General features: G+C 38.1%; 8 protein-coding genes across 11 annotated transcripts; 5 read left to right on the plus strand and 3 right to left on the minus strand.

Moving 5' to 3' along the window:
* The first annotated feature begins 2,801 nt into the window (after window positions 1-2,801).
* On the plus strand, window positions 2,802-102,897 carry LOC110170778 (phosphofurin acidic cluster sorting protein 1). Of its 2 annotated transcripts, none has more exons than XM_020936476.2 (24): window positions 2,802-3,345; window positions 59,669-59,756; window positions 62,042-62,131; window positions 63,407-63,532; window positions 73,324-73,468; window positions 73,954-74,045; window positions 76,951-77,028; window positions 83,055-83,114; window positions 85,636-85,796; window positions 86,628-86,721; window positions 88,705-88,788; window positions 88,874-88,998; window positions 89,549-89,687; window positions 90,922-91,026; window positions 91,386-91,492; window positions 93,201-93,355; window positions 94,501-94,611; window positions 94,716-94,818; window positions 94,919-94,961; window positions 95,040-95,082; window positions 95,168-95,309; window positions 95,690-95,928; window positions 96,500-96,619; window positions 97,771-102,897. In XM_020936476.2, the coding sequence occupies exons 1-24, from the start codon at window positions 3,191-3,193 to the stop codon at window positions 97,884-97,886; spliced, it is 2,721 nt and encodes a 906-aa protein (XP_020792135.1). In that variant the 5' UTR covers window positions 2,802-3,190; the 3' UTR covers window positions 97,887-102,897. The 2 variants fall into 2 exon arrangements, with proteins under 2 accessions (XP_020792135.1, XP_055012689.1); XM_055156714.1 differs by having other exon boundaries at window positions 88,708-88,788.
* Window positions 102,898-103,927: 1,030 nt separating this feature from the next.
* On the plus strand, window positions 103,928-123,428 carry klc2 (kinesin light chain 2). The gene is given in 14 exon segments (XM_020936486.2): window positions 103,928-104,013; window positions 105,978-106,199; window positions 106,854-107,130; window positions 111,517-111,733; window positions 112,224-112,413; window positions 112,593-112,766; window positions 113,354-113,453; window positions 115,079-115,128; window positions 115,259-115,326; window positions 116,085-116,193; window positions 117,164-117,283; window positions 117,643-117,767; window positions 118,825-118,882; window positions 118,961-123,428. Coding segments are annotated over 13 exon segments (1,776 nt in total). The 5' UTR covers window positions 103,928-104,013; window positions 105,978-105,995; the 3' UTR covers window positions 119,045-123,428.
* A 10,074-nt stretch (window positions 123,429-133,502) lies between these two features.
* On the plus strand, window positions 133,503-145,081 carry LOC110170799 (serine/threonine-protein kinase D3-like). The gene is made up of 13 exons (XM_055156125.1): window positions 133,503-133,640; window positions 134,598-134,721; window positions 134,889-134,986; window positions 135,152-135,413; window positions 135,769-135,791; window positions 135,870-135,942; window positions 136,289-136,395; window positions 136,699-136,857; window positions 136,947-137,045; window positions 138,227-138,494; window positions 140,072-140,157; window positions 141,713-141,892; window positions 144,063-145,081. Exons 2-12 carry the CDS (start codon window positions 134,688-134,690, stop codon window positions 141,881-141,883), a joined length of 1,380 nt encoding a protein of 459 aa, XP_055012100.1. The 5' UTR covers window positions 133,503-133,640; window positions 134,598-134,687; the 3' UTR covers window positions 141,884-141,892; window positions 144,063-145,081.
* Window positions 143,219-193,513, minus strand: actn3b (actinin alpha 3b). The gene is made up of 21 exons (XM_020936498.2): window positions 193,176-193,513; window positions 163,136-163,250; window positions 162,521-162,640; window positions 159,722-159,808; window positions 155,722-155,809; window positions 155,485-155,563; window positions 154,547-154,628; window positions 153,279-153,364; window positions 152,891-152,983; window positions 151,749-151,979; window positions 151,253-151,400; window positions 150,657-150,807; window positions 148,528-148,636; window positions 147,231-147,371; window positions 146,408-146,590; window positions 145,734-145,868; window positions 145,210-145,389; window positions 144,227-144,373; window positions 144,069-144,134; window positions 143,647-143,805; window positions 143,219-143,573 (listed from the first exon to the last, which is right to left on the minus strand). The coding sequence occupies exons 1-21, from the start codon at window positions 193,308-193,310 to the stop codon at window positions 143,415-143,417; spliced, it is 2,694 nt and encodes an 897-aa protein (XP_020792157.1). The 5' UTR covers window positions 193,311-193,513; the 3' UTR covers window positions 143,219-143,414.
* Window positions 193,514-193,862: 349 nt separating this feature from the next.
* Window positions 193,863-205,258, minus strand: rbm14b (RNA binding motif protein 14b). Of its 2 annotated transcripts, XR_008632552.1 has the most exons (5): window positions 205,111-205,258; window positions 203,465-203,817; window positions 202,264-203,308; window positions 199,404-202,126; window positions 193,863-196,668 (listed from the first exon to the last, which is right to left on the minus strand). XR_008632552.1 is itself a non-coding variant. In XM_020936454.2 (4 exons), the coding sequence occupies exons 2-4, from the start codon at window positions 203,811-203,813 to the stop codon at window positions 201,787-201,789; spliced, it is 1,734 nt and encodes a 577-aa protein (XP_020792113.2). In that variant the 5' UTR covers window positions 203,814-203,817; window positions 205,111-205,258; the 3' UTR covers window positions 193,863-201,786. The 2 variants fall into 2 exon arrangements, 1 of the variants encoding a protein (XP_020792113.2); XM_020936454.2 differs by having other exon boundaries at window positions 193,863-202,126.
* Window positions 205,259-207,840: 2,582 nt separating this feature from the next.
* ccs (copper chaperone for superoxide dismutase) lies at window positions 207,841-220,087 on the minus strand. 2 transcript variants are annotated; one of them, XR_008632553.1, is made up of 9 exons: window positions 219,952-220,087; window positions 219,633-219,705; window positions 217,945-218,082; window positions 215,204-215,375; window positions 213,992-214,052; window positions 213,592-213,669; window positions 211,880-211,983; window positions 210,843-211,083; window positions 207,841-208,680 (listed from the first exon to the last, which is right to left on the minus strand). XR_008632553.1 is itself a non-coding variant. In XM_020936504.2 (8 exons), exons 1-8 carry the CDS (start codon window positions 220,081-220,083, stop codon window positions 210,924-210,926), a joined length of 918 nt encoding a protein of 305 aa, XP_020792163.2. In that variant the 5' UTR covers window positions 220,084-220,087; the 3' UTR covers window positions 207,841-210,923. The 2 variants fall into 2 exon arrangements, 1 of the variants encoding a protein (XP_020792163.2); XM_020936504.2 differs by having other exon boundaries at window positions 207,841-211,083.
* Window positions 220,088-231,400: 11,313 nt separating this feature from the next.
* On the plus strand, window positions 231,401-232,513 carry LOC110170735 (galactose-3-O-sulfotransferase 3-like). Its single transcript, XM_020936428.2, has one exon. The coding sequence runs from the start codon at window positions 231,401-231,403 to the stop codon at window positions 232,511-232,513; it is 1,113 nt and encodes a 370-aa protein (XP_020792087.2).
* Window positions 232,514-241,496: 8,983 nt separating this feature from the next.
* LOC110170736 (galactose-3-O-sulfotransferase 3-like) lies at window positions 241,497-246,578 on the plus strand. Its single transcript, XM_020936429.2, has 3 exons — window positions 241,497-241,595; window positions 243,623-243,845; window positions 245,512-246,578. Exons 1-3 carry the CDS (start codon window positions 241,497-241,499, stop codon window positions 246,576-246,578), a joined length of 1,389 nt encoding a protein of 462 aa, XP_020792088.2.
* The last annotated feature ends 38,559 nt before the right edge of the window (window positions 246,579-285,137 follow it).

The raw sequence follows: 285,137 nt of genomic DNA on the forward strand, positions 1-285,137 counted from the left end.
CCAAATGGTAAATAAATGGAAACTTTTTGAGCTTTGGAGATGTAGACAGACTAATAATGAAGGATTACTCATGTGTGAATAAAACAAAACACACCTCCAGGTATGTTTTTGAGGACATAACAGCATTAGAACATGACTAAAAGCTCACAAGAGTCAATTCTGTTTAATATAGAACCTTTAAAAAATATGTGGTAGTAAAAAATACACAATACACACATTACAATTATATCTAATCTGTCTATAGTTATTCCAGAAGGCTATTTTATTGCCTTATTAAAAAGTAATTAAAGATATCTTACTTATCACCACTTGTTTGCACACATGAACCACAACTGAAAGTCATGCCAATAAGGAGCTGTCAATCATTTCAGTCCAATAGCGTCTTGTAATGTAATGTTGACATATTTTTGAGCATTAAACCCAGAATGTAAATCTATAGTTGCAAATATTTCAACTGGGACTTTTAACAGGGGAAATTCACTGATATATGAACCTATTGTCCTTTCTGTTTCTATTTCCCCTTCACTTCAATCATCATCATGCCAAATTGTTAAGAGGATGGTGTCACCAACCAGTTTAACTTCTTCTGCAGGTAGTTGTGTTTGTGTTCATACAATGTGAGCGAGAGGAGGAGAGTGTGCATGTGTCTATGACTAATAGGGTTTTCTGAACACCTGAGCCTCCACTCGACCAGCTGTAAGGCCCGGAAATAGAGCAATTAAAATGTATTTCCTGCAACAATCCTCCTCCGCTGCCATCCACACTGTTATATAAACGCATTATGTCATTACCTGTCTGTAATTGTGAAGTTTTCCTTATCTGTCTGTCTCCCATGTTGCCTTTAAATAGAAAGCAAATATCATGTGTTATTATTACAGTGTCAATAAACATTAACTATAGGAGTGTGGAGATTTATTAACAGTAAAAGTGCAATCAATGCTTTTATAGGAGGAAGGTTGTAATAAAGGATGTGTGGTTAATTAATATGGCAAGAGAATACACTTGTAAAATATATGACATGGAACTAAACCCACATGCTTGTCTGTGTGTATTGTCTATGTCTGTAAAGAAATGATAAGGCAAGATTAGGCCTAGATTAGAAAAGTTAACAAAGTGCATTGAAAAGTCACACAAAGAAAATTTTAGCTGCATACTTTAATGATTGGCTAAGCATTAAAGGTCCTATATTACACGAAATTGACTCTTGTGAGCTTTAAGACCTGGATTTGTGTTTTGTATCATCACACATGTTTCAGTAAGCCTTTATTATTATTAGTCTGTTTATATCTGTAAAACTCAAAATGCTCTGTTTTGCTTTGTGATGTCATGTAGTTTTCAAGTTAACGGCTTCTTTTACCTTCAGTGCAGTAGAGACTGGCAATTCCAGGGCTCAAATGATCAAAATTATTCTGTAGTGAAAGTGTACGGAGTTTAAAAACACATACTATTACCAGTATTACCACATGACATCACAAGGTGCAATAGAGTGTTTTCTGTTTGAGACAAATAATAGCATGCAGGGTGTGTGTGTTAAACTTGTATGAATGAAACAAAACACAGCTCCAGGTATGTTTGTGATGAGGAAACAGCATTATAACATAGTGTATATCAGAAAATAGCCTAATATGGGCCCTTTAACTATCAAGTGTACACATTTTGTTCTCTGGCAATAAACACAGACTGTATATATCAGGGTGGGCATTTATTTTTTTTCCCACAATATTTTCTGTTTCTCATGTGACCCACATGACAATATTGTGGAGAGCCGTCCAAAATGCTTAACTCAATTCTGCAAAATAATAATTGTATTTCTTTAAATAGCAGTAAATATTATTGTTTTGACAAGCTGGTAAGACTGGTAAGAGTTTATGTTATGACTAAGCAATAAAAAAGTTGGGTTGCTTCACAAAAAATGTCATTTAAAGAAACACCTCTATAATAAAAGCAGTGCAGCTTTAGTCCATGCATGAGGTAAAATTATAAAATATGTTTATTTTGCAATTCCATATGAGCTTAAATTGGCTGGTCAGAGTCAACCAGAGGGACGTATGTGGCCCGGGAGCTGCACAATGCCCAGGTGTGGAATATAAAAAGCTTTTACTAGGGGTGTAACGATATCCAAGTCTCACAATATGATATCGTCACGGTATAAACCTCACGGTACGATATTTATTGCAATATTGTGGGAAAGCTCACGATATGATGGGGAGGCTCACGATTAGTAATGTAACAATATCCAAATCTCTTGGTACAATATTTTAACAATATACATCTCACTACATGATATTTATTGAGCTATTTTGTGACTATTTTTTCCTCTTAAAATGCCTTGACAAGACTTAATCCAAAGAACTAAGACTTAAAAGTGCTAAGAACTGTTATTTCTTCACGTAGTCTACACTAAAATGAAGCAAAGGATCATGGTCTATGTAGTTCTCTGTCTTTTTTTTTTTTTTTTAGCTATTGCTGCACCATAACTCTTAATTTAAGCAAAGAGACTTGTTATTCGATATATTGTGATGGTCCACGATATTATTGTGAAAACTTTGACGATACGATATCATGATATTTCGGTTACTGTTACAAAAAAACAAGTAAACGAGCGTATCATCTGAGCCTATGAAAGGATGCAGTGTTGATTAAAACGTAAAACGTGCCTTGAAGAGTAACATCACCCCGTAAATCAATTAAATATGCACCTGGATTTGAAGAAACACAGCAGCAGCACCTCGCCTCCTCATTGGCCCGCGCTTGGCCTCTGCGCCGCGCGCGTTACGTCCCTCCAACACAAGAGGCGTAGCTCACTGCGCGACTACAGCCAGAGAAATTTCCGCTTCCTCCAAACGATAAACACCACCAACACGCCGAGCACACAGGAGCACCGAGCCGACACCAAGTTGAGGCTTTTGGGGCACAGATGAGACTGTAGAAGCGGTGGGATTCGCGGCGCATTTTAGCCAAAAAACCTACCGCAATGTGTGCACTTTCACGTGGCTATTAGCGTTTCAACTTTTGCAGAGGAAGCGCAGGATCACGCATTTGTGGAGCAGGCTGGATACTGACTGACTATTATTAAGACAACAGAAAGAAGAAGGAGAGAAGAGACTGGGAAAGCAAATCTACGCAAGGGAGAAGCGTGGATAAGCCGGGGTTTCCGTGCTGCTAGCTTCGCCAATCTTCAGCCTCCAGCATGTCGGAGCGAGGAGGGCTCCCGCGGACTGGGGGTGTCCCTTCGCCGCACATGCAGCCCTCCAAGCCGGTCAGCATCTCCTCCAACCGCCCGGTGCACATGAACCTGTTCGCTACCTGGGAGGTGGATCGCTCTTCGCCCAGCTGTGTCCCGAGGTACGTCAAGTAATTGGGCTCTAAACGAAAAGAGGAACCATGACTTGTCGTTTTCATGTTTTGTGCGTCTCGGAAATGGTTTGTGTTTACGCAGGGGAATACAAAAGCGCCCCTGGGGTCTAACCAGCAACGATGCTCGCTCATTATCACCTCATGAATATAATTTGCTGTTGACATTATAGCTGGGATTAGTTTGCTTAATTGGATATAGATTTCTGGGTTACATAGGGCATTTCAATTTGACCCAATGTGGTAAACGAAAATGTGCCAAATACTATTGTTTTTGTCCTTTTTGGCGTTTGTCTGTAGCAGAAATACGCAAGTTTAGTGGTATCTGTTGCTTTTCTTGTAATTTTCCTTATTCATGTCTATTAAAAGTGCTTTTATTGGATCATGGTTGTGGGTTAATTATGATTTTACGCGCTGGGTTACTTGTTACTATCAATATCAATTCATTCTCTGTTTGACATTGTGTTGAGTGCAGCCAGTCAGCGATGTAATAGTCCATTTCTGTGACAAGTCAAGTGAAAGTGTGCGTTGCGCGTTCGAGGCTCCAAGGTCGTCAGACTCGTAATCGCGACACTTTATCCACCACGAGCGCAATCCCCAACCAAGACATCCAAGTAGGCGTCTTATTGTGCGCGTGTGAATTAGTCAACGCCGGTCTGCACACAAAGCACCGCCAGGCAGTCACACATGCCAACGCAGAGGCCACAATATGATCATTATTCTCTGATAGAACTGTCATTTTTGTTTTGCAGATGTCACTTATGAGATGAGATGAACAGGTGATTGCGGTGCAGTCAAGGTCATGGGTTAACGGAGTAATGAGAACGTGCCTCTAGTGAATTGATTGTGTGGTTAAAAACATGTATTTGTAGACTATTCCTGTCATGTGGAGGGTTGGAGGATAGAAGATGAAAACAAAAATGCATACGACATGTTGCTTCTGGCCATGGTCAACTCTAACAATAGTGTCTAGACTTAAACAGACAAAGACCAGGTTATATTCTAGTGGAAGGGTAAATTTACGCTCCAAAATCTGGTTATTCCTAACAGCAAAACCAATATAAACAAATAATTTTTCTTGCTAAAACGTGTCACTTCCAATCCTCCATCAGTAAATTCATTTAGGTAATCAGAATTCTAAAGGGCAAAAAGAAAAGCCAAAGTAATGATGTTTTTCACTTAGGGTCCAATATTACGCAAGACTGACTCTTGTGAGCTGCAGATGATGTTATAATGCTCTTGCCTCCCCAAAAACATACTCAAATTATTTTTTTTTTCATTCACCCATGTTTGATTAACCCTTCATTATTAGTTTATCTACATCTCCAAAGCACAAAATGTTCTATTCTACTTTGTGAGGTCAAGAAGTGGTAATTTTCAAGTTAAAAGCTACAGTTTGTTCTATAGAGATTGGCATTTGCACGTCTGAAATCCATCCAAATGTTAGTGGAGGTGTATGGAGTTTACAAACACAGTGGAGCACATCCTGCGTAAATAGGCAATTTAAAGACATTCCTTGTGGTTTGTGTTTTTACCTTCTGCAAAACCACAACAAGTGCAGACAAATCCTAAGAACGTTTTGTGAAAATGTTGGGCAATTTTTATATTCTTGGCCCTGATTGAGCAACATCATAATGAAAAGAACTACTTAAGTTTGGTCTGCATCAAAAGTCTTGGGTATAACATGGATATAAACCTATAATAATTATGTAATAGACAGATATTTAGTGTGATGTAGTCAATCCAGTCTAGTGGGGTTTTTTTTCATATTTTTGTCATATTATAGTTGATTCAATATTGTGCAATGTGCTGTCTTTATCCATTTGTGAGCTCTAAGATGATCCTGTTTTGTTTCACTTCAGCGTTTTAGGTTTACAGTACAGTTAAACTAAGATACAGAGCAAAGCTGTTCTATTTTTAAAGTAAATGTTTCTTGATTTGCTAGTACAGTGTTTTTTGTGTGTACCTCGGATGTGGGTTATTCTTTTCAGTAGTTAGTGGTGAGTGTATGTGCAGCTAAGAGCCATGGTCACACCGCGCTCACATGGTGTCAGCCTAATACTATATTCTCAAATACTTATGGGCTTTACAGGGCTGGAGAGCAAAGCCACAGGATACATGCTCTGTGTTTTTTTTACTTTAAATGTTTGTGGTGTAGAGTGGAGCCCTGTGCCTGTTCGGGACATGAATAAAACATCCAAGCGTTTTTAGACTTAATGGCTTGTCTAGTTTGCAGCTATTTACAATAACCTGAGAAAGGGACTGCTCAATATATCACAGTCCTATCGAATTAGGAATCTGAGTTGGCACAGTGTTATCAAATCACAAAGGGTGCACTTGTGAATAATTACGTAATTCATTCATTCATTAAAGTAATAATGTCCTCAGACAAAATCTGTCTTGTGCTTGTGGTTTAGATCTGTTCAAACATGTTCTGAAATTGATGTGACTCTTGTTCAGTTCATGTTTCAATTCATATTTTGGATGCTCCTGTGTGTACTCAACATATGCCCTTCCTAATTTGTCCTCCTCAGTTTTGGCACGCGTCAAAATGCAAACTTACTGATAGCGTTTATATGTGTCCACGTTTTATGTCAGAAGCCGCCGCTGTCGTGAACAAACTCTCTACAGCGAAATAATTCATTGCTATGCGTATTACGTAATATTATTTTAAAAATTCTGTTTGCTTTTTTATTTTTGGGGACAAGGACAAGCTACAGTTTTATTCTGTTTGTCTTGCTTAAACATTTGCTGTATCATGTATGTATGCAAATCGCTGCGTATTGGATAGACTCTGAAGTAAAAATGCCTTTTCTGATTTTTCAAATGCACCTTATGATTCGTCAAATACCTTACATTTCACTGCATTTGCTGCAACAGAGAGAGAGAGAGAGAGAGAGAGAGAGAGGAACTCAACAAAGCTAGAGAAGAAAAAGAGGGATGGCGAGAAGGAGAAAGCGGTAAAGAGAGGGGAGAAGTGCTGGAGCTGTCATCTACATTTAAACAGGATTCTGCTGGAGTCAAATAATGTGCCATTCCCCAAAGTGCCTGCAGCGTTTGAGTCATGCTACAGCAGCTATGGCCCCTGTTCCTCCAACCCACTTATATTGTCTTCAAGTACTGTATAGAAACAAACACAGACGCTTTCTTTTTGATATAATGCTCGCAGTTGAGTTTGATCACAATTTATTAATTTAGCCAGGATCGGAGGTCAGTGCTTGTGGGGGAAAAGGGATCAAAGTTTCCCTGTTTCATTTTATGCATGTTTTTAAAGAGAAAAATAGTAAACATACAGACTGCATTGAAGCAGGGGTGTCAAACTCAAATTCACGGAGGGCCAAAATTAAAAACTGGGACTAAGTCGTGGGCCAAACTAAATATTTATTAAAAAATTTCAACACCATCTGCATGTTTTCTCGAGATATGTTAAACCTTTTCTTATTAAAATAAATGTTTAACAGTAGTTTTGCTTAAACATTGAATCCAGAACAAGCACAATATAAAATAATAACAACATTTTAAATAAATAATGTCTCTGTAGCCGGCGGGCAGCTCTAATACATATTTGATATTATCTCGTGGGCAAAATATAATTGTATCCTGGGCCAAATTTGGTCCCCGGGTCTGAGTTTGACATGTCTGCATTGAAGCTTATGTAAAATCTGGTAAATTCTGTGATCATATATTCACATTTGGTTAAACTTTAATAATTTTTTTGAATATATTACTATTGTTTTGAATTGTGGGAAAAAAATCATCAGCTTCTAAATTAATACTTTCTGGCTGCAGCACAATAAAACAAAAATAACAACAGATTAAGAAGCAGGATCAGCAAGTTTCTAATTATAGTCATGCAATCTTACATCAACAGTAATAGTAGTTGTAGTAGCAATAAAAGCACTGGGTTTAACTTGAGAAATATAGGTCACAATATGAAGTACTAATCAGCTCTTTTAGAAACTTGTTTAGACATGATTCTCAGTTCAAACTTTTGCAAACCTCTAAAATAACTTCTGCACTGTTGTCTACTTGTTAACCACTACTCCAAGTGTGACATTAAAGCTTTATAAAAAGTCCCCAGAAAAACCCAGAGCTCTTCTTGTTGTTGTTGACACAGAGAGTAGCCGCTGCCTGTTCCTTCGCAGAGGCCCACGCACCGGGTCTGCAGAGGTGTCATAGCCCTAACCTCTTCCTGTCTACCCAGAATGCCACTTGGTTTGTTATTTACGCTGCTCCGTGTTGCACTTGCCCTGGCAGGTACAAATATGCACATCGGGTTTCTCCCTCCACCAATTTGTCCAGAAACCGCAACTTAAATGCCAAACATATCCAAGTACACAGGAAATATTGTGTAAAAGAGGTAATATCAGGAAAAAGAAGGAAATGCTAGAAAATAACAAGCTCTTTTTATAGAGGCATTAACTTGTTGACTTGTTTACTCCCAACATTTATTTAGAGATTAATGGTGCACTATGCAGCTTTTCTGGTGGCGTTTTTCACTTGCTCATTTCTAGGGGTGTGCAAAAATACTGAAAGGTCAAAAAATCATATTGTTTAATTCGATGATACAGTATCGATATTGTGGGTTGCTGTATCGATATATCACCAAGAGTATTTTAGGTGTATTTTACTAAATTATTTTGTGCAATAGCCACAGCTGTGTTGCCATTTTCACTGTTTTGATTAGTAAAATAGGTGTTTCTCATATTAACTTTGCACAAACTTAGTGGACTTAGTCGACCTGTAGTATCACAAACATGATTTTTGTTTTTCACTGAACCGTATCGAATTGGTTTGAAATATATCATATCCGGTTGTACTGAATCAATAGTAAGGGTGTAACGATATCCAAGTCTCACAATGCAATATTGTCACGGTATGAACCTCACGGTACAATATTTATTGCGATATCATGGGAAAGTTCATGATATGGTGGGGACACTCACGATTAGAAATGTAACAATATCCAAATCTCTCGGCTTCAATATTTTCACAATATACATCTCACAGTATATTTATTGCGATATTTTGTATTCAACAAAAGTGTTAATAATATGCTACTTTTTCCTCTTAAAATGCCTTAACAAGACTTAATCCAAAGAACTAAGACTTAAAAGTGCTTAGAACTGTTATTTCTTCATTAGTCTACACTGAAATGGAGCAAAGGATCATGGTCTATGTAGTTCCCTCTGTCTTTTTTTAGCTATTGCTGCACCATAACTCTTAATTTAAGCAAAGAAACTTGATATATTGTGATGGTCCATGATATTATTGAGAGACTTCTGACGATACGATATCATGATATTTTGGTTATTGTTACACCCCTAATCGATAGTGCACTGTATGAAAAATGTATCGTATCTGCAAGTTCTTAATGATACTCGTTTCCATCGCGATGCTATTGCTTTGTCTGGAATGTTCAGCAGTATGGCATTAAATGTATCATACAATTATTCAATAACAGGTGTTTTGAGTGGAACGAAAATAGCTTAAAACACACATTCTTACTGTAACAGGGCTCACCTCTCCACAGATCTGACCTGCAACACAGCCCGGTGAACAGCTTGTCTTCGTGTAAACTGAGTTTAACATCATATTGTGGACAAACAGCTTCCACTGGAAAAGCTGTGTACTTTTAAAAAAAAATTTCAAGCTAAACCTGTAATTACTGGCACACACTACAACATTATAGGTGCAGAGTTATTTTGAGATGGGGCTAAATTGTGTAATTTTTGTGAATTTGTGATATGGTTTGATGAATATAGCACTCAACGGCTTCAACATTTGTGCATTTTTATGTGAGAAGCATGAATTAGGGAATGTTATTTTAGTCTGCTTGAATAAAACACTTTTCTGATGTGTCTATGACTGGTAAAATTGCAAAATGTCATGGAAAATTGGATCCAAACAACTTAAGAAAATGTAGCCAGCGTTCTGTAAAAAGCAGAATTTGAATCATGATTTGAGTTATCTCTTCCAACTAAATAAAAAACAGTGTAATTGTCAACAAAAATCTGAGCTCATCTAATCTACAGTGACGCTGAATTACAAAACAGTACGACTAAATATATAACATTCAGCACTCAGGTTAATCAGTTTGCTGTTTCAAATGATCCAGATTTAAATTTTTAACCAAATAACATTGATTTCATTTACCCATAATTAAGCAGCCATAACTATGACTTTTTTTTTTCACAAATGTCTGATTCGGTAAATGTTTAAAAATCCATTTTTAGTCCGAGCTCCTCCCTTCCTCTTATTGCCATAACAGTCCAGAGCCCCTAAGGTCAAGTCCGTGCTGGAACTTCCTGCCCTTTTCAATGGTGAAATACAGCAGTCATTAGCTCTCTTTTACTCGTCTGAACCAGGGCTTTGAATGCTGGGGAATCCTCTGCACTTACTCTGTGAAAATACTATGTTTTATAGCTTTTTGCTGTGGTTTTGATAGCTGTCTATGCACTGCAGTATATTTGATTTCTATTAGACCATAGAGTGAGTCAAATATTCGATTATATAGTACTTAGAGTTGTCAAAAGTATTGAAAATCAGATACTAACATACTCGTATTGAGCATGTATTGATACTAAAGTCACATTCACAGGACAGAAATTAACTTTATATACTACACAGATACATGGCGATATATTATAGTACAATTTAATGTTGAAAATTACACTCTTTTGTCTAAAGAAAGAGCTTTTTTATCATTCTGGTATTGGAATCTGTTTTGAGTATCAAGTCTGTTTCTTAGTATCAAAATCATGTTTTGAAATTTTCACATCATGACAACATTAATAGCACTGTAAATTATCTTTGTACAGGTTTTCATTTCATATAGGCTGTGTCATGTTTTTAAGCCGTACTCTTTTAAATGTCAGTAGTCGATAAATCCAAGTCAGTTCTTCCGACATCTGTTGTAAATGCGTTCCATTGCAACAGTTGGGGGAAAATATAGATGCCCGAGAAAGTTTAATGTTTATTTTGTAACCTCATGAATCCTATATACAGTATGTAGAAGCACATTATTACTCAATAGGGCGACATCTGAATCTCAAAGAACTCAACCCTCTCTGACTGAACCCTGAGGTAATTAACGTCAGGTATCGCCAGCTCCTGCTAATAAATTGTCAGCTGTCGGCGACTGCATTATGGCAGTTTGACTGTTACATGTTCAGACAAAAATTTATGTCTACTGTCAAATGATGTGAAAGAAAAGTCTAAATGTCATTACAGAGTGTTTAGAAGACACTTTCTCTGCCCAAACACACCTTAACATATCAAAATGAGGAAAAGACGGTTCTCCCCGTTTACTGTGTGCGCTGACATTTTTCCTGTGACGTAAATCCAGCTGAACTAGCCCGAGTTTGTGTTTCTGAATTTGATTGGCCTTTCCAGTGCACTTTCTCAAGGTAGACGTCTGTTTTCCCCAAGTACCAAGCACAAGAGAAGGCGGCATTAAAACTACTACTACTCTAACATTTCTGGAGTAGCATCCACCAGCTTCTTGTTGCCATGGAGATGCTATTATTATTCTCCATTAGGGAACCGATATATTGTGATATCGTATCGTCAAAGTTCTCACAATAATATCATGGACCATCACAATTTATCGAATTACAAGTCTCTTTGCTTAAATTAAGAGTTATGGTGCAGCAATAGCTAAAAAAACAGAGGGAACTACATCCTTTGCTCCATTTCAGTGCAGACTACAAGAAGAAACAACAGTTCTAAGCACTTTTAAGTCTTAGTTCTTTGGATTAAGTCTTGTCAAGGCATTTTAAGAGGAAAAAGTAGCCACAAAATATTGCACTAAATATCGTACTGTGAGATGTATATCGTGAAAATATACCGAGAGATTTGGATATTGTTACATCAATAATCGTGAGCCTCCCCACCATATCATGAGATTTCCCATGATATCGCAATAAATATCATACCGTGACAATATCGTATCGTGAGACTTGGATATCATTACACCCCTATTCTCCATTACATCTTTATTTCTCAAATGTACCTCGAAAAACATGTATCTTATTGTGTTATCTCCACTGATCCGTGCTGTTACTTGGCTGGGTTTCTCCTGCTTGTATAATGCCATACTCTGGAAACTTTTAAGTATAACATTAAAAACATCGCACCTGTGTAGACAAGCAGCTGGCAGACCGATTTTTGCATTATTGTTTATCACCACTAGATTATATGACTATTTTACAAAGTGCTGTTAATTTGAAAAAGGATGTTTTTTGGAAAAGTTCTTCAGCTGCCATATAACAACACAATTTTAATACCCACCAGAATACTAATTTTTACTTCTCTATTTTTAAGTACCGCAGGGCAAATAAATCTGACACCATGCTGCTGTTGCTTCTGAAATCATTGTTAGTTTGGATTTTGGTGCATGAAATTGGCCCTTGTTTGAGTGACTATTTATTCTGTGCCTGTATTATAGTTTTTTCTTCAATACAACAAAACAACAAAACATAATACACTCTTATTTCATGTATTCTTAGTTGTATATTATGTTTATGGTTTTGGACAATAGCTTCTTGAGAATTTTTTCTTTATCTCAGACATTTCAGTATAAGTAAAATACATTTGTGGTATTCTTTTGCTTTTTTTTTCTGGGTTACATGGAAGGTTTTTCAGTGTGATTGCTTTTGTTCATTCATTCTGGGGCTGAATTTAAAACCATGTGACCCTCAGCTGCTCAAAAACAGAATAACAATACCCTCTTATGTAAACGGACTCAACACGAAACTCATTTTGAACAAGGTTGGACGATTATTTGACTACGAATCAATTCTGCGCTGGATTTTATGCTCTACAAATTGGGCACATTTTTAAAGTCTGTCCTGTGCAGCGTTTCAGGTGGAGGGTTGTGCACTTTCTCGTCTCCGTGGAGATGTTATTGCTTTGGCTAGAATATTCCACAGTATGGCATTAAACATACAGCAGCAATCATGTGGAGCAAGGCCAAGTTAAACATTGGATCTACGCAGAGGTGACCACAAGCGCGCAGATAAAATACATACTTTTCGAGATATTTTTGAGCAATATTTGTTTAATGCTTGTGACATATTCCAGGTCAAGCAGGTGGTAGACCTTTATATCAACAAGGACCAAACTTGTGCATTAAAGGTGCATTGTGTAACTTTTGCGGTCAGGTGCTTTTCTTCATGGAGATGTTATTGCTTTGTTTGGAATGTTTCACAGTATGGCATTAAACCTATTTATCATCATGGAGACTAGTGGTGTGCATTGCCTTGAGTCTGACGATTCAATATATCACGATATATCCTGATACTAAAACAATGGATGATATATTGCGATTTATTTATTTAGTTATTTGTTTATTTCATTCATAAAGTATAAAAAGACATCAGCAGTGTCACAACATCAACAAGAAATGAATGAAAAGGAGCAGAAAACAGAGTCATTTTATGTTCTCTGCCCCCTTTTCCCTTTTTCAGACAAAACATCAACACCAATGGTTACTAAACTTTTAAAATCAGTACATTTCTATTCAGTTCAATTATTAACCAACTGCAAACAGAAATCTTCACTATTATGCACAACAACTTAGTTTTCTTTTTCAGACGTTGAATATTTACAAGTAACACTTTGCTTAATACATGACTTTGAGGATACTTAAGTCAACAATATCCTGCATTTTCAACACTTTAAGTTGAACAAATAATGGGTTGGATGGATTTCTACAATGACTCTTGGAGATAATTCTCAAGGCCCTTTTTTGTAAAATAAATAAAGGTTGTAGGTAAGTTTTACATGTTGACCCCCAAATTTCTACACACTACATCAGATATGGTGCAATTTATCAATAATTACTTCTAATACAGTCAACTACACCTTCAAGAGAACATACAACATGAAATATAATTTATAAAATTTTTAAAATCATGAGAACAGTGAATGGAACTAATGAATTTTTGTGAAAAATATTTTAAAAATCAATTTGAATTGAACCATTTTGAATCAATTCGAGAATTGTGAAATGAAGTATCACGATATATCTCTGAATTGATTTTTATATTTTCTTTTTCTTACACCCCTAATGAAGACCAAACAAGACCAAATTACAGGTCAGATCTGTGGAGAGGAGACCCACAATCACAGTCAGAATACATGTATTTTTAGGCATTTTTGAGCTATAAATCACCTGTAATTGAGTAAATGTAAGGTAGAGCTGCTTAATGTCATAATGTGGAACATTCTAAGCACAGCAATGACATATCCATAGAAACATGAAGATGACAGACTCACAGTTGAAAAGTTACACAGTGCACCTTTTAAATATGGAAGATTTGCTAAGACTACGCAAACTTGATCTCGATATAGTTAATTAATAAATATGTATAGGAGGAGCATGTTCGAAATTAATATAACAATTTCCTTAGCGCCCTCGTCATAATCGCATTACATCGCCTTTTAAGTGTAACCAAATCAGCTTTCCTCTCTCATATTTACATCTTTATTAACACTGAAGTAAACCAGGACTACATCTCCTCCATATTAAACAGGCTCACCTATAGGACCTATGGCTTGGCACAGTCTCCCTGCTGAGTTGATTGGTTTTCTTTGTTCACCAGCGGGAGTCCAATCTCTCATTATGTTAAACCAAACAATCCCCGGCCCTCTGAGTACATGACGTGCCTCCGCTCATGCATATGTACACAGCGGAGTGAGTAAGCCCTCTCCAGCGAGTAGGACGGCAACAGACAAATACTTGGGATTCCTCTCAGGTTGTAGTAAGTAGGACTGCACGGACTCCTAATTTGCATGTTTGCTTTTAAGACTATTATTTAAGGGTGGACTGTGTGACTTTGCGTGCGATTTACAGTCCTAGTTACAGGTCAGGTCTGTGGAGTCACGCTCTCACTAACAATAAGGAAGCTTTAGCAGTAAACACACAAAAAAGCAAGATGACATAACATCTCCCTGAAGACAAGCACATGCCAAATTTGTTATGCAGTGCACTGGTACAAATCGTATAAATTGGGAGGGAAAAACGTACAACGGAAATTGTTGTTTATATATAACCTGTAATGTGTATGTAGAACCTGAGTGGGTGGGTTGGTGGAAGTTTGGGGTTGTGGTTTAAGGTTTTAAGGGTGGAGTTGGTGGGATGGGGGTAAAAAAAATAAAAAAAATATTAAAAAATCTTACAGAAAATCTTACAGAATTGCCTACAAAACTAGATCCACTGTCTTCACAAGTAAACCACGACTATTAACTAAACTAGTAACTAAACACATGCTTTTCTTTAACATTTTCTTTAACATTACCTTTATTAATAAACCTTTGCTTTGTTAACATTATTATTAGTTTGTACGACCATAAATTAAAAAAACAAAACAAAACAAAGTTGGTATCTTTAAAAAAATGAAAATAAGAACTAAGAAAAAGTGACTGTATTTGTGTTCGAGGGGTTAGTTTATGGAACAATCTGAGTGTTGATTTAAAAAAAGTGTAACACTGTAGAAGGCTTTAAAAACAGAATAAAGCGTTATGTTCTGAAAGATATAAAGCTCTGGAATGAATGAATTATGCTTTAGTAAGTCATAAGGGAAATTGTAAATGCAAATGTGCTGTTCATGCGCTGCTTTCTTTCTTGGAATTCTGTCATTCTTTAATAGGGTTTGGCATAGTTAATAGTTAATTTTTAGATTTCAACACAAAATAAGCAAGTAATTGTTTGAAGTATAGTTTCTTATTTAAATCCTAATGTTCTTTTTGAAGCCCCATAATAAGTGTAAGTGTAAGAATAATGTCTCTTGAGTAGAAATCCCAAAGTTTCATGTTTGAACAGTGGTAAACTCCAGTTCGTATGTGACTAATCTGAAGTGCTGCTGCTGCTGTGTCACATCAGGTATTCCAGGAATGAGCCCTGTCAGAGAGCGTACATTATTAAAAAGACAGAAGAGACGAGAGGAGGGAGAGGAGCAGAGCCAGAGGGATGTCCCAGACAGCAGAGCCAATGATGGATATGAGCGCCGCTGTAGAGACAAGATTTGAACATCCAAGTGCAAAAGAGGTGAAAACTAAAGCGAGAGGAGTGTGGGGCTGCAAGACTAATCGCAGTTGAATCGTAACTCTAATTTAAATGGTTGCTATTAGCAAGTCGCAAAGGCTGCAGTTTTTGAAGTACTGGTATTTCCTCCACGAACTACAAAATATCATGTCTGCATAAAAAAGTGCTAACCCTGTAGTTTAGATCTGGTCAAACATGTTCTGAAATGTGATTGTTAAATTACTTTGTCTTTTTCTCCAAGACGTGTATAAATATAAACAGAATCCTATTATTCAAACATAAATCGCAAGTCTTGTCTTGTCACAAGGCTGTTAAAAAATGCAATTTGATTTTTTTCCCCACGCAAATTATTTAGTCTTAGAAGAGAGAGTTTATGCTTTTTCTGCTGCTGTTGGTGGATGAATAAAGATGTGAAAACCCTGGATTAAATCCTTATATATAATAGTTTGTTGGTTGCAATTCGACCATTGCCATAGCGATTAACAATTTCAAACTAAATATTAACATTGCATATAACAGGAAGCTGAAATCCATGAATTGTCCCTTACAGTAAATCACTGCATCTTAAAGTAAAACGTGTGTGTATATTTAAAGATGCACTATGTAACTTTTCTAATGGAGTGTCTGCCACTTGTTTGTGCTCCATAGAGAGGTGTTTTTGCTCTGCCTAGAACATACCATAATATGGCATTCAACTTAGTATCTATTTATCTCGTGAACAAGACCCCGAGATTCTTGAACTCTCCACCCACCCGCAGAGGCAAGCCTTTTTTTTGGATGAGAACCATGGCCTCGGATTTGGAGGAGCCGATCTCCATCCCAGCGACTTCATGATTCCCGATTTATCAGTCAATCTACGTTCCTACCCTCACCTATGGTCATGAGCTTTGGGTAATGACCGAAAGGACGAGATCGCGGATACAAGCGATCGAAATGAGTTTTTTCCACAAAGCAAAAGAGAAATTAAATTTGTCGACTGGACAAAAGTTTATTTGGTTGAATATGTTTCGCAGCTCATCCAAGTTGCTTCTTTTCTCCACAGTGGCTGGGCGCTCCCTTAGAGATAGGGTGAGGAGCTCAGTCACACGGGAGGAACTTCGAGTAGAGCCGCTGCTCCCCCACATTGAGAGGAACCAGCTGAGGTGACTCGGGCATCTGTTCCGGATGCCTCCTGTGCACCTCTCTCAGGAGGTGTTCTGGGGATGCCCTGAGGAAGACCCAGAATGCGCTGGAGGGACTATGTCTCTCAGCTGGCCTGGGAACTCCTTGGGGTCCCCCCGGAGGAGCTGGAGGAAGTGCCCAGGGTGAAGGAAGTCTGGGAGTCCCTGCTTGGAGTATTTCTCCCCTCATGAATTATACAGTACTCCAAATCCCGTTGACTCCAGTGTTGCCTCATTCTCGCTTTGTTTGTTTCACACATTCACTGCAGTGTTATGGCAAAAATGGAGAATTTAAACCATATTTGACAAACTAATGTGTAGTTTCCTCGCAAGACCATAAGACTTCAGGGAATCTGCAAAGCTCATACTCATACTCTTCCACCTGAGACGGCAGGAGAATTCTCGGCCGACTGTATTTTAAACTTGCTTTATAAATAAACACTGACCTTGAGTAAAGACAGGCCCTGCTGATCAATTCTTCGACTGAAAAAGGGACCTGGCAAAAGCTCTTAAAACTATTACGCATCTGTCTGACCCAAAGTGCACTCACAAGACCACACCTGCATGAGAGTTCATGCAAAAACAACTATTAATGCACAGAAAGTATCTACATAAAGATGAAACTTGGAAATCATACATTTAATTTGCCTTTTTACATATAAATACCATAAAATACCAAATCTTAAGTTCAGGCGTGCAGCTTTATAGAATATGTTGAACAAAACTGACTGAATAGTTTAAGTATCTTAGCAATATATGTTTTCAAATTGCATACAAGCCACATTAAAATATCTTTGCTAATATCTTCACAGGAATCAAATCACAGTTACATTTTTGTCATATTACCCAGCCTTATAGCCTTCCAAAAATGTACCCAAATATGATTTCAGTGATTTTTCATTCATACTACAGTGTCAGATTCTCAGAACTCTTCTTGAATATTAACTAAATAAATAAATACATAAATATAAATAACATAATAATAATCAAAATAAATAATACAATTAAATCTAGTTGTAAGTTCAATGTGTCGAATACAATTGCATCCTCTACTTTACAGCAAGAGAGCAGAGTCCTTGTTTGTGACACATAAAAAAACACCACCCCATGTTTGGCTGTGTCCATTTTAAAAGCGCACACAAACCAAACGCAGCTAAAAATACAGAGCGAGAGTGAAAATTGCAGTACTCGTTGCATTAAAAATATATAGCAGCGTCCGGAGACGACGTAATGAACACCGTGAGCATAAAGAGACAGAGGAGGACACAGGATGCAGTGAATAATACATTGTGCATTTGTTAGCTGTTTGCTATAATTGCCCCGCGACACAATGGAGGGACTACACCGTGTTACATTATCTCCTCCGCCGCCCCCTTTTAGCCCTGTTAGCTCCAGGCAAACTAATGGAAAGTACTCACAAATGGGTTATCTAATACAAGTAAACAGACTGAAGGGCTGTTCATTAAGGAGCTACGACGCTTTCTCTTATGCTGCCGGCTGGTACTTATAGTGGTCACAAAGGGCCGCAGATTTGGATTGCCTTGCCTCTTAAAGATAAGGTGTAAAATATGGCAGGGTTTGAGTTGCTATGGTTACTAGAAAATGGATTAGAATTGTTGAAATGGTCAATATAAAATTAAAAAATCTGATTAATCACGCTTTTGACTTTTAATTATTTATGATTTAGTAGTGATTTAGTAATGATTTTCAAAATAGGAATGAGACAATGAATATTCACTGACAGAGGTGGGGACTTGGACTTGAGTCAGACTTGAGCCACTATTTTCAGGACTTGAGACTTGACTTGATAAAATAGACCAAGACTTGGGACTTAACTTGGACTTGAGCCCTGTGACTTGAGAAGACTTTGTGTTCTAACTAGGGATGTAACAATAACCAAAATATCATGATATCGTATCGTCAAAAGTCTCACAATAATATTGAGAGCTGTCACAATATATGAAATTATAAGTTCCTTTGCTTTAATGCATTATTCTTTAATAGGAATAGTTAATAAACATAAGGAACTACATATCCCATGATTCATTTCAGCACAGACAACATGAAGACATTTAAAAAGGAAAAATTTGCATTTCTACAACTCTTAAATAAATACTCATATATAAATATATATATATATGACTTTTTAAAGTAGTTTATCTTAAGACTGTAAAAAAAAAGTTATAATTTGGTTTAAAGACTTGAAATGAGTTTAAGATCAAAGCAGATGACTTGGACTTGACTTGGACTTATGGGCCAGTGACTCGAGACTCGACTTGGACTTGCCTTATCTTTGACTCGGACTTGAGGTCAAAGACTTGAGACTGAGCAAAACCATGACTTTGTCCCACCTCTGTTCACTGATAACAAAGTACAATTATATAAAAGTTGCTGTAAATATGGTTGTAAATAAGGAACTTATTCATAACATAAAAATATTATTATTCATATCCATAATATCTGTCAGCAACCTTATAATTATTGTGATATTATCATTTATTGCAATTATTTGGGCCATGATAATTGTGACACAAAATTTTCATATTGTTCCATGCCTATTTCAAACTCCCAACTGGCTATAACTGAAGTTTACACTGTAAATTTCTCTGATGGCCAAGATTTTAAAACTAATATCAAGTTATTCATTTTGTTTTCAGATTTATTATCTACTTACTAGTTCAGAGACTGCTTGATTCTAGTCTAGAGGTGGCTTATTTTGTGCAGACATATTTCAGAATAAATCTATTTGGCTACACTTTATTGGGTAAATAAATAAGCTACATTACCGAAAAACATGTTTAATGGTGGTCAAGCCCCTTCATTGCTGCTTGCAGGTGTAACTTGTGTTGGCATGGCGATGGCATGGCTGTTTCATTAATCAGGGAGAGGTTGTCCATTTTATTTGTTGCACGTTACATCCCATAGTGGTTAGCTTTGGTTAATCAGTGAGGAAATTGTTTTGGAGATATGCCACAACCTTCTCCGAATTTCTCTTGATTTTCAGCGACTATTTATAATTTCTTCAACCCCCCAAAAAAGCCCAAACACTGCACCCTGATTTGCGAATGTGCAGTGGTGGAGTTACCGAAGACAAGATAAAAAAGTTCATTTTTCCGCTGTTGACAAGGCTGGGGAATAGATTGAGAGCCAATTCTGTGAAAGGAGGAACAATAGGATACAGGGAAGCAGAATTCGTGGGAAACCTGGTTGTGTAATTTTCCTGTAAATGACATGAGCGCGCCTGATTTATAATTGAAGCCAAAATAACTCTTTGTAAAGGCTACATGTAATGCGATTTATTTTTTTTAGGCTAGTACTTTTGTTGGTAAATCATACAAAGCTGTTCTCTTCTTGAATTTGTATTGAAACACAAAGAATTAGATTAAAAGTTTGGTCAGATATATTAATTAAACCAAGTGACTTGCCAACATCCTGATTTTGTATCAGTTTCAGTTTCAGTTCTTTCTTTTTTTTTTTTTTTTTTTTTTAGCTACATCTTTTCTCTGTCATTTTACTGATTGCTGATTTTGTTTCTTTCCCCCTCATCACTATTGACTTAACGAAATTTCTTGTTTCGTAGGACAAAGAAATGGCTGTAGTTGTCTTGATTGAGTTATAAGCTAATTTATAAAGATGTTACTTGCTTTGCCTGGCGTTTTCCACAGTGTGACATTAAACATTGTGCATGCATTTAATTACAGGATTACGCTAAGAAGGTTTTATGATTAAAAATACCTTTTAATAACATGGATTCTTACTGTGAGTGGGCTTGCCTCTTCACAGATCTGACAAGCAGGTAAAAGGAACTACACTACAAATGGCAGATAGTGCACCTTTTAATAAATCATATCACAATTTTTTTATTAAAATTAAAGGTGCAGTGACTTTTTGGTTGGGGGTCTGTCACCTGCTTGTTTCTATGGATACGTCATTGCTCTGTCTGGAATGTTCCACAGTGTGACATTAAACAGCTCTACCTTACATGTATTCAATTTCATGTGGTTTTATAGCTCAAAAATACCTAGAAAAACAGACATACCTATACCAGGCAATACCTAGAAAAACTGCAAGCGAGGTTGCCTCTCCAGTCTCCACAGATCTGACTTGTAACTTGGTTTGCTATGGTCTCGATGAAGATGGAAAGGTTTAATGCCATACTGTGAAACATTCCAAATGAAGCAATAACATAAATTCATAGAGCCACCGTGTAATTGTTTTTGATCATCTTGTTGAATTTTGTTCATCTTGTCCATTGGCAGAGTTGGCAATTTGAGGGCTCTAGGTGAACTTGAGTTTGGGGCCCTCACTATAATGCACTTCTTAAAAATTTGTTTTGTTTTATTTTTTTGTTTTGTTTTTTAATATTTATTGTCTATTTTTCCCCATTTTTCTTGAGACACGCACATCTCTCTTTGAATTAGGGTGGATTGGAATCTTGTCTTATTAGTTACTGTAGGGAGCTTAGTAGATAACCAGAGCTGAAAGAAGTTTTTTTTTTTTTTTTTTTGCTATTACAATTACATTTCTGTTTACATCTATTATACATGATTATGATTATGCTCTGATTATGTTCAAATCAATGTCAAACTGACGAGTCCATTCCATTCTTGTCCATAGATTTGACAATCAGATACTAAAAAGTAAACTACTCTCATTTAATGCCATATTGAGAGAAAATCAAATTGCTCTGGGGCCTCGGCCATTAGTGGCACTGAGGGCAATTGTTTGGGGGCCCCTCCATGTTCGGGGGCACTATACAGCCGCCTACTTTTGCCTAAAGATAGCGCCGCCTCTGATCTTGTTGTATTTTGTGACTATATTTGAACTCTGTCTTAGTTTTTGTTCAAATTTGACTTATTCCGTTTCTAAAAGTCATGTGTGAGTGAGTGTTTGTGTGCGGTTGTTTTGATTTTGTTTTTTTTGTAGCCTACTATCTGCCCTACTGTGTATGACCCCCCGAAAAACAAGATGGCAGGGCTTATCCTCCAAACAAATAAATTTAAGTAGTCGTTTTGGTACCATCCGAAAGTTACACAATGCGTCTTTAACATAATGACGTCTATTTATTTTATCTTTGGCCTTCTCCTCTTTTCATTTTCGGGGAGGGGTTGCTGCAGTGTGGAGACTGCGGTCGATGGAGCGGTGAGAGGAGCTGGCGGTCATTTCTGTTGCTCGGTTTTTAAATCTTGTGTGCGTAGCCCTCTTTACGGCTTGTACTCCCTCCAGCAGTGATGCATTATGGGAGAGGAGGAGGATCTGTTGTTCTGGCACGCGCTTCCATTTACCGCGGCAGACTATAGTGACATTTTGCAGGTACAATAGCACTGACATATGCTTTGCTTTGCTTCACTGTGTTGGGGACAAAGACACACAGGCATCCAGTTACATAAGAAAGAAATGTGAATCTACTGACTACTGAGCCTCTATAAGATCTCTGTTTCAACTCTTTGGGCTATTTTGGTTACCATTTTCTTCTGCAATATAAACTGATATATTATATTTGAGGTGGTGCTGTCATTATACTGAAATTTCAAACTTGATTACAGTGTCTGGAAAAAGGCTTGATACTCATTTTGATGCCACATATTTTTAGATGATAGAATGTGACTTTTAATACAAAATGGTTTCTTTTCTTTAATATTCTAAAGGTGCACTGTGAAGCTTTTTTGATGGAGGCTACTTACTTGTCTCCCTGGAAATTGTTAGAAAGCGTTATCTAGAATGTTCCACAGTATAGATAACCCTACCTACCACAAGGGAGACAAACACATTTCAGCACTACACTCCATTACAATTCAAATCTGTGGGGAGTCTCCCCTTTTCACAGAAGGAATTATTTTATTTTTAAGCTATAGAAACATCCAAACTGAATAAATAAATACATAAATAATAAATTATAAATGAATAAATTTAATATCATACCATGGAAGATCCCAAGTAATAACATTTCCATGGAGATAAGTAGCTAGTGGATAGCCAGGCTGGCGTCACCTAGTGCCTCTGCTCAGTTTCATTTCTCTCTAGCGACTAGGTCAGGAATTGTAATACACTATACGGTTTGCAAGAACCCTGGAAGTTGTAGACCGCACACCAGCCAATCGGCAAAGAGCTGTGAAGCCATGACATCAAACTCAAGCTACTGTCTGGATCCCTTTTGTAATACAGCACAACAGTAAACAAAGTGGTCGAGATGGATGTAGACAAACCATACATTCTGTGTTGGCAACGATTCTCGAGATCGAGGATTTAAAGCCAGAACAAAGAGAATATTTGGTGAATTTTATCAAGCGGAAAGATGTTATTGCTCTTATTCCTACAGGATTTGGGAAAAGCTTAATATACCAGTTAGCCCAGTTAGCGCCGCATTACATACATCACGACCAAATAGCAGCGACTGGTTAAATAAAAAAAGTACCCGCCTACCACCGAGTGAACGAATCCTAATGTGTGAGGTCAGACGGTTTCCACAAAATGAAACCAGCTGATGAATCAGATTAGGTAGTGAACCTTCTACCAGAAAAGCTGTGCAGTGCACCTTTTAAACTAGTCCTGATACATAATCTGATACCGGTTACAGACCATTTGGAAACTATAAAAAACAATTTAAGTACTTCAAATGCGCATCTTTTCAATAGCTTTAGTAACTTTAAATGTGTTATATTTCATTACAAATACTGTTTCATCTGTAGAATAAATTTTCTGTCACATATCATGTGTATCAAAACTATCATACATTATTGTACGTCTGGGCTCTCTAGTCTGGAGCTCGAGAGTTACCAATAGTTCTCTACCCCCTTCCAAGTAGCTCGCCATGGGATTTCTGAATTATATGTATTGTGGTTGATAATTAAAATGTCATTATTACCACTGTAAATGTGTCATTTTGATGTCTAACTTGTGCTCTAATATATGGATAATGGTTTATGTTTTATAGGCGTCTAACTGTATCTTGTCTAAGACTTGTTGTGGCTCCTAAACTTTCTCAATTTCTTGTGACCACTAAGGTGAGTTGCTCTCTGAGTCTCTGATATTTTTGTTTTGCAAAGGGAGCTCACCGGTGGAAAAAGGTTGGAGATCCCTGTTGTAAGTCATCTTGAGGCTAAAAAGTTAGGACTGGTGCTTTTGTAATCAACAATTTAGTGAAAAGTGGTAAATTTTCATTACTGTTTATTCCGTAAATGAACTTTGTTATCGTGCCAACAGGCTAGCATGCTGCTTTGTGCGTTGGATTGCTTGTATTTGCATACATAGTATAGCATTAGCAGCGTACCGTGCTGCTCTGATTTGAATACACTATAAAGAGCCATACATGATGTTGAGATGGAGGACTTCACTTTCACTGGAGCACTTCTGCATTTGTTTGTTTGTAAATTGACCTCAGGAGGAAGCCGACTGGAACAACTCTATCTCACTGTGGAGAATTGGAAACTCCAGCGATGCAACTGTGGCCCTGAACACATCACACTTTCTACTGTACCCCCCAGGCTCCAGTGATGCGTTTGAGTTCCTTCCCATGGCTCAGTTTTCTCTAGGGAGGTTTAATGTAGTTGCCTTAAAGGACCCATATTACACTGTGGGGTATGTTATAATGTTGTTTCCTCATCACAGACATACTGGGATTTGTTTTGTTTCATTCACACATGTTTAACACACAAACCGCATATTCAGGCTGAGTCCTCAAACTGAAAACACTGTTCCACTTTGTGATGTCATGTGGTAATATAGGAAGTGCTCTACTGTGTTTTTAACTCTTTGTATAGAATTTAATATATTATTTGTATAATGTGTAATGCTAATGTTGCACATGCTGAGCCTTGTGAATATGAATTCTTAAGCCTCTAGCAATGTTATTGTTTATACCGTTGAATAAGAAAAATAAAAAAGACCAACAAACAAACAAAACACACACACACAAAACTGTTTTTAAACTCCATACACATTCAGTAGAATCATTTGGATAATTTCAGCCCTGGAATTGGCGATCTCTGCTGAATTAAAGGTAAAAGGAGCTGTTGCAAACTACCTGCTTCATGGCATCACAAAGTGGAACAGAACATTTTGGGCTTTGGAGATGTAGACAGACTAATAACAAAGTGATACTCAAACATGTGTGAGTGAAACAAAACACAATTCCAGGTCTGTTTTTGAGGCAGCAACAACATTATAACATGTCTAAAGCTCACAAGAGACAATTTTGTGTAATACACGACAACAACTTAACAATAAAGCTGTACAATTAATCATAACTTCATAACTGAATCAAAATTACAATTTGATTTGGCAGAATAATCAAATCTCAAAAGCTGCAACTATTTTGATAATAGAATGCCTTTTTATAGAAGCTTCAGATGATTTTGTTTTAGTTTATCAGTTCATATTTCAGTCTTCTCAAAAATGTTGAAGCTTCTGCAGTTGTTTACTTGCACTCTGAACAGAATCCAACTTCTAATCACAATATTTGTTAAAAAAAAATCACAATTACCTTTTTTTTTTTTTTTTTTGCGAAATCAAGCAGCTCGCTTTCACAAAATGAGAAAAGATAAAGTGTGCTTCAAAAAAATGTAGAATATACAGTGTATATTTGTGTCCAGTTATCTTCTTTTTTTTTTCTGTCTTTTGAATTCCTAATCCATAAATCTCTCAGTCACTGTCATAAAAGTAATCATTTTGCAATGTCTTTTTGTCCTAAAACATCTCTTATTACGTAATACAGTATCCCGGTACACATTTGCCCCAGATTGAACGCTCAGGTTAAATCAGAGTAAAAGTTACACAATCTGTCCCCCATTTTAGTGTCCATTTTATCGGTCACACTCCATGGGAACAGACAGCCCCGCGGAGCACAAATGGTTTTCCTATAGCCCACGCGACATAATGGGACTCGCTCATTCAGAGGTTTTTGGTGTTTGAAAATGTTGAGTAGATTTGGCTCAGTCGGAGGAACAGACACAAAGGACTCCTGCTGTTTTAGAGGCTATTCTCCACAGGGACAAATCTCCACTTTAAATCGCATTTGGTCTTCTGATTTCAAATTCTCACGTGAGATATTGACCTACATAATACTGCATACAGAATTACATCGCTTTTTATTTCGGGACATATTGATTTCTTTAGTAATTTGATGAAGTAAAGTACTAAACACTCTATTGATCAGTTGTTTATAACTGTCTTAACATAAGTGTTCGTTACATTTATATCGTCAGCAAGCTTTTGTTTTTAGATCATATGAGTCGTGACAAATGTGGCGTTGTAAACTAAAGATAAATCAGAGACCTGGATTCAGATGGTACTGTGTCTTTTCATCAATATTTAGACTTGGACAAGGAAATAAAATCACTGTGACACATCGGGTTATCAATATATCGTATAGTTTAATTTGATGATACAGTATCAATATCGTGGGCTGCTTTATCGATATATCGCCAAGAATATTTTAATTATATTTATATATTTATTTTGTATGTCTAGTAAATTATTTTGTGTAAGAGCTACAGTTGTGTTGACATTTTCATTGTTTTGAGTAAAAGCATTTTTCACATTAATTGTACCGTTTTGTACTGTATCGAATCAATTTGAAATAGCAATAACGATATCCAAGTCTCATGATACGATATTGTCACAGTATGAACCTCACTGTACGATATTTATTTATTGCGATATTGTGGGAAAGCTCATGATATGGCAGGGAGGCTCACGATTAGGAATGTAACAATATCCAAATCTCTCGGTATGATATTTTCACGATATGCATCTCACGGTACGATATTTATTGTGATATTTTGTTTAGACTAAACAGCTAAAACTGTTAATATACTACTTTTTCCTCTTAAAATACCTTGACAAGAAATAAATCCAAAGAAATAAAACTTAAAAGTGCTTAGAACTATTATTTCTTCTTGTAGTCTGCACTGAAATGGAGCAAAGGATCATGGTCTATGTAGTTCCCTCTGTCTTTGCTGCTATTGTTGCACCATAACTCTTAATTTAAACAAAAAGACTTGTAATTCGATTTTGTGATGGTCCACGATATTATTGTGAGAACTTTGACGATATGATATCACAATATTTTGGTTATTTACATCCCTAATTTGAACTATATCATATCGAATCCTACTGAATCAAAAGTGCACTGTATCGAAAAACGTATCGTATCGTGGCCTATATATCGAGGTATGTATCGTATCAGCAACTCATTAATGATACCCAATTTATTATTGTAGTTATTTGAAACCAGTTTTATTATATGAACTATACCGTGGTTCACTGAGAGATCATGTGCCCCAAATCAGCAGTGATCTTGTTCCCTCTTGGAAGAAACAATCTTTTCCAAATAATTTTAGCAGAATCTTTACGCTTTTAGTCCTTATGCAACAGTATCTCACGTGTATTATAGCCTCTGTGTGTTTGGATCTAATGCATTCCTAATCGCCACAGATAAAAATACCCTCCCTCTGCTTTTAGCTGCTGCATATTGACTTTCTACTTTGGGCCCCGTCTGATAACCAGGAAGCTCATTTAGGTGCCAGCTCAGATAAAGGATTTTCATTCTCTCTGTATGAGGTTTGGACAAATCATTTAAAAATGAAAGTGTTCGAATGCTAAGAGAGAACTTGTTTGGTCTAGTTAGTAACAATAAAACTTTAGATAATGTTCAGAGTAAACCTGCCCTATTTAATGACACACTCACTTTTCTAGAGGAGGCTTCAACAACTGTTTGTCTCCATGGTGATGTTATTGCCTGCCTTGAATGTTCCACAGTGTAGTGTTATATTTCTCTAGAGACAAGCAGATGACACCAACAGATGAAGAGGAGACATTGTTGTAGGACTGCTTCATTATAGAAAAAATCATTATCACGATTATTTTGGTCAACATTGAAATCAAGATTATTCAAATGATTTTTTTTTTTTTACGCAATGAAATTTATTCAGCATTTCCCTCTCTCTCAGAAAAAAAAAAGATAATTTATACAAAACTCTCAAATTGAAAATAAATATAGGCTACAAATATGTGCCTTAGAGCAGTTTTGCAATGTATAAAACAAAAAATTGAATAAATAAAATATACTTTGAAGATATATAGTTTATCCAAAATAAACTATATATCCAGCTGTTCTACAATCTCTATATTGGAAAAAATAAAATAAATATACTTATTCATATAAAAAATATCCCAAAATAAACTCTGTTAAGGTAAATCATTTCAACTTGATTATATGAGTTTAGAGATTGTTTGACACAGAAATTGAAATTGTGATCAAAATTCGATTAATTGCACAGCCTGTTACAGTATGTTAAAGTGTGTTAAATGCCATACAGAACAAGCAGGCAAAGCAGTAACATCTCCATGGAGACGAGCAGTCAGAGTACCCTGCACCAGAAAAGTTACATGGTGCAACTTTAATGCATTTGGCTCTTTCAATTGAATCTTCTCTCGGTTATTCTACTCGCCATGGACTGTGTGATGAACCTGAAAATAAAACATTACATCTGTCAGAAAAAAACATAAGTAGATAATTTTCTGAAATCCCTTGTGTGCGGTTGTGTGTGCGGTTGTGTGTGCGGTTGTGTGTTCGGTTGTGTGTGCGGTTGTGTGTGCGGTTGTGTGTGCGGTTGTGTGTGCGGTTTGTGTGTGTGTGTTTCGGTTGTGTGTTCGTTGTTGTGTTCGGTTGTGTGTGCGGTTGTGTGTGCGGTTGTGTGTGCGGTTGTGTGTGCGGTTGTGTGTGTGCGGTTGTGTGTGCGGTTGTGTGTGCGGTTGTGTGCATGCAGTTGTGTGTTGTCTTTTGGTCTTGAGCGAAACTGGATTAGGCGTGTGCTGCTCATAATAAAGTGTAATCGCTTTAACGAAGGGTCAGCTGATGTGGGTCTGTGCTGTGGACGATCTGACAGAGCGCGGGAAGTACTGCATGTAAAAGTACTACAGTATAAAGCCAGTACTTGTAGTTTTGCAGTATATTGCGCGTACCTGTTATTACTAAACTAAACACATCTCCTGTCTGGGTTCGCTGTGACCCTGTTAAAATCTAATTGGCTAAATCTTGCCCTCCTCCTGTCATTGCCGGTGGCTGTGTGAACTAGAGCAGAGATGAGGAAGAGGAGGAAGAGGAGAATGAAGAAGAAGCTCGGAAACAGATACAGAAAAAATGCAAAGCAGACCCAGGAAACTGCAGCCAGGCACACTAATGCTATATATGGATATGTATGGATGGATGGATGTGTTATGGGAACTAAAATTAGACACATCAAAAGTTGTTTATTTTCTTTTATTGTAAATTGCATCTTTCTCTCTATCCTCTCCGCCCTCGTCCCTCTCTCCCTTTTTCTTTACATCTTTGCTTTGTCTCGCTCTCTCTGTATTTATCTTTATCTCCCTTTTCTACTCCTCTCCCCCTTTCTCTTATCCTCTACTCTACATCCCCCACTTTCTTTCATTTGAACCATATTTGTATTTGTATTTTTCACTCTCTCGTTCACCTTTCTGTCCCCTTTTTCTCTACGTCTTTGGCCACTCCCCCTCTCATTTTAGCCTGATTTTCTCTTTCATTATACATTGTGTTTTTGATCTTGTCTCTCACTCTCTCCTCTTTTTTCCCTGTCACTCCTTTCCCTCTTTCTCTGCTTTTCTAGTTCTTGTTTCTTGTTAATCTTTTATCACTTTCTGTGCTCCCTCTTTTCTCCTTCGCCTCTCTCTCTGTTCTCCTTCTCTCTCTCTGTGTGTGTGTGTGAATAATAATAATAATAATAATACATAACACTTGTGTATCACTTTTCGTGACGCTCAAAGATGCTTCACACAGTTCAAGACAGACACAACACAAATGAAGAAACAGATAAAAAAGGAGAGTCAGCTCTCTCTCTCTCTCTCTCTCTCTCTCTCTCCATGTTCCATCACTTTCACTCTATCTCTCCACATGTTCTTTCACTTTCACTCTCACTCTCTCTCTCTCTCTCTGTTCTCTCTCTCCATGTTCTCTCTCTTTCTATCTCTCTGCTCTCTCTCCGTCTTCTCTCACTTTCACACTCTCTCTCTCCTCTCTGTGTGTTCTCTCTCTGTCTCTCACTCTCTCTCTCTTCTCTGTATGTTCTCTCTCTCCCCCGTTCACTCTCTTTCACTCTCCGTCTCTTCTCTCTCTCTCTCTCTCTCTCCATGTTCTCCCACTTTCACACACTTTCTCTCTCCTCTGTGTGTTTTTCTCTCTCTCTGTGTTCTCTCACTTTCACACACACTGTCTCTCTGTTCACTCTCTCTCTCTCTCTCTCTCTCTGTTATCTCACTTTCACTCTCTCCTCTTTCTCTCTGCTCTCTCTGTGTTCTCTCGCTCTCTGTGTTCTCCCACTGTCACACACTCTCTCTCTCCTCTGTGTGTGCTCACTCTCTCACTGTCTCTCTCTCCTCTCTCTCTCCCCTTGTTCACTCACTCTCACTCTCATATTCTCTTTCCCTCTCGCTCTCTCCCCCTGTTCTCACTTTCACACTCTGTCTCTTCTGTGTGTTCTTTCTCTCACTGTTCACTCACTCTCATATTCACTCACTCTCTCTCTCCCTGTTCTCTCACTTTCACACTTTCTCTTCTCTTTGTGTTCTCTGTGTCCTTTTCTGTTCCCTCTCTCCCTCGCTGTCTCTCTCTTCTCCCTTTCTGTGTCCTCTCTTTCTCTCTGTTTGTGCCCTTTCTCTGTTCTAACCTCTCTCTCACTCTCTGTGTGCCCTCTCACTCCTCTCTCTCTCTCCCTCTCTGTTCCCTCTCTCTGTTCTCCTTTCCTGTGCCCTCGCTTTCTCTCTGTGCCCTTTCTCTGTTCTAAACTCACTCGCTCTCAGTTTGTGCCCTCTCACTGCTCTCTCTCTCTCTCGCGCGCTTTTTGTTCCCTTGCTCCAAGTTCTTTTTCGCTCTTTGTCCCCCACCACCTATTTCTCTCTCTTTTTACTCTCTCCTTCTCTTTCTCTCTTTTATTTCTCCTCTTATTCCATCTCTCCTTGTGCTTAGTGTATTGAAGCTGTTTTTGTGGCGTGTAGCAGCTGTTGACTGTTGCTCCTCACTTGAGCTCAGACTCGTGAGTGAATGAACGCTCTATGTGTGTGTGTGTGTGTGTGTGTGTGTGTGTGTGTGTGTGTGTCTGTGTGCTTGTGTGCGTGTGCTATTGTTGCTTCTGTGCTTTCTGTCGTAACATCGAGTGCTGATTTACACTGACGTCTACAAAAAGCACTTGAACCAGCAGAACAGCAGAGACGCGTTGATGGCAGATCAGCATGTGTCTCAAAACTCAATCATCTTAGCTTTACTGTGATAAAACTACAAATATTTGGAATAACTTAAATGTGCTGAACCTGATTTTTACTTTGTCTTTGTCTTAAAAACAGGGAAAACAGAACTAGCTCATTTTAAAGTTGTTAAATTTAATCAAACACTTCTTCATGAATTCCTCGCATCTCAATTATGCACCATGAGTTTCTAAGCTCTTTCCCAACGTTCAGAGGTCAGAGCACAGTTTTTAACAACAACTAGCATGCTAACATTGCACCAGCCTTACTTGCTGGTTCACATACAACACACTTTTAGTTTAGTTACTTCAGCCTTTATTTGAAGAGACAATGTACAGAGACTTTACTGCTAAAACTCCAGGTAGGTTTTTATTTAATGGACTCATATTACACTGTTTTCTGATCTATGTTATCTGTCCTCTTCACAAACAGACCTGGAGTTGTTTTGTTTCATATGTACATGTTTAACACACACATCACGCATATTGAGAGCTCTTCCCTCAAACAGAAAACACTTTGTGGTGTTATGTGGTGATACAGGAAGCGCTCCACTGGGGTTTCAGGCTGTGTTTATATCATGACGGTCTGAACAGAAGGTGCAAAAGTGGCGTCGCGTCTTCACTCTTTATTCCGTGTTTAGACAAGCATTTTTGGGAGGAAATTTGCATGCATATGGTGACACAAAAGTGTGTGGAATTCAGTTGGGTAAGCATGCCAGCGGCTAAGTGGTGATGTATGTGCCGTAAACGTGTACGCGACCTGAGCAGATCTGACCAGAGTTTTGTGTTTTGGGCAGTGTAGACGGAAACGCTACGGTGGAGCGTATTGAACTTTTCAACTCTGGAGGGTGGTTTCAGATTTTAAGCCCCAAAAACGCCATCACTATCTAAACGAAAAGCACTTGCGATAAAATATTTTGTCGTTTTTACCCGCAAGCGTTCTCGTGTAAACAGGCCGTTAAACTCTGTACACTTTCTCTCTTGAATCATTTGGATGATTTCAGCCCTAGAATTGCTGCTCTCTCCTAAACAAAAAGGGTAAAGGCAGCTGTTAACTTGAAAACTATTGCTTCATCACATCACAAAGTAGAACAGAGCATTTTGAGCTTTGAAGATATAGACACATTAAAAATGAAGGGCTGTGTGTGAATGAAACAAAACACAACTCTAGGTCTGTTTTTGAAGAGTCAATTTTGCGTAATATAGGACCTTTAATTATGATACAAAGCTAAAAATAGTTTGTTTCTGTGGTTATAGAAATCTCTGTCTGTCAGTTCTGTAAATAACGCTCCAGTGATTTGCCCGCTCTGCCTTGCTTACATCTCTTCATGTTCTATACGTGCAACAGTTCAACACGCACTATTCCACTTTACCATTACATCAGATCTGTGTTGTTTCACGTGGTGCTGTGCTCCGGGCTAAGGGCCATCTCATGTCAACCACAGCTCTGAGACGTGAGACCAGGACTGAGGAAAAGGGCACACAGACGATACAGGATGTGCTCCCATTGTGTTTCATATAGCTGTAATTTGAACTGAATGTGACAGTGATAGTTGGTTACATAAAGCTTTAACTTTTCTGGTTTGCAGTTTGTCTCGATAAAGACCGATTTAGCTGCGTTTATTCAAGCGGGATTAGTGCAAAAATACCTTGGGAAACATGCCTCTCCGCACATGACCTGCGGTGTCACTTGCTTGTCTCCATGGAGATGATCATTTTAATGTCATTCTCTGAAATATTCGAGGCAAAGCGGTAACAGATTTTAATCATGTAGGAATATTGATTAGAGAAGAAAAATCAAAACCTTTTTAAAGTGGGTTCTGGTGTATTCATTCATTTGGTAAGCACACAATTTGATCAGAGGGGAAAATGGATTAAAAAAAGATGGATGGGAATGACTTGGTTCCTGAAGCTGACATTTAAGAATACATCAGACTATTTTGTGACCTTGGTTTGGGCTCTGTCTGTGTCTGTGTCTGTGTCTGATCACTGAGGCGGATTTGCATTTGGGCGACACAATCTGATATGAACTCAGGCTGAAGATGTTCATTTTGTTTTTTTATGTACTTTTAACTTCTTGGGTTCTTTTTAAAGACAGTAAAGTGTATTTACCTTGTTGACATGTTTCGGCTGCTGCGAGCCATCTTCAGAACTGTCACCTGTGTTGGTGGTGTTGTGTCGTATATCAGCTGTTGTTACTTCCTGTAGGCGTGGTCAGCCTGATGGATCTTGCAGGTCGCTCACACTGACCACGCCTCTCGTCGCCCGGTGTTCTCTGGAGGAGGGTGTCCCAGGTGTGTGGGGGCACGGATCATCGGATCAGAAAACAAAAAGTTCAAACGCTGGATCAGGGAGGCCATTGAAATAAGGAAATGAGGCATGGACAGCATTAACCTTGATGACAGAGTTTTCCTCATGCTTAAGTTAAAGTCATGTTTAAGGGTAACTCCAAACCTTTAAACATGAGAAAATACTATAATATGTTTCATTTTAAGCTCAAACCGACTTGTAGAACTGATATTTTCATACATTGCTTTAGTATTTTTTTGTCAAAGCTTTGTCTTACAGCTGCTTTTTAAGACTCTCAGTTTTGTGTGACATTTTTCCTTCACTCCTCACCCTGTTATTTAAAGCTGCACCTGCTGCTTGTCTCTGTGAAGATCTTTTTTTGCCTGGAATGTTCTACACTATGGCGTTAATCTTTTCCATGGACACCAGCAGGCGACGCCACCAGGCCAAGTCACAGGTCAGATCTACGGAGAGGCAACCTGGCTCACAGTAGGAATGGAAGGTGCTTTTGTGAATTAAAAGCCTCTATAATGTAATAAATGCAAGTTAGTTTAATGTCATACTGTGTGTGGACCATTTCAGACAGAGCAGTAACATTTCTATGGTGACAAGCAGGTGACGGACCTTTAAAACTCCTTGATAGACTGCATGCTTGATTACTGTTAGTCTAAATATACCTCTTATATGATTGAGAAGTGTCTTTATAATTCAGCTATTGTGGTTGAGTCCCAGAGTGTTCTTTGAAAGAGATGGTTGATTGGTTCTAAGAGGAGCTCTAGAGGGGGGCTTTAGCCTGAGAGGAGAGAGGGAGAGGAGAGAGCGAGGGAAAGGGGGGCAGAGAAGACAAGAGAGAGAGAGAAAGAAAGAGAAGGAAAGAGAAAGAAAGAGAATGAGAGAGGGATGACAGGATTAGCCTGGAGAGGAGGACGAGAGCCCTGAGCAGTGATGGAGGTGATGGTCTTTTGGTGCACAGAGAGAGAGAGAGAGAGAGAGAAAGAGAGAGAGAGAGGATTTCAGCCGCAGTTCAATATCAGTGCTTTGTATTGGAGTCCACAAATGAGGCTGGAGACGGTTAAAAGAACAAATCAATACACTGGTTTAAATTCAGTGTTTATCTTGATTATTATTTGACAATCGCATAAAGTGGGAAAGAGGATTGATGTGCAGGGTTGGGGTTTAGGCTTGTATCATCACAATGTTTTTAAACTTGTATGATCTCAAGTTTGGAGAAAGAAAAATCACGCAATTCTTGATTTTTTTCTTAATTGACAATGTTAAGTAAGTTTTTTTTATATAGCACTTTTCAGAGATATGTCACAAAGACACTTTACAGAATCGTTAAAAGGTTTTCTACTTTAAAATCAGTAACTACTGAACTTCTGTTGCTCCAGTGTTAATCTGAGAAGATATTTTTTTCTATCCATCACAAATGTTCTAAAATTGCTGTAAAGTACTTGGTTGATGTCATACAAAAATGGAGTGGACTGAAAAATAAACTCCTCATTTATAAATATTCAGAAAATATACTCACATTTTCAGCCAAATCTGGCAACAGGTTTCACATTTTACATTTAAAAAATACATTTGAGTATTTTTTTTTTTTTTTTACACATTTTGACCAGTTTTTGTTGTTACGCTGGACAGTATCATAAAAAATAACACATACCCATTACAACTATCATCTCTGTATTATAAACTTCCACTTTTGTAACTGCTGTTTTTAAGTCCAGCCCACATAGTTTTTTTGTCTCCCACTGAAAACGCTCCAAAGCACTGTCATTATTAAAGGCCATATGCTAAGCAGGCTTAAACATCCCCTTTATGTTTCTCTTTTTTTATTTTGCAGCAGAAAATATGAGTCAGTTATCATGGGACGTACCACAGCCTACACACGTCTGGTAATGGATTAAATTTGTCTAATGGAATAATGGCCGTCTTTATCAGAGTATTTGCAGAGTTTCAAGTTTGTTTTTTGTCATAGTTAAAGATGCACTATGTAACTTTTCTGGTGGATCTGCTGCCTACTTGGAGATGTTCTTGCTGCTGCCTGGAATCGGCCTTCTACAGAAAATAATTGATCTGACTTAAAATGCACAAGATATGCCATTTTCTGATCTACTGTATGTTATGACACACACAAACATACCCAGAGGTGTGTTTTTGTTTCATTTACTGTTTAATGGACAAAAACTGCACATTTAGGCTGAATACTTCTCTCAAACTGAAAACACACATTACAGAAAGTACTCCACTGTGTTCAGCCCTGGAATTGCTGATCTCCTCTGAACTAAAGTTAAAAGGTAGCATTAACTTGAATAAACTACCACTACAAGACGACATGAGATGGAACAGAGCACTTTGAGCTTTGGAAATGTAGACAGACTAATAAAAAAGGTTTACTCAACCATGAATGAAACAAAGCACAGCACCAGCGCTCTAGGTTTGTGTGCCAGAATCTGCTACTCCTATTACTCCTGTACCACTGTCACTTCGCCCTCTACTGCACATGTCTCCTGCAGAAAGAGCCTCTGTCCTGTCTGTATCATATCAGTCGATTGCACCATTACTTCTGTAACACTGAACATTTTTAATTTAAACAAATTTATTAAAACAACTGAGAAGACTGAACACAAATGCCCCCAAAAAGAAAAACCATATTTTGCAGAGTACAAACTGCAAATAGTGAAATATGCTGCTGAAAACTGTAATCGAGCAGCAGAAATAAAGTTTGGAGTGACCCGAGAAACTTGTGACACTGGGAGGGTGCACCATGCAACTTTCCTGGAAGTGATTGGATGGATCAACAAAGCCTGGACTTCAGTGACAACCAAAACCATCCTGTCAAGATTCAGAAAGGCCGGAATAATTCTAACCGGAACTGATGCTGAGTCTGACGACAGCTACACAGAAGAGGAAGCGGCGCTCTGTTTATCTCCGGAGGTCACGGAGTTGCTCAGAAGTGACACTCAGGATGAAGAATTCAGTGACTTAGTGACTTGGAGTGAGAGTTTGGTAAATTTGTTCTGTTCTGTTGTTTATACTATAGTTATTGGAACATCTTAATATGTGACGTTAACAGCCTGTTGTTCTCTGTTCTATTGTTATTACTATAACTTGCCTTTCGAGATGAAATGTCGATTCCTGGTCTCTAATTTTATAAAATAAATTTCCCAAAAAAAGTGCGACTTGTAGTCTGAAAAATATAGTAACTGCATTATAACATAATTTAAAGCTCACAAGAGTCAATTTTGTGTAATATAGGACCTTTAATGCTGTTACATATTACAAACAAAACACAAGGTCACCTCTCCACAGATCTGACCTGTATCTTGCCCTGGTTGTGTCACCAGCTTGACTTTATTTGAATGTAATAGCTTTTATTGGTGTTATGTGAGAATGCAACAGGGGTCGGCCAGTCTAATTACATATTTTAGCTTTAAGGCTGCATATTATGAAGTCAGTATCTAGGCCACGGGCAGCGATTTGTCACTATTACCCAGATAAACATTAGCGCTGACGTATTCTGGTCTTTTGGATGGATTCACTTGGTTATGTAACTCTATAGTTGGTGCATTACAGTGCGTTTGAGCTCAGACTGAGAGGCTGATCGTTTACAGTGTAGACTTCACAGAGGGCATTACTTCATGTTGCAGATGGCATCACTGTCCCCCGGGGCCACACTCACGTTCATGTCAGGTCACATCTCGTAGTAAACTGGACTATTTTTAACAAACAATCATCTCGCCTCCTTTGATCCTCCTTATGGACCAGATGAGGCTCATTCATTCACTGCTCATTTGTTCCAGAGGAGGTGCTATTGCTTTTGCTGGAATGTTCCACAGTATGGCATTTAGGGCTGGGTATCATTAAGAACTTGTCGATACAATTCCTATTGTATCGAATTGAAAGTCCCTCTGAATTTATGAAACTAAGTTAATCTATATACATATAAAAAAAATAAAAAAAAACAACAACTTTTTAAAATTTTATATATTGTATTAATTACTTTATAATTATTAATTGTCAGTACTCTCCTCAGTCCATCTGCAGAACTTGGGCAGTGGGTCTTTAGATGATAAAATGCTGATTCTATGTGGTCAGATGGTAAGTTATTCATTGCCATCACTTGTCTCAGAAAATTGCTCACAGGTAACTTGTGGGTGTATGCTGACCTGAGTCTATATTCCTTTATCTTCCTAATATGACATAAACAAGACCCGACAGTTGGTCTCGCTACATTCACATTTCATTTTGTTATAATATAGAAGCTGATTTTCTAACTCAATAAATCACAGTGCGTGACATGGCCGACTAAAGGCCACTGAGAACGTTCCCCCTCTCCCGGGCACAGCAGTCACCAGTTTGCTGCCCGAGAGAAGGGGGCACCCAGAGGGAAGAGGGGGACATTACCACACAGAGAATGGGACGTTCGAGCTGGAACTTTCAACCCAGGGGGACGTATTCGATATTTCAAATCTATTCAATGCGGTTAAATAAAAAATAATGGCTAAATCATGGCTATGATATTAAAGTCTTTGTAAAACCACTTCTTGTGCAAACTTAATATGAAAGACAAACATTTTAATTATCAGAACAGTGAAAATATCAAATGTTTCGCATAAATGAGTTCCCTTCCACTAAACAAGCAACAAAACTGTAGCTTTATAACTAAATAACTGAGTAAAATATATAAAAAAATACTCTTGGCACCATATCAATACAGCAGCCCACGATATTGATACTGTATAATCACATTAAATGATACGATATATCGATATTTTGATATTTTTGCACACCCCTAATGGCATTATCATCAAACCAAAGCCAAACCAAAAAAATGTAGCTCAAGATCTAGAGATGGGTCCCCGGGCACTGTGGCACCCATTGGTCCTGATGAGGTGACCCAGGATGGGTCAAATGCAGAAGACAAATTTCCCTATGGTGACAATAACTTTATCGTCTTGTATTTCTTCATTTAAGGCTCAAAAAGTCCATGAAAAACATGTGAGTGGGGCTGCATCTCTATGAAAATATACAGTCATTTCCATGCCATAATGCAATATTCTTTATGCTGCTATACTGTACTCCCGTTCTTTTCTGTTCCACTATCATTCATATTATGCATAGGCCGAGCAGTTTGAGGCATGAGGAAAATGCTATTAAAATGTGACAAGTTCCACTCCAAATTTGCATAAGAGTCATTTTCACACAGGGTACAGTGATGAGTCTGTATCAGATTTAGGTCAGCTCATATCTTCACTGCACATTCTTCTTTATCTTTTGTCATTTCTGATTCACTGAGGCTGAGACGGAGAGGCGTGCAGGGGCCAGCTGGGGCCAAGGCGTCATAGAGATGTTACTTTGAAGAGAGATATTTGGCTGTAATGTAAAATGTGTCATTTATTGTCATAGAGGGGAAAGGGAAATGTGCTTTTGGAGGCTCCATTTCAAACATGTTTTCTACAATACGCAGCGTGAACAGGATATGAGAACAATCCATCACAGATGTCAGTTTTGAAAATGTTAGCAGAAATAGTAAAAAAAATGTTATGCTGGGAAATAGATTATCCATTTTCATACATGCAAATTGAACTGAAGTACATGCTTAAGCAATATGAGGACAAAAACTACTTTTATTGTCCTATCGCCCAGCTCTTGATTCATCTGCAATTTACATTTTAATAACATTTTGTGTTCACTATTTTGTCTTCCTTTCAGTTAGATCTTATTTAAAACACTGTAGAATTATGTAGTCCTGTTGTAGATCTGTTTAGATCATGGTATAAAATACAGAATACAGTCGTCCCTCACTATAAAGCGGTTCATCTTTCGTAGCTTTGCTCTTTTGATTTTTTTTGTGTGTGCAATTTTGCATACTTTTTACATCGTATGAATGTGCACTGTGTTCCTCCCCCTGCGTCTTGATTGGCTAAGGGACTGTAGACCATTGTCAATCAATCTCCTCCGTGCCGTGTCTCATGTACAGTATGCGTTCAGCTCCCAAATATACATAAATGTTCACTAGCAGTGTGATTCTGAAGTGCTTATGTTTGTGAGTTTTCACCCCGACAAAACAAATAATGATGACGAAACGTTCTGCACCAACAAAGACTCCTGCGGTCGCACCCCAAAGGCAGAGGAAGATGTAACCATCACACAAAAAGTTGGACTTCTGGACACGCTGAAGGAAGGGAGAAGTTACGCGGCTGTAAGGCGCCATTATGGAATAAGTGACTCTTCGGTTTGTTACATGAAGGAGGAAAATAACATCAGGACGACAGCAGCAATAAGTTTTAAGAAGGATGCAAAAAGGTTTGTAACTGTCCTGTCTGAGAAAAGTGTATAAAGTGTGTGCTGAGGGTTTTACAGCCTTAAAACAAATATAATAATTGTGAAAAATAAAGATGACTACTTCATGGGTTTTTGCTGGATTTTTAGTAACGTAACCTCCGCGATAAACGAGGGACCACTGTACTTTGCATATTGGAATAGGAGAACAATCAGAAGACAGAACATGAATTTATAAAAATGTAAAGGTCCTGTACCTGATTCAAAACATGAAAAACAAAACTATTTCATTAGATGCATATAGTGTGCAGCTGACTGTTTTGTTTTGGGGTTTTTTAACCTCAAAGCTGCTTATACAATATATCTGTACTGGGACAAGACACATTTTGCTCAAACAGATTGGAAACTGGATACCAGCCAAGGCACCTTTGAGTCTTCCAAAGAATAAAATAAGGTGTTCTTTTAGCATTTTGTGTTTAGTTTGACTGTTCATTCACTCTTGGTTTGAAATTTAGACTTTTCTAACACATTTTGGATGGATTACAAAAATGAGATGTAATAATAATTCTTATCTATTCCTTTTGGTTGATATCTCCCAGCCCTCATTATGCAGGTACCTGTGTAACCTACTTTTCCCACTGCTCCCACATGACTCCCTCCCACTCAGTGACACCAGCCTGCTCCTCCACATGCACCAAAACTCATTATACACTTTGACTCATACCATTTCATGCATTTGAAATAGCACGAGTGGTACCGAGTTGTTAAAATGGTGGAACTTGTATGATTTTGTTGCATAGCTGTTATATGAATGTTAGTTTAAATAGGTAATTGCTGGAAAATATATCGTTACTTGATGAATTGAGCACAGAGCACAAGTCAAACTAAATTAATTATGTTCTAGTTTTATAATTTATACAAAATTTAAAGGTAATGTAATGTCGCTGTGTATAGCATAATGCTTCTATACTACTTTATGGAGACAAACAGGTTACGCCACCAAGCCAAGTTACAGTTACAGAGACGACTCAAAGTAAGAATCCATTTTTTTTATTGCACAAAAATACCAAAAAACATGCAAATGAATGAAGACAACCTCCTACCGCCAAAACAGTTGGCATAGTGCTCTTAAAATGTGTGTTTATTTTGTTCATGCATACTTTTTCAGCTGTTTTAATCGCTTATCACAAGCTGTCTTAATAATTTTATTTCTGCGCTTTGAAAGTAATTTTATCCATATATATTGGTTGCCCTAATTCTATCACAAAACATAAACGAAACTGCCAGTATTTTTTACTCTTTTTTTATTATTGCTCATAATTTGAAAATGTTTTTCACTTCTTCAGACCAACCATTTCATCTCCCCAATTTTGAAAAGCAGCCACATCCAAATGAAAGACATTTTCTTCTTCCCCGCTGCTGTTGTTGTGAATCGAGATGGAGGATGAGTTTGGTGGAGGTAAAATTGAGCCACTATCAGATGGGACAGATGGAGAAGGGCCCAGTGCTTGAATGAAGAGGATGAGTGAGGATGAAAAGACCAGGGGAGAGAGAGAGTGCGCAATAGTGGACAGCTTGTGTTACTGGGACTGAGATAAGAGAAAAAGGGGTAAAATTGGACTGGCACAGACAATGAGGCCTTAGCTTGCAGCATGTTAGCAGCCGTTTCGCTAATGTGTTTTGTCACCATGGCGAAGAGTGCCAAGAATGGAGTGATTTTGTTAGCGGTCTGGAGTATCACGTTTTACATTGAAATGACAAAGTTTGCTTTGCTTTTTAGTGACTCATATTTTGTTTTGACTTATTTCTGGTGATATTGCAGAAATTGGCAGTACCACTCTAGTCTGTCCAAATGTCTCTTTAAAGAATAGAATGTTTCTTTGGATTAAACTGAACAATTTTATTATAATTAATGTACTTTATAGCCTTTTGTTGCCCTTTTAAAGTCATTAAAGCAGTTTTTGCCAATAAAATACCTTGTAATTGTAATTTTTCGGACTATAAGGCACATCAGATTATAAGGTGCAATATCAATAATGATGAATTATCTCGTCTATTTTCGTACATAAAATGCGTTAAGCGAAACAAACGGACAGCACTTGAGACTGTACCTTAGCTCAGGCATCCACTGATCCATTGTCAGATAGTGGCGTAATTCCCCTGCCTTTGCCTCCCTGTCTTAGTGAATGAGTCTTATGCACATATTTGTTTACATTTTACAGAAATTAAACTTAAAACCAAATGGCTAATTTTCATAAACTATAAGCTTTGAAAAAACAGCTCGCTCCTCGTGCGCTGATGCGGCTAGTTTCTGTTGGACAATCAAGCTTTCAGGATTCATAGTTTACCAAAGTTATACGAAAACATTTTGACAGATTTTTGAGTGCCGTGTAACACATAAAATCGGTTCGAGGTCAGTAAGCACAAACAGAATGATTACATAAGGCGCACCAGATTATAAGGCGCACTGTCGATTTTTGAGAAAATTAAAGGTGCGCCTTATAGCCTGAAAAATATGGTAAATGAAAAGATAGACTAAAGAACTGTATCATAAAAAGTATAGACTCACATATGACTAATATAGGCCAAGTACTATGGTTTATTGTTGAAAGTCACATTCTATTGTCTAAATAAAGTGTTTTTTATTATCATTGTGGAAACGGTATAGAGTATAGAGTCTATTCCTTAGTACAAAATCGAAAATTTTCACTGTTTTCATTATAACACTCCAGAGTAGGTAGGTAACGGATCTTGCAACAGAAACCTTTTTAAATCCCCATTGATCTCATTTCTAGTACCATGTTCCACTTAAACTCACAATCCGCAGCTTTTAAAAGTTAATTTTATCCACCGCTAGGACCAAGGTCATAGATGTTTGTTCTATCACTAATCTCCCCCAATAGCTCAGTCTGTTTAAACCATCTCTTCTCTGCATCCATCCTGTGTAATTATCGCTCCTGTTTCACTCTGTAATTGCCACAGACGATTTGTTTCACCAAAATAACAAAAGAGGACCTGGGCAGCAGTTCTGGGCCGTCCCCCCCAGCGATTAGCAAATGAAAGGGAGTCCAATGTTACGCTGTTAATACCATTTATTCAAACTCACCTCATGTGTCAAGGGCAGCTATTATTGGAACACTTGTTTGTATTTCGACAGATGCTGAAAAGCAAAGGAGGTAGTAATATTTTTGGCTTTTATTCATCGGTGCATTATGTAACTTTTCTGGTGAAAAGCCTGACACCTGCTTGTCTCCATGTTGATATAATTACTTTGCCCACTGTGTACATTGCATGCTGTTGAACGTATCCATCAAGCTTTTATTGTTAAGTGTTTTAATAGCTTCAAAATATGTTCTTCTATCGCCATGGATCTGACTAATAACTTGGCTTGGATGATTCCCACTCTTGTCTTAATGGAGAATGATAAATTTAATGCTGATCTGTAGAATATTTCAGGCTAAGTTATGACCTCTCCAAAGAAGTGGCAGACCCTCCACTAGAAAAGTTGCATAGTTCATCTTTAACCAGGAAATTAAATGAAAGTAAAGGTGATTAGTTTGATTCTCAAATACAAGGCTGGGAATCACACGATACCTCACAACTGCACCCTTGACTTTGACCAAATATCAGACCACAGTTTTGCAATTCAAAATCAGAAGTACAGGGTGTTCCAAAAAAATTTACACAATTTCACAGGCAAATAATTTTCGCATGTGTTTAGGAAAATAATTAAAAATTTCAGAGATATAAATTTGTTAAATGACATTCAAATTCTGTTGCATATTGAATAAATAAAAGATCTTTCCCATGACAGCAGGTGCATTTGAAGATACAGGGTGTCCCAAAAAATTTAACATCATTTCACAGGACAATCATTTGGGAATCCTTGTTGAAATAACCTCAAATTTTCACAGAATGTGTAGAAATAGATCAAGATTTTGTATTTAATGTTTTATTTTTGTACTGTTTTTACTTTGAGCTGTTCACTCCCAAAGAGAAGTCATTTTGCATCTTGTAATATGCTCGAGCAGTCACCCAATACTCTGCAGCCTTCAATGCAAAATTTGGAAAACGTCAACTGGCAAACAAATTTGGACTTGGTATCAATTGGCAATTCTTGTTGAAGTAACCTTAATTTTCAGAGTATGTATAGAAAGGATCTGGTAGACCATCATCAACATCAGAAGAGAAGGTTGAGCAAGTTCGTGAAAAACTCTCTCTCCCAAGAAGTCCACAAGGAGAACAAGTTTGGAAACCCAGATTCTTCAAATGATGGTTTGGCGTACCAGATCCTTTAGCCCCACATAAGCAGCCTTCCTCTTAAAATTTTTGTTACCAAGTCCAGATTTGTTTGCCAGTTGAAGTTTTTCCAAATTTTGCATTGAAGGCACACTGCAGAGTATTGGGTGACTGTGTGCGAGCATATTACAAGATGCAAAATGACTTCTCTTAGGGAATGAACGGCTCAACCTGAAAACAGAACAAAAATAAAACATTAAAACATTAAATATGACATCTTGATCTGTTTGTATACATTCTGTGAAAATTTGAGGTTAATTCAACAAGGATTGCCAAAATTATTGTCCTGCGAAATGATGTTAAATGTTTTGTGACACTCTGTATGTTCAAATGCACCTGCTGCCACGGTGAAGATCTTTTATTTATTCAATATACAACAGACTTTAAATCTGTGTCAAATCTTAATTCTATTCCTAACCACACGCATTTACTGACAGAGAATTGGATGTAGATCTTTATTAAAAAGACCCAATTTTGTATCAAGCAGATGTAACACAGTTGTTTTGAGGGAATGGGGCAAAAACATAATATGTAAATGTGTCCTTTAGCCTATGGCACAAGTCTAGTTTGTTCTAAGTGATTTTTCTATTGCAGTGGTTGGAGGTCAGCGCTACCTGCCCGCAGTCCACAGTGACTCATCCCCCTCTGCATTCTCCACCACAGGGTCCCTCCGGCCAGTCCGCATCGAGCAGAGGCGGGGTTTAGGGCAGAGCTGAGTGCTGATTGGTCCAGACACCCATCAGAATAATGTGGGCTTGGAGGAGAACAGACAACAGATGTGCAGGTGTCTCTGTCTTGGAGCTAGAAATCGTCAGTTTTCAGTTCACGTAGGCAGAAAATTACTGGACTGGTAACAGACAAAAGAAAATTCTCAATTAAGGACGGAATAATATTTAATCTGTCAACGTAATAGGCCTAATACACCCAATTACAGAAGATGCCAAAACTTGATGAAATGCCTAGACTGGGGAGAAAAAAAAAATCTTTTGATAACAAGTTTTCATGGCTAGTGAGACATAAGAGATCAAGAAGTTGGTTTCAAATTAATCATAAAAATACAGATTTCCCTCTCTAAGGTGCTTTACTGAATTTTTTAACATTAATTATGTATTTCAAGTAAATCAAGGAAACCAGATTTAAAGCTATCGTCTGTAAGTTTTGGATTTTTTTTTTTTTTTTTTAACGTTATGGCAGATGTGAAAACTGTCTTCCCCCTCGACTCTCCTGACCTTTGCTCAAACTTACCTAAATTAAAATGCCCCAAACCCCATTAACAAATACATTAAACACACAGAACTATTAACATATTCACTTTGATTTCACTCCTATTATAAAAAGATCACCCCATTATAATATAAGACAGCGCCAGTGGTCTTATGTTAGAATAATAGAGTGCCAGGTCATCCAGTCTAATGACAAACTTTATTTACTTTAAGTACCAAAAATACTTAAGAAGCTCCACAATCCTAAAATTGTGGGAGTTAAGTGAAAACATGAATTTTCAGAGCTCTCCAGCCTCAAATGTAGGACAATACAGGATTACTCAAACATGCACAAACCCATCAAAATACAACTTTGAGTAAGCATAAATTATGTACTATAATGCGTCTCATTTAAAATACCGGTCCAGCAGGATGCCTGAGGGGGCTGATCGTAAAGTATAGAGTGATAAAGAGAGGCGTCTCTTAAAGTCATTGAGAAAGGAGGAGAAAAAAGCAGTGACACAGGTGCAGATGAGATTCGGTTGGCAGCAGCAGCAGCAGCAGCAGCAGCAGGACGAGGGTCTGGCTATAAATCAAAACAGTCAACCACTCTGTGAGTCACGGTGCTGCCCACATACACCAGGTTTGTGTTTAGTCTTTAGACAGAGTTTATTTTTACACGAAAGTTGAATGACACACACCAACCTCCTCCCACCTCCACTGACACAGCATAATTGCAAGCGAATCATCGAGTGCATAATAATGAAGTAATAATAATATGACCATCATCATTCCAGACTCGCTTTAATTAATGTACAATCAAGAGCTGTTTATTCAGGGTTAGATGTAATATCACCCCCTGGCTATTTAAAAACAAAATACATTTTACGCCAGATGCTCTGCCAGTATCAACCAGCCGTACATGGGAGAAGGCAATGTGGGTGAAATGACTTGCTCAAGGGCACAGTAACAGTGTACAAAAAAAAAATCACTCTTTTGATAACAAGTTTTGATGATTGGAAAGTCCTGAGAGATAGAACAGTGTGCACTTCGCTGGGAATTGCATCAGCTCAGCCTAGTGCTCCTGCGTGTTCAGATTTCCACACACCCAACTGATTGAACCTGGACTCAACCTGGACTATATCAGGACTAAACTGGGATTAAACTAGGATCAAATGTGAATGCCTGTGTGGTACCAAAAATGTGGTACCAATAATGAAAATAGTTAGAACATAAAATATATTCTAATAAATTTCATAGTTATTTGAAAAGTTTAGATTGTGAGTAGGTCCTGAGAGTGTGCTGTAGAAAGCCCCAGCACAAATATATGAAGAAACTAAAACATTTTCTTCAAAGAAATATATTTTGTATTGAATTTTGTAACATAATTATACTGTTTTTTTTATTTTTTATATTTGGACATAATTATTAAGCCTTAATCTATACGGCAATCTGGGCCATACATGTATCTCATTTAAAAAAAAATAAAAACAATTAAATTCATTATAAATTGCAGAGTTACACCCTTAATTACCTGCTGACAGATAAATTAAGGTTTGCTACTGTCCCATAAAAGCATTGTAAGATTCTTGACAATCCCCAGCCACATTCTAGTTCATGAAGCCTTGAAACTTCAGTCAAGCTTTACTTTACATTTAGCTTGTTTTAATGCCATACTTGAAATAATCCGTGGTCGTATTTAAACATAAGAACGTCTGAGTCATCCCTGATGTTGACATCTTTATGGACTGTCTCAAACTGAGCTATTTTAAGCTCACTGTTAGTGCTGTTCGCTCAAGAAATACAGTTTTCTCTATCCAATCAGGGTCTTTATACACTCTATAATGTACTTGTCCCATGAAGCAACCGCACAAATGCAGTGTTTCTGTTGGGGTTAATGGGAAAAGCAGCCCGGATCAGATCAAACAGGACCTCACGCAGCGCACTAAACCAGCTCCCAGTGGCTGTCAACATGAAAACATGGGCTTACATGTGTTTTCCAAGGGCTACAAAATACGAAACATATTTACTGCCTAAACTAGAGCAGAAAGGTGAGTTGGAATTGAATTAAAACTGCAATTTGAATAGTCAAAACTGGCAGTAATTGTAATTGTGATTTCAGCTTAATTTATTACTTTTATTTATTTAATTTATTAAATTAAACACAGAAAAGATGATTACAAAAACTGTTATTTCTCATTCAAATAACTACTGACCAGCTTTGTATGAATAAATCAAACATTATGAGACATTCAAGGGCAAATCAATCAGCCAGTGTTACTACATCCAACCAGAATATTGGCTGAATCAATTCAATACTGGTGATGATTTTCAATACAATCCGTGTATCATTCGCTTTTCAATATAAAACCAATAATAAGAAACTGAAAAAACAAAAAGTTTCTTCATTATTTGTCTCCAAAGTGAAAAAACAGATGAAGATGAGTTTTTTCAGTTTTCAATTTTATGTTTAAATGAATAATGGAAAAAACATAATGGCCATTTCCCATTTATGTGACTTAAACTGTGATACCGGACTGAACCAGGACTGAACCAGGACTGAACCAGGACTGAACCAGGACTGAACCAAGACTGAACCTGGACTAAACTGGTCTCAGTCCTGGTCTCAGTCCTGGTCTTGGTCCCGGTCTCAGTCCCAGTCTCATTTGGGGTCTCAGTCCTGGTCTCAGTCCCTGTCTTAGTTCCGGTCTGGTCCCGGTCTCAGTCCCCGTCTCATTTCTGGTCTCAGTCCTGGTGTCAGTCCCAGTCTCAATCCCGGTCTTAGTTCTGGTCTAGTCTCGGTCTCAGTCCCCATCTCATTTCTGGTCTCAGTCCCCATCTGGTCTCAGTCCCGGTCTCATTTCTGGTCTCAGTCCCGGTCTCATTTCTGGTCTCAGTCCCGGTCTCATTTCTGGTCTCAGTCCCGGTCTCAGTCCTGGTCTCAGTCCTGATCTCAGTCCTGGTCCCAGTCTTGGTCCTGGTATGGTCCCAGTCTTAGTCCTGGTTTAGTCCTGGTTTAGTCCTGGTTTAGTGCTGGTTCAGTCCGGTATCACAGTTTAAGTCACGTCAACGGGAAACGGTCCTTATCAGTTTTTTCCATTATTCATTTAAAAACAAAATTGAAAACTGAAAAAATGAAACTTTATCCATTTTTTCATTTTGATTTTGGAGACAAATAATGTAAAATTTTTTTGTTTTCTTATTTTTGGTTTTATTTTGAAAAACGAATGAACGAATGACACACGGATTCAATACCAGTATCAGTATCAGTATCGGTGCATCCTTGGTATAGACTTATGTAATTGTAATTCTTTGTAAATATTCATATTAAGCTGATAGCCATACATTGTAATAATTGACTTCTATAGTGTTACTTTAATCCTCTTGGGAGATTAGCCTTCCTTTTGTTTACCCACTTACAGCCCCAGCGCTCAAACCGTGAGCTTAGTTTAGCTTCACCTGCTTTGTTAACGCCGCTTCTATGGTCCCATTTGTTTTCATGCTACAGTGATCATTCAGGGCACCACCAAGGACGCCCACTCTGAACCAAAAGTTGTAACTGAAGTTTGCCCTTGTTTTTGTAAACGATTTAAAATATGTGCACTTATTTAAAGCGGTGATGGCCTCTAAAGCTAGGTCATAAATCTGTCAGCATGTAAAAGGTTGTGGGAGCACTGCATGATGGGGAAATTGCTTGGCTGACACTTAGAAACAGAGACCGGGATCAGATGTGATGTGTGGGACAGTCAAAAGTCACACAAGGGACAGAGTTAATTAATGTGAAATGTCAACCTAATTATGGTGTGGAAAACAAATTAAGAATCTCTTATGTACATCTTCATTAAAGGGACACATTATGCAAAACTGACTTTTATGAGATAGGGTTATAGTATTCCCTCATCATTATCTTACTCAAAGATTGTTTTTCAATTGGTTTATGTAGGTTTGAGTGCTCAGAAAAGTTCAGTTTTCACCTACACCATGTCTCCGCCCATTTGCAATTGTAAAAAATCACAATAACACTCATTTTTGGTGGTCAAAATATATGTGCGAGCTGCCTCTGGTGGCCACTCCAATTTCAAGTAGTACGTGACATCACACAGGACTGCCCTGAATACAACACCATTCACACTGTTTCTTTTATCTCCAGACCCCTCTCTGATTTATTTCTCCAGATAAGTTTATTAGCTCTATTTGAAATGCGTTGACAGGCAGAATTTAGATGTTTAGTCCCAAAAAAGTTGCACTTTTTTCATGATATGGTGAGCCTGCAACTTGAATATTAAACATTTCACACTGACAGCTGTGAGGGGGCACTCTAGTCTTGTGTGCCAGTATCTGCTGCTCCTATTACTCCTGTAATACCGTCCTGTATCACTTGGCTCTACTGCACATGTCTCTTGTAGAAAGAGCCTCTGTCCTGTCTGTCGATTGCACCATCATTTCTGTACCAATTTACACAAACTTATGAGGACAACTGAGAACACAACTGACAACTGAACACAAATGCCCCCAAAAAGAAACCATATTAGCGAAATATGCAGCCGAAACGAGCAGCAGAAAGAAAATTTGGAGGGAGCGAGAAACTAGTGACAGCCGGGAGGGTGCACCATGCAACATTCCTGGAAGTCACTAGATGGATCGACAAAGCCTGGACTTCAGTGACACTGAAACCATCCTGTCAGGATTCAGAAAGGCTGGAATAATTCTAACTGGAACTGATGCTGAGTCTGACAACAGCTACACAGAAGAGGAAACGGTGCTCTGTTTACCTCTGATGTTGTGGAGTTGCTCAGAAGTGACAGAGTATTAAGAATTCAATGGATTTAGTGATTTAGTGATTTGGAGTGAGATGGAGAGTTTGGTAAACTTGTTCTGTTCTGTTGTTTATTCTGTAGTTATCTGAAGAACTGTTCATATGTGACGTTAACAACCTGTTGTTCTCTGTTCTATTGTTTTTACTATAACTTGTCTTTCAAGATGAAATGTCAGTTCCTAGTCTCTGATTTTATAAAATAAATCTCCCCCAAAAAGTTCAATTTATAGTCCAGTGCGACTTCTATATGTTTTTTTCTTCTTCATTACGCATTTTTGGCTGGTGCGACTTATACAAAATACGTGCATTTCTGTGAGAGACAAAGTTTACATCTTATAATTTAAAACTTGTCTTAGAGGTTTTGGCTGGTCCCTTATGTTTGGCCCAGGCCAATCAATGTAATGGTTTGATAATGAGTTCAGAGGAGGGGGATGGGCACAGGAGACGACCAAAGAGCTGGACTGTGGAGGGTTTTGTCAGCGCAGTACACCCAGCACCATTGATCACTGTTAGAGAAGAGAAGGGAGAGGAGGAGTGAGTAGGGAGAGAGAGGAAGGAGTGAGAGGAGGGAGGGAGCAAGAAGCGAGAAAGAGGGCGAGAGAGGAGGGAAAGGAGGGAGGTAGAGGGGAGAGATAAGAAGGAAAAAGACAGAAAACAAAAATGGGTGAGGGGGAGTGTGTTTGTGAATAAAAAGACTTTGAGTTTGGTTACATAAATGAAGGAGGGGCTCAGATGTCCTCATAAAAATCAAACACTTTATGAAATGTCTCCCATGTTTAAATATTCACTGCATCCTATAAATAGAACCGTTTATTTCATTAGACGCTTCTGACGCACAGACAGTAATAAAAATGTGCTTATGTCAATTCTTTTTTTTTTTTCCTCAGGTCACGCTTAGGAACTTTGAGACTACAAGTTAATGAAATGGTCAATAAAAATTCCGCTGTTTATTCACTTTTAGTTCTTGCAAAAGTCTACAGTACATCCAGTGTTCTGTCAGTGAAAACATGTGATTTTAGAGCAGAGTTCAGACCTTGAAGGAAGAAATTTGACTTATTTTTTTTTTTAAAGAATGTACTGAAATTTATTTTGTAAGCCATTTAAAAAATATATTGAAAATCTTACTTGAAAAAAATCAATTCATATAAATAAGCCCCATATTATTTTATTTAATTTTATTGTTTAAGATAGATTTTTAAACGTTTTCTATTAGGCTGGGTATCATTAAGAAGTTGCCGATACGATACATACCTCGATACACAGGCCATGATAGGATACATATCTCAACACCGTGCACTATCAATTCGATACGATATATTTCAAATTGATTTGATATGGTTCAACAAAAATATACTGGCTAGATTAATTTCTGTGATACTAAAAGTCTTTTTTGAACCACTTCTTGTTCAAAGTTAATATGAAACACGTCCGTTTTAATCATCAAAACAGTGAAAATGTCAAATGTGTTGCATAAATGAGTTTCCTTCGCCTGAACAAGCAAAAAAACTGTAGTGCTGTAACAAAATACTTTAACAAAATATACCAAAAAATACTCTTGGCAGCCCCTGATATCAATACTGTATCATCACATTACAAGATATTTCAATATTTCAAAATTTTTGTGCACCCCTACTTTCCTATATGTTTGCTCAGATTTTTTTTTTTTATGTTTTTGTCCTGCATTTTTCAATTGCTAAATATAATGCTGCAAAAGTAAATAATGACATAGTGCTTAGACAGTTGTATATCTGAATACTTCATGGACTAAACCAAGGGACCAAAAATAACAAGCACAAAATCTCTAAATACCAGAGGTCGTCTTGGGAGGAAGAGAATATCATGAGATTACTCCCGGTGTGAATGGGGCTGTTTTTGAGCCTGTCTCTGCATGATTCGTGTCACGTATACAAGGTCATGTTCCTGATAGACTGTTGTCAGGGGCAACCATAGGCTCCTCTCTTAAAGACACGCACACACACACACACACACACACACACACTTCATACGTTCACACATAAACATAAGGTCGGCTTTGGTCTGTGAACGTGAGATACGGTCATTCTTAGCTGAGGATTTAACAGTGTTCGCACATCCGTCAAGGTAAATGTGAAAATGTGAAATGGAGATGGCTCTGGTCTGTATCATATTATAAGGATATAGGGCTTAGCTATGGAAAAGGGCTTTTTAATTTAGATTTATTTATTACACAAGTCAAATATCTGGTGATTTACTCATTGTGACCATTGAAATGAAGTGAATACATAGTGGCGTTTCATACCATATATCACAATCAAAACAAAATCACACTTGAGTTATTGTAGTAGCGTCATTTATTTAGCAAGTAGAATATCTTTATGGAAAATCTGGCTGTATTTATAGTTCAGACTAGGGATGTAACAACAAAAATATCGTGATATCGTATCGTCAGAAGTCTCACAATAATACCGTGGGCTGTCACATATATTGATTTACAAGTTCCTATGCTTAAATGTGTTGTTTTATAGTAGCAACAGCTTATAAACATAAGGAACTACATATCCCATGATTCATTTCAGCGCAGACAACATGAAGAGATATGTTTTTACTTGAATTCTTGGGATTATGACAGTAATAATTCAAATCTTGTCAAGGTATTTTAAAAGCAAAAACGTGTCCCATCTACAATATGTTAGCCTCTTCAGAATATCGCAATAAATATCGTACCGTGAGATGCACATCGTGAGAATATTGTACTGTGAGTTTTGGATATCCTTACATTCCTAGTTCAGACCTCTGCAAACGTGCTCTGAAATGCATGGTATTCTCCAGTATCCGTTTATCAGTTCATATTTCAGTTTTATCTGAAATGTTATGCTCCTGGAGTTGTTTACAACATGCACTTTGAACAGACAGTTTTTCTTTTTTTTTTTTTTTTTTTCATATTGTCCAGCTCTAAAAGTAGGCCACCTGCTCCCAGACCAGGGTAAAGGAGTGCAGAGTTTGCTTGAAATAATCCAACTGGGTTTCATTTGATTCTGGAGGCAAGGCTGAAAATGAAACATGGTGGTCTAAAAGCTTTGACATATGACGCACCCGTGACCTCTTGGGGCTTTTTTATTATTGATGAGTATGAGCTGTCAATCAATATGTCACAGGAGATGCAAGCACAGTTCTGCTAACACACAACTCTCTAAGTTGTGTGGTTTGTATAAATGTAATATTTAAGGGAATATAATGCGCATTATTAGAGTGGATGAAAGATGTTAATATTGATTTCACATTTTTTTTAAGTGCAGTATGTAACTTTTCTCATTGATAATCTGCCAAATGCTTGTCTCCATGGAGATGTTTCTGCTTCTCCTGGTACATTTCACATTATGACAAACTCTATGCAGACAAGTAGTCCAGTGAGGTTCATTTGGTCTTCCGATAATTTATGTTATTAATTTCTTTTTTTCAGACCAAGAGTTTGTTTTCATACCAGATAGTTTCAACTGCTCATTAGCGCTCTTCTTCAGAGTGGAGACAAGACAGGGGAAAACAAACACCGTCGCTGGATTAAGGAGGCAATCGAACTACGAAAACGTGCCAACTGGACTATAAACCAGGACGAGGGGGCTTTTTACTCTCACACACCTGGGTCCTGAGGAAGTCGGACCGTAGATGGAGCTGTCGTCCTGCCTCCACCAGTAGGAAAATGGCACCAAAACTTGTATAAATCAGCTGACCAGACACGTCACAGCAACATCACGTGATCACTCTGAGAAAGACCGCTAGGGAGCATTCGAAACTGTCAGGTATGAAAACAAACTCTTGGTCTGACAAAAGAACCTAATACCATCTATGCAGACAGATGGTCATTCTCAATTTATTTTTCAATTCGTTCTTGTCAAGCCAAGGTCATCCATGTGAACAATGACAGTAAAACTCAAACGTAACATGCGCTTTTTGTACCTGGAGATTAAAGGCGCACCTCAGCAACCAGTCCAGTCCAATCGACCCAGACTCGCTTTCATCTCCAGCCCCCGAGCTCCTGTCCCAGAAGAGAAGAGGACAAGTCTGTGACCGCTGATGCAAAACCCTAACTTCAAAAACAGGGCCAGACTCCATTTTGATCAGTGGGCAGGGAACCAATACAGAGGAATACACAGTCAAACAAGTTACTTTTGTAAGACAGATGGCTCGTAGGGCTGCAAGATGAATCGCAATTGACTCATTGTCTCAATTTGAATGGACACTATCAGCAAATTGTAAAGGCTGCAGTTTTTGAAGAACCATTAATTCCTGCACAAACACAATATCATCTTGCTCTGCATAAAAAACACTAACCCTGTAGTGTAGATCTGTACAAACACGTTCTGAAATGTGATTCTTGTATTCTTTTGTCAGTTCATATTTCAGTCTTTTTGTCAGTTCCTCTAAAATTCTGTGTGTACTTCAGCCCTGAAAGCTTGTACCTGTGAGAAACTACATAGATGAAAAATAGAGGATGATTCAAGCCATCTTAATGGAGATCTGATCGTTTTGCTTGGAATGTTCCACAGTGGCATTAACCCCTTTATGTCGACTGTCTCAAATATGTTTGTACCGTTTGATCAAGATATAAGCCGAGATAGACCTTCCTAGGAACTTTTGGCAAGCACTTGTTTCTAGTTGTCACAAATTTGCAACATACTCATTTTTGCTGTAGTCAAACTAATAATCTTAACTTACCTTCTACTAAAGGCAAAAAACGCACACAAAACATTTTGTATATAAATTCTATATAAATTCAGGCGTTAATGGGTTAAACCTATCCATTTTACATTTATTCTGTCGCAGGTGTTTTTATTGCTTAAAAAATGAAAACAGGGTTTCCTTTCCACAAATCCTGGCCTGGTAGCATCATCTGCTCATTTTTCATAGAGATACATACATTTAATTAACCTGATTCATCTGCTAGTTTCACTTTGTGGAAACCGTTTGACGTCGCAGCATAGGATTTGTTCACTGTTCGCTTGTTTGCTGATATTTAGTTGTGATGTATGTAATCCGCCAAATCCCGAAGGAAGAAGGGCAATAACCTTGTTCCCCTTGATAAAATTCACCAAACATTCTCTTTGATCCGGCTTTAAATCCTTGATCTTAGGAATCATTGCCAACACAGAATGTATGGCTTTATCTACATCCATCTCGACCTCTTTGTTTACTGTTGTGCTGTAACACAAAAGGACCCAGACTGATGATTGAGTTTGACATCATGGCTTCACAGCTCTTTGCTGATTGGCCGGTGTGCGGTCTACAACTCCTGGGGTTTTTGCAAACAGTCTAGTGTATTCCAATTCCTGACCTAGTCACTGGAGAGAAATTAAATTGAGCGAAGGTACTAGGTGGCGCCAGCTGGCAAACATTTACTGTGAAACATTCCAGGCAGACAACCACATCTCCATAAAGATAAGCCGGTGGCACTACCAAGCCAGGTTACCAAGTACATTTATTATGTTTTTATTTTTATTATTCTTATTCTTTTGTCATGACAAAGAAAATACAGTGATATGATTACTCAGTAAGTCAGTCTCTTCTTTGTCTGTCACTGTCTAATCACAACATGTTATTGTCAAGCTCACACAAAAGCACAGACATACTGTAAGTAAATAGAGATTGATACAACTTATGAAAAGCTAAAAAATTCCATTAGCATGTAATTATAGCCTAAATGAATATAAAATATGATCTTAACATTAGCATCCAAATATTTCAGACACTTGCTGCAGCTGCTGCCCGGGCCTGATAATGGGATCAGATGTATAATGGGGAATGAGGAGTTTGGCGAATTTGATGAAGCTTTTTACATCTACCATATCACTCTATTTTGGGAGGAGTGGAGGCAGCTGGCTTTATCCGTCTTGTAAAGAGTTGGAACGAGGGATGAGAATTGTAACTCTTGAAGCCTGCTGCTATTTCGCAAAATGCAAAAATCTGACATTTTGACAAGCCTCACCATGTTTATACTGCACATGTCTTATCCACACAAAACCATCCAAGCCATAAATTGTCTTGTAGCAAACACAATTTAAAACATCAGTCTCTACTCTGTTTACCCTTTGTCCTGTTTACTTCTAGTGTCACATGATTGATTCAAAACACACAGATTTATTGATAGTGTCTGAACCACAAGTCAAAACCAATGAGGATCTAACTCATCTGCACTTCCCCAATGCTGTTGCTGCTGACAGGTTTCAAAATTCATTCATGTATGGTACAATTCTGAGCTCTAATTCTGCTCACCACACTTGGTCTCGATGGTGTAGCAATAAATTTACAGTACCTATCTTGCATTTAGGGGTTTACATTGCAAAAATACATTGAAAAACATGCACTGGTCTAGAGCAGGACTTAACTGCACTAAAAAAGGGGGTATTATGGAAAAATCTATTTATTTATTTATTTTTTTGGAGCTGTCTACTAGTGTTGTAGTCAAGACCTGTCCGAGACCACAGGGTCCTGAGACCAGGACAAGACCAAGACCTCTGAGGGTTAAAACCGGAACAAGACTGAGACATTTAAAGACTGAGACCGAGACAAGACCGAGACCACGGCCCATCAAGACCAAATCAACATTGTTTTTGTAATTTTTGACATTTATTTGTATTTTACAGTTATTTTGGCACATATGTCAATGTTTTTTAATAAATCTATCTCCGTTTTATCACTAAGTGTCACGAGTGTCAGACCTCATGACTGAGAACCAACCGAGTCCAAATGTGGTCGAGTCAGAGACGAGACCAAGACCATAAAGAAACGGTCTCAAGGCCGGTCTCAAAACCAAGACCGGAGTACTACTACGACACTACTGTCTACTGTGTTAAAATGTTGCTCCTTCATCCAAACACGGCTGAAGTGGTTTCATATGTCATTCGTGCATGTAATCTTGCTCTCTCTCAGTCCTTAGGGGAAGGCATGTAAGATCATTTTATCATTGCGTGTTCTGAGTAACAAAGAAAAGCTTTATAATTTAGTCCTTAACAATATTTATTAACTCTAAGTCATAAAAATAAAGTTTTTTTTGGGTGGAAATGTCTCATTCAATTCTTGAATGTCACTCAAACACCAATCACTCTCATATTTTTTGGACAAGTACAAAATTAAAACCATTCTGGGATAGTGTGTTAGTGTGAAAAAACAGACATGATCTTGGCTTATGTTGTCTCCAAGGACCCAAAGATATTTTTGTTAGACCTTCTGCCTCGATAGGTGTTTGAAAAAGCGGACAGATACCTTTTTAAGATTCTGACACTGGCATCAAAAAAAAGCAACAACAAGAAGCTGGCTTAAAAAGGACCCAGCTTCAGTGAATCAGCGGCTAAATATTGTAGAAGAAAAATATTCAATGGAACGGCTGACTTTTTTTTTACATCTCAAAGGACATTTCTTCATTAAATGCTTGACATAATGGTTGGAATATAAACAAAAAGAGATATGATCCACCCTTCCATGTCTTTATTGCAGTAGAACAGTGCCCCAAGCTGTGTATTGGTTGTATTTGTTTGTTTTTTACTACACAAAACATGAAAATCTAATAAATAAAAAGTATAAGGCTCTGTTCAAACACTGGTTAGCGCTATGATTCTGCCCAGTGCTTAACCCACAACCCTATGTCATCTATGCTCCCACATGGCAATTTTTCATAAATATTCAAAGACATGATAAAAAAAAACAGTCCAATACTACTGCAGCCGATTGTGTTGTGATGTTGCTCTGAAGGAGTGGAGCGACTGACACGCTATGTTAAGTACCTCTTGTGAGTCGTAACCTGCAGTTTGAAAGCCCCAGCTCCAGTCTGGTCCTTCTCCCTGTTGTGTCGTCCACTCTGCTTTATCGTTGTGTAGTTACTTTGGGAGACCGCACAGATGCATTATTGAGCCGATGACCTCCACATGCACACAGCCTGTTTTGGGTGTGGCCCGTTTTCTTCACAATGGTTTATCGATTTATTTTCACCATCTCCAGTCTGTTTGGTTTTAGCTGTGACTGCGCAAAAATCAAATAACTTAACATAATGAAGTAGGGTTGGCAAAAGTATTGAAAATCAGATCCTAATTGATGAAAACTAGGATCAAAACTAGATACTCATTTGCACATGTTTCAGAGTCTAACGAGTTTTTTTTAAATTATTATCATTGTATCTGAATAGGGATTGAGTAAAAAGTAAATTCCTTAGTATCAAAATCAAGTTTGAAATTCTAGTATTGCAACAACACAACTTCGAAGTTAAATTGGTGAAAGTAAAACCACTGACTGTCTTACAATTAATTTAGCATTATGCAATTTTTCTGGTGGAGTGTGCTTGTCCTTTCTCCTCGTTGGAATACTGTTTCCCTTTAACTTAAGGCCGCCACACACTACTGGATTTATCGGTCTTAAATGATTTTTAAATGTGCGACAAAAAGCGCACATCATGGACACTAGGAAAATCTTATGAGCGCAGACTTCTGTCAGATATTTCTGCGGACCACAGGCTATGAAGTTGTGAGTATGATCGCATCAGCTGTTTCCTGTCTAGAGTAAAACCACTCGCTTTGAGACTCTTAAGTGTTCAAAAGGTCACAGCACTGCACTTCAAGTTTAGATAGAAGTCAGACTGTGTTATTATTATTTGTGAAATGTGGTGCAATACTTCAGAGATATGATTTTTAAAGCATAAAAGATTGGCAATAAAGTCCACATGAAGTAGAGTCACTATCGCTAATCTGCAGCTTCACCTCGATCTGTGCTCTGTGTGGATGTAAACAAACACATGTGAGGAACTACTCTTGCCCTTTTACTTTTAAAGAACGCTTCAAACTGGTTTAAAAGTGCAGTTTTGTGGACTGGTTGTCATTATTTATGGAGGACAAGTTCTATGGATAGTGTGGATGAGATGCTGCAGTTTAAATTTGCAACTTTGAGGGGTGAATAATAATTATTTTCGCTGTTTACTGAATTTGTATCTTCCATTCCTGTGTCTGTCACTCCTCTGATGCTCTGTTTTATTGGCTGTTATTGCAGTCTTGCTGATGTTTGGTGGTTCTGATCTGACAGAGCAGCTCAGAGTCACACTGACACCACACACACAAGGAGCGCAGTGGCTTCAAAACTGCACATGAAGATGCAAAGTCGGGTCATGCCTCCCTGAACTCTGGGAGAAACAAATCGCAGCCTGAATCTGGCAAATTCTCCTGCAATGTGTGGCGGCCTTTAGCCTGGTGGCCTGCTTGCTTTTGTTGTTTCCATGACCATGTTGTTTCCATTGGACGCTCTGGATTATAAGGCGCACTGTCATAAAATGGTCTATTTTTGAACTTTTTTCACAAATATACCACACTGGACTTGAAATGAAACACAAGTTAGATGGGTCAGTGGGACTTTGTTTGGCGCGTTCACGGTGACTCTGGGCTTTGTTCAGTTGTGGCGTGTAGGGAGGGTGCTGTCTGGGACCGCTGGATTGTTGGCGTGTCCGCAGTGACTCAGTTGTTCAGTTGTGTCTAGAAGTGGCACATTGCACTCGCTTTTTCGGTTCGTTCCTCTGTTCCATTCCTCGTCGGCGTGGAGTGATGAGTGTGGCTTTGTAGTTTACTGAAGTCGTGCTGGGACACCCGAGTGGATTCGTGTATAGGGCGCTCTGGATTGCAGAGCACGCAGTCGTTTTTTGATGGGGTTGGAAGCTTAAAAGCACGCCCTATAGTGCGGAAAATACGGTACATTTAAAATACTACGGAACATTTTAGGCAAAAGACACACAGGTGATGTAAATGCTGGGAACATAAAGATACCTCAGTTTTCTTCTTGTCTTCCTTGAGTCAATTCTGTCCTCAGTAGTTATATATATTATTTGCTTGATCAGTTGTCCTAATGGAAAGATTCAGTTACAGCTTGTATCTCTGAAATAATTACAGCCTTTCAGATTTGCTTCATAAAAATCCATCTATAATTGAACTGTCTGTTTTTTTGTTTTGCAGACTTTTCAACCTGACTCTGAAGAAGCTGATCATGCTGAAGGAACTGGACAAGGACCTCACGTCGGTGGTCATCGCCGTCAAACTACAGGTACAATGTTACTGACATAATCAGAAAAATACGACTTTCAATCGATTGAAAGGGATTTTTAATGACGTCCTTAGGGGTGAGCATGTAAGATCTTGTTATCATTGCATGTTCTGATTTAAAAAGACAAGAAAAAAATAACTACGCATATTGGAGTGCTATGGATCTTTTTTTCAACAAAGAAAAGCTTTATAGTTCAGTCCTTAAAACAGTATTTAATAAGACATGTAAGTCATACAAATAAACTCTTTATATCAATTTGTATCATTCATAAAAAATAATGTAATTTACATTTTAATTATCTTCCAATTATAATCCAGTTTTCACACTTAATAACTTGCGCTACACTTTAATTATGCACTTTCACTTTCTCCAATTTAATCTCGCCATCAAAAGAGTCCAATATCGTGTAATGTTTTAATTAATGGATAGACTGAATTAACTGAAAGGCTTGCAATGTTCTTTACTCTTGAGAGCTTCTTTGAATATTAATTGTTTGGGTCGCTTTCTGGCATATTTAAAATTGTGTTTATTTTTTTTCCAGCCTAAAAGTCAATGTACAAAACTCCTTCTCCAAAAAGACAACGTTAAGGGTTTAATATTGTATGCATATGCCAAAAAAGGTAGACTAGACTGGTTATTACAAAGCACTTTTTTTAATGAATAAAACATCGATTCATTTTATTTCTACGTCTCTTGCTCTCACAATACTCGAATTGAAACACTATTTTAATACTAGGGAAATGTCTCTGTGCTCATTCCCATTTTGAAATCATAATAATAAAAACACAATACAATCAAATGACATTTTCAACACAAAATAATAACAGTTGGTGTTTTATTTCACCATGCAGTCTTATTGCTGGGTTTCAGATTCTTATTGGTGGGTTTCAGATCCCATCTGTCAGGCTCCCAGATGGGGGGCAAGAGTCAGATTTTCATTGTTGATGACATTGTGCATTGCCTTGAAATGTCTAAAAGGTAAATTCACAAATGTTGAACCTGATCATTTCTATTCATGACTAGACTCAAGAACTCACTGCAACATAACAGAACTGCACTTTAACTTTATATTCATTTTAGCTGCCCTAAATCGGTATTAAATGTAGTTAACTTATAAATTAGCTGTGTCATCTTTTAAATCACTTCTTAAAACACATTTTTATCGGTTGGCCTTCCTTTAACTGGTTTTAGCTTGATTTTTTTTCCTTATTTATTTTATCCTACTTCTTTTTATTTATTTATTATAATTAATTGGATTGTTTGCATCATTGTCTGTTTTTGTATGCCTTCTTTATGCTATTTTTATGCTTTTTGTATTGTTCGTTGCTGCTTGTACAGCACTTTGTAAACCTTGTTTTTAAAAGTGCTTTATAAATAAATATTTATTATGATTATTATTACAATGATTATTATTATATACTAGCCAGGCTGGCGCTACCTAGTGCCTCCACTCAATTTCATTTCTCTCCAGCGACTAGGTCAGGAATCAGAATACACTAGATGGTTTGCAAGAACCCTGGAAGTGCGAGTCCGGCCAATCAGTGAAGAGCTGTGAAGCCATGACATCAAACTGAAGCGTCTGTCTGGGTCCCTTTTGTGGTTCAGCACAACAATAAACAAAGCGGTCGAGATGGATGTAGATAAAGCCATACATTCTGTGTTGGCAACGATTCCCGAGATCGAGGATTTAAAGCCGGAACAAAGAGAATGTTTGGTGAATTTTATCAAGGGGAAAGACGTTTTTGCCCTTCTTCTTACGGGATTTGGTGCATTACATACGTAACGACCAAATAGCTGCGATTAGTTAAATAAAAAAAAGTACCCACCTACTGTCGAGTGAACGAATCCTAACACTGCGAGGTCAGACAGTTTCCACAAAGTGAAACCAGCTAATGAATCAGGCTAATTATATACAGCAACCCCTTTCCATCAATCCCACGTCTCTCTTCTTTCTTTCTTTCTCTGTCTGTCTGTCTCTCTCTTCTCTCTGTCTCTATGCAAATATTGTGTATATGTAGTGTAAATACTCAGAGGTGTGGATTAAATTTAATGCAGATTGTTTTGACAGAACAAAATAAATCTGTTAAAAATCAAATCTCTTCCGTCTCTTCTCTCTATCTCTATCTGTATCTTTCCCTCTTCTTCTCTCTCTCTTCTTTCTCTTCTCTGCATGTGGGTGATGATTGATTGAGTTCATTGTTTTGTCACAGCAGGAGTTATTCTGTCTTTTCTGTCTTTTAATAATGATTTCTGCTTTGTGTTGTGATTTGTTTTGTTTTTCTCAGGGCTCGAAACGAATCCTCCGCTCAAATGAGATCTTACTGTCATCAGCCGGACTCACCGAAACAGACCTGCAGCTCACCTTCTCACTACAGGTACTGAAGTGAGGACTAAAGCAAGGTCTAAAGCGAGGACCAAAACAAGGACTAAATCAAGGACTAAAGTGAGGACTAAAGCAAAGACTAAACCAGGAACTAAAACAGGACTAAAACAGGGCTAATCAAGAACTAAACCAAGGACTAAACCAAGGACTAAACCAAGGACTAAACCAGGGTCTAAACCAGGGTCTAAACCAGGGTCTAAACCAAGGACTAAACCAAGGACTAAACCAAGGACTAAACCAAGGACTAAAACAGGATTAACCAGGGTTAAACCAGGACTAAACCAGGGACAAAACATAGATTAAAGTGGGACTAAAGAGAGTCTAAAAATCTATAATAGGTATAGATAGGTAAAATATAATAAAGATAAAATATAACTCTAAATTGGGACCAAGATGGGACTAAAATGGGACTGAAATGTGGCTAAACTGGGGCTAAACTGGGGCTAAACTGGGCTAAAACTGGGCTAAAATGGGACTAAAATGGGACTAAAATGGGACTAAAATGGGACTCAGATGGGAACTAAACTGGGCTAAACTGGGACTAAACTGGGGCTAAACTGGGGCTAAACTGGGGCTAAACTGGGGCTAAACTGGGGCTAAACTGGGGCTAAACTGGGACTAAACTGGGGCTAAACTGGGACTAAGATGAGACTAAACTGGGTCTAAACCAGGACAAAATCAGGTCAAGGCGCCAAACGAGTACCTACATTCTGGTATTTCACTTAGTACTTCAATTACAATGCCAAATTTGATTCAAATTTATCTTTCATGCTTTATTAATTATTAGAAATCAATAAAGCATTAAAGTACTCTTATTAGTGACATTATATTGTATCTTTTTCTCTTAATAAAGAAAACTGTCTACATCATCCTCCATGTGAGTAATTGATTTGTTACGTAGAGTTCAATGAGAAAACTCGAGCCCTGGATGAAACCTTCACTGACACTGACATCTCTCATAGCAACAGCACCTCTCACATCATTAACAGTCCCACTGCAAACATACGGCCAGCTTTAATTAGCCTATGCTCCAATGTGGTAAAGCTTAATGTAGTCTAATTTTTACTGACGTCTCACCTTTCAGCACAAGTTTGTAATATAGAAGTGAAAAAGGATTATTGCTATGGCACAGACCCTTCCTTTTATAGTTACTTTTTAAACAACTCTCTCACAAGTGCAAGGCAAGTTGAATAATTAAATAAACTTCACACAAACATTTTTTTTGTATTATTTTAAGCTTTTTTTTTTTTACATTTTTCTTTGGCAGTACCCACATTTCCTGAAAAGAGATGCCAACAAACTCCAGATCATGCTGCAGAGAAGAAAACGATACAAAAACAGGACCATCCTCGGATACAAGACTCTGGCGTTGGGCCTTATCAACATGGCAGAGGTACGTGCACATTTTTAGATTTATAGAGCTGCATTTCGAGGGAGATTATCAGAATGTTATGCCTAAACTCTACAATGGTTAATATAGACATTGCATAGACACAGTAATATGCAGACGTGGGTAGTACTCAGTTACATTTATGACTAACATTTTAAAGAAATTGTTCCTCAAGTAGGAGCAAAAGTATGTTCCTAGACATATACACAGAAAAGTACATTTTTTATTGAAGTAACAGTACTATTAAAGTTTTCATTACTGTTTCCACTGTCAGTTAGTCTACAAGTGACATTTGTGTTTCTTACATTACTCCTTCAGATATGATTTAGTTTGTCTCATTTTTGAGTGGAAGTTATTCATTTGATTTAATGTTTTGTTCTTCAAATTACATTAACTTCAAATCACGTCCTGACAAATGAAGTCTTTAAGTTACGCTTACTTGAGTAGTACTTTTTCCAAATTCTTCTACTTGAGTAATATTATTTTTTAGTAACGTTACTTTTACTTGAGTAAATTTTGCTCCCCTTCCCACCTCTGCTAATATAGAAATGGTCGACTGAGCTCCTCCTTACACGGCCCAAAAAGGACCATTGGTTTTATAAAATCAATAAATGTCGGAACGCTTGACCTTCTCGTTCAAGACTGTCAATAAAAAATAACTCAATCTGAGAGTAAACAACCAAGATGTTGGCCACTGATTTCACCCTTGGAATTACACATTGCCATTGTACAAAGCCCGTGTTAAAGTTTGAGATAAGGTGTTTTGTTTGTTCGCTGAAATGGCTGTGATTATCCTATCTCCATTTTGCTATTATTTGTGCGGCGTGTTTAGGCGAGCGTCTGTGGACATTAGCATAATGGATTTAAAATGACATTCACCTACAAACCTGCTCAGAATCTAAATGATGTTATTGCTTTGCCAAAAATATTCCATAATGTGGCATTGAACTGATCCATTTTGCATTTAGTACAATGTTTGTTTAACCAGTTGGTAAATTATACCTTGAAAAACACGCTTTCTTACGGGGAGGTGTGGGCTAGTCTCTCCACAGATCTGATCGGTAACTTGGCCTTGTGGTGTCACCGTCTGTTAGATTATAAATCAGATGCGTTTAAGGCCACACTGTGGGATATTCCTGACAGAGCAATAACATCCCTACGGAGACAAGCAGGAAGTGCATTATCTTTAAATGTGCAAAGTGAAATAGAGCCCTGCACCCGAGGGACCTGACGCAAAACATTGAGGCGTGGGACACATTTTGAAATCTCATTGCTGGCGGGAGCGGGCGCGTGGGATGATAAACCCTTAAATATTTCATATTTAATGAGTGTAAAGTAAAATATACAAATGATTAATGTTTGCCTATCATACGTAATCTGTGCTGGATATTTTATTTGGCATTAATAAAAACATTTTAAGCAGCCTAAACTTGCCAGTGTGGTCTAATCTCAGGCACATTTTAGACAATTTCTTTCCGCTTCTTTGTGTTTAGAGCTTAAGAAAGCGAACGCCCCCATCTTGCGGGATTTGCGGGCAGGAGCTGGACAAAATAACGCAGATACGGGCAGGAGCGGCAATGAAAATTACAATTCTTTGCGGGTGCGGGCCAGAGTGGGAATGATAATTCTGTCCCGCACAGACCTCTACTATGTAACTTGCTTGTCTCGTTAGATGCTGTTTTTATTACCTGTAATTTTCCACAATATGACATGTGTGACTTGTCAGGGTCCGCCACCTGCTTGTCTCCATGGAGATGCTATTGCTTTGTCTATAATGTCCTGGTTTGGCTTTAAATGTATCTATTTTTTACTCAATAACACAAATTTTATTGACCTTAAAACGTCTCTCTGAGTGGACTCGCCTCTCCACTAATCTGACATGTAACTTGGTCCTGTGGTATCACCTGCTGTCTCCATAGAAATAAATAAGTAATAATAATCCAATATCTCCATGGAGAGAAGCAGGTGACGGACTCTCCACCAGAAAAGTTACGCAGTGCACTTTTTAAACTTGGTTCTATGGAGACAAGCAGACTGAACCAAGGCCAAGTTACAGAATTTATGTTTTTCAATGTCATATGGAAAAAAGTTCCATAGTGAACTTAAGTACTTAAAAATATATCTCGAGACATTCATTTATGTACTTTTTGACTTTGAGTAGAGAATTGTGACTTGGCAGTGTGGAGCAGCCCCATTTATCACGGTTGTTGACCTTGGGAGCGCCTTTCTCCAGTCCGAATCATGTAATTTCTTGCTATTTCCTAAGCTCCCCTGTGCTGCATATCTTTGAGAAAGTGCCTCGTAACCCAATCTGCCCCGTGTAATAGTCCCATTCTTTTTTATTATTATTCCTGCATTAAAATTACCGTCTGCTGGCTGTTACTGCGTTCCTGATAACCTTCATTCAACCTTTTCCCCAAACTCAATTCAAGGAAGTGCACTTTACAAATCAAAACTCTATGCTATCCGGTCTAGGCCTGTTCTCTGTGTCCACAAACATAACTATAAATCAAATGTACTATTAAATCAGAACCATCTCCAGCCAAAAGCTTCTCTCAGTAAAAGATGCCTATGAAAGAACTGATTTATGGCATTGTTTTGCACCAGTCTGAACTCATAGACAGGTTTCCATCATAATACAACGCCACATCTAAATTCAAACAGTACTGGAAGTCAATGAAGATTTATAGCAAGAAATAACCGGAGGAGGAAGACACTTTAACTTACTTTAAAGGGCATGTACCAAACTTTTTCATGTATTTGATCAAACTTCGTCTTGCCCCAGTACAAACGTATTGTTTAAGCAGCTCTTGAGGTCAAAATATGTCCGCTGTGTACGGTCTGCAGCTAATTATGAAGCCTTTTGTTGTCAGAGAATAAGAAAGTGTGTGTTAGCCTGCTATTTGTGGTTAAGACTAGGGATGGGCATGATTAGACTAATCAATAATCGTTCATTTTTAATTGACAAACCGAATGTCGGTTGCTGTGCGTAGCGTGAGGAGACGAGGCTGCGTCTGACAGCGCAAACACTGGAGTTGCGGCCTCACAGTCCCACGTTTCGGCTCTGGTACCTCCTTTTTTGAGTATCCCGGAGTGTGTATGCGTCCTAAAGACTAACACTTTTCAGTCTTTTCATCACAATAGTAGCCAAAGTAAATAAAGTGACCAACGTAAATAAAGTGAGTGAAATGATGTTAAATAAAGAGCTGCACTAAACCTGCACACGTATGATCTCTGAAAATATGATCTCCAACGCGATTTACACACAGAACAGACTCACCATCATCATCATCATCATCAACATCCCTCTGTCACAGAAAGAACACTCATATTCTACTCAGTTCAACGGTATTGGACAAAAGCTGAACTGCATCAATGCACAAGGAGAGATTTTTTCAGCACTTAAGTTCAACTATATATTTAAATGTTAGCATGCCATTAAATGTTTCTGTTTAAGTGTTTCTGTAAATGTAAACAAATGTGGTATATGTTGTATAATATAAAAGTTGAGTTGATTTATACATAAGTTTGAGTTTTTATTAGTATAATGAGATACAGAGTTGCTCCTTCAGAGTGCACACAAATTAACAGTTCTCAGTGCAAACTTGAGTTAAGTGTGGTGACAGCTTTGGGAGAGAAGCTGTCCATAAGTCTGTTTGTTTTGGCTGGTATGGACCTGAAGCACCTGTCAGAAAGCAACAGGTTGAAGACGTGGAGGTGTTTTGTCCTTTATGATGTTCCTAGCCCCTCTGAGACAGCAGGAGTTGGATATGGAAGGCAGAGGCTAGTAATAGTAATAATAATGATGATAATTTTAATATAAAAACGTTAATGATTAATCAAAAATTGATCATTAATTCTCCCAACAATTGATTAAGAAAATTTAATCGAATGCCCTTCCCAAGTTAAGACCTGTGAGTTTGGATTCTTAAAGTTGTGAAAGACGCTTCTAAGCTCATCACGGTGGATAATAACGATGCTTGGAATACATAAGATAAGTGAGGACTAACTTTGGACCACTGCCAATGAACTAGTTCTGTTTTTCAGGTTTTAAGAGCTTACATTGAGTTTGATAAAGCAGTATGTATAAGAAGAAATGTAAAAAAAAAGAGTTAGTTGTAGAGATACTCAAACTTAAAGATGAAGAACCTCTTTTCTGGTCTTGCTTTACCTGATAAGATCAATTTTATTCTATTCTACTCTCCACCAGAAGTTATATAGTGAACTTATAATGGCTTGGTCAAATCAATAGTGATATCAACAAAGTTACCAACGAGCAAAGGTAGTAGTACACATAAAAGAGGCAGAAATATAAAAAGACAGTTAGGAAAGAAAAATTGTTTGCTGACAAGCTGTGTTGGTGAAAATCTAGGTGTAAAATCTGTTTTATTATGAGCTGCCGCTTGCAAAAGGAAATGTTTGAGACTGTCATAGCGTGCGTTATGTGCACACATAGGCTGACACACATGAAGTGTCGCAAACCCTTGGGATGAATGAGCTGGATGTAACATAAACATTTTATTTTTCTGAAAATATTAGGGAGAAAAATGATCAAAACAACTATGTATTAACACATTATTAAGTTTATATTTTATTTGTCAACTTTGTGAACTGACAAACCAAACCAAGATTCCTACACATATTGTTCCTATAAGGTTACATATATTTATCTTTATAATCAGGCACATTTTGGCACTGTATGCTAAAATTGAAAACTCAATTTTGATATTAAGGAATAGAGTCAATTTCAGCATTAAAAAATACTACTACATTCTTTTATATTTATCGATTTATATTACCATGTGGTCTTATATCTGTGTAATCTGTCAGTTGTTCAAGCATGTTCCTTAGTAGACCAAGGGTGTATACTAGTCTGTGTGCTCTTATACTCACATCAAGATCATTTTAAAGCTATTCTGGAAAAGGTTCATTTCTGTTTTTAGTATCGATACTTGCTCAAATTAGTGTCTAGTTTCGATACTAGTTGTTACAATCGAGCTCGCTAGGGTCAGGGAAGTAACAAAAAAACGAAGTTGGAAAATGGTATAAATTAAGTAATGTTTAATTAACAGGAAGGTAAAGGGGTAAATTAACAAACATGCTAAAATATGTATATAAAATAACTTAAACTAAGAAACAAAATAACAAGATTAACATATATATGAGTTTTGTGCCAAAAACGAGTTACATAGGCTTATACAAAAAACGAGTGACTAAACTAAGGGACACACGACAAAACTAAATCACAAGTGTCCCAAAGTAAATCTACGTAAATCCACAAACAGAATTGAATGAAAAAAGAAAGAAGAACGAAACGGAACTAAACTAAACAAGTGTCTCAACACACACAAAGTCAGACACGAACTAGTACAAACAAAGTGCTGACACGAAAGAGACACAGTTCCTGTTTACATGAGAACACTTGCGGAAGTGTCTTTCGTTTAGACGGTGATGACGTTTTTGAGGCTTAAAAACACAAAAATCTGAAACCACCCCCAGAGTTTCTGTCTACACTGCCCAAGATGCAAAACTCTGGTCAGATCTGCTCACGTCACATACACGTTTACGTCACATGCAGCACCACCTAGTGTCACCACCGAGCCACCTGGCATGCATATTCAGTCAAATTCCACACACTTTTGCGTCACCGTATGCACGCAGATTTCCTCCCGAAAACGCTCGTCTAAACTCAGAATAAAAAGTGAAGACGCAACGCCACTTTTGAGAGCAGTTAACCAATCAGCTGCAAGCTCTTTCACAGAAGAAATTAAGACAGACAGGAAACTAAATTAAAACACATAAAACAAGGCAGAGAACTGGAGACCTGGTCCTGTGACATTTGTTTTTAGTATTAGTATCTGATTTTTGACACTTTTGACATCCCTGCTCTATGCCCCTTCTAGATAATTTGCTAATATTTATCTTTGTTCGTTTATGGTTACTTAAGACTGAATAGAAAAACAAATGAACCGAACTTGGCCATGCATTAGTGAAGAAAGTGTGGAAGAAAAAGTGAACTTGCTGCAGCCGTATTAAAAATGCATAGAGGGACTTTGTGAAGTTTGCCCCATCGCATTTACATAATTGTTCTTCTGACTGAAAATGGAGTCTGTCTTATTATATTCTGAGCTCCTGCTGCTGCGGAGAAGGGGCTGCATCCAAATGGTGACAAATATGCCCCAATAAATGTAATAAGGAGGTCGTTTTTCAGTTGGAAATTGCCATTATTGAGAACAATTTATTACAAACTATTTGAAAAGTGAAAATGTTTACACTTCCAGGTTAAAGGTGCAGCACGAACATTTACTCTTGGAGGGTCTGTCACCTGCTTTATCGTATTACATTGCTTGAAATGTTCCACCATATGGCATTAAACTTACCCAAGCAGGTGATGCCACAAGACCAAATTACAGGTCAGGTTTGTGGAGAGGCAATCCCATGTACAGTAAAAACCTCTGTCACTGAAGAAATGCAAAATAGGAAGTTCAGTAGAAAATTCCACTCAAAGCAATAACATGGAGACAAGCAGCTGAGAAACCTTACACAATGCACCTTTAACCGTTCACATACTCTGCTGAAATTAAGTTTTAATTGTTAGAAATTGTCATCCCTGTGCATGATCACAAGAACTGTGAAACAAATCTTCTGTTTCAGCAGTACATTTTGTGTGTGGAGCGGTGAGTGGAGCTGTAATCGGCTGTCACTGCAGACCTCATTAACTTGAGGAGTGAGAGATGAATGTGAATTCCCAACACTAAATGCATCAAATGTGGAATGCACTGAATACTAAGGTTAAAAACGCTTGACAGATCGACCCGTTCACACTTTCTGGTGACTGCAGTTGTAAGCACCATTGAATAAATGCCAGATAGACATGTTTAATGCTATGCTAGGGAACATTTCAAGAAAAGCAATGTCACAGCAACGAAAGAAATATCACTTGCTTTGAGACAGGCAAGTGGCAGCCCCCCTTTGAGAAAAGTTAAAGTGATTGAGCTATTGTTTAAAATCTTATCTTTGTTTCCTGTGGAGGAAAAAACAGATTTGACACAAAACAAAAAATACAAATTTGAATATCCAAGTTTTTCGTGTTATCAATACTAAAAACACTCACCAGATGAAAAAGGAGATCCAAGGCACTCAGATATACTTTACTATGATTTTATTTTATGTCAAACTAAAAAAACTTTAAATTTTAAGGAACAGACTTGATATTCGATTCCGATGCAATGACCGTAAAAAACAACCTTTATTTAAACCAGGGGTCACAAACTCAATTGGAGAAGGGTCGATGTTATAAAATCATTGCTGGTTGAGGGTTGCATATACTATAACATATTATATATGACCACCAAACTGTCCTGCAGCCTCATATAGAGTAAACTTGAATGCAGTGTGTGGTCTGATACATTTTATGAAGAGAGAGATGAAGATATTTGATAATCAGATGAATATTTTAAATTTTTGACACAATAAGTTAAACAAAACAAAAACTAAAACTTATTCCAAACCTCTCTAAGCATTATAATTGCTTCCAACAGGCAATAAATCAGAGGGGAAAAACAAACATTCACATTGCAGTTTTACTCTCTTAATTTCATTTATCATCTTCTCTTGGACTTTCCTGGTGTTGGCTAACTCTTGTTTGAGCTGGACATTGTCTCACTGTATTACAGAAATATCTTATCTCCCTGTACGCACTAACTTGGTTTTCCAGCTCTTTATCTTTCTGCTGGAGAGTGCCTTTAAGCTTTTTCGTGACTTTTTTGGAGTTGGCAAGCTCTTGTTGGAGCTGCACATTTTGCTGTACTTTAGAATAATACAGATACCGGATCTCCTCATGTGCGTTAACTTGGTCTTGTAATTGCTTGCCCTTCATCTGATGGGTATCGGTGATTTCTTGCAACTCCAAGCCCTTTATTGCTTCTAATTGCTTCTTTGGAGCTGATCTGCAAGCTTGGCCCTTGTTCGCTCCAACTCTTTGCGCAGCTTCCTGACCGAAGCGCTGTCCTCCAGGGGTGTTACGTCCTGGACCAGATTTCTCTTCTCAGGGTTGGAGTCTTGGATACTGAGAGACACCAGTTGGGTCTCCTGTGGCTCCTGAACGCCCCCACATCACTGGTGATAAATGCCAAAGGGTTTCAACATTTGATTAGTGTTACTTTCATTTTTTTATATTGCCACGAGGTCTTATCTGTGTAATCTCTCAAGTGCCCAGGTATATTTGGTCTCGTACTGGTTCTCTTACAGCTCAAGATCATTCTAAAGTTATTCAGGTTCATTTCTGTCCTGTTGATGTGACTTTTTTTTAGTAACGATACCTGTTCAAATGGGTTTCTAGTTTAGATTCTAGGTTTATTATCAATTAGTATCTGATTTTCAATACTTTTGCCAACCCTAATAGTTTTCCTGTTTTCACAGTCATAACAGGTGCCATTTGTCAAAGCATATATTATAAAATCCCTTTCTTTCACCGTATTCTCTCTCTCTCTTTATCTTTGACATGTGGCGCACGTCCTGATCGCTCGATGCTTGTTTTGTTCACTGATCTGTCTCAAATCTCTGTCAACCTTCATTTTTCCTCATCTTTCATTAATGCGTTTCTCTGCCACGTCTCCAGATCCCTTCGGTGTAATAATCATTTCTGAGCTCTCGAACCAGGATCCTGTCAGTGTTTTTACGTGTTTGTTTTGATAAGGCCTGAGCGTCAATATCTTAACAACAAAAACGATCAAGGCAGAGGTATGCTGCTCGGAGGAAGACATATTTCTTGGTACAGAACACCACATGTAAATACAATAAAAAAGCAAAAAATAAATATATACAGGTGCAACAATGGTGATGTTTTAGCAAAGATGAATAGACTTATATTTAGGATTTAATGTGCTGTATTGAATATTTTGTAAAGGTGCACTGTGTGATTTCTCTGTTGGAAAGTCTGTCACTGGTGATAGATACACTGATAATGTCATAACGTGGATACCAGAAAAACTATGGAGCATCTGTAGCATATTCATTCTTTTTTTTTTTTTTCCCACTGTTTACATTGCGCTCAATTCCTTTTTTTCCAGCTGTGACCCTACATTCTCTCCCAAAGTCCTAACAAAGTCATGTGTAAATATTGTAATACTGAACAAATTACATCTTGAGTCACCTGGCACTGCACCAATACAAGGAAAACACTGTACTGCAAATACTGCAAAGCTTCTGTATTTTATTAATTTTATATTAATTTGAACTTTTTTTTTTCTTTTAGCTGATATTTGGCACTACCCTAGTCACTGTGTGACCATGTATCATTCCCAGTTTGTCCTCAGTGCTTCAAATTGGTCATTTTGAGCAGATTAATGAGTGAAAATATGCATTTATATCCCAGATAAATACATAAAAAGGTGTTATTATTTTTACAGAAGTGGTAAGTAAGTTTGTAAAGTTCACTATAGCTTAACACATATTTGGTTTGTACTATAGATTTTAAAATTGTAATATTGATATCAGTGACAAAAGTAAGACAAATATTGGATATCGCATTGGCTCCATGTTGGACCATCGCCAATTATTTGTATTTTAATATTAACAAATTTATGAATTAATTTGATCTTATTAGTTCTACTTCTCTGAAATTTATTTCTGCTGACCTTCAGAGCCAGATGTTACTTTACATTTCTATTATGTGCTGCAATTTTATAAAATGTGCTTTACCAATAAACTTTGATTGGATCTCTGAATAGATTACATGAATTAAAATAGAGGAAGAAAGCATGACTAAACTAAATATTGTTTTGTTCTTGTAGGTGATGCAGCACCCCAGTGAAGGAGCTCAGATTTTGGGGCTTCACAGTCAGCTGAAGGACGCGTCTGTCCCTGTGGCAGAGATCCGAGTTTACTCTTTATCGAGTCAACCCATCGACCACGAGGGACCCAAAGCCAAGATGTCCGGTCTGTACTCTTTGGATTTGTATCTAATGAGTGTTGTTACAATTCAAACTCTATTTCAATGATAAGGAATAGATTATCAATTCCGGTACCACAATGATAATAAAAACACTGGACAGACTTGCTTTTATTTTACAGTGTGTGTTTATATTGGTGTAATCCCTCAGTCATCCAGGTAGGTTAGTGGTCCATGGGCGTACACTAGTGATTGTGGTCTTTTGGAATTTAATACTGATACTCGAATAAGTATCTAGCTTCAATAGCAAGACCAATTTGGCTGAACTACATGGGAAAAAATCTAGTTCAGCCCCTTTAACGTTTAATTTACCATCCAAAAGATTATCATCCTATAGCATGTGACCAGTTTCATGAATAAAAAAAAAAAAAAACTTTCCCGCAATCAATCTTGACATAACCAAATGCAATATGGTAGATGAAGTCTCAAAATTATGACCTGGTTTAGTCCTGAAGTGTCTTGTCTTTCCCAGATCGCTCCCCTGACATTGATAACTACTCAGAAGAGGAAGAGGAGAGCTACTCATCAGAGCAGGAGGGCAGTGATGACCCCATCCACGGACAGGTATTCTTACAGGGGCACACACTTAATCTATCTTTCCCTATGATTCATGTTCTTTGAAATGCACGGACCTTCATTCACTGTTCACCTGTACACCACAGTTCACAGCAAATACATTTGTTACATCAATATTAAAGCACCATGTCCAATGTCAGTTCTGATCATAGACCTGTTGTAGTTCTACAGTTCAGGGGCGTAAGTTTGCATAGGACCAATATTTGGGGAAGACAAAATGGTCCCTACCAATATTTGACATTTTATTTTGATAAACAAAAATATAAATGTATTCAGATATATTTCCAAACTCTGTAGTATTGATTTAACTCATTTTAGTTCACATTGTGTTTATTAGACGTTCTGAGATGTGTTCAGTGATAAGACGACAGAGTTACACCTGCCGCTGTTTCATTGGCTGCAACAGAGTGATGTCATTAGTGGGGCCAGGAGCTTAAACTGGGGAAGCGGCAGGACAGAGCCGCACCCGAAGATAGCGGCTTGAGCGGGCGTGAGTGAAGATGGTGCACACTAAACTTTGAAAAACTTTTCAAAAGGAACTTACTTGACTTCATCTTCAATTAAACTTGCCTTATAATGAGTCGCTGCGGAAAAAGCGCGACTATCACCACAAGTGCACCTCCCAAACAGAGCCCTACTCGTGCACTATCAGCAGCCCGACTCTACTGACAATATTCCATGTAGAAGTTTGTAGCAGATTTCCCTTTGCTTGTTGGTGAGGAGACATTTTTCCATGGCTGTTATCTGCTAAATAATCATCTTAGAAGGGCAATAGACACAAACTGTATATTTTTTGAACTGAAAAGCCCTTGCTATACAACCATGTTCAGTTGTGACCGCTGTAGGTTTTGTTAAACAGTAAGAGTGCAGGTTACACACAGTTTCATGCTGCTTCTTTCTAGTTAAACCCCGGGTCACCTGCTCTCTTTGTGTGCGGATTATATGTGCTCCGGAGAAATTGGCGTCCAGTGGTGACACACACAGAGATTAAGAACAGAGACTCCCACACGAGATGAGAGCTGAATTGGGTCACTGCACACCACAAAACCAAATCAATACGCACAGACCTTGAACTATATTTTACTGTTTTTACCTTCTGTGTTTGGCGGTGAGTGGAGAAGTGTCAAGCACAAATAATAAGGAGGGGGGTAATCTGTGTGACTGTCATTTGATCGAGATGACGAGACAGACCAGGACAGACCGAGACTGACCAGGAGAGGACTGAGACCTGGGACCAGGACCAGGACCAGGACCAGGACTGAGACCAGGACCAGACTGGGACTGAAACCGGGACTAAGATAGGGACTGGGACTGGGACTGGGACCGGGACCAGACTAGGACCAGACTAGGACCAGACTAGGACCGGACCGAGACCGAGACCGAGATCGAGACCGAACCAGGACTACACCAGGACTACACCAGGACTACCCAGGACTACCCCAGGACTACCCCAGGACTACCCCAGGACTGAACCAGGTCTAAACTAGGACTGAACCAAGTCTAAACCAGAACTGAAGAAGGACTAAACCAGGTCCCAGTCTCAGTCCCGGTTTCAGTCCCAGTCTGGTCCCGATCTCAGTCCTGGTCTCAGTCCTAGTCCAGTCCCTGTCTCGTCCTGGTCTCAATCCTGGTCCTGATCCCGGTCTCAGTCCGAGTCTCAGTCCTGGTCTGGTCCTGGTCTCAGTCCCGGTCTCAGTTCTGGTCTCAGTTCAGCATCACAGTTTAAGTCACGGAAACAGGAAACGACCTTCATCCGTTTTTTCCATTATTCATTTAAACACAAAATCGAAAACTGAAAAAATAAATCGTTATCTGTTTTTGATTTTGGTTTAAGAGACAAATAATGAAAAAAAAAACAGTTGTTTTCTCATTTTCTTATTTTTGGTTTTATTTTGAAAAACAAATGAATGAATGAAACACGGATTGGGAGTATTTATTTGAGTTGTCATTTCACAAAAACTTCCAGCTCTTCTTCTTCACAAAGGAATACCACAATTGCAATAAAAACACTTCTCTTTTTAGACAGTAGAATCAGTTTGTGTTTGAGTATGGATTTATTTGACAACCCCAATGTGAGTACAAATAATATTACAGTAAACGGTATATTGTTTTGAGTTTTAAAGCATAACTGTAAAAAAAAAAAAATCGCACAAAAAGTGAGTAACTGTGTAATTACCTGAGTAATTCAAGAGCAGAAATGTCATATTTGGTTAACCGAATATAATTATTATCGCAGCCTTTTTACTGTTTCTTTTAACAGACTGTGTGTTTTAGTCTTTTTTTCCTTTTATTGACACTGCACGGATCATAACCCTGAAGTTAGAAAGTGAAATAAAAATTAAAGTAAGAAATCGCTAGCTGAGTAATCCTGTCTAATACTCTGTGAAGTATTGAGCTTAAAGTGAATCACCAGCTTAATTTTGATTTATTATTACCGTGGCGATGACACATTTCCAGGCAATGTGCTGCATAGATGCCCTGCTGATGGCGTTCTTAGTCAGAATGCGTCAGTGGCCAGTGTCTGGAATGAGCCTCGTCACCGGAACGTTCTAAAGAAATGGAAATGTAGGTCAATTACGAATCGGATCAATAAAAGAGCTGCTGTACTTTGAGCTATGGCCTTTAGCTTTATAATGCCTGATCTGTGGTCATAACATGTAGAAATAACATCACGTTTTCATGACGCGTCCAATACAAACGAGCTGGTGACTCTACAAGGCCAAGTTACTGGTCAGATCAGTGGAGAGGCGAGCCCGTTAACTGTAAGAATGCATGTGTAAATCAGTAAATGCAAGATAGAAACATTTATAGGACCTCGTGGATGTGGATCTCCTATTGGAAAAGTGACACAGTGCACCTTTAACTCTTCATCTTTATCTTTGTCTTTTCTCAGTATCTTTTTGATGAAGATGAAGATGTGAGGAAGAAGAAAACCACTAGACGCAAAACCTCAAATGCCGGAATCACCAGAGTAAGACACACCTCTCACACTTCTGTTCACCCGTCTCTCTGTTTATCTACCTCTCTCTCTTTTATTACATCTCCTGTCTTTTCCACTCACTCCGTTTTCCTCTGTTCATGTCCCTCCCCATCTCCCTGTCTCTCTCTCTCTCTGTGTCTGTCTCTTTCTTTCTCTCTGTTTCTCTTTGTCTCTCTGTTTCTGTTTGTCTCCCTCTCTCTCTGTTTCTGTGTCTGTCTCTGTCTTTCTCTGTGTGTGTGCCTCTTTCTCTCTTTGTGTGTCTCTCTGTTTCTGTCTCTCTCTCTCTGTCACTCTGTGTGTGTCTGTCTCTGTGTTTCTCTCTCTGTCTGTATGTCTGTCTCTCTCTCTCTGTCTCTTTCTCTCTCTGTGTGTCTGTCTCTCTCTAAGTCTTTCGCTCTCTCCCTGCATTTTTCTCTCTGTCTCTGTCTGTCTGTCTCTATCTATCTCTCTCTCTCTCTGTGTATGTCTCTCTCTCTCTCTCTGCATCTTTCTCTTTTTGTATGTGTGTCTCTCTCGCTCTCGTTCTCTCTGTCTGTTTCTGTATCTCTCTCTCTGTCTCTCGCTCGCTCTCTCTCTTCCTGTCTCTCTCTCTCGCTCTGTCTATCTTTCTCTCTTGCTCTGTCTCTCTCTCTCTCTCTCTCTGCATCTTTCTCTCTCCCTGTGTCTCTCTCTCTCGTTCTCTAAGTCTGCCTCTTTCTCTCTCTCTGTCTTTCTGTTTGTCTCTCTCGCTCCCTCTCTCTGTCTCTGTTTCTGTCTCTCTCTTGCTCTCTCTCTCTTCCTGTTTCTCTCTCTCTGTCTCTCTCTTTCGCTCTGTCTATCTTTCTCTCTTGCTCTGTCTCTCTGTCTCTGTCTCTCTCTCCTGCATCTTTCTCTCTTTGTGTGTGTCTCTCTCTCTCTCTCGTTCTCTCCGTCTATCTCTCTTTATCTCTCTGTCTCTGTTTGTCTCTTTCAGTCTTTCTCTCTGTCTCTGTTTCTATCGCTCTGTCTGTCTCTCTCTCTCTCTCTTCCAGTCTCTCTCTCTATATATTTCTATCTCTGTCTGTCTCTCTGTCTCTGTCCCTCTGTTTTTTCTTGTCTGTGTTTCTTGCTTGTTTGGTTTGTAATGTAATTTGTGGCAGGGACCTACTTTGAGAAGCCAAAAAAATAAAACCTTTTCAAATAAATGTAATGTTGTCTCGGCTCCCCCCCTCTTTCCCCACCTCTCTCTCCTTTTCTCTCCCTCCTCCCTCCCTCTATCTCTTTGCTCACCTCAGACAACCCATTTATTTCTCTATTCCCTCTGTCATCAGAGCCTCCAGGACAATTTTATGAGATGTGCTCAAATAAATATAGAATTTTACTGTAATTCTGTTATAAAATCAAATGTCTGGCAATGTCATTTAAGAGTCCTGGTCTAGCCCTGGTCTAGCCCTGGTCTAGTCCTGGTCTAGTCCTGGTCTAGTCCTGGTCTAGTCCTGGTCTAGCCCTGGTCTAGCCCTGGTCTAGCCTGGTCTAGCGCTGGTCTAGCGCTGGTCTAGCCCTGGTCTAGCCCTGGTCTAGCCCTGGTCTAGCGCTGGTCTAGCGCTGGTCTAGTGCTGGTCTAGTGCTGTTTTAGTCCTGTTTAATCCTTCTTTAGTCCTGCTTTAGCTCTGCTTTAGTCCTTTTTTTGTTTTTAGTAAATTTTTTTAGTCCTGTTTTATTCCTGTCTTAGTCCTGCTTTAGTTCGGTTTTAGTCCTGCGTTAATCCTGTTTTAGTCCTGCTTTAAACCTGTTTTAGGCCTGTTTTAATCCAGTTTTAGTCCTGCTTTAGTTCTGCTTTAGTCCTGCTTTAGCTCTGCTTTAGTCCTGTTTTTAGTCCTTATTTTTAGTCCAGTTTTAGTCCTGCTTTAGTCCTGTTTTTAGTCCTTTTTTAATCCTGTTTTAATCCTGCTTTAGTCCTGCTGTAGTCCTGCTTTTAGTCATTTTTTAATCCTGTTTTAGTCCTGCTTTAGTCCTGTTTTTATTTCTTTTTTTAATCCTGTTTTAAGCCTGTTTTAGTCCTACTTTAGTCCTGCTTTAGTCCTGTTTTAGTCTTGTTTTAGTCCTAATTCTTAGATCTACTTTAGTCTTTTTTGAATCTGGACTTAGATCTTGTTTATTTTTAGTATGGTCCTGTGTTAGTCCTTCTTTTAGACCTACTTTTAAACCTGATTTAGTCCTGCTTTAGTTCTGGTTTAGTCCTTGTTTTCATGGGTTTCAGTTTACTAGTGTAGGTGATATTTTGAGGACATTTCACTCTTCAAAAGATATATTTTTATTGTTAATCATTATGACAACAGACCTATATTTTTCATCAGTTTGAAACCCATGGTTTGCCCTCGATTAGTCTTTGGATTTTAGCTCCCACCCCTTTCCATTCTTACCTCAGATGCCCTGTCCTTCTCTCTCTTCACCTCCTCTTCGTCATCTCCTCATTCGTCTTTTCCCCTGTAGCACTTTTGCCTTCCTTCCGTTGTATAAATCCATTTCCCCTGTTCTTGACAGGTAATTCAGGCCAATTTGTGCGACAAAAACAACGCATACAAACACTGGATTGACACACAGACACTTCTAGGTGAACATATATTGGCACTAGAGAAGCACAGTCATGTTTAAATTACAGAGACTGGATTTTGACCGAAGAATATAGATTAGTGTTTGGTTTGAAACAGCAAGATGATCCATTGTCCTTTATCCTATCCAATCCATCTTTATCTGTAAAGCACATTTTATAAACAAGACAGTTTCCAAAGTGCTTTTTACATTTTACTTAAAAAATAAATAAATAAATAAATCAGCAGAATTGTGTTCCAGCCAAAAGGAAACTAATAGAATCAATCAATAAAATAATAATAATAAAATCAATGAACAAAAATAATAAAATCAATACATAAAAGCAGTACTAAAAAAATTAACTAGATAAAACAATGAATAAATAAATACATACATAAAATAATAAAAAATAAAATTACATAAAAAAAATAATCAAATAAAAATGTATAAATAATATTAAATTAAAAAACATATAATAAAAATACATAAAATTAAATAAAATAAAAAATTTAATGAAAAAATTTAATGAAAAAAAAAAAAAAAAAGACAGAGGACCACACAACTCACATGGTATTAAAAGCCAGAGAATAAAAGTGGGTTCTGTTCGGACGTGGAGGGGCAGAATGTTCCAGAGTTTATGGCCTATCCTATCCATGTTGCTGTTGCCATAGCGATTAGCAATTTATAACAAAGTCTTTTAGCTTTTGAATGGAAAAAGTCCTCAAAATATAACAAGAAGCTGAAACCCACGAATACCTTAACCTTTCACGTAGTCCAGTGATTTAACGATAATAGGGAGCGTTAATTAAAGATGCACTATGTAACTTTTCTTTTGGAAGCTCTGCCACTTGCATGCCCAGAATTTTCCACAGCATGGCATAAATGTATTTGTCTCCATGTGATCAAGGTATTTATTTCACCTGTAATAGAATAACTTTAATGCCATTCTGTCAAATATTTACGGCAAAGCAACAACATCTCCATGGACACGTTAACATTTTGCACCACCACCATCAGAAAAAATACATAGTGCAGCTTTAAGATTCGCTCATAAAGTTGCTACGCTGTCCAAAATCAAAGCGCTTGCGTTTGAGCGTGGACCTTGACCTATAGTCAGAGTGGAGTTGTTTAGTGTTTGTTTTGTGTTGAAAGCGTGAAATGTCAAGTGGATGCAGTGTTGATGATAAGAGGGCTGTTTAATTTAGGACTGAAAGCAGAGCCCAAGCACAAGGTAAATAATGTGGGATTAATTATTAGAGTATAAATTGTGTTCAAGTCATCATTTTAGATGGAGGGCAGCGGCCTTTGGAACTCTATGGGAGATTTTCCAAACTTAAGATCCACAAATGTTGAAGCTTTTTATTCTAAATTAAAGTTAAATTAATCCTATGTTAAGTCCTTTCAATTTACAAAAATTTTACAGTATTGTGAAAAAATAATTTAAGTTTTATTGTTTATTTATAAATGATAATGACAGAGAAGACATTCAGCTGTGTGCCAGGTTTTGTTTCATGTGGATAGGCAGAGGCATTCGGGCTGGATATCATCAAGAAGCTGCTGATACGATACATAACTCGATACATAGGCCACAATACGATACATATCTCGATACATAGGCCATGATAAGATACATATCTCGATACATAGGCTACGATAGGATACATACCTCGATACATAGGCCACAATACATATCTCGATACATAAGCAACGATACGATACATATCTTGATACATAGGCCACGGTACGATACAATTCTCAATACATAGGCCACGATACATATCTTGATACATAGGCCACGATATGATACATATCTCGATACATAGGCCACGATATGATACATATCTCGATACATAGGCCACTATACGATACATATCTCGATACATAGGCCACGATACGATACACACCCTGATACCTAGGCCATGATGCGATACATATCTCAGTACAGTGCACTTTTGATTTGATACGATATATATTTCAAACCAATTTGACACAGCTCAATAAAAAATAAAGGCTAAATCATGGCTGTGATACTAAGAGTCTTTGTTAAACCACTTCTTGTGCAAAATTCATATGAAATGTCAAATGTGTTACATAAATGAGTTTCCTTCCTCTAAACAAGCAACAAAACTGTAGCGCTGTAACAAAACAATTTAGTAAATACATAAAAAAATACTCTCGGCGATATACTGATACAGCAGCCCATGATATCGATACTGTATCATCACATTAAGCAATATGATATATTTATTATTTCAGTATTTTTGCACACCCCTAATAGGCATTGCAGATATCAACTAGAAACCAGGTAAAAAAAAAAAAAAATCTGTTATCTGACCATTAATCCCATTTAATCCTCTTTTTTTCCAAGGCATTTTCTGGAAAAGAGGATTAAACTTGGCATTTAAGTTATTGATATGTAAATTTCATCTTAAATGTAGCATAGTTTTTGTAAGATTGTACACATACAATTAACACACGTAATGACAGAACTCCGTAATACAATACTCGGGACAATTTAAAACAATTTATTGCTCTGAAATAGACTCTTCTCTCTCTCCGTTAGCTAAGATAATGTTTAGTCATTAGTGTCATAAAAGTGCACTGTCAACTCACTATCTCCCTTTGCCATAATACGAACATACGGCTTTTCATTAGGTAAATATAAACATCTGCACATTCATTTAAACAGGCTTCATAACGATGATTTACTAGTCCCATTGCACACACTCCTTGCGATAGTTTATTTCTGCGCAGATAACAATTTTGCTTCATATGACGGAGCGCCCACTGCTGTATCCATTAACTGCTGTTGTTTTGAGTCGTGATGCGTGAAAAGCCAACAGGGGAGAAATGGCTTCCTATCTCCTCTCCTCATCTCCTCGTTTCCTTAGTTTTTCTCTTCTCCTCCTCCTCTCCTTCCCTCACTGACAGTAACATTTTTCAGACATGAGCTCTCATCCGTCCTTTAATTGGCTAATGCGCCGTCTTTGTTTTTTGTGATTGGTAATTTATTGTTTTCGTAGTCAAGCAAGTCAGAATGGAAAATTGCTTTCAACATACCACATAAAAACAAGACAAACTAATAAAATAAAACTGAAACATTAGAAAATAGCTACATTAAATAAAGACTAATTAATTAAAATACAAATTATTAGGGCAGAGGTAAGGGTATTATATATTCTTTGTATTCTATGGCCCAATACTAATCTATATTCATCAATCAAAACCCAGGCCCTGTAATTTAAACATGTCTGTGCAGCTCATGTCTCAATATACGCTTCCAGAAGTGGCTGTGTATGTATTTAGTGAAGTGTTTATAGTGTGCTCCTCTCCTCATTTCCTCGTCTCCTCATCTCCTCGTCTCCTCTCTCCTCTTCTTCTTCCCTCACTGACAATAACATTTTTCAGATTTGAGCATCCATCTTCCCTCCAGCGTTTCATAAATTGTTCCTCTGTGCTCCCTCCAGCAACCCAAAATCAAAGAGAAGTTTGTGGCCCTGCTCAAACGCTTTAAAGTCACAGACGAGGTGGGTTTTGCATGTTTTTCCTCAACTTTTCCTGTATTTTTTTTCCCACAGTCATGAAATATTTCCTCACACCATAAATGTCAGCCACAATATTATGACCACAAGTAGAAAAATCTGTATATCATTCGTTCATTCATTTTTCAGAATAAAACCAAAGATGAGAAAATGAAAAAGCAACTATTTTCTTCATTATTTGTCTCCAAAACCTGGTCACGGTCTGGTCACGGTTTGGTCATGGTTTGGTCACGGTCTGGTCACGGTCTCAGTCCTAAACCAGGACTGAACCAGGACTGAACCAGGACTGAACCAGGACTGAACCAGGAACCAGGAGTGTTGGGATGGGTCCGAAAGTGCGCCCGAGTAGACTGTCAGGTGGTCAGGAAACCGAGACCAGACCAGGACCAGAAACCAGTTTAAACCTGGTTTAGTCCTGGTTCAATTCTGGTTTAGACCTAGTTTAGTCCTGTTTTACTTTTAGTTCTATTTCAGTCCTGGTTTGGTGCAGCATCGCAGTTTAAGTCACAGAAACGGGAAATGGCCGTTATCCGTTTTTTTTTTTCCATTATTCATTTAAACACAAAATCGAAAACTGAAAAAACAAATCGTTATCTTTTTTACACAAATAATTGAGAAAATAGTTGTTTTTTCATTTTCTTATTTTTGGTTTTATTTTGAAAAATGAATGAATGAATGATACACCGATTAGAATAGCTCATCAGACTTGAGTTGTCTCTGCACTGGGGATGCAACTAACAATTGAAAGTTGACAATTTAGTTCTCAACTACCCTTAAAAAGTATATATATATATATATATTTTTTTAATCACCCTTTTTAAAAATATCTATTTTAAGGTGGTCTATTTCAAATATTCACATTCATTTAACATAAATTAAAAAGAAAATTTGACATCTGATCTGCATCTTATTATGTTTAGTCGAATTTTTTTCTATTAACTAATTGAAAAGCTTGTAGAAAGACTTAATCATATTGCCTATTTGCATTTTAAACAGATTTTTTTTTGAAAGAAGAGAAGCCACACAGAAGCAACTACTAAGTACTAATGATCTGAACCAATCTGAGGTGTTGTTAAGTGAAAACATAACACGCAGACCGTTGTTTCTCTATAATGGTTCAACATCACAGAGAGGGAAAGGGCAGTAACCTCTCGTGCCCTTTTAACCTCTCAGTGGTCTTAATGTAATGGCTGATCCGAGTAAATTCATTGTTTTTTCTGTGGTGCAGAAAAGTGTGTGGGAGTGTAGCTCTTCTGGCAGCTCTGGGAGAAACATTGTAGATAAAAATAGCGCAGAAGTATGTGTGTGTTTAGATTCTCCTGGAGGGAATCCAATGTAAAAGACTGTTCACACATTCACACTATCAACGAAGAAGAGGAGGATTTCTACTATCTCTCTGCAAAATGGAGAGATTAAAAAATAGCTTGAATTTCAGTTTGATATTGGGTAAAGTATTAGCCAAGTCTCCAGTATTTTTTATATAAATAATAGTAATATATTCAGGAGGTCTAAGCGTCTAAGTTTGTCTTTTACTGTGGCAAAAACGCACAAGGTTAGAGGCAAGGTTTGAAAATACTGAGCATAAAATTTCTTCTGAATTTTTAGCTTTTCTTTTCTTTTTTTCTTTTTAAATAATTGCATGACAGTTATTGATGTATATCCTGCTCGGACCTAAAGAAAAAAAGTGTATTGCAAGTTTTTTGTGATTTTCTCTATATTTGGAGGTAAATGAACTCTTTAGCATTTTAGTTCATTTTATTTTTATTTATAATTTTATAACATGTCCTCTGTAATGTACACTGGGGACATTTTGGTTTTAAATCAGTGCAAAGTTAACCTAACAAAACATCTTTTTTGTTGACTCTGACAAGCTTCGACAGTCCCCTCAAAAAGTTTTTAGGCTCCCTTTTAATTTCTAAATTTTTTGTCATATTGCAGCCACAAACTAACTCCTTTTGAGTAAATTTTTTTTATCCTGGACATGATAATACTGTACCCTATAATCCCCCCGCCTTATTTCAGCAGAGTCCTAGTCCCCCATTAACAGTCTGTCTCAAAACACTTAAAAGACAGACTGATTAACTCAATGTCCACTGTAAAGGACACAAATGAAGTGGGCCGGGTCTCAGGAGGCTATTTGTACTGAAATAAATAATAGCAAAAATGTTCGGCCAGATACTATTGTGAAATACATTAAACATAAGGTCACTGCGTACAACAATATTTAATTTGGATAAATATATAAATATCTAAATGGGGTTTATCTGCCAACTATTGCAATTGTGAAAATCAAAATTAAATTCACAGTTTTTAACAAATCCAGGAGCTTTTACAGTTATGAAATGCCTGAACTGCTATATTTGTAGGTCTTTTGCGGGTAATATTTGGGGGATCAATAATAAAGATTCAAAGTATTGTATTTTTTAATGTGGAAATGTATTTGTTTATCCATTCATATTGACCAGGCCTAGTGTAAAACCACATCTCTGTCGTGTTTGTGCCTTAGGTGGGCTTTGGCTTGGAGCACGTGTCCCGGGAGCAGATCCAGGAGGTGGAGGAGGATCTGGACGAGCTTTACGACAGTCTGGAGATGTACAACCCCAGCGACAGTGGACCTGAGATGGAGGAGACGGACAGCATCATGAGCACACCCAAACCCAAGCTCAGGTACAAAGAATACATCATGGTATTAAACTAGCAATAAAGAGCGCACTCTACTGGTGATGAGGAGTATTGCAACTGAGTTAGTCGAGACTAGGGATAAAACAGTCTGTGATTTTGCTTTGGAATAAAAGAGAAAAATCTAGTGTGAATCCTTATGTTTTCAGAAACGTGCAGTTACACATAAATATGCTCCGTCACTTCAATCTTATGTATATTTTTATGAATTCAAAATTGCCACTGTGGTTTTCGTTCACACTATTGCTTGCTTTTCGTTATATCTATAGGCACTGAAAAAAGTTTTATTGCAATCTTGCTTCATTTCGATTTTTCTATTTTGTTATTTCTGAATTAAATGGAATAAATATGATTAAAAATAATTTACTTTTGTGTGCACCTGTGAATGGAAAGTAACCCTTTTGTTAATGTGTTTGTACATGATCTACAGTTGTGTTTATGAGCTGTCCTTGATTTTAGATAATTTATTAACTGTTTCTGATCAACATAAAAGTACAGAATAAATGTAATTTTCTCTTTCAAACTTATCAAAACTAAACATGTTCCAAATAAAAAGTAAAAACTCCTGACCTACAAACTTTGACCACCCAAAGTAGCCAATTAATCTGGCAAACATAAGAAAACAAATTAAAATCAAAACATTTTCTTTTTTTTCCCCACCAGTTTTAAACAGCAAATAAAATGTTTTGAAGATCAGGGGCACAGGGGCATTTATTTTCTTTTAACATGTGCCTGATGTGAATAAATAAATTTTAAGTGCGTGTTTGTTTTTCAGTGAAGTCACAGATAAAATTTTAATTTATTGTTTTTTTTTTTCAGGCCGTTCTTTGAGGGAATGTCACAGTCCAGTTCTCAGACGGAGATCGCCAGTTTGAACAGCAAAGGCAGTCTGGGCCGGGACACGTTCAGCCCTGTGAGTAGCTCCTCGCTCAGGAATACTCAGCGTCAGCAGGAAGAACAATGATTTGGGCTCAGGAGCTTTAGCGGCACTCAAAAGCCCGAACCATCTCAAGTATTTTAACCAAGGACTACAAAAGAATCGCTCTGTCAGGGATTTTGTATTATGGTAAAAAATTATAAAAAAAAAAAAAACTGTGACATTGCTAATTTTTGCTCCATAAACTTATGATCAAACCCCAAGGCCACATCTGTGCGATAGGGATTCAACAATACTGAATATATCACTAAATTATGCAGTACGACTCTCACAATACAAACACATGAGTGACTCAATATAAACATGTCACATTAATCATGCTGTGTTTGCAGATAGAGTTAGAAAGGCCCAACTCTGCTGTATTTGAACAGAGAAGAGATGATGTAATGTACCGTATTTTCCGGGCTATTAGACGTGTTCTTAAGCCTCCAACTCCATCAAAAAACGACTGCGCGTCCCACAATCCAGAGCGCCCTATGCACGAATCCACTCGGGTGTCCCAGCACGACTTCAGTAAACTACACAGTCGCACCACCCGCAGCGCACGCAAACAAGCACGGAGCAGACAGCGACCGCGCGGCGAAAAACACCCGCAGCTACACTCATCACTCCACGTGGATGAGGAACGGAACGGAGGAACGAACCGAAAAAGCGAGTGCAATGTGCCACTTCTTGCCACAACTGAACAACTGAGTCACTGCGAACACGCCGACAATCCAGCGGTCCCAGACAGCACCCTCCCTACACGCCACAACTGAACAAAACCCAGAGTCACCGTGAACACACCAAACAAAGTCCCACTGACCCATCGAACACTTGTGTTTCGTTTAAAGTCCAGTGTGGCTTATTTGTGAAAAAGGTTCGAAAATAGACCATTTAATGACAGTGCACCTTATAATCCAGAGCGCCTAATAGCCCAGAAAATACGGTAGATGGTTTTGTTTATTGACAATTACTAATACAAATTTTAGAGGTAACAGTTTTTTTTTCTTTTAATGAGGTCTAAAACATATTGGAATCGTATAGATATTATGACATATTTATCATGGTATGTATTGAATCATGAGAAAATTGTATGACTGCCCCCCTGGATCCAAATTTATCCCTCAGTACTTGATATTCTGTTCAAAAGTAACGGCACATATAAAATATAAAAGTAAATATAGTCTTATACGTATATTTTTACAACAATATTGAATTAGATGGAGACAGCCAAAGAAATACATTTTACAGTGAGTTATGTGTTAATTTGTATAGATTTTGTTATTGTTTTCTTGTTTATACATTTGCACCGACTACAGCCTATTATTCCCCAATAACATTTATTACTGCATGAATCATTTTGAGTTCAGGGAAGAGCCATGACTCTGTCTCTAATGTGGTAAATATCCACATTCTCAGCGGTGGCAGCTTTGAATGTAAAATATCAGAGCATGTTTCCTCTTAATGGAGCAGAAATCCAATGGCTCTTTGACTGTCGCCATCTGTTCAATACAAGAGCCTCTCATCAGTCTGAGCTGTCTGTGCCGTGGTCTGTGTGTCCCATTGAAATGACTCTTTCAATTACTGTCTAGACAGATCCACATCCTGGCCCAGTAATGATCTTTCTTTATTGATGGGTGTAACTTAAAAGTAAACATAGATTAGTTAATTAGATAATATAAGACATGATTTTAGTTTTGTTCTAAATATTATTATTATTATTATTATTATTATTACAGGTAGCATCTATGGCTGAACATTACAAAATAATACCCTCATTAATACTACTTAAGCATTTTAATTAGTGTTAATCATTGTTGATAAATTATTAACATAATATATATAGAATTAAGATGTAAAAATCTAAAAGGTTGGAGAATCATTAAATTCTTCACTGAAATGCTCAAGTTAAAAGTTGGTCATCTTTTATGTTCATGTAGCATTGTTTTTGTTTATTATATTTCCTTGTCTCTCCAGCAGGGGGAGCAGCCTCCAATAGAGAAAATGAAAACTTCAAGAAGTCGTAACTTAGAGGAGGCTCTGTCAGAGACCGATACTTTGGTAAGAAAACAGAAAGTTTTAGTAGTTCTTAGTTGTAAATATAATATGGATAATAGATGAGTGACTTTATTTCTTTATTGTTCAGGACTTGACGGATCAGGAGATGTACGCAGAGGTGGGGCCTTGTATAACTGTGTCTGTGGCCGAAAAACCCTGTAACACGCCAATGAAGACAAGCAAGAATGAAAAACAGACCATGCCCTCACCAAGGTAACACTAAAGCTCAAACTTTATTTTCTTAAAGCTAGAATATATCTTATATTTTAGACAGACACTTACTTTTAATGGGGGAGGATGTGTGTTTTTGGCATCTCTGTGCGTCCACTCTTGGCTGCTGTTAATAAAATGACTTTCATTTGAGTAATGGTGGTTTTTGAAATGCATTTCTGAGACAATTTCAGATTTTATGCAGCAACTCTGTTTTAACTGTCCAAGGACAAGCCAGTTAACTGCAAATAAATAACAGTTTGGATCAAGAGAATGATATAAAAAAATGTACGACCACAATTCTTTGCAGTTTTATTGAAGTCAACATGAAGGAAAATGTGTAAATATACTGTATATATTGCAATAAATATTGTTATTGATACATTTACTGTGTATCCATGACACATATGGTGACAATATTGTACCATGAGATTTGGATGTTGTTGCATGTATTTTCACATCAACAAAATGTGACCCTGTGCTTAAACCTTTTACACCTAATACTTATTTGATGTGTATTTTCTGTGTGTGTTTGTGTGTGTGTGTGTGTTAGGTTGGATGGAGGTCACACACCCAAAACGAAGCGCAGTGGCACCACTCCTCTGAAGGAGAGACAGTTGTCCAAACCTCTGAGTGAACGAGCCAACAGCTCCGACTCCGAGAGGTCCCCAGAACTCGGACACACCACTCCAGTAAGAGGCCACAAATACGTCTACTAAGTTCTTCTTTCTTAGTTTGGGCTAAATATTTCATCAAAGACATGAACATATTTATTTGGTACCTTTAATATTATCACAAATGATTATAGAAGAATATATAAAAGCTCTACTTAGTCTGAAAATGTTATGGCATTGACTGGAATGTTACACAGCATGATATTAAGCTTTAAGTAGTAGTAAATTAGCCACCAGGTCAAGTTACTACTTTTTTTAAAGCAATAAAATACCTACAATTGAATAAATGAAATGCAGTAATGCCGTACTGTGTAATGTTTTATCCAAAGCAATTACATTTCCAAGGAGACAAGCAAATAGTGGACCCCCTACCAGAGAAGTTACATAATGGACCTTTAATAGAACTGAGTTATGGGTTATTGCAAACACGTCAAACTCAAATTTGGCTCGCCATATAATTATATTTGGCCCGCAAGATCATATCAAAGATGCATTAAAGCTGGCCCGTCGGCTACAGATAGACTATAGAGACATTATTTATTTAAAATTTTGTAATTACTTTATATTATGCTTGTTCTGGATTCAATGTTTAAGTAAAACTATTATTAAACATGCATGTCGTTGAAATTTTTCAATAAATACGAGTCGCAGTTTTTTATTTTTTCCCACTGTGAATTTGAGTTTGACAGCCCAGGATTATTGACTTAGATCTATTTTACCTGTAAATTACTGATACAGATGTTGTTTTTTTTGTCTATCGATCTTTTAGTCTATGTAAATGAATGAGAAAATAGTATGTAGCTCCAGATTATACTTGCAGATGTGTATTAATTGTGTGTATGGTAATCCTACACAGGCTTTGAATGAGTTTGAAATGAGTCTTGTCTCAAAGTAGAAGCTCTCTTGTAGCTCTGATTATCTACTCTGTCTGATTCACTCTAAATGAATAATACATAACTATGACTCATCTGAACAGGGCACGAAAACTCTGAGCTTATTTATATCGAGAATATCTTATGTAAATACATTACTGTGTTTTCAGATGACAAAACAACCTCTTTTATATAATTTTCTATTTTATGTTTAGTCCTAAATCATGTTCAACTGAGATGGTAAAATTATTAATATGCAGATAGCAAAATAATGAACTGTTTGCTGATTTTATTGTAACTACTTTGTGACGCTATAATGACCCAATTCAACAAAATATAGTAATTGCTGTTTTATTTGATTTTTAATTTCATTTGTTTAGGTTCTGAGGAAAGCAATGTACGATCAACTAAACCAAATACTCGTGACAGACTCCGCACTCCCCGAGAGTCTCATTTTGGTCAACTGCACCGACTGGCAAGGACAGGTACCTATAATTACATTTTCTGATAATACAATACCTTATTAGAGCTGCACAATATGGGTAAAATAAAATGCAGGATTTGACAGTGTAGGATGTAGATTTTAGGAACAGTTAAATCGTTTTCACAGTATTTAAATCAAAACTTTAAACGCCTTTTTAAACTTTAAATTAAACCAAAAACAAATGAAGACTTGGACAAGAATTTGAACTATATTAAGAAAAAAATCGAGGTCTTTAGTGTTATTGCCACATTTATTTACTTTCCTTTTTAACTGATGCTGTTTTAAATATTTCGTGCCTCCCTCGTATGTCTGTATGTTATATAATATTTGCCTGTGTTGATCCGTGTTGTGTTTTGACAGTATGTTACAGAGCAGCTCCAAACACAGAGGCAGCCCGTGGTCAGCACATGCTCTGCTGCGGAGATCCAGGCCGTGCTCTCAGCGGTCCTCATCAGAATACAGAAATTGTAAGTTTAAAATTTTTATAATATCTCAAGTAAATAAATAAAAAGTGTTGAAGTCTAAAGAAAAATGAGTATAGTATAGAATAGATTACAAAAATAGTTGTAGTATAGCATAGTGCCCTACAGAATACCAAAAAAACTTCTACTACTATTCTCTATATATGTTCACTTGTATATCTAAAACAGGTGTGTTGAGGAGCCAAATATTCTACTCAAATTACTTCAAAATATTATTAAGTTGAAATACAAATTAGCAGGGGTGTAACAGTACATGTATTCGGACATTCGGTTCGGTGCAGCTCTGTGCTCGAGTAAATTCGCCATTTCGCCACTACATGTGCAGCTACACGAAGGCTCGGCTCTTTAATATTCACAAGGGAGCTCGTCACTGATTGGGGTGGCAGAGTTTCCCGCAGGCAGTGCTTTATATTTAGGGCAGCTACGACTACGTCCCACCGAACCATGTGAATCCTCACAAAACTACAGTTGTTGCTCCCCATTCCTCACTTTTGCCTTTCGCTGACACAGAATCTCTGTGAAAGTGTATTTTCAACTGCACGACACGATAACTTCCAGCAGATCTGCACTTACTGCAGACAATGTGGACAATGTGGACAAGTTGGTTTTTCTGGCCAGAAATATGAAGATTGAGTAAAACTTCATGTAGGAGCTGTTAGTGCTGCGCTTTACTGTTTGAAAAGTTTTGTTTACTGTTTACAAAGAATGTATTTTTTATAATATTTCATACATTTGTTGCTTATTTGAGAATATTTTATTTAACTTATTAGTATTACCAAGCAGCAATTTGCATTTAATACATTTTTCCAGTTTGTATAATTTTAAAACAAATGTTGGTTTAATAAACACACAAATAAACAACAAGCAAATGGTTTTGCATTTTGTTCCCATACTGTACCAAAAATGAACCGAAACGTGACTTCAAAACCGAGTTACGTACTGAACCATGATTTTTGTGTACCGCTACACCCCTACAAATCAGTGGTCTAAGAAATGACTTGGGTAAGAGTAATGTATTTGGGAAAACTACTGCTCAATTCAAATTTAATTGTGTGGGCATTACAGATTTAAATTAACAGACAATGAAACGATGCACAATGTATATTTTTATATGATATAATAAACATGGAAAATAAACTAAATCATAAATAAAGCAGCGGTGCGAGAAAAAGAAATGTTCAATTAATTTCATATTGTCAACTTTTGTCACTTCTAAGACTCATAATGGAAAGTAACCAAAACCTTTATTTGAGTAAGAGTACCTTACCCTTTATTCTGTAAAATGTAGTTTTTGTACCATATTTAAATTATTTTGATTTCACTTGGACAGGAAATATCTTGGTATAATAACTCTCCTATCACAGAATAACAGAAACCTAAAAAGCTTAAATTTACCTCCAGGCTTTTTTAGTTTATTTGCTTCTTGGCTGTGAGTGCACGTCATTTGCATACATATCTTCTACCATTTCAAAGCTCACTCTTTTTTAAATGAGAACAACACCTTCTGTTAGTAATAGTCTGCCATTTATTCTCAGTGACTCATCCAGTTTGTCCTCTCTCTGCCCGCTCCTCTGCTTAGTTTGACCCTGTTCCTGCTCCCTTGTTCTGCATACTTTATTGTGGGTTGTTGTATGACATTTCAAAGGTTATATGTGGAAAAATATGCTAATATGTTCTTATTCCTCTTCTCTAGCTGTAACTGTAACTCGTCAATGCCCAGAGCGGTTAAAGTGGCAGTGGTGGGCAGCCAGAATTACTTGGGGGCCATTTTGCAGTTCTTCGTGACGCAACTTGCAAACAAGACGTCCGATTGGCTCAACCACATGCGCTTCCTGGTCGTGCCGCTGGGTAAGAAACAAGCTCCCTATAAACAGTTTTATTATTTCAAACCCAAGAGTGGAAAAGTTATTGGAGACAATGAACATTATCGTAAAGGCAAGGCAAGCAAATTTATTTGTATAGCACAATTCGTACACAAAGTAATTTACAGAATAAGAAATACATTAAAATCACAATACAAACAAACCAAAACATAAATAATCGTCATAAAATTAAAAAGAGAGAGAGACATTAAATGAGAAAGAATGTGGAATGAAAACCTTTCAGCATATGCACAGCTAAACAAGACTGTGTTGAAGCCCCACTGTGTATTATTTTTAGTTTATCTATAGGCTACGTTTACACATGGCCGGGTATGCTGAGAAACTAATATTTCCTTCCCTCCATTTCCTAAATAACATTGTGCACACACAGTATCATTTTCAAAGAAGTTTTCGTTTACATCAACCCGCAATAAATACGTCATCCAGCACCATCTTAACTACGCCAAGCCTATGGGTGGCACCTCGATTAGTTTCCAACCTGTAGCATTTATTTCATTGCAGAAAAACGTGCATTACTGAGCAGGGTTGCAAAATTGCTGCCCTCCGAGCCCTCATTCATCTCTGGTCATGGATATGAAACATTAGCTGTGTACACAAATGCAAACAAATGAAAAGTGTTTGCACCAGAAGAAATGCGGTTGCTGCTCTGAATGCTTCCATCATCAACATCAGACCAAAAGGGAAACATTGGTTGTACTTTTGGTGCGTCAGCTCCTAAAACTCACATTTACCTCACTTTATACGCAAACGCCAAACTGGAGTTTTCCAGAATCTCCACTCTAGCCGGAGTTTTTAGAAATTTTCGTTTTCAGAGGTGAATTCGAGTTTGCGTGTGAAAGATGGGCACAAATGAAGGGAAATGTCTCAGTTTTTAAAAATACCCATGTACGTGTAAACTGGGCCATAATCTTCCACAGTATGACATAAAACATCTCTGTCTCCATGGGCAATATTCCTGAAGCATGGTTTTAATTTTCTATTTCCTCTGAATCATGCAGGTGAGGTGCCTCCTCTATAAAGTCATGCAGCGCTGCGTTAAACTAAATATCTTGTGTCCTGTAAGAAAATAAATATACCTTATGACTTAAACATTAATTAATTTTTCTTCAGGGTCCCATCCCGTTGCAAAGCATCTGGGAGCCCTCGACAACCGTTACAGCTCCTCATTTCTGGACGGCTCCTGGAGAGACGTGTTCAGCCGCACAGAGCCACCTCAGACTGGTACAAGACTCTTGTTCTGATAGATTCATATCTACAGTGTATAGATTTATGTATATTGTTGTTAAATGTTGTGTTATGAATGATTTGGTGTTGTCTTTGTTCAGACCAGTTGGATGTAGCGGGGAGAATAGCTCAGTACATCAGTGGAGCCACAGTGACTCATCAGTTGCCCATCGCAGAGGCTATGCTCACCTGCAAACACCGGACGTAAGTTTTAAAACAAAGTACTTTATTATGAAGTGAAATCAACAGGGACTAAATCATGATTCAGTTCAAAATATACTAATATCTGCTCTTTCTCTGTTAGGCGAGAAGAAGACTCTTACCACAAGTTTATTCCATTTATTGGGGTAAGCAAGTACTTTTGTGTTTTCTATTTCTAAATTCTGTACTTCATTTTCTGATATTTTGCTCTGCTACTTTCTCAGGTGGTGAAGGTTGGACTTATAGAATCGGGTCCCTCTCCAACAGGTCAGTGTACACAAACACACAAAACAACAAAATTCTTCTAATGACCTTGGCTTTGATTTATTTCGTCCATCCTTTTCTTGTACAGGAGACACAGAGGAGGGTGTTGCGGTGAGTCTGGCTGTTCCGTCCACGTCACCCCCCTCCCACGGCTCTCCCACTGGGATGATCAAAGAGGCAGCCACACCCCCCTCTTCTCCTTCGATGGGCAGTGTCCTCACGGTACAGGGGTAAGCACCACTCACACTCAATTAAAACGCTGTTGAAGTAAGTGGATTTGGTCAGGTTATGCGTCCAATTCGGTTTTATGTGATATTTAAAGGCGCACTATGTATGACCTGTAAAGCGTCTTTGAGTGTCCAGGAAAGCGCTGTATCAAACTGATGCATTATATTTGTCATGTACCTTTTCTGGTGAAGGATCTGCCATCTGCTTCCCCATGGAAATTTGTTGGCAGATTTAGCAGATCATTATTATTGAGAGAATCATTCAAAGAAAACCCTGAGCTATTTGTTTTTGTTAACATCATTCAACAAAGTCCAAAAAATAAAACAAAAGAAACCATACTCTTCTTTAGAGATTCGTTCACATATTTTGTCTTCCCTCACAGGAGCCCAAGCATGTCTCACGGTGTGGACGCCATCGGCCTGCAGGTGGACTACTGGCTCGCGTCTTTGGCCGAGAAGCGTAAAGAGGGCGAGAGGAGGGACACGGGCTGCAAAAACACACTCAAGAGTGCGTTCCGCTCACTGCAGGTCAGCCGGCTGCCAGGAGGGGGCAGCAGCGATCCTCAGGCCCAGGTCAGCACTATGGCCATGACTGTGGTGACCAAGGAAAAGAACAAGAAGGGTGAGCAAATACAAAGGTTTAATAATATTATAACTGTGTGCTCTGGCAACTTTACTCTATTTACTACTGTACATTATATACACCTACAACTATTATGTTTAGTAATGGTTCTTCTGGTGCTGTAAGAGTAACTGAATTACATAACGATCCTTGTTTAGCCCGTGTTACCTTTCAGTTTGTTTAAGGTCTAGTTTCCAATATATACATAGGATTAAATGGGATTAAAAGATTATTTAACTTCATGTTGAAATAATTATACATGTACTCTCTCTAGTGTAGATGACTAGGGAGTTGCTCAACATTTCAATTATAAAATCATTGTATAGCGTATAAAGGAGATGACTGGTGCTTTTAGTCACTGGGCCTGGGGAAATCATGTGACCCACTCCACTCACTGAAATGTGTCTGCTTTCAGCTGATGGGCATCTGACGTAATTTTATTGATTTGCTGTGGCCACTATGCTCTGTTACTTAGACTAAAGCATACAAAACTTGCTGGATAAGATTTCTTAATTATTCAGCACTACAAGAAGTCATAATGTAACACATTTTTGTATTCATATCTCTCCAGTTCCCACCATCTTCCTGGGTAAGAAGCCAAAGGAGAAAGATGTGGACTCTAAAAGTCAGGTCATTGAAGGCATCAGTCGACTCATCTGCTCTGCCAAACAGCAACAGACTATCCTCAAAGGTAAACTACATTTAAGTGCACTTCAGAGGCTTTTACTCTTTACATGCTGTCTAATGCAGAGTTTCACAAACTTTCTGGGGAGCCATATTTTAAAAGTCACAAACCTTCACGATCCAAGTCAATAGACATTATTTGTAAATCAAAAAATAAAGGTGTTTTTCACCATTACTGAGCATTAATGAGGATATTTCATTGTTGACTCAGTGATTGTCTCTCTGAACAATTATTATTACTCAAGTTTTAAACAATGAAAAACAATAATTGAAGCTGCAATAAAAGGGATCCATAAGTCGCCTATTTGGACATTAAATTTAGCCCGTTTCTTTTTTTTCCCCAATATTCAATTGAACAGGTAATATTGGAATGAAATAGTCAATAAAATAATTACAATAAGATTAGAAATTATACAAAACATGTCTTAACATTTCATCATGTGTCAGAACTGTATTTTGCAGACCTACATGCAGATCTACAATTATATTTGCCTCTTCAAAATATCAAAATACTGTACCATGAGATGCATATCATGATAATATTGTACCATGAGATTTGGATATCGTTACATCCTTTCTAGGGGTGTGCAAAAATATTGAAATATCAATATACTGTATAGTTTAATGTGATGATACAGTATTGATATTGTGGGCTGCTGTATCGATATATCACCAAGAGTATTTTTTGGTGTATTTTACAAAATTATTTTGTTACTGCGCTACAGTTTTGTTGCTTGTTTAGTGAAAGGAAACTCATTTATGCAATATATTTGACATTTTCACTGTTTTGATAATTAAAATGTTTGTGTTTTATATTAACTTAGAAGAAGTGGTTTAACAAAGACGTTTAGTATGACAACCATGATTTAGCCTTGATTTTTTTATTGAACCCTATCAAATCAATTTGAAATATATCATATCAAATCAAAAGCTCACTGTATTGAGATATGTGTCGTGGTCTGTGTGTCGAGGTATGTATCGTATCGGCAACTTCTTAATGATACCCAGCCCTACTAATCCCTATTAAACCAAACTAAACAAAGTCTACATCAGAGCTAAACCAGGACCAAACCAGGACATGTGTGAAAGCAGCATTAATTCTGTACATTGATGTCAATCGTGTCAAAGTTGATCGCTCAGTATCTCTTCTCTCCTCAGTGTCTATCGACGGAGTGGAGTGGAACGACGTCAAGTTCTTCCAGCTGGCTGCGCAGTGGCCGACTCATGTCAAATATTTACCTGTGGGACTTTTCGGCTACAGCAAACCGTCGTAGGGGTAACCACGGAAACCCCAACATGAACCCTCGTCGACCTTTGCCCCACGCTGCTTCTTTGATCACCCTAAGAAAGAGCAGTGCAGGGCTGTAACTATTGTCACTTTATTGCCCCCCGGTGGATGTATGTGGTGTTGTGTGTGAGTGTGTGGAGGCTGCATGCAATTGTGAATGTACAGTATGTTTATGAGTGTTTTTCAAGGGGCTCACAGCACAAGTTAAAAAGCAAACTGCCACTTTCCGCTACAATGGGATGAAATTGCATGCAACTAATCACCGTTTTAAGCCCTGATGCCCTTCCGTGAATTGTTCACATCCTCAATGCGATGTCGCTCATTCATTCTTGCATGGATTTACAGTAAAATTCACTCTTGTGCCACAAAAACTTAAAATGGCGTCCGTATTTGCATGTTTGAAGTCCTCTGCTTAAAAATACAAGCTGGCATGTCTCGAATTCATAAACAATTGTCAAAATCTGCTCAGTAACATTTTAATTTCAAGGGCTTCCACCGAACTATATTGAATTCTTGTTCTAAAAAGAATGCGTGGCTGCAACAGGCACAAAATGAAGTGTGTTTCGGTTCCCCTTATTACTAGTGCTGTTTTGTGATTGTCAGTGATGTCAGGGCAAGAGAGGAATGCATTTATTTTTCTAGTTGTATACTGAGCAACCATAACATTATGACTTTAAGATGTGGAATTAACATCTGTGCATCTTTTCATTTTGACTCTCATTGTGTCAAATATATTCACAAAAAAAAAATGTGTATAAATATTTTAAAGCAGGAAAAAAATGATGGGTAATGATTTGAGTGAATTTTATTTGGTACAAATTAAAGGCGCACTAAGTAATTTTTTGGACAATAAGTCGCTCCACAGTATAAGTCGCACCAGCCCTAAAATGCATAATGGAGAAGAAAAAAACATAAGTTGCATTTTTGTGGGGAAATTTATTTTATAAAATCAGAGACCAGGAACTGACATTTCATCTTGAAAGGCAAGTTTTAGTAATATCAATAGAACAGAGAACAACAGGCTGTTAATGTCACATATGAACAGTTATTCAGATAACTAGAGCATAAACAACAGAACAGAACAAGTTTACCAAACTCTCTGTCTCACTCCAAATCACTAAATCCATTGAATTCTTCATCCTTGGTGTTACTTCTGAGCAACTCTGTGACCTCCGGAGATAAACATTGCGCCGCTTCCTCTTCTGTGTAGCTGTCATCAGACTCGGCATCAGTTCCATTTAGAATTATTCCGGCCTTTCTGAATCCCGACAGGATGGTTTCAGTTGGCACTGAAGTTCAGGCTTTGTCCATCCATCCAATGACTTCCAGGAAAGTTGCCATCCCCGCCTTTCACCAGTCCCTCACAAGTTTATCGCTCACTCCACACTTTCTTTCTGCTGCTCAAGTAATGTTTTCTGCTGAGTATTTCACTATTTGCAGCAGGACAGAGGCTCCTTCTGCAGAAGACATGGGCAGTAGAGCCAAGTGACAGTGGTACAGGAGTAATAGGAGCAGCAGATACTGACACACAAGGACTAGAGCCTCTTGCAGCTTCAGTGTGAAAATTTTAATATATAAGTCGCACCGGAGTATAAGTCACAGGAAACACCCAATCCATGAAAAAGTGCCACTTACAGTCCAAAAAATACGGTACCTTTTGTAGAGAGTCTGCCACTTACTTACTTGCTTATGCTTGTGTCTGTGAAGATATCACTTTGCCTGGAATGTTCCACAGTATGGCATTAAACTTGACAATCCCCATGTAGACAAGCAGGTGGTGCACACATGACCAAGTTACAAGGTACAAGTCAGATCTGCGGAGAGATGACGTCACACACAGTAAAAATGGTAAAAGGGTATTTTTGAGCAATAAAAGTAGCTATAATTGAATTGACAAGTACATACTGGGGAACATTCGAAGCAAGGTAATAACAAAAAACAAGGAGAAAAGTTACACAGTGCCCCTTTTAAATTACAGTGTTGTTTGTTGGGGTGAATTAGACAGGAGTTTTGAAGCAGCTCTTGTGGGGTATTCCTGGTTGTGCTGTGGTCATAATGTTATGGTTCATCATGTCACTATAATTTGCTATGCACTTACAATACTGTGTATTTGTGGCTGGTTTCCCCTCTTTTAAAACAGGCCGACCTATCACAATTATGCAAAGTAATAATAACAATGGAACTAAGTAGTGCATTTTCAAACTGTAGTTAAAAGATGTATGTTTTTACGTTCCGATTCTTAAATACGCAATAAAGCACAAAGTCATTCTCCAGCTGCCATCATACCCTATATTTTTACCGGCAGCTGCTACTTTACATTACATGGTTTTGATTTCTCTATTTTTCTGGGAGTCGGATCCAAACTGCTTATTCTACTGGCTGTTGTGAGACGTTCAGTGACAAGTGTATGTGTGTGTGGTGCGTTCATGTACCGTGGTCAAAAAATGTAAAGCAAAATATAAGAGAAATTGTCTTTTTTTAATATAATGTGAAAGAGGGCATGCAGTGGTGCTTGAAAAATGTGGTCAGTATCACTCGCTGCAGTAATAATGTTGTTTACTGTGCAGCTTGGCATAAGGCTAAACCTCCAACAAAATGAATGGTGCAAAGGTTTTATATTTATTTTTTAAGGCAAAACTTGAAAGACAGTATGGAAAAACATTGCTCAAAATTAGGGATGTAACAAGAACCGAAATATCATGATATCGTATTGTCAAAGTTCTCACAATAATGTCAGGGACCTTCAAAATATATCGAATTACAAGTCTCTTTGCTTAAATTAAGAGTCAGTGAGCAGAAAAGACAGAGGGAACTACATAGACCATGATCCTTTGCTCCATTTCAGTGTAGACTACATGAAAAAATAACAGTTTAAAGCAAAATATCGCAATTAATTGTTGTTTTATGGTACCGTGAGATGTATGTCGTGAATACATCGTACCGAGAGATTTGGATATTGTTACATCCCTAATTGTGAGCCTCCCCACCATATCCTGAGCTTTCCCACGATATCACTTTAAATTTCGTAGCGTGAGGTTCACAACATGATGATATCGTATCGTGAGATTTGGATAGTGTTACACCCCTACTCAAAATGTAAAATAAACTGGTAATGGTAAAACCAAGCAAAGGCTCTGGTCCTGTTCCACAGTGATAAAGAAATAGTACCCAGACCAAGACTCAAACTTCTCTAGTGCCCAATTTTTAACCATAAATGTCCCTTGAAAGTCCCTTGACTCATTCAGATCCTGAACCAAAGAAGCATTTTCTTTAAAAAGGTGTTCATCTACCAACTTCTGATTGGATAAATATGATCATCCTTGACACTTGCTTTCTTATGGTTCTCATCCAACAAAACTTATTTTATTTTTTCACAAATATTTGCTTTTAAAATCATGTACAGGCCTTTAAGTGGTAAATTGACTATTGACGCATTTCTTGTATCTGCTCATTTTATTTGAATTATTTAGCTTGCATATTTGGTTGAACAGAACTTAAATCACAGCTGAATTCACACTTTTATTTTTGGCCTATCATTGACGTTATGTGTGATTGTAATGGTCATCCAAAATGATAAAATGAAAATTCAGAAGTTGTACTACCAGGTGACAGCCCTTTTAAAACTAAATCTAAAACTTTTGCACCGTACTATAAAAAATTAAAATGAACTAAACTGAATGTATCTTACCATCATGATTCAAGCCTTGTCCTCTGCACTGTAACGCTCTCCAGTATTGTATTAGCAAAACTAGTTTTCTTAATAGTGTTGTCTTGAATTCTTGCTAAGATTATTTGAGATAGACTTAAACAGTGTTGTGGTGGCTGCACACATCTCCTTATGTTACATTTTTTAGTTCAAACTGGGAGGATCAAAAGTAATTTATCTGTTTTTATACCATTTTTCATTCCAGATCTCACCATAAGATACCACTGTAGCCCAGATAACAAAAAATACACTGCAATATATACTTAATTTGTAATTTGGTGAAAAGAAAATTGAGAAGTCGAAATGAAAGTGATTGTTATATTGTTGAAAATATTGTAATTTATTGTTGGGGGGAAAAAAAAATTTTGACCCTAAAATGTAATGTATCATAAATATTGTTGTTAAACCAAAATGCAAAACATGGCAATCAAAAATTAGTAATTATTAGCACTTTTTACTATTGCATCAAAAAGAAAATTTGAATTAAAAAAGAATAAACCTTAACATTTGTATTGCCTTGTAATGTTTGTCATTTATAGTGCATTTATGGCAGTGAGGTAAACTTACTAGTGTTTTTGACGCCTTACCTTCAGTTGAAACTACTGCCAACAAAAATAATGTCCAAATGACTAAAGAAAAATGAATATTTGATGTATTTTGTTTGGCATTTTAGGTGCTGAAATAAGTGAGCCTTGTCCTGTCATTTCAAGAATGTTCTACCTTAAACTGTTTGATTTCCATTGTTTACATGTCCTCTGGTCTTTGGATGTGGATTTGTACTGTACCTGTCTGTAAGCCTGTGATTTTAATGTTGCTCTATCCCTATGTCCAAACTCAGATGATGGATAGAGATTAGAAACTGTTTGGTTCATCAATACTGTTTTGTCTGTGGTCAGCAGTGTCTTCTCTCTGCAGAAAAGTGCTTGTCTGATTTTAAAAACATAATGAATAATTTAAAACTCGATGAACTTACAGCTTTGTATATTCGCCCCGGAAATGGTTTCACTGAAAGAGTCTTAAGTATTTTTGCACACGCCATTGTTTCTTCAGCTTTTTTGCCTTTTGCCTATAACAGTAATAATAATGATGACAATAATATTAAACTTAATGCTTGTACATATCAGATAGTACTTGTTAAATTGTATTTTTTGTTGTCTACATTGGATATGTTTTGTAGTTCTGCTTTTTCATGATTACGTTTGTCAATCAAACTGATGTGGGATGAAAAGTGGAAGTGTTCATTGTTTCATTTCTTTGTTTTTTTAATAAAAATGTTATTGATTTGTAATAACGTGTCTTTGTACTTTCTCAGTAGACCGGACACCAGATTTAGATCTACATTTCAGAAAAGGTTTACCACCATTCTCTATTGCCATGCTAATAATGTATAATAATAATAGTGCATCAGTTTTATACAGTGCTTTTCTGGACACTCAAAGATGCTTTACAGAACATTATAGATTCACTCCTCTCTCAGTAGCGGTAACCTATTGTAGCAACAGCTGCCCTGATGGAAGGAGGCTGCCAGTCTGCATCATTGGTTCCTCCAACCAGCACCAACACTCACACACCACTTTCATACTAGGCCATGTGGGTGAAGTGCCTTGCCTAAGGACACAATGAGAGTTTTTACCACTGGCGCCCCCCTGTGGCTCCTGATTTTCTCAGCAGTCTCCCATCCAAGTACTAACCATGCCCAGTCTATTTAATAATTCTATGCATAAAGCTTGTAGGACCACTAAAAACACATTAAAACACAATTTCAGGAGGTGTATTATAATTTATTAAGAAAGCCCTGTGCATAGGTACTCATGCAGATAAAACAGGTCTGGGTTGGAGCAGTGCATATAAGTTAAAGGTTCAGTTCGGAACTTTCCTTGTGTATGCCCCGCCACTGTGTGTCTCAATTCAGATATTATTGTTTTCATTGCCTGGAATCATCCACAGTTTGGCATTCAATGGATCCATCTTGTTCATCTTGCTTTCATGTTTAATGATGAACAATACTTTGAAAAACATGCATTCTTACAGTAAGTGGGGTCACTCCTCCATCAGTCTAACCTGTGACTTGGCCGGGTGACCTGCTTTGTGGAAACAGATCAGTTAATGCCATAGTACGGAACAATACACAGTCAGGGTTAGAGAAGTTAAAGTGCACCTTCAGCTATTAAGTAAATGTAAAGACTGGATAATTGTTAAAATTCTATTCATGCACGTATCTATTTTATAAATGTGTGTTTTCTGTGGTAGGGTGACATTTCCGGTACAGATGTGAGTTTATTTTGAAAACCGGAAGTAGTTTCGCCTTTTCAATAATCCATCTTCACAAAGGTTGTCTGGAGCATCACAACACTGTCCCACCGCTTTGTTGGAGGGGCAGAAAACACTGCACTAGTTTTCAATGAAGGTAAGAATCCGACTTATTGCACCCCGTTACCGTGTATCTACATATTTAGATCATATTTGGACGCAATTGTGTCACGTTTGAGTGTAATTTGCCTGTTTTGTGGACGATGCAGTCGCGGCGAGGTCTATAAATGTGTCACCTCCTCCTCTGTGGTTACAGGTTGTGCTTATGAAACCATTGTATTATTCGCGTTATAATCAAGCTTTGCTAAATGCACGCTGTCTATCATATTTTCTTTGATACAGCAAGCTACTTTGTGTGTTTAGATGACACTCTTCAAATCGTGGCCTATTTTATTTACGTTTTATTTCTTGTGTTCCCGTGACGATGTATGCGTATCAATAGAATCCACATTTTTGGTGCGTTTTGGACACGTTTTGGTTTGGTTTCGTGCGTAATGCTAGCTGTCGGTCACCTTCATTGATTGGATGCCAAGCCAGCAAATATCCCTCTTTCACAACACCAGTAGCAACAACAGGCCTCGGCTATTTCACCGGCTTTTGTTATTCGTTATAATGGCGTCAAATAACTCAGATTATCTCGTATCGCTTGTCTGGACATTTACGCACGCAACGCATTCTTACAAATTGCGTGTTTGGGTTGTTTTGAAGGCGAAAAGAGGATGGAGGAAGCGTGGATAGTGGTGCATTGCAGTGAGTGTTGAGGTAGCGGATGGGTGGGGAGATACTGGGAGGATGGCGGACTTGGAGACGGGAAAGACAGGTGCGTAATCGTTCATGTAGCTAACGGGAAAACGGATAAGTGACCATTATTTGGCACAATTTCGCTTTGTGTCCTTTCTGGCCTCTGCTGCTGTGGAAGAGGGATTAATTTACATCCGCGCTGTCACCCTTCAGGACAAATGGCTTAATCTGATATCCCTCAATGTCAGAGGACAGTCATCGTGTCCGCCTTCTATTATAGGTTTGGGAGGCTGTGATTGGATGAAAGCGCTGTTTTTGTGTACTTAAGGCGCCTAAAATTTCCACACAGGAAAGCAGAACAGTATTGGTCTAAAAAGAATGAAAAAGAAAGAATCAAACTTTTACAATACCTGAGAAGTTGTTGAGGAAATAAAACAAGGTCTGATGTTTAACCTATATAACACAGCCTATCCACATGACAAGTGTTTGAAAATGTATCATGTAAAAAGCTGAAACGTGATGAGTAAATAGGACTGTAGCCATATCAATGAACAGTTTAAACCCAAATATTATATAGTGTGAATGGTGTGGGAAAAGTCCTCAAAATGTTGTTGCATATTTAAAATAGCCCGTCTGACCTTGATCTAATATTTCTGACACAATAATAAAATAACCTTGACATAAAAATCTTCTAAGACTGCTACGTAGCTGATATGACTTGCATTTTTATCATTTCTATATTTCTATATTTACCATTCATTGCACATTTCAAGCAATTACTAACTAAACAAACTATTGATTACTTAATTCCATAGGTCTTATCTTATATCTCTGCCCCCAAGTAAATGTTACGAGTGTTGTTTTAATTGGCTTAGGTTTCCTCACAGACTCGAGATGTAAGCTGCTGAATCCTCCAGGAGTGATCTAAGCAGGACTCATACAGGACAGGAGTTTATGCTGTCATAAAATAGCCTTTGTGTCCTTATTTATGTCCTTTTTTAGACTGAAAGATGATGTATTCATTCAGGAAAAATTACAGTGTTTCAAAGCACATAATAATGAATGCTAAAGTGTTAACAATTTTTGTAGACATTTTTTGTGTAGCAGCTTACCATGATGCAAACACATATTTTGTAAATTATGTATTTATCTAACAAATATGTGATAGCACTTCACACCAAACAGGGAACTCCCCGGATGGTAACTTTCCATACAATACAGATCAATACAAAGTTACTACAACAACATACAAAAAGCTTAAAATGCATGAATTGTAACATAAAGGTTATCATCTAACTTTGTCCTTGTTTGTCCCTGTAGTGTGTATAAAAGGAGGCAATGTCCACCATGGTGTACCCGCGTGAGGAGTCCCTGGAGCGGCTGAGTCAGGATGAGATCGTCCTGAACTGGAGACGCTCAGGGGAACATGCCCAGCTCCTCAACTCTCTGCTGGACTGTGCTCAGCCCCCCACGGCCCAGGAGAAGTCTGGAGCTCTGAGGAAGAGCCTGGAGGCCATCGAGCTCGGTCTGGGGGAGGCACAGGTGAACACAATAAATTAAAGAAAGGATACTATAACTAATATATTTCCCCGTATTTACTAGGTTTAATTGCAATTTAGGCAATCAGTCCATGTGGTTTTACTAATACTAAGCTTTAATACAAGTTTCTTCAGTAATTCAAATTCAAATTTTATGAATTAGGGATATGAACATAGCTAAATTCACTACTAGTCTTAAATATTATTAAATTCTTATGTTTTCATGGCATGGAGAAAACATTTACTCTTTTTTGATTTTTCCTATGGGATTATATGTATTTTAAGAACTTATTTATTTAATTGAGTCACAATTGAGGTTCAGTGGACCTTGTGCAGACAGTGTTACTTCTGAAAAGTAAAGATTGTTCTGCTGATGTTAAAATACAGCAGGCAGCGGTAGTTTTTCCATTAAAATTAATGGTTTGTTTACTCCCATGGGGGAGTTCGCCCCTTGTGTTAGTGGATGTTCCCGCAGAGACCGAATGCCGACTGTATCTATAGTCACAGCAACCAATTTAAGATTTGTGCTTGAAATGAAATGAAAAATCGATTTTCAACTCTGACAATTCATTAAACGTGTCTTCTCAACCTTTATCTACGTGATAGAAATCTTAAAAAGTAAATCAAAATGCTTTCCTTAAACTGTCCTCTGCTCTAGGTGATCATTGCCCTGTCCAGTCACCTCAGCGCAGTGGAGTCGGAGAAGCAGAAGCTGCGTGCTCAGGTGCGGAGGCTCTGTCAGGAGAACCAGTGGCTGAGGGACGAACTGGCCAGCAACACAAACTAGCGAGCAGAGCAGCACCTCGAGTTCATGAACCAAATCAAGAAGTTCGATGATGACGCGTCGCCCTCGCCCAAGAACAGAGGGAGCGGAGGAGACGGGCCCAAGGACAGTTTGGATGATCTGTTCCCCAACGACGATGACCAGGGACCGGGTAAGACTGAAGCAAGAATATCCAATCTTATCCGTGTTGTCATGGCACTAAAATTTCTCAATTCTTGATACTCGATACCAGTTCCACAATGATGAGACAATAGATTGTGATTATTGTACTTCTAACTTCAATCATTCATGTAGGTGGTTAGTGATCCATGGGTATATACTAGTCTATGTGGTCTTATACTTGTTCTGATACAACTCAAAATCATTCTAAAGACCCCCACACACTACAGAATTTTTCAGTCTTAAAAGATTGTTAAACATGTGGCAAAAAGAGCACAACACAGACATGAGGAGAATCTTATGAGACTTAAAATTACCAATGGCAAAAGACTGCAGCGGGATATAACTGCAGACCACAGGCCATAAAGCTGTGAGTGCCATCGCCTCAGCTGTTTCCTGTCTACAATAAAACCACTCACTTTGAGACTCTTTAAGTGTTTGAAAGATCAGAGTACTGCACTTCTACAAGCTGAAATTGTAAAATGTGGTAAAATACTTCAGATACATAATAAAGCATAAAAGATTGGCGAGTCACTATCACTAGTCTGCAACTTTACCTCGATCCGTGCATTGTGTGGATGTAAACAGACACACGTGAGGAACTACTCTCACCTTTTTACTTGTCATTATTTACGGAGGACAATTTCTATGGATAATGCGGATGAGATGCTGTGTGTGGTGTCCCCTGACGCTCTGTTTTATTGGCTGTTACTGTAGTATTCCTGATGTTTGGTGGTTTTGATCTGACAGTGCAGCTCAGAGTCACACTGACACCACACACGCAGCCAAAATCGTGCAAATTCTCCTGTAGTGTGTGACGACCTTTAAGCTATTCAGGAAAGGTTCATTTTTGTTCTGTGAATGTGACCTTTTTAGTATTGATACCTGCTCAGATGAGTGGCTAGTATTGATTAGTATCTTGAGTTTTGATACTTTGACAATGTTAAATTTATTTATAGAGATAACTTTATAGAACACTTTTAAAATGACAATTGACCAAAAAGCTACACACAAAATCCAGTCCAAAAAAACAAAACAAAAAACAACCGTACAAAAAACTTTTCTGGTTGCAGGTGCTTGTCTTTGTTTTGCTTTGGCAATAATGTTCCACAATATGACATTTAACTTATTTATCTCCATGAAAACGAGCCAGTGACGCAATCAGGTGACCTTGTTCACAGTAAGAATTTAGTCCATTTTTAAGTCATACTGCGGAACATTCCAGACAAAACATAAACATCTCAATGAAGAAAAGCAGATGCCGAACTCCCCACTTAAGTGTTACAAAGTGCAGCAATTAGGAGTAAAAATCAGTCCTCAAACTGTGTTAAAAGCCAAAAGAGGAGAAAGGAAATGTTTTTTTTTTTGTGCTATTAAGTATTTACCTACAACAAACCAACAAAAGTCAATGTTTTTTATTAGGATTCACTACAGACTCCATGGTTTACCTTTTAACAGACAAAGATGACAAGGTGATGAAACCTGTGGTGCATTTGAGTAGAACTGAATGTAGGATTTATACATTTTTATGTAAAGAATAGCTCTGAACTACAGGGATGAAAAGGTATTTGTTATATAATTACAGACTCTGCGATTTGAATTGCCCTACAATTTTCAATCACACTATTTAAACAGTTTCCACATGCTAGATTTCCTGTATTTTTAAGTGATCATATAAAAATAAAGCGTTCCCATGTTAAGTGTAGGCAGCAGCAGTAGAGCCAGCAGCCCCATCCTCCTGTGAGCGTAATGTTTATGGCACATTCAATCTGAGAGTTTACACAGGAACACAAGCTGTTCATTGAGTTTTATTTAGAGCTTTATTTTTCCGCTTTAGCTCAAAGGTCTTTTTACACCAAATGTTAGAGCTGAGCAGTCTGTTTGCACTTTTCTCTTTCCAACGCAAATTTGTGGTTTGCTAATAGATTTTCTCATAAGCAAATGGCACAAAAACACAGTAATGTTCAGAGACGGGACTGGGATGTTAAAAAAATGATGGTTGTTTTTGGAGAAGTAGTTTGAAAAAAGAAGTCTGCAAAAAGCTGTGTTTATAAAGTGAGATATCTGCACTTTTGTAGTTAATTTTATCTATTTTTGTGCAATACTTTAACCACCAGGAAGACATGTACCAAGTTGTAGCACATTTCTTGATGGATTGCAGTAATGGTTCTTCAGTACTCTCATTAGGATTAAAAAGATATAAGTGGGTAACTAACTTAACATATCTGCACATTTGAATGTATAACTCCTACACCTACACCCAATGCCATTAGTAAAACCAGAAAGTGCAGAGCCTGAGGGGGTTGAATTATTGATGAAGACATGTACCGCACATCTCTTTGAAGTCAGCTTTTCATCTTTTTGTTTCTATAGGAGGCACATACTCTTGGGTAACGCTATGGTTGGCATTATAGTTTTGCTTTTAAGCTCATTTGATCATAAATACTATACTTTGTGCTGATCAATATTTTTGGTGACCCAAAACCATAAAGCAACACAAATTCAATGAACATGACAAATAAATATTTCTGTATATTTCTGACATATAAGGTACACAGGCTTCTATTGGTCATTGCAGCTCTAGTGTTTCTACAGAGCAGCCGTGGGGGCTTGAAAGTCTTAAAAAGGTCTTAAATTTCATGTTCTTAAATTTCACCCTTAAAAGTCTTAAATGATATTGGCTTATTTTTTTCACAAAGGTCTTAAATTTCATTAGCCTATTTTTTGTCTACTCAACCGGGCTGTAGTGCAATGTTAAATGGAGGGAGGAAAAAAAAAACATGAAATCATGTAACCTGAATGAACATCTAATTTGGAGGATGCGCAAACAATACTAAGTTTGTCTTGTTAGAATGTTATACATGATTTTTTGGCCATTTTACAAGCAATGCATACTACTATAAATGAGTTCTGAATGAGATTTTATAATAAAAGTATATTTTGTTATTTAAAGCAGTGAGTAATGGTCATTATTAGAATTGGATCTGGTGTTTTTCACCTGCATAATAGGTGTGATGTTGGTCTCAATTTTTATTTAAGTGGTCTTAAAAAAAGTCTTAAATTTGGGGTAGTCAACCCTGGGGATACCCTGTTCTAAATTTTATGGTTTGTCCTGTGATTTAGCAGACTTTTTTTTTTTTACATTGTACAAAATAATTCGGTTTCAGAGCACTACCAGAGAAAAAAAGACAGAGAATTGCTGGTCTCTCATTAATGTGCATATAAACACACAAGATTTAAGATTTAAAAAGTCTCCCATATTGAAGTGTCACAAGTTGTAGTGCAGCGGGTCATGTGCTCAGAATAGACCCCAGAGGAGTTTGGACCGAGGACAGTGCTCACATTTACTGTTTTCTCCTGAACTTGTTGCTTTGGTTTAAATATTGTTTAGTGTTCATTTCTGTACATGTGACCATGAGAAGAATCATTGAGTTGCAAATTTGTCAAGAGGCTTAGCAAGAGGTTGAGCTATGAAACTATAAATAAATACAAGATTTAAGTTTAATGCCTTACTGCAGAACATTCCAGGCAAAACAATAAACTTTCTATCTATAAGTAGGTGCTATGTGCTCCACGAGAAAGTTACATAGACACCTTTGAAGAAACAACTATTATTCGCTATCGAAATCAGTAATGAGGATCAAGTCTTTAACAGTTTCACATTTTAGTATTATGGCAACACTAATTCAGAGTTTATTTGCTTAGTTTAAAGGGATGGTTCAGAGTTTTGGACATAGGGAGTCATTTCCTAATGAGCCAGGGTGTTGGAGATGTGTGAAGACACTTTTTAAAATATTCCATCCAGTCCTTGTATTTGCAGAGGTCGCTGGTGCTAGACTAGTGCATGTCAATGGTCATAGTTATCCTGCCACTAAAAACAGTCTTACCCACTCCACAAAACCCCCAAAGCAAATCTATTATTCCATCAGACTGTCGATGTAAATGTCTGTGTTGACAGAATAATTTTAGAAGTAAAACCAACCTTGCATTTGAAGGATTTATGTCTGAGCAGCAGCAGCAGCGAGTTGTACTTCCTGATTGAAAGCTTCGGCAGCGGCGGACTGATATGAGAAAATAGTCCCTCAACACGCGACGATTCATGAGATGCAAGGTTGATTTTACTTCTAAAATTATTCTATCAACACAGACATTTACATCGACAGTCTGGCGTTATAATAGATTTGCTTCGGGTGTTTTGTGGAGTGGGTAACTTGGCCATTGACATGCACTAGTCTAGCACCAACAACCTCTGCAAATACAAGGACTGTATGGAATTTTTAAAAAGTGTCTCCACGTCTCCAACACTCTGACTCACTAGGAAATGTCCAAAATTCCGAACTGTCCCTTTAAACATTACTCTCTTTCCTCTTGCCCACAGCCCAGCCGAGTGGAGAAGTGGCCGCTCAGCAGGGAGGCTATGAGATCCCAGCCCGCCTCAGGACCCTCCACAACCTGGTTATCCAGTACGCATCACAGGGCCGCTACGAGGTGGCAGTGCCCCTCTGTAAACAGGCCCTGGAGGATCTGGAGAAGACGTCTGGACACGACCACCCCGATGTGGCCACCATGCTCAACATCCTCGCTCTGGTCTACAGGTCAGGAGTACAGCAGGCTAATGGAGCTAATGCTATCTGGCAAAGTAGGCCTTCAAGTAATGATTATTTCAGAAAAACAAAAGCTAATGTTGCTATAATCACTCACTCACCCAAGGGTGCAACAGTAGTTCATTCAGAGCCGCTCTTTATAGACCATTGCACAGCTGTTGGAGCTATTGTTCATTTTCAAATGCATCATACAGACATTTCTTCATATTTTGTGCATTACGTGTAATTGGCTCACCGTTTTTTGGTAATTTTTTCCTTGAACCACTTTTGACAAATAGATGGAGAATACAACAAAAGAGCTGCAATCTTCGAGGTTTTTGTCCCAGTAGTCTTGTCATCATCATTTTCCCTTTCTCTTCTCCATTCAAATCTGTACACTTGCTTTTCTTCCTCAGGTGCCTTGAGGAACAGATGATTTGTGTCCTGTTATTTTTCATAATGTTATACCTGATTGCTCTATTTATTTGTGTTGGTTTCACAGGGACCAGAACAAGTACAAAGAAGCGGCCCACCTCCTGAATGACGCGTTGGCCATCAGAGAGAAGACCCTGGGGAAGGACCACCCGGCTGTGGCTGCCACGCTCAATAACCTGGCTGTGCTGTACGGGAAGAGGGGCAAATACAAAGAAGCGGAGCCACTGTGCAAGAGGGCGCTAGAGATCAGGGAGAAGGTGAGAGGGCAACTTTTACTGTTACCGGTATCTTCAATGGCCCCATCAGCTTGTCAGTGTCTGATCTCTGGCAGCACTGGCTCCATTGGAAACAGTTTTTGTATCCTTAGGCAGTACACTTCACCTCTCTACTCCTTATAAAAGTAATTTGTGATTGATGTCCCCCTTGTGTTGCTCAGGTTTTGGGGAAGTACCACCCAGACGTGGCTAAGCAGCTGAACAACCTGGCCCTGCTGTGTCAGAACCAGGGCAAATATGACGAGGTAGAGTATTACTACAGAAGAGCTCTGGAGATCTACGAGTCTAAACTGGGAGCAGACGACCCCAATGTGGCCAAGACCAAGAACAACCTGGTTTGTACTACACTTATGTCAGTCACATGTTTTTCACCCAACCAGAAAGGTCTTAAAGAGCCAGTCCCTGATTTTGATCCTTGAGTCATGTGGATGTTAGGACAGGATGTGGAGAGGATGAGGAGGCAGATGGTCGTTTTGCTCAAGTTTTAAAACCGGATGGCACGTGTTTTTTAATATATTCATTCTTTATTTAACACTTTACTCTTTCTTTTCAACTAACTAGCATTTTACACATTGAGTGACGAACCTAAAATGTTAATTGAACGAACATTTTCAGTCACCAGTCCTGCTGTCCAATTTTGACTATAGTATTATAACACTATGGTACTATTTATTTATTTATTTATTTATTTTTACAATAAATAGACATTAAAATGAAACAAACAATGGACAAAATGCCATCAACTTTTTATAGTACAAAAATAAAGAAAAAGTATAGAAATAAATCGAAACTGTATGTTAAAAATTTTTTACCAGTGGTAAAAGTAATAACACTGTAGGTAATGAATTTGCTCTGTAACTTCATTAGTCGGGTCTGTGGATATTTCTGTCCTGTATGAGCCTAATTGATTGTGTCTCCTCAGGCCACGTGTTACTTGAAGCAGGGGAAGTTCAAAGACGCAGAGGCGCTGTACAAAGAGATCCTGACACGAGCACATGAGAAGGAGTTTGGGTCTGTGAACAGTGAGTACAACCATGTGACCAAATCTAATGTTCACAAACACAATTATAAACCCCACTGCTTATGTGTGTGTTATGGACTCAACTTCAAGTGTGCTTACATTATTTTGTGACAAACTGCGAAGCATTTTATTGATTTATTTTTTACCTCCATATCTATATAATCTGGTTAACACAATTTCTTAAATGTGTATTGATTTAACACAAAGAAGTTTATGTATTTACTGTTGTAGAATTAACTGTAGTAGCTGAAGAGATGATGATAATTTACCATCAGTACAGGACCCAGCACCCAGAGACATGATCCCTTAAGCCATTGTGATTGTTTTGTCCATTTCAGTCTAGTGCAGTCCAGTCTGGGTATGCTTCTGTTATAGGGAGTATTATACCTCTGAAGGACTGAGCAGGCAGTCAATGTTGTCAGTACAGCACAGAAATTGAATTACTGTAACATTTGCCTAAAGGTGCACTATGTAATTTTTCTGGTGGGATCTGTCGTGTACATAAAGACTTACTGCTTCAGATTATGGCTTTAAACTTATCCATCTTGCATTTATTCAATTTGAAAAAAGGCATTTTTATTAAGCAGAGTCATCTCTCTACAAATCTGACTTACTATACTTGCCTTTCATCCAAACACTTAATACTTTATGAAATGTTAATGTTGCTAGTAGGGATGTAACAAGAACCCAAATATCATGATATTGTATCATCAAAAGTCTCACAATAATACCGGACTGTCACAATATATCGAATCAAAGTTCCTTTGCTTAAATGTATGGTTTTATAGTAGCAACAGCTTATAAACATCGGGAACTACATATCCCATGATTCATTTCAGTGCAGACAACATGAAGAAATATGTTTTTTACTTTAATTCTTGGATTATGACTGTAATAATTCACACCAAAATCTTGTCAGGATATTTTAAAAGCAAAAAAGCATCCTATCTACAATTATATTAGCCTCTACAAAATATTGCAATAAATATCGTACCGTGAGAAGCATATCTTGATAATGTGGTGCCATGAGATTTGGATATTGTTACATCTCTAGTTGCTACAGATTTTTGTATGAATGAAATGTATTCTTTGTATTTATACCTACAAACACTCATTCAAAAGGCCATCAAACCATCAAACCAAACCAACTACATTACTTATTATGAAATTATTAAATCCTTAAAGGTTATATGAGATCATGACCCCATTTATTTGCATAGTACAGCTGTTTTTCCCTATTTTAAATCGTCGGTCAGCTTTGCCTTCCAAATCCCTAAATCAACTCTACCACTGTAAGCACAGCATGAGCCTCTTCCTTTGTTGTGTCTGTAGTCAGATCCAGTTTTGATTTGGCCCCACCCCTCTCCCCACCTCTCCTCTTCCTCTGTCGTGTTGCCATCGTGGGACAGTGGATTACCCTAAAGCTTATTGCCCTCCACTGTAAGCCAACCAAAACTCTGCTCTTATGACCAGCGAGAGGGGCCCCAGCAGGAATTGGGATATTTTCACAATAAGTCATGCAATAAATATTTCAGAATAAAGTTAGCAGGGTGATGAAATTGTAATGTGGGTCAAAAACAATGGGTGTATTATATGGATTATAATATGTGCTTTGTCTCTTTGCAGATGATAACAAGCCAATCTGGATGCATGCAGAGGAACGCGAGGAGAGCAAGGTTAGACGGTGTTCTTTCACTGGCCATGGGTACTGTTGATAAAGTCTAGTATCAACTTTTACAACTAGACTTCAGGAAAAGGTAATATATTTTGATTGTTCTCATCCTCTGTGCATTGGCTGTTTTTCAGGGGAAGCGTAAGGACTGTGGACCGTATGTTGAGTATGGGAGCTGGTATAAAGCCTGCAAAGTGGACAGGTAGAGTGTGTATTACAATTAATATCATAAATAAAGTCAGAAGTACTAAATATGTCAGAAATACACTGCACTAATTAATTTTGTATACAGAAATACAATAGTAGGACTTAACTTGAACCTGATTTTGAGCAAAATCTGTCTTGTCCCAGTGCAGATGTATTGTATAAGCTACATGCTCTCTACATCTAATTATAAAATGTTTTAATGCAGGGGTGTCAAACTCAAATTCACAGAGGGCCAGAATTAAAAACTGGGCCAAACTAAATATATTTTGAAAAATGTCAACAACATCTGTATGTTTTCTCTTCTTTCGAGATATGTGATGTTAATTTATTTGGCCCCCGGGTCTGAGTTTGACATGTTTGTTTTAATGGAAGTTGGCATGCTAGTTGTTGTTGGCATTACCATCACTGTAAACCTCCGCTCTGGTCTCTTTTGTTGTGAAAAGTGCTTATAAACTCCTCACAGTGAACCATTCATAATGCACAGAATGCATAAAGAAAGTGAGGAGTAACTAAAAATGAGCTAGTTCTGTTTTTGACATTTTTAAGATATAGCACCTTCAAAACCCTCAAAATAAAGGCATATGCATTATGAAATGTTAATTTATTATATATTCATGCACAAAAACATTACCATAATGGTACCAATCTGTGGTTTTTGGAGTGAAGTGATGAATGATGAAAGGAAAATGAATATTTTATCTTGGTGTCTATTACTAAAACCAGTTCATCTGACTCTTCACCTTTTGTTTGCAGCCCTACAGTGAACACTACACTCAAAAGCCTGGGGGCGCTGTACCGTCGCCAGGGGAAGCTGGAGGCAGCAGAGACTCTTGAGGAGTGTGCCAGCAAGTCCCGAAAACAGGTACAGGGCTCCATGGAACTCTTATGGGCAGAGCCAGTGAAATTGGCTTTGGTTTCCTGCTGTTTTTTTTATTCAAAAGCCACATGAAGTTGACATTAAAATGTGATTTACAAACACAATTTAAAAGAGCGACTTTCCATGACTTCGAGACAAACATGCACTGGTGTTTCATAATAATATAGATATATATAATAACCATACCTTAATTACTTTTTAGTCTAGGTCAGGAATCAGAATACACTAGACAGTTTGCAAGTTGTAGACCGCGCACCAGCCAATCAGCGAAGAGCTGTGAAGCCATGACGTCAAACTCAAGCGCCTGTCTGGGTCCCTTTTGTGGTACAGCACAACAGTAAACAAAGCGGTCGAGATGGATGCAGATGAAGCCAGACATTCTGTGTTGGCAATGATTCCCGAGATCGAGGATTTAAAGTCAGAACAAAGAGAATGTTTGGTGAATTTTATCAAGGGGAAAGACGTTATTGCCCTTCTTCCTACGGGATTTGGGGCATTACATACATCACGACCAAATAGCAGTGATTGGTTAAATAAAAAAGTACCCGCCTACAATCGAGCGAACAAATTCTAATGCTGTGATGAATCGAGTTAGAACATTTTAGCCAAAGCAATAAAATCTCCATGGAGATAAGCAGGAAATGCATCCCCCACTAGAAAAGTTACGCAGTGCACATTTAAGCATGAACAAAGACTTTATTCATAATCAACCAATAGTTTATGGAGAATGATTCACACTTTTGTAACTGCTTAATTAATACCCTAACTATAACGCAAATAAATAAAAAATCAAATAAAAGCAACTTCTGAACAGATATGGCTGCCAGCATGTAGTACTAGGACTTATGGGTTTAATTTTGTTGCGACTGTAGCTGTAGAAACAGTTGCTTACCTGCTGAGTTGTTGTTGGAAGGGGTCATATATTTCCTCATTGTTTTTGTGCTTGTGTCCAAAGGGGATTGATGCGTTTAACCAGAGCAAAGTGGTGGAGATCCTGAAGGACGGAGGAGAGCGGAGACAAAGAGAGAATGGACCACAGCAGGGAGAGGGGGACGACTCTGCTGAGTGGACCGGGGTCAGTGCGGTGTGCAAATACAATACTCTACATGTTGGATATTTAAATGAAGACATGGGAATTGGTGAAGTTTGGGTTTAGATAAAATTAGTTAGTTAGTTGGTTCTTGGTGAGGACACTTAGAAAAGCAGTGATTTAGATCTTATGATAATGTAACTTTGGTTTTATTTTGCACTGAAGAGTGTTAGCAGATTAAAGGAAACCCATACCAGTTCATCCCCCTAAAAAGCACAATAATTAAACACAAATCATAAATATCTCTGCAGGCGAATACATAAAAACATTAATAGGTGTGGCACTCATTGCGCTAATACAAATACATTTTCGTGGTGTAGCTCATGGGTTTGACTGTATTTCAGGACGGTAATGGGTCCCTGCGTCGCTCCGGCTCCTTTGGAAAGATCCGTGATGCTCTGAGGAGGAGCAGTGAAATGTTGGTGAAGAAGCTGCAGGGGAGTGGACCCCAGGAGCCCCGTAACCCCGGGTAACTGACACCATGAGACCGAACTGTGTTAGAAAATACACTGTGTCCTATTCAGCTACACTGATTTACACAGGGGACAGTTCAGTTGTTGGATCTGTTTTCTGATTTATGTTATAATGTTTCCTCATCAAAAACATACCAAGAGTTTTGTTTTGTTTCATTCTCACATGTTTAATCTCTATAGAATTAGGTATAAGGCAGCAGCTGTTGACTTAAAAACTACTACATGACATCACAAGGTGGAACAAATTATTTTGAGCTTTGGAGTTGTAGACTAATAATAAAGGATTACTTAAACACTTGTGAATGAAACAAAACACAACTCAATGAATGTTTTTGATGAGGTAATAATATTATAGCATGGCTTAATACTCCCAAGAATGCATTTTCTGTAAAATAGGACATTTAAAAAAACGGGCAAACTTCAGTCTTCTTTTGTGATTATACAGTCTCATAATCGCATTTTTGTATCATTAGAAAATGTGTGTGGCATGTAGCTCTAAAATTAGACTTGCATTTCGTGATCCATAAACGTTTCTACTCACTATTTAGAAACACCAGCAGAGTTATGCAATGTAATCCTGCTGCTGAACTAAAAACACCCATAATATAAATTAGCACTGCTGTTTTGTGCCTGTATTTCCCACATATTCATGAAATAATTACTGGTTACAAACATATTCTGCTTTTGTCCGTCTACTGGGCACTCAAAGCACTTTACATGAAGCAGTCACTCATTCATACATCAGTGTACGCATGTACACTGTATGTGTGTTTCCCACAGAAAATTATGGAGTTTCCCAGAGAAAAAGTGAGGAGTGGTGGGTTTTGCGAGGTTTTACTTGGTTTGGAGGAACGTTGTCAAGGTGGCCGCCCTAACTATAAAGTACTGAGGGAAACACTGGTATATTGGTATATAGGTATAAATGGGGTGTCTTATATGATAGTATTAATTAAACCAAGCTTTTTTTCCATAGCAAATTAGCAAGGATGTCTACTTACAATACAATTATTACTTTTAGTTCTGCCCATGTAAATGTAAAAAATTTTTCTTCAGAATGAAAAGGGCCAGCTCCCTCAACTTTCTCAACAAGAGCACAGAGGAGACTGCACAGGTAATAGACTACACACATTGTTCTGTCAATTTAAAACAATTTAGGAATTTTCAAACACATTTTTTTTTCTTTTTTTAGGATGACAACGCCGCACTGTCTGAATCCAAGGTGTTGAGTGCCAGCAACGTGGACCTGACCCGACGTAACTCCCTGATTGGTTAGATCGATTTGGGGGGGCGGGACTTTGATGCGTCATTCAACAACTCCTATAGATGTCAGAATCACTTAGAGCATATTTTTAAAACCACGTTAAGCATCGTCATTTCAGACATTTGAGATCGCTGCTATTCTTGCTGTACAAACGGCTTGTACACATTTATTAGCATGCTGCTCCATAGAAAGTGAATGTGTGCACCTCATACACTGTAGATCTAAAAATGTATATCTGGAGTTATCTAGCAGTTACAATGTAGGCTGGGTTAATATCAGATTAGTTCAGAAAGATTGTAAATTTCACCTATAGCATGAGAAAAGCTGCGGCTAACCAATCATTAAACGTAGAGAAAGGAGACTGAAGAGTTTTGTAATGACTATACTTTAGTTAGACTTAATTAAGTATGAAAACACTTATATAATAATCATCAAATAGTTTATTAAGAATGATGCAAGGTTAGTTACAACTTAAAGACCCTGAACCTGATTTTAACTTAAAAAAACTTTTAAAAAAAGCAGAACTAGTCACCGTATTTTTCAGACTATAAGTCGCTCCGGAGTATAAGTCGCACCAGCCAAAAAATGCATAATGAAGAAGAAAAAAACATGTATAAGTCACATTTCTGGGGGGAAATTTATTTTATAAATCAGAGACCAGGACCTGACATTTCAAGTTATAGTAATAACAATAGAGCAGAGAACAAAAGGCTGTTAACTTCACATCTGAACAGTTATAACATAAACAACAGAACAAGTTTTACCAAACTCTTCATGTCACTCTAAATCACTAAATCCATTGAATTCTTTATCCTTGGTGTCACTTCTGAGCAACTTCGCGACCTCCGGAGGTAAACAGAGCGCCGCTTCCTTTTCTGTGTAGCTGTCGTCAGACTCAGCATCAGATCCAGTTAGAATTATTCTGGGCTTTCTGAATCCTGACAGGATGGTTTCGATTGTCACTGAAGTTCAGGCTTTGTCGATCCATCCAATGACTTCCAGGAAACTTGCATGGTACATCCTCCCGGTTGCCATGAAGCTGTGTTCTCCATCCCCGCTTTCCGTCAGTCAAGTTTTTCACTCACTCTAATCTTTCTTTCTGCTGCTTAATTAAAGTTTTCGGCTGAATATTTCACTACTTGCAGCAGGACAGCAGCTTTTTCTGCAGGAGACATACGGAGTAGAGTGCGAAATAACAGTGATACAGGAGTAATAGGAGTAGCAGATACTGACACACAAGCCAAGAGCGCCCTCTTGAGGCTTCACTGTGAAAATTTTAATATATAAGTTGCACCAGAATATAAATCGCAGGACCACACCAAACCATGAAAAAAAGTGCGACTTATAGTTCGGAAAATACGGTACTTTAAAAGAATTTGCAATGGTCATTTATAACTCATTTATCTGAAGCATCCTAATTATTCACCGCCATGAGTTTATAATCTCTTTTTTTACAACTTTTAGAGACCAGAGCGGAGTTTTGCCATTACAGTACACCTAATGATAACTAGCATACTAATAGCACACTTCCTGATTAATGGACAATAAAACGCAAGACAAATTTTGCTCAAATACATGTAAAAAGAATCAGACACAGAACCTTTTTATTAATAGTTCTAAGTTTTAACCCCTTGAATTAGTCATTGGGCTGAAACCGTTCTTAATAAACTATTTCTTCATTATGAGTTAAGTCTTAGTTCATGCTTTATTAAGGCTAATTAAGTGTAACTGAATTCTCAAATCAAAGGTATTTTCAAATGTTAGCACTAACCATCTTAAACCTCACATTTTGCCTTCTTGTTTTTGTACATATCGTTTTAAATTATTGATGTTTCGATCTGCGTTTTGTGCATGTTTATTTCACTTTGTTTACAAACTTTTTTGGGGTCATGAAAGTTGGACTGGAAAATACAAATATGAAGAAAAGAAGAATTTAAGTGAACAAAACGAGTACCTCCAATCACTACAATTGTGAGTCTTGCTGGTATTTATTGTGACTGAATCTTATATTTGCACTTAAAACCTGAAATCAAAATGTAACGTGGTAAAATGCACTGTTGTCCATACATTTGTTTAACGTGTATATTATAAATTGATTGACAGTTGCCGGGGGAAACCAAAATATGCTTGACAATTTGAACATTTTAAAGATGCACTGTGTAGCTTTTCTGTAAGAGAGTTGGGTAACGTCTTAAAATGGACATGTTGCTTTGTCTGGAACGTTTCACAGTATGGCATTAAACTCTGTATTGTCATAATTACAATTATTATTATTATTATTATTTTTTTTTTAAGGATATAACATTTAACAAAATACAATAATCAACATAAAAACTAAACAAAAACATAAAGCAACACCCACAATAAATACAAAACAACAAACAAACACACACCAACACAAATTTAGTTAAATAAAACAAAAGTACACATTTTTAGTCACGATACTTAAACTAATATTATTTTCACCATCATTTTCTTTCATTATCTTTTACTATTTATTACAGTCTCAAAGCATAATTTTAAAGGCATTTTCTTTTTTTTTTTAATTCTTAATTACTACATAACTACAAGTATTTACATTGCTCAAAAGTACCATGAAAAGCATTCTTACTATGAGCGGGGTCACCTTTCCATAGATCTGACTTGTAATGACATCAACTGTTTTTGGAAATAAATTTTAATACAATTTTTGGGGTATTCCAGGTAATGGCATCTCCTGAAAAGTTGCACAGTGTACCTTTTTCAAGAAATTGTAAAAATATTTAATCTTAAATTCATGGCATCAGTGTGCTCAGTTCTGGGGAAAAAAAACAAAGTTTGATGTTGTTAAAACATGGTGAGCCTTTTTTTCAAACATCTCTTGACTGAAACTAGTTTAGTTTACAATCATTTCACTGTATTCTTTGTGTTTTTCTTGTAAACCTAAGTGACAAATGTTCTTTCTTTCACCACCAATTCTTGGTTTAAATGTGTAAAACAATCCCTCGTTTTAAGAATGAATCTCTATGAATGAAGACACTTGCATTGTTAAACTTGATGCAGTACGTCTGTAGTCCACTAGGGGACGGCAAACCTCACTTTGAGACTCACTGGTTGGAATTGACTGATTTTCTGAATGAGACGTGAAAGTCGTGCAGGTGATGCAGTGAAATTTCCACATATTGTTTTGTTTGCTTGGTTATTTGCTGATGTCAACCAAAGCAAGTCAAATACCAAGAGAATAGTCCAGAGAATGTAAATATGGGAACTGTGTATGATTTCTCTTCTAAAACTTCACATTATAATTAATCTAGGTTAATCTTAAAAGTCAAATATTTCACTAATTGAGTTCACAATTCCAAACAAACTATAGATTGTTTTAAAAAAATTCCTGTGTTTGAATGTTTTATCTATCAAGTTTAGATTTTTTTTATTTTGTAGATGTAAAAGAACAAAGTGAACAAGGAGTAGAAACTGTTGAAAGAAATTATTAAAATGATTTGGGAGATAAGTTAGTTTATCACAAATATTGTACAAAAATAATAGTATTTTGTGATGGCCAGATAGTCACTCATTCATAAAATAATCTCAAATCACTACTCTTAAATCAGCACAATAGAATACAATTGCTTACAATAAACTAGAGTTAAAATTAAAGCTGCGCTATGTAATGTTTCTGGCGGTTGCGGAGGGTTTGCCACCTGCTTGTCTCCATGGAGATGTCATGATTTTGTCTGGAATGTTCCACAGTAAGGCATTAAACGTATATCTAATGAGGAAAATGCACACAAAAGTTCTTGTAGAGGTGCAAATGCAAGGAACAGTAAAATAAAAGTGTAAAAAATGATGGTCGATGTCTCAAAGCTTTTTTTTTTTTAATTTTTGAATAATGTTTCGGCAAAAAAGCCTTCGTCAGATCATTTTTCTTGCAGCTTTTTTGCCGAAACGCTTTAAAAAATTTTTTAAAACCCTTTGGGACATCGGCCATCTGAGCTCGTTTTGCTTTTTTTCACTTTTATTGCACATATATTTACCATTTATTTCATCTTGGGGGCGAGTAACCTGCTCTAATGTTGATATGCTTAATGCCGTATTGCGGAACATGCTAGGCAAAGCTCTAACCTCCACTAAAAAATTTACAATGCAGCTTTAAGAAATCAGAAACTCCCGTCTAACTGTTCCAATGACCTGCAATAAGAAATGATGCTCTAGTCATTTTAATAATCTGTAGATATATGGACACTTGGTTTATTTAAAATCAGTGTGTAAATAATTCTCAATGTAAAGTGCAGATTTCAAAATGGTGTCCAAATATTTATAGAAGTACTACTGACTACTACCTACCCACTGTCATAAAACTGTACTGTACTACTGTATACTGCTGCTGTCTCGCTTCTCATGATACGGAATTGTAAAAGGGGCCAATTAAATGTCAATAAAAATAGGCTTAACTTTTGAACTTTACTGTGTTCATTACTGTTATCATTGTCATTATTTGGTGTTGGCGTGCGTGAAGTTTGGCGCTTGGTCTAAATAAGGTATGTCTCTTCTGTAACTTCCTGCTAAAGGAAATAAATCTACCGCAGCCAGTTCACAAGAGAAGAAGAACAAGAATGGACCCATGAGCCGTTGTGCAATTCAACAAAGACTTCTGTGCAACTCACTAAGCAAGTAAGACTCTATTGTTAACTTTATTGTGGTTTTGGTCTGAAAATGTTAAACTGTAAATCTAAATGTGCATATTGTTGATTTGGGCTTTAGCTCTTACAGTCATGCTGTAGTTTCTCATGCAATTTTGTTTGAATGATAACGCAAGATTTGTTTTGTTTATGTGAATTCATTTTGTTTCTTGAAATCAGAGCTGGGTAGTACTCTGTTACATTTACTTTACAGTAACTTTTTAAAGAAATTGTACTTCTCAGACTACTTTTCTTGCAGCGTACTTCTACTTGAGTACTATTTTTATTGAAGTAACTTTATTCTTACTTGAGTTTTGGTTGATCACGACTGACAAAAGCTTTATGTTGACCATATGAATTATTTGAATATTTCTGCTCCTTTTTTGTCCTGAAATTCAAATTACATTAACTCAAATTTATAAATCAGATGTTGTCCTGACAGTTACTCTTTAAGTCACTTGAGTAGTATTTTTCCCAAATACTTGTTTACTTTTACTTGATTAATTACTTGAAACACTACTTTGTACTTCCACTTGAGTAATGTTATTGTGATTGCGTGTAAAACAACCAAACGATGCGGTTGCTGTTCTATTCACAATACAGTACCATGAGTTTCTTCCTTATTATTTCCAGGAAAATTATTTTTAATTCAAATTAAAAAAATTTTATGGTCATTTCTTCATACGAAACATGAAGAATCAAAATTGTTTCTCACTCCCGAGTGTATAAATAAAAATAATAAATGGATAATCCAAATAAAAGTCCAAGTATTTTTTTCTTTATAAATTTTGTGGTGAGGGGTGCGACGCTTGCTTTTCTCCATGCTTCTGTTGTAGTGCTGCTGTCTTGGCTGAAATGTTCCACAGTGTAGCATTAATCAGATCTAGCTTGTCTTTATTCATTTGCAGGTGTTTTTATTTGTCTCCCCAAACTTGACCTGGAATTTAGCCTGCTGGAGTCAACTGCTTGTCTTCACGTAAATAAAAAAGTTTAATTCAGTAAATCAATTCGTTTCAAAGTAATGACATCTCCATGGAGACAAGACAGTGATAGAAAAGTTACGTTGCGCAGCTTTAAATACACTGGCTTGGTTAGGTTGTTGTGTTGGACAGCAAGTTGTTATTATTATTATTATTATTATTTATTATTTATTTTTATAAGAACGTTTTAGTTTTATATATCACACATATTTACATACACAAATTATGAGCCTTGTAGAACAGAATGAATCGTCAGACCAACCAAAAAAAATAAATAAATAAAATAAAAATGAAATGGGAGGCCATCAAGCAAGTGACAACTGCAAAGATGTATACAAATTTACATTGGGCTTTGTTTTGATTGTAAGATTTCCATTTTTTCCAGCACAGTTCTCCTTTATCAGACGAGTGTCTCAAGGAAAATGTTGTTCGTTCCAAAACCTGAATTTCGTTGATTATTTCAGCCCATTCTGAAACAGTAGGAGGTTTGTCCTGTAGCCATTTTTGTGTGATCGCCTTCTTGCTGGCTGCTTGAAGAAGGTATCTGTCTTGTTTTTCAGCCCAGTTGGTATGTTTCCCGAATAAAATACACTCCTCCAATTTCAGTGCTGTAACAAGCTTAATGTTTTTCAATGATCTCTGTCCAGTAAGGAGCAATCTTGGGACGTTGCGAGAATATGTGAAAATATCCAACTGATGATTGTCCACAGTTTCTCCAGCAATTACCTTGTTATTTAATTCTAGGAGTAATGAAATATCTCACTGTGTTTTTCCACATAGCATTGGCAGCAAGTTAATTTAATATTTAATTCATCCTTGCTTTAGAATTCAGACCTCAACTATTGGAAATTTTTAACAAACAAAATTTTCAGTGGTTTATTCTCTCAGTTATTATATCAATAAAATATTCTGCTCATATATTTACTGCCATCCCTCCTCTGTACCTGCTCAAACTGTCTTAATCTGAAATCTGGACTTTATTTACAAAGTAGACAAGCAGCATTTCCTCTTTCCACACTCGATATAATCTCACATTTCCAAAGATAACCTCTGTATTATTTTTTCTCTTTCTAGTTTCCATCATGTCCCAGGATCCAGGCCTGGCTTTGGTCCAGTTTCAGTTGGGACTTTATCGAGAGGTGGTCCGACTCCCGTCCTCGTGCAGGACCTACCGACACGCAATGAGGCTGGCTGCAGAGATCATCGAGAGAAAGGTGATGCAACAAAGGGATCATTCTGTCTATTTTCACTTCATACATTTGAATTGAATCAGCCACATAAAGGCATTAGTGAAAATATCATAAAAAATAATGGTACAACTTTATCATAACCACGCCTATTTGACTGTAAAAATATAAACAAAACATAAACCATGAACAAAGACTTAATTCATAATGAACAAATAGTTTTTAAAGAGTGATTCAGGCTTAGTACCTACTTCATTAAAGGATTAGCGGTGCCCTCGTACAACCCCAAATTCAGGATAGTTATCTGAAAGGGCTTAATCCTAATGCTAAACCGTAAGATTACTGTGACAAATCTGTGGAGCCAATCCCTGATAAATAATGACAAACGTCAACATCTGTGGGTCAGAAGTTTGGTTGTTTCTTTCAAAAGCAGTGAATCTCCCTGAGTTATAGAGCCCCCTGCCCTGTCTGTAGTGTTGTAGTCAAAACTGCACTAAACGACACCAAGACCAGGACAAGACCAAGACTTTTAAAGGTTGAGACCAGAGATGGGGATGTGCAAGTCGTGACTTGGATTTGCGTCAGACTTGAGTCACTAGTCACTATTTTTAGGACTTGAGACTTGACTTGATAAAATGGACTAAGACTTAGGACTCGACTTGGACTTCAAGGTCAGTGACTTGAGAAGATTTGAGAAGCACTTTTAAATCTGAATTCTTTCTATTCTGACTGTAATGATTCACTCTAAGATTTTGTCAAAACATTTAAAAAGGAAAAATTAACTAAATTAATTTCTAGAACTCTTGTATACTCTGGAAATATATATATATATAAATATACCATATATACCAAGTCTTTTTAAGTACAATTTAGTTTAAAATTCATATAAACTGCAAAAATCTAAACTATATTGGGTAATTTGGTTTAAAGACTTGAAAAGACTTTAAGCTCAAAGCAGACGACTTGGACTTAATTTGGACTTGTGGGCCAGTGATTCGAGACTTGACTTGGACTTGGCTGTATTTGACTTGGGACTTGACTCGGACTTGAGGTCAAAGACTTGAGACTTGCATAACAAGGACTTGGTCCCACTTCTGGTAGAGACTGAGACAAGACCAAGACCACGGCTCATTGAGACCAATCAAGACCATCTTTGTCATTTCTTACATTTATTTGTATTTTACAGTTACCATTTTATCTGATTAATGTTCATTTAAGCTTAAAATAGGCCAAGCAAACTGTATTGCATTTAACACTCTGGACACTGACCCACAGTTTGAGAACCTCTTCTTTAATCCCACTCCCACTGGCACTTCACAGAAAACTGTTTCAAAGTGAAACAAGTAGGTTTTTTCAATTTCATTTACAGTTATGTTATCTTACTGGTTTTGCAGCGATATTTAGCAGCATCTGCACATTTACACTAGCCTGATTCATCAGCCGGTTTCACTTCGTGGAAACGGTCTGACCTTACAGCATTTGTTCGCTCGACGGCGCTAACGTGGCTAACTGGTGTATTAAGCTTTTCCCAAATCCCATAGGAAGAAGGACAATAACGTCTTTCCCCCTGATAAAATTCAACAAACATTCTCTTTGTTCTGGCTTTAAATCCTCGATCTCAGGAATCGTTACCAACAAAAAACGTACATCTTTGTCTACATCCGTCTCGATCGCTTTGTTTACTGTTGTGCTGTTCCACAAAAGGGACTCAGACAGACGCTTGAGTTTGACGTCATGGCTTCACAGCTCTTCACTGATTTGCCAGTACCTGGTCTACGACTTCCAGATTTCTTGTGTCTAGTGTATTCAGATTCCTGACCTAGTCGCTGGAGAGAAATTAAATTGAGCAGAGGCACTAGGTGGCGCCAGCCTGACTAACATTTACAGGCTGTGGTGAAATATGATCTCATCAAGTGTCAGACCAAGACAAGACCGAGACCAAGACCGAGTCCAAATGTGCTCGAGTCAAAGACGAGACCAAGACCCTAAAAAAGGGATCTCAAGACCGATCTCAATTTCTATCACACTACCTATCTGAATTAAAATGTAAACGTACTTAAAAAAAACACAAAAAAAGTATACTGCCCATTTTCAGCCCTGCATTAAAGTGACCGCTGACCACTCCATCAAAACAACAAGAACATTACATTTCACATTACATAATTCCAGAGGTGGCTATTCAGTTACTTTTACTCAGTTATATTTATTTCTGTAACTTTTTGAAGAATTTGTACTTCTCAGAGTACTTTTTGACAGCACCCTTTTACTCCTACTTGAGTAACATATTTTACAGTGCATTTGAAAATATAGAGTTCATGTACTGCATTATTTAATATTTTGTGCTTCCAACTACATTAACTTCAAATTATAAATCAGATGTCTTACTTCAGAAGTAGTTTCCCTGAATATCTTGTTAATCATTACTCATTTCTGACTTTGTTGTACTTCCTCTTGAGTAACATTATTTTAAGTAATATTAGTCTTACTTGCGTACAATGTTTTTGCTACCCACCAGTACTTTACATAACATGGTGAATGCGTGTCTCTTTGAATGAATGGAGGAAGTATTTTAAACTAACCAATAGGACTTGTAGCTTTGCAGACTCAGCATAATGCGTATCTGTCGTCCCACACAAGCTTTTGTTTAGACAGGGTTCATTATCTTTCAAATGGTCTTGGAAAAACAAAAAAGGTCGCTTTATGCAATTTACAGGACTGAGTGGGCTGGATCTGACTGAACCAGTAAATGTGCACAAAGAAAACTGTTGTAGACGGTCACTTGTGGTAAACAAATACAGCCTCACACCCACAAATTTTCTAAAAATATGTTTCTAACTTCTGCAAATGGAAAACATGCAAAGTAAAAAAAATAGAATATAGTTGCCTTCCCGGTGTTATTCTTGTATACCTAAGTGAATGTTATCGAGTCATTGAGCTTTGTCTTGAATGTGTAAAACAAACGCTTTTTAAATAAATAATATGAATGAACAGAGTAGTGCAGTTCCTGTGTGGGCTGTGAAGTATAGGTTACATTCAGGCTTGCACAAACCACAGCCAAATTAAGACTAAATTTGAACTAAAACCCAGAAATAATCCTGGACTTGATCAGAACTAAACCAGGACTAATCCTACATCAAGTTTACATCAGGACTAAACAGGGATAAAACCAGGATTGGAAGTGTAAATGCAGTTGTGCAAGTGAAAAATCTGAAATTATAACACAACAAACTACAAATTAAATTAAATTCAATTTCATATTTTACATCTAAAAATAACAAGGAAAAAAAATCAGTAACTTAACATATTTGCACCTTACACATATATGTTTTCATTTCTATGCTCTTATTGTATTAAAATCTTGATTGGGCTAGATGTGAATGGACCAACAAATGTGCACAAAGACTCTTGTAAATAAAAATAACACTACACCCACAGGGTTGAGTAGAATATGTGTCAAACTTCTGGAAATGGAAAGTATGCAAAGTAGAAAAAATATATAAATATTGCAGTTAATTGTTGTGAGTGTACTTGTGATGTTTGAGTCATCTTTTGGCTCGCAGCAGAAGTCATTTTGAGTGTAGCTATTTAGGTGTGTTTTGGCCCGTCTCATTGGACCCTGTGTGTGTGCGTGTGTGTGTGTACGTGTGTGTGTATGTGTGGTCTCTGCAGCAGCACAGACACAGGGCCACGATGAGATTTCCGACCACAGTCTCTCAGACTCTCTCAGGCTATCTCTCTCTCTCCCTCATTGTTTCCAGGCAGCTCAGGTCACATTTGTATGCACCTGTGTCTCCTGACCACAGATCAGCAGGGTCTGGTACATTTGTGTCTGCACTCTTCAGCCTGATTTTTGTCCGCTACTCTGCATGTACAGTTTTGTACAGTTTGTACTGTAGATGTTTGTGTGTTTTATAGACAAAAGGCATTTAATCCCTCAGAATCCCCAATGGATCTAAAGTTCAGAATCTAAAGTTATGAAACAGATTCAGATTTTTATTATTATTATTATTATTTTATGAACAGTGTGAATGGATGATAATGAAAATGCACATCTATTTCTTGAAGATTGTGCACTGGAGAAACCCGGACAGCGAGTTGAATTCTTGTGATTTTTCAGAGTTCAGAGGGCTGCTCCTATATCAGTCTGGTGAAAGCTCGCTGGGCACTGGGGAGAAAGAGACACCCAAAAAACATCAATACAGAAGATTCCCACACACCTCCTTGCAAAATGTGATTTTATTTCCTAACAAATTTACATTTTGTAAATAATGAAATTCTGCTTAATTTGAAAATGTTTTGGAAAAATGTTTTGGGTAAACGTTACAGAATTTATTGACTAAATTATATGAAGTTTCCTCAGATAAAACACAAGAAAAAATCTTTCACAAACCATAAACCATATTAAATGTTGTTTCTGTATTAACACTGCGTCCAAATGATAAAACTATAATTTCCATCCTTCTGTCTCCATGTGTCTGTAGGCTCCGAGCTGCAGTGTGGTCGGTGTGGGACAGAGGATCCTCCTGTTCAGACACTCTCCCTCCTCAGAGCTGCTCCTCACTCTGCTCCAGGAACATGACACACTGTGTGACGGGGATCTCATCGAGGTCGTTATTTCAGGTCTGCACAAGGAGAGACAGAGATTAGATCAGATAGATGGAAGATAGATAATTAGATGAGATAGTGATTGCACAGATTTTAAAGGTGCCACCAGCTTGTCCCCCATGGAATGGTGATGTTGCTTCGCCTGGAATGTTCCACAGTATGGCATTAAACTGATCTGTCTCCATGGACAAGCAGATGGCACGACCTGCTCATATTACTTGTCAGATCTGTGGAGAGGTGATCCCACTCACAGTAAGAATGTACATACTGTGTAACTTTACACACACTGCAACAAAATCTTCTAGGAGACCAGCAGTCGGTGTAGCATCATAGAAAAATACATAGTGCACATTTAAATGTTACTGTTTTCTCCTTTTTGTGGACTTCCCTAACATGTTTTGTTTTGAACTCAGGTTTGGCATCGGTTACCGAGATGAGGATCCACCCACACTCACTGGTCGTCCAATCCTATCGCACGCCCACCTTCTGTCATCACTGTGGAGAGATGCTGTGGGGGTTGGTGAGGCAGGGGCTCAAGTGCACAGGTCTGAAACTGCACACACAACATTCATAAAGCGTTTTATTTACTAAATTAATTTTTAATTAAATTTAAAAGGTCCAACTACAAACCCCAAGAAATGTATAAACCATTCAGTAATTAAAGGTGTACTGTGAGACTTATCTGGTGGTGGTGGTTGCTTAGTTTAGCTACAGAGCCATGTCACAGGAAGAACCCAGAGGGTTATGGCCAATGGGATGTATGGTCCATGAGCTGAGGTCACAGGGTGGGGTCATCTCATCATACCTGTTTCTCCTCTAAATGTCCACCTGAAGAGAACCTAGAGGACTGTCACAGCCATCACACTCAAGAACATAGACAGAGACAGAAAGATGGAGCTGGTGGTGAAGCAGCTGGAGAAACGGGCCGGAGAAAACAGCCCGAGGCTAAATGGAGACAAGTCTGTCAAGCTCCAAATCTGATTTTTAAAAGTACTCTGAAAAGTCTCTCGCATTGGGTCGAGTCACACTGGAAATGTCTTCCTGGTGGACTGTAATAAAAGCCAGGAGAGGAACAGAGCTCTGAAGATGAAGGAAAGCTCACAGCACTAAGGCCCACAGCTGCTCCCTAAGACCTGAGACAGAGCTCCCAGGGGCGACTGAGGAACAAGGACACCCTTTCTTTGATGTATTTAATCAGTGGCAGGTTTTTTATTGCTTATGCACTGCTGTGTGAGCGTCTCCATGTAGAGTGGACAAGCAGGTACCAGACTCTTCACCAGAAAAGTCACACAGTGCACCTTTACTTGCTCTCACAGTTTGTTATTTTCTTCCATCACACTCATAAAGAAGCTGTAAAAAGACAAGAAATCACAATATATAAACTTTTACACTGATAAAGTTCACTTTCTCCTCAGGTTGTGGGTTAGATTTCCACAAACGCTGTGCTATACAGTTGCCCAATAACTGTAGCCGAGCTCGGAGGCAGGTGAGCATCAGTCTGTCTCTGTTCCCTCCACGCAGACCCCCATCACACTCCCTCTCCAACCAGGCTGGGGGCAGCATGGAAGAGGTAAGAGCACGCTTTTTACATCAAGAATAATGCAGTGTTTTTTTTTAGTTTTTACTCTTAGAAGTAGAGATACAGCGATTTAAAAAAAAATTTAAATCTTGGTCTAATCTACAGGAAAATGTTCATATAAATTTTTTGGGATATGGCTTACTTCGTCTTGGAAGATAAAGTTTGTTTTGAGTTTTGTCTGGAGATGATCCTATTTATGTTTTGTGAAGTTGTTATTGAGCCTTATTGAGAACAGACTATTTTGTAAACTTTTGGGGATTCCCAGCTGACTTACAAGGAACCGTAATTGAAAATACAGAAAACATTTTAGTCTAACCTCCTCTGTCTTCCTGTCGCCTCAGATCAGCCTGTCGAAGCCCTCGTCCAGCTCCTCCTCCTGGGCAGAGGTGGGGTACAGCAGCTCTGGAGCAATGGTTCCTCACACCTTCCACATCCACAGTTACACCAAACCCACCGTGTGCCAGCTCTGCCACCGCCTGCTCAAAGGGCTCTTCAGACAGGGACTGCAGTGCTCAGGTCAGCCACAGGAGGGAGTTCATTGGATTTAACCATATTATAACAGTGTTTCCACATCATTAGTTTACTCAGAGTTGTATCTGTACTGCTCAGAAAATGTCTGTTTTCACTGACCCTCTGCCACTTAATTTCTCTCCAGCGACTAGGTCAGAATTCAGAATACTCTAGGCAGTTCGCAAAAACCCCAAAAGTGCAAGTTCGGGCACCAGCCAATCAGCAAAGAGCCATATATTCAGTGTTGGCAACGATTCATGAGATTGAGGATTTAAAACTGGAACAAAGAGAATGTTTGGTGAATTTTATCAAGGGGAAAGATATTGCCCTTCTTCCTACGGGATTTGGGAAAAGCTTAATATACCAGTTAACCCCGTTAGCAGCACATTACATACATCACGACCAAATATCAGGTTTTGATATTGGTTAAATAACAAAAAAGTACACACCTACCTTCAAGGGAATGAATTCTAACACTGTGAGGTCAGACGGTTTCTACGAAGTGAAACCAGCTGATGAATCCCCACCCACTGCTCTATACTTTTTTGTAAACATTCAAAAAAAAAAAAAAAAAAAGCATGTGTGTGTAATTTCCTTGTTGAAATGCCACAGTGAAGAGGCAGGGTTTCTCACTTCTGTAGTGAAGGGTTTCTTAGTCTGTTTTATATCATTATTGCAGTTTACAATGAACAAAATGGTGGTCAGGAAGAATTCATGGAACTGTAGTTATATTTGTAACATTTCTAGGCTTCATCGTCATATACAGATGATTTCTTTTCTCCAGATTGCAGGTTTAACTGTCATCAGCGCTGTGAGCCTCTGGTTCCTAAAGACTGTCCTGGAGAGAGAAAAACCAATGGTTAGAAAATCAAATCTAATATAAAATAAAAACAGAAATGACATGCTTGAATATGTATGTAATAGTTGTGGCCTTGTTTTTTTCCCAGGATTCTTAGCGACTTGTTCGGTGGCGGCTGCTGATGCAGAGGAGAGCGAGTCAGAGCTGGACGTCACTTATGAAGAAAGTCTCAGTGACGACGACATGTCCACGGACCGAGACTCAGACGACCAGCAGAGGGAGCCCATGAGGTCACACTGAGATTAATATTGCTTTGCTCATAAATTACTGTAAAAAGAAGACATATACAAGCTTTGTGGTAACTGATCTGTAAATTCAGTACTACAAAATATACAATTACATGGCAAAGTTATGCAGAGGATAATATTTGAGTCTTCCCTATAATTCTGCATTTGATTCATGTCTAAGATACAACCTTAAATTGTCAGAGAGATTCAAACTATAGTGAAAAATGCTGCACTAATAAACAGACAAAGTGCAGGACAAAGTTAGCCCTGTGGTTTAGGCTGTGGCAGGTGTGAAGGTTCTGCTGGCCTCAGTGTTGTGACATTGTTTTCTTTTGCACTCTTAACCCATTTCATGCTGTAGTGTCCTGTTAAATAAAGCCAAAAGAACATACCACAGTTTATAAAAACAAACCAAGATCAATCACAAAGTTGTACTGAATCTTGTGTCCATTACATTATCAGTGCAGTGTTTAAACCAGGTACACTATGCAACTTTTCTGATGGAAAGTAGAAATGTTTTGCTTTTCCTAGAATATTTCTTCATGTAGAGAAACAGGTGAGGAAACCAGGCCAGGTTACAGGTCAGATCTGTGGAGAGGCAGCCTCACTCACAGTAAAAGTGTGTTTATCAATCTATTTTTGAGCAATATAATTTAATATAGTTTAATGCCATACTGTGGAACATTCCAGACAAGCAATAGCAAAAGCAATGATAACTTAATGGAGAGAAGCAGGTGATGGACCCCCACCAGAAAAGTTACATAGTGCATCTTTAAGCATTTGAAACAATTTTACTCAAATACATGGGAAAAACTGAGTACATGACCTTTAATATCTAAAACATTTGTAGCTTTTACCTTTTATAACTCTTAAAGCTAGTTTCATGATTTAGGGTTTGAGTGAATTATCTGTAAATGTGCTGATATAAAAAGTGTAAAGTTGTGTATGTTTTGTCTCCAGCCCGTGCTTCAGTAACTACATCCCTGTGATGCGCCTGGTGCAGTCTGTTCATCACACGAAGAAAAGAACTGAGGGAGTTTTGAAAGAGGGATGGCTCCTGCACCACACCAACACCGACTCACTGGTAGATCAAATTTAAGACTTGTTTATCTTAAAAAATGTTTCAAAAATGCAATTAAGCAAATGTCTCCCCTCAAAAACTACCTGTAGACTTATTTTATTAGATATAATACAATACTTAATTATTAATATTCTACTCAAGTGACATGAAAATGTATCTTTTGTCTTGAGTTTTGTATGATCTGCTTCAGAGAAAACGTCATTACTGGATTTTGGACTGCAAGACCATCACTTTATATCAAAATGAGAGCAGTGTGAAATATTACAAGGTGTGGACCAGCACGGTTTTTGTTTATTTTTTAAAACTATAGTAGGAATGTATGACTTCTTACTACAACCACCAATTTGCTTGTGAATAGTTCTAGATAAGTCAGTGTGCACATGTTCATTCAGTCTATTAGTCTACTCAATTATGTTTTTTTGTGTGTTATCAGGAGATCTGTCTGTCCAAAGTGCTCCAAGTCCGTGGCCCCGTGCTCTTCTCTGCCCCGATCTCACCCATGGACTGCAGTTGTAACAGCAGTATTAACTGTTGTAGTAGTAGTAGAAGTAGTAGTACTCATTCCTTCGAGTTGGTGACTTCCTCTCAGGTTTACTGCGTCGTGGCTGGAGACGAGAGCGTTTCTTGGGAGAGCGCAATCCGACAGGCCCTGATGCCCGTCCAGAGCAGTACCACTTCCAACCAGCAGGGGCAAAGTGAGCTATGTCTAATGATTGGATTTTTGTGTTGACAGTCACTTAACATAATTTATTTCTTACTATGCTGCCATGTTTGTTTATGTACTTAATTATGTATGTATTATTTATTTGTTTAGATTTTTTTTATTTTACCAGATTTATTTTTCACACCACAAACAAAAAGCTTTAACCCTTTATTTATTTATTTATTTATTTATTATTTATACTATTTAGATATAGATTATTATGCATAAACCAACTTAATCAAACCAAACTTTCTGAATCCAAATATTATATCCTGTGATAATTAACCTAAAACTATGTACATGTTTATTAGGTTTATTATTTAATGACTGTTTTTGACACTTAACAGGTGCAGAGTCTTGGTATGGCATGGTATGTATGCAGTAAAACTTTAAAGTACATATTTGTATTGTTTTTATTTATTTTAAAACTATATTTTATTATTTGTAGGACATTAGCTGCACATATCAGATCTTCACCAATGAAGTGCTGGGTTCAGGCCAGTTTGGAGTCGTCTATGGAGGTATGGAGAAGAACAAGGGCTGGGCGTTGCGACAGAAAATGTCTTAGAATTTCTTCCTCATATTGAATCATGGTTTTCAATTACATTTCATTCTGCCAGATTAAAAACTAATAAATTGCAAATATTGATTTTTTTGAACATAGACAGACTTTTATAAACCTGCTGACAGAGGATTGGCTGTGCATCTCTCCAATAAAAAGACCCCAAATCATAGAAAAAACTGTTTTATTATAAAGATCTGAATCTTGATTTCCTTAAAATATGATTAATTACCCAGCCATTGGTGCAACTTACCTGCTAAATATATGAGTTAATTGCATTTTTATTACATGCATTGATCGTTCAGGTGCACACAGGACGTCTGGTCGGGCAGTTGCCATAAAAGTCATCGACAAAACTCGCTTTCCCACAAAACAGGAGCGTCAGCTGAGGAACGAAGGGGCCATACTCCAGGTGGGTCAAGTTGTAAATACTGCTACTCAGTTAGTCTCATCTCTTGTTTAAAGCTACACTATGGGATGTTTCTAAGGGTCAGCCACTTGCTTCTCTTCATGATAACTCTTTACGTTACTGATCTACAGATTGGCTTTAAAATGACCTATTTCCATGAAGTCAAGTTCCCTGGACAATTTACTTTTTATTTGATTTACTTTTTTAAATAAATGCAGAATAGAAAAGTTACATAGTGCATCTTTTAATCATGTTCAGATAAATAAATGCATTGTTATTTATGAGTAAGACGATTTGTTCTCATAGAGTCTGTCCCACTTGGGTGTGGTTTTGCTGGAGGGGATGTTTGAAACCTCGGATCATGTTTTTGTGGTGATGGAAAAACTTCACGGCGACATGTTGGAAATTTTGTCTAGTGAAAAAGGAAAACTCCCTGAACGCATCACACGCTTTCTTGTAATACAGGTATCTGAAATGTATAAGTCTTTGGATTTGATTTGTGCCAGATCAGATTGTTTTAATACTAAATTGCTTTCTGTTTTCCTGTTTCACAGATTCTGGAGGCTCTGCGTTACCTGCATTTAAAACACATCGCTCACTGTGATCTAAAACCTGAAAATGTGCTTCTGACTTCTGCAGATCCTCTCCCTCAGGTCAGCATCTTTTTTTTTTTTTTTTTAATATATTGTTTATTTGGTTAACATTTTTTCATTTGAAGAAACAGACACACACAAACAAACACTGCCAGTGCACATATGGAGTACACATTTTTATTGAGGCTCCTTAGTTTGTTTGCTGTATGATTGTTCTAAAATCTAAAATCAATCGGCGAATGGCGGGCGAGTGCCGTTTTGAAAATTGGTCAAAACCTTGGGTGCAAATGGATAGTGGGTGGATGATGAGTTTTGTGTCACGGTTGAGGATGAAAAAATAGCCCATCCGCGCATCTCTAATATTTATATAAAAATAGGTATATATATATATATGTGTGTAAAAAAAACAAAAAAACAAAAAACAGTCTGTAATGTCTGCAGAGTTCAAATTAGAGATCAGTCCTTTGAAGTTTGAGGTCAACTCCTCTGTTTAATATGATTTATTAAAGGTCCCCATAAATTTATCTTGCTGGTCTGACAGATTGTACTGAATCTCTTAGATACAAAGATACAAACAAGACATCATGTCATTTAACCATTTATGGAAAAAGGAAGGTGTTGTGGTCTTCCATTCCTTCAGAATATTCCCCTTTGTGATGCCAAACTTAATGGTTTGCTGAATTGCCTGGGAGTGTGTCAATGTTTGATCCGAATACCCAAGCAGTGTAATTTTCTTGTATATGGTACTATATAAATGACTAATCTTAGACCAATAGTTTTTGAGTACAGAACACATAAAAAAATAATTGAACCCAATGAACCATGACTCATTTTACACCTGTCACACAATGGTGAAATAGAAGGGAAAATCTACTCAGTTTAGTTTTAGAATAATGCAAGCGGTATATAACTTTGAACTGTTTAAGCTGGAGCCTGGCATTTTTTGAACATAATTTGATCCCACATAAAACTTTCTCTCATAAATCAACAAAAATCTCTGCACGTATGTCATTTGCCCAGGCTGCTTTACTATGTGTGGATGGGGTTGGTTTATAGAAAAGACTAACAAATTGTGAAATCAGATGTCTGGACTTTGGGGGTTTTCTCAGAAACTCATAGAAGTCAGTGAGAGATTGTCTGACAAAAGGCCTAATAGGTCAGCATCTATTTTATATCAACTTTCACCTAAAGATTTGTTAATTCATGTAATTTCACCTATTTGTGTTATTGTGTCATTTCAGGTGAAGCTGTGTGACTTTGGCTTTGCCCGTATCATTGGGGAGAAGTCTTTCCGGCGCTCCGTGGTGGGCACTCCCGCATACCTGGCCCCAGAGGTGGTGGGTTTGGGGGGATACAACCGTTCCCTGGACATGTGGTCTGTGGGGGTGATCCTCTACGTGAGTCTGAGCGGGACTTTCCCCTTTAACGAAGACGAAGACATCAAACAGCAGATCACCAACGCGTCCTTCATGTACCCACGACAGACATGGGCGCCCATTTCACTGGAGGGTAACGTATTTCTGTTTGGTACTTAGAATACATTGGGCATATGTAGAAGCCTCACTAGACATGTTTTAATTTAAAGGGGCACTGTGTAGCTTTCTGGTGAGAGACCATCAAAGTTTTCCGCATTACACTTTTCTGTATCCATGAACACAAGCAGACGACACCACAAGGTCAAGTTACAAGTTGGATCGCAGTAAGAATGGCTGAAAGTTTTAAAGTTTTTATAAAAATTCCAGAAAAATTCATAGCAAGAAATTTATGGAGATATTCAGATGTTTCTCCCCAGCTCAAAAGTTACTTCATAGTGCACCTTTAAGAACTGCATACTTATTACCTTTATTTGACATGGATCCCATATAAATTTTTACTATGTTAGTTTTTTAGAAGTTCTATTTATTTATTTATTTATTTATTCATTCATTCATTTATTTAATAGGGATGGTGCATATTAATGAACATCTATAACACTGCACTGTGTAAATATGCCAGATTATAGCAAGAATACTCATTTCTATCTGTAGTCCCTCTGCAGGTAACACCACAAATTTAACAGAGAAAAAACAACAATAACAAGTGACAGTTCTAAACTAAAAGTGTCCACAAGTCTGGTTTTCCTTTAGTCACTGTTTCAAGTGGGATTTGAAAGTGGCAAGTGTTGGAGTCTCTCTTAATGATAGTGGGAGACTGTTGTAAAATTGAATGCCTCTGACTGAGACACACTTTGTCCGAATGTGGTGCATCTGTGTGGGAGCTCACAGTTCCCCTGGGCTGTGGCCCTAGTGCCCATCCACTGACAGTGTTCTAAGTGTTTTATTAAAGGGTCTATATAATGCTATTTTCTGAACTCCGATATATACTACTGGTTAAAAGTTTTAGAACACTCTAATTTTTCCAGTTATTTATTGCAATTCAAGTCGTGCAAGTTCAATGAAGAGCCTGAAATGGTACAAAGGTAAGAACTGAACAGCCAGAGGTTAAAAAAAAGATGAAAGATAGCAAAACACAAGTCCAAGCTCTGCTAAAACTACCTCAGGAAAAAAGAACAAAATGATAAGATGATGAGCTTGAAAACATGGAGTGACCAGCACAGTCTCCAGACTTAAACCCCATCGAGTTGGATTTGGGAAGAACTTTCTGAAGAATATTTGATTTCTATTGTAAAAAGAATGAGCCACGAGTGTGTTCAGCTTTTATATCTGCCAACGGTGGCTACATAAGTTGATTCCATGATTTCTTTTTTAACTTAAATTGCTTATTTGTTCTATGCTTTCATTTCAAAGTGCAATGATGCAATAAACTGAATAATTTTAAATCAGAAACTGGAAAAAAGTGTGTTCTAAAACCTTTGTCCAGTAGTGTATATTATAATGTTGTTTCGTCATCTCAAACCTGGAGTTGTGTGTATGTTTTTGATGAGGTAACAAGATTATAATATGACTAAAAGCTCAAAAGAGTCAACTTTGTGTGATATGGGATGCTTAATATTTTATTTCTACTGTCAGATCCAGTTTCTCCACTTGATGGCACTAACACATTTCTGTATATTGTGTATAAATCAGTTCTTGTGTCTCTCGTTTCAGCTGTGAATCTGATTAGTAACCTGTTGCAAGTGTCCACAAGGAGGCGCTATAGTGTGGGCAAAGCTCTGGGACACTTCTGGCTCCAGGTCAGTAATTTCAATCGCTTAACAGAATGAGAAAATGATAATTATGTTATCTAATCAGGGGCCATTTATCATAGTTATCTCATATTGACTTTTCCCCTCGATTTAAAATGATTACTGAGCAATTACTGTACAGAAGTATTCATTTTAATCATGTATAATATAAAGAGTAATGTAATTGTGTATAATGTACACGCTTCAAGGGCCCATCTTACTCTATCTTTGTTATAATGTTTAACACACAGCCCTGCATATTTAGCCTTCTTATTTATTCATATTCATATTTAGAGTTCTTCTTTCACTCTCTCAAAAAAAATAAAAATAAAATAAAATAAAATAATTACATTAAATTTAATAAAATTAAATAAAGGATTTCACGTGATAATACTGTTCTCTGTGTTTTTAAACTCCATACACCTTCACTAAAATCATTTGGATAATTTCAGCCCTGGAATTTCTAATCTCTACTGAACAAAAGGTAAAAGGAGCTGTTAACTTGAAAGCTACCACTTCATGACATCACAAGGTGTAACAGAGAACTTTGAGCTTTGGAGATGTAGACAGACTAATAATAAAGGATTACTCAAATATGTGTGAATGAAACAAAACAAGACTCCAGGTCTGTTTTTGAGGAGGTAACAACATTATAACATACCGTAAAGCTCCTTAAAGTGTCAGTTTTGCATATTTAGGGCCTTTAAGCTATTTTGTCAATAGTAGGGTGCATCATTTGCCCTGGCATCAGAAATTCAACTTGTACCCAATTTTAAAATGTGACAATGCCAATTAAAAGTCAAATTTGGCTCAGTTGAATAATATCTACATGGTCCACCAAGCCTCTTAAGTTCCATTCTAATGGTGTCCATATGGCTCTGGCAGAAAAATAAGTTTTTCTCAAATAACTTGAAATAAAAATAATGCATTTAGGTCTATGGTGTCAATGAAAGTTGAATATAAATGTTGCTATTGCGTATCTTTTGGTACCAATTTTATATCTCCATCTCCTAAGATATGACAATTTTATCAAGATTTTGAGTGTTTTTTCATAATTCTTCAATATCCACAAAGGCCAAAGGTGAAATGAGAGACATAAAGTTTGTTCTCTTTCTGTAGTGACCATAGACTGTATAAAAAAGTGGAGTAAGCGAGTGTGACGTTCACCTATAGCGCCACAGAGAGAGGTCTGGCTCAGAGTTTCCTAAACCCAAGTTTTCAGAAAGAAAAAGGATGTTAGTAAAGAAAAAAAACTGATTTTTCAGCTCAGATTTAAGGCTTCCGCAGGCACTAAACTTCAGAGGTTTGGTGGACCCAGTAGACATCAATAGAATTTCATGACTTTTCTCAAAGACGTTTAATTTGGCAAGTGTAAAAAATTGATGAGGTACAGATTTATTTTCAGAATGTTTTCAAAAAGTTGGGCAAATGATGCACCCTAGTCAGTAGTCTAAAATCTAAAAATAATACCCAATTGATCTATGAATGAATATGAATACTGCACAAATGATATCACTTCCACTCATATTCATGTTGTTTTCTTACCCATGATCCTTTGCTGTAGAACTTCCAGTTGTGGTGTGACCTGAGGGAGTTTGAGCAGAGGATCGGCTGTCGATATCTGACCCACCAAAGTGACGATGAGCGCTGGAGAAACTATGCCCAAGAGAGGAGCCTGGACCTGCCCCCCCACCTGCTCTGGGACCCGCTCCCTCACCACACCCGGGACATGTGACCACTCAAGGTATTGTAATCATATCACCGACATCTACTGGTCCATAGGGTTTAAGTGAAAAGAGGAAAGGTAAAATTACACTCCTGTAGGTTACTTTTAGTCAAAACTATAGACTAAGCTAAAAAAAAAAAAAAAAGCTTTTTTTTTTCTTTTTGATTGTGTTTATTGCCCTGAAAAATTATGAAAAATATGCGTCCTTACTGTGAGTGGGCTTGCATCTCCACAAACCTGACTGATTGATTTGGCCTGGAGGAGGGCTTGATATAAAATCACAGAGGAAGTTCAAAAGGATGGTTTTACTTTTCTATTTCCGTAGAATCATGCAGGTGACATGCCACCTCCAGAAAGTGACGTGTTTTGCTTTAATATATAAATTGTGGTGTGAAAATATGGGAGGATGGACCTTGCTCAGATCAAACTAAACACTTTTTGAATTTCTTTTTGAACAATAATGATGAAAATGCCATGGAACTGATATAAATCTAAAAAGCAACTGTACAATGTCCATAAACATTTTGAGTTTGGTTGTATTGTTGTATTGTATAAAAACAACACGGACCACTGCAGTGTAATAATATAATTTCCCTTTTTTATTCCAACTTTTTCATATTCAATGTAAGTGATTTTGTGATGACAGAGTGAGTTGGAGGAGAACAGAGCACAGTCACAGTTTGTGAACTAAAACTACATCAGGACCAAACCCTAAAGTCTTCTTCCATAGGCCCGCACTGGTCCCACGTACAGATTCTTGTGTCACAGTAACTTTCTCTCCCCTGGCGAGGTGCAGCGCTCTACCCCGGGCCGCCTGTAGGGGGCGCAGGGCAGGCGGCGGTGGGATAACGCTCTTTGGCCAAATCTGCTCATCTTCCTGCGTCTCTTCCTCAGTCCTTACTAAACATGGCCCCATAGTTTTAATTACCCAGTGTGCTTTGCTGTCTCATGTTTGGTTGTTCCGGTGCTCTTGTTCCCCTCCCGTTGACCCTGAGCGTCTTAAGGCTTTAAGTTAATAGTGCTAACTTTAGGTGTCACAGTGCAGTAGTTTAGCTTCTTTAGCTCGATTGCTAAGTGGAGTTCTGTACTTTAGATGGGTTTATAGATAAGGCAGTCATAGACAGCATTCTTTAACATTGCATGCATCCGCACAAATTCACAATGAACCAAGCCAACTGACCAATCAGCTGTTTATCATAGTTCTTCTATAATTACCCTTCTACAAAATGTCTGCCAGAGAAAGGGCAGACTCGGGCTTTGCCTAAATCCTCATATGCGCTCAGTGCCTCTTTTAGCGTTAGTTTAATATGTACGTGGATTACATAAACACGCAGCACTACAGCGAGCGCAAGACAGTCCAATTAAACCACTAATTTGAGCAAAGCCGTGGTCTGCCCCCTCTCTGGACAGCAGGGGGTGATAGAGGGCTAAGGGGCAGAGAGTTAAGATTTGAAGAGAAAAGATGATAAACAAAGCATATAGGAGGACAGTAGGGTTACAATGGCTCTCCCAAAGGAGAAATGAGAGGGTGGGGGGGGTTTTATAAGTCGCTCTCTCCATAGAGGGCGCTGGAGAAGGAGATGTAGTCCAGGGCTCCGGGGGGTCCGTCGGGGCCGATGTACCGGGTCATGCGGCTGATGCAGTACTCGGCCTGCTCTGGGGGCAGCTCTCTGCGCAGCTCCTCCACTGTGATGTAGTTCTGCGCAGAGACACAAGGGGGAGTTAGGAGCACATTTACCTGACTGCGGTAAACACAGGTGTGTGGACTGTACCTTGTCTGAGGCCAGAATCTTGAAGGAGGCCATGACTTGTTCTGCGGTGTCAGTCTCAGCGGTCTCGCGGGTCATGAAGTCGATAAAGGCCTGGAAGGTGACCACTCCAGTGTTGTTGGGGTCCACCAGGGTCATGATGCGAGCAAACTCCACCTCACCCTGGAAACCACAGACCAGTCATCAACCAGAGTGTGTACTGTCTACTCACGTGTTAGTCGACTTTAGTTATAAATATATATAGTTATACATCATACATGTTTTAGTGTATTATTTGGTGGAATAGTTTCATAAAATTTCTTCTTCATGCATGCAATATTTCAACTGCAGTAAAATCCACCTTTTACAACTGCTGCACAGTGCGTGCCTTTAGTCACACTGAACTGTACATTTTACTGTATTTTTATTTTTATTTTCAGACTGACCAGATCGTAGCCCATGGAGATGAGGCAGGCGCGGAAGTCGTCTGGGTCCATCATGCCATTCCTCTTCTGCAGAGGAACATCACACAAGTTTAACAAACATTTACAGTAAAATAATGCCAGCATTTATAGATGTATTTGTAAGAGGTGTTAGAGCAGACCCTGTCGAAGTGGTTGAAGGAGGCTCTGAACTCGTTGAGCTGTTCCTGGCTGATGCCCTTGGCGTCGCGGGTCAGGATCTGGTTCTCCACCTCGTTGATGGTTCTTGCAATGGTGGTGAGCAGCTGCTCCCAGCCCACGCGGATGTGCTGCACACATATCAGACTTTAGTGGTACACTTACACTAGGAGGACAGACGTGTATATTATTTAGTATACCATAGTTGTAAAAAAACAGTGAAACCTTTTAGTGAATTCACTTTCATTCACAATGTTTTTTTTGTTTTTTTTTTTGCACCAAGTACAACTTAAAATAATATTTGGCTTTTCAAGTACCACCAGATAAAAAATGAAGACTAAAAAAGGCCTAAAGCCTATAGATGTGTCTATAAATTAAACAAATACTCAATCAGTGTTCCATTTTGAGAAACACTGGTCTGATGGATAAACCACTTATGTGATTATTACTTAATGTGATTATGGATTAAATTTATTATGTTTGTTATTTATATTCAGTCTATTTGTATTTAAGACATTTTTTTATGTATGCCTTATTTTATTTGAGAATAGTTTATATTTCCTAATATTATTCATTGTTTCATGTTGCACCATATCACCCAAGTATATTATTATGAGTTACATTTGTGAATTATGTTATATACTGACAATGACAATAAATCTTTTTCTGATTCTGATGATTTTTGGAATGCAGATCACACCTCACTCCCCTCACACCTAAATCAGATAATAATGCTTTAAAATCCACCAGTTACTTCTGTGATTCTTTAGATTTTTCAATTGTAACATCTATGATAATACTTCTTTCTAAAATCATAGTGCGTGCCCTCCCTGCTCAGACATAAGTATCAGCAGAGTAAAGCTGTGTGTGTGTGCGTGTGTGTGTGTGTGGCTGGGTGGGTGTGGCTGGGTGGGTGTGTGGGTGGGTGTGCGTGTGCGTGTGTGTGTGTGTATATGTGCGTGTGCACCTCCATAGAGTAGTTGGTGTGCTTGTTGTCGAAGATGAGGGACTCCTGGCTGAGCTGGTGGTCTCCCTCCAGTTTGTCGATGTTGGATTTGTAGTTGATGATGTTCTGCTCGTACTGCTTCAGGCTGTTCATCTGTTCCTCCAGAGACCCGGCGATGTCCACAGACACGTGACTGATCTCCTACAGGGGGACACCAGAGAAGGAAGGCAAAAGGGTGAGACAGAAGGCGTGAGACAGGAGGAGTTTGACTGGAATGTTACTTATTTCTGATGAGCTTAGCCCATTATCTTATTATTTTTGACTTTCTTTTAAACAAACTATTGTGTTGGATAATGTTTAAAGTGATTGTCTTCTGCCTTCGTGTTGTGTCATTGAAACTGTTTATAAAGCTAAACATTCTTTTAAAGCAGGGTTTCCAGCCTGTTGCTGGGGAGCTACCAGAGTGAGAGTTGGATCTACCTCTAGAGGTTGGAGTGCTCTGGTTTAAACTATTTAAAACCTCAGTGTGAACAAAGCCTGTGTACCTCCATCTTGGTCTGGATCCAGGGTCCGATGATGTTGGCCTGGGCAGCAAACTGGCGCCTGAGCCTCTCGTTGGCCTGTTGCCTGGCCACCTCCTCCTGCAGCATTTGGTCTCTGAGGGGCACCAGGTGCTTCACCTGACACACAGGTAAATAAATAAATAAATACATGAATAAATAAATAAACCTTAATATATGTCAAAACACATGGATAACATGTCCTGCTCTGTCACTTCAGAGTTTTTTAAACACAATGTGACTTTCAGAATGCTGAGCTCAGTGTTTTGAGAGGTTCTGACAGAGATTACACTGTTTTAAAGCTGCAGCTCAGCAGCTGTTGCTCACAGAGACCAGCAGGCCAGCTCTAATAGTTTTAAATATGAGAACATTGTTCTCAATGGAGTAGCAGTTACTTGTTGATGTTTAGGTGGCTGGGGTTTGTTCAGTCAAGTACCCTCAAACTATAAACAATGTAGTAATAAAAATATAATAACACCAACTATAAACCAGGTCCAAAACAGGTCTAAACTAGAACAAACCAAGGTCTAAAGTTGAGACTAAACCAACCAAAGTCGTTCTAAATCAAAATAATAATAAGTAAATAAAACAGATCTGCAGAATAATGAGGACACCACCAGAGGCAGAACTCAACACTGGGTTACAAACTCTGTGCTCACCGTGTCCCACTTGTTGCTGATGTCCTGTGGGCTGAGGTTGGTGTAGGGGTTGATGCCGGTCAGTTTGATGCCGTAGGTCTGGGCGATCTTCAGGATCTCGTTGTGGATTCCTATTGTGGCCATGCGCTCTTTATCGGCCTCAGGGAGAGTGGCTTTGAACTGGTCGTGGGCTGTGATCAGGCTCTGCACACACACAAGCAAATACTCTGTCACAGATCATAATCCACTAACCCAACAGTGTAGAGAAAAAAATATACATTGAAAACAAAACTATTATACTTTTAGTGCTGCTGTCAAATTTGTACTTAAGTAAAAGTAAAAGGTATGCATGACAAATACTACTACTTCAAGAACTAGTTACCTTTGAAGCATTTTTCCATACAAAGCTTCATTAATTAAACCGTTTAAAGTTAAATTAAGTTGTTTTAAACCACAATCTGTATATTCTTTGGCCAATCAGAGCAGATGATGCAGTGAATTACAATTAAATGGCTAGAATTATCCTCAATTTGGATGTTTAAAGGGCCCATATTACACTATTTTCTGATTTATGTTATAATGTTGTTTGAGACATGTGTGAACTAAACAAAAGACAACTCCAGGTATGTTTCTGATGACATAACAACCTTCTAACATGTCTTAAAGCTCACAAGAATCAATTTTGCGTAATAAAAGACCTTTACAAATCTACTCACTAGCACACTTACCCCAAAATCTACTCCATTACAGTGACGAGTATTTGTACTGTAGTAATGTAATTATTTTCCTCTTCTGTGTCTTCTTAACACAGAACAGCAGTGATCATATTTCCGTGTCATCTCACCTGAATCTCCTCGATGCTGTGGACGATGAACATGTCCTGCAGGTCCTCCATGGCTCCGTCCATCCAGTTGTTGAAAGGAGCGGCTCTCTTTGCAAACTCCAGGTACAGCTGGTCAATGGTCTCCCACAGCTTCTCCACACGCTACACACACAACAAGCACGAGTTTAGCACCAACCAAGAGCTGATTAGAAATACTATAAATGATTAGAAATACTATAAAACTAAACTACAATACAAGCAGTATGTATTTTAAATGATCACTGTATGTTCTGAATGAGCCTGTAAAAATATGTTCCAAAGACACACTGTCAGGATTAGGGTTGCCAAAAGTATCAAAAATCAGATACTAATTGATATTAAAACTTGGGCTCTACAAAAATATTGAACTATCGATATATTGTATAGTTTAATTTGATGATACAGTACTGATATTGTGGGTGAGGTGAGTATTTTTTTTTGTTTATTTTACAAAACTATTTAGTGAAAGAGCTACAGTTGTGTTGCTTGTTTGGAGAAAGTTCACTTGTTTATGCGACACATTTGACATTTTCACTGTTTTGAGTAAAATGGGTGTTTTTCATATGAACTTAGTGGTTTAATAAAGATTTTTAGTATCAGAGCCACAATTTAGTTTGATTTTTTACTGAACCATATTGAATCTTTTTGAAATATATCGTATCAAATCGTACTGAATCGAAAGTGCACTGTATCATAAACCGTATTGTATCCTGGCCACTGTATTGACAAATGCTTAATGATACCCAGCCATAATTAAAACTAGTCGAAAATCGAAAATTATAGATATTCATTTGAACAAGTATCGATATTAAAAAAAGTCAAAATAAATTAACCTTTCCTGAAAATCTTTAGAATGATCTTGTGCTAAATCAGAACAAGTATAAGAACACAAAGACAAGTATACACCTCTCTAGACGATATAACACCACATGGTAATATAAAAGAAAATGCTATTGTCTAAATAAAAAGTTATCATTATGGAATCGGAATAGTCTCTTGATAGTTGTGCGGAAAGGTTTGTTCGACCTGGGTTTTTCAGTTGAATCTATTGGATATTTTACTTATGATTGCAAGTATTTTTACTCATACAAATGGTTAGGAGCACCTTTCTTATCAACAAACAAACAAATAATGTGTCTGACTAAACTTCTGGTTGCAAATGCCAGGAAAAGGACACTACAGTAAGGTTTCAAACACATTACTATTATCTTTACCCCTACAGATCTGACGTTATATTATATTTTTAATCAGTTTTACTTTTGTATTAGTGATGCTTTACCTCCAGAGAGTCCCTCCTCTTCTGGGTCAGGGTGCCCAGGTTGTCCCACTGGTCACAGATGCCCTGGCAGCGAGAGTTCACTGAGGCGGCATCGTGGTAGTCCAGCTCACTACACACAAGTAGGGAAAAGTTAGTCACCTTCAAAAATACTACACATCCTGGTCATTTTATAGTGAAGAGGCATAAGGCAAACGTTCATGATGTCCTGATTATTACAAGTTTGTTGGGATCATCCTTGTGGTATATAGTATTCATTCTAGTTTTTACATCAGTTAAGTGTAAATTATGGGGGAAAAATTAAAAGAAAAGTACAAAAACACAGAAGTAGTGGTGAGTTACACTGAAAATGTCATCCAAAATGCATGTGCAAGGAAACTTTAAGCATTCATTTAACAACATAAAGGTGTTATTTATTTTTATTAGTTTAATCATAACTATTGTGTAGTTTAGACAGGTTTCAGCCCTTCTTAACATTATAGTTTCTAGGTCACGTGCATGTCTTCTCCATCTCTGCAATAAATAAACTAAAGGAGCATGGATCACAGACACCTGACCTCCACCACACGGAAGGACAGTATTAATCTTACAAGACAGAAGCCATATCAGACTTTTTTTTATGTTTCAGGGCAATTTATCAACAACAAAACACAGAGATGTTTATATCTGAATTATCATTTGAACTGAGTTTATTTGATTTTTTGTCATATCTTCTGTCTGTGTCTAACCAGGAAGTAAAGAAAAATAAACTACAAAACTATCAACAGTTTAATTATACTTTTGTTATCTAGGTTTTAAACTAACCTGCCACATGCATTAATTTATTACAATCAATGCTCCACAAATTCTTGGAAGTCAGTTTTGTGCTTTCTGAAACTTTGCATCATGCGGCGTTTGTAATCTATACGATGAGCTTTTGAAGTGTGGTTGATAAATTATGGGTGGTGCATTCAAATGCAGGTCTTTAAAAACAGAACAGTCTTTGATGTTACACAGGGATGTATGGAGCAGACACTGTGAGTAAAAAACCCTGAGGAGCCAAGGGAAAAAGAGAGAGATCACAGGCTTGAGTTCTCCTTTCATCCTTTGCTCATTAATATGATTTTAGCTTTTGTCCCTGCTGTGGCACATCCTGTCTGCAGCTGTTTGACCAGCACTGTACAGGTAGACGTGAGCTTCAGCCAACTCTTACTCACAACATTTAGAGGTCTTTTCCCCATTCAAAAGATATATAATTACACAAAACCGACTCTGAATACTGTTATTCAAAAACACCTGGAGCTGTGTTTTGTTTCATTCGCACATATTTGAGTAACACTTCATTATTAGTCTGTCTACATCTCCAAAGTTCAAAGTGCTCTGTTCCACCTTGTGATGTCATGTAGTAGCAGTTTTCAAGTCAACGGCTCCTTTTTACCTTTAGCTCAGTATAGATGGGCAATTTCAGGACTGAAATCATCCAGATGATTCTAGTGAAGGTGTTTGGAGTTTAAAAACACAGTGGAGCACTTCCTGCATTAACACATGACATCACAAGGTGGAACAGATCGGTTTCTGTTTCAGAGAACTCAGTTATAGTTATAATTAATTATAGCCTAATTATACTTGGTTTGTATATTTAACATGTATGAATGAAAAATACACAATAGCGTAAAATGGCCCTTTAAGTTGTTAATCGTTACCATGGCAACTGTCAAAATAATTGTTATGTGCACGATACAAGCTCTAAAAAAACATCTATTATCAATAATAAACTTTAGTCACAAATATTCTCCATGTAGATGCCTTCAGTCACCTTCAGTTATTTGGTCAAAAATGTGTTTTTAAAAATCTTTGTGTACTTAAGAAATAACTAATTTGACCACTTGACTAATCCAAAAGACTAAAATACTCTTCAGGCTCAGCAGTTTTTATGCAGAATAATAAAACAGAATTTTTTGTAGTTTGTGGAGGAAATGATGGTACTTAAAAGTTGCAGCCTTTGCCATTTGCTAATTGTGTTAATTAAAATGGTGATTTCAATTTAATTGGGATTAATCTTGCAGCCCTGCTATAAACTATAATCTGTATGACTACATAAAGTATTTATTGTTACACCATGAATATTCTTTATATTGATATTATAGACTGACTTGAGCTCCTGGGCGATGGCGGCGATCTGCTCCACACGGTCCTGGTGTGCGGCCAGGTCACTCTCAAACGCCTCGTGTTTCCTCATCAGAGCGCGGATCTCCATCAGAGACGCAGACTCGTAGTCCTTCTGAGACAGCAGCTCCTCCTTACCTGGAACAACACGCTTTGGGTTAAAAAGACTAGGGTTGGGTTAAGACAAGTATTAGCAGTCACTACAGGTCATTCTTTATTAGTGTAATACATCTGATCCAAAAGATGACTTGTAGGACTGTTGACTAAACAAATTCTTGGCTGACTAAAGACATGTTAAGTCAGGTTTAAGTTTATTAGTCACAGATACAGTACAGTGTGTGGTGACATTTGTACAGACCTTCCTGCTACATAATGCACCAACACATTATTCAATTAACTGTCACTCCCACATACTTTCTGCTGTGGATCTTTTCAGTTCTTATAAATGCCAGTAAAATATTGACTAATAGAAATCTTGGTCGACTAAAACACGACATATTACTCTACTAAATAACTAAAGAACCCTAAAGCCTCAGGTAAATGCTGAATTGTCCTTTTTCTCTGTGTGTGAGTGGGAGCTGACCTGAGGTCCAGGCCTCGTGCATGGCACACTTCTGCTTGAACTTCTCGGCCAGATGGTCCAGTCTCTCCAGACGGCGGATCTCAGTCAGCAGCCACTCCTCATAGCCCTTCTCCACCTGCTCCAGACCCTTCCAGGCGTTAGCGATGTCCTGCACAGAGGGAGGAGGACTCACTTACATTTACAGGACTACAGGCATACAATCTCTACACAACTCTGCAACAACTCACCCTTATGTAACACCTGATCAATGCCACCACCACTTGTATACAGCCTAGTAATGCTTTTAGAATGTTTCATAGTATGGCATAAAGTAAAAAGGTCTGGTCCCCCATCAGAGTCTAGCATAGTGAATCTTTAAGGATCAATTTGGGAATACAGCTAAAGATCCACGTAACAGTATTCATGGGGTTCAGCTTCCTGTTCTGTGCAACATTTTAAGAATGATATAATATTTAGTTTTAAAATGTTAATCTTTATTCATCATTGTTTCACTTACCGACACCATCTTGCCCTCGGAGGGCATGAAGGCAGGCCTGTTGCTCAGCCTGAGCTTGGTCTGCAGGGTGTTGAAGTTGATCTCGAGCTGACACTTCTCCTGGACACGTGGGGGTTTGTGGATGCGGCGGTAGTCTCTGAAGTCCTCCAGCTTCTGCTGCATGGCCCTCATGGTCTGCTCAGCCACACGGTTCTCCAGCCATGGGATGGTACGACGGATCCATTCCAGAAGCTGCAGGGGTCAGAGGTCACCATGTCAGGGTCAAGGATTGGGAGGAACAAATGAGTCCATAGTATGATATAAGTACGGTGTTAACTTCACTGTACAATATTTGAGATATTATGAAAAGGCTTGGGGTAGATGCTCACTTTATTCCCTAAATCATTAAGACCAATGTAGAGTTAAAGCAGTTCGTGTAATCCCTCAGCTGTTCAGGAAGGTTTTATTTCAATAGAAAACAGTAAGAATGTAAAAATAGCCAAAATATAGTGATTTCGTATCGTCAAAGTTCTCGCAGTAATATCGTGGACCATCACAATATATTGAATTACAAGTCTCTTTGCTTAAATTAAGAGTTATAGTGCAGAAATAGCTAACAGAGGGAACTACATAGACCATGATCCTTTGCATTTCAATGTAAACTACATGAAGAAATAACAGTTCTAAGCACTTTTAAATCTTAGTTCTTTGGATTAAGTCTTGTTAAGTCATTTTAATATTGCAATATCCCACCATATCGTGAGGTTTCCCACAATATCGCAATAAATATCATACCGTGACCAAGCGATTTCTTTAGTTATGGCAGGTCCCTGGTAAGACACTGCCTTATATCTGTCTGAAAAGAGGAGCTAAATAAACTGGAACTAAAGTGTGTTAAAAAAAAAAAAAAACTTGTCCAGTTGACAGAAATCATTTCTTTTGTGAAAATGTTAAAACAAGAATTTATTCAAGTTGGCTGCACTGAAACTTTGAAACGTTATGTCTATGTAGCTCTCTCTGCTAATAAAAACATGCCAAATATGACACCCCTCTGAGGCACACTCCACTAAAATGTGCAGGCCCCGTCTCTTATATAAGTGCATTGGTGACTTATATAATGACACTGGTGAAGAGCAGATGTAATATTCAGATGTGCTTCTCACCTCACTGGCCAGTTTCTCGTACTCCTCCATCAGCTTCTCGTTCTCCTGGTTCACAGCCAGCACTTTGCAGATACGGTTGGCAGCGGTCTCAGCCTGAGAGGAGCACACATCCACAGTCAGTATGTACATGCCCATTATAATCACATAAATAGAATAATCACATAACACTATCATTAGTCAGAAAAAACTGTGTATATGGAAACAAAGTACAGCAAATTTTAAACTAACTCTTTCAATCTTTGACATTTTCTCTTCCATTTTTGTCTTTGCCGTCACATTAGTTTGGCATTTTTGCGTAATTGTCAGCAGATAGAACTGTTTACATGACATTTCAATAATCTGATTACACCGGAAACACAGATCCAGATCATGTTTTTTTTCACTTCACCTGCTCGGCTCCAGCGAAGGCGTGGTAGAAGCAGGACACGTAGGTCATGATGGCCTTCTCATCGGGTTTGGGTGTGTTCACAATATCTAGAAAACAGGATTTACACTCAATTAAACATCTCCAAACATCATTCATTTAACTGGTAATACTCTATAATAACCACACATTCATTAGCTTTAAAGGTGCACTGTCCAACTTTTCTGGTGGAGGGTTCATCACCTGCCTGGAATGTTCCACGTTATGACATTAAACACATCCATCTAACATGTATTCATTATGAGTGTTTCTATTGCTCAGAAAATACAATAATTCTCTCTGTGAATAGGGCCGGCTCTCCACAGATCTGACCTGTAATGTAGTCTACTTTTCTCCCTTGTGATAGGTCAATTTAATCTTTAGAGTGGAACATTTTAGACAAAGCAATAACATCTCCACGAAGACAAGCAAACTAATGCATACTAATGCATGAATAAAGATTTAAATCATAATGAATAATAGTTTATTAAAAAAAATTCAGGCTCAGTAAATGCTTAATTAATGGGGTGTGACGATATTCAAGTCTCACGATACGATATCGTCATGGTATGAACCTCACGGTACGATATTTATTGTGATATCGTGGGAAAGCTCATGATATGGTGGGGAGGATCATAATTAGAGATGTAACAATATCTAAATCTCTCAGTACGATATTTTCACAATATAGATCTCATGGTACGATATTTATTGTGATATTTTGTGGAGGCTAAACAAAACTGTGAATATGATACTTTTTCCTCTTAAAATGCCTTGACAAGACTTAATCCAAAGAACTGAGACTTAAAAGTGCTTTGAACTGTAGTCGACACTGAAATGGAGGAAAGCATCATGGTTTATGTAGTTCCCTCTGTCTTTTTTTAGCTATTGCTGCACCATAACTCTTAATTTCAGCAAAGAGACTTGTAATTTGATATATTGTGATGGTCCACAATGTTATTGTGAGAACTTTGACGATACAATATCACGATATTTCGGTTATTGTTACACCCCTAATAATTAACACACTCCTAATCACTATATTAAGTAGGAACTAAGCCATTCATAATTAAGAAATTATTTCTTCATTCTTAAGTCTTTGTTTATGCTTTATTAATGGCTAATTAAGTTGTAGTTATTATTAAATGTTAACATACTACAAGTACATTTTCAAGTTAAGATAAATGGTAATAAAAAAAACTATCAAACATAAATATAAATAAATAAATACAAAATTGCATCTTATTTTTTACCTTCAGCATCAAGCATTTTTGGGATGTCCAGGAACTTCTCGGCCACCTCGAATGCAGTGTTCAGGTTTCCGATGGGGTCGTCCTGTTTCATGTCAAAAACAAATGAGTCACAATTAGTCAAATATACATAGTCTGGGATTAAATCTTCTTTTCTGGTTCTCTCATGTATTTACTAGTGTGGGAAGTGTGTCTATTCTTGGCTGATCAGACAAACTACAGTGGAGTCTATCTAAGGAATAATATTACAATACAATGTGATATGATTTATTAGTTAAAAATGTTAACCCCTTAACGCCGAGTGTCACAAATACGCAACAAACCGCTTGGATCAAGGCTGCATTCCCCCAGTCCTGGTTAGTGCACATGCAGGACCTTCCTAGGAACTTTCGGCAAGTGCTTGTTTCTAGTTGTCGCAAATTTGCAACATATACAACCGAATTTCTATTTATTTATTTATTTTTGCTATAGTCAAATTAATAATCTCAATTTAATTTACTATCTACATAAAGGCAAAAACCCACACAAGACATTTTTTTTAATATACATCTATATAAATTCAGGCGTTAAGGGGTTAGTATATTTTATTCTAATAATACTGATGATGATTGATTTAATTGACTTAGAAAATAACTTAAACCAAAAAGAGCTCTTCGACTAAATCTGGACTATGCAAATAAAGACAAAAAGTATCTTAAATGTGTTATCAAAACGGACACTGGTATCTTAGTGAAAATGAGCATTAGTGCATATCAAATGTTACATATAAAGTGCCTAAACGTAACCAAAATGAAGTGAATATAAGCTGTGAAAGTTCATGTTTTATGGAGATGCATTGCTCAAGATTGAAGGCAAGAATATACTATGAAAGAGAAGCAGTGAATAAGAAAATACATGAAAATAATCTGATGAAAGAATAAAAGGAGGAGACAGAGCAGGACCTTTCTCAGTTTGGAGTAGTCGATGAGGTCGGGTCTGTGTCTGTGGATGAGGGCGCACAGAGCCAAGCCATCCTTCCAACTGACACAGGGAGAGAGGGAGGAAAGAGGAGAAGAAATATATGAATATGAAGAAAAAGAAGAAAAATTATGTTCCGTTTTATAAATATGGAAAATCTGCAGTGAAGTGAAATGAGTGCAGTTCCAGTTTAGAGCCACAGTGAGGCGCTGTGGACCCACCTGATGTGGAAGTTCTGCACATTGACATTCCTGTAGGGGGCAGTCTTCCTCTGGCACCACAGCAGCAGACCCTCCTTAGCAGAGGTCTCTGAAAAAACAAGATTCTGCTGTGAGAAATATACACTTTTCTTTACATATCCTGATTTTTTTTTCTATTTTTGTATTCAACTAAAGCATACATTAATCACTATTTTCCATTTTTTTGAGGAGTAAGAGAAAACAGACATTTCCTGAGCTCTCAATCCTCAAATGCAGGACAATAGAGGATTACTCATCCTCTATTGTGTAAATCAGTCAAAATACAATGATGAGAGAGAATACCATTATAGAACGATTAAAAGGTCATTCAGAAAGCCCGGACCTCAATTTGAACTACGAACATAGACTGTGTAAAGAAGTGGACTAAGGGATTGTTACATCAACCATAGTGTTCAGCTGCAGTCAAAGGGAGCACATGATGTTAGTAGATATAGGAGAGAATTTGGATCCATGTAACATATTAGGAATAGGATTTTTTGAGGACATAAATAAAACACTAGGATCATACAGAGTGGCTAATACAAAGTCGATGGACCTGGAGGTGCCCCCATGCTCTCTTCTTGCTTGGAACACTGCAGGAAAATGGGTTAGCTGTTCCCATTTACATATACAGTCTATGGTCAAGAAGCCCCGCCCACTTAGTCCTTTCTGCCACTGTGATAATGCACCATAGGCTCTGTTCACGTTACGTCACAAACCAGGAAGACGTTTGGAAACATGCGACGACATCTTCCGGTGTTGTTACCAACGGGAGCGTGCCTATGTTCTCGCAGTCATATGTTCACTCATTTCTAAGGTTTGTTATTTTATTTTATTATTTTTTTCTTCCCAAAATTAGTCCCTATGTTCCCACATTTCCTTTATCATCAATTTGCATCAGATTTTATCCTAATTTCTCCCAATTTGGTCGTCAATTACACCCGACCTATAATCCAGCAGCAGTGGACTACAGATGTAATAAAAATGATGCTAGGCTCAAATGACTCTGAATCATCCCTTTAAATGCAGTATAAAAATAAAAATGACTTGACTAAGAGTTTAATTTTGAGAAAAATCTTTGAAATGACAGAACATAAATTTCACCCCGGACAATGGACTCGCCGACCAACTGAGATAAAACCCACTGAAGTAAATGTGATCAGCGGTAAAATTAAGTACTTTTATTTGTTTTGTTTTGTTTAGAACTATCTTGAATTTTTTTCTCTTTTTTTTTCTTCATTTTTTTCTTCTCTAATTGCATGTCCCCAGTGCGATTAGAGTTGTGTATCAGTGGGGAAATGTTGAAAACTGAGGTGTGGTTGTAATTGTTGATTTGTCGAATATAACGGAACGCTACAATGACACAGAGATGAAGAAAACTGGGCCATTTTCTCATTTTTCCTAGATTTTGTCACACTTACGACCATGAACAGAACCTGCTGGAAGTTGTCATCACATATAAACAGAGCGTATTACATAGAATCAAGTGTCTGGGATAGTGTCAGACAGTTCCTTATAGATCCCCAGTCTCTGCTTTCTATTTGTTTTTGTTGTTGTTGTTTTTTGTAACTCCTTTGTCAAGTGTCTGGGAGAAAGTCAGGCAGATTCTTAGTGTGTTTGAGATTGCCAGTAGCTTCTGCACTAGTCATTACCTGAGAATTACCAGTCTCTTACCCTACAATGCATGATTTATCCTGACAAGAATAAATTAAAATCAGATACAGGCCCTTTAAGTCGAGTCTTCATCACACACCTGCTTTAACTTTAATACTTTTGATTGACAATATAAGAACAGAACACCTTTACTGCAGAGACAGATTGGTGTGCTTACACAGAGCTGGATGAGATGGCGAGTTTATAAAAGGAGAGATATTGCAGTGGAAGCCAATAAAACCAGGGTTAAGGGAGATCAGAGGAGGTTAGGTCCAAATGACAGTCTAAACCAGGGCCGTGGCTTCATATAGGGCCACAATAATTCACAAATGGAGCGCGATGACCTTTCCTTGGACGCTGGGGGAGAGAAAACGCCACGAAAGGAAAATTTACTACGAATCAGGGAAGTCTTCCATTGAACTGATGTCAGATTTACACAGCAACAAATCAGCAAGAGTTTACAGTGTCACGGGGGAGTGGAGAGGCCAAGGTGAGGGTGAAGAAAGTGAATTATGAGGACGTGTTTGACAGTGATGTGGGATCAAATACCATAAGACTCAGGCTATATATGGAAAAATGTGTAATAAATTTCAATATTCTGTTTCACATTTTTCATTTATAGGCACATTTCATGGACTGCAATAATATCCTGTGATGGGATGATTGAAGTATTAAATATTACGCTGTTTTCTGTGTTATAGTTTTTCCTCATCACAAACAGACCTGGAGTTGTGTTTTATTTCATTCGCACGTTTAACACACAAACCCTGCATCCTGCATAATAAAACACTAAAAATCATTTGGCTGATTTCTGCTTGAAACTTGAAAACTACCACTTCATGACATCACAAGGTGGGGCAGAGCATTTTGAGCTTGGGAGATGCAGATAGACTAAAAATAAATGATTACTCAAACACAACTCCAGCTCTGTTTTTGAGGAGGTAACAACATTATCACATGGCTTAAAGCTCACAAGAGTCAATTTTACATAACATAGTCCCTTATTAGGGGTGTAACAATATCCAAATCTGATGATATGATATTGTCACGGTATGAACCTCACGGTACGATATTTATTGCGATATTGTGGGAAAGCTCACGATATGGTGGGCAGGCATGATTAGGGATGTAACAATATCCAAATCTCTCTGTAAGATATTTTCACGGTACAATATTTATTGCAATATTTTGTGGAGACTAAGAAAACTGTTAATATGTTACTTTTTCCTTTTAAAATGCCTTAACAAGACTTAATCCAAAGAACTAAGACTTAAAAGTGCTTAGAGCTGTTATCTCTTCATGTAGGGATCATGATCTTATAGCTATTGTTGCACCTTAATTCTTAATTTAAGCAAAGAGACTTGTAATTCGATATATTGTGACAGTCCACGATATTATTGTGAGAACTTTGAACGATATGATATCATGATATTTTGGTTATTGTTACATCCCTATCCTTTATAAATAAATACAAATAAATAAATAAAATAAATTAATTAATTAATTAAATAAAGTAAAAAGTAAATGTGTATTAATTTTTGTCAATACCGCCCACCCATACTGTAGATAAGATTCAATGTGCCATTCAAAAAGATCTGTGGGTCTACAAGAGAACAAACTTGTTGGGAAAGTTGGGATTCCAGATTTGTGTATTTCTGTATATTTTTATATCTGTGTAAAATCCCTCAGCCATCCAGGTAGAATCCATGGCAAAAGGAGAAATTCAATTTGTCAACTGGACAAAATTTATTTGGTTGAATATGTTTCGCAGCTCATCCAATCTGCTTCTTCAGTTCTGGTCAAAATGCTCGACCAAATAAATTTTTGTCCAGTTGACAAATTGAATTTGCTATATTTTTATATCGTCACTTGTTAGGATTTTGAAGACATAATCTACCTAAAACAGTACAGTAAAATCAAAGACAGTATATATAAATGCACACACTAGCTGCTGCTTTTTGCATGCGGCTCTTCCTGCTCCTTTTAACCCTGGTTCCCATTGACTTACATTAGAATATTATCGCCCTTCTCCCTGTAACAGCTGCAGTGAGCTTTGTCGTTTTGGTCTTAAAATGTTTGTATTAACCCACTCTACATGATCCTGGTGGTTTTTTTCCCCCCATTTTGTCCTTTAAAAAAATCCTATTCATAATTCCTGTATTTGTGATCATCGTGAGCTTCATTTGAGTGGCGCTGAACACTATGGGTGACATCACACTCGCTTAGTCCACTTTTTTATACAGTCTATGAGCCAGATAAAGTTAAAAATAAACTTATTATCCACTATAATGAGTTATATAAATGCTGTTGTGGTAAACGGGACACAGACCTTCCACAGAGATGTCCTGGATGGCGAAACGCAGAATGATGGTCCAGATCATACCGAGGGTCATCTTCACGTTTCCGTCAACAATTTCTGTCAAAATAAATGAAAAAATAAAGTTATAACACAATAAGAACTATATTACGTAGGCATTTTGTGCACACATCTCTGCACCTGTACTCAAAGTAATCATCAATTTTCAAATATTCAATGATAACATACTGTATACTTAACAAACTTGTTTCATAATCTATCTAAAAATGTTTTAAAAAGGCAAACTAGGTAACTTTTCTGATGGAGAGTCGCCAGTCTGTCTGTCTCCATTGTATCAAAAAGATAACACAATCAGGCCAAGTTACAAGACAGATCTACAGAGAGACAGCCCTGCTCACTGTGCATGGTTTAAGTTAGTTCTTAGCAGTAAAATGCCTATAAAAGGGCCTAAAATACATTGTTTTCTGATCTATTATAATGTTGTTTCCTCACCAAAACATCCCTGGAGTTGTGTTTTGTTTCATTCACACAAGTTTAACACACAAACCCTGCACATTTGGGCTGAATTCTTCTCAAAAAACACTCAAAAAAACTTTAAAACTACAGCTACAGAGCATTTTGAGCTTTGGAGATGTAGACAAACTAATAATAAAGAATTACTCAAACATGTGTGAATAAGACAAAACTCAACTCCAGGTATATTTTGATGAGGTAACAGCATTATAACATGGTTTGAAACTCACAATAGTCAATTTTACCTAATATAGAACCTTTAACTATACTCAAAAATCCTCAGAAACACTCATAATAAAGACACAGATTTTACTACAAAGAGCATTTTTAAGATTCAAATACTACATACTACGTAAACATTACGCTCTACTCTACTGTATATGTACCTCCCGAAATGCCCTGTACCGCAGCTTGGGAAACCCCGCTCTAAACCGCCCCACTGAGATAACTGGACCTTATCTGTATTTCTAATATTCTGCGCTCCACATGAGGCCCCGGCTTTGTCCATTAGTGAAATTACACTTATGTCTGTTTGAAGTGAAAGCTAATTGGATCGCACACAGCCGGGAGGATTGAGAGAAAGTCCAAAAGAGGAGAAGGAAATGCGAAAAAACGATCTGCTTTTGAAGTTGAGTGATGGAAAAGATGCACCATTGAAATTCTCCGTCTGTACAGTGAAGTCCCGCTGAGAACCAGTCCAATTGATTAACAAAACCAACACATGCTGCCTTGGCTCCAGATCATTTCTGCTTTTCAAAACTCACTGTAAATTGGTTAGTTCAGAACATAACTTTACCAAAAAAGAACTTCAGTCAACTCCGATAAAAAATGTGGAAAGTCATGTTGAAGTGTTTGGATCAAAGGTGTCGATGGAACAAATCAACGCTGCGAAATCTGTTGTTTAAAAGAATCTAATGTTTAAAAGAAAGGTCAAATATGATATGCTAAAAAGTCTGAGATGGCAGAGTCCTTTTGTCTTCATTAATAAGTATTTAATATAATGTATGTCACGTAAATGTAGCTACTAAAGATCATATATTAAGTTGAAATCATTGAAGTGTTAGAAATGTTTTATTTTGTCTGAAAAGAGGACAGATTTTACAAGTCTATACTTCTTTCTGCTCCTTTTCATTCACATTGACGTATGAATTTATTTTATATTCATCTTTCATGAATGAAACAAATTAAAAATGTAATGAAATTAAATGAAATGAAGTGGTTTTATAATATTAAACTATTTAAAAAGGTGATATACACATTTTTATTTTTATCTATGGAGGTTTCAAGGTTGCACAAACGGTGTAAAACTTAACAACCTTCATCAGAAAAGTTTTATTGTAAACCTTAAAAAACTTCAAAAACATTAGGTTGGTGACTCAGAACTGGTTTTGTGACCTTGGACAATTCAATACATTATGTGTACAAGTAACGTTGTCATGATTAGGGGTGTGCAAAAATATCAAAATATCAATATAACGTATCGTTTAATGTGATGATACAGTATCAATATCAAGTGCTGCTGTATCAGTCTATCGTCAAGAGTATTATTTGGTATATTATACTAAATTATTTTGTTACAGCGCTACAGTTTTGTTGCTTTATTAGGGGAAGAAAACTCATTTATGCAACACATTTGATATTTTCACAGTTTTGATGATTAAAATGTTTGTGCTTCATATTCACTTTGCGCAAAAAGTGGTTTAACAAAGACTTTTAGTGTCACAGCCATGATTTAGTGTTCATTTTTTATTGAACCGTATCAAATCGATTTGAAATATATCGTATTGAATCGAAAGTGCACTGTATCAAGGCATGTATCGTATTGTGGCCTATGTATCGAGATATGTATCATACCGTGGCCTATGTATCGAGGTATGTATCGTATCGACAACTTCTTAATGACACCCAGCCCTAATCAAGATAGTAAAATTTCAAGCTTGATTTTGATATGAAGGAAATAGACTTGATTCGAACACCACTGTGATAATAAAAACACTCTCTCTCTTTTTTTAGAACGCTTTTAGAATCTGCTTTTCAACATGAGATCATAGTATTTTCTTTTTGTTTGTGTTGTATAATCACAAAATAAAAAATAAAAAAAATCCCTCGGTTGTTATATTGGTTTCATAGTGCTCTGTGGGCGTGTACTAGTCTCTCTGCTCTTGTACTTGAATAGTATCTCATTTCCCATGTACCAGTCTCAGGCCTAAATGAAGGTACTTGCATCAGGGAGGGCATCTGGTATAAATATAAAAATCACAGCATAGAAGTTGTTCATTCACGACTCAGTTTCCTCACCCTCTGCTCCGATGGACACCAGCTTGACTCCTTTGCTGCAGATGAAGTCCAGAGCTTTGTTGACGTTGGCGATCTTGTGGAAACGCATCTTGCCTTTGTCGGGTTTGGGCAGCCTCTCACCTGAAACACGAAACAATATCTACAGTAAAACGAAGTCACCTCACCTGAGATTCACTTTAAAGACTCTTGTGAATAGCGTTTCTAAAATTTCAAGATAGATATTCACGAAAAGACTTGATACTTGATCCCGATTTTGACATTTTTGTAGAAACTAAACTGAGATTTCAACACAAACAGTTTTTTTTTTTTTAAACTATACTTATGTCGTCTATATTAGTTTGAATAAAGCTCATGATCAGGATTTTTTTTTGCCTATCTATGTGCGTTATTATTATTATTATTAGACATCTAGTTTTTATAGGTCTTTTTTTAAGTCGTCATAATGGTTTAGGAGTCTTATAACTTACTTCTTACTGTAATAAATGGAGGAAAATGCATGAGGAGCCACATTACACAAATTATACAAATGCATTTGACAAGAAAATGTATGAAACTACCGGTTATTTTGTTATGAAGTTAAATATTTTGGGTGGTGCTGTGTGTCGGGTGCAGTACCTGAGATGACCTCCAGCAGCAGCATGAGCTTGAGGCCATTCCTGAAGTCCTCCTCAATGTTCTCAATCTGTGTCCCGGCTTTCCTCAAGTGGGAGTTACACCACGCCGTGAAGGTCTGCAAGAGGGAAAACGCAGAGACACTGTTACTATAGAAACAACGTCAGCGCTTATATCTGTAATTGCACGAAGTTGCCCCAGACCCCAGACATTTTCACAGCTTTTTCCTGTCTAAAATGAGATGTCTCTTACACTTCTTTGGGGTATTAATTAGGAATGTAACGATATCCAAATTTCTCAATATACATCTCACGGTACGATATTTATTGTGATATTCTGAAGAGGTTAATATAATTGTAGATGGGACACTTTATGTGCTTTTAAAATACCTTGACAAGATTTTGATGTGAATTATTACCTTCATAATCCCAAGAAGTCAAGTAAAAAACATATTTCTTCATGTTGTCTGCACTGAAATGAATCATGTGATATGTAGTTCCCTTATGTAGTTTATTAGCTGTTACTACCATAAAACCATGCATTTAAGCAAAGGAACTTCTGATTTGATATATTGTGACAGCCCACGATATTATTGTGAGACTTTTGACGATACGATATCACGATATTTTGGTTATTGTTACATCCCTAATATTAATTGCTAACACATTTATAGATCACCATCTCACCTTTTACATTTTTTGTTGTCATTTTTTAATATATTTATTTTGAAAATGCTATATTCAACTAGTCTGATTCATCGTTTCATTTCGTGGAAACCGTCTGACCTCGCAGCATTAGGATTCGTTTGCTCGACAGTAGGCGAGCACTTTTTAATCTTTTTTTATTTAATCAGTCGCTGCTATTTGATCGTGACGTATGTAATGCGCAGCTAATGGGGTTAACATGTATATTAAGCTTTTCCCAAATCCCGTAGGAAGAAGGACAATAACGTTTTTCCCCCTGGTAAAATTCACCAAACATTCTCTTTGTTCCGGGTTTAAATCCTCGATCTCGGGAATCCAACACAGAATGTATGGTTCTTCGCTGACTGGCTGGTGCCTGAACTCACTCTTCTGGGGTTCTTGCAAACCATCTAGTGTATTCTGATCCCTGAAGAAGTTGCTGGAGAGAAATTATATTGAATGAAGGCACTAGGTGGCGCCAGCCTGGCTACTATTCAGTTATTACATATTAACATACTTGAGTTTAGGTTTTGATGATTTGAGTCTCCACACTAAGTCTTCCTCTCTTCACAGTGCCATCACAACACAATTAGCATGTAACCTGCCAATGAAACTACCGCACATCACATCAGGTTTGTGAAGTTGTAGTGTATTGTTTTCTATCATGTGCATTTTGTGCATTTATGGAAAATTGTCAGGTGAGAGCGAGGAAGACGTAGATTTGTGATCACTAGGCAGAATCTTACAGCTAACCATAAGGAGGGTATAAATAGGGTCCAGGAGAGATCACTAAATGACTGAAACATGCATGGATGACATCTAAAACCTCTTCAGGCATGTTTTTGATGAGGGAACGACTTCATATGGCCATATGGTAGTCGATTTTGAATACCCCCTTTTTAAAGATTAACTGTGACCTGTAACTTAACCATGGGACCATCTGCTTGTCTCCGTGAAGATGTCTTTGCTTTGGCTGGAATGTTTCACAGTATGACATTAAACTTAACTTATCTTGACAACCAGGCAGGGGTGGTTTTAAGGGAGGAGCCACAGGGCCACCTCTAATCTCATTGGCCCCTGAAGTGCCAATGCAATTCCACCCTCAAACTCTTGGCGGCAGCAGATCTATTGGGTCAAAACAACATAATGGGAGAAGAAACAGACCTGTGGAGGTTTTTTTTTTGTACTGTCTGTGCTTGTATTTGCACCGTATTGAAGTATTCATTTGTATGCTTGGATGTACCTGTACTTGGCCCTTGAATGTAACATGTGGCCCCTTAATGGTTCCTGTTTCAGAAAAATATCAGAACCGCCACTGCACCCAGGTGACACCATCAAACCAGTTACAGGTCAGATCTGTGGGCAGGCAATCTCGCACACAGTAAGACGCATTTAACACATTTTTCATGAGAAGAACTACTTTTTATTCCAGTGTTCAAAGTGACTCTGACATTTTGCAGGGACAAGGTCGTGTTGAGCACCAACGCCCCCTGCAGTGTGGTTCATGTTCCCGTGTCCTCCTGTGTGTGCGTCTGTTCTTTGTGTGTGGACACAGGAGGGCACACGGTCACACAGAGCTGACTCCAAACAAAATGAAAACCAACTCACTGCAACTTCGGACAAAAGTTTGAACAAAGATTTCAAACTCTTGAGGCTTTTATCCCCCGGAACAGTGAGTTCTTTTGAGATCTGCTACGGATTTCTAGACCGGACACACTGGCCAAGAGACTGTGGACTTTTGCAGCATGGTATTTATGTTAGAAGAGATCACATTCAGGCTCTTATGTGGGATTCAGAACGATGAAAAAATAAAACAGTTAACAATTTATAACTAAATATGATATCTACTGAATGTGGGAGTATGTAGTTCTCATAATTGTCTCATATAACAGGAAGCTGAAATCCATGAATATAATTAGTTTGCATGTATTTTTAAAAAAATTTTATTTCAAACTTCAAGTGTTATTAAAGCAATAACATTTTCATGAGAGCTTTAAAGATACAGTAAAATGTATAGACAGCACCAGACTATATAAACTGTATAATTACACATTATATTATTTTATTATTGTTTTTTTGTTTTTAGTTTTTTTACATTTTATCTAATTTATCTAATGTCCAATATCTAAAGATACACTATAATTAGGGCTGGGTATCATTAAAAAGTTGCCGATACAATACACACCTCGATACATAGACCATGACACGATTCATATCTTGATACAGTGCACTTTCGATTCGATACGATATATTTTAAAGCGATTCCATACAGTTCAATAAAAATAATGGCTAAATCATGGCTGTGATACTGAAAGTCTTTGTCAAACCACTTCTAGTACAAAGTTCATATGAAAAACGCCCATTTTAATCCTCAAAACTGTGAAAATGTCAAATGTGTTGCATAAATGAGTTTCCTTTTTCTAAACAAGCAACAAAACTGTAGCTCTGTAACAAAATAATTTAGTAAAATATACCAAAAAATACTCTCAGAAATATATCAATATCGATATTGTATCATCACATTAAACAATACGATATATCAATATTTCAGTAGTTTTGCACAACCCTAACCAGTGGCAGAGTTAGCAATTTGGGGGCCCTAAGTGAACTTGAGTTTGGGAACCTCACTATAATGCACAGTTTTTTTGTTTTGTTTTGTTCTTGGGACATGCACATCTCTATTTATTTGAATTATGGTAAATTGGAAACTTGTCTAACCAGAGCTGAAAGTAGTTTTATTTTTTTGCTAGTACAATTACGTTTTTGTTTACATCCATTACATATGTTGATTATTATTTTTTCTTATTATTATTGTTAAAAAGTAAACTACTCTCATTTATATTAAGAGAAAATCAAATTGCTCTGAGTCCTCGGCTATTAGTGGCTCTGAGGGCAATTGGTTGGGGGCCCCTCCAGGATTGGGGGCCCTAGGCAGCTGACTACTTTTGCCTAATGGTAGCACCGCCTCTGCCCCTTACTATAATGTACTTAACGACTGAATATCATGTAGAAGAAATATTGTAAATTGTAGTGGCAGGATTCAAATAAATTATGCTTCTTCCTATTCCTTTTTTGAACAATGAATGTTTTTAACACGTTTGTTCTCTTTTTTGTGAGTTCTCTTTTTTTTTGTTCTCTTTTATTTTTAAGAGAGTTGTTGACTATATGTTGTGCCTTCATACCTTAAAATAAAAAAAAGTTCAAATAAATTAACTCAAACTTGACTCAATTATCAGAAATATGTTAAAGTATTCAAAACGACCATGTGCTGCTTCTTGTATGCCGCTCCCAAGCCCTGACAAAACACCACGAGTCAAAAGAGCAACAGACCTCATTACAACTTCAGCTTCCTTATATTCAACATCTTGCAGAACTTCTCATTAATCAAAAGAGACAAGTTTTAGTTTGAAATTGTTAATCACTATGGCAACAGTCCCAGTCCGTCGTCGTCCCTCTGAACCCGTCGCTGTGAGCTTCTTTGAGGAGGAGGCCAAAGGGGAAAAGCAAAAGTAAATGAGCGAGTGTGTGTGAGGATGAAGATGAGGATGAAGACGAGCAGTGTGTGTGTGCGTGTGTGTGTGTGTGTGTGTGAGGATGAAGAGGAGGATGAAGAGGAGCAGGGAGCAGCGTATGCAGATCTGTGTCTCCGTGTTACTGTAGACGCTCAAGCCAAAGTTTGCAGCAGTCTGACGAGCGGAGGAGCGTGGGAGGAGAGGCTCAGCGGAATAACTAACCGGAGATGAAGGAGTGGGCGAAAGAGAGAGAGAGAGGGATAGAAAGAAAGAGAATGTGAGAGGGAGAGATAGAAAAGCAGGAGGATGAGAGATACAGATAGAGATGGGCGAGAGGGGAGATAGAAAGAGAAAGATGTAAAGAGAGGAAGAAAAGGAGAGATGAGAGTGAGGAGAGAGAGAGAACGACAGAGAGACACAGAGAGTGGGAGAGATAGAGAGAAAGGGAGAATGAGAGAGGGAGAGAGAAAGAAATAGAGAGAAGAGAGTGAGAGTGAGAGAGAGAGAAAGATGGAGGAGAGAAAAAGACAGATGAAATGAAAAAAGTAAAGAGAGGAAGAGAGAAAGAGAGAGAGGAGAGTGAGGAAGCAGAGAGGGAGAAAGAGAGAGATAGATAGATAGAGAGAGAGAGAGAAAGAGAGAGAGAGAGTGATAGATAGATAGGTAGATAGATAGAGTGGAGAGTAAGGAGGTAAAGAGGGAGAAAGAGAGAGACAGAGACAGACACATGGAGACAGGGAGAAAAAGAAAGACAGAGCGAGTGGTGAGAGAAAGTGAGAATAGAGTGGGAGAAAGTGAAAGACAGGAGAGAGAAAAAGAGAGAAGAGAGAAAAGAAGGTAAAGAGAGAAAGAGAGACAGAGGAGAGTGAGGGGACAGAAGGAGAAAGAGATAGAGAAAGACAGAGAGTGGACAAGAAAGAGTGAGAGGGAGAGAGAGAGAGGAAGAGAGAAAAGAGTGAGAGAGAGTGAAAGACAGGAGAGAGAAAAAAGAAAAAAGGGGAAAAAGGTAAAGAGAGAAAGAAAGAAGTGAGGGGGCAGAGAGGGAGAGAGAAAGACAGAGAGACAGAGAGTGGGAGAGATAGAGAGAGAGAAAGAGAGAGAAAAGAGGGAGGGGGAGAGAGTGAAAGACAGAGGAGAGAGGAATAAGTGAGAAAAAAGGAAAAAAGTGCAGAGAGAAAGAGAGAGACAGACAGGCAAAGGGAAATAGATAGATAGACAGATAGATAGATAGATAGATAGATAGATAGATAGACAGATAGATAGATAAAGAGAGAGGGGGAGAGAGAGAAGAGGGGGGAAATGAAAAGCAGAGGAGAGAGAAAAAGTGAGAAAAAGGAAAAAAAAGGTACAGAGTGAAAGAAGTGAAGGGAGAGAGAAAGACAAAAAGACAGAGAGTTGGAGAGATAGAGAGAGAGAGAGAGAGAGACAGAGAGGATGGGCGGACAAGAGAGAGAGAGGGAGAGAGAGAGAGAGAGAAGAGAGGGTGAGAGAGTGAAAGACAGAGGAGAGAGGAAAAGTGAGAAAAGAGGAAAAAGGTAAAGAGAGAAAGAGAGACAGAGGAGAGTGAAGGGAGGGAGAAAGACAGAGAGACAGAGAGTGGGAGAGACAGGGAGACAGAGAGAATGGGCGGACAAGATAGAGAAAGAGAGAGAGAGAGAGAGAGAGAAGAGGGGGTGGAGTGAAAGACGGAGAGAGAAAAAGAGAAAATAGGAAAAAATGTAAAAAGAGAAAGAAAGAGAAGAAAGAGAGGAGAGTGAGGGGGCAGAAAGAGAGAAAGAGAGAGGAGTTGAAAATGAGTGTGTGTAGAAGTGTGTATCTGCATTAACATGAACAGTTGAGCTGCACTTTACTGCAAACACACTTTATGTGGCATTCAATCTGTATGTAAATGTGAGGCCAGAGCAACAGGATGAGTCTGAGCTGGAAAAAAGACAGAATCATTTAAAGAAGAAAAAGACTACACACTTTTCCAACTCGGTTCACCAGCCTATCAACAAAATGCTGTTTATTTAACTACAAAAACATGAAAATTAACTCACGTTTAACTATTATTTCAGCAGATTGATCATATTTAGTTTGGTGATTCATGAGATAGATAAAATAATAATAAATAGACATATAGATGGACAGATAGAGTCTTTTTCTTGCACTTGTGGTCTCACGAAAAAGGAAAAACCAAGGAAAAGTTAATTCACATTTGTCATCCTCTGCTCTTCCTGTCATCACTTTAAACCTCAAATATTACAAGTCTTAACAGTTCAAAAGTTTTCAATACCGAAATGGACGCCTCAAGATTCACTAGTTTCAAACAAATTCAGAACAGCGGGCGTGCAGAATCTCAAATGTAATTGATTTCAGGTAACTGGAAATATGCGTTAATATTTTAAGGTTTCTCCAGACGGTCAGGGTCATGAATATGTTACAGCGTGAGATGAACATATGCAAATGCACGTTTAATATGGATGAACGGGGCTGGACGCTGTTTGTTTGGGAACCTTAACCCTAGTAGTTTATTTAACAGGACTGTATAAAGAAATGTACCTGAATTTAAAACTAGTAAATGAATCAAATTTTTATTGTAAAATTGTGAGTATTTTTAATAGAATGCAGTGAAAGAATGCAGTTTGGAGAAAAAAAACTGACTATTTGGTGTTAAATGGACTGATTTTAATGTCATAATCAGGAAATTAAGAGAGAACACTGGAAAAAAACGATATCTAGGTAAGTTAAAATGATTTTATTTGAGTAGATTCAACTTGACAAGTAAAATTATCTGTGTGTGTTTTTCTTAATTCAAGCAAAATTCGATTTAATTTCTTATTTTAAGTGCAAAAAGTTGATGTTTCTCTTATTTATAAGTGTTTCAAGATGTATTTTCACATTTTAAGTACAAAAAGTCTTACTCCACTGGCAGATAATTTTACTCGTCAAGTGAAATTTACTCAAATCATGATAAAACATTCTTCATTCAAGTCATCTTAACTTGACTAGATTTGTGTTTTATTGCTGTGTACTGATGGATTTTTTTAAAAGTATTGATTCACTCTGAAAAATTCATGCTTAATTTTTTGTTTTTGTTTCATTTTTAATCACATTCTGTTTTTATTTTTCACGTTATCTTCACACATCTTTAACTAAACTGGGGAGGAATGAAGATAATGATGCCTCTGTACGCCAAAAGTAAGATTCTTAATAGTATTTTTTTACACACAAAAACACAAAGCATTTCATGTTAAAGCTCACTGGAATCGGTATCGGTATCGTACCTCAACTTGGCTAGAGTTTGAAAGCATTTTTCTGAGTTTTACTAAATGAAAAAAGTAAAGAATTGAAATGAAAAATGTGATTATATAGTTTTGCCATATTATTCACAGCTCTAACCAAATCCCCAGCAATTTGTCAAGGAAATAATTACGTTTTTGGTTGAATGAATGAACAGAAATGAATGAAGTGTAATAGTGTAGAACAGCAGGGGTCGCCAGTCTGATCTCTGAGGTGGGTTCTCCATTGCAACGCCAAATATAGACCACTCCTAATACTGCACAGGAGCACCGGACCACGGCGAGGAGGAGGAGGAGGAGGAGGCTATATTGGGTTGCGATGGGACACCTCGGCGGGACAGCTGAGAAGGCAGGATTCTGCGAGGGCTAAGACAGTGATGGCAGCAGGAAGGAATGGATTGGAGCGAAAATAATACGGCCGCCGAACAGTCAAAAGAACTACTGAAACTTTTCTATTGATCTTTAGTGTGTTTTAAGTGTGTGTTATCTCATTACGGGGCCCTGGTATAAAAAACGCATGTTGAAATTTTTCTAGAGAGATGTAAATGCATTGCACCCTCTCATATTTATTTAATTACAAGTGTTTTTATTGCTGAAAATGCCTTAAAAACATATTATTACAGTTTTTATACATATTTTTTCATGTATTTTGTGCTTCACCAATTGAACTGTTCTCAACATATTCAAAAAACCTTACAATAAAATCTAAATTGAAAAGTAACGGGATAAAAATCTGATAAAAATGACTATGACCTGCTGATTTCAATGGATATTCTGTAAGTTTAATGTCGTACCGCAGAACATCTCATCCTAAATTGTCTGTGAACTTGAGTTGGAGTATGAAAAAAGATGAAAAAAGTTACATAGTGCGGCTTTTAAGTTTTGGTCATCTGGTTTTGGGGCGTCCGGGGGGTATGAAGTCATTGCTCAGCTCTACACCTGTTGGGCTGGTTGGCTCAGCTCGGGCTCTTCTTGTAAAATGAGGTCAGGGTTGGTCGGTGGGAGGAGGGAAAGAAAGAAAGAAGAGAAGAGGAGGAGGAAGAGAGAGAGAGAGAACGAGAGAGGAAGAGGAGGAGAGGGGATGCCAGCCATAGCTTCACACAGCTGACATGCACAAAGTCTATGGTGGGGGGTCACTGTACTTCACAGAGCTCAGTATTGTGAAAGCCAGAGCCACTGTCAGTCAAACAGAGCTACAGCTACAGAGTTACAGCTGCTGGCCTCCAGGGGGAGACCAAGAGCTGGTTTTAGTATTACAGGGTGCATTAATTTACTTTTTTAATCATTACTGATAATTGTGTTTGCAGGATGCTGGAAGAATGATGTAAAAATAAAAAATAAACAAATTTAAAAAATATATATATATATTTTTTTATAAAAAAATACAATAAAAAAAAATACAAAAAATGAACAAAAATATAATGCAAATAAATAAATAAATAAATAAAATAAAGAAAGAAAGAAAATACAAAATAAATAAATAAATAAAGAACATAATACAAAAAATAAAAATAGATAAATAAAAAATACAATATAAAAATAAATAAAAATACAATACAAAAATTTTAAATAAATAAATACAAAAATAAAAAATAAACAAATAAAAATACAATACAAAAAATTTAAATAAATAAATAAATAAAATACAAAAAAATAAATAGAATATACAAAAAATAAAAATAGATAAATACAAAATACAATACAAAATAAAATAAAAATACAATAAATAAAAAAAATAAACAAATAAAAGAATAAAAAAAAAAATTAAAATGCAACACAAAAAATTTAAATATTGGGAATAGTGTCATTACAGTTGTTACTAATTTTAAATAAAATGTTTCAAGAAGCTAAGTTTTCAAAATACTGAGTTATTATTAAAGCTTTTGAAGGTAAATATGATTCCCACTAAATATTCAACTAGCAGCTGACATTCCTTTGTAATGCCAGTCTAACAAGCATTCAAGCAACTTCAAGTAAAATATGGCAATAAACATCCCATAAAGAAAGTTATTTTTAACAAGACTAACTTCATTCTTTCCTACTCAACATGGCTGACTCGTCTCCACTGACCCCTTCATGTTCAGCGATTGTATCTGAAAATAGCCTGACTTCAACACTCGTGCTATACATTTCTCACTGGAGGTATGACGACATGCTACTACAGCCGTGCCCAGGTGCATTGTGGGTCTTTTGCAGTCCCCGGAGTGAAAACAACTTTTACATTTGTGCCATTCTCTGCCCCCGGTCGCTCCATAAATAAAAACACAGCTCCCAGTGCTCCATTTAATCTACACTTAACCCCTCTGCAATGTTCTCTATGTATCTTCTTCTGGCTCACCATCTAGTTGCAATAATTATGTTTTTAACCACACACAAAGATAGTTTTGTACTCATTAAATAGTGCGATGTGATGACTTAAGCAGCAAATGTATAACAGGGAAGCAGTTTATAAACTTAAAACATGTGAAACTGTAAAAATTATATTCTTTTCCAATAGGATTTTACAATTATATACTTCATTATGTCCTTATAACTGTATAAGTTATGGCAACTCTTAATGCTTTTGTTATTATTCCTTCTAATCTCAAATAAAAAATATAATACAAAAATAAATAAAATAAATAAATATAATACAATACTAAAAATTTAAAATTAAAAATACAATACAAAGATTTTTAATAAATAAATAAATAATACATTACAAAACAACAACAACAACAACAAAAACAACACAACAAATAAAATAAAAATACAATACAAAAAAATAAAAAATAAATTAAAATACAATACAACATATAAAAATAAAAAAATATAATAATTAATAAATACACTTAAAGCAACACTGCATAACATTTTGGATTTTAGTGGTAACATGTCAAACCATACTACGGAACATTCCCAATAGATAAAAATGTTTTATCAATAGCAATACAATTTCCATGGCGGCAGGCAGGTGTAGGTGCAGGTTTGAGTTAATGAAAATGTATGCTTTTAATAGTCTATTGTTTTGGCTAAAAAGTTACATGGTGGGGCTTTAAGTCATATGTGTGGTATGTAATATAGTGTGATCATATGAACACAGAGTAGTAACGTCTGTCTGCTCTTAAACACTTAGACTGGGCGTTGTGGTGTGAGTATAAATAGCCCATATGCCCTCGGCTGTCTGCACCTGTCTGCCCCTGTCTGCACCTGTCTGCAGCAGCACCTTTGTCTGTCACATCTGCTCCTCAGACTGTGCACGGGGGCTCCCTCCCACACACGCAGGGCATCCGTACAGTAAACAACAGGAGCCCACTCAGTTTATAAGGTCAGCAGAACACAGAGGAGCTGTAATAGCCCACAACCGCTCAGAGACTCAGGGACGGAGGATAGAAAAGAAAAGGATATACTAGTCTTTTATAGGAAGTGCAGACGTGTATTCATATAAGATTTTCCTTTTTACAGTCTTCCAATCATTTTCAACATCCAACATCTTCAAATACAACCAAACAACATTCTAGAAACCAAGATTGTAAATCAAGTTAAGCAGATAGTTAGGATGTAAGATATCCAAATCTCACAATACGATATTATCACGATATGCATCTCACGGTATGATATTTATTGTAGATGGGACACTTTCTTGCTTTTAAAATACTGTGACAAGATTTTGGTGTGAATTATTTCCATCATAATCCCAAGAATGCAAGTAAAAAACATATTTCTTCATGGGGTTTGCACTGAAATGAATCATGGGATATTTAGTTTCCGCTAGTTTCTCCTGTAGTTTAAGCAAAGAAACTTGTAATTCGATATATTGTGACAGTCCACGATATCATTTTCATCATATCATATCGTTTTCCAAAGACTGGGTCGCAAGAGATTTTTTTTGAGTCGTCTTTTCACGATCTGCATTTAGGCTGAAGACATGTTTTGTATAATTTCTAATCTTTTTGTAATGATTTTATTGACTATTTTGTTCCAATATTGCTGGTTCACTTGAATGTTGAAAAGAAAAAGAAATGGGCTACATTTAATTTCCAAATAGGTGACTTATGGATCCTTTTATTGCTGGTCCAAAGACTGGTTTTCATTGTTTAAAACTTGAGTAATACTAATTGTTCAAAGACACGATCACTCAGTCAGCAATAAAACATCCACTAGCATCGACTGTATATATGAATGGACCTGGTAATCGCCACATTCCAAATGGGAAGTGAGGATGGACGTGCTTCTGGCTCCATTAACTATGACTCCAATTCACTTTGTATTGACAAAACGTGACCCATTTCTCTGTAACTGCTGCAGTGAACCTCGTCATGTTGGCCTTAAAATGTTAATGTTGATACAGTATTAACTCGCTCTACATGAGCCTGGTGTTTTTATTTTACAATTTTGTCTGTAAATCAATACCTAATTTGGAAGTTGACTCCAAATTCACAAGCTTTTTTTGACTGGAGCTGAACACTATGGGTGACGTCACACTCCCTTAGTCCACTTCTTTATACATTTTGTGGTTGATAAGAGAAATTTTATCAATATTATGGATAACATCAATAGTCAGGTCACAGTGCTAGGGCTACACGATTTGGGAGAAAAAAAATTCTTTTCTGACAAGCAGGGTTAGGGTTAGGGTTAGGGTTGCGATTAAATTTATGTTTTAAAAGTAGGATTCTGCTCAGAGTACACACTGTTAACGACTCCAGGAGCATTTACATCTTAGAACAGAGATCTCTGGGTCAGGGGGTTCTGTCTCTTCACTCCTTCATCACTTCTGTCTCTCTCGCTTCATTCCCTCATCAAACTGCAAACACGTCCGCCCAAATTTTATCGTTTCTTGTTAGGGTACACGTGAAGAGTTCTGTTACAGCATCACTTTTACGCACATCAGAACTTAAGCTCCTCACGTACTACAGCGCATCAGGAAGGCGTCAGGCAACTTTATTTGCCGCGCGTAAATTAACCAGACTCCACACTTCACTCCAGTCTCCTCTCTGTCCAGGGAGCGACCGAGAGAAGAGGGGGAACAAAGAGGAGAGGAGGGGGGAGTTGTGTCTTTCCTCTCACTCCTCAGATCATTGGTCCATATCAAACTCTTGTCCGTGCGCGCTGTGGATCCTCGTTTAATTAGATCATTAAAAAAAGTCACACTTTGAGCCCATTTTCTGTGATGTCGTCGCTGCATTGCTCTGGCCTTCTCACAGTCATCAAGTGCAGCTTAAACTTCAAGCCTGATTTAGCTTTGGTCAGAGGCTTATTTCTGTCATGGAACGAGTTGAAGCTTAATCTGGAGATGGAGCTAGTTTCAGGTCAGGATTTCAGGATAAACCTGGACTTGTTAAGCGACTTCAATGGAAACCCCCCTAGTATTGAATATAAAATAACAGAGTAGCTGTTTATACACGACACTAGGCCCAATTTAGTATAAAACATAATTGTATGCCATATATATATAGTAGGAGGTCCCTGCTCCAGCTCTTCATCAGTTTGGGGGTCCCTGGTCTGAAAAACGTTGAAGAGCCCTGTCTTAGAGAATACTGAATGAACTGATAAACTAATGCAGAACATGTTTGTAGAGGTCTAAACTACACGTACAACAAGACTTTATGATAAAAAGATAGAACGATTATCTAAGTAACTCCAGCCTTCGCGATTTGACGATTTGATAATTACACCAACTCAAATTCCGATTCTGATTCTATTGCAATATATTACAGAGCTTTACACACCGTGAAGACTGTATCAAGTGGTGGTTTGAATATTGTTTAATGAAGTCATACATTGAGTTGAACATTGTTTAAAGGTAATACTCTGTGTGTCCTAAATAATGGCAAACAGATGTATGCTTTCAGGGACATTCCTTTGCAGATAAGGCTTTGGAGATAACCTAGGCTGGCGTTCTCTAAACAGACTTGGTGGTGATTTACAGTGGTATGGTGGGGGTTGTCCCTTCCTCCAAAGAAGAAAGAAAGAAAGAAAGACGCTTCAAGGACGATTGAAGGCGTAACCTGTTCAACATATTATTTGCATATTCATACTGTTGTTTTATATCTCTGGGTTGAGGGAAACTCAGGCGTTCAGATCGCCTGATGTAAGTCCTGTGTAGCTGTAGGTCATCAGGGGCAGCGATTTGACCCAGTATTAGGATTGTATTGGCAGGGGAATACATTTTTGGTGATTTAAATTGATTGAGTCGAGACATTTTTGATAGAACAGGCCCAACAAGCGCTATCCTCTAATTCAGCCACAAGAGGTCACAGGTGTAAATGATCTTCTACAAGTTCCCAAGCCTGCATGAATTTGTTTTTATGGATGCACTGATCTGATACTGAAATCTGACACCAGCCGATGCTGAAAAAAAATGGCTGGATCAGATATCGGCTTCCTCAGAACTGAAAACGCTAGACGGGTGTATCATGATTAGTTTCGGGATATGGTGAAATCTGTCCAATCTATAGATACAACTCACTAACTGTTGTGAAGACGCAGTCATATTAAATTCATTCATTCATCCAGCCATCCACATTTTCTTCTGCTTATCCGGGGCCAGGTCGTGGGGGCAGCAGTCTAAGCAGGGACTCCCAGACTTCCTTCACCCTGAACACTTCCTCCAGCTCCTCCAGGGGGACCCTGAGGTGTTCCAAGGCCACCCGAGAGGCATAGTCCCTCTAGCGTGTCCTGGGTCTTCCCTGAGGCCTCCTTCCAGGAAGCATCCAGAACAGATGCCTGAGCCACATTAGCTGGCTCCTTTTGACGTGGAGGAGCAGCGACTCTACTCCAAGCTCCTCCCATGTGACTGAGCTCCACATCCTATCTCTAAGGGAGAGCCCAGCCACTCGGCGACGGAGACTCATCTCAGCCGCTTGTATCCGCGATCTTGTTCTTTCGCTCATTACCCAAAGCTCATGACCATAGGTGAGGGGAGGAAAGTAAACTGAGCGGTAAATTCGAGAGCTTTTCCTTTCAGCTCAGCTCCCTCTTCACCACAACAGTCCGATACAGCGACCGCATCAGTGTCGACGCTGCACTGATCCGCCTGTCAATCTCACGCTCCATCCTCCCCTCACTCGTGAACAAGACCCTGAGATACTTAAATTCCTCCACCCCATTCATTAAATTCAAATTAAAACCAGACAAGAGAAAAGCAGAGAGCAGACGCTGAGGCCATGACAGGGAAATGGAGAGATAAACACAGCAGACATATCAGTGCAGAGGTGTGAAACTGTAAAAATGCTCTGACGTTCGTGTTGAATCTGCGTTTTCATGAGCACATCATCACACAGACAGTGACAGGGCCCCCCGCTGTCGCCCCTGAACCACACATCCAAGTGGACAAACAACACTCCTGTCAGCACCTGTCAGCGCCCGTCAGCTCAGGGCCAATTAGAAAAAAACAACACTCAGCATCGTAACAGCAGGGAGCTCTACGAGACGTTTTATGTATATACTATATTTTAAAAGTGCCATTGAAACTTGAGAGGAGAACTGCAAATGTGGTGAATCAACTGTAAATGATATATTAAAGTCACACTATGTAACTTTTCGGACGAAGTGTTTTTATTTCGTGAAACTTTGAAATGTTTGAAAAGCATGCGTCCTTATGGTGAGCAGAGCCGGCTCTTCACAGAACTGACCTGTAACTTATACTGATGGTGCCACCAGTACAAGAAATAAAAATAGTTCCACATGGTACAAGATTAAAACTGTAAAACTCAATAAAGACAAGAAGGTGACGCTGCCAGACTAAGGGCCTGTTTACATGAGAATGCTTGTGGGTAAAAATGACAAAATATTTTATCGGAAGTGCCTTTTGTTTAAAATAAAAATGTAAAAATCTGAAACCACCCTCCAGAGTGGAAAACTTGAATACGTTCTGCCAAAGTGTTTCTGTTTATACTGCCCAAGACGCAAAACTCTGGTCAGATCTGCTCACGTCACGTCACATGTGCCTGGCATGCATACCCAATCAAATTCCACACACTTTTGCATCACTGTATGTATGCACATTTCCTCCCGAAAACACTCGTCTAAACGCGAAATAAAAAGTGAAGATGCGAAGTCACTTTTGCATCTTCTGTTCAGACCGTCATCATATAAACGTAGCCTCAGAGGAGACCCTGCTCACAGTCAGAATGTGTGCACGTGCAATGAAATAAATGATAAAAAAAATGTTTCCAAGCAGAGCAATAGCATTTCCATGGAGACAAGCTTACTAAAAATGTTACATATTACACCTCTAAGACAAGATTATATACCTTTTTTCAGTATAACATTTTTTAGGTTAAAGATGCACTATGTAACTTTTTGGTTGGGGGTCTATCACCTGCTTGTTTCTATGGAGATGTCCTTGCTCTGCCTGGAATGTTCCACAGTACAACATTAAACAGCTCTACCTTACATTTATTCAGTTACAGAGGGTTTTATAGCTCAAAAATACCTAGAAAAACAGGCATTCTGACTGTGAGAGTGGTCGCCTCTCCACAGATTGGACTTGTAATTTGATCTGGTTTGGTCTCAGTGAAGATAGAAAGGTTTAATGCCATACTGTAAAACATTCCAGACAAAGGAATAACATCATGTAGACCAAAAAAGTTATCTTTTTCAGCGATAAGATGTGGTTCACTTTACTGTCCACATTGGGAAATTTGTCCCATTTTGACCCATTCTTCAAATGCACTGGTGAATCTCAGACCAGTGGGACCCATGTCCAGATCTTGGGCTGGTCTTGATCAGGACTTTAGAGGGAGGATTTGATCTAGTGTGCATATTTTGGGTTCATGGAAGAAACCATTTTAACTTTGAAAACAAGGTGACATTTGATACAAGGTGAAAAAAGCAATATTGGTTCAACACATCTCCACAGACCGAGGTGACGTGTCCAGAGTTACAGACCCCGACAGGTGCACCTCCCTCCCTCCCTCCTCCTCCTCCTCCTTGCGCAGAGTGGCTTTAAATATCCCCCTCGGAGACCTGAAGCCCTGAACTTGGGTGCCTCGGAGACAATTTGGCCCAATGACATAAGAGCCCTGGCCTAGTCCCACAGGAGGAAGAAAACCACATGAAACACTGAGTCGGAATGGCTTTTAATTAGAAGACGAGACCACTGAAATAGAGCATTAAGATTTTAGAGAAAGACGGAAGTGCGAACTGACAAACTAATTCAAGAAGCACATGTATTCGAGAAGATGTTTGTAACAGTCTGAATAAATACTACAACAGTTTTTTGCTCTAGATCAAGAGAAAATCGTACAATGATCTCACCTTTTACCATACTATAACTGTTTAAGTTGAACAGAAACATATTGCAATACTCAATACTAATTAAAAAGTTGCATACAGTAAGAATATCAGACTGAAAAAATATTCAAATCGTGACACGATTACAAGCCAGTGTATCATGAGTCTGTGAGAAGAGTCAATTTTAAGCTTTTTGACAACTGGACTTTCAGTTTTTGCCATTAATATTTGTCCTTAAGCTTAACTACGCTAATGATTTTCACTTTTAAAATACAAACCAAAGCCAAATCCAAACACGCAATAGAGATTTTATCAGCAGTAGTCGAAGCCCCACAGCTGAGCCGGGCTAAAACCTGGATGTTCAGAAAGTACTTTGGTATTAAAAGAGACAGCGCTATGTGACTATAATGGTCTATTAATCGCAATCAAGTCCTTCTGTATGGCCAGGATTAGGCACAGACCCCGGGGAGCACGCGGGGCCAGAGACCAGGTCCGGATCTAGACCAGGATTTGAGTTGGTGTTTAGCGGATAAAGGGCCTTGTAAACAGAGAGGGGGGTGTCAGATGCCAGGGATGTATCTGTGGTCACCGGGCATTTCGACACAGACAGGTGCACAAAGTTACAGTTGTAAAGTTTTGAATGGGACGAGCTCTCAAGACGCCATAAGACCAGGAAATACGGTTAAAAACAGAGCTGTAGGAATTCATTTCATGTGTAAAATGCTTATATTTGTATTTCACAATCGTACCTCAGCAAAACTAGGACTGAAGTGGAGCTAAACTAAACTAAACTAAGTAATTTATACATGATACACTGAAAAAAACAATCTAGCCACATTAAAATGACTCAAATTAAGAATATTTGACTTTATTTGAGTCGATTCAACTTGACAAATAAAATTATCTTCAACTGGAATAAATGTGCTTTCCTTAATTCAAGCAATATTCGATTTTGTTTCTTATTTTAAGTAAAAAAAAAGTCTTGTGAAATTTACTCAAATTTTGATAAAAACTTTCTTAATTCAAGTCATTTATATATTTTATTTTCACAATCACACCTCATCAAAACTAGGGCTGAAACTAGGAACTAAACTAAACTAAAGATGATGGATCAATAGAAAATGTATATATATCTAGTTAAATTAAAATGACTTGAATTAAGAACATTTGACTTTATTTGAGTCGATTCAACTTGACAAGTAAAATTATCTATCAATGGAAGCAACATTTGATTTAGTTTCTTATTGAAGTGGAGCAAGATGTATTTTCTTATTTTAAGTTTAAAAAGTCTTGTTCCATTGGCAGATAATTTTACTTGTCAAGTGAAATTTACTCAAATCAAACCTTTCTTAATTCACGTCATCTATATTTTTATTTCACAATCACACCTCATCAAAACTTGACAAGTAAAATTATCTACTACTGGAAGCAATATTGAATTTTGTTTCTTATTTTAATTGCAAGAAGTTGTTCTTTTTCTTATTTTAAGTTAAAAAAGTCTTATTTCATTGGCAGATAATTTTACTTGTCAAGTGAAATTTACTCAAATCTTGATAAAACTTTCTTAATTCAAGTCATCTACATTTTTATTTCACAGTCGCATCTCATCAAAACTATGACTGAAGTGGAACTAAACTTAACTAGTGATGCTGGATCAATACAACATTTATATATGATACACTGGGAAAAAAATAAATAAATAAAAATCTAGTTAAATTAAAATGACTTAAATTAGGAACATTTGACTTTATTTGAGTCAATTCAACTTTACAAGTAAAATTATCTACACACTGTAAACCCGAATGTTCAAAGTAATTAAATAGATTATGTTGTGTTTACTCAAAGTTTTAGAAAAAGTCATACTAACTTAATTATGTCAAGTTGCTGTAACATGTTCTCCTTTATGAGTAATTTTAACTAATATTTTTTGATTAAAGGAAACTATTGTGGGCATAAGTGAGCGTGAACTTCAAAACAAATGAGGTACAACTTAGTCAATTGAAGTAATTAAACATTGAGAATGATATTGTTTCAAATAGGGATGATTTTAAAAAATAAACTTATGAGTCATATTAACTCCAAATACTTGAGTTGAGCTAAATAAACACTTTTTATTCAGCTGTTATCAAAAGGTAGAAGTAGCAAAACATCCAAGCTTTTAACTTCTGGAAGATTGTGACTTTTAAGTTCATCATCTTAAAATACTTGAGGTAATCACCTGCCTAAATTTTTTGAGTTCAGGTAACTTATTTGGGTTTACAGAGCAAATGGAAGCAACATTTGACTTTGTTTCTTATTTTAAGTACAAAAAGTCAGATAATTTTACTTGTCAAGTGAAATTTACTCCAATCATGATAAAACTTTCTTAATTCAAGTCATCTTAACGGCCAAATTTAGTTTTTTGCAGTGTACTGACTGAGGTATTGAAAAGTATTGATTCACATTGAAAAATTAAAGCTTAATTTTTTGTGTTTGTTTCATTTTTAATACACTTTATTTATTTATTTGCATTGCCTGCCCACATATTTAATTAAACGAGGGAGGAATGAAGATAATGACGCCTCTTTACACCAAAAGTAAAATTCTTCTTCTTTTTTGCCACACACTGCAAAAAACAAAATCTAGCCAAGTTAAGATGACTTGAATTAAGAAAGTTTTATCATGAGTAAATTTCACTTGACAATTAAAATTATCTGCCAGTGGAACAAGACTTTTTGTGCTTAAAATATACAAAAATACATCTTGCGACACTTAAGAAAAACAACAACTTTTTGCACTTAAAATTTTTTATTATTCCATTGGTAGATAATTTTCCTTTTCAAGTTGAATCGACTCAAATAAAGTCAAATGTTCTTAATTTAAGTCATTTTAACTTACCTAGATATAGTTTTTTTCCCCACTGCAAAAACACAAAGCATTTCATATAAAGCTCATTGGAATCGGTATCGGTATCGGTATTGTATCGGCATCTGCAAAAGTGGTATTGTGGAACTAGACCAGGACTAGAACCAGACCAAATCAAGCTTACATCAGGACTAAACTGGGGTCAAAATTGGTTTAAACGTACAAAATGATGAACTGGACTGAAAAAAAAGAAAAGTTTGAGAAAAATGGTGTGTTAAGAAAGGTAAATAAACGAAATCACCCCATAAGAATGAATAAATACGAGGAGTGTTCTTCCAGGTCGGTGTTTTACCCAGAGTCCAGGTGGGCCTCGCTCTAACAGATGGCCGAGCCGCTTCGTTCAGTCTCTTCTCGTGACAGGCCGATCCCTCAGCGCGCTCCTATTAAATCATTTTATGTTCAACACTGAATCATTAAACTGCTGCGCCTCACCCACAATGCACCACGGCTCCAGACCCGCTGTACCCCTCCAGCTGTGAGGGTGCGTTTGATCGATGGAGGACATTTACAAAACGATTAAGTCTAAGGAGCGGAGTGTAAGCCGGGACAATATGAATGGATGGAGCGAGTAATTTCTTTGTTTTTAGGCAGATTTTAGTGAAATTATTTAGATTTTACTTTCACTTAAGGAAGACAGTCTTTTTCTTTGTGGGTATTAAGGACTATAACATACGAGGATCCTTATTTATGTACATTTTGTTCATTGTAAATACTGATATAGTTCTAAAATACGTCAATACTAGAAATATTACTTGTTTACGTTTTTGTAGTTTAAGCCTGTGTTTATGAGTTGGAGTCAGTTTTTATTTTTTATTTATTTTTATTTTTTTTAATAATAATTGTCAGAGATGGAACCAAGTCATCGTTTTGCAAGTCTCAAGTAAGTCTCGAGTCTTTGACCTCAAGTCCGAGTCAAGTCCCAAGTCAAATACAGGTCAAGTTGAGTCTCGAGTCACTGGCCCAGAAGTCCAAGTCAAGTCCAAGTCATCTGCTTTGAGCTTCAAGTCATTTCAAGTCTTTAAACCAAAACATAGCTTAGATTTTTGCAATTTTTATGAATTTTAAGATAAATTGTACTTAAAAAGTCATAGTATATTTATATATGAGTATTTATAGAGTATGTAAGAGTTGTAGAAATGCAAATATTTCCTTCTTAAATGTCTTGACAAGTTCTTAGTGTGAATCATTACGGTCAGAATAGAACAAATTCAGGTTTAAAAGTGCTTCTCAAGTCACAGGCTTCAAATCCGAGTCAAGTCCCAAGTCTTAGTCCATTTTATCAAGTCAAGTCTCAAGTAAAGTAAAGTAAATAAGTAAAAACAGACATTTTCAAAGTGCACAAACCTCAAATGGATCACTCAAACATGTATGAATCTTTCAAAATACGTCTTTACAACAAACGTCCCCATACAACTAGAACTTTAAAACTATCTTGGATTGAATATCGTGAATGCCGCTGCTTGAAGACTGGTGCAGAATCATTACTCTAATCTTCTAACGTGCAGCCGATGAGACATTAAGAAGAAATTATCAGTTCAGCCGTCCATTTTCAGCACAGTACAGCCAAGTCAGCGTTACTTAAAGGGTAAAAGTATATTATATGAAGACAGATAGCCCATGTTTAAAGTGTAATGACACACAGAAAATGCCAAGTCGAGCTACTGCGTCATGTTTAAGGATCAGTTGGGTCAGTTTCTGTGGTGTTGGATGAAATGTGAAAGTACAATTTGCGTTGAGTCTCTCTAAATCTATAACAATAACACAAGATTTTACAAAAAAGCAGCATTTGCACATAACGTAGTAGTAGTTCCTTCTTCTAAAATGTATTCCAACTACATTTCTTTGCCACATTAGAATCAGTACTGCTTACTTTAAAAGAAATACGCAGTTAGAACAAAACTGGGTCGCTCCTGAATGGTTTTAGACTGGTAATGACCTAAGATATGTCTGATCTAGTATTAAAGAAACTGCGATTATTCTGAGTTTAAAGCTACATTCTGTATTTAAAAGGTATTGAAATAAAAACTGAGGCTTTTTAATTTAGTTAGGATCAGAATAGAGTTTGTTTGTTATTCTACAGTGTTGTGCCCTTTCTCATTCAAGGCTGAAGGTGACTAAACAAACTTGTAACTATGTCTCTTGTTGGAAAGGGAAAACTAAAGCTCTCTCACTTCCAAGCAGCTCGCCAAAGGATTTCTGAATTATATGTCTTGTGGTTGATAATTAAAACTGCATTAATTACCACTGTGAATGTGTCATTTTGATGTCTGACTTGTGCACTAATAAATGGATAATGGTTTATGTTTTATAGGCATCCAACTGTATATTGTCTAAGGCTTGTCATGGCTCCTAAACTTTCTCAATTTTTTGCGTAAAAAGGTTGGAGATCCCTGGATTAAAGGGACAGTAGTAGTATTGATTAATCAGAGGCAATTCCCACACACATAGACACAGATATAAGTTATATATAAGTCAAATAATGAGTCTAAAGCTCTGCACAGTCTGGGGTCTTTATAATGTTACCACATGAGCTCAGTGCTTTTCTCAGCTCTCTCTCTCCCTCATCCCCTCTTCCTCACTCTCTCCTCTCTCCTCTTTCTATATCTCCCTCTTCCTAGCTGTTTTACTTTCTATCTATCTCATCGTCTCTCTCCTCTGTTTGTATCTTTTTCATTCTCTCCCTCTCTCTTCCTTGTTCTCTCTCCCCTCTCCCCCTTTCTCCTCTGTCTCTCGCCTCTTCTCCGTCTCTCTCTCTGTCTCTCCTCCTCGTTTCTCTCTCTCTGTCTCACCCCTCTTTCTATCCCTCTCTTCCCTCTCCTCTAGCTGTCTCTCTCTCCTCTCTTTCTCCCGCCCACTCCTTTTTTTCTCCATCCCCTCTCTTTCTATCTCTCTCTCCTCTCCTTCCCACTCCTTTACTCTCTCTTTTTCTCTTTCTCTCCTCTCCCTCCCACTCCCTCTCTCTCTTGCTCCCTCTATGTCTCTCTTTCTCTCTCCTCTCCCTCCCACTCCTTCACCTCCCTCTCTCTCTCTTTTTCTATCTTTTCACCCTCTCTCTATCGCACGCTTTCACTCTCTCCTCCCTCTCTCTCTCTCCCTCCCACTCCTTCACCCCCTCCCTCTCTCTCTATCTCCTTCTTTCTCTCTCTCCTCCCTCTTTCTCTCTCTCCCTCCCACTCCTTCACCCCCTCCCTCTCTTCTCCCTCTCTCTCATCTCTATGCACCCCCTCCCACCTCCTTCTCTCTCTCTTTTCCTCTCTTCTCCCCCTCCCTCGCTCCGCTCTGACGTCTGCCTCACAAAAACTATAAATACCCTCCTCCTCCTCCTTCTCCTCCTCTTCTTTCTCCTCCTCTTTCTCCTCGTCTTTGATCGCTCACATTAAAGCCCGCCCCCTTCAGGACCCTGCCTGACACTGCGCCTCTCCGGGCTCATTAGTTAATCGTTCAAATCCAGCACAAATCTTCCGTCTGGGGAACATTAAAACATTAAAACCCGGCGCACGGTCCGGGTTAAAGCGCATGCCTGCTCATATATTTGTAAGTGACAGTAATTAAGACGTAAAGAGAACAGACAATGCAATCTCCCCTCTCTCCACTCGACTTTAATTCTATTTCCAACATGGCCGCTCGCAGGGGCCATCCATCACATTGCATCATGTCCTGACACTGCCCCGTATCGCGTGTCGTCTTGGCCATTATCTCTCCCTCTTAACTCCGAAAACGAGAGCCCATCATCATAAGCACAAGTATTTGAGTATTGCAATCATTTCAAATACGGTTACAGCGAGACACGACAGGCAAAACTATTCTCTTTTTGTTTTTGTTTTTTGGGGTTAGTTTACTCAGTCAACATAAAAGTATAAAGTTTTAAAGGGGACATTGTAACTTCAAATGTGGTTTTCTCAACATCTACCGTATTTTTCTTTAGTTAGGACATAATGGTCAAATGGTTAAAATGGCACTTGCGCACACTAAACTTGGAAATCGTGTATTAAACAATATATTTTTCAAAAATATTATTTGTTCAATTTTGACATTTTATGTACTAAACAATATTTTGATGGACTGAACAGAGTGATTTGTTTATACATTTTATCATCAGACTTAGAAATAATTAACAACAAAAAAGGTTTCTCATAAGATTTCCTTTATTTAATGCGGGGACGTCAAACTCAAATTCACAGAGGCCAAAATTAAAAACTGGGACTAAATTGTGGGCCAAACTAAATATTTACTGAAAAATTTCCACAACATCTGCAGGTTTTCTCTTCTTTAGAGATATGTAATGTTAAACCTTTTCTTATTAAAATAAATGTTTAATAATAGTTTTGCTTAAACATTGAATCCAGAACAAGCATAATATAAAATAATAACAAAATTTTAAATAAATAATGTCTCTATAGCCTATCTGTAGCCGGCGGGCAGCTCTAATACATATTTGATATTATCTCGCGGGCAAAATATAATTATATCGTGGGCCAACTTTGGCCCCTGGGCCTGAGTTTGACATGTCTGATGTAAAGAGATTCCCTCTGTACATTGGTTTTACATCTAATATGTGAACAATATGAAGCAAAAAATTTAAACCTGGCATATTTTTCAAGTTTGCACTTCTCAAATTTGTGCAGTCTTGCCATTTTTACACATGAAATACTTCATATGAAAACTTAGAATACATTTTTTTCTTCTAAGACAAACTTTCAAATTGACACCTTGAAATTTCAGATTTTTGGATGTTTTTCTGCAGTCTCCAGCCTTAAGTCTGTTCTGTTAACTCAGTCCAGTGTATTTTTTTTTTTTACATAGCCAAAACTCCTAGCAGCTTCACCTTCACAAAACTGTCCAGCAGAAAGTGAGAAAATCAAAGCATGAAGCAGACGCCTTGGGCCCTTCTCCTGTGCCCCCTGGTTCCTGCGCTGTACTGGGGCAGTTTATAGAAGGCTCCCTATAAGGACTTCACTTCTGGAATAGAAACTGCTATTTGATCTGAGCCAGGCACTCTCACCTCTCCACTTACGAGCAGCCACCCCGGGCCACAACACAAAACGCAGTGAAGAGCGGCGGCGGCAACGGATTCTGATGGGGCCTTTAGCGACCTATGCTAATCTTCTATAGTCCTACTACATCCACTGTGTCAACAAGCAACTGGAACAAATGCAAGTGTGGAGTGGGTACTTCAGAGTGATTACAATTACTTTATTATACTTTATGAGATTCAATACTTGATGTGGTGCAGACATGGAAATCGTGTAGTGTAATAAAAGAAAATTCTCAAACTATTTTTCTTGTTTCTGTGCTTTCTGTGAGTGTCATTTCCAGTTTTTCCCCAATACTTATTTATTTTATTTTGCTAATTGCTTGAATCACAATCTATAATTTTATCTATTCGGTAGTGATAGTTTTGGTCGCCTTGTATAAAACAGAATAGTTTGCATAAGTGTAGATATATATATATATATTTAATGGTTGCCTCAGTGCTGTAACCAGAGCTGGGGTCACATGATCTGAACAGAGGGAATCATGGGAATGGGGACTAGGAAAGGGGGGGAGGTGGTATGAGTGCCCAAAAGCATTCTGGGATTTTTTCTGTCATAACAGCAGGACTTAATGAGGACCTAAAGCGACACAGAACGTACAATATGCCAATGGGTTTGAAATTTGTCAAGTTACGAGATAGATTTGATTTAAAGATGCACCATGGAACTTTTCTGGTGTGGGGTGGTGCTACCTGCTTGTCTCCATGGAGATTTAATTTTTCCACAGTATAGTGTAACAGTTATCTGCCTTGAATTTATACGATAGTGATCATTTTTATTACGCAACAAAACCTTGAAAAACATGGACTCTTACTGTGAGTGGGCTCGCCTCTCCACAGATCTGAACTAAAACTAGAGTAGGCGTTTGTTTCCATGGAGATAGATACTGTAAGTTGAAGATTCCAGACCAAGAGACAACTTCAACATGGAGACAAGAGGTCAAACTGATGAGAAAAGTGTCACTGTGCACCTTTAAATCATGATTCAGCGTCTTGAACTGACTCGTGATTCTGTCCCTTTCATATTCACCACAACAATAAAAGCAGAGGTCAGGTTCAGTCCATCACAGCCAAGATGAATGACCCGCCGACTCTAGTTGTTAAAGTGTGAAATGAGATTAGACAAGAATAGATTTGATTCTGCAGCACCCAAGGGTCCTGCGTCACCCGCACAGGGGCACATCGCATTGGGATGAGTGGATTAATATTACATTTCAGAATATGATTTTAGAACAGTTCAATCACCATCACTCTTCTGGACACTTCCTACTTTTACATCGCCAGGGACCAAGGGAAATCTTTTTATATTAAGTGTATTAAAGCAAATATTGATTGTTTCAGAATTCAGTTATTAAATAAAAAATGCTTTATACTTTATTACTCACATTTACAAATAAAAATAATATCACAAGACATATTTTTGAGCAGTGTTTTTGATCGCAGGAGTCTATTTATTGGCCTGATAATTATTTCATGAATGGATTGTTCAAGATCAGGTGAAGTCCTCAAGTACATATGGAAGATTGTTGTTCGTACAAATATGAAATAATGTGGAAATATTCTTATTCTTATTTTTAACACTCTGTTTATTGTGCTTTTGACATTTAATACACAGTGACAGTCCCTAAAATAAGACATCAGACATGCCAAAAAAGGTTAATCAGCATTTCCAGCAACATGTACAATCATATACATGTAATTATATTTGCCAATATAATGTCTTAGGACCCTTATAGATTATAAATATTGTGTATTAGATGATCGTAATAATGGAAATATGTTCTTTTAATCTCAAGTCAGATGTGCAGCGCATCCAGATTAAAACAGAAGCCAAATCACAAAATCAGAAAGCAACGTGCAGCACAGTAAAAGATGAATAAAGAAGATATCAGATCTATGGACTTGCGAATGATGAAAAATTGGAAGCGTTGCTATAGTAATTGACAATTTAAAACTTTTGAAGTCCTCAAAATGGCTGCTGTAATAGGAAGCTGAAACTCATGCATTCAATGTGAGTGAAAATAATTTCCCTCAATCAAAAGACCAACTATCCGTGCGATTCAGAACGATGAAAAATGACAATTCACAATAAAATATTAAATCTTTTGAATGGAAACATCCTCAAAATATCATCTAAAACAAGAAGCCGAATCTATGAATAGACTGTACATTATAAAAGTCTACAGTAGAGAGATTTTCCGGCATCACTTCAACCACACCAATTTGATTAGTCAAGCCTAAATTTGAGTCGCACTGACTTAACCTTGATCTCTTGAGCTATTGGTATGAATAATTGTATGTAATGGATAAATATAGTTTACTAGCATATGCCGCAGTAAGCAGAGTCACTCAGTCACTTAGCAGCTGAACCTTCGAGCTATGTGAAAGCCTAGAGGACTGTAGTTAGACTTAGACTTTACCTCATGCAAAATAGAAAACCCAAAAGGTACCAATGCAAATTATCACCCTCTTAATCGTGTGGAAATCACTTTGGTGTAATATTTTTGGGGGGTTTGTTCCTACAGGGGATGCCCTTCCTTTTGCAACCACCTGGAGTTGGCGATGCGGTTAAGCGTCTTGCTCGATGACACAACAGTAGCATGTTCTGAAGCGAAGGTTAAAACAGTTTGACCCCTAAATGACAAGGACATGATATAGTTAGGCCCCAGTGCAGATTTATTGTAAAATCAGCTCCAAATGAGGCTGCTTCGTCCTGTTTGTATCTAATTATGCAGCATTTTTATCGTCTAAGAAGCAGGAAGTGTGCTGTTAGCATGCTGGTCGGCGACAAAACTCAGCTCCGGGCCTCTGAAAGCGTCGAAAATCGCTTATAAGCTTGTAATTAAGATATCAGGACCGTGCCAGGAAAGCGAGTAATAACTTTGGACCGCTGCGAACCATTTGAAATGAACAAGCTCTGTTTTCAGGTTTTTAAATCCATAAATCTGTTTTTAAACCGTGTCGGCCAGCAGCGCCTTTAATCTGACCCCAGAGATTGTATTTTGATTTCAGCACCTCTCGTTCAATGGCAGACATCCTTCGTCGTTCGCCAATTTATATTAAAATTAGGCACTGAGTCACTATTGAGCAGCTCAGAAATCAGAAACACGAGCTACAGCTAAAGACACGAAGACACCCCCCAGCACTATGTCATCGCGGATTTGGATCAGCGTGTTGACAAACATTCTACCAACACTACTCAGCGTCCGAAATTTACCGGAAAAATAAACCCAAAGACAGAATAAGAACAGGTGGTACACAGATTTCCCTTTCATATTCATTACACGGCCAAATGATGTTCTGCTATATTTACGGACTGATATCAGCTCCTTAAGCTCGATTCTCCGGCGGCGTACAGTGTCTGGGCCCTCCGCAGATGCACACACTACAAATATGATTCATTCGTTTCAGCTTACTGTTTATAGACGCCATTTTGAGGACTTTTTTCCATTAAAAAAAATAGAAATTTAGGTTTGAATTGGTAGTCACTTTACATATAGCCTATTATTGATCTATTATAGTGGTTCATACTGGACAAAAAGAGAGAAATTACACACCAAATATTAGAATTACATAAAAATTTGTCTTTCAGAAGGATGGAAATTAGAACTGCTGCCATAGCTATTAAAAACATAACATTATCTACCTTTTTTAATGGTGAAAAGTTCTCAGAATGCCACATATAACACTAAGCTTAATCCCCATCAATAATAATAACGGATCAGATTTTATATAGAGCTTTTTTTGGACACTCAAAGTTGCTTAATAGGCTGATAAGATTCAGTATCTAGAACTCAGTTGAATGATGATCAAAATATATAGCTCAAAATGCACTAATTGTAACATATTAATGATTTATTTCTGCTTGCCTAGGTTTAGTTCAAGTTAGTTTGAATGTTTTAGGTCATTTTCAGCTGAGAGAAGGCAAAAGTAGGAGGAAAAGGTAAGAGTTATATCGTAAGCAGTTTGGTGGTTTGCGGACAGAGCTGTGGACAGTAGAGCAGAGCAGTGGTGTATTTTTAGGGCCATGTTTATTTGTGGCCGGTGAAACCCAGCCGGGGTGTATATCTACCATCCTGCCATCCCTCTCCTCTGCATCTGTTCAGGTCCTTCACACTGTCAGGGGGAGCTGCAGCAGAGCTTTGGCTCCACACTCACAGCACAGAGTCCTGCAGCTCCAGGTGTCTGCTCTGGCTCTTTAACACTGACTATAAGGAGGAGGAGAAGCTCTGTGGGCCTAAAACACTTCAGTGAACAGAAAACCACTCCCATCTTTACCTCATCACATACATATGGTGATATAACAGCACTCACATGACCTTCAAACAAATGATCAACTCTACATTCAGCTTATTGATATTATATGTAGACTATTCACTAAAAGCCAGTCATTTACAATTTAAGAGACATTTAAGAGTCAAAGGTTTGTTTAGGACCATCCTATGGCACAGTCATTATCACTGGAGGTAATTCAAAGCCTGATGCAGATCAGCAGGAGGTCTACGTCTGTATAAGAAAAATGGACTTGGTGTAGGTTTACAGTTGTTCAACAAGAGCCACAGCGCTCAGTCAGCCACGGCTAATTGTTAGCTTAGGCTGCTAAGTGTGTGTCTGCTCACAGTGATGTAAGTGGCACATTTACATGAAATAAATGAAATTATAGTCTCCATGTAAACTTACACTTTGAAAAACATTGCCTAAGTTTATCTGTTTTTGTTGGTCTCTTTTTAGAGGTGGATGTTGTGGCTTTTGTTGGTTCATCTGTGACAGTTAAAGACGTGCACCTGGTACGCCAGGTGGTCTCTATGGCAACAGCAGTGTGCTGCTGTAGCGCCTAAAAATAGCAGCGCAGTTTACATCATAGAAATATATTTTTTTAATTTTTATTTTATTTATTTTTTTTAAATCAAACTTCATATTTGAGACTTCACCATAATTTTACTACAGTTAACAGTTTTTACATAGTAATACATGATGCAGAAATGATGTGTTGAGTAATACAGTGATACACCATTGTGCTGGGAGTTTCAGTGGTTATTCTAACTTTATTTTGACTGAAATAGTTTAATTACTTATGGGTCTGGATTTTGATTTTGATTTAAGTGTAGACTCGCGTATGGGGAGGGGAGATTATATTTAGACAGCCTTCGCAAGGCAATCAGGGGTAACTGAAAGACAACACTGAGAAAGTTCCACAGCCTAAAATATCTGCCCACACAGCTCCAGCAGGACTGAAGTGCCAGGTGCGGCACAGCTCAGTCCCACAGGACAGTCTGACCAAGGAAATAGTGTTCACATCACACCATCATACTTAAGTTCTGTTGATACAATAGTAGCGAGTGTGCGTTTGTGCGTAATTACGCACAGCGGCACAAGGATGAAACGCTCAGTTCCATGCGCACTGATTCAACCTACCTTCCTCTGCTGTTTCTCCCAGGCTGGATCTAGCAACAGGTCCCTGTCCCAGTCTTCCTCTTGGGTCATGTACGCTTCTTCATGGTGGATCGTATAGGAGTTGCTGTATGTCATTTGGGTTTCGACAGCTGTCATCGTGCCGCCTCTATCAGGACCGCGAGTGTCCCCCTCAGTTTAGACTTAAAAAAATATTATCAGCAACAGAACCGCCGCGACGCGAGGGGGAGAGTTGGGGACTGCAGAGACCAGACTCCACTGGTACGAGGTGCCTGTGCGGAGGTGGTGCTCCCACTACCAGAAGACCCTGCGGCCGGTGCTCCTTTCCTGGTCAAAAGTGGCACACGTGACCGCACCCCAATAAGTATGGGAACCAACTGTGTGGGTATCGGGTTCAAACCCTAAAAAGGTGTAAAAGGCGTGGTCCTTTGACATGGGCAGCAGTCCGGAGGCCCGGGAGTGGCTAACACCCACGTCAATCACGCCCCTTCACACCATAGACGTTTTATGGCCTGTGCCGTGCACCTGTCGCTGTTAGTGACCCTCAACTGTAAACCCAGGTTTTATGAAACTAAAACTGAAAATATGAAATGACTTAAACCCCAACAATCCTTATTAAAACATATAGGCAGATAGAATGTTATTGGTTGTTCTAATGAATAAAAATTTAATAAAATGCATTACGCCAAATAGATGAGAAAAAAATATAGTTTATTAATGTCTTGCATGCAGAGTCAAATATACCTTAGAAATATACAGATTAAATGCAATAGGCTAAATGATACAATAATCGATTTGTCATTCACAGTAACTAACATTTTTGTCCTTGAAAATATCCCATCCTTTGGGACACACATTCTCCAGACACTTCACATGTGTCTCATCATTTTAATTACAGCCATTTCAATTACATTTGGCCTGGTCTGATAACCTACATGTAAATCTTAGGCTACTGAAATGAAGGTACCATTTATTTACATTACACGGTCACACAGTAAATGTACAGATTATACTGAAGAGGTATTGCTGGCTATTGGACATAAGACCAAAAGGTAGACACGATGATTTGATGTTAAATATAAAAACATAAAACTGCAGCATCTAGAATGAATGGATCACAAATGCAGATATATTTATAAATGAGGTATTTTCTACTGTAAACCCTACTGCTGGTGTCTCTTTGTCAGCAGTCTACTCACTTTGTGCTAGAAACAATTACACCAATCAGGCATACATGTCTGCTATTGAGAATATACTGTAAAACATTCAAAAATATCCTATGAAATATTCAGATCTTTTTATATCACAACTGCAATTCACGTCATCTGCTGTAGAGCTACAAGGACGTTACAATTATGAAATCACTTATTTCTGGAACCAAAGTTACATTTCTGGATCCAGTGTTTGCATTTTGTTAGATTTTAACTCCTGTGGTTCGTATAATACTGTTTTGAATGAAGTTTTCCTACACTTTTCAGGTAAATCGTGTTTTTTCTCACGGTTGAAATCTTGGACTAAAAATAAAAATTCTCAAAGTTGCAGCGTGTGTGTAATCTGGTTAGTTCTATCATCTGCTTGTCTCCATGAAGATGCTGGAATGTTGGTTGGCTGGAATGTTCCACAGTATGGCATTAAACTTAAGGCTAAATCCATCTCCCTGAAAACAACCAAATCAAGACGAGCTATGAGTCAGTTCTGTGCAGATGCGGGCCCACTCACAGTACATTTTCATATTTTTCGGTGCATTTCTGAGCAATAAAAACATCTGTAAAATGTCGTACTGTGGATCATTTCAAAAACACAACATCTCTTTGGAGGCAAGGAGGTAGAGGACCCTCCACCACAAAAATGACCACTGGACAGAGGAATGACACGACATAAGCTGCCATCTTGGAGTGGTACTGTCTAACCAGCACACATAAGCTTTACCAAACTCAAATCCTTGCGCTAGATGAACCTTTCTACAAATTTATTCAGTTCATCTGAGTGGTCATGATGCCTGATTGGTGTATACTGGCCACACTGTTTTCTAAATGTCATTCAAAACAAGGCAATATGGTCTATGTTATATGTTGTGCTAAAACTGATTGTTCTTCTCCTACATTACAGTGATCTCTACAGATCCAGCCACAGCAGACAACGACCGTAAAGAAAGAAGAGTGTTTTTTTGAGCATCTGGACTAGAAACTGCACAATCTTGAGTCAAAGCACAGAGACAAATCGGGAGAGGGAGTGAGGGGGGCCGGGGTGTGCTGTGAATTCAGACCAGGGAGGGGGAGAAGGGAGGGGAGGGATGCAGACAGGCGTAACTGAGATCACCCCAGCGGCAGAAGACGAGGCTGCAGTCAGGAGGCAACTGGAGCCAAAACGCTGAACCAAAATGTTTGAGCTATGAAGCCTGGATCAAAGATTTACCAACAGAACCACACAGGCAAATGTAACTACTTTTAAAAAAGAACTATTCTACTGGAGAGCTTGTCATAGAGAAGTTATTGCTTGTCTCGGTGGAGTCAGATCTGTGGAGATGCGACCCCACTCACAGAAAGAACGCATGTAAAATGACCTGTAATTTAACAAATACAGAATAGATACACTACCGGTCAAACGCTTTAGAACACCCTAATTTTTCCAGTTATTTATTGAAATTCAAGTCGTGCAAGTCCAATGAACAGCTTGAAATAGGACCAAAAAAAAAAGATAAAAGATAACAAAACGCAAGGCCAAGCTCTGCCAAAACTAGAGCAAAAAAAGAACAAGATGGTGAGCTTGAAGTGTTCAGCACAGTCTCCAGATTTAAATTCCATCGAGCTGGTTTTGGGATGAACTGGACAGAAGAGTGAAAGCCAAGCAACCTACAGGTGCCACACATTTATGGGAACTTCTGCAACAGACTTGGGAAGAACTTTCTGAAGAATATTTGAGTTCTGTTGTAAATAAAACGAGCCACGAGTGTGTTCAGTTTTTATATCTGCCAAAGGTGGACACTTTGATGAATCAAAAGTTTAGAATATGTAAACAGTAAAAAAAAAAAAAAAAAAAAAAAAACAGGAAAAAGTGTGGTGTTCTAAAACTTTTGACCGGTATTGAATATTAAAGGCAAAGCATTAACATCTCCATGAAGACTCTCTAACAGAATAGTGAATCTCTAATACACTATGAAATGTCCTATCACTTTCGCTGCTTTTGAAATGAGATACCAAATTGTTTTCACTGTTGTGGTCTATTTGTCTTGCGAAAAGGTAATGAAGACAGAAGGTGAAAGAGGTTTGTAATTAAAATTCTTTAGTAGTAGCTGCTATGTCATACTCCCAGTACTACTCTCACTGCTCATATTATTATCCGCCTTTGCGTCTTTTTATTCAAGGTAACTTTGGTGCAGGAACATTTTGTGCCTCTGTTAGAAATCCAATCACTCCTGGTAGTTTGTAGCTTCCTCACTTTCAGATGTAGGACTCACCTTTTGATACCAACACATCCACGGGGTTCAATTCAATACCTGAACAAAAGGATCACTGTTCTCAATGGAAACTGACACACATTTAGTTTCATGAGCTCTAATATGACCAGAATGTACAGTGCTACTTGAAATACTCTATGTTATATTGAAGAATTTCAGATTGGCACTTCCCTGGCGAAGAACTGCACATTAAAATAAGAAAATTTATTTTGGCTGCAAGGCAAAATGTGTGCTTCTGGGCTAGCAAAAGTACAGCCACATACCCAGATCCAAAGTGTCAAAACGGCGGTGACGGCGAGACAACCATAAAGCGCAGTAAAGTAGTAGTGAACGGCGAGAGGTAAAGGACGCGACAGGGAGGGCGGGGCAGTGAGGCGGGGTCAGAGGTCACAGGTCGGAGAGGGAGAAGGAGAGGGCGGCGAAGACGGCGGAGGAGCACAGGAAGTGGACTCCAGACCTGCCAAGCCTCAAAACAACAACCAGAAAACAACAACCAACCACATGCTCTCTTCATGTGCAGCTGTGTCCATCAATTTGCATAGAAGCTTCAGATTTTATTACAGCCACATTTGCACTTCATTTGCATTCACAATCGAAGCACGAGATTTAAATTCATCTTAATGTTAAAAAGTTAAAGGTACAGTATGATCATGCCATACCTCTAGGCCAATAAGAGTCAGGTTTGTGGAGATGCAAGCCTGCTCACGGTAAGAACATATGTTTTTAGAGTGCAATAAAGACAGCGAAAATCAAAATCATCCTTTTATCCTTTTATGAGTATTCCTTTTTGAGTGACCTTTATTTATAAATCACTTTGAAACACTGCAATTCATGTGTCAGAACTCATTTTTATTATATCTTATTGCAATCTAGGTGTTTTTAAGACTTCGTCCAAACAAGCTGAGGGTTAATATCCACTGAACTACACGACTCACTGGTTGTTGATACAGGCTTTTTCACAGCTACAAGAAAAGTATTCACCTAAAATGGATCTTTTTCTATTGATTGCATTTGTGAACACAGCAGAGAGAATACAAATGTGCTCACGTACTGAATTGCTGGACTATTGGACCAGTGAGATAAGGGCAGCCTGCACAAAATGTTCTGAGATTGACTGCTATACTGCACTTTTATGTGGGTCTATTCTTCGACTTTTTATAGATTTTGCATGTACTTAAATATGCCCTATGTAACTTTTCTGGAGGAAATATAGTGTGCCAGCAGCTTGTCTCCATGGAGATGTTATTGATTTGCCGGGAATGTTTGGCGGTATTGCAATTAACTTAGGCCAAGTTACCAGATGAATTAAAGGCGAGTCTGCACACAGTAAGGACGCATGTATGTTTTTCAAGGTGTTTTGTGACTAGGAAAACATGTAATGCAATGGGATAAATGCAAGATACGTTTAATACCATACTGTGGAACATTCCAGGCAAAGCAATAACATCTCCAGGTTCTATATTACACAAAACTGATTGTTGTGAGCCATGTTAGAATGTTGTACCTCATCAAAAACAGACCTGGAGTTGTGTTTTGTTTCATTCACACATGTCTGAGTAACTCTTTATTATTAGTCTGTTCCACCTTGTGACGTCATGAAGCGGTAGTTTTCATGTTAACCGCTACCTTTTACTGTACCTTTTGTTCATTACAGATTTGAAATTTGAGGAGTGAAACATAATGTCCCAAGGTGTAAGAGAGTGTTTTCATTGTGAGAGACGTTCTGTAAATATGAGTTTGTGTTAAACATGAGTGATTTAAACTAAGGACTGACCGATATATTGTTTGGCCGATATTATCAGCCGATATGGGCAACTGCAGACATCGGTTATTGGCCTAAATCGTACCGATATGGGCCACGTGGGTATGTTATACCTCGTTATGAAGCTTAGACTCTCTATTGCGTCAAATATGTTACACTGATATGTAAATGAGCTGTGATTAGAGGTGTGAATCGGCATTTACACATATAGTTAATTACCACGGCACGCATGATGTAAATACATCTCTTAACTCCTAAACATTATTAGCGGTAGTTTACTTTGTTTACAGGTAAGAATGTCATGCCAAAATGCCATTATGCCGACCTGCTGTCTTTAAATATGACGTAAAGAGGCAGAATAACAGTAAATATCACCTAAACAAACCCAATTTAAAATCTAATAGAGTCAAGATTGAAGATTACCAATGAATTTTAACGTCACAAAATATATTGGCTTGTGTATTGGCTATCAGCACTTAGCACCATATCAGTCAGGCTCATTTACAAAGCACAACTCCAGGTATGTTTGTGATGAGGAAACAACAAAACAAATCTGAAAATAGAGTAATATCGGGCTTAAATAAATGCATTACTAACCTTTTTGTATTGTATATAGACCAATGCTTATCTATCTGGACCTTATAAGGCTTTTATATGCAATTAGTTTCGCTTAATTCTCCTTTAAGGCTCTTGTTTACATTTATCTAATCAATTACGGGCCTTTTATTCAGTATTATGTAAACTGATGAACACAACTTCATCACTACACTGCATATTTCCGAAACAACAATCACGTGAGAGAGAAAAAGGGACTGTTTGCTCCATCAGATACAAGTGAAGGGTTGTGGACGAGTGAGCAGAGCGGGAGAATGTAGGAGAGAAAGAGGGGAAGGAGGGAGGGGTGAGTTGGTGATTGAGCAGGAAGGTACAGGTCAAAGGTGAAAGGTCAGGTGAGGGGAGAGGTCAGGTAAGTGCTTTTTTTTTGGTTTTTGGCTGTTTTGTTTTCATTTACCTTGAAGGTCCGAAGACAGAGAGAGAGAGAGACTGTGGATGCGTCGCGCTAAACATCGTCCCCATCATGGATCACGCTTCCGGAAGGTGGTACCTATTTCAGTTGAGATAGTTAGTCAGATCTGGACTGTTTTTTTTTTTTTTTCACTTTTTGGATTTTTTGTATTGAGCGAAAGAGTTACAGAGAGTATCACGCATGCAGGTAGGTTTAAGAGTAGAGAGTAGACACAAGGACACACGGAAAAGGGGAGAATTTGGTGCAGAAGGGAGACCAGACCAAAACCAGACCAGACCAGACAACCCAGAGGTAAGCCCCGTGACAGAAAAAGCACTGCTCCACAGATCAAAATGTAGCCATTCTATCTGTGCGCCTCTCACCAGCTCTCAACGTGAACTCACTGTGCTGTTTACCCTCCCAAATGTTTGAAAATTTGCACAAATGTGATCTCAGATGTGAGCTCAGAGTTAAAGAGGCTGGAGAGAGAGATGGGAGCACCGAACCGCACTTGTCTGACCAAAGAGGGCAAAGCTGGGGCAGCATCTACACTTGTGTCCCCCTGGATCCTCAGTCAAAAGGGTCTGGTAGTCGTTTTACTGAGGAGAAACAGACAGTGCAGAAAGACAAAGAGGAAGAAGAAGGGGAAATGTCCGAACCCTTGCTTTCTTTTACCACAGTAGTCAGCCAAACATTCTTTATTATCATTCGAGTAATGATTATAGGATACATATTCTCAGTAAAAAGCATGCCGGATTTTGTTCTTTTCCTAAAAAAGAAAAATTAAATACTTCTCTAAAAATACGGTCTTAAACATGGCAAACAAGACATTTCGCAAACCACATATTTCTACAAAGGATGCAACTGGTATGTGTTTGTATATAGGACACACAAAGATTACACTGTGAGATGCAAAAGTCACTTAGCCACTAAAAACCACAGGGGGGAGGGGAGGGGTACGTCCATGTGCCCAGACCGCTGTCAAAGAGTCTTGCAAAAAATATTTCTCCATTATATAGAAAAACACTTCATGGAGAACGAGACAAGTGAGATATGCCCTCGAGAAATGAATGAATATGTAAGGTTTTCAAAGACGCATAACTCATTTGTCTGATTTTTTTGCAACTACAATTTGAAGCACGTCTGATTTAAGGAGGATACTGCTAAAAGACACTGCCCCATATCTCATGTCATTGGTGCTATCACTGTTGTTCGCTCATATGAACCTTTAAGGCTCAAGTTGTGGCTTTTCAAACCTATTACACGAAAGTTAAACAAGTGCAAGTACGTAGGAAATGCTCCTGTACCCTCTTTTGAAATGATTAGTAAAGTAAAAAGCACTTAAAATGGGAGATCCCTCCGCTTAATGCACTTCACTCAAAGCTTATAGGCACATAGTTGTCATCACATAAGTCTATAGAGGATGCAGTGTAAAGATCCTTTGTAAACAGCTCATTCAGTAGTCACACAGGGGCCTTTGTACAATTACTGCGCCCCACACTGACTTGTAAACTACATTAAAAACAAAGAACACATTATTATTATCATCATGTACTAATTTAAAAAAGGCATCTGAATATGTAGGACATCCAAAATATGTACAGTCATAGTCCTCCCAAACTAAAGCGCTGACTCTGCAGCTTTGGAGCAGAGCTGCTGACTGGGTAAAAGTGAACACAACAAACACTGAAGGGGGCGTGTCGGAGGTAGGCAGCTGTAATGAGAGCTGAAGCAGTGTCTTTCAGAGGAGAGGGTGGAGGAGAGGAGCGCTCATACATTACAGTACGTTTAACATGTGCTTCACTATTGTCTGCAAGCCGCCACTGGAGCTGCTGCGCTTGTGCACTGCAAAGTCAGGAGCCCAAACATCCAGCTCATTCAGTCAGACTAACTTTACATTCAACACAGACATCTCCAAAGAAACAGCCTGGTTCTGCTGGCTCGTGCACAGTGCAGCCAGTGCACTGCTCAGGACTCACTCTGGTACATGAAAAATACAGTAATACCACTCAACATAAGGCAAAAGGCTGCAACGTAGCTGCCCTAACTGATTATCTAGGCCTAAAGAGAATGGCTGAAAGATTGTTTTGAATTTTGGCCCTAGAAAATCATAACTGGGTTGCAGAAAAAAGGCAATGAATTGTTAATACTGGCACTGTTGTGAGACTGGCACCGTAAAGTAAATCAAAGAATGCCCATAGACAGAGGAGTCAAGTGCTGAGGCTGCACTGTGAGTGTGCGATCAGAACCAGCCCTAGCCCTCTTTAAGCAGGTTAATACAACCAAAGCCCCAGGCCTGACCGCCACACACTGGAGCCCACACACACACATTCACACTACAGCTGCTGAGGAGGTGGGGGCAGACGGGTTTGGGGGGAGGGCAGTGCGACTATCGGAAGGGGGGCTCAGGCGTGTGAAGGGAGAGTTCGGGGCGGCGGAGGATGGCCTCCTTGCGCGTGGGCGGCGGCAACGGCGGCTCATACACCCTGGGCGCAGCCATGGCAGCCGCCACTGCTGCGGCGGTGGGGACCACTGGTCTGAGGGCGTCCAGCGCAGCCACGGGCCTCAGAGCATCCAGCGCCGCCACAGGCTGAGCGGGCATCGCAGGGACAGCGGGTACCGCGGGCACAGTCACTCCAGGCATCCCAGGAAGAGCCATGGCACCAGGAGGAGGGTAGTACTGGAACTGAGGGTACTGCTGCAGCTGCTGGTAGTACTCCGCATAATACCTGAGAGATATGAGGGAGGAGTTTACACAGTCCTACACAGGAACAAGCGCTCAAGTTACTGGGAAAATACAAACAGTAGTTTACAATAATGAAAAACAATTGTGTGCTACATGACGATCGGGCTTTTGTTGTTCTACCTGGCCATGGGGTCCTCTGCGGCCTCCACTGCCTCCTCTGCAGCGCGCCCTGCTGGTGTGGGCAGGAGTGGTCTCCGAGGCTTTGCTCTCTGGTACATGAAGGGTTTGATGACAGGGTCTGGCAGCAGAGGGGCTGACCTCCTCAGGGGGCTGCGGTCCCTCTCTCCAGACTTGGCCACTGCAGCTGCAGCCGCCGCCACCACTGCATTCTGTTGTTCCGCCACCACCTGCTGGCCCTGGGCGAAGTAGTGTGCCTGCCGCGCAGCCTCGAATAAGGCCGCAGTGGGGTCCGCCCCCATGGCGCTGAGGTGGGCGTAGGCTGGGGCGGCGGCACTGTAAATGGCAGGAGCCATAGTGTAGGCGGGGTTTAGTGCAGCAGCTGCAGTCTGCATGTCAAGACCTGGGGCGGCTGCCAGGTAGACGGGCGCGTTGGCCATGGTCGGGGTGTAAACCGGGGTGGAGTAAGCAGCGGCCGCTGCAGCAGCAGCAGCGGCGGCAGGCGTAGCAGCCACCTGCCCGTAGATGTTGGGGGCCACTGAGCTGTAGACCTGGGTAGCACCTGACGTCAGCCCTGTCTGGTTGGCAACTGTTCCGTAAAGCTGACTGGCAACATTAGCACCGTACACCTGACTGGCCAGGGCCCCGTATACGGCTGGGTTCACCGGGTTCCCGTCAGTGCGTGTGCCGGTGGTGATCCCGGTGAGCGCGGCGTACGTAGGGTCAAACGTAGAGGTGTTGTAGACAGAGTTGTGCACACTTTGTTGGACCTGGAGGGGCAGACCTGCAGCAGCAGCAGCTGCAGCTGCCAGGACCGCAGCCTGGCTCTGGTACTGCTCCAGAGAGGGCTTCCCCACGGGGCACTCGCCAGCGTAATGCCCCTGCTTACCACAGTTCACACACGGGATCTTCCCTGTGGGTGTCTGCTTGCTGGGTTGAACCTTGGATAGCTCCACAGACAGGGGGCGCCCTTTGAACGAGGTGCCATGAAGAGCTTCGATGGCCTGCAGTGCGTCCTCCTTATTTTCCATGTGAACGAAGGCATAACCTGAGAAAAGACACAGACCGTGACCAACAGTTAGCAATGTGCAGAAGGTTAATCAAAAAGAAGAGAATATTAAAATATACTTCTCACACTGACGTGAGATTCAGTTCATTCAGTTCAAACAATGCTCAATGTAAATTCCAGACTTTGTTATTTTACCTTTGACCTTGTCACATTCCAGGACCTTCCCAAAGGTCTGAAAGAGCTGCTGCAGGTCCTCGGTGGTGCACATGCCACTCAGATTACCCACAAACACTTTGGTGGAGTGAAGCGGCCTTCCCCTCGACTCTTCCACCACCAGATTCCTGCCCCGAAACTCGCGTCCATTGAGTTCTCTGATGGCGCGCTCGGCCGCTCCCTCGCCCTGTAAGTGCACAAAGGCAAACTGCCGCAGAACGCTACAGCTGACCACCTGGCCATAGGGTTCAAAGATGGCCGACAGTTCCTCTTGGGTCGTGTCTAGCGCCAAGTTGCCCACAAAGAGCTTCACTGTGTGGCTCTTGTCCATGGCGCTGTGGAGAAACACAGACATGTTGTGAAGAGATAACATAGAGGAGTAAGTACAGGCTATATCTGATGTTAACAACCACTTAGTAACCACTCCTATTCGACTAAGTGGTGGTGTGGCAAAAGATATCGAGCAACTGAGAGCGAGACCTGCAGTGGCGTCTGCTTCGCTGTCGGACTTTACCTGTTCTCATCGGTGACCATAAACGTTTTAAATGATTGCTTGCTTACGTTGTGTATTGGTTTATTTCACCCAATCATTTCTGGTCTCAGCTGATAACATAAGGACTTTGAACGTTCTCAAAATAGCTCCCAGGGAAGACTACACTGACCTGTGCTTAATCATACAATAAACTAGCAGAGACTTGTGAGAGACAGAGGGTGCAAACAGCTGGATCCTGTGAACTAGAGTTGTGGGTACATAGTGTTCTGTATTCATTCATTTAGATAGTGAGAGAAACGACGTGTTAAAAATGAAAACCATGATCTTAATATGTTAAGATGACCCAGGTTAAGCAACACCTTGTCTTCTGAACAGTCTTTATGACAGCTGTAAATCAAAGAGGGCAAAGAGGAACTTGACACCGCTGATCGGGGCTATTTTTCGTTTCGGCTCCAAGCAGCTGCACCAATGCACGCCCGAATGCGCAGAGTGACTGTGTGGCCCCTACTGTATAACCTAAACCTACTAACCTGTCCACTGCACCCCGTGTACTGACTGAGTGGGCTTTTACATATGGCTGCGAATTCAGGTTCATTTCAGGCATAACCAAAATGATGACGCAGCACCACGTTACTTGAGTCAACTTATTTTTGCCCCTGTGGCATTTTCCGCTGGCAAATTCATTGTTAACGCGTTTTATTAAAGAGAAACCGAGTTCACTGAGGCACTGTGCACGTTTCTACATAAGGTGAAATGCGCAAAAAGAGAAGCGGGGGATGCTTAGCGGTTTCGGCGAAAACAAAACAAACCCTAAGGCGAGCTATAAAATGTAAACTAACCAAACAGAACTATAATGTCCATGTACAACGCGTGCTGGATGTTTAAGTTAACGTAACAACGCGAGCAACAAGGCAACAATAGCGGATCGATACAGTGCACAAGAAGACAATCACATTTTTGCACAGTGGATACAGTGTGGTAGCGACAGAGGACCGGAGAAGTCCGCGGACAAAGCGAAAACGCCTCCAAAACAATTACGCATGGCAACGGCTCGGAATATAAGTGCTCGGTGTCATTTACGATAACATTACGAGCAAGGTGGCAAAGATTAAATACCAAAAATCTACCATCTTACCTAGGCGTTGCTGTATTTCAAAATGGTAGCGCCTGCTTCCGTTTGGTCGTCGGGCATTCTGGTGGTGAGGGAGAGTGGAGAGGGGGGAGGGCTGCTCTGGCTGGAGGATGCTGCTGCTGCTGCTGCTTGTACCCTCACAAAATTACACATGAAATCCCTCTCCAGCGCACCACGCACCGCAGGGACGAAGGCACGTTTTGTACAGTGATCTGCATGACAATGAAACAGCCACGGGGTTTGTGGAACTGGCAACAAGTGGATTAGGTGGGTTTAAAGTCACGTTGCTTACACTTGAAAGGTGAATATAAACTACAGGCTGGAATTTTGGTTTAAAGAGGGCATAGGCTATTGTGTAAAATAAACTTTTTTGTGTTTTACCATGTTATTCATTCATTTTATTTGTTTGAGCAAGGTGCAACAAAATTCAACAACAGTAACAAAAACAGGGTTATGTACATGAACATATTTGGGACCTGGGGCTCAAAAGGAGTAGCCTGATTCATCAGCCGGTTTCACTTTGTAGAAACCATCTGACCTCACAGCATTAGGATTCGTTCGCTTGACAGTAGGCGGGTACTTTTTTAAAAATCATTTAACCAATCGCTGCTATTTGGTTGTGACGTATGTAATGCGCCACTAATGGGGCAAACTGGTATATTAAGGTTTCCCCAAATCCCGTAGGAAGAAGGGCAATAACGTCTTTCCCCTTGATAAATTCACCAAACATTCTCTTTGTTCCTGCTTTGAATCCTCGATCTTGGGAATCATTACTGAATGTATGGCTCTTCGCTGATTGGCTGGTGCCCGAACTTGTACTTCCAGCGTTTTTGCAAACCGTCTAGTGTATTCCGATTCCTGACCTAGTCACTGGAGAGAAATGAAACTGAGCGGAGGCACTAGGTGGTGCCAGCCTGGCTACAAAAGGAGTAGGATGAAGTTAAAAAAAAAAACAAAAACAGTGTCCTACCCAAATTGTTTTTCATAATCACATGGTTCACACTTTTTTTTTTTTTTAAATCACCTTTGGAGTGCTTACCTGTCACACATGTATACATACATATATGCATCAAAGATATCCAGTACATATAATCAGTATACATATATATACACATATGCATAACACACATATACATAAATGCAGAAATATATTTTTGTTTATGTCATATCAACTAATAATAATGTTAAAGTAGGCACTAAGTTTATCGTTTATGATCATACAAAATAAACAGTAATGAGAATGAAAAATTTAAGGATTTTTTGTTTTCGTTGATGGTCGTACAAACTAATAATTGTAATGAAGAAGGCACAAAAGTTTATCATTTATGATCGTACAAAAAAGATGTTACAACAGTGTTCCCTCATCATTGTCTTACCCAGAGATGTAAACTTGTGTTCACTGACTGATTCATGCATTTGTGTTTGACTAAAAATGCTCAGAAAATGTCAGTGTTCGCCTACCCCCTATCCCCGCCCACTGCTTTGTACTTACTTGTGGTTAATTACAAAACAAATAGACAAAACAAACAAACAAAAAAACAGTACATAATGTCACGTGATTATTGAACAATAAAAACACTAAATGAAAATTGAAGAAGTAGTAGTTCTGCAGGTTTGAACAAGAAGTCAGTGGACCGGTTTCTATTATTAAGCTGTATTAGGTCAAGTTTGTAGTTTACAGTGGCCAAAATGATAATCTAAGTGTGTTATAGTTTAATCCGAAACAGGTCTGACTTGAAAAGGCAATATGTTTTCTTAAGAGTTGAAATCGAAACACATCTATGAGAGAAGAGCGCTGATAATACAATAGATGGACACTGGTCACTGTGTTGTAGACGTTGTCAGAAATAGCCTAGAGAATCTTCAAAAGAGTTAGACACAAGTGAGATGCAAGTTAAGGCAAGTTCCCTCTGAGGAAAAGAATGAATAGGATGTGGTCTTATACACTGACACCTTTTACCACATTTCTCACAAAGTAATGGAAAATCTTGCACATAAGGTCTATGCAATGGTTACGTCCACAGTCAGTTTAAAAAGGGACAAGACTGACTCATTTTTGGTTTTATAATAATGGTGATAATGCACAATGAATTCCACTATTAATTTCAAGCATTAAACAATTGACTAAAGCAGGTCTTACGCATTTACTACACTGTAATGTGCTAGTATTTTGATTTTGTGGAGATTTTAAGTTTAAAGTGTAAGCAAACATGAAGTTATACTTAACCTTCAATGTCCAATATTCAATTAATAAGTACACAAGCAAAAAAAAAAAGCAATAGTTAGTCAAAGGTCCCATATTAGGCAATTTTCTGATGTGTTATAATGTTTCCTCATCACAAACATACCTGGAGTTGTGTTTTTTTGTTTTCATTCACACATGTTCAACACACAGCCCTGGATATTTAGGTTGAGTTCTTCTCTCAAAGAGGAAGCACTCTTTCACCTTGTAATGTCATGTGGTAATACAGGAACTTCATACACCTTTACTAGAGTCATTTGGATGATTTCAGCCCTGGAATTGACAATCTCTACTGAACTAAAGGTAAAAGGCAGTTGTTAACTTAAGAACTGCAGCTTCATGACATCACAAGGTGGAATAAAGCATAGAAATACTACTAATAAAGGGTCATTCAACTCCAGGTATGTTTTTGAGGCGGTATCAATATTATAACATGGTTTAAAGCACTGTGCAAAGAGGGGTTAGTTTAAATACAATGAAATGGAGACAAATTGATCATTAATGATACTTATTTTAATTTAACGGAATGCTTAAAGTGCAAATATTATTATTTTCAAGGCAAATGGTGTATCAGTACAATTTCCAGTGGACATGAGATTTGTGTAAGAGCAAAAAAATACTTTATACTTCAGTGAATCAGTCTGAACTTATTAAAAATAATACAGAGTTTATAGAAAATGACAAAGTTGAAATATCCAAAACCAATTTCACAAATGTTGAACCTGATCTTCATATTATATTAAAAGAAAAATAAAACTAGTATGAAAACTTGATATTGGTTTAAGCAGGTACTGATGCAGAGAAAAAGACACAAACTGGACAAACCTTTCCTGATTTCCTATTTCAGTAGTAGTATAGATTAGAATCATGAAGTATCATTACAGAAACTATTGTGATTTTGTGTCGAAAATAATATGCTATTTTATAATAAAATGTGTTTTTATTGTACATTGTAATTTTTAGAATCAAAATTGTAATCAAATATTGGGCTTTTCTCTTACTCTCAAAATAGATTTGGTTAAGTAATGTGACAAGACTATAATGAGCACAGTTCAGCAGCACAGAGTGTAGACTGGTGCAGAGTCACAGAGGTCTGTATCTTGAGCACCTTGAGGTTGTACATACATTAGGGCTGCACTGTGAACAGAATATTGAAGCTCCATGTTGAAAGAGCAGCCAGCCCCTCTCACTTACACTGGCCCCTGATGCTTTCACTCCACAGGGAATATGACTCTGCCTTCCCCCATTCCTCTCCTCCCTCTGCTACTCAGGTCACTCGCTCCATCTTTTGGTTTCATATTGAATCGGCTCAAGTAGAGAATAATCATAGGCTGGGGGATATGGAGAAAAATCAATCACACATTTTCTCATGTGGATACTTTTTCAAATTAAAATAGCTCTTTTCAAAATTGACATAATATATATAAAAATGTCAACATGAACTTTTAAGTCATTGTCATTTAACACAAAAAAGACAAACTTATTCCTACAAAGTCTGAACTCTGCTCCAAACCACGTGTGTTTACTGACAGAGCCTCTCCATTAAAAACACTCAAGCGGATCATTGACCATTAGACATGACTGAATCTTGATTCAAATGTTTAGTTTATTAGTTCTTTTAACAGGGCCCATGTGTGGACGCCATGAGCTCAAAGACAAGACGCTTTACACCAGATTTCACTAAGGCTTGTTTCCATCTGCTCTCCCCCAAAATTTGATTCATTGCCCAGTCCTTAAGTAGCAGTTGCTACAGTACTAAAATGTCAAACCCAATTGTGATATTTGGGATAAAGCTTAATGTTCAGTTTCTACTTCAATACCACAGTGGAAACAATCAGCCTTTTAAGTGTAAACATCCACACTGTCCTAAACTATAGTAGTAATGAATATCAGGGGAGTCCTGGCCCCAGAGGGCAGAACGATTGAACATGTTTTAGTGGTTGGAGCAGGCACAGAAAGAACATACAAACTCCACACAGAAAGGCCACATGACGCCCCAGGATTGAAACTAAGACCTTCTGGCTGTGAGGCAAACACTGAGCCACTGTGCCACCGGTACGTGACTTTATTGACAACAATGTGTATATATCTAAATGCTTTTTGATGATAAATAAGGGTCATATGGAAATGCAGTTTTGTGTTCGTGAATGTGGAAGAGTTTGATGTAGGCTTAAAGTTTACAATAACAAAAAACACAGCATCATATATTACTGGTGACTTTTGAATCACACACTTATGTTAACTAAAATAAAATCTCCATATGTTTGAAATAATAATGTTTCAACAAACCTACAAACCTTTGATGTACATTTTGGCAAAGACACCCATGGTCTTTAAACAGTGCTTTTTCAAATGTAGCCAGTACTACATTTCTACTTCCATGAAACTCAAGAATCACATAACGACATTGGCAATTGTCATTTGTGTCATTCAAACACAGATAAATAGCTTAGATTCAACTTAACATTAAACCAAAACTATACTCCGAGAATTATTAAGTAGAGTCAAATTACTACAAAGCAAAGCATTTACAGGAGCGTCCATAACAGTCAGCCTTAATGCTCCTGCTGTCTGCTACTTTGAACTCATGAGTACACAATGATATAAGTGCACATAACTCTAAACCATAGATTAAAAGCCTGTTAAAGATTGTTGTTCACAGAGCACTTATATTCTGACAAGGAAGGATCGAGCGGAGCAAATGAAATTAACTTCTTAACCATGTCCCGCTGAATAGTTTTATAATTAGACCACTGACTGATCATGTATAAGTGCTTTTAACGAGAGACGGGCAATACATCGTCTCCATTACTGAAATAATTGTTTTCAATATATGAACATTTGAATAGTGAGGATAACGTCGTAAAAATGTCGAGGAGCAGCAAAAAGAGTTGGTTTCTGCAGGACATGTATAGGCACGTGAGAGAACATATTGTGCGATTGTCTTTACCAGGTGATTCACAAAAAACAGATATTAATTTTTGTGAAGTTAAAGGTGCACTATGTAGCTTTTTAGTCGAGGGTCCGTCACCTTTCTAGCTTTCTGCCTTTCTACCTTATATTTATTTGATTACAGGTGGTTTTATAGCTCAAAAATACCTAGAAAAACAGGTATTCTGACCAACGTGGCCTGGTTTGGTCTCAGTGAAATTAGAAAAGTTTAAAGCCATACTGTGAAGCATTTCAGACAAAGCAATAACATCTCCATGGAGAAAAGCATGTGGTGGACCCTCCACCTTTAACATCCCAATTAGTTTTAAGATCTTCAAATGACACTTCGAGGAAAACTGATCTTTGTCGGCTATCAGAGGTAGGTATTTTCACTGGTTTATCTGCTAACATGTACATTCTGGCTGTGTTCACACTTGTCCTAATTTGATTTGGTTTGATCTGGTTTAGTCCTGACCTGGACCTGGTTTAGTCACGGTCTAGTTCAGGTTTAGTTACAAGTTTAGTCCCTGTTTTGATATGGTGTGTGTTCAGTCTCCGTCACCTGCTGCGGTGCACAAAGCTCCTCTTCAGTTTCTGGTCAGTTTGTTTTGTAAGTGACCCCTTCAGGTGTAAAGTTCAAAGGTCACAGGTGAGCAGCTGGTGTGTCCATGTTGGCTTTGTTTCGACCTTTTCCGGCTATGGGCCTGTCCCTCTCCTCCCAGAGAGTCACTCCGTCACACGCACAGATCCGCTTTGGGTTTTCAAAGAGACCCGCTGATCGAGCAATGATGCCACAGGCCAGTCTTGAAAAAATGACAAAGTAAATAGGAAACAGTTGTTATTTTTGTTTTGATCTAGTGTTGGTAGACAAAAAATAGAACTAACACAATTAATTCTGCAGCAACTACAGCCTTTCAGAATTGCCTGATTTGTGTACCTTGTGCACTTAAACACTCTGTGCCTCTTTTTTGGACCCTCACCCACAGTTTGAGAGCCCCTTTTTTAAAAGAACTTCCACTGGCACTTTACAGAAAACTGTGAAGAAAGTGAAGAAAGTGTGTAGGATTTTTAAACCTGTTGTTTCAAGTTCTTAACTGGAGTTACATTCTCTTACTGGTTTTGCAGTGGGATTAATCAGCCTCTGCACATTTACCAAACGCACATTGTGACAAATACAGATGCATCTATGCACTTTTATCAGGCAAACTTCAACCACATGTCGCGTAGACCTGCTTCGTGCCAAAAAAGCAGATCAACTTAGATTAGTGTTTGCTTCTCATTTCGTCTTGCTCTTCTATCAGCGCGCATTGAAGAGGGAGCTGATGTGTGTTATAAGCAGGGAAGAGCGAGAGTGAAAAGGCGAGGAGCAGCACGCTGACGTAAGACAGATGGACAGGTAGGATGTTTTAAGAAGTTTAACCTGCCCTGTGATACACAAGGGCACACTCTGTTGCGAACAAGCTGCACGCTGGGGGTGCACACTGGTACAAGACCGTAAAAAACATACAGCTATAGCAATTCTCCGTTGTAAGTCAGGTTATCATGTTGTTACCTCCTCAAAAACATATCTGGAGTTGTTTTGTTTCACACAATTCTCACCTTTCTCCAGAGTTTCCCGTCAGTTTGGACAAAGGATGAGAGCCCCGGCCCAAATCATCTTCTCCAGCATCCACGACCAAAGACCGGCCAATCACATCCCACACCTACAGAGGATCAGAAAATGTAAACACACAAGATCATATTGGATGCCCTTCCCTATGTCTCCCTCTCCTAATTATCCAGAGTAGAATTGGCAAAAAGAGCATGCTGATGACTAAAACTAAATAAACTACAAAAATGTACTGGACTAATATAATCCATGTTTGTATTGCAAACTCAAAACACTCCACAGTCTGAAAACTTGTGGCTGTTGTTCTGAGCCAATGGCCTCAGCAACTACTTCACAACATTGCATATTTTCATTTAGGAAAAGTGGATGAAGTGTCTTGTCCAAGGACACAACATGTATGCAATACCAGTTAGAACAGAAGCTAAGTGAGTGATCGCTTCTACCAAATGAGCTCCTTTTTTTACTATTACTGTTGGTGTGAGAAATGGGGATCCAAGAGGAGAGGGTGAAGACAAAAACTATGGAAAATCTGGGAGTCTGTTGATAAGAATGTTGATAATAAAAAAATTCGGAAACCAAAACTGACTAACTTTGGGTTCTGTTTTTCAGCTTGGAATCAAGAGCTCCCTGTCTCATGAGAAGGAGCCTCTAAGAACAGGTCAGCTGCAGTTAGACGTGTTTTTAGACCAGTTTCAGACCTGTTTAGAACGTCTTGGGGGAAAGGACGAGCCTGATTCATCAGCCGGTTTTACTTTGTTTCACTTCGTAGAAACTGTCTGACCTCGCAGCTTTGGAATTCCTTCGCTCGATGGTACGTGGGTACTTTTTGTCATTTAACCAGTCGCTGCTATTTGGTCGTGACGTATGTAATGCACCGCTAACGGGGCAAACTGGAAGCTTTTCCCAAATCCCGTAGGAAGAAGGGCAATAATGTCTTTCCCCTTGATGATATTCACCAAACATTCTCGATGTTCCGGCTTTAAATCCTTGATCTCGTGAATCGTTGCCAACACTGAATATATCACTCTTCGCTGATTGGCTGGTGCCCGAACTTGCACTTCCGGGGTTTTTGCGAACCATCTATTGTATTCTGATTCCTGATCTAGTCGCTGGAGAGAAACGAAATTGAGAGGAGGCACTAGGTGACACCAGCCTGGCTAGGAAAGGACAGCACATACTATTCAAATGCATCAGCTCATTATACAGTAAAATACAGTTTGTTTTATGCAAGGTAGTAAGTCTCTTTTGTACCGTGCAAATATCCTCTGCATTATTTCATCTTGCATTTTAAAAGAAGCATCTAGAATGATCCAGACATGTTCTTTTTCTTTTAGTTAGTTAGTTAAAGTAAACTTTTCTACTACATTGTCCCTCACCTGCAGCTTTTATGTGGCTATGTTATTGCTTTGCCAGAAATATTCCACATATGGCATCAATACATATCTATTAAATGGAAATAAACAGCAGGAACTGCCATCAAGCCAAGTTACAGGTCAGATCTGTGGAGAAGTGACACCACCAAACTAATTTACCAGTAGTAATTTTGAGCGGTAACATCACCTATAATGAAATAAACGCAGACTAATCAAGTTTAAAGCCATACTGGGCAACATTCTGAGCACACAACATCACCATGGAGACAGACTGGTTTGTGGACGCACCAGAAAAGTGACATAGTGCAGCTTTAAGTTACTGTATGTACCTTGAGTTGATCGTCTTCTAGTCTAAACGAAGCTTTTCCATCTTCACCGGCAACAATATTTCCCAGATCTCCGACGTGCTGCAGATGACATTAAAGCATGAATTATTAAAGCTGTCTGCTCTGTGGGAATAAATAAAACTAAATTTACAGTGGCACTCCTTACAGACTTTATTACAAAGACAGCACCTGCAGCTTGGCTATTTAACATTCCACCAATAGGGAAAGAGAAGACCTACTTTACGACTGCTCTGAGGACATTCTCTTCAGATTTACAATGATAGGCTCCATCACTGACTGTATTATGTAGAGATTTTATCACCCGCACATAGCCCTCCCACAAATTATAACTGAATTATTATTAGACAAGTGATCTTAAAAGAGTTCCAAAAGTAGAGCGTACCCTTTCAGAGTCCCCTGGTCCACCATGGGCCCGTCCAAGTGGGTTATAATGCTCTCCACAGCTGTGGAAAAGTACAAATAATGTTTTACCACATTTTAAAAAAAAGTAGTAAGAATATTTTTTAGTTGTTTATTGTTTCATCGTTTAAGACAATTTATTTTAATGTTGATGTCAATACACTTCTAAATGTTTAAATGTGCACCATGTAACTTTTCTGCTGGAAGTTACAACACAAGGCCAGGGGGCAGGTCAGGTCTGTGGAGAGGTGACCCCTTTACAGTCATTTTAAGTATTAAAACACACAAATAAAAGAAATACTTGGCCGATAAGTTTAATGCCATGTTGTGGAAATTTCCAGGTAAAGCAATGAAATCTTAATGAAGACAAGCATGTAATGTACCCACAATCTGAAAAGACCAGATCAGGGGTCATCAAACAAAGGCCTGCGGGCTGACTCTGGCCCTTGGCAAGCAAAGAGACTTGTAATTCGATATATTGTGATGGTCCACAATATTATTGTGAGGACTTTGACAAAATGATATCACAATATCACAGTTATTGTTACATCCCTAGCAGTCAAGGACAGCAAAACGGCTCATGTTAAAGTACAAAAACTTGACAGAGAGTGCCGAGTTTTCAAAGAACAGTGGATGACCGATTATTTTTTTGTTCAGTGTAAGTTTGTCTGATATGTGAAGAAAGTGTAGTGGTTTTCAAAGAATATAATCTGTGCTGTCAGGGTCAAACAATTCTGTTATACAGCCTACATGACCCCAGGCCCCTCATCACAATCAGGAGCGATAATGTGGCCAAAAGAGAAAAAAGTTTGGTGACCTCTGACTTAGACAAACTTTACTGGTCCACAAGGGACACTACTTGGACACAGTAGCACACACATCACAATATATTAAAATGACAAACATAAAAAATAGAAATGGTAAAAAAATATATATAAATATGTAGGAAAAACAGCTAAAGTCTGGTGTCAAACAAGGCATAATTATATAAATGTATACATACAAGTAAAATGAAATAAAATAAAATAGAAACAAGACAACAAGAGGTCGTAAAGAAACAGTACAAAGGTGATACGCTGATAAAGATGAGAAAAGTTACACAGTGCACCTTTAAGTTTAACCCATCCCCTCATATCTGTTGTTGTCTTCTTCATTCAACTACAGTCCTAGCATTCTGGTATAGTGAGCCCCGTACCTGAGACAGTCCAGTGTAAGGTCCCCCAGCGCGTGGACGTGGAGGCCGTGGGCTCCAGGCTGCAGCCCGTCCACGGCGCCGTCGATGAGGCAGCGCTCCGGAGACATCTGCAGGAAACGCACCACGCCCTGCACTCCTGAGCCTGACAGCATGGCCACAGCCGCTCCCAGGTCTGACAGAGGAGAAGAGCAAAGGTTTGAGCTTTAGTTCACTTTTTATTTGAATGAAATGGAGATATACTGCATCAGAATATACTAGGGATGAAACGATATCCAAATCTCTCAATACGATATTATCACGATATGCATCTCACGGTACGATATTTATTGCGATATTTTGGAGAGGCTGATATAATTGTAGATAGGACGCTTTTTTGCTTTTAAAATACCCTGACTAGAATCTGGTGTGAATTATTACTGTCATAATCTCAACAATTCAAGTAAAAAACAAAGCATTTTACGGACCCTCCACCTGAAAAGTTACACAATGCGTCATTAAGTGTGTGCTGCCTTCAGTGGCCTCTGCAGTTTCCAGTAGTTGATGACATCACATAAGACTGTCCTGATTAGAGTTAAAGGTTCATGATTAGAAACACCTCTCATATCTCCGGACCCCGCCCTCCTCCTCCCTCACTCACTCTCGTTTAGTCCTCCTGCCACTGCCCAGTTTATCAGCTCTATTTAAAACATAATTGTGGGTGGGGTTTATGTGTTTAGCCACACTTTAAGCAAATTAACCTCAGTTCCATTCTTATCTACTGACAGTATATTTTATTGGTTACAGTATTGTTTTATAATGGTTCCTGTTTTATGGTGCCTTTTTGAGGACAGCTGATCATTCAGAAAAAACGTTTTGTTTTGAATTGTTAATTGTTGGGGAATAAGTTAATGATATGACAGTACTGGTTTAACAGTGCAAATAAATGTTATAAACGTCATACCTCGATACATATTTCAATACAGTGAGCTTGTGATTCGATACGATTCAATACGATATAATTCAATTCGATACGGTTCATAAAAAATAAAGGCTAAATTGTGGCTGTGATACTAAAAGTCTTTGTTAAACCACTTTTTGTGCAAAGTGAATATAAAACACTGTTTTTACTCATCAAAACTGTGCCAAATGTCTCGCAAAAATGTGTTTCCTTCCTCTAAACAAGCAACAAAACTGCAGCTGTAAGAAAATAATTTAGTAAAATATACCAAATTAAACAATACGATATATTGATATTTCAGTATTTTTGCACACCACTACAGAACAATATAATCAAACATAATATATTACTAAAACAATCAAACTTTTGCATTTGAGATTAAATTACAAACTGACATTAGTTTATTTACATATTTAAGTCCCACAGTTTGTGTAGTCGGCTAATGGATATGAATAGTGTACAGTGTTCACATTCAAATTGGAAAGGCATTACAAATCTTCACGGGCTGTCATCGTGAACACAGGTCAGGGAGTGAATGCCGAGCAGCATTGTCCAACAGGCTTTGAAACAAGAGCTAAAATGTGTACCAAGAGTCTGACCTGGCAACACCGTCAAGGATGAACCTCTGGTCAAACTCGTATCGAATCACAAACAGTATGTGCAGCTGACTTGTGTTTAGAGAACTTTCATACATTATTCATAGACAAATAGATTGAATGTAAATATTATGATTGGGAATAAATATCAGTGCTATCATCTTTGCCGTTATTCAGCACAAATGGATTCTTTAGCTACAAATGTCACCTAATTGGAATGTTGGAATTGGAATGTTGTGTATTGTTTTGACATAGACAGAGGGATTTGTTAGTACAATGTGATCCCATTTCCTTTCTATTTTGTCACTAGATTGATATAAATTAAATAAATTAAATAAATATTTATAACATATTCTAACCCTCCAAACTAATAACTGAAAAGCATTAAACCCCCTCACATGCACTTTAAATAAACAATGGAGCACTTAATTTACAAATATATAATTATGGTTCAAATGTATATGTTCATTAAATCCAAAATATTATATCTTTGTAGGCTAGATGATAATAAGAGACTTCTTACATTCTGATACACACAGACATTATACTATACCCAGTGTCAACATCAACAAGTGAGTAAAATAAACTACATTATGGATATATTATATAGGGTTATGTACATATATTTCCTTAAATGTAAATAATCATATACAATTAGGGCCCATAAAAAGGACAATATTACACTATTTTCTGATCAAGGTTATAATGTTTCCTCAACAGAATCACACCTGAAGTTGTAGTTTGTTTTATTCACACATGGTCAACACACAAATCCTGCAGTTCTTCTCTCAAAAAGAAAACACTCTGTTCCACCTTGTGATGTCATGTGGTAATACAGAAAGTGCTCCACTGTGTTTTCTTTAAGCTTCACTAGAATATAGGTATGTTTTTGAGGAGATAACAACATTATAACCTGTCTTAAAGCTCAGAAGAGTCAATTTTGCATATTATAGGACCTTTCACAACAAAACCAGTCAAAAGTGTTGATTCTTTGAGTATGTGTGATATATACAACAAAATCACTCATTCACAGATAATCCATGACCATTGCCATAAACCATTGTGATTAACAAAATATTATATATTTTGATTGTGAAAACTTTTCAGAATGTTGCATATAACAAGAAGCTCAAACTCATGAGTAGGTGTGACAGTAAGAAAATAATTAAGCAAGTGCATCATGAAAATGCTGTTTGTAGTTGTGGTACCTTCGTGTGACCCTCCAATGCCCTTGAGTACAGCTCTGCGGCCAGTGCTCTCGATAAGTGCCTGGACCTCTGCACTCGTCAGCACAGTCTCCACCAAAACAGTCTCGGACTGCACATCCACATTGACGGACTTCACACCTGGCAACACACCAAAACAAAACACATAAACATTCTCTCATTTTTCAAATAAAACACAAAGACTGCCATGCTAGGAATTTTTCACGGTATAGTATTAAATCTGCATCTGGCCTTCATTCAACTACAGGTGTCAATATTGCAAAAAAAAAAAATTATATACTTAATTTTTAATACAGTGAGCAGGATCACCTCTCCACAGATCAGACTGGCTAGTCCAGAAAAGGCAATAACATCTCCATGGAGACAGGTGACGGCCCATGCATCAGAAAATGTTACTCCAACCAACCCTATTAACTCATCACTTTAAATAGCAGTGTCTAAAGTGACATAAATATTTAAAGGTGAACTGCGTAACTTTTCTGGAGGAGGGTCCGCAACCATCTTTTCCCCATGGAAATGTCATTGCTTTGCCTGGAATGTCCCACTGTATGGCATTAAACCGATCTATTTCTGTGAAGCCAAGTAGGTGATGCCAATACACCGAGTTACAAGTCAGATCTGCAGAGATGTCACACTGTGGAACAATCCCAGCAAAGCAATAACATCTCCACAGAGACTAGAAAAGTTACACTGTGCGCCTTTAAGTTGATAAAATAATATGACAATCCCTTGACAGATTATGTAAGACTGCAAACAAAATTAGTTGGGTAAAATACTGATGGATTGAAGGAATATTCATGTTTTTTGTTTGTTTTTTTGTTAAGAAATGTGCCCTTTAGGATAAAACATTTTGGAGATGGTTGGTGGTTAAAATATAATCCCTTATTCTTGTGCAAGTTGTGATACATTAGGGTGACCAGATTTCCAAAGTAAATGCAAAAAAATAAATATAAATAAATAAACTGGGACATCCTGGTTTGTGGTTGGTAATAATAAAATTGTGAAACGAGTGCATAATTAAGGAAAACTGTTCTGCACTCACCACTAATGCAAGTAAATATGGTCATTTTCTTTGTGTTTTGATAATTTTTAAGTAAAAATATCAAAATATGTGATGATACAGTATCAGTATATTGCCAAGAGTATTTTTTGGTGTATTTTACTTAATTATTTTGTTACAGCACTACAGTTTTGTTGCTTGTGTAGAGGAAGAAAACTCTTTTATGCAGTACATTGGACATATTCACTGTTTTGATTATTAAAACTGCAGTTTTTCACATTAACTTTGCGCAAGAAGTGGCTTAACAATCATATTTTAGCCTTTACTTTTTATAGAACCGTATCGAATAGTTTTGAAATACATCGTATCGATTTGAAAGCTCACTGTATCGAGGTATGTATCATATCGGCAAATACATAATGATACCCAGCGCTATTTTTAAGTAGCTTTTTTGTATTTTACTTGACAGGGACTGTTGGCAGGGGTCATATTGGTCCAAAATAGAGACACATGGAACATTTCTTGCACAAAACTTGGACAAATCACTAGTTTTGGATAAATCTGCTGGGACAGGGGATACAGGGCTCAAAACTGGGGCTGTCCTGTAGTAAATAGAGAAGTCTGATCACTGTTAACGACATGAAAAGGTGTGGAAATTGCTGAGTCATACCTGGTTTAGCCTCCAGAGCTCCCCTAACTTTACTTGCACAGCTTTCACATGTCATCTGCACAGCAAACTCCAACTGTGAACAAAACAGCACAAAGCAACTAGAATTTACAATCTGAAATAGCTAGCTGTGATCCCCCCCCCAAAAAAAAAACACAAAAAAAACACGTGAAATGATTATGTAAGCGCAGCAGCGTTGAAGACAAACCGCTGACGATGGTAAACAAACAAAACATGCACCTGCAGGTCACGAGGGGCGCTTGTTTTAACCATTTAACCATGATTTGCTACTTTACATGATGATTATAACTAAATGCCAGACCTTTGCTGCTCTCTCAGACTCCATCCTGACCAGTGCCGTGGCCGCCTGGGTTATGACAATGGACTTGAAAAAACAACTTCCCACTTTACGGAAAAATGAGAGGAAGCGGCTGTTTGTGACGAGCGCCGCCATCTTGGTGAGGTCAGAGGGGAGAGGGAAGGACTGGGGTTTTACTGCCACGTAGCGTCCACAGAGCGCAACTACACCTCCAGAGCGCTACTGTGGACTGGGCTAGTTTATTGTAAGGCAGGGGGCTCCAGCCTGTAGCTCTCTACTCTCTTCCAAGTAGCTCACCAAAGGATTATATAATTGTACTGTGATTTTTGAATTGTATTGTATTTTTTTTATTATTTATTTATTGATGTATTTATTTTTATTTATGTATTTATTTTTATTTATATTTATTTTATTTATTTATTATTTTTTTTATTTTATGTATTTTTTATTATTTATTTATATTTTATATTTATTTATTTATTTATTGTATTGTATTTTTTTATTGTGTTGTTTTTTTATTTATGTATTTATATATTTTTAGTTATTTATTTAATTGTATTAAATTTTATATTTTATTTAGTTATTTATTTAATATTGTATTTATTTATTTTATTTTTTTATTGTATTTTATTTTTTTATTGTATTATTATTATTATTATTATTATTTTTTGTATTTGTATTTTAATTGTATCTAATTTTGTAATTGTATTGTATTTAGAATTGTATTGTGCTCAATAAGTGAAATTTGATTGATTAAGTGTAGACGTCCCTGTTTACTCGGGACAGCCCCAGCTTTGAACCCTGTGTCTCCTGTCCCAGCAGATTTATCCAAAACCATTGATTTGTCCCAGTTTTATACAAGAAATATCCCAGATGTCCATATTTCTGACCAATTTGATTCTTGCTAACAGTCAATTCAATTCAAGTTTATTTATACAGCACATTCAAAAGAACTTCAGCTGACCAAAGTGCTTCACATACAAGTCAACAAAATAGAAGAAACAGTTACATGTACATATATACAGATAACATGTGAAAACTACAATAACAACACCAAGATAACCTGACTAGCTAGTACAGTAAAGAGAGGCATACATTATCACTTTTTTAGGTAAAATACAGAAAAGTTGCTTAAAAATGACGAAAATAGAAAGAAAATGTGGCTGTACTGACTCGTGTTAGTCATGAATGAGCTGAGTGCAGAACAATTCTTCTTAATTACACACTTGATTCACAATTCACGAGGATGTCTGTGGGGACGCTGGCCAAAGTGGTCAAAGAAGGAGGCAGATGCAACAAAAAAGTGTCCTTAACCTAGACAACATTTATTTTAAAACAGACCTCCAGAGTTCACCAACAAAAGTACAAATAGACAAAAAATAAGTAACTCAAAGCAAAAACACCAAAAACCTGCACAGAAGTCTCTCCCTAACTGGTGACACCTGCTTCCCTTTATACTCTGCCCAGCAGGAAGTACCTCCCCCCAGGTCAGTATCCCGGTAACTTCCAAAGCAAAGAAAGTCCCCTTTCAAAATAAAAATATTTAACATAAATTAACATGAATTTAAAATGAGACAAAGGCCCACTTTGTCACAGTGTCCTAGTTTTTGATTTTGGTCATCCTAATTAAATGCCCATTATCACTGTAAATGTATGATCTTGATGCTTAAGTTTGTACACTAATAAATGTTGAATGAATGAATATAACTGTACCCTTCTGAGGCTCACCGTGGCTCTTATATTTACTCAATTTCTTGTGACCCATAAAACCAGTAGCTCTCTGGCATTTTCATTTTGTAAAAGTAGCTCACCAGAGGAAAAAGTTTGGAGGCTCCTGTTGTAAGGTCTCTATATCCTCCTGAGACCTGAAAAAAAAAAAAAAAAAAAAAGTGTATAGCAATATATATATTTTTGTGATTTTCTCTCTATTTGAAGGTAAATGAACACCTTAGCATTTAGATTTTGTACATTTTATTTTTAATTATAATGTTATAACACAAAAAATGTAACTGTGGTCAGAATGATTACAAATCACCAAAGGTCCACAGGTCATATTAGTCCTGTGCAAAGAGGACTTTACAAATAAATGTAACAACATTCACAAAAGCATTTCTCCACTCAAAAGAAAATGTTACGTGATTCTCAAATGCCAGTTTAATTTATTTGCAAACCGATGAACCTGCATTTACAAACCACTGTACATATTTGTGACTCCCCCTGCATTTATTTGTGGAGTTTTTAGAATTTCCTGACAGCATTTGATACACAAATGTGTGTGTGTCTTTTCTTTCTACCATTGTGCATAGTATTTCAGTCCATAGGTTCCAGATCATTTTTAGGTTGATTGGAGAAAATGGCAGGGGAAGGTTCGTCAGCTGTAAGTATAACTTGTTTATTTCCTCACAATTTAACTTGTTTAAAGTTTTTTTATTCGTGACTTAAAAGGGAAAATTATCATCCAGGTCTTGTCATTTTGAATAACAATGCAGACAAGCGAGTTCGCTGGGTTGATAGATAGATAGATAGATAGATGTCAGGAAGTTCTCAAAACTCCACAAATAAATGCAGAGGGAGTCACAAATATGTACAGTGGTTTGTAGATGCAGGTTAATCAGTTTGCAAATAAACAAAACTGCACTGACTTTTGTGAATCACATAACATTTTCTTTTAAGTCAAGAAATGCTTTTGTGAATGTTGTTAGATTTATTTGTAAGTCATGAATTATATTTGAGAAAGTCATTTTATATATTTCTGGACCAAGATGGTCTGATGTTTATTTGATCATAAAGACACTAACCTTTCTCCATATATTTACAGTGGTCATACCGGCTTGTCAACACCTGATCTTGCCTCATCTCAGAAGCTCAGCAGGGTCGGGTCTGGGTGCTTCTTAGATCGGACGCTGCTGGAAATTCCAGGTGCCACTATGGGGCGCCAGTCACAAAAACTGTCACTGTGTCTTCAGGCAAGACACTTCACTTACAGTGCCTTGTATGAGAGTGGTGTGTGCGTGAGTGTTGGTGGGGGTCGGAGAGGCCAGTGGTGCAGATGGGCAACCTCACTTCTGACAGTCTGCCCCAGGGCAGCTGTGGCTACAGTAGTAGATCACCACCACTGAGTGTTGAGTGAATGAACAATGAACTGCAAAGTGCTTGGGTATCTTGAAATGTGTTATATAAATGCAGTGATTAATTAAAATAATGAATAAAAATAACAGTGTTCTTAACACGACATGTTTAGAGAGACACACTGTTCACATATTTCCACGCAAATGATGAGTAGACTCTTTGACATGAAACAACCAGAGATTTTTTTTTTTTTTTAGCTCTATTGGCACAACTCACTAACTCAAGCCACTCTTCTTTCTTTCTTTTCTTCTTTCTTTATTTACTTATTTACTAATTTATTTTAAAAAAGGTGCACTATCTGTCAGAGTTTGGGCTTCGTGTAGCTGGATGTTTTTGCTTTGCCTAGAGCATGGGACAGACCCGCAGCAGGTAACACCTCAAGGTTAATCTACAGGTCAGATATGTGGAGAGAGTTTTTTCAAAAACACTGGTAGCCAAACAGGTTCAACACCATACTGCAGAGCACTGCAGACAAAGCTGTCAGAATGTCACAAAGGCCAGCAGACGATGAGCCACTAAAAAAATATGCATTGCAGCTTAAATTAATGATTACTTCTTCATTTATAAAACATTATTCACTCATTTAGAAACCAATTATAATAGGCTTTTTTTTTTCAGTTACATTTCAAATATTTTGTATAAATAGCCAAGAGTTTTACCAGACATCAGCAAAAGTTATATGTTGTAGATTTCATTTAAGATTTTTGTTTTTCAAGTGTGTTTAACATAAATTAATGGTTTTAATAGATTTGAAAATTATTCATAATGTTACCTATAAGAATAATGGTGTTTAGTAAATTTGATGAATGAATCAGGTCCATCAACAGAAATTTTAGTGTCCCCTCTCTAACCACTTTAGAATTGATACTGCACTGAAAAAACGGTCCGAGAGGGGTTGCTCAAATTGCAAAAACAAATTTGACAACAATAACATCACTTTTTTACGTTTCTCTGTCAAGCATGTTTAAATCTTACAAACATCGCTTGATTGTGGCCGATGTGAGACCTGCATGTTTTAATCAGGTTGAGGAAACATGACTTTATTTTAATCTCTGGTGAGGCTCCTCCCTCTGGAATTCTCCTCCCCAAAACCTTTGGAGGGAAAATTCAAATGTAACAGGACACAGGACAGTTACAGGAGCAGAGGACACACAGTGTGGAGCAGGAGGAGGATTATGAGAGCTGCTGATCTGGAGGTAAGACTTTTCAAAGATTTTATTATGTGCTTCTCCGGCCTAGAATGTCGTCATTGTTAAAACATGTTTGTGTTGTTTTATTTGAAATTAGAGTTAATGTAAGGACAGCTTGAAACAAATTGTTTTTGACTGTCCATCTACAAGAGTGTGACACTTGTACTAAGATTTGAATGTGTTGCTTCCAGAGTCGTCTACAAAGAGTGACGTCCAGAGCTCTGCTGGAGCTGTGGGGAAGTTCATGAATGTTATAGTTGATGTTTCAGAAAAAAGGAAGATGTTTGAGAACCAACAAAACACAGACCACAGATGAACAAAGTAAGTAAACCAACTAAAATTATTTTAAAATTTTTCAAAATGAACTTCCTACTGAAACTGTTATCGTACTTGTACAAGGTGATGTGGCATTAGGAGGACTTTATACCAGATGCCCTCCCTGTTACTGTGTTTAGAGGAAGAAAAGCAGCACATGGTGAGTTTTGTTTCTGCAGATACAGTTCTAATGTTCTTGTGATTCTGTTCTGGTCCGTTATTGTAGTAATAAGTGCTATAAGTGTATTTAAACATGTAGAACAGAGTAGATCATCAGAATGTGATCATCATGTGTTATTCCTGTGTCCACAGGCAGAGACCAGAGCGTCTCCACTGGAATAAATCTTCACACTGTCCAGCTCCAAACTGTGTGTCTCTGTACTTGTGCTCTGTGTGTGTTTGATTCTGTTTAAGACAATACAGAACTGTGGAAAACTAAAGACTGTTTTTGTATTCTTTTACAGAATTAGATCAATTAAATTACATTATACATACTTATACATTTCATGATAAGGTATCATAAGATAAATATGCATATTCAGCATGATTTGTTCAAATTTCATCAACATGAAAAAGTGATGTTCATGTTCCAAGAAAAATATGTGTAGAGGGGTTCGAAAAAAGTTTCAAAGCCTAAACATAATTTTATTGCGTGCAACCGCTGTCCATAACTTTTTTACGCAAATCCAGCAACCTTTTTTTTTCAGTGTGAACTGTGACACATGAGGATGATGCTAAAATCCATGTAATATCCTGCTCCTCCTCCTCATACAATCCAGAGGGTCCAGAGAAAAGGCTTTCTGCTGCTGTTTATGACATATGTGCTGTACATCAAAACTATGCATTATTTGAGGTGCTAAAACTCACTCCATTGTTTTCTATGACAATGACAGTAAAATCTGGACTCTTAAATCCACAGGAGCTCATATGAAACTTGCTTCATGTTATAAAATACATACACTACTAGTCAAAAGTTTGGACTGAATGTTTTTTTCTGCTTTCTACATTTGATATACATACAGAAGACATCAAATATATGAAATAAGATTATGTAGCAAAGAAAAAAAGTTTAATATTTTATAAACAAATCCTCAAATTACCCACCTTTTGCTTTGTTAAAAATATTTAGTAGTTACTTCACTTTTTTCTTTACTAAATAATTGCACATATCTTTCTTCAAAGAGCCTATACAAACTGTAGAAAGAAAACCGCTTGAATGAGAGGGGGGTCCAAATGTTTAGCTGGTAGAGTAAATGAATTAAATATCACCTGATGTATAAGGCAGCACTGATTGTAAAGACGATGTATGATGCACACACTTTAATTTCATAACGCATTCATCTGATACAGATTAACCCTAATAGCTGTGAGAGCGGCCAGTGCTAAGCTGGTGATTACATGGCATTTGTTGGCTAAATACATCTGATTTTTGGGACATATAAAGGGGATTAGAGCTCTTTTCGTTTAATACTGCACTATTCAGTCAAGTCTATGGGTCAAAAATAGGCTAAATATAGGATAGGCTACTACAAGTGTTGCCACTTAGAATGTCAAGATTATATGGTTAGTCAATAATCATCATTATTCAAGCAAAAAGAAGTAATTTCATTTCAGTCTCAACTACAAAAAAGGAACCCTAAATGTTAAGAGCTTTGTTATTGGGCTGTGTTTGTCAAATTCATTTTACATTTTGCCACTCAGAAAGTTTGATATCTAAAGTCACACGGCCGATAGAGGGTCAATATCCATCCATCCATTTTCGTCCGCTTATCCGGGGCCGGGTCGTGGGGGGAGCAGCCTAAGCAGGGACTCCCACACTTCCTTCACCCCAGACACGTCCTCCAGCTCCTCCGGGGGAACCCCGAGGCGTTCCCATGCCAGCCGAGAGACATAGTCCCTCCAGCGTGTCCTGGGTCTTCCCCGGGGCCTCCTCCCGGTGGGACATGCCCGGAACACCTCCCGAGGGAGGCGCCCAGGAGGCATCCGGAACAGATGCCCGAGCCACCTCAACTGGCTCCTCTCGACGTGGAGGAGCAGCGGCTCTACTCCGAGCTCCTCCCGTGTGACTGAGCTCCTCACCCTATCTCTAAGGGAGCGCCCAGCCACCCTGCGGAGGAAACTCATTTCGAGCGCTTGTATCCGCGATCTCGTCCTTTCGGTCACTACCCAGAGCTCATGACCATAGGTGAGAGTAGGAACGAAGACTGACCGGTAAATCGAGAGCTTCGCCTTTCGACTCAGCTCCCTCTTCACCACAACGGTCCGATACAGCGACCGCATCACTGCCGAAGCTGCACCGATCCGCCTGTCAATCTCACGTTCCGTCCTTCCCTCACTCGTGAACAAGACCCCGAGATACTTGAACTCCTCCACTTGAGGCAAAGACTCCCCACCCACCCGGAGAGGGCAAGCCACCTTTTTCCGGTCGAGAACCATGGCCTCGGACTTGGAAGAGCTGATCTTCATCCCAGCCGCTTCACACTCGGCTGCAAACCGCCCCAGTGCACATTGCAGGTCCTGGTTCGATGAAGCCAACAGGACAACATCGTCCGCAAACAGCAGAGATGAAATCCTGTGGTCCCCAAACCGGACCCCCTCCGGCCCGACTGCGCCTAGAAATTCTGTCCATAAATACAATGAACAGAACCGGTGACAAAGGGCAGCCCTGGCGGAGTCCAACATGCACCGGGAACAGGTCTGACTTACTGCCGGCAATGCGAACACAGCTCCTGCTCCGGTCATACAGGGACCGGACAGCCCTTAGCAAAGGGCCCCGGACCCCATACTCCCAGAGCACCCCCCACAGGACACCACGAGGGACACGGTCGAATGCCTTCTCCAGATCCACAAAACACATGTGGACTGGTTGGGCAAACTCCCATGAACCCTCGAGCACCCTATGGAGAGTGTAGAGCTGGTCCAGTGTTCCACGGCCAGGACGAAAACCACACTGCTCCTCCTGAATCCGAGGTTCGACTATCGGCCGGATTCTCCTCTCCAGTACCCTGGCATAGACCTTACCGGGAAGGCTGAGAAGTGTGATCCCCCTATAGTTGGAACACACCCTCCGGTCCCCCTTCTTATACAGAGGGACCACCACCCCGGTTTGCCAGTCCAGAGGTACTGTCCCCGAGGGTCAATATATATCCATTCAATTACTTAAGGTGAGTAACGTAATCTGAATACTCTGGATTACTTGATATTGTCATGCTTTTTTAAAACTACATGAATGTAGCGACCACATCCTGAAAATTCTTGTCTGTTCTCTTCAAATTGTCTGTTGACCCAAACTCTCCATGAATAAGCCAGTGTTTACTGTAGAGAAAGACTAGGATCTGTTAGGATTAGGACTAGGATGTTAACATAAGATGTTTTGTCTGCTAAAAGACAATAAAAAGCCCAGTCTTTCCTTAACCATATTAAAAAATATTATTGATAAAGAAATTATTTTTATATGAGATCACCTTAAATTATGTCCAACCTACTGTTAGGTGTCATATTGTTTAGACCTGGTTTAGTCCTACATTTAGTCCCCATTTCAAAAGGGTTTGGTGATGTCGGATCTTTTGGGTCACAGTAAAATGTATTTTATGCACTAAAACATGAGAAAATGCATCAGCTTGTATTCAGTCTTTTGTATTTGTCCCACTTAACCTTTCTTAATGTCCTACTTTACCTGAACAGGCCCCAGCTCAGGGGGAAGGAGTTTTGGGGACATTTCAAGTGACAATTGCTAAAATATTTTGATTTATAAATTAAACCATTAATTAAAACTAACAACAAGTCTTTCATTATTGTAGTCACATTTTAGACACACTTTAAACATTTTGTTGAGACTGGATGGCCTATTGGGTCAAAAATCTTTGGTGGAGTTATGGGGGTGCAATGGTTATTCTAAGGGAGACTAGTGCCCCCTCAAGCCCTCCTGAAATGGTTTTCACTTCACAGTTGTGCTTTATCAGGGTCAAGAAATGCCAAGTGTGCAAAGTAGTGATCAATCTGTTAAAAAATATAAATAAATAAAAAAAAATCTAAAACAAGTTTAGAGTTATTTTCAGTTTATTTAAGTTTAATACATTACTTACAGTGTATATGTGTCCACTGAAAGTTTTGACAACTTCAGTGAGAATCTGCAATGTAAACAGAAAGAAAATATGGACATGAAGTCAAGTAGGGGTGGAAAACTACCTGAGGGGAAAAAAAAAAAAAAGAAAAAAGAATGTATACTGCTGTGGTATGGAATTTCAACAGACAGATCCGGTAAATCCTGAAGTGGCTATAGTGTTCTCCTATGGTCACTTTTGAACACTTTAAAACTAGCTGCTACATTTTAGAAGAAATCAAACACATGAAGCAAGAAAAACTGAATTATGTAGCAAAGAAAAGTTCAATAGCTACTAAAAAGGGTGGCTACTTTGAATAATTACTGCTGTGTCCAATTAATTTTCCTTGGGGATCAATAAAGTTTGTCTAAGTCCAAAATGTAGAAAGTAGTCAAAATAAAGAAAAACTACAGTGAAACAGGGTGGCCGGGGTATAGCATGAAGTGGAAGTAGTGGAAAAATGGTGAAAATGTAAACGAGAAAGGAAGTACTGTATGTATGGTATGAGGTTTCAACAGAGAACAAATCTGGTAAATCCTGAAACAGCTATAGTGTTCCTCTATGGCCACTGAGAGACACTGTGGAGTCATCCTAAACAATGACACAAACACACCTCATTGGCTGCTGACTTTGTCCTACATTGTAAAGCTTAGTCCACTCACACTTGTCTCAGACCTCCAGCAGCTTACTGGCAGGTGAAGGAGTGGCGGGTAAAGACGTTTATATTGCTGCTGTTGCTTGTTCGTTATACACTTGTAAATTTTGATGTCGTTTATCGGGTGAGGTTAACACTTAATTTATTCTTTTATTATATTATTCTTAAATAGGTGCACTGTGTAGCTTCTGTGGTGGAGGGTTGGTTATTTTTCCAAGATTAGTTGTATCACAAAAATTGAATTAACATTTATTTAAAAACAGGTTCTTATCGCTCAAAAACTTGAAAATCTTGTATTCTTACTATGAGCAGAATTTGTCCTGTGATAGATTTAATGTCACAATGAGCAACATTTCACGCAAAGCAACAGAGGTTTTGCACTGACAGACTAAATTTATTTTTTTTTGGCCCATTTTTGTCCATTGATTTTTTTTTTCTTTAGCTCAAATTAGTTTTACATGACAAAATGGAAACTCACAACAATTAATGGACTGTACTTAAGTATAACATTTAGGTACCTGTATTTTAAAGTGGATACTTCTTTCAGTCCTTTTGAACAGGATTGAAAAGTAAAAGTATTTTTGATTATTGTTTGAGACGTGCTGAAAAGGCTGAGGGTTTATTTTTAACACATTTGTAGCTTGAGCAAACAAAAATAGACAAATAAAAATAATTAGACAAAATTATTCAGTTGTTACTGCTGAACAAAATTCAGCACAAATCTGTATCAAAATCATTACATCTGAAGTTTTATTAGATTACAAAATCTGCTCAAAACACCTTTGCTTTTTACTCATTAGGTACATTTTTAAACATTTTTTATTAACTTTTTTTTTAAGTTCTTTTAATTTTCATGTCATTCTTCTACTTGAGTTTTTTTTTTCTGCTTTATAAATAAAGATACATAGATTGATTGAAAAGTGTGATTAGATTGTGCATAAATTGTCTCTGATTTACTGAACACACCTGTCAAAACCTGTCAAATGCACTTTAAAGCAAAACTAAGTAACATTTTTAAAGTAAAACTAAGTAACATTTTTAAAGTAAAACTAAGTAACATTTTTAAAGTAAAACTAAGTAACATTTTTAAAGTAAAACTAAGTAACATTTTTAAGTAAAACTAAGTAACATTTTTAAAGTAAAACTAAGTAACATTTTTAAAGTAAAACTAAGTAACATTTTTAAAGTAAAACTAAGTAACATTTTTAAAGTAAAACTAAGTAACATTTTTACCTCATTAAACACTGTTGTAAGTATTTTGGGGAAGGGGAGGGGAGCTCGGCTGTCTTTACCTACTCTAAGGGGAGGCTCACTTTCGCCCTATTTGAAAAGCCTTGTACTAGTATATTTGGCTGTTATATGTGTCTGTTCTCATAAGGGAGGGGGAGCTCTGTCACTGAAAGATACTATTGGACTATATCCTGCAGGACTAACCTTATACTTTTTAAAAAAAAATCTTTTTAGGATGGCAAAAAGACGATATATTTTCCTCACTTTCCTCTGCTTTGTTGGTGTTGGCTTTTACCAGAGCTACTGGAACTGGTGAGTGATATAAATTGTCTTATTTAGTCAAATCAATAATTAATTGTACACTATGTAACTTAGGGAGGGTCTGCCACCTGTTTGTCTTATGAAGATGATCTTGCTTTGCCTAGAATATTCCACAGTATGGCATTAAACTTGAATATCTTGCATTTATTCAATGACAGGCATTCCTTCTGTGACCAGGAACACCCCTTTACACATATCACCTCACCTCACACTTGGCACGGTGAGGTAGATATGTTTAATGCCATACTTTGGAACATTTTGAGCAAAGCAATGACATCTCCATGGAAACGAATAGGTGGCAAACTGCCCTAGTACATAGGCACTTTTAAAGCTGGGCTGCCTAGATAGAGATACTTTTTTTTAACAAATTGTAAAGTTAGATATCCCAGTCCATAAATTGACAAAAGAAAGTTTTTTCTTCATTTATTCATGTTGAATGTTGCGTTGCATTTTTGATCACTTTCAAGGCTGTGTGTAACATGGTGTTTGTATATTGTATCTGTAGGAGAATGAATCCCATTGAAGACAGGACCTGCTTTTTGAACCTTAACAGAGGTTTGAGGCCAAAGCACACTGATGTGGTTTTCCTCAAGACTCACAAAACAGCCAGCTCCACGATGCAGAACATACTATTCCGGTTTGCTGAGCGCCACAACCTCACAGTGGCTCTACCAAAAGGCGATTCTCAATTTTCTTACCCTGCTCTATTTCAGCAATCTTCAGTTCATCCACACACTTTACCACCCAATATCATCACAAACCACATGAGGTTCAACAAGAAAGAATTGGAGAAGTTAATGCCTCCAGGTTCAGTCTACATCACCACCATGAGGGACACTAGTTCAATGTTTGAATCCTTGTTCGTCTACTGCTATGTATCCTCTCAAACTATCCGTAGAGTTCCCAATAGATCACTAGACATTTTTTTGGAAAATCCATTCAAGTACTATCACCCAAACGAAGCAGATTCCATGTACGCGCGAAACTGTTTGACCTTTGACCTGGGAGGAAACAAGGACAGCACCTCCATAGATTACGCTCGGCAGTTAGCAGCCGAAGTAGAGAAGACATTTTCACTGGTCATGATTTCTAATTATTTTGATGAATCACTCATCTTGTTACGCCATCTCCTAAATTGGGATTTGGAAGATATTATCTATTTTAAATCCAATATGAGATCTGAAAAAGCTAAGAAAAAGGTTACTCCCGAGCTTTCCGCTAAGATCCGTGCCTGGAACTCTATTGACGACTATCTTTTTGAACACTTCAACGCCTCATTATGGCGTCAGCTCAATGCTATAGGCTTGGACTGTGTGGCAAGAGAGGTGCAGCTGTTACGGAAAGCTCAAAAAAAGCTGATGAAGACCTGTTTTGGTGAAGAAGCACCAACACTTATGTCCGCTTCTAAGATGAAAAACAATATTTTGAAACCATGGCTACCAGGAGATGTGGAGGTGGTGGGTTATGAACTGGTCCAGAACTTGACTGCGGATGCCCGGAGACTTTGTACAAAGCTCACAATGCCTGAGCTGCAGTACTCGAATGCAATGCTCAAAGCCCAGTCACAAAGATACCTAAAGGAACACGCTAAAGACCACCGTGGCCAGAGACTAACGACCTGAGTGATGAGGTTGCTTTGCTTGCAATGTGGTATTAATTTTTTTTGTCTCCAAGGTGACAAGCAGGTGTGCACTGCAGAGACCCTGTTCACAGTATGAATGCACATATTCTCTCTCTATGTATTTTTCCATCAATAAAGGTTCGATTGTTCATGTAACTGAACAAATTAAAGATAGATAATGCCATAAGTGAAACATCCAGGCAAAGCAATTATTATTCCATGGTGTCAAGTAGGAGGTGGATCCCCTGCTGGAAAAGTTCGAAAGTTTAATGTAAAGTCATTTCTAGAAGACAACTTTCTGAAAAGGTCCAATGAATCCAAAATTGGTTTTAAAGGTACACCGTGTAATGCAGGATCCACCACCAGCGTGTCTTCCATAGAGGTTTAGAGCTGAGCTATTCAGAGGTTGGTTATATCTTTCAATCACTTTTTATTTTATGTTGATAGACCTGGGAATTAAAAATGCATTAACTTTTAAATACTTTAGAACTGCTTTTGGCTTTACATTGGCACTAATCAAATGCGCTAGTATATGCAGACTCGCCTCGCAATATACACACTCTTTTTCTCACACTCAAATGGTCCGTTGCGATATTTCTGTGTAATATAACATAGTTTGAGTGTTCACAAAGAGGATGGGAGAGTGCTGTGTGTCTTAAGAGCACAGACTGTAGCCCGGGAGTGAGGGAGGAGCAACTGACTGCTTTTTTTTTTCAGTTTTTTTTATTTTTTTTATTCAACAATTGTGCAATGTGGCCCCGGAGAAGACCCAGGTCACGCTGGAGGGACTATGTCTCTCGGCTGACCTGGGAATGCCTCGGGGTCCCCTGGTGGAGCTGAAGGAAGTGTCTGGGGTGAAGAAAGTCTGGGAGTTCCTGCTTAGACAAAGAAGAAAATGGATGAATGGATGGATTTTTTGTTAACTATGTTTTAGCACAAAAAAAGGATTCTATCGTGTGTAAGCTGTGGACTTTAAAGCTATGGAGGTTATGAACATGACATCACAACACAAAGAAGTCTGGGAGTCCCTGCTTTGACTGCCGGCCCCGCAACCCGGCCCCGGATAAACGGAAGAAAATGGATGGATGGAATAGTTCAATGTATAATACAGTACACATACATATTAGTATTTTGCACATATACACACTGTAAAATGCACCAAAACAACATAAAAAGTACAATACAATACAGAAGGATTCCACTAGGAGGTCAAGAAGCACAATTGCTTTATTTTAAACTTTTACTAGAGTGTAAATACATGTTAAAATCTGTTACCTTCAAATAATGCCAAGCAGGCAGTTTTTCACTCCACGTCATTTTAGATTTCAGATTAGATTTCATTAGAAGAAAATTTTGAGTTATCAAATGCAAGTAATATTTCAAATGTTGATATTGTTAAATTTTTGCCTAATATTCCTGTTAAATAATCTTGTTAATGTAACTGGGAACATTCTACAAAGACATGTTCAATACTTTCACCATCACACTGGTCCGACACATATGGAAGAAAATGGCAGATGTTATCTTTGGCTGGGAAGTATCGATGTACAATTTTTAATAAACACTCTTTTACTTTATTTGTAATTATATATTTATTGTGGAGTAAAAAAAAAAAAAAAAAAAAAAAAAAGATTCCATTGTTTTTTTTTACTAAAAGAAGCTCATCTGAATTTACATAAAGGGTTTGAAATTTGGATCAAATTATTTCTGATATACTTATTTGTAAAAAAAAAATTATCCAGTAGATTTATTCCCTCAAAGTAAAAAGGATATTCACTAAAATTTACATCTTCAATCTGTACTTTTTTTTACTAAAAACTTTATGCTTTGTGGAATTGACTTAATAACCATTTCAAACTCTCGCTGAGGTATTTGAGAACTGTATCTGAAAAACTCTTACAATCAGAGTTGGGGAGTAACAGATTACATGTACCGGCGTTATGTAATCAGAGTACAAATTATGAGTAACTGTATTCAGTTACAGTTACAGTTTCAATGAGTGGTAATTGAATTACAGTTACTTTGTTGAAATAAATGGATTACATGGCGGTATAGGACTAAACCAGGTCTAAACAATATGACACCTAACAGTAGGTGGACATAATTTAAAGCAGCAGTGAGCTCATATAAAAATAGTTTCTCTATCAATAATATTTTTAATATGGTTAAAGAAAGTCTGGGCTTTTTATTTTCCTTTAGCAGACAAAACATCTTATGTTAAGATATCTTCATCTTTGCTTCTCTACAGTAAACAAAAGCCTTTTCATGGAGACTTTGTCCCAACAGACAATTTGAAGAGAACAAACAAGAATTTACAGGATGTGGTTGGTACATTCATGTAGTTTTAAAAAGCATGGTAATATCAAGTAATCCAAAGTACTCAGATTACATTACTCACTATAAGTAATTTAATGGATTACGTTACAAACTACATTTTGGGGTATGTAATCTGTAATCTGTAGGGGAATACATTTTAAAAGTAACCTTCCCAACACTGCTTATAATCATGTTTTCATCATTATCATCTAGTAGTTGTTTCACAGTTTTAACTAGAAAAGCACTCAGAGAGCGCAGACCTCCGCCAAGGACTACCCCAATTTTTTATATAAATTGTGATAAAATCAGTCTTCTGGATCAGATCCGGATCAGCCTTTGGAATATGAAAGAGGATCCCATTGTCCATCCCTGAGTCAAATTTCATGGGGTTTGGTCAATAATTAACCGAGATATTGAGAAACAAAATATTTGGCCCCATTTACCACAATGTTAACTAAAATTTCAAAGTGATCCAGAATCTAGGATTTCTTCCGGATCACCCCCAAAATGAAATCACTTCTTCCTTTTCACGTTTCCAACAAATCCTGAAAATTTCATCAAAATCGGTCCATAACTTTTTGAGTTATGTTGCTAACAGACAAACAAACAAACAAACAGACAAACGCCGGCAAAAACATAACCTCCTTGGCGGAGGTAAAAATACAATTGTGAGGAGAATAGTTGTGTTTATAAAGCAGGGGTGTCAAACTCAAATTCACTGAGGGCCAAAATTAAAAAGTCATGGGCCAAACTAAATATTCATTGAAAAACTTTAACAACATCTGCATGTTTTCTCTTCTTTCGAGATATGCAATGTTAAACGTTTTCTTATTAAAATGAATCTTTAATAACAGTTTTTACTTACAGATTGAATTCAGAACAAGCATAATATAAAATAACTACATTTTTTTATAAGTAATGTCTGTAGTCGGTGGGCAGCTCTAATACATCTTTGATATGATCTTGAGGGCCAAATATAATTATATTGCGATGAACCTGCTGATGAAATGTAGTTAATTTCATTGGAAGTTTACCAATCGTATAAGGACAACACAGAAGGAAATTTAGACCTCCCATCTTCTTAAAGAAAAAAAAAAAAGATTTGGAAAAGTATTCCATAAAAATAACTGGGTTTTTAAGGAATCTAAAATCTGATTGAGTGTTGTAAATGTCAAAACATCCAACCCTCCTTCAGCTAAAGGATTTGAGAGAATTGTTATCTTTATTTTATGAGATTTATTTTTTCATAAGAAACTGAATAAAATTTTATCAAGATTAGAGCGGAGAGATTTGGAGACCTTTAGTGTGGAAAATAGGTAAGAGGCGCTTGACGTTCCTTCTGCTTTGCTTCACAGCACTCATACAGATACAGATGGACAGATAATACTCCCTACAACAGTTCAACAACTCACCTATATGTAACAGATAATACTCCCTACAACAGTGTCAACAACTCACCTATATGTAACAGATAATACTCCCTACAAGTGTACAACAACTCACCTATATGTAACAGATAATACTCCCTACAACAGTTCAACAACTCACCTATATGTAACAGATAATACTCCCTACAACTGTGCAAACACTCACCCACTGCACCAGACCATAGAGGGACAAATAATACTCCCTACAACTGTACAACAACTCACCTATATGTAACAGATAATACTCCCTACAACTGTACAACAACTCACCCTTATGGAACGGATAATACTCCCTACAACTGTACAACAACTCACCCTTATGGAATGGATAATACTCCCTACAACTGTACAACAACTCACCTATATGTAACAGATAATACTCCCTACAACTGTACAACAACTCACCCTTATGGAACGGATAATACTCCCTACAACTGTACAACAACTCACCCTTATGTAATGGATAATACTCCCTACAAGTGTACAACAACTCACCCTTATGTAACGGATAATACTCCCTACAACTCTACAACAACTCACCTTTATGGAACAGATAATACTCCCTACAACTGTACAACTCAAATTCATGTAACAGATAATACTCCCTACAACTGTAAAACAACTCACCCTTATGTAAAGGATAGCATCATATCATTGTTACACTGTCTTCCTGTGACCTCTTGTATAAAGTTGTGAATTTATATTTTATTACTTATTTTTTTCAATTTTATTTTGACTTGTTCGTTTACATTTATATAATTATGTCTTATTTGACACCTGTCTCTTGTTCTTATTTAGAATGTATTATTATAATTTATATTTTTTCTAGTTATTATTAAATTATATTGTGATTTTTGAGCTACTGTGTCCAAATAAATTCCCTTGTGGATCAATAAAGTTTGTCTAAGTAAGTCTAAGTAAATTATTGTATTTTTTATGGGAATACCACAGATGTTTATAAGTATGAGTATTATAAAACTTAATTTCTTTAAATTAAGTTTAAGTCCAGAAATGTCTGAAAACTGAGATTTTATAGATAAAGCCAACACTGTACACCTGAATGTTTAAAGTAATTAAATAGATTATGTTGTGTATGTTAGAAATAGTCCTACTAACTTAATTATGTCAAGTTGCTGTAACATGTTCTTTTTTTTTTTTTGAGTAATTTAATTAATTAATTTATTTTTAATTATTATTAAAGGGAACTATTGTGGATGTAAGTGAGCGTAACTTAAAAGCATAGACTTAGTAGAATTAAGTAATTAAAGGTTGAGAATGACAAAGTCCTCTTATTTCTATTGTTTCAAATAGGGATGATTTAAAAATAAAAATAATTTATATAGTACATGCTAAAATACAATACAGTTTCAAAGTGCTTCACCAAGTAAATACTAAAATCTATCATAACAAATAAACTGCAGTTGCAAAACATAATAATTTGATCAAGGCAAACATCTGAAATGCACATGGGACTAAATGTGTTATTATTTCAGACCTGCTGCTTGGCAGTAACAGGGATCCATTTTTATTCCATTATTATCTCTAGATAATATCTATTATTATCTCCAAGACTCTCCAAAGCAGAAGGTGGTGCTAATGTGCATACTAGGATTTCCTAGCTCAGTCTTACTGGGAAAAAAAAACAAAAAAAAACAAAACAAAAAAAAACAGAAAAGTTTGAAATTGCAGAGCGGCCAGAGCCTATCAACATTTTCCAATTAATATTTGGACCTGAGACCTGCGGCTGCAAACACACACACAGACTATACACACACGCACGCACACACACACAGGCACACACACACACGTTTTAAGTAAACAAACCAAACAAAATTGACTAGGATGTACTAAATAATAACTAATAAACTTTTGAGTCTGGTTAACATAAAATGATGTGGTTGTTGTACTTATTTTTTTTAAAGTTCTGTGAACTTATTCCGGTGGTTTGAAAACAATTGAAAACAATTTTAAGTCATAATAAATGAAAATAATTGAACTGCCTTAACAAAAAACTATAAGTCCTATGAACTGCAAATATTTGAATAGTTGAGCTAAATGAGCACTTTTAATTCAGCTGAGGCTTCGGAGGGGAATAATTTATCATAAAATGATTTGAATTCTGTATTAATGTCCGTCTGATCTATAAGAATATGCCCATGCTCATCCTTAATCCTATACAGCCAGCAGTTGTTGATTGTTTGAGTTGATGTGACAGCAGGATCATAATATGTTTGGCGAGACCTAACAGGTGAAAGTCTTTGGCCTTGGTGTTGGTAACTTTATCAAATTCAGTTTGGAGCAAGATTCTCTCCTTGTACAAATCATCAGAGAGTGATGTTACTTTTCATTTGAACGTCGTTCACCTTTGATTGTTGTTTGAGGTGAGTTGAGTAGCCAAAAATTGTACTCGAGTAAGAGTAATGGTACTTCAGAATAATAATACTCAAATTGAAGTACAAAGTAGTGGTCCAAAATATTACTCAAGTAACAGTAAAAGAGAAGAGAAGAAAGTACTACTCAAGGAAGAATAACTTAAAGAGAAGCTGTCGGGACATAACATCTGATTTATAATTTCTAAGTTAATGTAATTTGAAGGACAAAACATTAAATAACGCACAGCATCTGGTATTTTCAAAGGATAGTCACTCAAATGAGAAAAAACTACATTATCTGAAGGAGTGGTGCAAGAAACATGACTGTTCAAATGATTTCACATTGTCAACATAAAGCTTTTGTGATTTGTCGACTTACTCAGTGGGAAGAGAAACCACTTTTACTCAGGAGTTCTGTTACCCTGTCAAAATGTTACCCAAGTTGGAAGAAAAGTATGTTGCTTAAAATGTACTTTGAAAAGTACAGTTACAGTAAAATGTTAATCAAGTAGATGTACCTGAGTACTACCACACTTGTTTATAAATTTAGTTCCTCGTATTTATTGTGCCATAAACGTGGAGTTATTTGGCACGGTTTCAATTTGGCAGCAGGTCAGGTTTGTTATGTGGCCTCAGGTTTAAGAATAGAACAGTCTTTTATGTGCTTCAGATAGCTACTGGAATATATGTGCTTTTCTTGAATTGTTTAATAGTTTGGGGTTTGCTGATTGAATTTACAATCTCTGATGCCGGTAAAAAGCAAAGGTGTTTTTCCTGTAATTGTGTGTAATTGTTTATGTTTAATAAATATAGTGCACATTAATTAACATGTTAAGATCAGTGGGATACAAAATGCAATCATATTAGTCAAATGAGAACATGCTAAAAACACACATGGTACACAGATTAAAGACAAACAGACAAAAAAAATCACTATCTCTCGAGAAGACAGAGACTTTTGTTAAGATGTTCAAACACATATAAATTAGTCCATGTTATGCTTACATGTCTGACACTGTTACCAGCACACTGGGGTTTCCCCACAATCTGGAAATCCAGAATGACATCTGTCTGTTTGCGTTGAGTCTGGAATTTTCCAGGTAAGGTCCCCCCCCCCCAACTCCTAAAAGTGGGAGGATACATTTGTGTTGCAAATTACACTTTTGCTCCTTTTGCTTCCATGAATTGTACGTTTAATCTTCAGCTAATCCACTCACTAACTAACTCCGTTCTGCTGTTAACCCATCAAATCTTTATATTATATTTATATAGCTAAATAAAATGATTGGTTGAAGAATAAAATTTTGGTCGGCTAAGACACCATCAACTGATAAATAGTCTAAATGACTCAAGGACTACACTCCTAAAATAAAGCAAAATAAAGGCAAGAAGTTTTCAATACTATTATTACTATTACTATTACTACTATTACAACCACTATGATTTACTGCTTATTGCTACTACTATTACAATGATACTATGGCTGCTACTTACTATTACCTGCCATATAGAATATAAACTGGGTACATTAGTGCAGAGGTGGCGCTACCATTAGGCAAAAGTAGATGGGTGCCTAGGGCCCTCAAACCTAGAGGGGCCCCCAAACAATTTTACCACTGCCACTAATGACCAAGGCCTCAGAGCAATTTGATTTTCTCTCAATATAAATGAGAGTAGTTTACTTTTAAACAATAATCATAAGAAAAATAATAATAATCATCATATGTAATAGATGTAAACAAAAATTTAATTATTTTAGTATTAGCAAAAAAATACAACTATTTCCAGTTTTGGTTATCTAGTAGGCCACCCAACTAATAAGACAAGTTTCCAATCTACCATAAAGTAAAATAATAGAGATGTGCATGTCTCAAGAACAATGGAGGAAAACAGGCAATAAATATATATTAAAACCAAAAACAAACAAACAAACAAAAACAAACAAAAAAAAAACAAAAAAAATGGTGCACTATAGGGGCCTCCTAACTCAAGTTCGCCTTGGGCCCCCATATTGCTGACTCCGCCACTGGCTCTATGAGAAGCTCCTTTGCTTTCACTGAGTCAGCACTATCTTTACATAAGTCTAAACCAATAATTAAAACTGACAACAATTTTTTCTTTAATGTAATCACATTTTAGACACATTTTAAGCATTTAGCCGAGATTGAATGGCTTTCACTTTACAGCTGTTCCTTGTCAGGGTCAAGAAATGCCAAGTGTGCAAAGTAGTGATCAATCCGTTTTGAGTTTATTTATGTCTAATACATTACTTACAGTACATACGTGTCAGCTAAAAGTTTTGATGACTTCAGTGAGAATCTGCAATGTAAACAGTAAAGAAAATAAAGACAGCGGGTATAACATGAATTCAAGTAGTGGTGGAAAAAAAAAAAAAGGTACTGTGCTGTATACTGTGATGTTGTGGTATGTAATTTTAACAGACAGATCCGGTAAATCCTGAAGCAGCTATAGAGTTCCCCTATGGCCACTTCTGAACACTTTAAAACTAGCTGCTACATTTAGAAAAAGTCAAATATATATAAGATATACAAAAAGATATTTAGTACAGTTATGTATATATTTATTTATATTATGTCCTGTAATAGATAACCCCTTGGCACTTTAATTTACTTTAATTATAATTATGCCTTATTTGACACCAGTCTCTTGTTATTTTTGCTACTTATTTAGAATTTTTCAAGACATTGTGATGTGTGAGCTGCTGTGTCTGAGTAATTTCCTTTGTGGATCAATAAAGTCTGAGTCCAAAATGTTGAAAATAGTAAAAATAAAGAAAAAAATGCAATGAAACAGGGTGGCCAGACTAGTACAGCCATGGGGAAAATAGGAAAGATGTAAATGAGTAAAGATGTCCTGTATGTATGGTATGAGGTTTCAAAAGACAACAAATCAAACAGGCTTCAAGTGTCAGACTCCAGCAGCTTACTGGCAGGTGAAGGAGTGGCAGGTGAAGACGTTTATATTGTTGCTTGTTCGTTATACATTTTTAAATTTTGATGGAGTTTATCTGGTGAGGTTAACACTTAATTTATCCTTTTATTATGTTATTCTTAAATCTTTTATTATTTAAAGGTGCACTGTGTAGCTTCTATGGTGGAGGGTTGGTTATACCTGTCTGTCTTCTTGGAGATGTTATTGCTTTCCCCAGGCTAGTTGTTTCACAATACGGCATTAAATTGATCAATCTTGCATTTATTTAAAAACAGGTTCTTATCGCTCAAGAACTTGAAAACATTGTATTCTTACTGTAAGCAGAATCTGTCATATCACTTGGCTGTATTCTTTTAGACAGATTTAATGCCACAGTGAGCAACATTTTACACAAAGCAACAGAAGTTTTGCTCTGACAGACTAATTGTGTTTCTCTGCATCCATTGAGTTATTTTCTTTAACTCAAATTAGTTTTACATGGCAAAATGGAAACTCATTAATGTACTTAAGCAGAACCTTTAGGTACTTGTACTTTACTTAAGTGCATTTTAAAGTGGATACTACGTATTTTTGATTACTGTTTGAGATGTGCTGAAAAGGCTGAGGGTTTATTTTTAACAAATTTGTAACCTGAGTAAACAAAAATAGACAATTAAAAACAGCTAAACAAAATTCAGCACAAATCTGTATCAAAATCACTACATCTGAAGTTTTATTAGAGCACAAAATCTGCCCAAAACACCTTTACTTTTTATTCATTATGTACATTAAATACTTTTCATTTTGATGTGATACTTTCACTTGAGTATTTTTTCTGCTCTGGTATCTGTACTTTTACTTTTACAAATCTGGGTACTTCTTTACCACTGCTGTGAGAAAGAATACATTTGAACTGCGTCTGATGCAGTCTGTGACAGTCTCATGTATCAGTGATAAAAGAGCTTGTAGTCTGCAGAGTCTGTGTTTTTTAGCTAACTATTGGCAGGTTTTCTACTGATTTTCTTGTCTTAAATGTCAGGTACAAACAAAATATTTAGCAGAGTTGTAGACTTCTATATTTGTTATTAGACTGTAGCAGCTCTTTTACTTTTTACAAGTTTTTTGGGCATTTACAGAAGAAAATGTGATGACTCATTGTGACCATTGTCAACATGTTGTGAATGTTGTGATGTCATGTGCATAACCTCCATAGCACATATTTAAAGTCCACAGGTTAACCACAATAAAATTTTGTACTAAACGTAGTTCCAAAAAAAAAAGATCCATCCATTTATTCATCCGTTTTCTTCTGCTTATCCCCGACTTCCTTCACCCATCACACTTCCTCCAGCTCCTCCGTGGAGACCCCAAGGCGTTCCCAGGCCAGCTGAGAGATGTAGTCCGTCCAACGTGTCCTGGGTCTTCCCCGGGGCCTCCTTCCGAGGGGACATACCCAGAACACCTCCCCAGGGACGTGCCCAGAAGGCATCCGGAACAGATGCCCAAGCCTCCTCAGCTGCTCCTCTTGACACGGAGGAGCAGCGGCTCTACACCGAGCTCCTCCCATGTGGCAGAGCTCCTCAGTCTAAGGGAGCGCCCAGCCACCCTGTGGAGGAAAATAATTTTGCGCGATCTTGTCCTTTCGGTCATTACTCAAAGCTCATGACCACAGGTGAGGGTAGGAACATAGACTGAGCAGTAAATTGAGAGCTTCAAATTTTGGCTCAGCTCTCTCTTCACTACAACAGTCTGATACAGCGACTACATCACTGCTGACACTGCACCAATCTGCCTGTCAATCTTACGCTCCATCCTCCCCTCACTCGTGAATAAGACCCCGAGATACTTGAACTCGTCCACTTGAGGTAGGGACTCTCCACCCATCTGGAGAGTGGGTGGAGAGACTAGCTCTGGGGACATGTAATGTCAACTCTCTGGGGGGGAAGGAGCCACAGATTGTGCATCGGCCTCACCTCGACGTACAGCTTGGGCTCTGGAACCCAACTCCTTGAGAGGGGCTGGACTCTCCATTTCTCGGGTGTGGGCCTGCTCATTACCCCACAGCTCAGCCACCATGTGCTGGAGTTCACCCCGGTGAACAAGAGGGTCACATCACTGCACCTTCGGGTCAGGGACAGGTCTCTCACTGTGGTGTCGGCCTACGGTCCAAACATGAGTGCAGTGTACCCAGCCTTCTTGGAATCCCTGGGAGGGGTACAAGACAGTGCACCAACCGGGCACTCTGTTGTTCTAGTGGGGGATTTCAACGCCCATGTGGGCAACGACAGTGACACCTGGAGAGGGGTGATAGGGAGGAACGGCCTCCCTGATCATTTATTGGACTTCTGTGCTAGTCACAGTTTGTCCATAATGAACCATGTTCAAGCACAAGGGTGTCCATCAGTGCACGTCACACCAGTACGCCCTAGGCCAGAGGTCAATGATCGATGTTGTTGTCGTATCATCTCACTTTGAGCTGCGTGTCTTAGACACTTGGGTGAAGAGCGGGGCTGAACTGTCAACTGATCACCACCTGCTTGTGAGTGGGTCTGCTGGTAGAGGAGGAAGCCAGAAAGACCTGGCAGGCCCGAGCGTGTAGTGAGGGTCTGTTGGGAACATCTGGCAGAGCCCTCTGTCAGGGCGACCGTCAACTCACACCTCTGGGGAGAGCTTCTCCAATATTCTGGGGGAGCCTGGAGACACTCCAGGCTGGTCCATTACCATGGCTGAAGTCACTGAGGTGGTTGGCAAGCTTCTTGGTGGCAAGGCTCCGGGGGTGGATGAGATCTGTCCTGAGTATGTTAAGTCTCTGGATGCTGAATTTGAAAAGCCCTGTACCAGTATTATTGGCAGTTATGTGTGTCTATTCTCATAATAATATTAATAAGGGAGGGTTAGCTCTGTCGCTGAAAGATACTTTTGCCTTAAATATGACACATTTAAACACAATACTATTTGACTATATTCTGCAGAACTAACCCTATACTTATTTTTTTTTTTATCTTTTTAGTTCAAAAAGGATGGAAAAAAGCCTATTTACTCTCCTCGCTTTCCTCTGCTTTTTCGGTGTTGGCTTGTACCAGAGCTACTGGAACTGGTGAGTGATATAAATTGTCTTATTTAGTCAAATCAATAGTTAATTGTGCACTATGTAACTTAAGAAGGGTCTGCCATTTGTTTGTCTTATGAAGATGATCTTGCTTTGCCTAGAATATTCCACAGTATGGCATTAAACTTGGCTATCTTGCATTTATTCAGTGACAGGTGTTTTTGTTGCTCAAATGTCTTGAAAAACATGCATTCCTTCTGTGACCAGGAACACCCCTTTACACATATCACCTCACCTCACACTTGGCACGGTGAGGTAGATATGTTTAATGTCATACTTTGGAACATTCTGAGCAAAGCAATGACATCTCCATGGAGACGAATAGGTGGCAAACCACCCATAGTACATAGGCATTTTAAAGCCAGGATGACAAATTTTCAAATCATTGAGGAAGGAGATACTCTTTTACAAATTGAAGTAAGTTAGATACAAGGTTGTAAAGTGTCTTGCCCAAGGACACAACAATAGCACAATAGCATTCATCTGTGGGAGCTGAAATCACACTGCAAACCTGTGGGTCAGTGGATCTGACCGCTCAACCATTGTTTATGTCGAGAGATGTTAATAATAAAAATATAATAATATAAATTAAATCTACAATTATCTGACTGCAACACATCTGTAATTGAAATGTATAGGTGGTTATGCGATTTCTGTCACATTTTTGATGATCGATAATTCCTGTACTAAAACAAAGACATTTATTTTCTTCATTTATTCATGTTGAATGTTGCGTTGCATTTTTGATCACTTTCAAGGTTGTGTGTAACATGGTGTTTGTATATTGTATCTGTAGGAGAATGGATCCCATTGAAGACAGGACCTGCTTTTTGAACCTTAACAGGTTTGAGGCCAAAGCACACTGATGTGGTTTTCCTCAAGACTCACAAAACTGCCAGCTCCACGATGCAGAACATACTATTCCGGTTTGCTGAGCGCCACAACCTCACAGTGGCTCTACCAAATTACGGTGGTCAATTTTCTTACCCTTATCTGTTTCAGCGCTCTTCAGTTCATCCACACACTTTACCACCCAATATCATCACAAACCACATGAGGTTCAACAAGAAAGAATTGGAGAAGTTAATGCCTCCAGGTTCAGTCTACATCACCACCATGAGGGACACTAGTTCAATGTTTGAATCCTTGTTCGTCTACTGCTATACAGGCTCTGAAGCTTTCCATAGAGTTCCCAATAGATCACTAGGAGCCTTTTTGGAAAATCCATTCAAGTACTATCACCCAAAGGAAAAATATTCCATGTTAGCAAGGAACTGTTTGACCTATGACCTGGGGGGAAACAAGGATAACACCTCCATAGATTACGCTCGGCAGTTAGCAGCCGAAGTAGAGAAGACATTTTCACTGGTCATGATTTCTAATTATTTTGATGAATCGCTCATCTTGTTACGCTATCTCCTAAATTGGGATTTGGAAGATATTATCTATTTTAAATCCAATATGAGATCTGAAAAAGCTAAGAAAAAGGTTACTCCCGAGCTTTCCGCTAAGATCCGTGCCTGGAACTCTATTGACGACTATCTTTTTGAACACTTCAACGCCTCATTATGGCGTCAGCTCAATGCTATAGGCTTGGACTGTGTGGCAAGAGAGGTGCAGCTGTTACGGAAAGCTCAGCAAAAGCTGATGAAGACCTGTTTTGGAGAAGAAGCACCAAGACTAAAGTCGGCTTCTAAGATGAAAAACAATATTTTGAAACCATGGCTACCAGGAAATGTGGAAATAATGGGTTATGAACTGGTCCAGAACTTGACTGCGGATGCCCGGAGACTTTGTACAAAGCTCACAATGCCTGAGCTGCAGTACTCGAATGCAATGCTCAAAGCCCAGTCAAAAAGATACCTAAAGGAACACGCTAAAGACCACCGTGGCCAGAGACTAAAGACCTGAATGATGAAGTTGCTTTGCTTGCAAAGTGGCATTGAACTTTTTTGTCTCCAAGGTGACAAGCAGGTGTGCACTGCAGAGACCCTGTTCACAGTATGAATGCATGTTTCTCTATGTATTTTTCCATCAATAAAAGTTCAATTGTTCATATAACTGAACAAATTAAAGATAGATAATGCCGTAAGTCAGGGGTTTTCATAGTGGGTGAATGGGAGTCTCCCCGTATGCTGCAGATGTGTACAGATGTGGACCCTGATTTTTTCTTTGCATGCGTGTCGCCAGTGGCTCTCTGGTGCTCCCCAGGGGAGGCTGGCTTTACCTATTGAAAACTGCTGCCGTAAGTGAAACATCTGGGCAAACTAAATTATAATTCCATGGTGCCAAGTAGGAGGCGGTTCTCCCGCCGGAAAAGTTCAAAAGTTTAATGTAGAGTAATTTCTAACACACAACTTTCTGAAAAGGTCCTTAGACCTCTGCTACACCTACGCTCTGTCTTGTTTCTCTGTAATATTTCTAGGGTCTGCCGCCAAGATCTTAAATCTGTCTTCCTCTGTGATAAATGAAGCAGATTCTTAATTTTAAGACACATTCAGATTCATAATGAAAACACAAAGTTCATTTATTTAAACATGTAGTTACAGTACTAACAGTTAAAGACTAGCTAATTGTGCCATGCAGATGTGCAGCAGCAGACGTCAAACATTTATTTTGTAACATTAACGGTACAAACTGTTTAAACTTGTGTAAAGTTTCAGATAAAATCACAAAGATAAAGTAATAAATATGTTTAAAAACATTTAACAGATGTTTCTCTGAAGCAGCAGAGGAGGTGAGTAATGGCCACTGTTCACAGGTGAAGAGTCTGTGTTTGACCCAATTTACTGGGTTGTTTTAAAAAATTTGACCCAGAATACTGGGTAGACAGGAAAAAGGTGGGAAAATGTCTATCATTATATTCAATTTGAAATGACCCAACCTATTAACCCAGAGTTTGACTTAAGAAAAACAACCCAACTATTTGAAAATAACCCAAAAAAAATGACCCAACAGCCCTAACCCAGCAGTTGGGTAGAAAAAATAACCCATAATTTTTAGGGAGCTGGTTTCTTAAAAATGTGAAAAATGAACAAATTCATTAAACAGCTTGAAGCAGTTTAAAGATAGAGTTACTTTATTTTGGAAATGTTTTTGTGTATATCATTTCTGTATTTTGATTTGGAACATTTGTTGTGTACCTGTGCTTTTAAAATAAAGTCATTCATTTCTGTTGCCATTGGTGTAATATTAATTATGCTTATGTGGGGGTTAGCAGACTCATAAGAATGGTTTTCAATTAAAATGACTCTCTATTGTGATATGATGTGTCTGAATGTTAGGGCAGCTACAGACATAGATAGATACTGTATTGAGCCTTAGCAGCTGTATTGTGGGCAGTAGCAGCAATAAACAAACATACTGACATAGCAGTCCATCCTGAGCTATAGAGGGATTATCAGACTACCTACAGAAAGAGCCGCATGTCTTGTATCATGTTAATGTGCCATGTGTGACTGATTTGCAGTAGCCCCCTGCAGGGCACCGTATCACGTGACAGCCAGTGCACTACGCTTCCGAATTGCCACTGGTATTTAAGCCCTGCAGCTGAAGCTAGAGGTAAGATGCCCTCCTACCTCAAACTACCTGCTCACGGTGTACACTGTTCCTCCGTATTATGCAGTATGCCTGGTGGGTGTCCTTCTTTTATTAACTATATTTTATCTCACCAGTTAATTGGGTCCCTTTTGTATGTTTTTAGATGCTGTTATTGACTGGCCGATGCGTCTCCCTGGCAGGGCATCTTTTTAATCCAGCTCGTTTTACCTTTTTGTTAGGTAATATAAGTTCTTTTTAACTGTAGTTTTCATTTTTTGTTTCTGTCGGCCTTTAATATTTGTTTGTGTTTCTTAGACTCTGTTGACCATTTGCTGTTTTTATTTGGTTCTATTGTTTTGGTTATTTTGGGTGTAGGTCATATTTTTGCACTTATTTCACATATTTGCACGTTTTAGTTTCCCTATTAATTTATGCGTATGTGTATGCGTGTGTGTGTGTGCATGTGTGTGTGTGTGTGTGTTGCATGGAGCGCAGTGAGTGCTCTGTCCCATAAAAGTGAGGCCTCTGCCACGTGCACCTGCGGCCAGCTAGCCCTGAGTATTTTAACATTGTTAGTCCTAGCCCTCTTTTATATAAAACATTTAACCTGAATAATAATAATAGTAATAAATTATCTATTTTTTCTATAAACTTGTGGTGATAAATAAATTATTCCTAAATTTTATTTTTGTCTCTCACTTTGACCATTCACTGGTGCATCCTACCTGTATAATTAAACCTAAAATTTACACCTCATTTACACATGGTGTCTGGTAGGAACCACTGTGTTGATAAACTAATAATCCGTCTATAGGGATGCATTGTACAGATGTACGGTGTGTGGGACAAACAACTTCTAGAGCATGGAGCAGGACAGGGACAACAGCCTGTCTCCAAAGGTTCGGTCCTGTTCAGTGATGGTACTGTGCATGGGATGCTGGGGATGGACAGGAGCTTGTTTAGGGCCCTTTTCTCAGCCACAGAAATGAGTGAGTCAAGCTCTACATCCACTACAGAGTTTGTCTTCCTCACCAGCTTATCCAACCGCATGACATCCTTCTTCTTGACGCTTCCACCCCAGCAGATCACAGCGTTGAAGTGGACACTGGAGATAACTGTCTGGTAGAACATCAGAAAGAGCGTTCGGCAATTGCTAAAGGATTTCAGTTTTCTGAGAAAGTACAGAATGCTCTGTCCCTTTCTGAAGAGAGTCTGTGGTTGAGCTGTTGGCCCAAGTGCTCAGAGCTCTCTGCAACCTCCATCAATGGTCACAGATTGCAGTTGTGGCCTGCTCCTTCTAAAGTCCACCATCATCTCTTCAGTCTTTGCAGTGTTCAGTTGAAGGTGGTTAGCCCTGTACCAAAAGCTGCCTGTACTCTCTTTTGTCACCATTCCTAATATACTCCACAATGGCTGTGTACTTATGCATGTGACACAGCTCTGAGTTGTATCTGAAGTCCGACATGTACAACATGTAAAGAGAAGTGGTGACAGTACAGTCCACTGTGGAGCTCCTGTGTTGTAGACAACAGTGTCACAGGTGCAGTCCCCCAGTCGTACAAACTGAGGTCTCCTAGTGAGGTAGAAGAAGTCAAAAAGGGTACTTCTCACAGCACAACTGCTTTTGTCAAGATGAGAGAGAGACCTATGGAGCACGTAGAGTACAACGTCATCCACTCCCACTTTCTGCCGATAAGCAAACTGCTAATGGTTGAGGGTGTGGCTGATCTGGGGTCTGAGCTGGTGGTGGAGTATGAGATGCTTCATGGTCTTCATCATGTGTGATGTCCGGGCGACTGGCCTGTTGTCATTCAACTCCTTGGGATGAGGCTTTTTGGGGACAGGGACACAGGATATTTTCCATTGAGTAGGGACCCTCCCCAGACGCAGACTCATATTAAATATATACTGCAGAGGCTCCCCCAGCTCAGCAGCACAAGCCTTGTGTAGTCTTGGAAATATTCCATCTGGCCCCGCTGCTTTACTGGCTCTGATTCTTCTAAGCAATCAAATCTACTGAAGAAGTTGTTTAACTGGTTGACCTGGTCAACCCCTTCCTCTGCAACACTCCCCTTCTTTGAGCTGCAGCCAGTAATAGTCTTAATACCATCCCACATCTCCCTTGCTCCAACTTCTGTTCCAGCATCTTACTATAGTATTGAGCCTCTCTTATACTGACCTTCATTCCTGCTGTACCTGCTTCACCTGGTTATGGTCTCTAATGCCCTTTTCTTGGCATTCAGAATCCTTTTGGCATCACTGATCCTGGCGTTGCTGTTAGGGCACAACGTATGTTTTTTTGTGTGGGTTCAGCTATATCCATGCAGAAGTTAATGTATTCTGTGATGCACTCTGTGAGACCCCCAATGTACTCACTCCAGCATTCCTAGAACACTGTCCATTCAGTGGTCTCTCAGAGCTGCCTCAGCCTCAGGAGACCACTTTCTGAAAGAGTGGGTGATACACAATGGATTTGGACTGGGGCTTTAATAGTATTAAGTTGTGATCAGATCTTCCCAGTGGAGGCAGAGAAGTGGCCTTATAAGCATCTCTCACACTGGCATACAAAAGGTCAATTGTTCTGTTCTCTCTTGTTGAACAATACACAAAATGAAAAAAACTAAGGCAAACAAGAGACCAGTGTCACATGATTGACTCCCCACTGATAAACATGAAGACACCAGGGCGCTGCATCTGTAGCCTTGCGACAGTGGAGTGGCCGCCCATTCAAGTCCATGGGCCGAGTTCAATGTTGCATGTGTCCAGATTAACCTATCACAGCCATGTACATCCAGTGACTCCCTGCCCATTAAATCTGTTTTCTCTTTTCTCCCGCAGGCACACACCAATGCACGTGAACACTTGCCAGTCAGAGCTAGAGGAGCTAGAGCGGAGCCAGAGCTAAAGATTAAAAAGCTGTTTTTGAGACAACGGAAAATTTTGAGATGAGAAAAAGTTTGTGATCTAAAAAAAAGGTAAATATCACCAAAAAATCTGACATTTTTGAAAGACGTAGGTGCCCTGTCAGCTGAACACAAGCAGCTTGTGATTGCATTGCACTCTATGGGAAGAATCCTTTCTGGGCCAGAGGAGTCCAACAACCACAATGAAAAAACATGCTTTTGCTGTAGGCCTCTATTTTTTTTATTCCTTCTTTTATTCTTAAAAATAAAATGAAAATGAAATGAACATGGACATGTATGTTCCACAGTAGAGATTAAACATACCTATCACGAGGGAGACAAGCAGGGTTCAGCACTACGTCCATTACAGTTCAGATCTGTGGAGAGTGGCCCGTTCACAGAAGGAACATTCAAAAAAACATCCAAAATGAATAGATGCTAGATAGATATATTTAATGTCATACCACGGAACATCGCAGGTAACGCAATAACATCTCCATGGAGACAAGCAGGTTACAGACCCTCCATCAGAAAAGTTGTGCAGTGATTTACTAAAATATTGCTTTATGAGGCTGCCCATGACACCTGTATGTGTTGTCTCAGTTTGGGTACGTGCCATGTGGGGGTTAATCCTCCCCACACCCCAGCCCCGCAGATCCGCCCCTGGCCACATCACAAGCGCGGACGCACGCTGTTATTGGCTGCGGGGGTGAATAGAGAGTGCGCTGGGGGGCGAGGGGAGGGGGTGGGGGTCTCTATACAGCCCGACCGTTTTGTTGCACGAGGAGTCGCGAAGGACCCTCTGACGAACAGCGGACCCTCACGAGGACAGCATCCTTCACGCGTTCTGTGGAGAGGAGCGACCGGCGGAGGAACCGAGCTGCCCGAGACCAAAACGCCGGTACGCGCGGTCGGAACGGGGACAGCGCCGTGGAAAGAGACGCAACCGGAGATCGGGACACTGGAGAGGGACCGATCGGCGCTGGTACGACCGTCACATCATGCTCCGGGCTCGGATTTGACTACGATGCGTTTAACGGTGCGTGCGCTCCCATTGTGTTGTGTCTACCTTGTCCTGTATATGGCGAATACTCCAAGCAACGTGCGTGATATAATAAAGCACCAAATTAATCGTAAATATTCTCAAAATGAATAAAATTGCACGCGTTTCACCCTTTATGCGTAGCCTGTTACACGTTTTTGGTAAAAGATTCAGGCCACTTTGTTAGACCCTGATTGCAATTGGCGTGAAGCGTTTGTCCTCAAATTTGATCTGAGTTCGCCAGTGTGTCGCTCGCTATAGACTGTTTTAGGGTCTGCACTGTTGTTGTTGGTGGTGACGGTGAGGACAGCCGGGGGACAGGAGACGTGTGCTGTTCTGTGCGTATTCTCCGGTCCCGTGATTGATTTTAGTCAGAAAAGGAGCGTGGCACCTATGCCCACTGCCCGGGAACGGACCCAGAGCAATGCATGTCTCTTTTACGCGCTTATAATCAATCTACAAAGCATAAAAATGGAATTGATCTGGGCTGTATAGGTCATTTCGCTTATCAGAAGACTTTTAAGGATATTTATTTTATTATAATTAGTTGAAATTAGGTTTACTTAGCAGATGTAGAGGGACAGAAGAGCTCATTCTCAAACAGTCTCCTCCAGCTCTGCTCAAATACTGAGAGATACTGGACTATATTCATATCATACTCCCTACAACTGTACAACAACTCACCCTTATGTAATAGATAACCCAATGTCCTGTCAGTCACTTTTTCATCTTTCTCCGTACGACCTCTTGTATAGCTGAGATAGTTCTATATTTTTCATTTTACTTACAATTATGCCTTATTTGACACCCGTCTCTTATTTAGAATTTATTATTACCGTTTATATGTTTGCATCTTTGTTATTATATTATATTGTGATATGTAGGGGTGTGCAAAAATATAGAAATTTCACTATATCGTATCGTTTAATGTGATGATACAGTATCGATATCATGAGCTGCTGTATCTATATATTGTCAAGAGTATTTTTTGTGTATTCTACAAATTTTTTTTGTTACAGCGCTACAGTTTTGTTGCTTGTTTAGAGGAAAGAAACTCGATGCGACACATTTGACATTTTGACTGTTTTGAGGCTTAAAATGGGTGTTTTTCATATTCACTTTGCACAAGAAATGGTTTTGCAGAGACTTTTTGAATCACAGACATTATTTAGCCTTTATTTTTAATTGAACTGTATCGAATCGATTTGACATTTATCGAATCGAAAGTGCACTGTATCGAGATATGTATCATTTTGTGGCCTATGTATTGACGTATGTATCATTTCATGGCCTATGTGTCGAAATATGTATAGTTTCGTGGCCTATGTTTCGACGTATGTATCGTTTCATGGCCTATGTATCGAGATATGTATAGTTTCGTGGCCTATGTATTGAGATATGTATAGTTTTGTGGCCTATGTATTGAGATATGTATAGTTTTGTGGCCTATGTATTGAGATATGTATAGTTTTGTGGCCTATGTATTGAGATATGTATAGTTTTGTGGCCTATGTATCGACGTATGTATCGTTTCATGGCCTATGTATCGAGATATGTATCGTTTCGTGGCCTATGTATTGAGATATGTATAGTTTTGTGGCCTATGTATCGACCTATGTATCGTTTCATGGCCTATGTATCGAGATATGTATCATTTCGTGGCCTATGTATCGAGATATGTATCGTTTCGTGGCCTATGTATTGAGATATGTATAGTTTCGTGGCCTTTGTATCGACGTATGTATCGTTTCGTGGCCTATGTATCGACGTATGTATCATATCGGGGCCTAGGTATCGAGGTATGTATCGTATCGGCAGTTTCTTAATGATATGATAATGATATGTGAGCTACTGTGTTTACGTCTAAGAATCGATAACCTGCAAAAACTAGGATGCGTAACCAGCAGCCATACAATAATCTGAATTCAACCAACTACCCTGTACAGTGTGGGAGGTACAAACGATTAGAAATTAAGTTTGTAGGTCAGAGTGGCATCAAAAATAGAACTTTATTACAAAAGTGCATTATGCGCTGAATCACTTTGCCCTGATTCCCTGGTTTCAAAAAGGACAGAATCGTTTTAAGTTAACGTCAAATCTCCCAGACAAATCTGATTCATGTTGTGCATATTTGTATGAAAACAAACGCGTGCATACTCTTTTCTCTTCTTAATCTTAATAGGTGTAATGTTAAAGCTGCACCGTGTAACTTTTTGGTTGGGAGGTCTGTCATTTGCTCTGCCTGGAATGTTCCACAGTGTGACATTAAACAGCTAAATTTATTCAATTACAGGTGGTTTTATAGCTCAAAACTACCTAGAAAACCAGGCATTCTGACTGTGAGCGGGGTCGCCTCTCTACAGATCTGACCTGTAACTTGGTCTGGTTTGGTTTCCGTGAAGATAGAAAGGTTTAATGCCATACTGAGAAACATTCCAGACAAAGCAATAACGTCTCCGTGAAGAAAAGCATCTGACAGACCTCCACCTGAAAAGAGGAATCAGATAGAAAGTCCCGCTGAATTGTACCCTTTATGAAACTAAGTTAGTTAATCTGTATACACATAAATAAAACATCATCATTTTTTTCATTATATACATTGTACACACACATGTTACAATATATCTCAACACATTTTTTCATACATACAAAAAAAAAACAAGCAAAAATGACGTGATCTCAATCACACACAAACAGAGTAAATACAGTGTTTCAAATTACTCCTCAGGAATAGTCACCAGTGAAGCACACACTTTATGTATCGTCTGTCAATTTCATTAATCACTCAATCACTTCAGATGAGTAGGAGTGAGTGCTGCGACTATTTCAGGATTTTATCTTAATGAAATACATAAATGATTCTGAATGATTTTTTAACTAAGTCTATAGCTTTTCTAAGTGTAAATTTAAATTTATGTTCATGGCAGCAGGTAAGAAAATAATTAATATTTCTTTCTAAATCAAGAGTTACAGATGCTATAGGACTATTATTTAAAATACGATTTCATAGTAAACGTCTGCGAGTAAATGAGGATTATACTGATATTACAGACTGAACTAAACTAAACTGAACTAAAATGACATAAACAAGGCTCCCCCTCTCCCGGGCACAGCAGGTACCCGTGTGTCGCCCAAGAGAAGGGGCACCTAAACTGAGGCGGGTGGCATTCCCGCTGAGAGAATGGGACGTTCGAGCTGGGACTTTCAAGCCAGGAGGATGTTCGAGCTGGTATTCCTGAAAAGTTACACAGTGCACCATTAAGGTTTAGGAACACTTTACTGATTCCTGGGGAGAAATCAATCCGCTGCATTTGACCCGTCTTTCAGTGTCATTGGGCTAGCCAGTACGGAGCTTTGGGTGTCACCAGAGCAGCACCCATGGGACCCACATTTCCAGATTCCAAAACATTACTAGAGCGCACCTTAAGTAAAAATGCCACTGTTTCTTTTTTCACATTTCATAATGATCCTTTTTGTATTTTTTTTATCATTTTTTTTGTATATTTAGTTTATGTTTTGAGTTTTTTTCCGAAGCACGCCAGGCACTCTAGTATTCCTGGCATACTGGTTGAAAATCAATGTATTAAAGGATCTGTACCATGTATTTGAGAAAAAAAGTGTCTGTCTAAGCAGCTCTTGAGGTCAAAACATAACTGCTGTATGCCGACTGCATCTAAAGAGTTTTATTGTCCGAGAATCAGGAAGTGCGTGCTTAATGTGGTAGTTGTTGTTGGCATTACTATGATGGCAAACTCTGTTCTGGCTTCGGAAAGTTGTGAAAAACACTTATAAACTCATCACTGTGATTAATTAGCTCAGAATGCATAAAGTAAGTGAGGAATAAGTCTGACCACATCTCCCGTCGCCCGATGTTCTCTGGAGGAGTGTGTCTCAGGTGTGTGAAAGGAGGAACACTCCATCATCACGGTTAATGCTGTCGGTGCCTCGTTTCCTGATTTCACTGGCCTCCCTGATCCAGCGTTTGAACTTGTTGTTTTCCGATCCAGTGACCCGAGCCCTTTCCCAATCCAGAATCTGATTATTTCTTTTACAGTGGTCTGATATGGCGGATTTTAGGTTTTCCTGTTGTTCTTTTTCTTTTTGTGTTCTGGTGAGTCTCCCTGATGTTTTCTTTTCGCATTCAAAAGAACCCAAGAAGTAAATAAGAAGACAAAATGAACATCTTTGGCTGTACTAGTTTTGTTTAGGGCTGTCATGATAATTACTAGATCATCTTATCGTTCAATATACGAAAAGTAAATAAATAAATACAATTGTGTGCACATTTTCTTTGCACTACTGGGCAATTTTTGGTAATTTTTTGACAGTACGATAAGATTTGAGCCATAGAAGTTTGAATTAATGACTTGTGTGACTCATTATACATACAAACTAAGTACTGCAGGGTCTCATTCTGCTGTTTATTTTTTTGAGGCTTGTGTGTTGTTGTTTTTTTAACAATATCATAGATTTTGAATATTTTTTGTGGTTTAAATCTGGTCTTGGGTTGGTGCGTTAGTGGCATAAATTATATTTTCAATATTATTGTTTGTCATTTTACTGGAGCACTATGTCCAGATTTGTTATTGTGACCTAGTTCTGTTGTTTTTCACATTTTAGCAGAGTAAAAATCAGGTACAGAGCGTTTAATTTATATAGTATTTTGTGTCAGCTCTCTGTCCACTCACTGTCAGTGGCTTTACTTCTGGTGCTCTAAATTAATTAAAGTGCACACAGGGATTAACCAGATTAGATTACGCGTGTGAACCTTTGCTGCCCGAGGAGAGGTGCATAGATTAATGACAAACTATTTTCATCTGCTGTTTCATTGGTCAGACATGTAACCCCAATTGTTGCAAGTTCATTCAATAATTTCAATAGATTTGATTTCTTTCCAAGTTGTAAGGGCTACTAGTCCCAGTGTTGTTATTATGTTTTATATCAGAATATTATCTAGACTTTTAAGTGTTTCAAAATCAGTGAAGATGAAAAGATTTAAAGGGCATGTTACGATATTTTCTGATCTGTGTTCATTGAACACGTTCATTTTTCAGTGAACTTTGAACTGAACGCAACACTTTTGTAAATCAAGAACTTGAACGTGAATTTGTTCAAATTATGTGTGATGAACGACGTACGTCACTGTTGGGGTTCAGTTAAACGTCGGAATTTGTTTTCACTTGACGAGTGACGATCTGCTCGCACTTCACCTCACGAAACCACAGCCGCGTGTCAACGCGAAGGCGACTCCACCGGCAGCTTTAGCGGAACGTACGGACTCTTGTGTCTCTCAATGAGAAGTCAATCAAACTTGACTGGGCGCGTTTAGCTGCTTGTATTTACCTTCTGTACAGGCTGACCACGGCAAACGCAAGGATTTCAAAAGTACATTTCAAAGCACTAATTAACAGTCTATGTGGATCTGGGCTCTTTCACATGACACACAACTGCGCAGGGAGCACAATGTGCTGATGGTAAATGCACAAATACAACAATAGATACATGCTCTCTGTGGATTTTGACGGGGATACGCGCCTACGTGTAGAGCGTCAAAAAATAGGATGGATCCTATTTTCTGAAATCTACACGCACAGGACGTGCTGCTCCGCGCGCGTATTATTTTACTTGGTACATATGTCAGTAACGCGCGTCACAATGCTTTTTTAACCTGGATTGAAATGGTGGGTTTTTCGTTTTTCTTCATACAAATTTGCTAAAATCACCGCCCGCGATATCAGCAGCGGTGAAAGGCCGGAGGTGCGCTCGTGTAGACCGTGATCCTGAGCGAAAGGACCGACGCAGAAGTCCGCGCTCCACCGAACTAAACGCAGCTGACGCCCGATCACTCGGGGTTCTCTCAGGGCTGGTCCTAGATTCCAAGTTCTAGTCCAGGATTAGTCCTGGTTTGGTCCTGGTTTAGTCTTGGTTTAGTCCTGGTTTAGTCCTGGTTCAGTTCTGGTTTAGACCTGGTTTAGTCCTGGTTCAGTTCTGGTTTAGTCCTGGTTCAGTCCTGTTTCAGTCCTGGTTTAGACCTGGTTTAGTCTTGGTTTATTCCTGGTTTAGACCTGGTTTAGTCCAGGTTCAGTTCTGGTTTAGACCTGGTTCAGTCCTGGTTCAGTCCTGGTTTAGACCTGGTTCAATTCTGCTTCAGTCCTGGTTTAGTCTTGGTTTAGACCTGGTTCAATTTTGGTTCAGTCCTGGTTTAGTCTTGGTTTATTCCTGGTTTAGACCTGGTTCAGTCCTGGTTCAGTTCTTTTTTAGTCCTGGTTCAGTTCTGGTTTAGACCTGGTTCAGTCCTGATTTAGACCTGGTTTAGTCTCAAATAAAAGCAGCCTTTCATTTACAGATCTCACCTAAATATAAAATGAACTGAACTTTGAACTAGTTCAAAATTAAAATTGTGAACTATGAACGTGAACTATTCATTTTGAACAAGTGTGAACTGAACTATGAACTAGTTCATGAAAAGTGTGAACTTGCACAACACTAGTTCTGTTTCATTCGCAAAACTCCACCTTGTGATGCCATGGTGGTAATACAGGGAGTGCTCCACTGTGTTTCTAAACTCCGTACACCTTCACTAGAATCGTTTGGATAATTTCAGCCCTGAAATCGGCAATATCTGCTGAACTAAAGGTAAACGGAGCTGTTAATTTAAAGGGACAGTGCAGGATTTTGGACATAGGACCTCATTTCCTAGTGAGCCAGAGTGTTGGAGACGTGTGGAGACACTTTTTTAAATATTCCATCCAGTCCTTGTATTTGCAGAGGTTGCTGGTGCCATAGTTATCCTGCCACTAAAAAACAGTCTTACCCACTCCATAAATCACCCGAAGCAAATCTTTTATTACACCAGACTGTCGATGTAAATATCTGTGTTGATAGAATAATGTTTGAAATAAAACTAACCTTGTGTCGCATGAATTGTCGCATGTTGAGGGACTATTTTCTCAGCAGCAGCGGAATTGTACTTTGCTGGTAAGATATGTGCTAGGTGATATCAGTCCGCCACTGCCAAGCTTTCTGTCAGGAAGTACAGACATAAATCCTTCAAATGCAAGGTTGGTTTTACTTCTGAAATTATTCTATCAACACAGACATTCACATCGACAGTCTGGCGTAATAATAGATTTGCTTCGGGTGTTTTGTGGAGTGGGTAAGACTGTTTTTAGTGGCAGGATAACTATGACCATTGACATGCACTAACCTAGCACCAGCGACCTCTGCAAATACAAGGACTGGATTGAATATTTTCAAAAGTGTCTCAACACGTCTCCAACACTCACTAGGAAATGAGGTCCAATGTCCAAAATTTTGGACCATCCCTTTAAACTATGACATCACCAGGTGAAACAGAGCATTTTGGAGATGTAGACTAATAATAAAGGACTGCTCAAACATGTGGGAATGAAACAAAACACAACAACTCCAGATATGTTTTTGAAGACATGACATGAAGTGCATAAGAGTCAATTTTGTGAAATATAGGACCTTTAAAAAAAATTGCAGTCGCTGGTGATTTGGCGATTTGGCAATTGCGCTCATTCAAACTGTAAGAAGTCTGTGATTAATTCGAGCTCTCACGGTCCTCCTCAAGAATGTCGTGACGTCACATGCCTATAGCCTCCTTCTTTCTTTCTTTTTTTTTTTTGTAAAACTGTTCAACCTCATTCCACAGCCAGCAGTTCTGCCTTGTCCGTTCCTGCCTGTCACCGTGCCCCCTGAGTCCTGCGTAAGTAGGTTAGCCAAAGAGATAGCGAGGGAGGTGACTTCATAATACTCCCTTTTGCTGCATGTCATTTACAACAAGTATGCAGGGCGGAAAACGAGCTCTGAGTCCACGAGGAAGAAAGAGAGAGAAAGAGAGAAGAGAGAAGGAGAGAGAGAGAGAGAGCCATTGGATGTAATGAATGAATGCACCTACTGTTTAAGGAATAGCGTGCGCGGTATAACAAAGGAGTGAGCCAAAGGGGGGGGACAGGGTGGGGCTAGAGAGGGGTACACCTAGCACACACAAAAGCCTCTTCAAGAAGTCAGTGTGAGTGCTGCTGGGTAGTAAGGCTGCAAGATTAAAGGCACACTGTGTAACTTTTCTGGTGGAGGGTCTGTCATATGGAGATGTTATTGCGTTACTATAGTATCATTAAATCTTTCTGCCTTCACAGATACCAAACCGGACCAAATTACAGGTCAGATCTGTGGAGAGGTAACCCCGCTCACTGTCAGAATCCCTGCTTATCTAATGAATGAATTTATTTTTATTTATTTATTTTATGTATTTTGGGCAAGTAAAGACTTATATTCTTATACAATTGAACATATAACATAAGTGAAATCATAAGAGAAATTAAAATAACCACAACAAAAAATTTGCCCAAAAAGGAGTGGGAAGAAGAAAATGTATTTAACCCCACTCCCAAATGTAAAGGTAGAGCTTACACGAGAATGCTTGCGGGTAAAAATGACAAAATATTTTATAGGAAGTGCTTTTCGTTTAAACGGTGATGGCGTTTTTGGGGCTTAAAAACGCAAAAATCTGAAACCACCCTCCAGAGTGGAAAAGTTGAATAAGCTTCGCTGTAGCATTTCTGTTTACACTCCGCTCCACTCAATTTCATTTCTCTCCAGCGACTAGGTCAGGAATCGGAATACACTATATGGTTTGCAAGAATCCAGGAAGTGCGAGTCCGAGCACCAGCCAATCAGCGAAGAGCCATACATTCTGTGTTGGCAACAATTCCCAAGATCTAGGATTTAAAGTCGGAACAAAGAGAATGTTTGGTGAATTTTATCAAGGAGAAAGGCGTTATTGCCCTTCTTCCTACGGGATTTGGGAAAAGTTTAATATACCAGTCAGCCCTGTTAGTGGAGCATTACATACATCACGACCAAATAGCAGCAATTGGTTAAATAAAAAAAAGTACCAGCCTACTGTTAAGCGAACGAACCTAATGCTGCGAGGTTAGCGAGACGGCTTCCACAAAGTGAAACCGGCTGATGAATCAGGCTACGTCGACACTGCCCAAGACGCAAAATTCTGGTCAGATCTGCTCACGTCGTGTACGCGTTTATGTCACATACATACAGTACACAGAAACCTGGCATGCATACCCAATCGAATTCCACACACCGTTGCGTCACCGTATGCACGCAGATTTCCTCCTGAAAACAATTGTCTAAACGTGGAATAAAAAGTGAAGCTGCGACGCCACTTTTGCATCTTATGTTCAGACGGTCATCATATAAACATATCCTTTATATTGTACTGTGAAACATTACAGGTCAAGATGACATATCCATGCAAGCGAGCAGGTGACCGACCCTCAATGAAAAAGTTACATACCATACCATACCAACTTTATTTATAAAGCCCTTTAAAAACTTTACAGTAGGCCAAAGTGCTGTACACAAACACAGGACAGACAATGACAATCACAGTAGAAGAAAATATATGGTACACATACAATACAGCTACTAAAAAACATAGAAAAACAGTAATATACTCAACAAGAAATATACATGTCACTTAAAAGCCAGTGAAAAAAGGTGCATTTTTAGGAGTGATTTAAAAACAGGTACAGACTCGGCCTGTCTAATCTCTAATGGCAACTGGTTCCACAGCCGAGGGGCAGAAACGGAAAACACACGGTCCCCACGAAGCTTACATAGCACACGTTTAAAGGGCCCATTTTATGCTATTTTCTGATCTATGTTATAATGTTGTTTCCTCTTCAAAACATACCTGGAGTTCTTTTCTCAAACGGAAAACACTCCATACCCCTTCACTAGAATCATTTGGATAATCTCAGCCCTGGAATCGCCTGTTTCTACTGCACCAAAGAAGGAAGCTGTTAACTTGAAAACTACTATTAATACTACGACGAGTTTTGGAGATGTTCAGGTTAAGGTTTACTCAAACGTGTGAATGAAACAAAACACAACTCCAGCTCTGTTTTTGGTGAGGCAGGCCCCTGGATGAGGTAACAACATATAACAGGTTTTAAAGCTCACAAGAGTAAATTTTGTGTAATATAAGACCTTTAATCGCAATTTGAAAGGACTTGCAAAGGTTCCAGTTGTTAAGATGCCATCATTTCCTCCATAGACACCAAAATATCCTGTCTTATTTTGTATAAAAACTGCACTTTAGATCTGTACAAACATGTTCTGAAATGTGATTCTTGTATCACGTTTCTGTCTTTTTGTCAGTTGTTCTGGACGTGTTTACAATGTGAAATTTGAACGGAATCCTATTATTAAAACATCAGAAGGATGTCAGAAAGACACTTTTCCGAAATCATTCAGCTGTTTGTATTTTAGTCAGTAAAGTCCAGAGTGTGATTTTTGTACAAGTTTAAAATGTGGACTTTAAACAGAATCCTATTATTAAAACAAATAATTATGGTGATGTTTGTCAGAAAAATAATAATTTGATTTTTTTCATAAATCTTCAGCCCTACTGCCTAATATTTGTCATCACAGGAGCAGACTTAGGAGACCCTTATAAGGCTGGTCCACTTAGAATGGGGTTTATTTATACTAACAGTCATATACAGCGAAGTGGGTCAGTATAGTCCAGGAACAAGGACTTATTCCAGGGACTAAGACAAAAATGCTACTGTGGGCTAAAGGGCTGTCAAAAGTATCGAACATCAGATACTAATCGATACTAAAACTAGTATCAAACTAGATATCAGTATTGAAACAAATTATAAAAATCACACAACTGGATGAAATTGGATCTTGAAGTTGTTTAATCTTGAGTTTTATCAGAACTAGTGTAAGACCACATAGTATAATAAACAAATACTGTTATTTTGTGTTGAAAATTACAACGTTGTCTTAAAAAAGAGCTTTTAAAATAATCATTTGTGAATCTAAATCAGTACCAAATATCAGGTCTATTCTTTAATATCAAGATCAGTATGGTATTAAACTTTTCTATCTTCATGGAAATCAAACCAGGCCAAGTTACAGGTCAGATCTGTGGAGAGGCAACCCCGCTCACAGTCAGAATGTATGTTTTTCTAGGTATTTTTGAGCTATAAAACCACTTGTAATTGAAAAAAAGGAAAAGCTGTTTAATGTCAGTGTTGAGTATATATAAATTAATGTTTTCCTCATAGTCTGTTATTTTGCTGCTGTTGGATTAGATATGTAACATCATTTGCATCTCATCCCTGGGTCTGTTTGGTTGGTTTACACAGTATGTTGTGGTTGAACGTGGCTGAAGTATCTTAAACTCAAGAACATAAAAGCAAGAATGTGCCCAGATGTGATAAGAAAGTGGTAGGGGTTAGGTGGCGTACACAATGGGGGATTTTGTTCACAGACCGTAATAATATAATTGCTAGAGACACAGCTCCCATTTGTTCAGCCATGTCCAAAATGTCCAGTGGTGAAGACAGCTCTCGAACAACCTGCTTTTTATGTTCAGCTAAAGCCACTGTCTCCTGTCACTGGGGTCCTATTTAAAACCATGTGCTGGTTTAGTTAGACGAAACTCTTAGTGTGGTTGTACAGGGTTCACCACCTGCTTTGTCTGAAATTTTCCACAGTAGGGTTGTCAAAAGTATCAAAAATCAGATATTAATTGATACTAAAACTAGTATACAAACTGTTTTGAGCAAGTATTCACAGGACAGAAATGAACCTTTTCTGAATACCTTTAGAATGATCTTCCAGAGCTGTATAGGAACAAGTATAAAAACACACAGACTGGACCACTGAGGGATACAGATATAACACCACATGGTGATATAAAAAGAATGTGCAAATTAATGTTCTAAATGACATTCTATTGTCTAAGAGTTGAAATTGAGTTTGAAATTTTAGTACAAGTTAGAGTTAGTGGAGACAAGCTGGCATTGTACCAGCCTCGGTGAGATACAGCTCAAATCTGTGGAGAGACGAGCCTTAACTGCACATTTCCTCAGTGTACTTTTTGATCAATAAAACATTCATAATTTCACACCTACACCATTTGGTTTGAAACACCTGTAAGCAGTGTTGGGTGTAATGTGTTACAAAGTTAACACAACTACTTTTTCTGGGTATTGTAACACGCTACTACTGAAAATCTGGTAATGAAATGTACTTCCTTTTTCAATTCAGTGCAATGTTACTTTTCTGTGTACACGGGCCGGCCCCCACCCTGGCAGTGCAATGCAATTGGGGTGCACTGAGGACAGAGGACAGAAAGGGTGTCTCACACGGTCCCGGGAAGCGGCGGGTCTGGGCGAGAGGAGCTGTTAAGCACACAACCGGAGTGTCGTGCCACCTTCACTGGTCGTTGGGCACTGTTTCTGGGTGGAAGTGCTCTGGGAGGAAGTGATTCTCCCCTGCCCGCTGAGTTGAATCGCCCTGGGAAGACTGTGCCGACCCCACCCACTTACCTCTTTACGGTTTCACGTCCTCTTGAACTCTTTCTTCAAAGTTCTTTTCAACTTTCCCTGACGGCACACATCGACTATCGGCCTCATGCCGGTATTTAGCCTTGAATGTAGTTTGACACCCAAAAAGTTACTAAAGAAACAAGTAACGTAAATAGAGGGTGACTAAGGGTATGGAATTATTTTTAAAGAAGTAACGAGTCAATAGCAATCACAATTATTTTTTAAGTAACTTCCCCAACACTGCCTGTGATTTCAGTTCATTTGGGCTGGCGTGAAATTGGACCAGTTTGATTTTGTGTGGACTAAAAATCCGTACCACACTGTTCCATGTGGACTCCAGTGCGTTTCTTGTGATGCGAACACTAACCAGCCTTGATTTCGACCCAACACGTAAAGTAGAGATGTGGCTAATCTTCACAATATTTCCATGTATTTATTCTCGTATAAGGGCCTTTACTTTGATCGCCATTTTTACATCCCGGACAGTGGTAATAAAGTTCTCATAACCCTCTGGTCAGTTTGCCCGCTCATAGTGTGCAGCTGTGAATCCCTCAAGTCACGTTCTACTTGTCAGCTGCCTCTGTTTGCCCAGTGTAGAATGTAAAGTTTGATATACTTGTAAAATCCAAATGCAAAATGTCAAATTCACTGGTGGATGAAGTACTCAATGTTGTTACTTAAGTAAAAGTACAGATACAAGGGCAAAAGATTATTCAAGTGAAAGTAAAAGTATCACATGAAACCATCTACTTACGCAAAAGCCTTAAGTATCTGTCTAAAAATGTACTTTAAGAGTAAAAAGTGAAAGTATTTTGCAGAAATGTTAAGAACAATTAAAGCATCAAATGTAGTGATTTTGAATATAAATAATTTAGGTGATTTTAAGTGATTCAGTTTATTTATTAATTTTTCTAGCTGTATTTGTGTATTTGGTTTACTCAAAATTGGGATGATAATTCAAATTAAATGTGATAAAAATATAAGTAAAATGTACTTAAGTAGAAGTACATGTGCAGTTCTCACAGTTGATTAGGTGCTCACATTAACATAAACTCCACCCCTGGGCACATTTAACAACAAAGCCCACAGATAAACCAGGCTCCGCTTTAGATTCAAATTACATTGTCTTTTTGAGGGCAATCAGCAACAGTCACTTAGACAAGTCCAGCTGTGCTTCTGAGACCACGGTAAGGTTTACATTTTACCTACACAAATTTCTTTTTTACGCTTGTTCTTTTTTTTTACATTTTGATGATTCTCTTCAAAATACAAAACATTACTGGAAATCAATACAATATTTGCTCTTCTCCCATAATGTAGATGTGACAAATTAATATGTGTTACTGTACAAACCTATTGGCTGTGCTGTGGGCTGTACCAGACGAGGACAGATGGGGTTTATTGGGGTTTGGGACCGGGGCCAGCGAGCGGTGCTTGGTCTGTGCGTTTTAATTTACTCCCAGGATTAAGAGTTTGAATGAGAAGATTACAGCTGTCTCGTCTATGGATGGTCCTGATGCTCTGCCTGCAACACAAAAAATAGTTTACAACTTTTATTTTGCTGGTGTAGTCTTGTTCTAGAGTTAATGACACACATATGGTGTTTGTCTACTAATCTGAAGGTTGGTGGGTTGAATCCCCAGTGTCTGCGCACACTGGTGTATTAAAGTGTGTAAATGGGTTAGTGGTTCCTTGATAGCTGTTACGACCCAGCTCTGCTAGGGACAGGGAAGTTACAAAAATAAAACCAAGATGTAAAATGGAATAAATTAAATAATGTTTAACAGGGGTGTAAAAGGTAAATTAACAAAAGACTAAAATATACAGAAAATAACCTAAACTAAGAAACAGAACAACAGAATAAACTGAGTTTTGCACCACAAAAGGGGTCACGCAGGCTTACACAAAACAAGTGGTAACAAAACCATGCACAAAACCAAAACACAAGTTCCCCAAATTAAACCACATAAGCCCACAAACAGAATCGAGTGACCAAATTTTTTAAAAAGGCACAAAACAGAACTACACACACAAACAAAATCATGCCCCACCAATTACAAACCAGGGCTCCCACAGCAGGAATCAAGGTGTGTCAGCAGAATAATTTAGAACACACTAACAAATTACAATCTAAGGCCTGGGGCGGTAACAATAGCCTTGAAGACATTTGAGTGTCTTGAAGAATGGTCATGGTTATGATCAGGCTTTTGAGTACACTGGTTATGTGTATGTCCAAACACAAATATTACTTTTCCAAAATGACTTATAAACAAAATAGAGCACGCTACTGTTTAATACAACCACCTTTTAACTAGGGATGTAACAATAACTGAAATATCGTGATACTGTATCGTCAAAGTTCTCATAATAATATCGTGGACCATCACAATATATCGAATTACAAGTCTCTTGGCTTAAATTAAGAGTTATTGTGCAACAATAGCTAAAAAAAGACATTGCTCCATTTCAGTGTAGACTACAAGAAGCACTTTTAAGTCTTAGTTCTTTGGATTAAGTCTTGTCAAGGTATTTTAAGGTATTTTAATTTTAAGAAGTAGCCTCCACAAAATATCATACAGTGAGATGTATATTGTGACAATATCGTACCGAGAGATTTGGATATTGTTACATCCCTAACCGTGAGCCTCCCCACCATATCGTGATCTGTCCCACGATATCGCAATAAATATCGTACTGTGAGGTTCATACCGTGACAATATCATATCGTGAGTCTTGGATATCGTTACACCTCTACTTTTAACATCAGATTCACTTCTGTGGCTGACTGTGTTGCTCTTGAACTAAGCTGATGCTGAACTGTTACTTTTAAAATTTCTACATGTTTTGCTCCTTGCAATATCTGTGCCATAGTTACCATATGAATCACTCTAAATATCCAGGATACTCTCATAGCGCGTGAACATACAGGTATGAGAGTCCTGGTTTATCTGAGGGCATGTAAACATCATGTCCACCATAACCAGGATGTGTGCATGTAAACACACTCAATGATTAATAAACATTTGTATTACTAATAACATGTTTTGTCCTGTTCATGTTTGTACATATTTATTAACCAGTTTTAATGAATAGGTAAAGAGTAGTTTTAGCAAATGATTAGTTAATTAGTAAATGGTTAATAAACATTCACAAATTATTTGTAAGTACAGCTTATTATTAAGTGTTACCATTTTTTAATATTCAGAACAGATAATATGATAGCAATGATTAGATTTACAAACTTTATTGATCCACAAGAGAAATTATTTGAACACAGTATCTTTAAACAAAATAATATTAAATAAAAGTAGCAAAAAGAGCAAGAGATTGGTGTCAAATAAGACTCAATTATATACTTATAGACTTGAGATAGCAACCTGGTCCACCATGAGGCATCAGTGGGGGCAGTTCATCACCACAGAAGCAACTTATAAGGAGCCCAGCCCATATTACATCATGATCATTATATCCACAATGCAATGTGTGTAGCTGTACAGGGCCCATGAACATTTGTGTGATATTGGTCACACACGAGAATGTTTGTATTTACTTTTTCTGACATTTTAAGTCCACTCCTGTTGCTCTAGCTCGATCCTTGGCGGAGTTATGACCAAAAACGCATATTTGACCTTGGTTACCTTGACCTTCACGTGACCTTGACCGGTTTCAACCTGTAACATCCAGTGTACCCCGGTTATGTGTGTGCCAACTTGTGTGATGATTGGGTGAATATTTTAGCCCACAGATAGTTCAGAAATTGCCAAAATTGTCTATCCTTCATAACAGCTTGACCTTTCAATTGACCCGTGTGACCTCAAATGACCTCGGATTATCACCATACTTTTTTTTGTGGCATCGGGCACGGGGGCTTGACCCACGTACCAAATTTGGTGACAATATGGTGGAATTATTGCGGGTGGACAGACACACACACACACAGGGTGAATACAAAGCCTAGTCAACCCTTTGGGAACCAGGTAATAATATCCCAAGTAGCATTAAGAAGTTGCCAATACAATATATACCTCGATACATAGGCCACGATACGATACATACCTCGATACATAGGCCACGATACGATACATACCTCGTACATAGGCCACGATACGATACATACCTCGATACAGTGCACTTTTGGTTCGATACGATATATTTCACATCAATTTGATAGAGTTCAGTAAAAAATAAAGGCTAAATCATGGCTGTGATACTAAAACTGTTTGTTAAATCGCGTCTTGTGCAAAGTTCATATGAAACACAAACATTTTAATCATCAAAACAGTGAAAATGTCAAATGTGTTGCATAAACAAATTTCCCTCCTCTAAACCAGCAACAAAACTGTAGTTCTGTATCAAAATTATTTAGTAAAATACACCAAAAATACTCTTGATGATATATCGATTCAGCAACCCCCGATATCGATACTGTATCATCACAGTAAATGGTATGATATAATGATATTTCAATATTTTTGCACACCCATAATCCCAAGTGTACAAGCGGTGGGCAAAGAGAAACAGTGCAAAAATGGATTAGTGAATTAAATGAGTGAGTGGTGGATTGATAGTTTTTTTTTTTGTTTTTTTCAGTTTTCCAGTGAAATATTTGACATTAAACGTGCATATATTTGAGACAGATCGTATTCTAATCTCTTTTGCATGTGACGGGGTAACATACTAATAGCTGTTTTCTTGTCCTCCACAGTTGTGCTTTTGTGAGTCCCGTCTCCTCTGAGACCGTCCATCAGGCCTCCCGTCTCCGCCCTCACTGCTCACTGTACTGCGCAGAGGTAAGACACGAGTTCTTATCAAAACAGCAGCATTACATTGTGCGAGTGTATTTCAGAATTTCACATAATCATATTGAAACCGCATAAGATTTAGTAGCATTGACCTTACATAAAGAATGAATATGAGGTCTAGTGCATTGAGGTACACGTATTCAGAGCTTTGGAAGCACTGGCATTGAAACAGGCACATATGCGGTGTACACGTGCACTGAATAAGAATAGTAAGTCACATAGTTCTATTGTACCATATCTACCAACTTTATTTATTAAGCACTTTAAAAACCGTACAGCTGGCCAAAGTGCTGTACACAAACAGAATAAACAAGGGCAATCTCAGTACAACACAATACACAATACCAACACAATACAATGACTAAAAACATAGAAAATATATTAAAAAATAGAATACCCGGTGGCAGTTCTCAGGGCTTTGTTCTCGTTCTCATGAGAGTCAAATTTCTTTTCAGCACTTCAACATACACAAAGGTAGCCAAGTGGCGACACACCCCTTAGTGCCACAATCCATAGTTAACTGTAGAATAAATATCTAGTGTTTATTTGTGAGGTGTCAGCCATGGCACAAACAGCAAAAGTCTTTGTCTGAGGACGCAAGGAAAAGAAAAAGTGAATCGGACAGGGCAGGGGCTCAAGAGCGACGCAGATCTGCAGATATTGTTATTGTACATGTAAGTTTTATATGCATCGCTGGTGTCATTGTTATAGTTATGTCATTTGAGTAATTGTTAGCTTTAGTACGCACTTATCTTGTTCGTAGATGCTGTTATTAGCGTGCTACATTTTCCAATGTAGCTCTGAAGCTGAAACATTAGATTGACACATGTTTGTATAAATCCTTTGATTTGAGCGGCTCATGTCTCATCTGCATGCAGGATATGTTCAGTTTGTGTTGTCAGTGAGCAAAAACAAGTGCAATTTGTAAATTTAGCCCTGACGTGATATCTGACTACGTCACACCAGCATCAAACAGGACCACGCATTTGTGTGGGATCAAAGCGTCACGTCGGCATGACTTCTGTAATTGACAGACTGATGTTTCATCTGGATGTAGTAGTAATGTGAGGTTATGTTTTAGCAGCTGGACGTGCTCTTTGTTGTCAGTATTGTCAGTCTGTTTGTAAACGGAGCATTCAACAACTTTAGCCCAGATGTAAAATCAGCCTGAACGTTTAATAGTAACACATTTGTGTTGGATCAGCCCATTTGGAATTTCGAGGGGAATTTAGAATGGTATTATTTATTTAAAGAGTAAAATAACATTAGCCACCTGAGATATTTTGTTGCCTACAGTGTTCTCCGGCTTTGTGGAAACAAATGTGAACACTCAGCTGAGCGGTGGGGAACAGGGAGATATTAACGACAGTGCATTCTCACAAGCGACCTGTTGAGCGCTACTGCTGAAGTTACTTAGTTCTGCTTTAAAAACAGGTACAGACTCCACCTCACACTCCACCTGTCTAATCTTTAATGATGACTGGTTCCAGAGCCGTGGAGCAGCAACAGAAAATGCATGGTCACTACAGAGCTCCGTTTAGTCTTTAGGACGTGAACTGGAGCTGGTCTGCTGACCTGAGAGTGTGAGACGGGGTGTAAGGCTGGATCAAATCAGGCCATGCTAACATTTTAAAATAAATAAAATAATTGAAAAATCAACTCTAAAAGAAACTGGGAGCCAATGGAGAGAGGCTAAAAGAGGTGAGATGCTCTCGAGTTTCTGGGTTCCAGTTAAAAGTCGAGCTGGTGAGTTTTGGACCCGTTGCAAAGTGAATTCTGAACATAAAGTGCATTACAATAATCCAATGTACTTGTCACAAATGCATGTATGTCAGTTTCGACGTGTTCTGCTGACAAAACAGGTTTAATTTTGGCCAGTTGTCTTAGCTGGAAAAACTAGACTTTACAAGAGCTCTAATTTTCTGATCAAATTTTAGATCAGACATTGTAGACAGTAGACATATGGACGGTGTGGTGAAGTAAATATTTGTTAGTCACACATTGCTGACAAGGTACACTATGTAACTTTTCTAATAAACCAGCAGGAAGAAGGAAAGAAGCAGTTCACTTGATCAGGCCAAGATACAGGTCAGATCTGAAGAGAGGCGAGCCTGCTCACAGTAGGGGAGATGCCAGACATTTTTTGTTGGAGGAGCCTAACGGGGTGCTAATGTCCTTATTGTGGCTGCTCACTTAACATGCAAATTCAGAGCCTTTTAACAATGGAGCACACCCCCACCCACTACGATATTTAAATATAGTTAGCACCCTGTAGTGATTTAGAAGACCTAATGTGAAATTCTTTTTTATTATAGGCTCATTTTGAACCGTGTGTGGTTGCCATTTGAACATTTTTAGTAAAGACTGGATGTGCTTTAAAAGTGCGGCAGAAATGTTTTGAGGGAGCGAACTTCCTCAAGAAAAGTTACTTAGTGCATCTTTAATGTAAAATGAAAACAGCTGCCTGGCATATAGTTTATGAATGATGACTGACCCGAAAGGCTATCTAGAGAAAACAAACACACAGACATATGCAAAAAAAAAAAAAAAAAAAAACACGGCAATGTTCCTCTCCACAAACACACACTTTAGTTTCATATTGTTTCGTAGGCTTTTGTTATAGCCAGTCTTTGTTGTATTCGCGCTGCTTTCCTGTCTCAAAAATGCTGAAAATCTAAAAATACAACACGAGCGGATGAAATTATGATGTGGCAATATGTTCTCATTTGTCTGGTGAAAGAAATAATTTAGGATGTTTGCTATGAAGCCTTATTATGAATTAGAATAAAGATGGGCATACGTCTTGGAATAATATTGTCCATACTGTATTTTTGTCAAGATTTTTCTTTAAATATAGTCTGTATGTATTTTTCCCCATGTTCCTGAGCAAAATCTGTCCCGTCCCAGTACAGTTATATTGTTCTGTAAAATGTTATAGGAGTCAAAATAAATCCACTGTGTAGTGTCTGTATCTAATTAGAGAGATGTGTATAATCAGGAAGTGTGCATTTGCATGCTAGTTGTTGTTGTTGGCATTGTTGACGACAAAACTCCACACCAGTCCTGTTGAGGAAAACAGCCTTTTCCTTTTGTGTTCGTTAGCTTCTGCTTAGATAAAAAATACACTTGAAACAAATAAAGTGAAATAATGTCCATATAATTTACGTATTCCAAAATTAGAAAGCCAGACTTGTACAAGAAGTCGGTGCCGACATTCCCATGCAGAGACTCAGGGCCTGTCCACACCACAACTTTTTTTTGGTCGAAGTTGTGAAGTTTGTATTCTTTTTGGCCTTTCGTCGACACGGAGCCGGCGTTTCAGGTGGGTGAAAACTGTGTTTTTTGAGAACGGGTTCCAGACTGGAGAAATCTGAGAACGCCGGCGTTGTGCTGTGATGTGGACAAACAAACCTCAGATTTTGGAAAACGATGATGTCGGGATCCTGTCGCAGCCTTCGAACTGGCCTCTGCTGATCGCAAGATCATTGTCTAAATGTGACAGGTGTAGCCTACGGAGCCGCTCCCGTCGCCCAGCAACCGAGACATGCCGCTAGTGCTAATGCTAACAACACACACCGCAGATTATGCACAACGATCAAAAACAAAGATTATGCATGGGTAATTAAACTGTTGGATTCTGAGATCAAGTTATTCTAAGAATTCTCATTGAAAACCTATGGCTAAAAATGAAAACTTATGTTTAACTTTTGCGAAACAAAACAGCTATATTTCTGGGCTACATCTAAAATCGGCTCAATGACCTTAAAGTAAAAAAAAAAAAACTGTGATGAGATATGCAATATTAAATATGATTTTATTTTTTACAGCATCACATACAGGTGTGGCATATATATTACACTGTTTTCACTCAGTGCTCCGTTGTCGTCTGGACGTGAATATTTATTTATCTGACAAGTGTGTGGACACAAATTTTTTACAACCCACAAAAAAAATAAAAAATCCAGGAGCGCTGTCGTGTGGACTACAATGACTTTTATATGCAAACTATAGTGGGAGGACAAGTTCAAAATGGTCTGTTCCAACTTGTGATGTCATTAAGTGGTATTTTTGTGGTAGAGATTTTTGATGTTTTATGTTTTTGATGAGAAAACAACATTATTTTTATGATTATAATTCTGCTTGACTGGTTTATTGTATGATTTATGTCACTGTAATTGTTGTTCAGCACTTTTAGATAAGCTTTGGCTGTTTTATGAGTTGATTTGATTTGAACATAGATGATTAAATTGCGGAACATGTGCCCTTTAAGACCGTGGTGTTTTCCGTCATTGGTGTTCGCATGAAAAAAAGAGCTCATGCTAACCAAATGATCTCACATCTCGTGTTTAAACAAATAGTTAAGCCGTCTTCACTATAGATGCCCTTAAGCTCTCCCTGCTTATTTTGTTTTCCCATTTTATTTGCTTTGCCGGGACAGAGGGAGAGCAGAGGAAGGGAAGGATTAAGGCAGCAGGCATGTTCTTTTGTACATAGGGAAAATAGTCTTTTACAGTGCTGATAAATGCAAAGAAGCATGGGTGTTGTCGATTTAACAAGCAAGATTCTTCAGAGGTCAAATACAGTCACATTTGGTTTCAATATTGGAGAAAAGGTGACATCAGGGAGGGCATCTGGTATAAATGAAGTCTTTCAAAAGGTGCACTGTGTAGCTTTTATGGTGGAGGGTCCGTCAAATGCTCCATGGAGATGTTTCACAGTATGGTATTAAACCTTTTTATAATCATACAGACCAAACCAGGCTACATTACAGGTCAAATCTGTGGAAAGGTGACCCTGCTCTAGATATTTTTCAGCTATAAAACCACCTGGAATGAATAAATGTAAGGTAGAGCTGTTTATTGTTATACTCCAGGCAGAGAAATGACATATCCCAATCCAAAAAGTGACTCCTTTTGTCAGATCATTCAAATTGCAATTATCAGATATCACATTTTGCCTTCATTTTACACTGCCTTATTGCATATCTCTTGTTTGCAAATCGTGAGTGTACCACAGGCCAAGCAAACAGCTGGTTGTGAGTTAGGTGGAGGAGAGGGAGGAGGAGGAGGAGGAGGAGAAGGAGGGAGGGGGGTGCTCGGGGTATTCTCTCTTGGGTGTTGCTCGTCTGGCACCTTAATTAATCCATTTTGTGTGTGCCACCATCCCGCCAGCGCAAACACAGCAGAGTAAACATATCGAAAGTCCACTAAGTCACCTGTGATGTACCCGCCCGGTCAAAGGAAGATTTAACTAAGCAAACAGGAAAGAGCCTGAGGTTCTGAGTCGTAAAAGGTTTAGCATGTTAAATGTTGTAATTAACCACAGGAGGGAGAAACATCAAAACACTGATCATATCTCTGGAGGAGTAAAATGACAATAGAGTGTATTGTCAATAAATAAAACTAGAGTAACGAAATCTAGTGTCATCTCTCAAACAACGGTACAAAAATATATTTCTCCTGTCTGATGAATTTGAGGATCTGTTCAAGTTTTATTGTTATATTGAGATTTTGTCAATATAGTTCACCGCATGAACCAAGTTAAAACATGAATTTTGACAGTTCAACGCTGATGTTTCTGAGCTGAACTTCATGTTATGCTGCATTCTTTTCTGAATTCTGAATGTGGGGAGTCTGTAAATCTGAGTTTGTTCTCCTGTTGTAAATGCATTCCACTGCAACAGTCCCACGCTCAGGAAAGTTTAGTGTTTATTTTGTTATGTAGTTAACGTCCGGTATCGCTAGCTCCTGTTAAATTCAGAAATCCATCCGACTTGGTCTGCTCTGAACTAGCCCAAGTTTGTGTCTCGGAACCCCGGTTTGACTGGCCGTTCCATTGCACTTTCTCGAGGTGGAGGTCGGTTTTCCCCGAGTCCCGAACGCAAGAGAATGAAGCATTAATTTTGAAGACTCAAGGATTGGTACGGTTGCCATAGCAATTAACAATTCAAAACAAAATATGATATATTTTGGTGCCTATTCACGGGGTACATCCTTCTGCTATATGGTGCCATTTTGAGGACTTACAAAAGATATATTTAGTTTTAAATTATGAATTGCTATGGCAACGGTCCTAACTTTTCATCATTCTGAAACCCGATTAACACGACACTGGAGCCCATAAATATGTTCCCAAGAAATGTTATGATGAGATCACAACTTACTTCTAAAAATATATGAATAACTATAACCTACAATTAAATTAAATGTGATTAAATTCCATTTGACATACCAGGAGATGGCATTTTGGAGTTGGTTAGAAGCTCAAATGTGATTACTGCCTCACAGCTTGTCTGGATGGCAGGAGGGCATTCACTGTCACGGCCGTCTGCTGTGGTCCATCTGGCATTTGCCCCATCTGGCATTTGCCCCGCGGGTCTGCTGCCCCCTATGGGTCCATACTTAGCCTCATGGACACCATTCGCTGCATATGCTGCTCCAGGCAACTGTTGAATGTTAAATAAGACCTTGAATATGAACCAAAAAGAGAAGGCATTTTAGGTCAGGTTTTAAGTTGGGACAAATATAGTCGACTTTTGATATTCTGGTCCAAATTCTTAACAGTTTGACATAACAATTTTCCTTTCAAAAACTATATATTGGATTCTTTGCCAGTGAAAACAGCTCTGTCATTTGGGTATATTGTGCAGCATTTTTCTTTTGAGTTAAACATACCCAAAGACAAAAATCCAAGGTAACCCGAATGAAAAAGCCCACATTACAGCATGACTATCGATCTGTTACACACAATCAAAATAGACACACAGCAAGCTACTCATTATACTCAAAAAACAGAGCTGTTTTCCCTGATAAAATATTTTGTTAATTGTTAATCACTATGACAATGGTCCTAATTTTTCATTATTCTGAACTCATGGATTGTAAATGTTGATTTTAAATATATTACATCAAATTAAACAGCAATATCTCACAAAATGTGCAATATATGACTGCTGGATATTAGAAAAAAAAAAAAAACATGCTATTGGATCTATGCTTTCATTATCGCAAGAAACTAAATGTAATATTTTAATCTAGGCTGTGAACAGTTGCAAATTAACTATAGAGAAATGGTGATGCTGATTTCTTTAACCCCAGCATACAGTAGGTTCAGATATACATTCAACAAAACATGGTATGAAAACCAATTTAATGTCCATATATTGTGCTTTTATATTGTAAATAAAGTGTGATGCTATGCTATAAATGACTAGTCAGGTTTGCGCCACCTAGTGCGTCCGCTCAATTTCATTTCTCTCCAGCGACTAGGTCAGGAGTCGGAATACACGAGACAGTTTAGAAGAACCCCAGAAAGTTGTAGACCACGCACAAACCAACCAGAGAAGAGCTGTGAAGCCATGACATCAAACTCAAGCGTCTATCTGGGTCCATTTTGTGGTACAACACAACAGTAAACAAAGCGGTCGAGATGGATGTAGATTAATACATACCTTCTGTGTTGGCAACAATTCCCGAGATCGAGGACTTAAATCCGGAACAAAGACAAGGTTTGGTGAATTTTATCATGGGGAAAGATGTTATTGCGCTTATTCCTATGGGATTTGGCGCCTTACACAACGAAATAGCAGCGATTTTTTATTTAACCAAAGTACCTGCCTACTGTCGAGCGAACGAATCCTAATGCTATGAAGTCAGACGGTTTCCATGGATCAGGCTAATAAATGACAGGAACTCTAGCTGGAAAAATAGACCGTATTGGAAAACACAGAGTTGAAAAAGAATGGGCTTATGTTTTTGCAAATCAATATCGGGTTACTGCAACACGCATACGTTTAAACATTAATTTAGTGTCAGATCCATTGTCAACAAAAGGAAACTAGGACTTGAAACACCCATCCATCACATTAAAGAACAGACAGCTGATATAATGGAGATAATGAGGAAGAATAGTCTGTTTTGAATAGACCAAAAAACATAGTTAAGTAATCATATGGTGCAAATGAGATATTTATAACTCATTGTGTTGCCTCAGGGAGTTCTAGCGCACACTCTAAAATGGGAAAGTAGCAGGAGCATGAGTCTAAATCTTATATAATGTAATGAGTAAACAACATGACTTTAAATAATTACAATGATTCTAACATTTATTTATTTTGGTGATCTCCATAAGCAGGCCCAGAAATGAACAGAGGCGAGGTCCAGCTCTGGGATAACATGTCTCTCTGCCTCCTTTTGTCCACTGATTTTTGATACTTTGCCCTGATGTCGTGCTAGGGGGGTGTTCTACATGTGTCTCTATTGGCGGAATGTTCAGCAGTTACCATGGAGACACGACGCACGAACTAGCAAACACAGAAAAGACTTTAAACGGTGCATTTTCAGGAGCTTGTGATCAATACGAATGTTCATGATCCTGTTTAGTTGTTTGATTTTGAACAGAAAAATGCTAATACTAATAATTATGTCTTATTTGACACCTGTCTCTTGCTCTTTTTTGCTGCTTATTTAGAATTTATTATTACCATTTACAGTTTATTGTGATGTGCAAGCAACTGTGTCCAAATAATTTCCCTTATGGATCAATAAAGTTTGTCCAAGTCTAAGTCTAGCTGGCTTATGACTTTAATCTTATGTGTGAGACTTGTTTAACAGCACAAATCAATTCCCCTGTTCCAACCTCGTCAGTTCTTTCTGGTCAAATTGCATTAAAATAAAGTCTAACTTGAGTAACAGAGCAACTACAGCAACTATTTCCAACAAATTCCCCAATTATTAAAAAAAAAGAGTAACTTTTTAGGTTTAAAAATGGCTTGAAAAACATTCTTAGGGCCTATTTACATGAAAGCGCTTGCGGGTAAAAACGACAAACTATTTTATTGGAAGTGACTTTCGTTTAAATGGTGACAGCGTTTTTGGGGCTCAAAAATGCAAAAATCTGAAACCGCTCTTCATAGTGGAAAAGTTGAATACGTTCCTCCGTAGTGTTCTCATCCACACTGCCCAAGACGCAAAACTCTGGTCAGATCTACTCACGTCGCATACATGTTTACGTCACATACATACAGTACACAGAAACCTCTGCGTGCATACTCAATTGAATTCCACACACTTTTGCGTCACCGTATGCACGCAAATTTTCCTCATCTAAATGCGGAATAAAGAGTGAAGATGCGACGCCACTCTTTCGTCTTCTGTTCAGACCGTCATCATATAAATATAGCCGTACTGTTAGCGGGCACACCCCTCCACAGATCTGACCTGTAATTTGACTAGTTGTCATCTCACACTGCAAGACAAGCCAAGTTAAGATGAACAGAATTAAGAAAGTTTTATCATGATTTCAGTAAATTTCCCTTGACAAGTAAAATTATCTCCTAATGGAACAAGACTTTTAATACTTCAAATGTGAAAATACATTTTGCTGCACTTAAAATAAGAAACAAAATTGAATGCTTGACTTGAGAAATACACACTTATTCCACTGCTAGATAATTTTACTTGTCAAGATGAATCTTAAATAAAGTAAAATGTTCTTAACTAGATATAGCTTTTTGTAGAGCATGCTTGCCTCCATATGCATAGATCATTTAATGCTATACTATGGAACATTAGACACAGCAATTAGACCTACAATAACCAAGCTAATTTACCATTCATTACATTTTCAGTATAATATGTTTGACTATACAGCTGTATCTTATCAAAGCATTATGGTGTTGTTGTTTTCCGTTGACAAGTGGTGACTGAAAACATAATAACACTGTGTGATGTCATTTTGATATTGGATCTAGAGTGGCATTTGCAGAAGAGAAAATATGTTTTGGTTGACGTTGATTTGAAAATTTCATTTGGAACTAGAAAGTACTGGATGTTTTTGCTCATCTTCCCTGTTACAATGAGGCGGTGCTGAAAATCAAAGGGCACAATTTGAATATAAGTCCTTTTAAGACTATCCAATACTTACTACAATAAAACACATCATAAAACTGTTAGTGGAAGAGTTACAGTTTAATCGTTAATACTTTGAACCATAAAATGATCTAGACATTTTGATAAGATAAGGGCAATTCAATTTACTCTCATGAATTGCAGTACAAAAAAGAAGGAATCAGTTCATACATTTGTTTAGATTTTAAAGACCCTGTTCTCGTGTATTTGAGCAAAATGTGTCCTGTCTCGTTACAGATATATTGTATAAGCAGCTCTTGAGGTCAAAATGTTTCAAATTCTGCTGTCTGCGACTAATTAAATCATCAGGAAATATGTCATTTGCCTCCTACTTGTTGTTGTTAGCTTTAGGATACTCCAGTTAAGTAAGAAATAACTTTTAAAATGAACTAATTGTGTAATTGCATTTTGTTGTTGTTGTTTTTTCATGTTTTTAAGACATGTTGTTAGGACAGTTTATAGATTCCAGATTGAGGCATTAAAATGGCCTATTTACCTTCCTATTTGTTCAGTGGTGGAACATAACAAAATAAAAGAAGTAAAGTACTGTACTTAAGTTTTTAAGTTTACATTTTAGGTATCTGTACTTTACTTAATTAGATTTTAAAGTGGATACCTTTTACTTCACTTTACTCTCTCTTTTTTCATTTTAATCTTTAATTTTATGATGATTATTTATGTTTTGATTTGTTTTTATTGTGATTTTAATGTATTTCTTATTCTATAAAGCACTTTGAATTACTTTGTGTACGAATTGTGCTATGCAAATAAATTTGCCTTGCCTACATTTGACAGCAGGTATCTGTACTTTCTACTCTGCTACATTTTTGAACAGGACTGAAAAGTAAACTTTTTTTATTTTTTTATGTTTTTTATGGCAAAGGAGAAATTCAATTTGTCAACTGGACAAAAGTTTATTTGGTCGAAAAATGTTTCAAAAATGTAATAACACATTCAGAGTTGAGCAAACAAAAATATACAAATAAAAAATGCTGGACAAAAACAAATGACAATTCAGCACAAATCTTAATCAGAATCTTTATATTTGACACCTTATTACATATCAGAATCTGTACAAAATACTATTACATTTTACTCTTTATGTACAATTTTAAATGGCTTTTTACTTATGTAAATTTTTTTCATGTGTTACTTTCACTTTTACTTGAGTAACAAAATTGAGTACTACTTAAACCACTGCTAATGGGCAATTTCATTTATATAGACCTCCATTCATTGAGCTAGTTCACCAAAAGCCAGTGAAGACCGTGTTAGGACAGATGACTGAAGCATTAAAAGTTAACTGGCTGATGATTTTTTCACAGCCCAAGCTTCATCGCCCCTTGCCCTGGGCTAACTCTTCTTTACTCTACTCTCTCGGATCTGCACCAGAGTGTGGCCTGGAGCAGCAGTGAGCCATCTGCTTCTGACATTTTTAGACTTTTCAGAGAGGAACTTGGTGAGAACACTGCGCTTATTGTTCCAGTTGTGGTTAATTATTCAATGAGGAACTTCTAAAAAAGGGGGTCAGTTATCTAGAGGCATTGCCCCAATACATAACTGACTGTATGAAGGGAAAACGGCAAAAAGGACAATTTTGACATTTTTAAATACGTAGATCATTACATTTTTACATTTTGTTCATCATAATCTGGTCCATTCACTTCCCGTTCGAAAGTGCAGAACTTCAGAACTCATCATATTCACAATTACAGCTTCTTGCTGTTACATAACATTTTCTAATCAATATAAAACGTTTTCCTCCTTCCTATATAACATGTATCAAAGTATTCATAGCCTTGTTTTTTACCTTGGCAAGTGGTGGCTGAAAACATGATAAGATGACATTTTATTATGTAGTTTTTATATTGTGTCTAGAGCATCATTTGTAGCTCACAATATATGTTTTGGCTGAAGTTCAGAAACCCTTTGAAGAATATCCACTACTTGCTACAATACTTCATAGTTAGTAGTTGTGTAATAGTAGCTACATTTTAATCTTTATAGTTATAATTAAATGTTATAACTAGGGGTGTAACCACATCCAAATCATGTAACGTGAATGAACGTCTAATTTGGAGTATGCGCAAAACAATACTTTGGTTTCTGACACCGACAACAATGAGTAAAACTATCAGTACAGTGGAGGAAGACGCTGGGTGGATCTTGGGGAAGTGTAGGTTTAATCCACAGAGGCTCCCACAGAGGTTTTAGACATATATATGGTAATTGGTTGGTCATTATTAGAATTGGATCTGGTGTTTTTTCGCCCTCATAATGGGTGCGATGTTGGTCTTGATTTTCATTTAAGTGGTCTTAAAAAGGTCTTTAAAAAGTCTTAAATTTGGGGTAGTCAAACCTGGAGATACCCTGTTGTAGTCTACACTGAAATGGAGCAAAGGATCATGGTCTATGTAGTTCCCTCTGTCTATTGCTGCACCAGAACTCTCACGATATTTCGGTTATTGTTACATCCCTAGTTATAACATTTTGAATCATAAAAATAGAATTCAACCTATTTTTTGATGCTCTGCGTGAGTGTAGGCACATATCCCGGGTGCATGCGTGCATCTATTGTTGTATTTGTGCATTTACCATGAGCACAGTGTGTCCCAGGGGCAGTTATGTATCTTCTGAAAGAGCTCAGGTCCAGAAAGACTTAATTAGTGCTTTGAAATTTATTTTGAAATCCTCGGGTTTGCTGTGATTTGCCTGTGCAGATGATAAGTACAAGTCTGTTCAGTCAGTTATTTCCACTGTAGACCTGATACAAGTGATACGAGCCCAGTCGCGTCTGATCAACTTCCCATTGAGAAACACAAAGCCACACATGTATGTCCTGCATAAACACTGACATGTGCAGTGGAGCCAGGCCCTTACAGCAAGACGACCTGGTTTGACTCCTGAGTCATATGCATCATACGGCCTCTGTGCGTGGAGTTTGCATGTTCTCCTCGTGTTTGGTTTCCATTACACGACGAAAACAGGTACGAAATGCTCTGTTTGCCTTCCTGATCTTTACCATCATCTCTTCAATTCTCTTTTTATTCTCTTTTGTTGCATAGTCTCATACTGCTTAAACAATGAACACCAGTATAAACCGGAATGATATCTTTAAGGTGCATTGTGTAACTTTTATGGTGGAGGGTGCGTCAAATGCTTTTCTCCATGGCGATGTTGTTGCTTTGTCTCACAGTTGCTACTGAAAACCCACTTTTTTGCTCGGGCTTTTAATTCAAGTTGATTATAGTTTTATCTGTGTTCGTTTTATTGTGTTTACTTGTGTTTTCTCATATTCTCTATATTGTTAAGCACTCTGGGGCAGTACTGTCTGTGTTTAAAAGTGCAATATAAGTAAACACTGACAGATATTAAACCTTTCTACCTTCATAGAGACCAAACCAGACCCAATTACAGGTCAGATCTGTGGACAGGCAACCCCACTCACAGTCAGAATGTCTGTTGTTCTCTGTATTTTTGAATTTCATAAAATGCACTTTAGTAAATGTACGTAGGACTGTTTAATGTCATACTGTGGAACATTCCACGCAGAGCATACCGACCAGAAAGGAGACAAAACATGACGACAATAAAAGAAAGGATAGGTCAGGAGAGTCAGGACACAGAGCGGACAAGGCACAAGACGGAAATAGACACAGGACATGACACAATAAGACAAACTGGAAAGGACGAGACAAATACCTTCATGTGTTTAAAGGGCTCATATTACACTATTTTCTGATGTTAGAATGTTGTTTCCTCATCACAAACAGACATGGAGTTGTGTTTTGTTTCATTCACACATGCTTAACACACAAACCCTGCAGATTTAGATTTAGTTTCTGTGTCCCCACAATCATTTGGATGTTTTCAGACCAAATTTACAGTATATTTTAACTTGAAAAATACCAGTACATGATATCAAAAAGGTGGAACAGAGCATTTTGGGATTTGGAGATGTAGACAGACTAATAATAAAGTGTTACTCAAACATGTGCGACTGAAACAAAACACAACTCCAGGTCTGTTTTTGACAAGGTAACCGCACTATAACATGTCTTAAATCTCACAAATTGCATTTTTGGACAAGCATTTTGATCGCGATTAATCTTACAAACCTAGTTTTAGCAGTGATACAACTTTGAGAGTTATAGTAATTTCCGTTCTTTTATAACATGTCGTGAGAGGACAGCCCCTCTCACTCAGAAGATTCATTTTGCTTGTTGTACACACACCCACTACATCGTTTTATGGGATTACACGGGTCACAAGTTCCTATTTTAGCCTTGTAAAACTAAGGGCAGTCTCAATTCCTCACTGTTTGCATCCACGTTCAAACAATTCGATGATGTCATAATTTCAGAGTCTATTTGATTCTATCAATGATTTACACTTTTAAAGGATTTTTTTTTTTTTACTTACCTAAGGTTTATTTGATAGAGCTCAACCTCATAAACTTCCCATATTTAACTTTTTGTCTTATTGTCTTTTAAACTGATAGCGATCATGTTTTTGGTGTTGGATAATAGCGCCATCTCCCAAAGCCTTGTGATAAGACTGTTTCACAGTGTTGTGTGCCCTTGGTGTTTTATATTGACATTTTTTCCTGTCTGCTTGTAGTTTGGAGTTTTGCTTCCTGTTTTAATTGTTTGCCCCGCCCTGATGTGTTTCATGTGTGTCTGTGTGCATTTATACCCTGTGTTCTCCTCTGCCCTTTGTTAGTCCATTGTATCTACCATTGTCTGTGTCATTGTCAGTGTCTTGTCCTTTCATGGCAGTTCAGTTTCAATTTTTGGATTTTTTGGATTTATGGATTTTTTTTTAGGGGTGTTTAGGTTTTCTTATTAAATAACTTTAAAGCAGTCTTGTATTTTGGGTGTTCTCTTTGTTTACACGTCACAAACTATTTTCTAATCTATGTTGTAATGTTGTTTTCTCATCATAAACACGCCTGGAGTTTTGTTTTGTTTCATTCACACATGTTTAATATGCAAACCCTGCATATTTAGACTTGTTTTTTTCCTCAAACTGAAAAAACTCTTTTCAACCTGTCCAACCTGATTCCTTCACTAGAATCATTTGGATAATTTCAGCCCTGGAAATGTCAGTCCCTACTAAAGAAAAGGCAAAAGGACCTGTTAACTTAAAATCTGCTTCATGACTTCACAAGGTGGAACAGAGCATTGTTATTCTGGGAGACTAATAATAAAGTGTTACTTAAACATGTGAATGAAACAAAACACAACTCCAGGTCTGTTTTTGATGAGGTAACAACATTATAACATGCCTTAAAGCTCACAAGAGTCAATTTAGTGTAATATAGGACCTGTAAACAGAAGATTGTACCACAGAGTTTGGCCCTGCCCTGTTTATAGTTGCAAAAACACACGTGAGGCCTACGTAAAGCTGTGGATTAACAAAGACGCAACATACAAAACATACATACAAATGAGGCAATATTAAATCTCTATTTGCAAACATTTCCATTTCATTTTGAAATCACCAGTCACATGAACACAAGCTATTGCACTGCCAGTCCCCGTAGCCAGTGGCGGTCCTACTCTGATTTACTCCCCGGGCGAGACCCCCTCATACCCCCCCCCGATAAATAAATATCTGAAAAGACAATAAAAGACTATATATAAAACAGTGTATTATTAAAATGTACTGACTGCACTATTATTGCACTTCAGCACCACCCAAGAGCAGAATAAACACAAACATATTGCACTAGCAGACAGTACCAGTAGTAGCAGTAATATTAATAGCAATAGTAGTAGCAGTAGTAGCAGTAGTAGCAGTAGTAACAGTAGTAGTAGTAGTCTTAGTAATAGTACTAGTAGAAGTAGTAGTTATAGCAGTAGTGGTAGTGGCAATAGT

The sequence above is a fragment of the Boleophthalmus pectinirostris genome, unplaced genomic scaffold, assembly GCF_026225935.1.
Source record: "Boleophthalmus pectinirostris isolate CB_2022bp ecotype Guang Dong unplaced genomic scaffold, ASM2622593v1 HiC_scaffold_20, whole genome shotgun sequence".
Taxonomy (NCBI): domain Eukaryota; kingdom Metazoa; phylum Chordata; class Actinopteri; order Gobiiformes; family Gobiidae; genus Boleophthalmus; species Boleophthalmus pectinirostris.

Bases quoted from the DNA above. Each gene is read 5' to 3' on its own strand.
- LOC110170778 (XM_020936476.2), top strand. From the start codon at position 3,191: ATGTCGGAGCGAGGAGGGCTCCCGCGGACTGGGGGTGTCCCTTCGCCG. The intron at 59,757-62,041 runs GTACAATGTTAC...TGTTTTTCTCAG, and splicing joins TCATCGCCGTCAAACTACAG to GGCTCGAAACGAATCCTCCG. The intron at 95,310-95,689 runs GTAAGCACCACT...CTTCCCTCACAG, and splicing joins AGTGTCCTCACGGTACAGGG to GAGCCCAAGCATGTCTCACG.
- LOC110170799 (XM_055156125.1), top strand. From the start codon at position 134,688: ATGGCTCCTGCACCACACCAACACCGACTCACTG. The intron at 135,414-135,768 runs GTGAGCTATGTC...GACACTTAACAG, and splicing joins TTCCAACCAGCAGGGGCAAA to GTGCAGAGTCTTGGTATGGC. The intron at 136,858-136,946 runs GTATCTGAAATG...CCTGTTTCACAG, and splicing joins CACGCTTTCTTGTAATACAG to ATTCTGGAGGCTCTGCGTTA.
- actn3b (XM_020936498.2), bottom strand. From the start codon at position 193,310: ATGACAGCTGTCGAAACCCAAATGACATACAGCAACTCCTATACGATC. The intron at 151,980-152,890 runs GTGAGAAGCACA...TGACCCCTGCAG, and splicing joins ACGAGAAACTGGCCAGTGAG to CTTCTGGAATGGATCCGTCG. The intron at 144,135-144,226 runs GTCTGCTCTAAC...GTTCCTCTGCAG, and splicing joins CCTTCAACCACTTCGACAGG to AAGAGGAATGGCATGATGGA.
- rbm14b (XM_020936454.2), bottom strand. From the start codon at position 203,813: ATGGACAAGAGCCACACAGTGAAGCTCTTTGTGGGCAACTTGGCGCTA. The intron at 203,309-203,464 runs GTAAAATAACAA...GTCTTTTCTCAG, and splicing joins GGAATGTGACAAGGTCAAAG to GTTATGCCTTCGTTCACATG. The intron at 202,127-202,263 runs GTAGAACAACAA...CATATCTCTCAG, and splicing joins GCAGAGGACCCCATGGCCAG to GTATTATGCGGAGTACTACC.
- ccs (XM_020936504.2), bottom strand. From the start codon at position 220,083: ATGGCGGCGCTCGTCACAAACAGCCGCTTCCTCTCATTTTTCCGTAAA. The intron at 218,083-219,632 runs GTATGACTCAGC...GTGTGTTGCCAG, and splicing joins AGCTCTGGAGGCTAAACCAG to GTGTGAAGTCCGTCAATGTG. The intron at 215,376-217,944 runs GTACCACAACTA...CTCCTCTGTCAG, and splicing joins CATTGGAGGGTCACACGAAG to ACCTGGGAGCGGCTGTGGCC.
- LOC110170735 (XM_020936428.2), top strand. From the start codon at position 231,401: ATGAATCCCATTGAAGACAGGACCTGCTTTTTGAACCTTAACAGAGGT.
- LOC110170736 (XM_020936429.2), top strand. From the start codon at position 241,497: ATGTCCTGTATGTATGGTATGAGGTTTCAAAAGACAACAAATCAAACA. The intron at 241,596-243,622 runs GTGAAGACGTTT...ATTACCCCACAG, and splicing joins GGCAGGTGAAGGAGTGGCAG to CTCAGCCACCATGTGCTGGA. The intron at 243,846-245,511 runs GTGACACCTGGA...GAACCTTAACAG, and splicing joins CGCCCATGTGGGCAACGACA to GTTTGAGGCCAAAGCACACT.